Source organism: Oncorhynchus mykiss, chromosome 7 (genome assembly GCF_057628025.1).
Source record: "Oncorhynchus mykiss isolate SJ-2025 chromosome 7, ASM5762802v1, whole genome shotgun sequence".
Lineage (NCBI taxonomy): Eukaryota > Metazoa > Chordata > Actinopteri > Salmoniformes > Salmonidae > Oncorhynchus > Oncorhynchus mykiss.
Window position 1 is genome coordinate 23,127,152 of NC_143028.1, and position 288,358 is coordinate 23,415,509.

The 288,358-nt window shown below is 42.7% G+C and overlaps 3 protein-coding genes and 1 pseudogene across 8 annotated transcripts; 2 read left to right on the plus strand and 2 right to left on the minus strand.

The window, feature by feature from the left end:
* Positions 1-23,155: 23,155 nt before the first annotated feature.
* Positions 23,156-69,444, plus strand: LOC118965275 (protein phosphatase 1 regulatory subunit 1C). The gene is made up of 6 exons (XM_036983104.2): positions 23,156-23,444; positions 24,224-24,284; positions 61,163-61,203; positions 63,444-63,510; positions 68,276-68,503; positions 68,862-69,444. Exons 1-6 carry the CDS (start codon positions 23,364-23,366, stop codon positions 68,915-68,917), a joined length of 534 nt encoding a protein of 177 aa, XP_036838999.1. The 5' UTR covers positions 23,156-23,363; the 3' UTR covers positions 68,918-69,444.
* Positions 69,445-77,995: 8,551 nt separating this feature from the next.
* On the minus strand, positions 77,996-100,757 carry LOC149982351 (dual specificity calcium/calmodulin-dependent 3',5'-cyclic nucleotide phosphodiesterase 1A-like; annotated as a pseudogene). Its single transcript, XR_016497493.1, has 9 exons — positions 100,735-100,757; positions 98,098-98,283; positions 85,363-85,491; positions 84,982-85,132; positions 84,603-84,776; positions 84,287-84,302; positions 84,065-84,166; positions 79,615-83,657; positions 77,996-79,126 (listed from the first exon to the last, which is right to left on the minus strand). The product of XR_016497493.1 is annotated as a dual specificity calcium/calmodulin-dependent 3',5'-cyclic nucleotide phosphodiesterase 1A-like (transcript).
* A 12,903-nt stretch (positions 100,758-113,660) lies between these two features.
* Positions 113,661-121,689, minus strand: LOC110527603 (dual specificity protein phosphatase 19). The gene is made up of 4 exons (XM_021608998.3): positions 121,473-121,689; positions 114,406-114,452; positions 114,166-114,318; positions 113,661-113,953 (listed from the first exon to the last, which is right to left on the minus strand). The coding sequence occupies exons 1-4, from the start codon at positions 121,687-121,689 to the stop codon at positions 113,771-113,773; spliced, it is 600 nt and encodes a 199-aa protein (XP_021464673.2). The 3' UTR covers positions 113,661-113,770.
* Positions 121,571-183,508, plus strand: LOC110527602 (nck-associated protein 1). Of its 5 annotated transcripts, XM_090240545.1 has the most exons (32): positions 121,870-122,250; positions 127,711-127,728; positions 136,417-136,527; positions 139,496-139,588; positions 140,032-140,088; positions 140,218-140,360; positions 140,448-140,538; positions 140,753-140,890; positions 141,205-141,253; positions 144,087-144,243; positions 152,775-152,831; positions 152,927-153,023; positions 153,802-153,908; positions 156,511-156,643; positions 156,761-156,842; positions 156,974-157,032; positions 165,238-165,383; positions 170,821-170,953; positions 171,576-171,695; positions 171,999-172,138; positions 172,239-172,370; positions 174,170-174,388; positions 176,250-176,380; positions 176,723-176,820; positions 177,018-177,111; positions 177,352-177,434; positions 177,794-177,874; positions 178,207-178,300; positions 178,677-178,793; positions 180,808-180,917; positions 181,489-181,578; positions 182,640-183,508. In XM_090240545.1, exons 1-32 carry the CDS (start codon positions 122,143-122,145, stop codon positions 182,754-182,756), a joined length of 3,405 nt encoding a protein of 1,134 aa, XP_090096671.1. In that variant the 5' UTR covers positions 121,870-122,142; the 3' UTR covers positions 182,757-183,508. The 5 variants fall into 5 exon arrangements, 4 of the variants coding, with proteins under 4 accessions (XP_021464670.1, XP_090096671.1, XP_090096673.1 ...); XM_021608995.3 differs by lacking the exon at positions 127,711-127,728 and having other exon boundaries at positions 121,571-122,250; XM_090240546.1 differs by lacking the exons at positions 121,870-122,250; positions 127,711-127,728 and adding an exon at positions 133,790-134,066.
* The last annotated feature ends 104,850 nt before the right edge of the window (positions 183,509-288,358 follow it).

The window sequence follows — 288,358 nt, forward strand, 5'->3', positions numbered from 1 at the left end:
CTGAGGGGTAGCTCGGGTCTGAGGGGAAGCTCGGGACTGAGGGGAAGCTCGGGACTGAGGGGAAGCTCGGGACTGAGGGGAAGCTCGGGACTGAGGGGAAGCTCAGGCAGGTTGATGGATCTAGCAGATCCTGGCTGGCTGGTGGTTCCGGCAGATCCTGGCTGACTGGCAGATCCAGGCTGAATGGCGGATCCTGGCCGACTGGCTGATCCTGGCCGACTGGCTGATCCTGGCTGACTGGCGGATCCTGGCTGACTGGCGGATCTAACTTATCCTGGCAGACTGGCGGCTCTGGCGGATCCTGGCAGACTGGCGGCACTGGCGGCTCCTGGCTGACTGGCGGATCCTGGCTGACTGGCGGATCTAACTGATCCTGGCAGACTGGCGGCTCTGGCGGATCCTGGCAGACTGGCGGCACTGGCGGCTCCTGGCTGACTGGCGGCTCCTGGCTGACTGGCGGCACTGGCGGCTCCTGGCGGCACTGGCGGCTCCTTGCAGACTGGCGGCACTAGCGGCGCTGGGCAGACTGGCGGCGCTGGGCAGACTGGCGGCACTGGCGGCGCTGGGCAGACTGGCGGCGCTGGGCAGACTGGCGGCACTGGCGGCGCTGGGCAGACTGGCGGCGCTGGCGGCACAGGCGGCGCTGGGCAGACTGGTAGCTCAGACGGCGCTGGGCAGACGGGAAGCTCCGGCAACGCTGGAGAGGAAGGCTCTGACAGCGCCGGACAGGCGGGAGACTCCGGCAGCGCTGGAGAGGAGGAAAGCTCCGGCAGCGCTGAACAGGCGAGGCTCACTGTAGGCCTGATGCGTGGTGCTGGCACTGGTGGTACTGGGCCGAGGACACGCACAGGAAGCCTGGTGCGGGGAGCTGCCACCGGAGGACTGGTGTGTGGAGGTGGCACAGGATGGACCGGACCGTGAAGGCGTACTGGAGATCTTGAGCAGGGCTGGCACAGGACGTGCAAGGCTAGGGAGGTGCACAGGAGGCCTGGTGCGTGAGGCTGGCACCATCTTCACCAGCCGACGCACCTCAGGAGGAGTAAGGAGAGCTGACCCAGGTGTCATCAAATCCCCGACACGCTCCGTCGGGTGAATTCCGTGTCTCATGCACCAACACAGCAACTCCCTCATATCTCTCTCCTCCAATTTCCCCATGAACTCCTTCACAGTCTCTGCTTCGCTCACCTCCAACACCAGCTCTGGTTCTGAGCTGCTCCTTGGCTCCTCACGATAAAACGGGGGGAGTTGGCTCAGGTCTGACTCCTGACTCTGCCACACTCCCCCTGTGCCCCCCCCAAGAAGTTTTTTGGGGCTGACTCTCGGGCTTCCGTCTGCGCTTGCTTCGCCAACCTCATTCTCCTGTAACCTTCCGCGCACTGTTCCATCGAATCCCAGGCGGGCTCCGGCACTCTCCCTGGGTCGACCGCCCACCTGTCTATCTCCTCCCAAGTTGTGTAGTCCAGATTCTGCTCCCATGTCCCGAAATCCTGACCTCGCTGTTGCTGTTCCTGCTGCTGCTGCCTCTGTTCCTTCTCCTGCTGCTGCTTTTGCTGCAGTTTGCCACGCCGCTTGGTCCTGTTGTGGTGGGTGATTCTGTAAGGGTTTTCCTGTGGTGAAGGAGAGGCGGACCAAAATGCAGCGTGGTGGCTATTCATGTTCTTTAATAAAGGAACTATACATGAAATAACTAACAAAACAATAAATGTGCGGAAACCTAAACAGTCCTACACAAATAAAATTTATTTTTCAAATCAAATTTATTTTATATAGCCCTTCGTACATCAGCTGATATCTCAAAGTGCTGTACAGAAACCCAGCCTAAAACCCCAAACAGCAAGCAATGCAGGTGAAGAAGCACGGTGGCTAGGAAAAACTCCCTAGAAAGGCCAAAACCTAGGAAGAAACCTAGAGAGGAACCAGGCTATGTGGGGTGGCCAGTCCTCTTCTGGCTGTGCCGGGTGGAGATTATAACAAAACATGGTCAAGATGTTCAAATGTTCATAAATGACCAGCATGGTCGAATAATAATAAGGCAGAATAGTTGAAACTGGAGCAGCAGCACAGTCAGGTGGACTGGGGACAGCAAGGAGTCATCATGTCAGGTATTCCTGGGGCATGGTCCTAGGGCTCAGGTCCTCCGAGAGAGAGAAAGAAAGAGAGAATTAGAGAGAGCATATGTGGGATGGCCAGTCCTCTTCTGGCTGTGCCGGGTGGAGATTATAACAGAACATGGCCAAGATGTTCAAATGTTCATAAATGATCAGCATGGTCGAATAATAATAAGGCAGAACAGTTGAAACTGGAGCAGCAGCACAGCCAGGTGGACTGGGGACAGCAAGGAGTCATCATGTCAGGTAGTCCTGGGGCATGGTCCTAGGGCTCAGGTCCTCCGAGAGAGAGAAAGAGAGAAGGAGAGAATTAGAGAACGCACACTTAGATTCACACAGGACACCGAATAGGACAGGAGAAGTACTCCAGATATAACAAACTGACCCTAGCCCCCCGACACATAAACTACTGCAGCATAAATACTGGAGGCTGAGACAGGAGGGGTCAGGAGACACTGTGGCCCACTCCGAGGACACCCCCGGACAGGGCCAAACAGGAAGGATATAACCCCACCCACTTTGCCAAAGCACAGCCCCCACACCACTAGAGGGATATCTTCAACCACCAACTTACCATCCTGAGACAAGGCTGAGTATAGCCCACAAAGACCTCCGCCACGGCACAACTTAAGGGGGGGGAGGGGGGCGCCAACCCAGACAGGATGACCACATCAGTGACTCAACCCACTCAGGTGACGCACCTCCTCCAGGGACGGCATGAGAGAGCCCCAGTAAAGCCAGTGACTCAGCCCCTGTAATAGGGTTAGAGGCAGAGAATCCCAGTGGAAAGAGGGGAACCGGCCAGGCAGAGACAGCAAGGGTGGTTCGTTGCTCCAGAGCCTTTCCGTTCACCCTCCCACTCCTGGGCCAGACTACACTCAATCATATGACCCACTGAAGAGATGAGTCTTCAGTAGAGACTTAAAGGTTGAGACCGAGTTTGCGTCTCTGACATGGGTAGGCAGACCGTTCCATAAAAATGGAGCTCTATAGGAGAAAGCCCTGCCTCCAGCTGTTTGCTTAAAAATTCTAGGGACAATTAGGAGGCCTGTGTCTTGTGACCGTAGCGTACGTGTAGGTATGTACGGCAGGACCAAATCAGAGAGATAGATAGGAGCAAGCCCATGTAATGCTTTGTAGGTTAGCAGTAAAACCTTGAAATCAGCCCTTGCTTTGACAGGAAGCCAGTGTAGAGAGGCTAGCACTGGAGTAATATGATCAAATTTGTTGGTTCTAGTCAGGATTCTAGCAGCCGTATTTAGCACTAACTGAAGTTTATTTAGTGCTTTATCCGGGTAGCCGGAAAGTAGAGCATTGCAGTAGTCTAACCTGGAAGTGACAAAAGCATGGATTAATTTTTCTGCATCATTTTTGGACAGAAAGTTCCTGATTTTTGCAATGTTACGTAGATGGAAAAAAGCTGTCCTTGAAATGGTCTTGATATGTTCTTCAAAAGAGAGATCAGGGTCCAGAGTAACGCCGAGGTCCTTCACAGTTTTATTTGAGACGACTGTACAACCATTAAGATTAATTGTCAGATTCAACAGAAGATCTCTTTGTTTCTTGGGACCTAGAACAAGCATCTCTGTTTTGTCCGAGTTTAAAAGTAGAAAGTTTGCAGCCATCCACTTCCTTATGTCTGAAACACATTCTTCTAGCAAGGGCAATTTTGGGGCTTCACCATGTTTAATTGAAATGTACAGCTGTGTGTCATCTGCATAGCAGTGAAAGTTAACATTATGTTTTCGAATAACATCCCCAAGAGGTAAAATATATAGTGAAAACAATAGTGGTCCTAAAACGGAACCTTGAGGAACACCGAAATTTACAGTTGATTTGTCAGAGGACAGACCATTCACAGAGACAAACTGATATCTTTCCGACAGATAAGATCTAAACCAGGCCAGAACTTGTCCGTGTAGACCAATTTGGGTTTCCAATCTCTCCAAAAGAATGTGGTGATCGATGGTATCAAAAGCAGCACTAAGGTCTAGGAGCACGAGGACAGATGCAGAGCCTCGGTCCGATGCCATTAAAATGTCATTTACCACCTTCACAAGTGCCGTCTCAGTGCTATGATGGGGTCTAAAACCAGACTGAAGCATTTCGTATACATTGTTTGTCTTCAGGAAGGCAGTGAGTTGTTGCGCAACAGCCTTTTCTAAAATTTTTGAGAGGAATGGAAGATTCGATATAGGCCGATAGTTTTTTATATTTTCTGGGTCAAGGTTTGGCTTTTTCAAGAGAGGCTTTATTACTGCCACTTTTAGTGAGTTTGGTACACATCCGGTGGATAGAGAGCCGTTTATTATGTTCAACATAGTAGGGCCAAGCACAGGAAGCAGCTCTTTCAGTAGTTTAGTTGGAATAGGGTCCAGTATGCAGCTTGAAGGTTTAGAGGCCATGATTATTTTCATCATTGTGTCAAGAGATATAGTACTAAAACACTTGAGTGTCTCTCTTGATCCTAGGTCCTGGCAGAGTTGTGCAGACTCAGGACAACTGAGCTTTGAAGGAATACGCAGATTTAAGGAAGAGTCCGTAATTTGCTTTCTAATAATCATAATCTTTTCCTCAAAGAAGTTCATGAATTTATCACTGCTAAAGTGAAAGTCATCCTCTCTTGGGGAATGCTGCTTTTTAGTTAGCTTTGCGACAGTATCAAAAAGGAATTTCGGATTGTTCTTATTTTCCTCAATTAAGTTAGAAAAATAGGATGATCGAGCAGCAGTAAGGGCTCTTCAGTACTGCACAGTACTGTCTTTCCAAGCTAGTCGGAAGACTTCCAGTTGTGTGGCGCCATTTCCGTTCCAATTTTCTGGAAGCTTGCTTCAGAGCTCGGGTATTTTCTGTGTACCAGGGAGCTAGTTTCTTATGAGAAATGTTTTTAGTTTTTAGGGGTGCAACTGCATCTAGGGTATTGCGCAAGGTTAAGTTGAGTTCCTCAGTTAGGTGGTTAACTGATTTTTGTCCTCTGGCGTCCTTGGGTAGGCAGAAGGAGTCTGGAAGGACATCAAGGAATCTTTGTGTTGTCTGTGAATTTATAGCACGACTTTTGATGATCCTTGGTTGGGGTCTGAGCAGATTATTTGTTGCAATTGCAAACGTAATAAAATGGTGGTCCGATAGTCCAGGATTATGAGGAAAAACATTAAGATCCACAACATTTATTCCATGGGACAAAACTAGGTCCAGCGTATGACTGTGACAGTGAGTGGGTCCAGAGACATGTTGGACAAAACCCACTGAGTCGATGATGGCTCCGAAAGCCTTTTGGAGTGGGTCTGTGGACTTTTCCATGTGAATATTAAAGTCACCAAAGATTAGAATATTATCCGCTATGACTACAAGGTCCGATAGGAATTCAGGGAACTCAGTGAGGAACGCTGTATATGGCCCAGGAGGCCTGTAAACAGTAGCTATAAAAAGTGATTGAGTAGGCTGCATAGATTTCATGACTAGAAGCTCAAAAGACGAAAACGTCATTTTTTTTTTGTAAATTGAAATTTGCTATCGTAAATGTTAGCAACACCTCCGCCTTTGCGGGATGCACGGGGGATATGGTCACTAGTGTAGCCAGGAGGTGAGGCCTCATTTAACACAGTAAATTCATCAGGCTTAAGCCATGTTTCAGTCAGGCCAATCACATCAAGATTATGATCAGTGATTAGTTCATTGACTATAATTGCCTTTGAAGTAAGGGATCTAACATTAAGTAGCCCTATTTTGAGATGTGAGGTATCATGATCTCTTTCAATAATGACAGGAATGGAGGTGGTCTTTATCCTAGTGAGATTGCTAAGGCGAACACCGCCATGTTTAGTTTTGCCCAACCTAGGTCGAGGCACAGACACGGTCTCAATGGTGATAGCTGAGCTGACTACACTGACTGTGCTAGTGGCAGACTCCACTATGCTGGCAGGCTGGCTAACAGCCTGCTGCCTGGCCTGCACCCTATTTCATTGTGGAGCTAGAGGAGTTAGAGCCCTGTCTATGTTGGTAGATAAAATGAGAGCACCCCTCCAGCTAGGATGGAGTCCGTCACTCCTCAGCAGGTCAGGCTTGGTCCTGTTTGTGGGCGAGTCCCAGAAAGAGGGCCAATTATCTACAAATTCTATCTTTTGGGAGGGGCAGAAAACAGTTTTCAACCAGCGATTGAGTTGTGAGACTCTGCTGTAGAGCTCATCACTCCCCCTAACTGGGAGGGGGCCAGAGACAATTACTCGATGCCGACACATCTTTCTAGCTGATTTACACGCAGAAGCTATGTTGCGCTTGGTGATCTCTGACTGTTTCATCCTAACATCGTTGGTGCCGACGTGGATAACAATATCTCTATACTCTCTACACTCGCCAGTTTTAGCTTTAGCCAGCACCATCTTCAGATTAGCCTTAACGTCGGTAGCCCTGCCCCCCGGTAAACAGTGTATGATCGCTGGATGATTCTCAAGTCTAATACTGCGGGTAATGGAGTCGCCAATGACTAGAGTTTTCAATTTGTCAGAGCTAATGGTGGGAAGCTTCGGCGTCTCAGACCCCGTAACGGGAGGAGTAGAGACCAGAGAAGACTCGGCCTCTGACTCCGACCCGCTGCTTAATGGGGAAAACCGGTTGAAAGTTTCTGTCGGCTGAATGAGCGACACCGGTTGAGCGTTCCTACAGCATTTCCTTCCAGAAACCGTGAGAAAGTTGTCCTGCTGCGGGGACTGTGCCAGGGGATTTATACTACTATCTGTACTTACTGGTGGCACAGACGCTGTTTCATCCTTTCCTACACTGAAATTACCCTTGCCTAGCGATTGCGTCTGAAGCTGGGCTTGTAGCACAGCTATCCTCGCCGTAAGGCGAGTACAGCGACTACAATTAGAAGGCATCATGTTAATGTTACTACTTAGCTTCGGCTGTTGGAGGTCCTGACGAATCGTGTCCAGATAAAGCGTCCGGAGTGAAAAAGTTGAGTAGGAAAAAACAAAAATATAAACGGTAATTAAAAAGTAAAAACCGTAAATTTGTCAGGTAGCAAAACAGGTTGGCAACAAAACGCACAGCAACTCAAAAACAAGTCTGCAAGTCGTGACCGGAAATGACGTTGTGTCAATATCAGACACAAAACACAAACCTACACAAAACAGGCTACCTAAATATGGTTCTCAATCAGAGACAATGACTAACACCTGCCTCTGATTGAGAACCATATCAGGCCAAACATAGAAATAGACAAACCAGACACACAACATAGAATGCCCACCCAGCTCACGTCCTGACCAACAAGGAAAACACATACGAACGATGGTCAGAACGTGACAATCTGTTTGTCCCCACTTGATTCCGTTTGCGTCCGTTAAATAAATATTTTAACAGAATTGGTGGAATGAATACAGCCCTGATCACCCCAAAACACAGTTCACCTTATGGCTGCCACATACAAACAGCGTGATCTCTTTGCTCGCTGTATAATTCCTTCTCCCATCTACACGCTATTCTGTAACCAGAAGCCAAACCGTTATACCATAACTGCTAATCGCTCCACACAGCCTACATCATTGTTGCCATATTAGCTAACCTCATAGTCAACATAGCTACTAGAACTAACACTCGTTAGTAAACTCGCTACAATCATGTAGTGTGGTGTACAACAAGCAGTTTAGCAATTATGTCGGCAGGCACCCGTGGGAATAAACTCCTATCCAGAGCATACTTTTTTCTTCTCATACTGGTCCCCCATGAGAATCGAACCCACAACCCTGGTGTTGCAAGCCGAGCCACATGTGACCATCTGTCTTATGTAACCACACTAAATTCAAGTTCTTTTTTTTGAGTGTTGGATTTATGTTTACTATGTTATGTCTAGTCTATGAGTCCAGTGTGTTTGATTGGGTGGACAACATGTCAGTTCATCCTACAAGAGCTCTGGTAGGTTGGAGGACGTCCTCCGGAAGTTGCCATAATTATTGTGTAAGTCTGGAAGGGGGTGAGAACCATGAGCCTCATAAGTCAATGTGCCCAGAGGAGGACAGAAACTAGCTGTCCTCTAGCTACACCATGGTGCTAGCCCAGAGAGAACTGATGGGGCTACTGTAGATCTTCATTGCAAAATAGTGTTTTAATCAATGATTTGGTGAAGTAAATATATTTAGCATTGTTTTATCTAAAAAGGATAACTTTTTAATGTTTCACAATTAGTATTTTTTATGAAATTCACTGAGGATGCTCCTCGCCTTCCTCCTCTGAGCTTCCACTGCTTGACTTATATTTATATCAGCTCTGCTTGTTGTAATGTACATATTCTATGCTGTACATATTAATATAATTTGTATAACAGTGTGAAAATTGAATGTTTTCTTTTCTTTATTGACTATAGGTTTTTCTGTGCAACAAGCTCTGTCTGACAGCAGAATTAGGTGTTCATCCACATTCTACAAACATTGAAGTTGAGGGTTAAATTTATTAGGCACTCATTCTGAATGTTTAAGGTAAGAGTTAAGGTTTGGGATAGGGTAACAACAAATAAATAAAACCAGTGTCTTCGAATGGGATCGAACACAAAACCTTCTTATCCAGAGCCATGGGTTTACATCCATCCACAATGCTTTAGCAAAACCCAAGCATCCTTGATGGTAATAGTGCTCACTTTTGTCCCTAGTGGTCAGTTCTGAAAGCATTTCCCAATGTCCTCAGGACATGGATAGACGTCCAATTTCGACCTCAATCTTGAACGATCTCCCTGTCCGCTCTAGGACTTTAAGAGTGGAGCCAAGCGCAGCTCCCCTCAACAATCCTGATGTAATTATCCCCAGATGGACTGGTTCTGTCTGCATGGGGACGCCACATTTCCAGAGCTACCGCCAACTGGAGCTCAACTCGCACTGTCCACTCTCATCACATCCATCGCTCTAGCACTGATCATTTCCCTCTCCAAATTGATGTGTATTTTGTGCTGCTTTTAATGATGTCACACTCACAGCCAGTAAAAGAGTATCGTTGCCAATAAAATGGAGTTGGCTACGGAGTGGGCCAGTGTGTGATTCAGCAATTTGAGGATGGTAATGGTCAAAACATATTTATGAAACTGTAGCTAAAATGGGGTGAGGTCGGTCCTTAATAAAGTGCTGCTTTGCTTTCTTAACGTTATTAACAAGGCAGGTCCTACAGGCCCTAGTTTTGTCGCACCTGGACTACTGTCCAGTTGTGTTGGTCTGGTGCGACAAAGAGGGACTTAGGAAAGTTACAATTGGCCCAGAACAGGGCAGCACATCTGGCCCTTGAATGTACCCGAAGCACTAACATTAATCATATGCATGTCAATCTCTCCTGGCTCAAAGTAGAGGAGAGATTGATTTCATCAGTACTTGTTTTTGTGAGAAGTATTGACATGTTGAATGCACTAAGCTGTCTGTTTAAACTACTAGAGCATAACTCAGGCACCCATGAATACCACAAAAGACATGCCACCAGAGGTCTCTTCACAGTCTCCAAGTTCAGAACAGACTATGGGAGGTGCACAGTATTACATAGAGCCATGACTACATGGAACTCTATTCCACATCAAGTAACTCATGCAAGCAGTAGAATCAGGAAAAAAAACAGATAAAAATACACCTTATGGAACAGCGGGGACTGTGAAAAGACACACCCAGAGGAACAGACATGCATACACACATACATGATAACATATGTACTATACACACACGTACACATATATTTTGTGTTGTAGATATGTGGTAGTAGACTAGTGGCCCGAGGACACACTTAATGTGTTGTGAAATCTGTTACATTTATTGTAAGTTCTATATAACTGTCTTAATAATTGTTAGTTTTTCTTTAAAACAACAATACAATACACAGACAATACAAATAGCCTCTCCCATCAGTGGGTGCTCTGGTCAGTGGGTGCGCTCGCCCCTTCTGCCCGAGGTGCCGACAAGGCCCCGCCCCTGGCCCAAGGGGATTTTCCAAGGGCGGGAAGAACCAAGCCCTGCCTGACGCCCGGGTGGGCATGGAGTCGAGCGCACCCATAACTACTAGGACCAGCACACACAATGCTCACAGCATGAAGCCAAACCACAGAACATAAATAGCTAAATGCAAAATACACAATTATTTCATCCCCGCCCTCAGCTCTGATTGGAGGACCTCAAACATTTATACTGTACATTTGTGTATATAATTATTCCAAAACTCATAAATTCCACCCTTCAGACAGTCACAAATCAACCCATCGTTCCCCAAAAAATCATCATTATACAATTTCCTCTCGCAATTCATCCCTCCATTCTCCGATGGTGTCTCACTAGGGACTAGGGACTAGTGCCAAAATTGCCCTAGAATAACTATTTTACCCAAGTGCACAATGATATTTCCTATTGACTGACTGTGGTCCTTCAAATCCCAGAGCAATACAGTTTGCAGGTCCAACCGCACCCTGATATTATAGCATAACAACCATTCCTAGACCTGACTCCAAAAACAGGCCACTGATGGACAGCAACCAAATAAATGCTCTATTGATTCTATTTCCACATGGCAGAGTCTGCACTATGCTGACTGTTGAATATCCCATATACTGAACATTCTTTTTGCAGAAAGAATTTTATATAAATTGCAAAGAACGAATTGATACATCAACTGCCTTAATTTGGCTGGACCTCAGGAAGAGTGGTTGGTGCCTTGGCAGCAACTAATGTGAATCCTTAATAAATACAAATACAAATCTGACAAGATCAACATTAAGACCCCCTAGAGTCAATTGTTATACTGATGCGTCAATCTAAGTAACATAATAAAAAAAAAACATCAAAATCCATCAGTTTATAGATAGTTTCAGATATCTACCTATAGCGTTGGCGGAATTCCGCATCTGCAGTGGAAGATGGCTGAGCTACAGATGTGTCAGAGATTGAGACATCCCGAAAATCTGTAATCTCAAGGTTAAAGTATTTTTACTTAAGTACTTTACACCACTGCGCATCACTTATCAAGCCAGCATAATATGACTTGCAGGCCTGATGTGACCTGTAAACCAGGATTTTCCTAACACTACTGTGTTAGAGTAGAACTAGGGCCAAAGAAAGGCCTCACGATACTGCATGTGTAATGTATTGTCATAAATTATTACATTTTAAAGGCTGATGAGGCTGGTGGAACCGTTCATAGAGGTTTATAGGAAGAACCTTTAAATGATTAACTGGTTCTTGGTAGGACCCTTCATAGAGGGTTGTAGGTAGAACCATATACAGGGGGTTCAATAAAGAACCCTACATACAGTGGGGAGAACAAGTATTTGATACACTGCCGATTTTGCAAGTTTTCCTACTTACAAAGCATGTAGAGGTCTGTAATTTTTTAGCATAGGTACACTTCAACTGTGAGAGACGGAATCTAAAACAAAAATTGAGAATATCACATTGTATGATTTTTAAGTAATTAATTTGCATTTTATTGCATGACATAAGTATTTGATCACCTACCAACCAGTAAGAACGGCTCTCACAAACCTGTTAGTTTTTCTTTAAGAAGCCCTGCTGTTCTCCACTCATTCTCATTCTCTCCACTCACCTGTATTAACTGCACCTGTTTGAACTCGTTACCTGTATAAAAGACACCTGTCCACACACTTAATCAATCAGACTCCAACCTCTCCACAATGGCCAAGACCAAAGGGCTGTGTAAGGACATCAGAGATAAAATTGTAGACCTGCACAAGGCTGGGATGGGCTACAGGACAATAGGCAAGCAGCTTGGTGAGAAGGCAGCAACTGTTGGCGCAATTATTAGAAAATGGAAGAAGTTCAAGATGACGGTCAATCACCCTCGGTCTGGGGCTCCATGCAAGATCTCACCTCGTGGGGCATCAATGATCATGAGGAAGGTGAGGGATCAGCCCAGAACTATACGGCAGGACCTGGTCAATGACCTGAAGAGAGCTGGGACCACAGTCTCAAAGAAAATCTTTAGTAACACACTATGCTGTCATGGACTAAAATCCTGCAGCGCATACAAGGTCCCCCTGCTCAAGCCAGCGCATGTCCAGGCCCGTCTGAAGTTTGCCAATGACCATCTGGATGATCCAAAGGAGGAATGGGAGATGGTCATGTGGTCTGATGAGACAAAAATAGAGCTTTTTGGTCTAAATTCCACTCACCGTGTTTGGAGGAAGAAGAAGGATGAGTACAACCCCAATGACACCATCCCAACCGTGAAGCATGGTAGTGGAAACATCATTCTTTGGGGATGCTTTTCTGCAAAGGGGACAGGACAACTGCATCGTATTGAGGGGAGGATGGATGGGGCCATGTATCGTGAGATCTTGGCCAACAATCTCCTTCCCCCATTGAAGATGGGTCGTGGTTGGGTCTTCCAGCATGACAACAACCCGAAACACACAGCCAGGGCAACTAAGGAGTGTCTCTGTAAGAAGCATCTCAAGGTCCTGGAGTGGCCTAGCCAGTCTCCAGACCTGAACACAATAGAAAATCTTTGGAGGGAGCTGAAAGTCCGTATTACCCAGCGATAGCCCCGAAACCTGAAGGATCTGGAGAAGGTCTGTAGGGAGCAGCGGGCCAAAATCCTTGCTGCAGTGTGTGCAAACCTGGTCAAGAACTACAGGAAACGTATGATGATTTAGGCTGGGTTTTCTTCCAGAATGGTCCTGTATTTGGCTCCATCCATCTTCCCATCAATTTTAACCATCTTCCCTGTCCCTGCTGAAGAAAAGCAGGCCCAAACCATGATGCTGCCACCACCATGTTTGACAGTGGGGATGGTGTGTTCAGTGTGATGAGCTGTGTTGCTTTTACGCCAAACATAACGTTTTGCATTGTTGCCAAAAAGTTCAATTTTGGTTTCATCTGACCAGAGCACCTTCTTCCACATGTTTGGTGTGTCTCCCAGGTGGCTTGTGGCAAACATTAAACAACACTTTTTATGGATATCTTTAAGAAATGGCATTCTTCTTGCCACTCTTCCATAAAGGCCAGATTTGTGCAATATACGACTGATTGTTGTCCTATGGACAGAGTCTCCCACCTCAGCTGTAGATCTCTGCAGTTCATCCAGAGTGATCATGGGCCTCTTGGCTGCATCTCTGATCAGTCTTCTCCTTGTATGAGCTGAAATTTTAGAGGGACGGTCAGGTCTTGGTAGATTTGTAGTGGTCTGATACTCCTTCCATTTCAATATTATTGCTTGCACAGTGCTCCTTGGGATGTTTAAAGCTTGGGAAATCTTTTTGTATCCAAATCCGGCTTTAAACTTCTTCACAACAGTATCTCGGACCTGCCTGGTGTGTTCCTTGTTCTTCATGATGCTCTCTGCGCTTTTAACGGACCTCTGAGACTATCACAGTGCAGGTGCATTTATACGGAGACTTGATTACACACAGGTGGATTGTATTTATCATCATTAGTCATTTAGGTCAACATTGGATCATTCAGAGATCCTCACTGAACTTCTGGAGAGAGTTTGCTGCACTGAAAGTAAAGGGGCTGAATAATTTTGCACGCCCAATTTTTCAGTTTTTGATTTGTTAAAAAAGTTTGAAATATCCAATAAATGTTGTTCCATTCATGATTGTGTCCCACTTATTGTTGATTCTTCACAAAAAAATACAGTTTTATATCTTTATGTTTGAAGCCTGAAATGTGGCAAAAGGTCGCAAAGTTCAAGGGGGCCGAATACTTTCGCAAGGCACTGTATTTTTTGCTGGAGGATTGTTTGTCCTCAGGGTTTCGCCTGCCATATCAGTTCTCTTATACTCACGGACATTATTTTAACAGTTTTAGAAACTTTAGTGTTAGAGTGTTTTCTATCCAAATCTTCCAATTATATGCATATCCTAACTTCTGGGTTTACTTTGGGCACGCTTTTCATCCGGGCGTGAAAATAATGCCCCCTACCCAAGACAGGTTAAAATAATCATCCGCTTCCAGATGCAATAGTGATTTACAACATTAACAATGTCTACACTGTATTTCTGAGCAAATTTATATTATTTAACTGGACAAGAAATGTGCATTTCTTTCAAAAACAAGGACATTTCTTAGTATCCCCAAACTTTTGAACGGTAGTGTATGTTTCCCTTACGGATACCCTATAACACATCCAATAGTCAGGAGCTGTTCTTCACCAGTGTTAACCCTTTGGAGCTGTGAATGACCCAGGGTAGCATTGTGTGAGTGTTCAGAGAGTGCCGACCTGCTCCCCATCACTGAATGCACACAAAATGCACTCCACTCTAGATAGCACTAGTGGAAATAACTGCCTGTAATGATTCAATAGAGCACTTCCAGCTCCCTCTCCTGCCAGGTACTAATTACATTAGCAACTCTCACAGAGATGAGTGCAAATGGCTATATTCACACACACACACGAGCGCACACGGACGGACACACGCACACACACGGACGCACACATACACACGGAAGCACACACACACACATACACGACAAGGCTGTGAGTTCTCTTTACTGCACCTTAAGTTTAAATGCCAAATTCTTCGACCGACCATTAGTGGAATTAAAAATGGAAGGTTTCTGAATGTTGTTTGGCTTTTTCATATTTGTCTGAGGGTCATCTGGTAGATGTTTCAGGATAATGGAATGAGGCACACAAATATCTCCCATCTCTATACCGTAGGCTTTTGTGTGTCTTTACGTAGGTCATAAGTTTTGTTAATATTCTTGTTTTTTGCACATTAAATACAGCTCAGACTATCAAACTACTTGTAAAAATAGAACAGTACCACTTCATTTAAACCCTGCGTAGCACATTGTTTATAGGCTGTTATAATGCATTGTAAGACTTATCATACGTGTGTATGACCCCCTTGCAATGTGCTATTACCAATGCTTAATAACCCTTACTAAATAAAAGCCATTTTGAGTCTGTTGAAAATATCTATATAGAGACATACCATAGCCTTATAGAGATTATGAAGGTTCACAGTTAGTAAAGTGTTACCGAAATAGCACATTGGATATGGAGGGAGAAACAGTAAGATAGATCTGGAGAGGGGAGCTACAGACTAAAACATTTGGATTCCTCAAGGGTTCTTTGGGAATGGTGCTGGTTCTATGTGGAACCATACTTACCCAAATAACCCTTTGAGCCCTTCAATGGTTCTTTGCAGTTCAAAAAAGGGTTCTTTCCTCTTTTAGTTATAATTAAAATGTAGGGGCAGTGGCTCATTAGAATATGTTGGGGCGTAGTTTATGCACAGCTCTTTTTGTTTAACCGTGAGTGAGTGTCATTCCAGTTTATTCAACTTTTGTGTTTTCATTTACATATTAAATACAGTATTACCATAGTTGTTAATGGTGTCTTGTGAAATACTTACTAAGTTAGTAGTTCTCAATTCTCTCCTCTGTGATCCCCAGCTGTTCCAGAGCTAGCACAACTGATTTAACTTGTTAATAACACATTAATAAACTTCTTAGGGATGGGCCCCTTTTTTCTCCATTTCCGCCTGAATGACGTGCCCAAAGTAAACTGCCTGTAGCTCAGGCCCTGAAGCCAGGATATGCATATAATTGGTACCATTGGAAAGACAACACTTTGAAGTTTGTACAAATGTTAAAATAATGTAGGAGAATATAACACAATAGATATGGTAGGAGAATATACAAAGAAAACCAACCTGAATTCTTTTTTGAGAGACCATGCTCTTATAAATGCAAGAGAAAGGTCATATTGTAAAATCCCTGGATCCCTGCATCCCTGGATGCAATTCCTATGGCTCCACAGGGTGTCAGCAGTCTATGTTCAAAGTTTCAGCCTTGTAACTTCAAAAAATAATAAGAAATAACAGTTTGTATAAGGACACAGTATTGGAAATCTGTGTCTTGGAAATCGGTTTCCTATTGAACATACTAATTTCTGAAATAAATATTATAGTTTGATGGTGGGTACCTGAGGAGTAAATAGAAATATATTTTGACTTGTTGAAACAAAGTTTAGGGGTAGATTTTCAGATTCCTTTCTCTGCAAGTTGAAAGAGTGGAATTCTCAAATCAATGGCTGGCGCCAACTAAACAGGCTTTTGGGGATATAAAGAAGGATTTTATGTAACAAAATGACACTACATGTTATAACTGGGACCGTTTGGATGACAAATCAGAGGAAGATTTTCAAAAAGTAAGTAAAGATTTTCAAAAAGTAAGTGAATATTTAATCGCTATTTGGGAATGTATGAAACCTGTGCCGCTTGAAAAATGTTTTGATGTGGGGCGACGTCTTCAAACAATCGCATGGCATGTTTTTGCTGTAATAGCTACTGTAAATCAGACAATGCATTTCTATTAAGAATAATGTAAGCTTTCAGCCGATTTAAGACAATTATACAGTGGGGAGAACAAGTATTTGATACACTGCCGATTTTACAGGTTTTCCTTCTTACAAACCATGTAGAGGTCTGTCATTTTTATCATACGTACACTTCAACTGTGAGAGACGGAATCTAAAACAAAAAGTATTTGATCACCTACAAACCAGTAAGAATTACGACTCTCACAGACCTGTTAGTTTTTCTCTAAGAAGCCCTCCTGTTCTCCACTCATTACCTGTATTAACTGCACCTGTTTGAACTCGTTACCTGTATAAAAGACACCTGTCCACCCACTCAATCAAACAGACTCCAACCTCTCAACAATGGCCAAGAGCAGAGAGCTGTGTAAGGACATCAGGGTTAAATTGTGAACCTGCACAAGGCTGGGATGGCCTACAGGACAATAGGCAAGCGGCTTGGTGAGAAGGCTACAACTGTTGGCGCAATTATTAGAAAATTGAAAAATTTGAAGATGACGGTCAATCACCCTCGGTCTGGGGCTCCATGCAAGATCTCACCTCGTGGGGCAACAATGATCATGAGGAAGTTGAGGGATCAGCCCAGAACTATACGGCAGGACCTGGTCAATGACCTGAAGAGAGCTGGGACCACAGTCTCAAAGAAAGCCATTATTAACACACTACGCCGTCATGGATTAAAGTCCTGCAGCGCACGCAAGGTCCCCCTGCTCAAGCCAGCGCATGTCCAGGCCCGTCTGAAGTTTGCCAATGACCATCTGGATGATCCAGAGGAGGAATGGGAGATGGTCATGTGGTCTGATGAGACAAAAATAGAGCTTTTTGGTCTAAACTCCACTCGCCGTGTTTGGAGGAAGAAGAAGGATGAGTACAACCCCAATAACACCATCCCAACCGTGAAGCATGGAAGTGGAAACATAATTCTTTGGGGATGCTTTTCTGCAAAGGGGACAGGACAACTGCATCGTATTGAGGGTAGGATGGATGGGGCCATGTATCGTGAGATCTTGGCCAACAATCTCCTTCCCTCAGTAAGAGCATTGAAGATGGGTCGTGGCTGGGTCTTCCAGCATGACAACGACCCGAAACACACAGCCAGGGCAACTAAGGAGTGTCTCCGTAAGAAGCATCTCAAGGTCCTGGAGTGGCCTAGCCAGTCTCCAGACCTGAACCCAATAGAAAATCTTTGGAGGGAGCTGAAAGTCCGTATTGCCCAGCGACAACCCCAAAACCTGAAGGATCTGGAGAAGGTCTGTATGGAGGAGTGGGCCAAAATCCCTGCTGGTGTATGCAAACCTGGTCAAGAACTACAGGAAACATATGATCTCTGTAATTGCAAACAAAGGTTTCTGTACTGTCGTGGAAATTTCCTCTATTTACCAAATCATGGGAGCAAACCACACACACAAGTCAGAGTTAGTTATAAAAGTCCATCTTTAATTATATGAGCTCTATCACAACCCTGTGACTCTCAGATCGATTCAGTGTCTAACCATGAATTCTCTGAGAGCCCCCTTACAATACAACTGAGTTCCTTTAATAGCAAAGACACACATAGTCAGACAGCATAGACATAACTCATCGTTCAGCTTTGTCTCCTTTCCCAAACCCGTGAAACCATAAACCAAATCCTCCATATCAACAGGCATATATCAAATTGTCATTTAGATGCAACCAACTCTAAATACAACCTCCTGGACAAGCTCACGGAGAGGAGGGTGAGGCTATAGGTTAAGATAGAAACAACATAAGAGGGAGCATAGAATGATTCCAGACACTGCAACCTTCCTTTCCCCACTATGGGAAAGGTAGAGAGTGAAAGATATGTTTACACATGATGACACTTTGACCTCTCCCCTCTCAGCGGCCCAGGCAACTTAGTTTTGACATAGAACAGATAACTGCAACCTCACCACAGAATTACACAAAAATACCATTCTGATGAGAATTAACTTACACATATTTGATGAATATAAAACATCTTACATATGTTACCAACAAATTCTGAATCTTCCCTAGCAGTACCAAATATTAAGTTCTGCTTTTCTGATGTATCAAATACTTATCTCATGCAATAAAATGCAAATGAATTACTTAAAAATCATACAATGTGATTTTCTGGATTTTTGTTTTAGATTCCATCTCTCACAGTTGAAGAGTACCTATGATAAAAAATTACAGACATCTACGTGCTTTGTAAGTAGGAAAACCTGCAAAATCGGCAGTGTATCAAATACTTCTTCTCCCCACAGTATATTCCTACATTTTTAAAATCCATAATATTGATTAGAATTTATTTGAATTACGCGCCCTCAAGTTCCACCGGAAGTTGTCCTGCTCGCGGGACCCCGATCCTTATTAATAAAACCTAAGGAATTTTAACTATAAAATATGGCTTATCCAGAATAGAAAAAACTGCATTCTTTTACAAATAACCTTTGAGATTGAGAAAGGTTAGTTATTATAGAACCATTCTCCAAAAAGGTTCTTTAAAGAACTAGAAAAAAGATTGTAACCATAGCGGTACCCTTTTTTGGTGCTGTATAGAACCTTTTTTTTAATGGTTATTTATAGAACCTTAGGAAAGCGTTCTTTATCGCACCATACAGTATTTAGTTTTTTTGTATTATTTCTTACATTGTTAGCCCAGAAAACCTTGTTTTATTACATACAGCCGGGAAGAAATATTGGATATCAGAGCGACATCATCTTACCAGCACTACGACCAGGAATACGACTTTCCCGAAGTGGATCCTTTGTCCACACCACCCAGGGCATTTGAACTGATTCCAGAGGCTGACCCAAAATAACGCTGCCAGAGAAGAGAGAGATGGAGCTGTCTTCGGAGGCACGCACACCCAACACTTCTGAGTATATTACTTGCTAATGTCCAGTCCATAGATAACAAGGTCAATGAAATCAGGGCATGGGTTGTTTCCAGAGACACATCAGGGATTGTCACATAGTACGTTTTGTAGAAACATGGCTCTCTTGGGTATGTTGTCGGAGTCGGTACAGCCACCTGGAATCTCAGTGCGTCGCGCCGACAGGAATAAACATCTCTCTGGGAAGAAGAAGGGCGGGGATGTATGTTTCATGATTAACGACTCATGGTGTAATTGTAACAACATATAGGAACTCAAGTCCTTTTGTTCATCTGACCTAGGATTCCGCACAATCAAATGCTGACCATATTATCTCCCAAGATAATTCTCTACAAGAGCTGTGTAAGGCCGTTAGCAAAAAATAAAACGGTCATCCAGAAGTGGCGCTCCTAGTGGCCGGGACATTTATGCAGATAATTTTCCTTTCTCATGATGCCATCTATTTTGTGAAGTGCACCAGTTCCTCCTGCAGCAAAGCACCCCCACAACATGATGCTGCCATCCCCATGGAATGATGTTCTTTGGCTTGCAAGCCTCCCCATTTTCCCTCCGAACATAACGATGGTCATTATTGCCAAACAATTATATTTTGTTTAATCAGAATAGAGGATATTTTCTCCAAAAAGTACGATCTTTGTCCCCATGTGCAGTTGCAAACCATAGTCAGGCTTTTTTATGGCAGTTTTGGAGCAGTGGCTTCTTCCTTGCTGAGTGGCCTTTCAGGTTATGTCAGTATAGGACTTGTTTTTCTGTGGACATAGATACTTTTGTACCTGGTTTCCTCCAGCATCTTCACAGGGTCCTTTGCTGTTGTTCTGGGATTGATTTGCACTTTCGCACCAAAGTACGTTCATCTCTAGGAGAGAGAATGCGTCTCCTTCCTGAGCGGTATGACGGCTGCGTGGTCCCATGGTGTTTATACTTGCGTACTATTGTTTGTACAGATGAACGTGGTACCTTCTGGCATTTTGAAATTCCTTCCAAGGATGAACCAGACTAGGTGGCGGTCTACAATTTATTTTCTGAGGGCTTGGCTGATTTCTTTGGATTTTCCGATGATGTCAAGCAAAGAGACACTGAGTTTGAAGGTAGGCCTTGAAATACAGTGCCTTGCGAAAGTATTCGACCCCCTTGAACTTTGCAACCTTTTGCCACAAATCAGGCTTCAAACATAAAGATATAAAACTGTATTTTTTTGTGAAGAATCAACAACAAGTGGGACACAATCATGAAGTGGAATGACATTTATTGGATATTTCAAACTTTTTTAACAAATCAAAAACTGAAAAATTGGGCGTGCAAAATTATTCAGCCCCTTTACTTTCAGTGCAGCAAACTCTTTCCAGAAGTTCAGTGAGGATCTCTGAATGATCCAATGTTGACCTAAATGACTAATGATGATAAATACAATCCACCTGTGTGTAATCAAGTCTCCGTATAAATGCACCTGCACTGTGATAGTCTCAGAGGTCCGTTAAAAACGCAGAGAGCATCATGATGAACAAGGAACACACCAGGCAGGTCCGAGATACTGTTGTGAAGAAGTTTAAAGCCGGATTTGGATACAAAAAGATTTCCCAAGCTTTAAACATCCCAAGGAGCACTGTGCAAGCGATAATATTGAAATGGAAGGAGTATCAGACCACTGCAAATCTACCAAGACCTGGCCGTCCCTCTAAACTTTCAGCTCATACAAGGAGAAGACTGATCAGAGATGCAGCCAAGAGGCCCGTGATCACTCTGGATGAACTGCAGAGATCTACAGCTGAGGTGGGAGACTCTGTCCATAGGACAACAATCAGTCGTTTATTGCACAAATCTGTCCTTTATGGAAGAGTGGCAAGAAGAAAGCCATTTGAGATATCCATAAAAAGTGTTGTTTAAAGTTTGCCACAAGCCACCTGGGAGACACACCAAACATGTGGAAGAAGGTGCTCTGGTCAGATGAAACCAAAATTGAACTTTTTGGCAACAATGCAAAACGTTATGTTTGGCGTAAAAGCAACACAGCTGAACACACCATCCCCACTGTCAAACATGGTGTTGGCAGCATCATGGTTTGAGCCTGCTTTTCTTCAGCAGGGACAGGGAAGATGGTTAAAATTGATGGGAAGATGGATGGAGCCAAATACAGGACCATTCTGGAAGAAAACCTGATGGAGTCTGCAAAAGACCTGAGACTGGGACGGAGATTTGTCTTCCAACAAGACAATGATCCAAAACATAAAGCAAAATCTACAATGGAATGGTTCAAAAATAAACATATCCAGGTGTTAGAATGGCCAAGTCAAAGTCCAGACCTGAATCCAATCGAGAATCTGTGGAAAGAACTGAAAACTGCTGTTCACAAATGCTCTCCATCCAACCTCACTGAGCTCGAGCTGTTTTGCAAGGAGGAATGGGAAAAAATGTCAGTCTCTCGATGTGCAAAACTGATAGAGACATACCCCAAGCGACTTACAGCTGTAATCGCAGCAAAAGGTGGCGCTACAAAGTATTAACTTAAGGGGGCTGAATAATTTTGCACGCCCAATTTTTCATTTTTTGATTTGTTAAAAAAGTTTGAAATATCCAATAAATGTCGTTCCACTTCATTATTGTGTCCCACTTGTTGTTGATTCTTCACAAAAAAATACAGTTTTATATCTTTATGTTTGAAGCCTGAAATGTGGCAAAAGGTCGCAAAGTTCAAGGGGGCCGAATACTTTCGCAAGGCACTGTACATCCACAGGTTCACCTCCAATTGTCTCAAATTATGTAAATTAGCTTATCAGAAGCTTTTTAAGCCATGACACCATTTTCTGGAATTTTCCAAACTGTTTAAAGGCACAGTCAACTTAGTGTATGTCAACTTTTGACCCACTGGAATTGTGATACAGTGAATGATAAGTGAAATAATCTGTCTGTAAACAATTGTTGGAAAAATGACTTGTGTCATGCACAAAGTAGATTTCCTAACCGACTTGCCAAAACTATATTTTGTTAACAAGAATTGTGTGGAGTGGTTGAAAAACAAGTTTTAATGACTCCAACCAACCTTAACTTCCGACTTTAGCTGTACATGTACAAATTACCTTGACTAATCTGTTCCTCGGCACATTGACTTGGTACCGGTACCTACTATAGCCAGCCTCATTATTGTTATTTTATTGTTACCTTTTTTTTAAAAACTTTAGCTTATTTGTAAATATTTTCTTAACTCAATTTTCTTAAAACTGCTTTGTTGGTTAAGGCTTGTAAAGTAAGCATTTCACAGTAATGTCTACACCTGTTGTATTCAGCACAAGTGACAAATAAAATTATATTTTATTTTATTGGCTCATTCATCCTCTCTCCTCTCCCCTGTAATTATTCCCCAGGTCGTTGCTGTAAATGAGAATGTGTTCTCAGTCAAGTTACCTGGTAAAATAAGGGTTAAATATAATTCAATATAAGGCTGCCAGTCATACTCAGAGCCCTGTGAACTGGGCCACCCACACATATTCTGTAGTGTGGCTCAGATGCAGCCCTAAAGAGATTTGGAGGCCGTATTTTTTAAAGGAGGGTGGAGATTCTTTCTGCTTGCATGTTTTTTTTTACAGAAATATCAGAAACAGAGGTGGCAGGTTAAGAGGAATCAAAGTGTGAGAGGTGGCATCAGGTATTGAATCCCAGTCTCATGCGGGGAATTGTACATGTGTGTAAAGCCGGGGGTGTTACTAACCACTACCATGGCTTATAAGCAGTGGCATACTGCATCATGTACATAGGACGCACATGTACAAAGGAGCTCAGCTACATTAGACAGCTACATTACCCACAGATATAAAATACTGATCACAGCACAGAGGTTCCCTTTCAATCTCTCCCCTTCTCCCGTGTGATGCAACCTTAACTATTTGACTGGAGAAGAGGAGGGAGGGCTATTCACTCCGGGGTAGTTGGAGGGATTGGGAGGAGGAGGAGAGTGACTGCTGCTGTGTGCCTGTCTACACAGCCCCCCTCCCTCTCTCACTCTGTCAGCAATCCCCTCCTCTCTTTCTCCCTCTCCATCTCCCTTGCGCTCTCTCTGTCTGTCTGGTGTGTTAGCAGTATGGAGCCCAACAGTCCTAAGAAGATCCAGTTTGCTGTGCCTCCCTTTCAGAGCCAGTTGGACCCTCAGGCAGCTGAACATGTGAGTTCATCCCACTGCACCATTGGCTTGTGGGGGGGGTGGGTGTGTGGCGGGTAATGTACATGGGTGACAGGGATATTTGATAATTTGGACTTCACTAGAGAGTAGATGGCTAGTTGGGTTTGTTGCTAATTGACAAGCTGGGGACGTATCAAGTGTCTCAGCGCAACAGTGCTGATTTAGGATCAGTTTAACCATTTACATCACAAAAAATAACATTACATGGACAGGGGGAGCTGATCCTAGATCAGCACTCCTGCTCTGAAACACTTGATACATAATTGCCCTGGTCTTTATGAAATAGCTTTTGGTTTTATTCATGGTCATCTTTATAGCTGATTTCAATATTTGTGCGTTAAACTATCTAACAATTATTCTAAAGATGATACACAAACACCATGCTTGAAGTTGATTGCATTTACACAGTCAGCATTGGATGAACAATATCATGTTACTTTAATGGTTGAAGCAAAACCTTCTTCATGCCCCTAAATCCATTACTACAACCAATATCAGCCTGATGCAACTGTTTTGGCTAGTAATGGCTGGAACACACAGAATTAGAGGATTAGATGCAGTTGAGGATTAGATGTTTCTGTGCAGTATACTGTAGGGTGATTACCCCTAGACTATGATCATGGGTCAGTTTTGATTTTCCCCACTAATGGTTATGGTTGGGATTGGGAAAGGGGAAGCTGATCGTAAATCTTTACCTAGAGCAAACTTCACCCCAGAGCTGTATCATAGGCTATCCCTCACCCCTTCCTCCCCCATCACAGATTCGTAGGAGAAGACCCACCCCTGCGACGCTGGTCATCTACCAAGAGCCATCTGGGGCAGGTAAGACAGGGGAAACTCTATCCCATCAGTGTGTGTGTGTGTGTGTGTGTGTGTGTGTGTGTGTGTGTGTGTGTGTGTGTGTGTGTGTGTGTGTGTGTGTGCGCGCGCGCGCGCATCTCTCCTTGTGTGTACTGCAACTAAGGTTACAATGGAGTGGCACACCACACATCTTGTTCTTAATTGCCTAGTTAAATAAGGTTATACATACACTCTCACACTAGAGACTATATACTTTATCAGCATAACATTTACTGTGACTTTATAGAAGTCAGGACATTCACTTATGCTCGCTCATATACTATTTAGAGCCAATTAACTCTTCTGCTATCTTGATCAGGACTCTCTTGAAAAATTAATTTTTATCTTAATGGGACAAGATGGATAAATAAACGTCAAATAAAAGGAGTCAGCTGATAGTTTGTACAGGAATTCCAGCTGAATGTTAGTCATAATAATGTAAGAACCTTTCAGCACTGGCCCAAATACAAAGGCGTCTGTATATAGCGTAGCACAGAGCAGTACACAGTTTACATATACTGTACATATACAGTGTGCGTATACATACTATACATATTATACAGTATAACAATAAGATTGTTTAGGCATTGATTGGGTTGACTCCTACTGGAAGGGCCACATCTGCAGAAACATACATTGTCAAGCATACTGTGTCATCCAGTAAAACGACAAACATCCCACTGGGCATACACTAGTTGAATCAATGTCGTTTCCATGTCATTGAACCAATGTTGAATAGACTTTGATTGTTGTCTGTGCCTAGTGGGATTTATCTCATGAAAAGATATTATATAAAATTAACATCTTAAGTAGTGTTTTAACAGGGATAGTAAAAAAATGTATCTCCAAAAAGTAAACTATCCCTTTAAAGGCCACTAAAAAGAGGCAAGAAGCAGGAGCCAAGTAAAATTTCTCTATTTTGACATTGGACTATGTTGTGCTGGATATCATGTGGTTGTACACTTCTTAGAGGGACAACTTCCGGTGAAACTGGAGTGCACACAATTCAAATAAATAATCATACAAATAATGGATATTAAACATTTAGGTATATACAAGTTCAATGCTTAAATTCTTGTTAATCTAACTGCATTGTCCGATGTACAATAGGCTTTACAGCGAAAGCATGCCATACAATTGTTTGAGGACGGCGCCCCACATCAAACTATTTTTCCACTGGCACAGGTGTCATATATTAACAAATAGCGATTAAATATTCACATACTTTTTGAAAATCTTCCTTTGATTTGACATCCAAAGGGTCCCAGCCTAAATGTGTAGTGTCATTTTGTTAGATAAAATCCTTCTTTATATCCCAAAAAGTCAGTTTAGTTGGAGCCATCAATTTGAGTAATCCCCTTGTTCAACTTGCAGAGAAAGGAATCCAAGAAGGTACCGCTAGACTTTGTTAAAACAAGTCAAAATACGGTTCTATATAATCCTCAGATACCCTAAAATGTAATTAAACTATAATATTTAATACGGAAAGAAGTATGTTCAATAGAAAAACAACATCAGCAGGTGCGTGTTTTCCTCGTTGCGCATACACAAATGTCCAAGTCTGTGTCCCTGTATCAAAACTCATTATTCTTCATTTTGGAAGAAACGAGCCTGAAACATTGAACAAAGACTACTGACACCCAGTGGAAGCCATAGGAATTGCATCCTGGGAGCTAGATAAAAAAAAATCCCCATATGTATCATTGGAAGATTATGGGCTCTCAAAAAAAATATTGATTTCTTTGGATTTTATCCTACCATGTCTATTGTGTTATAGTCTCCTACATTATTTTAACATTTCTACAAACTTCAGAGTGTTTTCTTTCCAATGGTATCACATATATTCATATCCTGGCTTCAGGGCCTGAGCAACAGGCAGTTTGCTTTGGGAACCTCAGTCAGGCGGAAATGGAGAAAAATAGACCCTAGCCTGAATAAGTTAATAATCCCAAAGGGACAGGCAAATAGACAGGTCAAGGCAGGCAGGGGTCAATAGTCCAGAGAAGTGGGGGAGAGGTACAGGACGGCAGACAGGCTCAGGGTCAGGTCAGGCAGAGGTCGGTAATACAGTGTAAGGGAATACCCCCCTGATTTGGACAAAAACAAATGGCGGTATATTGGCATTGGACAAACCATATACACGATGGTCAATACCACCCAATTTGGCGTTGATTCATGCAAAGTATATTGCAAATGCCATATGGCAATTGCCAATTGTAACACTTCAAAATTCCAATAGGGGGCGTGTGCGTTCCACCGGGGCATTTCATATTGCAAATGGCACCCAAGTCAACATCCAAAAGCCAAATTTTGAAAAATGACATTTTTAAAAAAAAACTTAAAAACCCTTAAAAAAGTGCTTTCTGGACCTTTTTTCGAAATTCTTTCGAGTTTTTTGTCAATTACACATGGGTAAGTACTGTATGAGTATACTTTTGTCATCATATATATATTTTTTTTAAGTACATGCGCATAAGGCATATGTTTTGTCCATTTGCAATATGATTTCATAGGAAGTCAAAAGTCAAAAGTCAAAAATGTCAAAATTTGGTAAAAAACTTCACACATCCTTAAAAAAGTGCTTTCTGGACCTTTTTTCAAAATTCTTTCGATTTTTGTGTCAATTACACATGTATAAGAACTTTATCAACATACTTTAGTCATGCTTTATTATCATATTTTTTTTACTTGTGCATAAGGCATATGTTTTCTCCATTTGCAATATGATGTCATAGGAAGTCAAAAGTCAAAGTCAAAAGTAATGATTTTCCTCCGTGCAACTGATGATCTAAAATGTGCAACAAAATGTTTTTGATTTTTTTTGTTTATGTTTCCTTACTTTTTCAAAGTCACTGTGCATTTGCAATATGTTTTAATGGGCAGATACCATCACGAATTTGTCATGCTCAAAATTCAAACTTTACTTTGCTCAAACTATACCTTGGTCAACTTGTATTACATATTTCTTTTTGTTTTACTTGTGCATAAGGCATATGTTTTCTCCATTTGCAATATGATGTCATAGGAAGTCAAAAGTCAAAGTCAAAAGTAAATATTTTCCTCCGTGCACCTGGTGATCTGAAATGTGCACCTGGTGACCTGAAATGTGCACCTGGTGATCTAAAATATGCAACTGGTAACCCAAAAAAAAATTTTTGGGATGTTTTTTTGTTTATGTTTCCTTACTTTTTCAAAGTCACTGTGCATTTGCAATATGTTTTAATGGGCAGGTACCATCACGAATTTGTCATGCTCAAAATTCAAACTTTACTTTGCTCAAACTATACCTTGGTCAACTTGTATTACATATTTATTTTTGTTTTACTTGTGCATAAGGCATATGTTTTCTCCATTTGCAATATGATGTCATAGGAAGTCAAAAGTCAAAGTCAAAAGTAAATATTTTCCTCCGTGCACCTGGTGATCTGAAATGTGCACCTGGTGACCTGAAATGTGCACCTGGTGATCTAAAATATGCAACTGGTAACCCAAAAAAAAAATTTTGGGATGTTTTTTTGTTTATGTTTCCTTACTTTTTCAGTCACTGTGCATTTGCAATATGTTTTAATGGGCAGGTACCATCACGAATTTGTCATGCTCAAAATTCAAGCTTGTGATCTAAAATATGCAGCTGGTTACCCAACATTTTTTGGGATGTTTTTTTGTTTATGTTTCCTTACTTTTTCAAAGTCACTGTGCATTTGGAATATGTTTTAATGGGCAGGTACCATCACGAATTTGTTTATCGAATTTGTTTATGTTTCCTTACTTTTTCAAAGTCACTGTGCATTTGCAATATGTTTCAATGGGCAGGTACCATCACGAATTTGTCATGCTCAAAATTTTTTAGATGTATTTTTTTTTGTTTCTTACTTTTTCAAAGTCACTGTGCATTTGGAATATGTTTTAATGGGCAGGTACCATCACGAATTTGTTTATCGAATTTGTTTATGTTTCCTTACTTTTTCAAAGTCACTGTGCATTTGCAATATGTTTCAATGGGCAGGTACCATCACGAATTTGTCATGCTCAAAATTTTTTAGATGTTTTTTTTTTTGTTTCTTACTTTTTCAAAGTCACTGTGCATTTGGAATATGTTTTAATGGGCAGGTACCATCACGAATTTGTTTATCGAATTTGTTTATGTTTCCTTACTTTTTCAAAGTCACTGTGCATTTGCAATATGTTTCAATGGGCAGGTACCATCACGAATTTGTCATGCTCAAAATTTTTTAGATGTATTTTTTTTTGTTTCTTACTTTTTCAAAGTCACTGTGCATTTGGAATATGTTTTAATGGGCAGGTACCATCACGAATTTGTTTATCGAATTTGTTTATGTTTCCTTACTTTTTCAAAGTCACTGTGCATTTGCAATATGTTTCAATGGGCAGGTACCATCACGAATTTGTCATGCTCAAAATTTTTTAGATGTATTTTTTTTTGTTTCTTACTTTTTCAAAGTCACTGTGCATTTGGAATATGTTTTAATGGGCAGGTACCATCACGAATTTGTTTATCGAATTTGTTTATGTTTCCTTACTTTTTCAAAGTCACTGTGCATTTGCAATATGTTTCAATGGGCAGGTACCATCACGAATTTGTCATGCTCAAAATTTTTTAGATGTATTTTTTTTTGTTTCCTTACTTTTTCAAAGTCACTGTGCATTTGGAATATGTTTTAATGGGCAGGTACCATCACAAATTTGTTTATCGAATTTGTTTATGTTTCCTTACTTTTTCAAAGTCACTGTGCATTTGCAATATGTTTCAATGGGCAGGTACCATCACGAATTTGTCATGCTCAAAATTTTTTAGATGTATTTTTTTTTGTTTCCTTACTTTTTCAAAGTCACTGTGCATTTGGAATATGTTTTAATGGGCAGGTACCATCACGAATTTGTTTATCGAATTTGTTTATGTTTCCTTACTTTTTCAAAGTCACTGTGCATTTGGAATATGTTTTAATGGGCAGGTACCATCACGAATTTGTTTATCGAATTTGTTTATGTTTCCTTACTTTTTCAAAGTCACTGTGCATTTGCAATATGTTTCAATGGGCAGGTACCATCACGAATTTGTCATGCTCAAAATTTTTTAGATGTATTTTTTTTTGTTTCTTACTTTTTCAAAGTCACTGTGCATTTGGAATATGTTTTAATGGGCAGGTACCATCACGAATTTGTTTATCGAATTTGTTTATGTTTCCTTACTTTTTCAAAGTCACTGTGCATTTGCAATATGTTTCAATGGGCAGGTACCATCACGAATTTGTCATGCTCAAAATTTTTTAGATGTATTTTTTTTTGTTTCTTACTTTTTCAAAGTCACTGTGCATTTGGAATATGTTTTAATGGGCAGGTACCATCACGAATTTGTTTATCGAATTTGTTTATGTTTCCTTACTTTTTCAAAGTCACTGTGCATTTGCAATATGTTTCAATGGGCAGGTACCATCACGAATTTGTCATGCTCAAAATTTTTTAGATGTTTTTTTTTTTGTTTCTTACTTTTTCAAAGTCACTGTGCATTTGGAATATGTTTTAATGGGCAGGTACCATCACGAATTTGTTTATCGAATTTGTTTATGTTTCCTTACTTTTTCAAAGTCACTGTGCATTTGCAATATGTTTCAATGGCCAGGTACCATCACGAATTTGTCATGCTCAAAATTTTTTAGATGTATTTTTTTTTGTTTCCTTACTTTTTCAAAGTCACTGTGCATTTGGAATATGTTTTAATGGGCAGGTACCATCACGAATTTGTTTATCGAATTTGTTTATGTTTCCTTACTTTTTCAAAGTCACTGTGCATTTGCAATATGTTTCAATGGGCAGGTACCATCACGAATTTGTCATGCTCAAAATTTTTTAGATGTATTTTTTTTTGTTTCCTTACTTTTTCAAAGTCACTGTGCATTTGGAATATGTTTTAATGGGCAGGTACCATCACGAATTTGTTTATCGAATTTGTTTATGTTTCCTTACTTTTTCAAAGTCACTGTGCATTTGGAATATGTTTTAATGGGCAGGTACCATCACGAATTTGTTTATCGAATTTGTTTATGTTTCCTTACTTTTTCAAAGTCACTGTGCATTTGCAATATGTTTCAATGGGCAGGTACCATCACGAATTTGTCATGCTCAAAATTTTTTAGATGTATTTTTTTTTGTTTCTTACTTTTTCAAAGTCACTGTGCATTTGGAATATGTTTTAATGGGCAGGTACCATCACGAATTTGTTTATCGAATTTGTTTATGTTTCCTTACTTTTTCAAAGTCACTGTGCATTTGCAATATGTTTCAATGGGCAGGTACCATCACGAATTTGTCATGCTCAAAATTTTTTAGATGTATTTTTTTTTGTTTCTTACTTTTTCAAAATCACTGTGCATTTGGAATATGTTTTAATGGGCAGGTACCATCACGAATTTGTTTATCGAATTTGTTTATGTTTCCTTACTTTTTCAAAGTCACTGTGCATTTGCAATATGTTTCAATGGGCAGGTACCATCACGAATTTGTCATGCTCAAAATTTTTTAGATGTATTTTTTTTTGTTTCCTTACTTTTTCAAAGTCACTGTGCATTTGGAATATGTTTTAATGGGCAGGTACCATCACGAATTTGTTTATCGAATTTGTTTATGTTTCCTTACTTTTTCAAAGTCACTGTGCATTTGCAATATGTTTCAATGGGCAGGTACCATCACGAATTTGTCATGCTCAAAATTTTTTAGATGTATTTTTTTTTGTTTCTTACTTTTTCAAAGTCACTGTGCATTTGGAATATGTTTTAATGGGCAGGTACCATCACGAATTTGTTTATCGAATTTGTTTATGTTTCCTTACTTTTTCAAAGTCACTGTGCATTTGCAATATGTTTCAATGGGCAGGTACCATCACGAATTTGTCATGCTCAAAATTTTTTAGATGTATTTTTTTTTGTTTCTTACTTTTTCAAAGTCACTGTGCATTTGGAATATGTTTTAATGGGCAGGTACCATCACGAATTTGTTTATCGAATTTGTTTATGTTTCCTTACTTTTTCAAAGTCACTGTGCATTTGCAATATGTTTCAATGGGCAGGTACCATCACGAATTTGTCATGCTCAAAATTTTTTAGATGTATTTTTTTTTGTTTCCTTACTTTTTCAAAGTCACTGTGCATTTGGAATATGTTTTAATGGGCAGGTACCATCACGAATTTGTTTATCGAATTTGTTTATGTTTCCTTACTTTTTCAAAGTCACTGTGCATTTGCAATATGTTTCAATGGGCAGGTACCATCATGAATTTGTCATGCTCAAAATTTTTTAGATGTATTTTTTTTTGTTTCTTACTTTTTCAAAGTCACTGTGCATTTGGAATATGTTTTAATGGGCAGGTACCATCACGAATTTGTTTATCGAATTTGTTTATGTTTCCTTACTTTTTCAAAGTCACTGTGCATTTGCAATATGTTTCAATGGGCAGGTACCATCACGAATTTGTCATGCTCAAAATTTTTTAGATTTTTTTTTTTGTTTCTTACTTTTTCAAAGTCACTGTGCATTTGGAATATGTTTTAATGGGCAGGTACCATCACGAATTTGTTTATCGAATTTGTTTATGTTTCCTTACTTTTTCAAAGTCACTGTGCATTTGCAATATGTTTCAATGGGCAGGTACCATCACGAATTTGTCATGCTCAAAATTTTTTAGATGTATTTTTTTTGGTTTCTTACTTTTTCAAAGTCACTGTGCATTTGGAATATGTTTTAATGGGCAGGTACCATCACGAATTTGTTTATCGAATTTGTTTATGTTTCCTTACTTTTTCAAAGTCACTGTGCATTTGCAATATGTTTCAATGGGCAAGTACCATCACGAATTTGTCATGCTCAAAATTTTTTAGATGTATTTTTTTTTGTTTCTTACTTTTTCAAAGTCACTGTGCATTTGGAATATGTTTTAATGGGCAGGTACCATCACGAATTTGTTTATCGAATTTGTTTATGTTTCCTTACTTTTTCAAAGTCACTGTGCATTTGGAATATGTTTTAATGGGCAGGTACCATCACGAATTTGTTTATCGAATTTGTTTATGTTTCCTTACTTTTTCAAAGTCACTGTGCATTTGCAATATGTTTCAATGGGCAGGTACCATCACGAATTTGTCATGCTCAAAATTTTTTAGATGTATTTTTTTTTGTTTCCTTACTTTTTCAAAGTCACTGTGCATTTGGAATATGTTTCAATGGGCAGGTACCATCACGAATTTGTCATGCTCAAAAAATTTTAGATGTATTTTTTTTTGTTTCTTACTTTTTCAAAGTCACTGTGCATTTGCAATATGTTTTAATGGGCAGGTACCATCACGAATTTGTCATGCTATAAAAATCCTGCAGGAATGTGAAATTGACTGGCCCGATGAACTCGGGATGGCTTTGCAGTGATTCTGGGTCATCTCAATCGCTCGTTTGGGTTGATTTCAGAATGTCGCTTTTGGTGATGTTTTTTCACTATAGAATCATATTGCAAATGTACAAGAGTCAAGTGGACAAGAGTCCATCAGTCAATTAGATATCATTCTGACCACCAAACTGATACAAACTGACACCAAACCCACTTTTTCCAACTCGTTTAGTAGCCAACTATTACATACTTCAGAGCTGGCCCAAAATTCACAACGCCTTCGGTACAAACCATAAAAAAACCATAAAACACGTAGTTACGTTCTAGCTGCGGGTCCATTTCTTATGTTATGTGTTGGCCTAGCTGAGGCGACCCCGAATCCCAAGTTTCGGCTCGATAGGTCATTTGGTGTCCGAGAAAAACCCTAATTGGTGCTGAAAATCCACTATTTTCCATGACTTGCTACGGGGTCCTTGAATGAGATATCGGACAGAAACGTTGGGGTCTGTCTATATGGGCCGAGACGTTCGCAATGCACCTAGTCTTGCGACTCTGGGACATTTCTAAATGTCGTCATTTTCGTGATGCAAAAATGAATTGAAGTTATTTCAAATGTACGAGGCTGTTTCTCGGTCCGAGAACCTTCTAGAGCCACGTAACTCACCACGCACCATCTACGGGAGGTCTAGAACAGGTTTCTAAAGTTTCGGAACTCTAGGTCCGACGGTTCTTTTTTAGCTCCAACAAAGCTAACTATTGGAGCCACTGTCTGTCTCTACGCACCCCAATACGTCCCTCCATCCAAGTTGTGTTTTAGTGCAATTTTTTTTCCTTTGATTTTTTTGGGGAAAAATGACTGATTTACAGTTCATGGGGGTTGCCTAATCACACATATGAAGTTTTGGACAGATCAGACTTTTTTAACCCTTCGAAACAGCCCCTGAGACACCAATTATGGCACTTCCGGTTGGCACAGGAAGTTATAAATCAACACATATCCTCATTGGGGTATGCTGTTACAGAATCCTGAGTTTTAAGTCCTTACGTTAAGAATTGACTGATCTACACAGGGTTGAATGCACTATGTCTATCAAACTGCATGCATTGTATGGGTAAACACTTTTAGGGGCATTTTAACCACTTCCGGTTGGTCCAGGAAGCTTAGAATCGACACAGGTAGACCTCATAGTGGCCTGATGGACTGGTACCGAAGACAGGTTCATACGGCATTCATAACCCACATAGGCCTCAGGTTGAAATTAGGGGTGCAGGCAATGTATTCCTATGGGGAGAGATGACACTGTAATCTGTGAGATCAAAAAACACTGTTTTACTGTGAAGGGTTAATGCCACACGGTCAAGGTTAGGCTTGTTGAGATCGGGAGGACCTTAGGAACATTCAAGTGGTGGAATTTTTCTTCTCACCCTAACGGTTCTCTCACTGTCACTCAAAAGCAAATGACATTGTGGTGCAGGCTTCATTTTGGGCCTTCTATTCTAATGGTTGCTGCGCCTAGACCGAGCGAGCTACGGTCAAGCGGGATAGCTCGTTGAACTCAGAACAGTCTGGAGACTATGGTGATGCCATTTTTTGTGTTGATTTCAGAATGCCATTTTGGTGATGGTCCCTCTCCGTTTAAACATATTGCAAATGTACAAAAGTCAACTAGCAAGTCAGTGTCCATCAGTCAATTAGATGTCATTATGACACCAAATGGATATCAATTGACACCAAACCCACTTTTTCCTACTCATTTAGTAGCCAACTATCACATATGTCAGAGCAGGCCCATAATTCACAGCGCCTCTAGTTGAAAACATAATAAAAAGGTAAAACACATAGTTACGTTCTAGCTGTGGGTCCAGTTCGGACATTATGTGAAGTCCTATGTGAGGCGACCCCGAATCCCGAGTTTCGGCTCGATAGGTCATTTGGTGTCCGAGAAAAACCCTAATTGGTGCTGAAAATCCACTATTTTCCATGACTTGCTACGGGGTCCTTGAATGAGCTATCGGACAGAAACGTTGGGGTCTGTCTATATGGGCCGAGACGTTCGCAATGCACCTAGTCTTGCGACTCTGGGACATTTCTAAATGTCGTCATTTTCGTGATGCAAAAATGAATTGAAGTTATTTCAAATGTACGAGGCTGTTTCTCGGTCCGAGAACCGTCTAGAGCCACGTAACTCGCCACGCACCATGGCCCGGAGGTCTAGAACAGGTTTCTAAAGTTTCGGAACTCTAGGTCCGACCGTTCTTTTTTAGCTCCAACAAAGCTAACTATTGCGGCCACTGTCTGTCTCTACGCACCCCAATACGTCCCTCCATCCAAGTTGTGTTTTAGTGCAATTTTTTTTTCCTTTGATTTTTTTGGGGAAAAATGACTGATTTACAGTTCATGGGGGTTGCCTAATCACATATATGAAGTTTTGGACAGATCTGACTTTTTTAACCCTTCGAAACAGCCCCTGAGACACCAATTATGGCACTTCCGGTTGGCACAGGAAGCTATAAATCACCACATGTCTTGATTGACATGGCCACTTACAGAATCCCGAGTTTTAAGTCTTTACGTTAAGAATTGACTGATCTACACAGGGTTGAATGCACTATGTCTATCAAACTGCATGCAATGTATGGGTAAACACTTTTAGGGTGATTTGAACCACTTCCGGTTGGTCCAGGAAGCTTAGAATCAACACAGGTAGACCTCATAGTGGCCTGATGGACTGGTACCGAAGACAGGTTCATACGGCATTCATAACCCACATAGGCCTCAGGTTGAAATTAGGGGTGCAGGCAATGTATTCCTATGGGGAGAGATGACACTGTAATCTGTGAGATCAAAAAACACTGTTTTACTGTGAAGGGTTAATGCCACACAGTCAAGGTTAGGCTTGTTCAGATCGGGAGGACCTTAGGAACATTCCTATGGTGGAATTTTTCTTCTCACCCTAACGGTTCTCTCACTGTCACTCAAAAGCAAATGACATTGTGGGGCAGGCTTCATTTTGGGCCTAATATTCTAATGGTTGCTGCGCCTAGACCGAGCGAGCTACGGTCAAGCGGGATAGCTCGTTGAACTCAGCACAGTCTGGAGACTATGGTGATGCCATTTTTTGTGTTGATTTCAGAATGCCATTTTGGTGATGGTCCCTCTCTGTTTAAACATATTGCAAATGTACAAAAGTCAACTAGCAAGTCAGTGTCCATCAGTCAATTAGATGTCATTATGACACCAAACCCACTGTTTCCTACTCATTTAGATGCCAACTATCATATATGTCAGAGCAGTCCCATAATTCACAGCGCCTCTAGTTGAAAACATAATAAAAAGGTAAAACACATTGTTACGTTCTAGCTGCGGGTCCAGTTCGGACATTATGTGAAGTCCTATGTGAGGCGACCCCGAATCCCGAGTTTCGGCTCGATAGGTCATTTGGTGTCCGAGAAAAACCCTAATTGGTGCTGAAAATCCACTTATTTCCATGCCTTGCTACGGGGTCCTTGAACGAGCTATCGGACAGAAACTTTGGGGTCCGTCTCTATGGGCCGAGCCGGTTTCAACGCACCTAGCCTTGCGTCTCTGAGACTTTTCTAAACGTCGTCATTTTCGTGATGCAAAAATGAATTGAAGTTATTGCGAATGTACGAGGCTGTTTCTCGGTCCGAGAACCGTCTAGAGCCACGTAACTCGCCACGCACCATGGCCCGGAGGTCTAGAACAGGTTTCTAAAGTTTCGGAACTCTAGGTCCGACCGTTCTTTTTTAGCTCCAACAAAGCTAACTATTGCGGCCACTGTCTGTCTCTCCGCACCCCAATACGTCCCTCCATCCAAGTTGTGTTTTAGTGCAATTTTTTTTTCCTTTGATTTTTTTTGGGAAAAATGACTGATTTACAGTTCATGGGGGTTGCCTAATCACATATATGAAGTTTTGGACAGATCTGACTTTTTTAACCCTTCGAAACAGCCCCTGAGACACCAATTATGGCACTTCCGGTTGGCACAGGAAGCTATAAGTCACCACATATCCTCATTGGGGTATGCTGTTACAGAATCCTGAGTTTTAAGTCCTTACGTTAAGAATTGACTGATCTACACAGGGTTGAATGCACTATGTCTATCAAACTGCATGCAGTGTATGGGTAAACACTTTTAGGGGCATTTGAACCACTTCCGGTTGGTCCAGGAAGCTTAGAATCGACACAGGTAGACCTCATAGTGGCCCGATGGACTGGTACCGAAGACAGGTTCATACGGCATTCATAACCCACATAGGCCTCAGGTTGAAATTAGGGGTGCAGGCAATGTATTCCTATGGGGAGAGATGAAACTGTAATCTGTGAGATCAAAAAACCCTGTTTTACTGTGAAGGGTTAATGCCACACGGTCAAGGTTAGGCTTGTTGAGATCGGGAGGACCTTAGGAACATTCATGTGGTGGAATTTTTCTTCTCACCCTAACGGTTCTCTCACTGTCACTCAAAAGCAAATGACATTGTGGGGCAGGCTTCATTTTGGGCCTACTATTCTAATGGTCGGTTATTGTGTTATTTCAGAAAATCATAGAAAATCACAGAAATGTCGCAGAGCTCCGCAGCACACTTTAAAAAGATTCGTATGAACACCCTGCAACTGGATCTGTAACCGTTGAAAAAAAAAAACGCCTATTTGTGACCATCACCAATTTGTCATTGTTCCGTTTCTCTTAAATGACGATAGATAAATGGCTGGTTCTTTTTTTATTGACACCGGAGGCTCCTTGGCTTTGACCCGAAGTGGAAAAATAATTTCTCTACTTCCATTTTAAGCCTTTAATCCCAGAAAAATGGCCGTAGCTCAAAAACCGTCGAGGCCTAGACGCCATCCCGTTCGGGGCCAACTGCCCCTTGAGCCAAACCTACGCTCGCCAAGTTTCGGCTTCGAAATATTTTCAGTTTTTGAGATAAGGCCCCGTCGCGATTCGTGATGTTTTGCCAAATTGCCATATGATTCCGTATGCCATCTGGTGGGAGTGTCCGGGACGGCGGAAAAACGGTCCGAAACTTGTTTTTTTTTTTAAACGGGAACCGAAAGTCCGACAAAGTTCATTCGATGACTTCCCGGTAGGTCTGGCCCTACCGCACGGCCCGACGCCGACCGCGAATTTTACAAACGATTTCGGACGTCGGGTAAGGGACCGTACATTTGCAATATGGACTTTCTCACTGATCATACACGAAATGCCGAAATGTTCCCTTATGTATGGTAGGGCAAAGGAACAGGACGGCAGGCAGGCTCAGGCAGTGTGGTCAGGCAAGCGGGCTCAGAGACAGGACAGGCAAAGGTCAAAACCAGGAGAGCGAGTAAAAGACGAACTGGCAACAGACAGACAGAAAACACAGGTATAAATTCACAGGGGATAATGGGGAAGCTGGGCGACACCTGGAGGGGGGTGGAGACAATCACAAAGACAGGTGAAACAGATCAGGATGTGACAGTTGTAGTCTAGAATCTGTATCAGTGTACAGTATATTCTTTGTCCAGAGGTTCCAGTTCCATTCTTTAGTGTCTTTGCTTGTAGGCTGTGTATTAAATCAAATTAAATGTACAGGTATTTGTCATATGCACCATAATACAATAGGTGTAGACATTACATTGAAATGCTAACTTAAAAGTCCTTAACCAACAATACAGTTTAAATAGCTAAAAAAAGAAAGAAATTAAAGCAACAAATAATTAATGAGCCGCAGTAAAATAACAATAGCGAGGCTATATACAGACGGTACTGGTACAGAGTCAATGTGCATGGGCACCGGTTAGTCGAGGTAATTGAGGTAATATGTACATGTAGATAGAGTTATTAAAGTGACAATGCATAGATAATATAGAGAGTTGCAGCAGTGTAAAAGAGGTGGCATAGTCTGGGTAATCATTTGATTAGATGTTCAGGAGTCATATGGACTGGGGGTAGAAGCTGTTTAGAACCTTATTTAACCTAGACTTGACGCTCCGGTACCGCTTGCCGTGCGGTAGCAGAGAGAAATGTCTAGGACTAGGGTGGCTGGTGTTTTTTACCATTTTTAGGGCCTTTCTCTGACACCGCCTGGTATAGAGGTCCTGGATGGCAGGAAACTTGGCCCCAGTGATGTACTGGGCCGTATGCACTACCCTCTGTAGTGCCTTGCAGTCGGAGGCCAAGCTGTTGCCATACCAGGAAGTGATGCAACCAGTGCTCTCCATGCTCTCGATGGTGCAGTTGTAAAACCTTTTGAGGATATCAGGTCCTCAGACCCATGCCAAATGTTTTCAGTCTCCTGAGGGGGAATAAGCTTTGTCGTGCCCTCTTCACGACTGTCTTGGTGTGTTCGGACCATTCTAGTTTGTTGTTGATGTGGACACCAAGGAACTTGAAGCTCTCAACCTGCTCCACTACAGCCCCGTCAATGACAATGGGGGCGTGTTCAGTCATCCTTTTCCTGTAGTCCACAATCATCTCCTTTGTCTTGATTATGTTGAGGGAGAGGTTGTTGTCCTGGTACCACACGGCCAGGTCTCTGACCTCCTCCCTATAGACTGTCTCGTCGTTGTTGGTGATCAGGCCTACCACTGTTGTGTCATCGGCAAACTTAATGATGTCGTGCCTGGCCTTGCAGTCATGAGTGAACAGGGAGTACCCCTGAGGGGCCCCCGCGTTGAGGATCAGCGTGGCAGATGTGTTGTTACCGACCCTTACCACCTGGGTGCGGCCCGTCAGGAAGTCCAGGATCCAGTTGCAGAGGGAAGTTTTTATTCCCAGGGTCCTTAGCTTAGTGAAGAGCTTTTAGGGCACCATGGTGTTGAACGCTGAGCTGTAGTCAATGAATAGCATTCTCACATAGGTGTTCCCTTGTCCAGGTGTGAAAGGGCCGTGTGGAGTCATCTTTGGATCTGTTGGGGCGGTATGCAAATTGGAGTGGGTATAGGGTTTCTGGGATAGTGGTGTTGATGTGAGCATAACCAGCATTCCAAAGCACTTCATGTCTACAGACGTGAGTGCTACGGGTCGGTAGTCATTTAGACAGGTTACCTTAGTGTTCTGGGGCACAGGGACTATGGTGGTCTGCTTGAAACATGTTGGTATTACAGACTTATACAGGGAAAGGTTGAAAATGTCAGTGAAGAGACTTGCCAGTTGGGCAGCGCATGCTCGGAGTACACGTCCTGGTAATCCGTCTGGCCCTGCGGCCTTGTGAATGTTGACCTGTTTAAAGGTCTTAAACACATCGGCTGCAGAGAGTGTGATCACACAGTCATCCAGAACAGCCGATGCTCTCATGCATGTTTCAGTGTTACTTGCCTTGAAACGAGCATAGAAGTAATTTAGCTCGTCTGGTAGGCTCGTGTCACTGGGCAGCTCTCGGCTGTGCTTTCCTTTGTAGTCTATAATATTTTGCAAGCCCTGCCACATCCGACAAATGTCGGAGTCGGTGTAGTACGATTCGATCTTAGTCCTGTATTGATGCTTTGTTTGATTGTTCGTCGGAGGGCATAACAGGATTTCTTATAAGCTTCTTGGTTAGAGTCCCGCTCCTTGAAAGCGGCAGGTCTACCGTTCAGCTCAATATGAATGTTGTCTGTAATCCATGACTTCTGGTTGTCTGTAATCCATGACTTCCATGACTTCTGGTACGTACAGTCAATTTGGGGACAACGTCATCGATGCACTTATTGATGAAGCCAGTGATTGATGTGGTGTACTCCTCAGTGCCATCGGAAGAATCCGGGAACATATTTCAGTCTGTGCGAACAAAACTGTCCTGTAGCTTAGCATCTGCTTCCTCTGACCACTTTTTTTATTGACCGAGTCACTAGTTTCCCTGCTTTAATTTTATTATGAAAGCAGAAATCAGGAGGATAGAATTATGCTTAGAAAGTTGGTGGTAGGGGTACACTCCGAAACATAGTGAGTGTTTTGGTTTGTAAGTCTGGTGGCTAAGCCTTACTTTTTAAAACATATTTTTTGTTATTTTTATTGAATATCCGAAACATACAATATAATTGCAGTGAAGCCGCTCAATAACTACATCATACCAGTCATCCAACAGACTCCCATTAAGAGCGATACGCAGAAGCATCCATGGTCAATGCCTTGCTCAAGGGTACGTTGACAGATCTCCCACCAGGCCAAAAAACGTGAACCCGAACCCAGCAAGATCCCCCCACAGTTCCCCAATAGCTGTCCCTCAACCCCTCTCACCCCCCCCCCCCCCCCTCCAAGAAGAAAAATGTGGAAAAAAATACAATTCATTCCATTCCCCACTCCCAAGAACACCCCCAATGCACCACAAACCAAGACAATGAACAAAAGAGAAAAATGGAAAAGACAGAAGAAAACAGCAAACAATGGAAAAATATACAGTGCCTTGCGAAAGTATTCGGCCCCCTTGAACTTTGCGACCTTTTGCCACATTTCAGGCTTCAAACATAAAGATATAAAACTGTATTTTTTTGTGAAGAATCAACAACAAGTGGGACACAATCATGAAGTGGAACGACATTTATTGGATATTTCAAACTTTTTTAACAAATCAAAAACTGAAAAATTGGGCGTGCAAAATTATTCAGCCCCTTTACTTTCAGTGCAGCAAACTCTCTCCAGAAGTTCAGTGAGGATCTCTGATTGATCCAATGTTGACCTAAATGACTAATGATGATAAATACAATCCACCTGTGTGTAATAAAGTCTCCGTATAAATGCACCTGCACTGTGATAGTCTCAGAGGTCCGTTAAAAGCGCAGAGAGCATCATGAAGAACAAGGAACACACCAGGCAGTTCCGAGATACTGTTGTGAAGAAGTTTAAAGCCGGATTTGGATACAAAAAGATTTCCCAAGCTTTAAACATCCCAAGGAGCACTGTGCAAGCGATAATATTGAAATGGAAGGAGTATCAGACCACTGCAAATCTACCAAGACCTGGCCGTCCCTCTAAACTTTCAGCTCATACAAGGAGAAGACTGATCAGAGATGCAGCCAAGAGGCCCATAATCACTCTGGATGAACTGCAGAGATCTACAGCTGAGGTGGGAGACTCTGTCCATAGGACAACAATCAGTCGTATATTGCACAAATCTGGCCTTTATGGAAGAGTGGCAAGAAGAAAGACATTTCTTAAAGATATCCATAAAAAGTGTTGTTTAAAGTTTGCCACAAGCCACCTGGGAGACACACCAAACATGTGGAAGAAGGTGCTCTGGTCAGATGAAACCAAAATGTAACTTTTTGGCAACAATGCAAAACGTGATGTTTGGCGTAAAAGCAACACAGCTGAACACACCATCCCCACTGTCAAACATGGTGGTGGCAGCATCATGGTTTGGGCCTGCTTTTCTTCAGCAGGGACAGGGAAGATGGTTAAAATTGATGGGAAGATGGATGGAGCCAAATACAGGACCATTCTGGAAGAAAACCTGATGGAGTCTGCAAAAGACCTGAGACTGGGACGGAGATTTGTCTTCCAACAAGACAATGATCCAAAACATAAAGCAAAATCTACAATGGAAGGGTTCAAAAATTAACATATCCAGGTGTTAGAATGGCCAAGTCAAAGTCCAGACCTGAATCCAATCGAGAATCTGTGGAAAGAACTGAAAACTGCTGTTCACAAATGCTCTCCATCCAACCTCACTGAGCTCGAGCTGTTTTGCAAGGAGGAATGGGAAAAATTTCAGTCTCTCGATGTGCAAAACTGATAGAGACATAACCCAAGCGACCTACAGCTGTAATCGCAGCAAAAGGTGGCGCTACAAAGTATTAACTTAAGGGGGCTGAATAATTTTGCACGCCCAATTTTTCATTTTTTGATTTGTTAAAAAAGTTTGAAATATCCAATAAATGTCGTTCCACTTCATGATTGTGTCCCACTTGTTGTTGATTCTTCACAAAAAAATACAGTTTTATATCTTTATGTTTGAAGCCTGAAATGTGGCAAAAGGTCGCAAAGTTCAAGGGGGCCGAATACTTTCGCAAGGCACTGTATATACACAATAATACATTTAAAACAAAGGACAACTAAAATCATAACAACAATGCCAACTGTATATGTTTGTGTGCGTGTCTGGCACTATTACATGTATGTGTGTGTTCTTGTATGCGTTTATTTGAATGAGAGTGTGTGTATATGCATGTGTACAAACACCTGCACTGCATCAGCCTCAGGCAAAGCAGCATTAGTTTTAAAAACACTGCCCATCAGTGTCATTCAAACCATACCATTTTATGTTTTATTTTAAATTAGTTTTTTAAAACTTTTATCTGACCATCATTTGATCTCCCGCACAGCAACTACACTCCCACTTGTCTCCAATTCCACATCCCAACCCTCAGCTCCCCTCAGCCCATCCCATCTATCTCTGCTGGCCACCCACGTTGGGTGTCTACGCAACACATATCTTTCAACTATGCTGTGCTGTTTAACGTACCATTTCAATCTATATAATTGAATGGAATCCACAGATTGTGAGTTGAAGATAAATACTGTTACTATTAGCATATTAGTAATTGACTGACCCGGTCTCTCCAGATCTCCTAACAGTACTATTTCTAGGGTCAATTTTAGATCAATGCTATGCATTTTCAGCCAATCTTGAACCTGAGACCAAAAACAGGCTACATGAGGGCAATACCAAAATAAATAGTCTAGTGATTCTGCATCCTCACAACCAAATCTGCAGAGCTTCGATGATTTTATGCCGAAAATATTGAAACTTTTGTTGGTGGTGTCAGAGTCGTGTGCATAGGTGGCAGGAAGTCAGGCGCAGGAGAGTCAAACGGAGTGTAAATTGAGTCTTTTAATAAATGCCCACTTAACATGCTCCAAACACTAATATGTACATACATAAATAAACATGGGTACGAGGACCCGTCGCGCACCTATACAACCAATAAAACAATACTGACATAAAACAATCTCTGACAAAGACATGAAGGGAAATATATTGTTAAATACACAACAGGTAATGAATGGGATTGAAACCAGGTGTGTGGGAAGACAAGACAAAACCAATGGAAAATGAAAAATGGATCAATGATGGCTAGAAGACCGGTGACGTCGACCGCCGAGCACCGCCCAAACAAGGAGAGGCAACGACTTCGGGCAGAAGTCGTGACAGGTGGCACAAATTCTATATAATAATTTTAGCTGAAAAGCACAAAGTCTTGAAACTTGCGTAATTTTATATATCAACACATACACCCTGCACCATGGAATCGGTACATCAAAAATCTTTACCCATGTAGCGGTTCTCCTCGTCATCTAAGGAAGAGTAGTCTGTATGTGTATGTGTCCATGTATGTTTCCATGTTAATATTTAATAAATCAACTGAATAACAAAACAACAAAGCGCGTGAACGAAACAGTCCTGTAAGGTGCAAACACACAAAACAGAAAACAACTACCCACAAATCAAGTGGGAAAAACAGGCTACCTAAGTATGGTTCTCAATCAGAGACAACGATTGACAGCTGCCTCTGATTGAGAACCATACCAGGCCAAACACATAGAAAACCAAAACTAGAACAACACATAGAATGCCCACCCCAACTCACGCCCTGACCAACCTAAACAAGAAACATAACAAAGGAACTAAGGTCAGGACGTGACAGTACCCCCCCCCCCCCCCCCCCCCCCCCCCCCCCCCCCAAAGGTGCGGACTCCGGCCGCTTTTAGTCCAGAGAGTACAGAAAAGTTATCTAGATATTCAATGAGACGTTGCTGGGATCTAGCTTGCCGACTTAATATAAAACTTGAGTCATCGGTATACATGTGTACAACCTTTGTTTTCAAGCCTTGGATTTCTAATCCTCTAATGTTATTGGATCTGATTTAAATAGCTAGAATTTCGATGGCCATAATGAATAGATATGGCGACATCGGATACTCTTGTTTAACTCCTCTTGACAGTTCAAAACTCTCTGAGAAGTAGCCGTTTTTTAATATTTTACACCTGGGGTTGCTATACTGTCACACCCTGACCATAGTTTGCTTTGTATGTTTCTATGTTTTGGTTGGTCAGGGTGTGATCTGAGTGGGCATTCTATGTTACATGTCTAGTTTGTCCAGTTCTATGTTCGGCCTGATATGGTTCTCAATCAGAGGCAGGTGTTCGTCATTGTCTCTGATTGGGAACCATATTTAGGTAGCCTGGTTTTCACTGTGTGTTTGTGGGTGATTGTTCCTGTCTATGTGTTTTCACCAGATAGGGCTGTTTAGGTTTTCGTTACGGTCATTACGTTCTTTATTTTGTAGTGTTTGTATTGATTCGTGTTTTACGTTTGGTTATTAAAACATGGATCGCAATCTACACGCTGCATTTTGGTCCGACTCTCCTTCTCACCAAGAATACCGTTACATATACATTATTTTTTACCCATTTTACAATAGAATTACAGAAATTGAAAAATCCAGGCATTTATAAATAAAATCCAGTCTTACTTTATCAAATGCCTTTTCAAAATCCACTATGAATACCAGGCCTGGCTTCTTAGATGTTTCATGATGTTCTATTATTTCTAGTAGTTGTCGTATATTATCTCCAATGTATCGTCCATGTAAAAAACCTGTCTCATCAGAATGAACAATACCTGGTAAAACCCTTTTAATTCTGAGTGCTATGCATTTCGCTAGTATTTTTTGCTTCACAACATTGAAGTGTAAGGGGCCACCAGTTCTTTATAGATAGAATGGCTCTTTATATTTGCCATCTGGGTCTTGTTTTATTAATTAATAATAGAGAAATCAGAAATTCCTGCTGAGTACCTGACAGACTATAATTTCTATAGTAGTGGTTAAAACAATCTAACAGGCTGACTACACTGCTCGCAAGTGTTGCGAGTGTTGCAAAATACATTTTGAAATCTATGTTATTTAATTATTGCACCTACACTGCTCGCGTGCGCCAACGAGTGTCTGCGATGCCAAGGACTAAAATACAAGTCAGTTCTATTTCTGACAAAGTCCTGCCTCTCCCATCTCCTCATTGGTTTATAGAAGCAGGTACAAATGCGCCATCTCCTCATTGGTTATACCCACGTGGGTGACTGAAAGTCGAACGAGGTCAGTGGCAGTAATCCACCTAATTTATGAAAGTTCCAATCGCAATATAAAGTCAAGAGAAGAAAATTCCTCGAAGGAGGAGACCGTTATTTGTGTGGATTAATTATCAGAGTAGAGGACCTTGTGCATTTCAGGTAAAATAACAACTCAATGTTTATATCCCAGGACAAATTAGCTAGCAACAGCAAGGTGCCAGCAGCATACCACCCTGCATACCACTGCTGGGTTGCTTCTGAAGCTAAGCAGGGTTAGTCCTGGTCAGTCCCTGGATGAGAGACCAGCTGCTGCTGGAAGTGGTGTTGGAGGGCCAATATGAGGCACTCTCTCCTCTGGTTTAAAAAATATCCCAATGCCCCAGGACAGTGATTGGAGACACTGCCCTGTGTAGGCTGCTGTCTTTCGGATGGGACGTTAAACGGGTGTCCTGACTCTCTGAGGTCATTAAAGATCCCACGGCACTTATTGTAAGAGTAGGGGTGTTAACCCAGGTGTCCTGGCTAAACTCCCAATCTGGCCCTCAAACCATCACGGTCACCTAATAATCCCCAGTTTTACAATTGGCTCATTCATCCCCCTCCTCTCCCCTGTAACTATTCCCCAGGTCGTTGCTGTAAATGAGAATGTGTTCTCAGTCAACTTACCCGGTAAAATGAATGATAAATAAAAAATACAAAAATAGGACAAATTATATTCGACAACAGCCAGTGAAATTGCAGGGCGCCAAATTCAAAACAACAGAAATCCCATAACTAAAACTCCTCCAAAATACAAGTATTATCCACAATTTTAAAGATAAACTTCTTGTAAATCCAACCACAATATCCGATTTCAAAAGGGCTTTACTTCGAAAGCACACCATGCGATTATGACACGTGATTATGTTAGGTCAGCACCTAGTCACAGAAAACCATACAGCCATTTTTCCAGCCAAAGAGAGGAGTCACAAAAAGCAGAAATAGAGATACAATTAATCACTAACCTTTGATGATCTTCATCAGATGTCACTCATAGGACTTCATGTTACACAATACATGTATGTTTTGTTCGATAAAGTTCATATTTATATCCAAAAATCTCAGTTTACATTGACGCGTTAAGGTCAGAAATCCATTGTCTCAAACAAACATCCGGTGAAAGTGCAGAGAGCCACATCAAATTACAGAAATACTCATCATAAACATTGATAAACGATACAAGTGTTAAACATACGAAAAAAGATAAACTTCTCCTTAATGCAACCGCTGTGTCAGATTTCAAAAAGGCTTTACGGAGAAAGCACACTTATGTTAGGTCTGCACCTAGCCACAGAAACACATACAGCCATTTTCCAGCCAAGGAGAGTGTCACAAAAGTCAGAAATAGCATTAAAATTAATCACTTACCTTTGATCTTCATCTGGTGGCACTCCCAGGTTTCCATGTTAGAAAATAAAAGTTTGTTTTGTTCGATAATGTCCCTCTTTATGACCAAATACCTAATTTTAGCAAATGCTTAAGGCGCGTGCACCAAGTCCAGAAGAAAAGTTTTAAAAAGTACAATAAAAGTTAGTAAAAACATGCCAAATGATGTTTAAAATCAATCCTCCGGTTGTTTGTGTCATAAATAATCAATCATATTTCAACTGGATAAAAGCTTCGTCAATAGGAAAGAGGAGAAACAAGAAAGGCGATCAGGCGCATGGCTGATGAATGGAAATTTCCACTGGCCACTAATTGAAAGTGCTTTATCTCCCTCATTTTTCAGGGTAAAAGCCTGAAACAATGCCTAAAGACTGGCCACATGTAGAGGAAGCAATATAGACCATGAACTGGGTCCTAAGTCTTTGTATGGTGGATAGGCTTTCAATGGAAAAACAGCCATTCAAAATAATAGTACTTCCTGGTTGGATTTTCCTCAAGTTACTTGAGAAATACTCACAGACATTATGTTAACAGTTTTGGAAACTTTAGAGTGTTTTTATCCAAATCTACTAATTATATGCATATCCTATCTTCTGGGCCTGAGTAGTAGGCAGTTTAATTTGAGCATGCTTTTCATCCAACATTCTAAATGCTGCCCCCTACCCTAGTGAAGTTAATGCTTTTTGACCTGTCCCCAAAATAATGTAATTGGTTCAGAGTTTGTTTTGATATTTTAAACTGCGTGTCGTGATCGCGTTTGGTGTGGGGGGACAAAATACATTTATGCACGATGGCCCACGCACGCAGCCAGTTTGGGTTCCGTGTAACAAAGGAGCTTTTAATATATCAAAAAAGGCTTGATATACCTCTATGCCATCAAGCCCTGGGATTTTTCCAGATTGAAAGGATTTAATAGCCTGAAAAAGTTATTCCTCTGTAATTTGGCCTTCGCACTGATCTTTCTGTACATTTGCTAATTTTCCATTTTTTATATTATATTGGAAAGAATTCCTTACCGTAATCTTCATTCAGTGGGAGAGGAAAAGAGACGGAAAAGAGAACAACTGCTAAAATTATTAGCTTCCTCTTAAAATATAATTTGGAGAATCATAGATGTCTCCGTCTTCAGTAACAAGTTTCTGCAAATTATTTTTGTTAGCGTTCCTGTATTGGAGAATTTTATGCATTTTTCTAAAAATATTCCATTCAGTTTGCTTTATTTTTGTAATATGTTACATTAGATTGTTCTTGAATAAGTTCCTCAAGTTCTTTTTGTTTTTACTAACTTATTTTGTATCTCTGTGGTATAGTTTTTATTGCTATCTAACTGTACTATTTGTTCATGGATTTCCCTTGTTAGTCTTGTCTTTTTACCAGAAACTATTGATGAATATTGAATTTAATGACCCCTGAAGGTACCTTTAAAGGTATCCCAAACAATTAGGGGATTTGCTGAAGTCTCCTTCATGTATATCTCACTAGGTCAGGGTTTTTTAGTTTCCAAATTTCCACTATTTTTAATGTGTTCATAATATTTGTGATTTCCTTAAGGGCAAGGTGATGATAGTTTGTAGAGTGAATACCTTCACGGTCCGTTGAGGTACTTAACGCTGTGTTATAGTATAGTAATGATCATTTGTTGCCTGTAAGTTCAATAAATTGGAATAAATGTTTTCGAAGAAGCATGGATCATCCTGATTTTGACCATATAGATTAATGAGCCAAATCTCTTTTTCGTCCATTTTAATATTCAAAAGGATCCATCTTCCTTGCGAATTATTCCCGACTATTTGCACATTCAGATCAAAATTTTAGTTAATTAATATCATCACACCTTTTGAGTTCCTTTGTCCGTGACAGAAAATTATTTCACTACCCCCTTTCTTTTTCCATGCAACTTCATCTAAGGATGTGGAGTGAGTTTCCTGTAAACTGTATATGTTATATTCCTTTTCTTTTAGCCATGTAAAGACTGATATAATGTTTTGTAATCTGCTAAACAGTTACGATTATAACTGGCTATACTTATTTAATCCCTTAACATAACTAGATACTATACTCAGTCTAAATTGTCCATATTTAGTGTTTGTAAAGTTACTTCCATCAGAGGTATTATGACGGTCAAAACTAGAGCTTTCAAATGTCTGATATTTAGAATTCAAGAAATGGGTTCTAGCAATAATTGTTTTATTCCCTTGCCTGTTTGCCTGTGAGCCAATGCCACAGATGTTAGCAAATTGAGACAAGATATTATGTGTTTAGTAAATCTGAGTAGGTTGATGTGTATGATATTGGATGTGTGAGTGTGTGTACGATGTCTGTATAAGAGTAAGACTATAATGTGTGATGTCCAAATAAATAATAACTATGCCAAAAGCCTTAAAACTTATTCGGGATTGATGTCCTTTCTACGGGATGGTTGAGCTAACGTAGGCTAATGCGATTAGCATGAGGCTGTAAGTAACAAGACAATTTCCCAGTACATAGACATATCTGATTTTGGCTATTGTTTGATTTTGGCTATTGTTTGAGGAGAGTGCACAATTTTTAACATGAAAAGTTATTAACAAAGAAATTAGGCACATGGCAGTCTTGATTAAAAAATTTGACCAGAAATGCAATGGTTATGGTGTCATCTAGTGGCCAACATCTAAATTGCACCTGGGCTAGAATAATACATTTTGGGCTTTCTCTTGCATTTAGCTGGCTAGTCAGTTCAAATAATGACCATATCATATTATCTTCACTTTAGCTCGTTTGTCTTCATTATTAAAGGAAAATGAACTCACATCAAGATCATTATTTGAAAGTTAATGGTGAGCCAATTACAGAAATTATCTTATGGTTGTGAGTCTGACAAAATAAAAACATGGCATTCTACCGGAGAATTTTAGAACGTGGACACTTTCTCATTGGCCCAATGTTATATCCTAATTTCACTTTGGTGCAGATAATGTTCTTCACATTACCGTCTCTGGTAAACACATATTATAACAAATAATATCAAAGTGTATTTGTCACATGCACAAGATACAGAAGGTGTAGTGAAATCTATACTTGCAAAGACAAGTATTTTGTTTAGGCATGTAGCTAGCTAGGTAGCTAAACAATTAACCATAATCCCAACTCATAACGTTACTACTTTGCATGAATCTGCAGGTAGCTAACCAACCAGGTTCAATGTTAGTTAGTTAGCTAAGATTAGGTTATAACTAGCAATGCAAATGGCTCTGAGAAACAAATAATATTACTATACAGATCATACAAGTAAAGTTAGCTAGTTAGCTAACAGTACGCTTTAACTTGAAATGAAAATGACTTTCTGACAGAATTAGAAATGTATAATATTTGAAAATGTAGCCGTATACATGGATGAACGCTTCTTTCTCTCTGTCACAGATGCCTGGTTGCCCTTAGTTTGAAGATGTAATCCGGAGGCAGGTGTTTTAGGCAATAGCCTTTTGCAGGTTCTCTTTTCGACTCCGTCTGCATATTTGCAATCAAACGCCAGAATTATCTCCATCTCCTTAGCTATCCTACTCTAATTCCGCCGGCATTCCACTGATTTCAAAACTCAGTACGCCAGAAAGTGAAGAACAACACTTTTGCAGTTCTAATACATGATTTATTTTAAAAAAAGACATGTTGGAAAGGATGTTAGAAAGGACCTACACATACTGAACACCTCATGTTATTGACAGAAGCGTGCTACGGCAGAACTCACCTCTCGGCATTGATCTATTAAATCAAATCAAATGTTTATTTGTCACGTGCGCCGAATACAACACCTTACTGTGAAAAAGGTATCAGCTTTCATTATCTCAGTCAATCATGGCTAGCGGGAAGGTTCCTGTCTTTTCCCTTGGCTAAACCAACTAGGCTCGTAATTTAAAAATGTTACAGATGGCATGCAAGTTATTAAAAGGCACATGAAAATTCACATGTGCCAGAATTAATTTCTGCCACATTTTCCCAGTTCTGTTACTCTAGTTTCTTTTTTAGTTCTGTTCCCTGAACTGGTTCCAACCTCTGGTCTTTTTTATTTTACCATTTAACTAGGCAAGTCAGTTAAGAACAAATTCTTATTTTCAATGACGGCCTAGGAACAGTGGGTTAACTGCCTGTTCAGGGGCAGAACGACAGAACGACCTTATCAGCTCGGGGGTTTGAATTTGCAACTTTCCGGTTACTAGCCCAACGCTGTAACCACTAGGCTACCCTGCCGCCCATCTTATCCAAAGCTGTTTTCAAATAGAGTAGCTCTTTGTCAGGTTGCTGATTCTCTCCTGCCAGATGACATGTCACTGTTAATTCCAGAAATACCAGGGTCGATTCTTAACCGTCATGTGTTTCCTGGACTTACAGTAGTAGACCTGTATCCCTTTCGAGATGGTAAAGATCATTGTGCCGCAACTAGCAAACAAACATGAATTTGTTTATATGATTTCATAGCCATTTCAATCTTGCATGAATTTATTCCATTTCATTTTGGTGCTGCTGTAGAGTCACCGGCTTCATTAATATGTGCATTGACAACGTCATCCCTACAGTGACTGTACGTACATACTCCAAACAGAAGCCATGGATTCCAGCCCACTGCAAACAGACGTCAATTCAATGTCTATTCCAAGTTGGTTCAACATAATTTAGTTGAAATGAAGTGGAAACAACGTTTATTCAACCAGTGTGTTCCCAGTGGAGGACGCCGAAAAGCATTCCTCATGAAGCTGGTTGAGAGAATGCCAAGAGTGTGCATAGCTGTCATCAAGGCAAAGGGTGGCTACTTTGAGGAATCTCCTTTGTATTTTGATGTATTTAAGTTTTTTGGTTGCTACATGATTCCATGTGTTATTTTATAGTTTTGATGTCTTCACTATTATTATACAGTGTAATACAAATCAAGAAAAACCCTTGAATGAGTAGGTGTGTCCAAACTTTTGACTGGTACTGTATATACATCACATCCGGAAGGTATTCAGACCCCTTGACATTTCCACATTTAGTTACATTACAGCCTTATTCTAACATGGATTAAATCGTTTTTCCCCCTCACAATACCCCATAATGACAAAGCAAAAACAGGTTTTTAGAAATGTTTGCAAATGTATTAAAACAAAAAAAAACAGAAATATCACACTTAAGTAAGTATTCAGTCCCTTTACTCAGTACTTAAAAAAAAAAAGAAATTAAGGGGTGGATCAGCTTAATATTGCGAAAAGAATATTGGTTCCATCAATGTAATTGTCTGCATCATTTTCAATCTCCCATATATTTTTGGGGTAAATATATATATCCACACACACATGCATACATATACACATATATACATACACATACCTATATAGACATACATACTTTTTTAAAAGAATATACCTTTATTATTATTCCCCGCTAACCCTACCGCCGATCCCCCAAATGGACAAAACTAATAAACACTTCGACTTTTACCTTCAATTTATACATCTTATACACATTTTACATACACAGTCTATTTTACAATAGTTATTTTTTGTTTTTTAGTCCTCCATCTATTTCTGATGTCCATCCAGTTTGATTTCTATTTGGAACTGTGCTATTTCACAAAAGTTCTGAACATATATACATTTTACAGACCCCGTATGTTTTCCACCCTTCAGCTCCATTCAACCTCTCCCATCTATCATCCATTTTGGATTTCTATTTGCCATATATTTTTCAACTGTGCTGTGATGCTTCACAAACGAATTGAACCTTTCTATTCTCATAGCTTCTTCAGATTGTACATTATCTACAGAGCTGGGAAGATTGTATCCCCCATATATATAACATTCTATTAGTTGCAAGAATTTTGTATAGTAATTTAAATTGAAAAATTAGAAGTTTTGCATCCAGCGTTGTTTTGCGTATCAATTAATAAACCATGTGCCATGGAATGGGTACATCGAAAATCTCTTCCTAACTATTTTGCAATTTATATGGCACAGCTGTCAGTTTTTTGGTCCTTAAATGAAATTGGTATATGTTTTTATTTATCATACTTTTCTTTAACCATTTATGTTCTTTAATACAGGGCCGACATACAAGTTCCTTACTTTTTCCCTTTCTACAGTTTTTTCTTATCAATTAGTATATTTGAATTTAATCACAATATTTGTTGTATTATTCCTTCTGTCTTTTCAGGTGGATTAAACTGAAATTGCAACCAACTTTCTAAGGCTTATTTAAAAAATAAAGATATTTTGGAGATTATTTCCTTTTCAAACAATCGAAAGTCGGCCGGTGTAATCTGAATAAAGGGAAAAGGGCCCTTCTTGAACATAGGATGAGACATTCATACCAATTTACTAGAGAACCAGTTTGGATTTAAGTTTAACTTTTGTATAACTGATGCCTTTAGTGAGAGGTCTCCTGCTTTAATATTTAATCATTTCTGCCCTCCGAATTCATATTCGTTATATAAATAGGCCCTTTTAATTTTATCTGACTTGCCATTCCAAATCAAATTGAATATTTTATGTTCATATAATTTAAAAAGCAGGTCACTAGGTGTAGGCAAAACCATAAGCAAATAGGTAAACTGTGATATGACTAAAGAGTTAATCAGGGTGATTTTTCCACAAATAGACCGTTATTTTCCTTTCCATGGTAGCAAGATCTTATCTATTTTTGATCACTTTATATAAATATTTATTGGAGTGAGATCATTTCTTTCTTTTGGAATTTGTATACCGAGTATGTCCACATCACCATCAGACCATTTTATTGGTAAACTACATGTTCATGTAAAATTTGCATTTTTTTGTGATCCAATACACTATCATAATTTGGTTTTAATCCAGAGAGAATAGCAAAAGTATCTAGATCACCTATGAGGCCGTGGAGAGACTCTAATTGTGGTTTTAAAAGAAAACATGAATCATCTGCGTACAATGACACCTTAGTTTTTAAACAACGGATTTCTAATCCCTTAATATTATTGTTTGATCTAATCTTAACAGCTAACATTTCAATGGCAATAATAAATAGATATGCCTTTAGTGGACAACCTTGTTTTACTCCTCTAGAGAGTTTAAAACTTTCTGAGATGCAGCCATTATTTACTATTTTACACCTAGGGTTACTATACATAACTTTAACCCATGTTATAAGAGATTCCCCAAAATTGAAATATTCTAGGCATTTATATATAAACTCCAGTCGTACTTTATCAAAAGCCTTTTCAAAATCAGCAATGAAAACCAGGCCTGGTGTCCCCGATATTTCATAGTATTCTATTGTTTCCAGTACTTGTCTTATATTATCTCCAATTTATCGTCCATGTAAAAAACCTGTCTGATTAGGATGAATAATATCTGACAATACTTTTTTAATTCTATGCGCCAAGCATTTTGCTAGGATTTTTGCATCACAACACTGAAGTGTAAGAGGTCTCCAATTTTTTAAATGGACTGGATCTTTAAAAATACCACTTGGTGTTACAACTTCTAACAATGGTGAGTGGAGGAGTCAAGCGCAGAGAGCAGGTAATTCAGTATGTGGATATTTTATTCCATAGACTGTGGAACCACGACATGCAAAAAAACAGGGCGCATAAAACAACCCGTCCCAAAATACTGCTGCTCCCGCAGCGCGCCGACCCCGGCCTCAAGGACGACCCGGAGGACGAGGCGCGGGGCGATCCGGGTGGAGGCGGTGGAAATCCCTCAATAGGGAAGGATCTAAAATGTCCCTCCCCGGTACCCAGCACCTCTCCTCCGGACCGTACCCCTCCCAGTCCACGAGGTACTGCAGGCCCCTCACCCGGCGTCTCGAGTCGAGAATCGCTCGTACTGTGTACGCCGGCGACCCCTCGATGTCCAGAGGGGGTGTAGGGACCTCCGGTACCTCACCGTCTTGTAGGGGACCAGCTACCATCGGCCTGAGGAGAGACACATGAAACGAGGGGTTAATGCGATAGTAAGAGGGAAGTTGCAATCTATAACACACCTCGTTTATCCTCCTCGGGACTTTAAATGGCCCCACACACTGCGGCCCCAGCTTCCGGCAGGGCAGGCGGAGGGGCAGGTTTCGGGTCGAGAGCCAGACCCTGTCTCCTGGTGCGAACACCGGGGCCTCACTGCGGTGGCGGTCAGCGTCTCTCTTCTGCCGTTCACTGGCCTGCCTGAGATAATCCTGGACTGCCCGCCAGGTCTCTCTAGAGCGCTGTACCCACTCCTCCACCGCAGGAGCTTCGGTCTGACTCTGATGCCACGGAGCCAGGACCGGCTGGTAGCCCAGTACGCATTCGAATGGCGACATATTCGTGGATGAATGGCGAAGTGAGTTCTGGGCCAACTCTGCCCACGGGACGTACCTCACCCATTCTCCTGGCCGGTCCAGGCAATATGACCTCAGAAACCTACCCACTTCCTGGTTTACAATCTCCACCTGCCCATTACTTTCAGGGTGATAACCAGAGGTAAGGCAGACCGAGATCCCCAGATGCTCCATAAACGCCTTCCAAACCCGGGACGTGAACTGGGGACCCCGATCAGATACGATGTTCTCTGGAACCCCATAGTGCCGGAAGACGTGGGTAAATAGAGCCTCTGCAGCCTGTAGGGCCGTAGGGAGACCAGACAATGGGAGGAGACAGCAGGACTTAGAGAACCGATCCACAATGACCAGAACGGTAGTGTTCCCCTGAGATGGGGGAAGATCAGTAAGGAAATCTACCGAGAGATGGGACCATGGCCGTTGTGGAACCGGGAGGGGTTGTAACTCCCCTCTAGGCAGATGCCTAGAAGCATTACTCTGAGCGCATACCGAACAGGAAGACACATAGAGCTTCACATCCTTAGCTAAGGTGGGCCACCAGTATTTCCCCCTAAGACCCTGCACTGTCCTATCAATCCCCGGATGACCCGAAGGCGGTAGTGTGTGAGCCCACCGAATCAATTTATCACGGACACCAAGCGGAACGTACCTACGACCGGTCGGACACTGTGTAGGCGCAGGTTCAACCCTCAACGCCCGCTCGATGTCCGCGTCCACCTCCCATACCACCGGGGCCACCTGCCGAGAGGCTGGAAGGATGGGAGTGGGTTCGATGGACCGGTCCTCGGTGTCATGAAGACGGGACAGCGCGTCGGCCTTAGTGTTAAGGGAACCTGGTCTATAAGAGATCGTAAATCAAAAGCGTGCAAAGAACATGGCCCACCTAGCCTGACGCGGATTCAGTCTCCTCGCTGCTCGAATATACTCCAGATTGCGGTGGTCAGTCCAGATGAGGAAAGGGTGTTTAGCCCCCTCTAGCCAGTGTCTCCACACCTTCAGGGCCTTATCCATAGCTAGTAACTCCCGGTCCCCCACATCATAGTTCCGCTCCACCGGACCCAGCTTCTTAGAAAAGAAAGCGCAGGGACAGAGCTTCGGTGGCGTGCCCGAGCGCTGAGACAGCACGGCTCCAACCCCAGCCTCGGACGCATCCACCTCCACTATGAATGCTAACGAAGGGTCCGGATGCGCCAACACGGGAGCTTCAGTGAACAGCGCCTTCAACGCCTCCATCAGCCTCTGCCGACCACCGCAGACGCACCGGCCCCCCCTTCAGCAGTGAGGTAATGGGCGCCGCCACTTGGCCAAAACCCCGGATAAACCTACGGTAGTAATTGGCAAACCCTAAAAACCGCTGCACCTCCTTTACCGTGGTCGGAGTCGGCCAATTACGCACGGCGTTAACGCGGTCACACTCCATCACCACCCCCGAGCTGGAAATGCAATAACCCAGGAAGGAAACGGCTGGTTTGGAGAACACACATTTCTCAGCCTTGACGTATAGGTCATGCTCCAGCAGTCGCCCAAGAACCTTGCGCACCAGGGAGACATGCACGGCGCGCGTGGCAGGATAAATCAAGATGTCATCAATATAGACTACCACACCCTGCCCGTGCAAGTCCCTGAAAATCTCATCTACAAAGGATTGGAAGACGGCTGGAGCATTTTTCAACCGATACGGCATGACGAGGTACTCATAGTGCCCTAATGTGGTACTAAACGCTGTTTTCCACTCGTCTCCTCCACGAATACGCACCAGATTATACGCGCTCCTGAGGTCCAGTTTTGTGAAGAAACGCGCTCCGTGGAATGATACACCTACCCGAACACTCGTCTGACCACCCCTGAAGAACCCCGTGTTTCTAGGAAATGAGGGGATTGTGAATAGCCAGCCAGGGAACCCCCAACACCACTGGGAACCCAGGTGAATCAATAAGGTAGAAACTGATCTTCTTACCATGTCCAGCGGGATCGTGGCCTCCCTGACCAGCCCTGACCCTAACGTCCTCCCGGAGACTGCACCGGTAATGGTCCATCAGGGCCCTGTCATTCCACCCAGCACCAGCAGCTAGGGTCCTGAACTCCAACGCGAAGTCCTGCGCACTCCTCGTCTCCTGTCTGAGGTGGAACAGTCGCTCACCCGCCGCTTTGCCCTCTGGTGGGTGGTCGAACACAGCTCGAAAACAGCGGGTGGACTCCAGGTAGTTGTCCCGAGCCGAGTCTGGACTGTTCCAGACAGCGTTGGCCCAGTCCAGGGCCCTACCCGTTAAACTGGAGACGAGGAGGGAGGGAGCCGGACGCACGGTAGCCAGGTAGAGCTTGAGCTGGAGCAAAAATCCCTGGCACCCAGCCACCGCTCCATCGTACTCCCTCGGGGGGGAGAGACGCAATGTGCTGGACCCAGAGGACGATGTAGGTGGAGTAGGTGGGGGAGCTGGGGTAGACGTCGGTAGACCACTCCTTTCCCATCGCTCCATCCTCTCCAACATCTGGTCCATCGCTGTACCGATCCGATGGAGGACAGCTGTATGGTGATGGACGCGCTCCTCAATAGTTGGGAGAGGGGTAGTCGCTGCTCCTGCTGACTCCATTTCGGTGGTGCAGGCTTCTGTTACAACTTCTAACAATGGTGAGTGGAGGAGTCAAGCGCAGAGAGCAGGTTATTCAGTACGTGGATATTTTATTCCATAGACTGTGGAACCACGACATGCAAAACACCAGGGTGCATGAAACAACCCGTCCCAAAATACAACGGACTAAAACTGTCAGGAAAAATACTGATAACACTCATACACTAGAATACAGAAAACAAGCCCGCACAAATACCCAGCGGGCCTAGTGCCCTTAAATAGCCTACAAACAAACACTAACTCAAAACAGGTGTACCCAATTAAACCCAAGAAACAGAAACAAACGGAAAGGGAATCGATGGCAGCTAATAGGCCGGCGACGACGACCGCTGAGCGCCGCCCGAACAGGAAGAGGCACCATCTTCGGCGTGATTCGTGACACTTGGGTCCTGTTTCAGTAACAATGATATCAGACCTTATTGTTGCTTGTCTGTTAATCTACCATTTATATAGGAGTGGTTAAAACATGCTAACAATGGTCCTTTGAGTATATCAACAAAAGTTTTGTATACTCCCACTGGTATGCCATCCAGCCCTGGAGTTTACCCATCCTTAAGGCCCCAATTGCATCAAGCAGTTCCTCCTCTGTACTTTGGCCTTCACATGAGTCTTTCTGTACAGATGTTCATTTTACAATATTATTAGGAAAAAAAATCCATACAATTAGTTTCAGTTAGTGGAGAGGAGCCTGAAATGAAAACATATTCTTAAACTACTTTACTTCTTCTTTCAAAATATAATTTGGTGAATCATGCGTGACTCCATCATTTGTAACAAGTTTTAATACATTTTTTTTTGGTAGCATTTCTATATTGAAGATTGAAAAAGAACTTGGTGCATTTTTCCCCATATTCCATCCAGTTCACTTTATTTTTATAATCTATTACACTGGATCTTTCTTGAAAAAGTTCCTCCATTTCTTTTTGTTTTTCCTCTAATTTATTCCGTGCCTCTATAGTACCGTTTTTATTGCTATCTAACTGTACTGTCAGTCCTTCAATTTCCTTTGTTGATATGGACTCTTTTGATCTAAATTGCTTTTGTTTTATTGATGAGTACTGAATTGCATGACCTCTAAAGACATACTTAAAAGTGTCCCATACAATAAGGGGATCTGCTGTACCTATGGTATGTCTGAAAAAGTCAGTTATAAATTGTTCTGTCCTAGATCTAAACAATTTATCATCTAGTAGGCTTTGATTACATTTCCAATATCCTCGCCCAAGTGAAAATTCAGTAAGAGTAACATACAGCGGGGAGAACAAGTATTTGATACACTGCCGATTTTGCAGTTTTCCTACTTACAAAGCATGTAGAGGTCTGTCATTTTTATCATAGGTACACTTTAACTGTGAGAGACGGAATCTAAAACAAAAATCCAGAAAATCACATTGTATGATTTTTAAGTAATTCATTTGCATACAGACCTCTAAGTAGGAAAACCTGCAAAATCGGCAGTGTATCAAATACTTGTTCTCCCCACTGTATATGCCAATATATATGCCTTTACTCAGTACTTTGTTGAAGCACCTTGGAAGCGATAACAGCCTCGGTTCTTCTTGGTTATGACGCTACAAGCTTGGCACACCTGTGTTTGGGGAGTATCTCTGCTGATCCTCTCAAGCTCTGTCAGGTTGGATAGGGCACGTTGCTGCACAGCTATTTTCAGGTTTCTCCAGACATGTTATATCGGGTTCAAGTCTGGGCTCTGGCTGGGCCACTTAAGGATATTCAGGGACTTGTCCAGAAGCCACTCCTGCGTTGTCTTGGCTGTGTGCTTAGGGTTGTTGTCCTGTTGGAAGATGAACCTTCGCCCCAGTCTGAGGTCCTGAGCGCTCCGGTGCAGGTTTTCATTTCTCCCTCGATCCTGACTACTCTCTCAGTTCCTGCCGCTGAAAAACATCCCCTCAGCATGATGCTGCCACCACCATGCTTCACCGTAGGGATGGTGCCAGGTTTCCTCCAGACGTGACGCTTAGCATTCCAGTCAAAGAGTTCAGTCTTGGTTTCATCAGACCAGGGAATCTTGTCCTTTAGGTGCCTGTATGTATGCCTTTTATGTGCCTTTTACTGAGGAGTGGCTTCTGTCTGGCCACTCTACCATAAAGGCCTGATTGGTGGAGTGCTGCAGTGATGGTTGATCTTCTGAAAGGTTCTCCCATCTTCACAGAGGAATTCTTGAGCTCTGTCAGAGTGACCATCGGGTTCTTGGTCAGCTCCCTGACCAAGGCACATCTCCCCTTAATGCTAATTTTGGCCGGGCAGCCAGCTCTAGAAAGAGTCTTGGTGGTTCTAAACTTCTTCCATTTCAGAATGAAGAACTGTGATGTTTGGGACCTTCAATGCTGCAAAAAAAAATTTGGTATCCTTCCTCAGATCTGTGCCTCGACACAATCCTGTCTCTGAGCTCCATGGACAAATCCTTCGACCTCATGGTTTGGTTTTTGCTCTGACATGCACTTTCAGCTTTGGGACCTTGCATAGACAGGTGTGTGCCTTCCCTGTCCGGTCAATTTAATTTAACACAGGTGGACTCCACTCAAGTTGTAGGATTATCTCAAGCAGGATCAATGGAAACAGGATGCACCTGAGCTCAATTTCGAGTCTCATAGCAAAGGGTTTAAATACTTATGTAAATAAGATATTTCTGTTTTTATTTTTAATACATTTGCAAACATTCTGAAATCCTGTTTTCGCTTTGTCATTATGAGGTATTGTGTGTAGATAGATGAGCATTTTTTTTTTGAATGAGGCTGTAACAAAATGTGGAACAAGTCAATAGATCTGAATACTTTCCGAATGCACTGTGTATATTATATGATGTTATATTGTATACTTCTTGATCAAGGGTTCAAATAATTTTGTAGGTGACTGGATGTGCAAAAATGTTATTCTCAATGCTGTAGACATTTCTAGAAGTCAGTTATGCTTCATGCATGTTTAGAATGAAATGGAATCTATTTGTGACCTCTGGGCTGGAAGATTCCCTTTTCACATATATGTAATTGAAAACTGTATGCCCACCTCCTTTTCCAAATCAGTGTGCTTGTTTCCCTTTTTCTTCTAGAAGCAGAAGAGAAGCGGACAACAAGCAGCAGTATGGAAGATGTAAGTAAAGATATATGTACAACTCTATTTGGTGTAGGATGAAGTTGCCCCTAGACACCGATCTTTGGTCAGTTCTTCGGTTTTGCCACTGGTGGTTAAGGTTAGGATTCGGAGAGGGGAAGCTGATCCTAGATAAACTCAGCAAAAAAAGAAATGTCCTCTTACTGTCAACTGCGTTTATTTTCAGCAAACTTAACATGTGTAAATATTTGTATGAACATAACAAGATTCAACAACTGAGACATAAACTGAACAAGTTCCACAGACATGTGACTAACAGAAATGGAATAATGGGTCCCTGAACAAAGGGGGGGTCAAAATCAAAAGTAACAGTCACTATCTGGTGTGGCCACTTGCTGCATTAAGTACTGCAGTGCATCTCCTCCTCACGGACTGCACCAGATTTGCCAGTTCTTGCTGTGAGATGTTACTCCACTCTTCCACCAAGGCACCTGCAAGTTCCCGGACATTTCTGGGGGGAATGGCTCTACTAGCCCTCACCCTCCAATCCAACAGGTCGGACATGCTCAATGGGATTGAGATCCGGGCTCTTCGCTGGCCATGGCAGAACACTGACATCCCTGTCTTGCAGGAAATCATGCACAGAACGAGCAGAATGGCTGGTGGCATTGTCATGCTGGAGGGTCGTGTCAGGATGAGCATGCAGGAAAGGTACCACATGAGGGAGGAGGATGTTTTCCCTATAACGCACAACGTTGAGATTTCCTGCAATGACAACAAGCTCAGTCCGATGATGCTGTGACACACCGTGACGGACCCTCCACCTCCAAATCGTTCCTGCTCCAGAGTACAGGCCTCGGTGTAACGCATCATTCCTTCGATCATGAACACGAATCTGACCATCACCCCTGGTGAGCGACTCGTCAGTGAAGAGCACATTTTGCCAGTCCTGTCTGGTCCAGCTACAGTGGGTTTGTGCCCATAGGCGACGTTGTTGCCGGTGATGTCTGGTGAGGACCTGCCTTACAACAGGCCTACCAGCCATCAGTCCAGCCTCTCTCAGCCTATTGCGGAGAGTCTGAGCACTGATGGAGGGATTGTGGTTTCCTGGTGTAACTTGGGCAGTTGTTGTTGCCATCCTGTACCTGTCCCACAGGTGTGATGTTCGGATGTACCGATCCTGTACAGGTGTTGTTACATGTGGTCTGCCACTGCGAGGATGATCAGCTGTCCGTCCTGTCTCCCTGTAGTGCTGTCTTAGGCATCTCACAGTACAGACGTTGCAGTTTATTCCCCTGGACACATCTGCAGTCCTCATGCCTCCTTGCAGCATGCCTAAGGCACATTCATGCAGATGAGCAGGGACTCTGGGCATCTTTCTTTTGGTGTTTTTCAGAGTCAGTAGAAAGGCCTCTTTAGTGTCCTAAGTTTTCATAACTGTGACCTTAATTGCCTACCTTCTGTAAGCTGTTGGTGTCTTATCAACCGTTCCACAGGTGCATGTTCATTAACTGTTTATGGTTCATTGAACAAGCATGGGAAACAGTGTTTAAACCCTTTACAATGAAGATCTGCGAAGTTATATGGATTTTACTAATTATCTTTGAAAGACAGGGTCCTGAAAAATGGACGTTTCTTTTTTTGCTGAGTTTATGTACCTTGGGAAACTTCACCCTGGACTATTGTCTGAATGTAGTGGGAGGACTCTGACTTTTACCATCATCTACGACATTCACACCCAATCCCAAACTGATTTCTAACAACTAGCCCCTAACCCCCTAGGTACTTGTTTATATCTTTCAGGATTGGAGAGGTGTAAACATAAACAACATGGCCAAAATTTCAAGACTATCATGACAGCAAAGTTTAACAATTACCATATTGCTTACACCGATTCAATCCTTCTAGATCTACATGCAACGCAGAGGGGTAAGGCCTATGGGTTAGATTGGGATTGGAGGCTATCGTCAGGCGCCAGGGCTCCCTTTTTGCAGGTTTTTACCAATGTGACATGCTGTGGAATATTGCCATGAGAAACCTTCTGATTCATGAACAATCACTGTTGACCATTGTGTTGTTGTTTATGTTGTGAAATACTAGAGTCTGATAGACATCATTTCAGTAGTCCTCTGGGAGGTTATTTTATGGAGGCACATGGTTTCTTGAGAGGTTATTTTTTGGAAGCACGTCTCACCCGGTACCTTTGATTCTTGTCATCTTGAAATAGCTGGAGTGAAACTAGATGTTTTTTATTTGGTTTACTCCTCTCTTCCCATCAGCTCCAGGGTGCAGATTTGTCCCCAGCACAGAGGAAGCAGAGCGCCTTCATTCCGCCAACTGTGAAAGGTACCACCATAATGCCCACCTCAGCCATTTCATGAGTACTCTAATATTTTCTACTAGATACACACCATCACAGGCATAGAGGGTATTCATTCTAACAATGCAATATATTTTCATATGATTTGCCTTTTTTTTAGGGGGGAGGGCAATTGCAGCAATTCGACCATGAAGGCCTTATTCACGCAGTTTCCTCTGTTCAATTAATGTTGAGATGTGTATTTTACTTGAACTCTGTGATGCATTGATTTGTGCTGCAATCTGAGGTGCAGTTAACACTAATGAACTCATCCTCTGCAGCAGAGGTAACTCTGGGTCTTCCCTTCCAGTGGCGGTCCTCATGAGAGCCAGTTTCATCATAGCGCTTGATGGGTTTTGCGACTGCTTTCAGTCGTATTGACTGACCTTCATGTCTTTAAGTAATGATAGACTGCAATTTCTCTTTGCTTATTGGAGCTGTTCTTGCCATAATATGGACTTAGTATTTTACCAAATAGGGCAATCATCTGTATACCACCCCTACCTTGTCACAACACAACTGATTGGCTCAAATGTATTAAGAAGGAAAGAAATTAAAACAAATGAACTTTTAACAAGGCCCACCTGTTAATTGAAATGCATTGAGAGAATGCAAAGAGTGTACAAAGCTGTCATCATGGCAAAGGGTGGCTACTTTGAAGAATCTCAAATATAAAATATGTTTAGATTTTTTAACACTTTTTTGGTTACTACATGATTCCATAAGTGTTATTTCATAGTTTTGATGTCTTCACTATTAGTCTGATGTTGGAAATAAAAATAGTAAAAAATAAAGAAAAATACTTGAATGAGTAGGTGTGTCCAAACTTTTGACTGGTACTGAATATATTATTACTATTACTAGTATGTTACACACACACATGCAATACCTAAAATTTACTTGATGTTGGAGGTCAGGCTGATTACCCTTTACATTTTACATAACTGTAATAGAATACAATAAATCATCTTTATAATAAACCAGTGTGTGAAATAACACAATTCATATAAACTGGACAGAAATACCATTGGACTGAAATGAACCATCTTCTGCAGAGCCATTACCTCAGCTGGGAAGCAAAGAGAAATGTGGGTGTTTTTTCGAAGAGGTAGGGGGTGAGCGCTAGGATCTCCATGCTGACTCACTTTAACAGAGCAGCTCATTCCTGGAATAGTTCTGCTGCTTAACGCTAAATGCGTCTTTATCTCTGTTATTGATCCAGCCAGAGTGGGCATGCAGTAAATGGCTGCAAATGGACTGGTGGTGCACGCCCAAGGCTGAGTTGTGTGCAGGCACTTAGCTAGCTACCTTGAGCCACTCTGTAACAGAGCTGAAATGGACTTCCAGTTGCTCTGCTACTGCGGGTATATCAAGTGTTTGAGCATCAGTTAATTACAAATACTTTTCTGTGCAATGCAATGCACACAGTTTTAAATGGTTCATGATGAGTATTGTAGCAATGTGTCAGGGAATGTGGTGTCTTGGGTGATTAGTTAGTTGAACCAAATAGTGGAATAGGTTAATATGTTGTATTTTTATTATTTCACCTTTATTTAAGCAGGTAGGCCAGTTGAGAACAAGTTCTCATTTACAACTGCGACCTGGCCAGGATGAAGCAAAGCAGTGCGACAAAAAACAACAACACAGAGTTTCACATGAGATAAACAAAAGTACAGTCAATAACAATAGAAAAAGCTATATGTAGTGTGTGCAAATGGAGTAAGGAGGTAAGGCAATAAATAGGCCATAGTAGCGAAGTAATTACTATTTAGCAAATTACTACTGGAGTGATAGATGTGCAGATGATGGTGTGCAAGTAGAAATACTGGTGTGCAAAAGAGCAAAATAAAGTAAATAAAAACAATATGTGGATTGAGGTAGGTCGTTGGATGGGATGTTTACAGATGAGCTATGTACAGATGCAGTGATCGGTGAGCTGCTCAGATATCTGATGCTTAAAGTTAGTGAGGGAGATATAAGTCTCCAACTTCAGCAATTTTTGCAATTAGTTCAGGTCATTGGCAGCAGAGAACTGGAAGAAAAGGCGGCCAAAGAGGTGTTGGCTTTGGGGATGACCAGTGAGATATACCTGCTAGAGCACGTGCTATGGGTGGGTGTTGTTATGGTGACCAGTAAGCTGAAATAAGGTAGAGCTTTACCTAGCAAAGACTTATAGATGACCTGGAGCGAGTGGGTCTGGCAACGAATATGTAGCGAGGGCCAGCTGACGAGAGCATACAGGTCGCAGTGGTGGGTGGTATATGGGGCTTTGGTGACAAAACGTATGGCACTGTGATGGACTGCATCCAGTTTTCTAAGTAGAGTGTTGAAGGCTATTTTGTAAATGACATTGCCGAAGTCGAGGATCGGTAGGATAGTCAGTTTTACGAGGGTATGTTTTGCATCATGAGTGAAGGAGGCTTTGTTGCGAAATAGGAAGCCGATTCTATATTTAATTTTGGATTGGAGATACTTAATACGAGTCTGGAAGGAGAGTTTACAGTCTAGCCAGACACCTAGGTATTTGTAGTTGTCCACATAGTCAGAACTGTCCAGAGTAGTGATGCTAGTCGGGTGGGCGGGTGCGGGAAGCGATCGGTTGAAGAGCATGCATTTAGTTTTACTAGCATTTAAGAGCAGTTGGAGGCCACGGAAGGAGTGTTGTATGGGAATGAAGCTCATTTAGAAGTTTGTTAACACAGTGTACAAAGAAGGGCCAGATGTATACAGAATGGTGTCGTCTGTGTAGAGGTGGATCAAGGAATAACCCGCCCGCCCGCACCCGCAGCAAGAGCGACGTCATTGATGTGTACAGAGAAAAGAGTCAGCCTGAGAATTGAACCCTGTGGAACCCCTATAGAGACTGCCAGAGATCCGGAAAACAGGCCCTCCAATTTGACATACTGAGAAGTAGTTGGTGAACCAAGCGAGGCAGTCATTTGAGAAACCAAAGCTGTTGAGTCAGCCGATAAGAATACGGTGATTGACAGAGTCAAAAGCCTAGGCCCAGTCGATGAAGAGGGCTGCACAGTACTGTCTTTTATTGATGGCAGTTATGATATCGTTTAGTACCTTGAGCATGGCTGGTGTGCACCCGTGACCAGCTCGGAATCCGGATTGCAGAACGGAGAAGGTACGGTGGGATTCGAAATGGCCAGTGATCTGTTTGTTAACTTGGCTTTCGAAAGGCAGGGCAGGATGGATATAGGTCTGTAACAGTTTGGGTCTACAGTGTCTCCCCCTTTGAAGAGGGGGATGACCGCGGCAGCTTTCCAATCTTTAGGAATCTTGGACGATACGAAAGCGAGTTTGAACAGACTAGTAATAGGGGTTGCAACAATGGCTGCCGATAATTTTAGAAAGAGAGGGTCCAGAATGTCTAGCCCAGCTGATTTGTATGGGTCCAGGTTTTGTAGCTCTTTCAGAACATCTGCTATCTGGATTTGGGTGAAGGAGAAGCTGTGGAGGCTTGGGCAAGAAGCTGCGGGGGGTGCGGAGCTGTTGGCCGGGGATGGGGTAGCCAGGAGGAAAGCATGGCCAGCTGTAGAGAAATGCTTATTGAAATTCTCGATTATCGTGGATTTATCGGTGGTGACAGTGTTTTCTAGCCTCAGTGAAGTGGGCAGCTGAGAGGAGGTGCTCTTACTGTCCATGGACTTTACAGTGTCCAAAAACGTTTTGGAGTTAGAGCTACAGGATGCAAATTACTGTTTGAAAAAGCCTTTGCTTTCCTAACTGACTGTGTGTATTGGTTCCTGACTTCCCTGAAAAGTTGTATATCTCGGGGACTATTCGATGCTAGTGCAGTTCTACACAGAATGTTTTTGTGTTTTTGTGGTCGAGGGAAGTCAGGTTTGGAGTGAACCAAGGGCTATATCTGTTTTTAGTTCTACATTTTTTGAAAGGGGCATGCTTATTTAAGATGGTGAGGAAATTACTTTAAAGAACAACCGGGCATCCTCTACTGACGGAATAAGGTCAATATCCTTCCAGGATACCCGGGTCAAGTTGATTAGAAAGGACTGTTCGCAGAAGTGTTTTAGGGAGCGTTTGACAGTGATGAGGGGTGTCGTTTGACCGCGGACCCATAAAGGATGCGGGCAATGAGGAAGTGATCGCTGAGATCCTGATTGAAAACAGCAGAGGTGTGTTTGGAGGGCAAGTTGGTCAGGATAATATCTATGAGGGTGCCCGTGTTTACGGATTTAGGGTTGTACCTGGTGGGTTCCTTGACATTTTGTGTGAGATTGAGGGCATCTAGTTTAGATTGTTGGACTGCCGGGGTGTTAAGCATATCCCAGTTTAGGTCACCTAGCAGAACGAACTCTGAATATAGATGGGGGGAAATCAATTCACATATGGTGTCCAGGGAAGAGCTGGGAGCAGAGTGGGGTTTATAACAGGCTGCAACAGTGAGCGACTTATTTCTGGAGAGATTCATTATTTCAATTAGAAGTTTGAACGGTTGGGCATAGATCTGGAAAGTAACATGTAATGGTGTGTGCGTTTCTCATATGGCTCATTCCTCTGATACTTCTCTGTTGCCATCACACTATTAATTATGCTTTTATTTACGACATTATTTCCCCTCTTATTTTCAACCAAACTATAGTTTATCTCCTAGGTTCAGTTTCAAAGACCCCTCAAACATCCACATTAGCACATTATTATTAATGAATGTTTAAAATGTATTAGCTCAGCTGTCAGCTTCCCACCATAGGCGATGCTTCTGTGTTCCCCTGTCGAGTTCAGAGCTACAGATGGTGATGGACCAAAACTTTCAGAAACCGGAACATCTGGAAGAGGGCCTCTGTGAAAACACTGACCAGCTCAGCCCAATCACAGCCCAGCACTATGGCAATACTGCCCAACAGGCTAATCATAACGGGTCTGATGAGCCAAATGGCAATGAGCTGTATGCCAATCACCGCCTGCTAGCCAATGGGGGCCTCCCAGTCGCAGACAGCAACTGTACTGGGGGTAAGTGTGGCTCAGTGTTTGCCGCTGTCCCACCTCACCTTAAAAACGAGGAAACTATTTGAAATCTCCATGTTTTCACAAAGGACACTAAGTTGCTTATCACCTGCACCATCATCCACAAAACAGCTGTTTTAATCTTCTTTATACAAAATATCATAAACACATAATGAAAATATAATAAGGATCAAGATGGAAGATGTAAAGTTTGTGCTGTACTCTCTATTCCTCTTCAGATTTGGGGGGGGGGGGGGGTGAATTCTACAACATGTTACTAATATAACTCTTTTCTCTTTCTCCCCCTCTTTTGTTTTCATTTATACCATTATTATTGTCATTATCATATTTGTGTTATTATTAGAGACTTCTACAAGTCAGCAGGGCAATCTCTCCAGTCCCACGTCTATCTCTCGATAACGTCACTCTGTTTTGTCTTTCTGTCTATTGCTTGTTCCTGGGTTGTGTTCATTAGGGCATAAAACATAGCGAAACGTTTTGCAATGGCAAACGACAAGTTGACATAGTACCTCCACATCTCTTTAAGCTTCAAAAGTTTTACTCTGTTTTGTGCCTACTGAACAAAACCCTGGTCCTCTGTTTCCTCTTCTAATTATACAATGGTTGTTATCCCTGGAAGTTATGTTTCCATAAACTATACAGCTCCAGCTCTCCTGATGTACGAAGTGTCTCAGAAGTGTATGATTTGATTATTTTCATTGCTTATCCAACTGGATGTTACATCATTTATGTAATTAGTGAGGTCTAAGACATCATTCAAATTACATTTTTGTTCAGAACTCTTTCTGGTTTGTTTGTTAGTTTTTAGTCAATTTATACTGTAGTTGGTCTCTTGGTATTAATATGTTGGTATGTACTGTTCTTAAGATTTATCTTGCAAAAATGAATGGAACTTGTTCAAATAAAATGTATTTTATGAAATGCCACATAATTCTCTGGTACATTGAAATAACACAAGGATTCACAGTACAGTAAACGGATAGGGGCCCGACTAGCACAGCAACACCATGAAAATACCGATGTCTGGCTTTGGTGCGCATGAGTCAGCATTCCCATAGCTGTAAAAGCACAAACAAAACTTCTAGCACCTGACACAAGCATAAAACATGTCATATAGATTCCAATTAGAGGAGCGAGACAGAGACAGAGAGACAGAGAGACAGAGACAGAGAGACAGAGACTGACTGACTGACTGACTGACTGACTGACTGACTGACTGACTGACTGACTGACCAACCGACCGACTTACTTACTGATGGGACCATGTTAAGGACATACTTTTACGCACCTCTGACCCTTACCAGTTGGGACACTGTGGGAAGGCAAAAATCCTGACCTCTGATCTCAGAGCAGTAGGGATAGACACATTCTTCTCCTTATTGGGCCAATAATGGCTCAGTTCTTTGAGAGCACTACGTCAGCTCTGACACTAAGTAGAGAACAGGGGTTTAGGTTTCTCTAAAGAGGGCAGTGTAAACCATAAGTACTCCAGAAGGGTGGTGGGTGACCTCATGGAACAATTAGATGATTCCCAACAGGAGGGTTATTATAAGTATGCTTCTGTCCGTCTTAGGCCTTGATTCAATCAGATCAAGCATTAACCAGCGATAGCCGACACCCGCATAGCTGATGTTTTGCTGTCGGAGGTGTAACTGCGTTGGAGCTGTCAAATATGAGAGCAGCTGCTCATGGTCGTTGTCACAAAGCCACACCCATCCCACTTGTGTTAGAAGTTCAGAACAAGAAAGTGTAGAATATATAGAAATAATGAGAATTTCTATTAGCCTATTTGAGGTCTAGATTACATCTGAAATTCCAGTGTTTTCCCTTGTAAACATGGTTGTGTGGTATTTCTCTTAATGTGACTCTGTGCAGTTAATAGCAATGTCCACTTTAAGTATAATGCCAGGAGCTGCTTCAGTATTTGACAGAACTAATGCAGTTCCACCTCCGACACTGCCATAACATTGGATCTGACTGAATAGTAGGCGGTATCTGTCGTATATACAGTGCCAGTCAAAACTTTGGACACCTACTTTTTCAAGGGTTTTTATTTATTTTTACTATTTCCTACGTTGTAGAATAATAGTGAAGACATCAAAACTATGAAATAACACATATGGAATCATGTATTAACCAAAATCCTGATGACAGCTTTGCACACTCTCTGCATTCTCTCAACCAGCTTCATGAGGAATGCATTTCCAACTGTCTTGAAGGAGTTCCCACATATGCTAAGCACTTGTTGGCTGTTTTTCCTTCACTCTGCAGTCCAACTCATCCCAAACCATCTCAACTGGGTTGAGGACAGGTGATTATGGAGGCCAGGTCATTTGATGCAGCATATTCACTCTCATTGGTAAAATAGCCCTTACACAGCCTGGAGGTGTGTTTTGAGTCATTGTCCTGTTGAAAAACAAATTATAGTCCCGCTAAGCGCAAACCAGATTGGAATGCGTATCGCTGCAGGATGTTGTCGTATCCATGTTGGTTAAGTGTGCCTTGAATTCTAAATAAATCACCAACAGTGTTACCAGCAAAGCACCCCCACACCATCACACCTCCTCCATGCTTCACGGTGGAAACCACACATGCGGAGATCATCCGTTCACTCACACCGCGTCTCACAAAGACACGGCGGTTGGAACCAAAAATCTCCAAATTGGACTCCAGACCAAAGGACAGATTTCCACCAGTCTAATGTCCACTGCTCGTGTTTCTTGGCCCAAGCAAGTCTCTTCTTATTATTGGTGTCCGTTAGTATTGGTTTCTTTGCAGTAAATCGACAATGAAGGCCTGATTCACGCAGTCGACCCTGAACAGTTGTTCTTGAGATGTGTCTGTTACTTGAACTCTGTGAAGCATTTATTTTGGCTACAATTTCGGAGGCTGGTAACTCTAATGAACTTACATCTGCAGCAGGGGTAACTCTGGGTCTTTCATTTCTGTGGCGGTCCTCATGAGAGCAAGTCCTTAAAATGTTCCGTATTGACTGACCTTCATGTCTTCATGTAATGATGGACTGTCGTTTCTCTTTGCATATTTGAGCTGTTCTTGCCATAATATGAACTTTAAAAAAAATAGTTATATCTTCTGTATACCACCCCTACCTTGTCACAAAACAACTGATTGGTTCAAATGGAGAAGATGGAAAGAAATTCCACAAATTAACTTTTAACAAGGCACATCTGTTAATTGAAATGCATTCCAGGGGACTCACTCATTAAGCTGGTTGGGAGAACGCCAAGAGTGTGTAAAGCTGTCATCAAGGCAAAGGGTGGCTACTTTGAAGAATCTCAAATATAAAATAGATTTTGATTTATTTAACACTTTTTTGGTTACAACATATGTGTTTATCTATAGTTTTGTCTTCACTACTATTCTACAATGTAGACAATAGTAAAAATAAGAAAAACCGTTGAATGAGTAGGTGTGTCCAATCTTTTGATTGGTACTGTATGTTGGTTTATAAACAGTGTATGCACGTTAAAGGGGAAGTTCAGGATTTTACAACTTTTCCCACTAACTACCCAGAAAGCGTAAGAAAAACTGTGATCTGTGGTTTTGTAGTTAATTTAATCTGATTGTCATAAGGTTCCATGACATTGTCCACACAGGGCATCTGAATAAACAAAATACATTTTGATGATTTTCATAAAATATGGGGTGTTTTGTTAAACTTTTGTACACCTGTGGTGTTCCCGGTTATCAGGAATCAAGGTAAGACCCAAGTGCAGACTGTGTGGAGTAACAATGTTTATTGTAACCACAGAGGCAGGTAATTGACAGGTCAAGGCAGGCAGGGGTTGATAATCCAGAGCAGAGGCCAAGGTACAGGATGGCAGGCAGGCTCAGGGTCAGGTCAGGCAGAGGTCGGTAATCCAAAGATGGAGTAAAGGTACAGGACGGCAGGCAGACTCAGGGTCAGAGACAGGCAGTGGTCAGGCAGGTGTGTACAGGGTCAGGACAGGCAAAGATAAAAAATAATAATTTTAAAACAGGAGGAAGAGAAAAAGAGAGACTAGGGACAAACAGGAGCTGCGACAAAACGCTGGTAGGCTTAAACAAACAAGACGAACTAGCAACAGACAGACAGAAAACACAGGTATAAATACACAGGGGATAATGTGGAAGATGGGCGACACCTGGAGGGGGTGGAGACAAGCACAAAGGACAGGTGAAACAGATCAGGGCATGACACTGGTCAAAAATGACCGGTCATTAGAAATGAATGAGTGAGACTACAATTAGTGTATAAAATTGAGCACATGCCCATTCATAAGATGGACACACTTCCTCTCCCAGACCCCCACATGCATGTGTGTTTGAGCACACACACACACACACCTCACTCCCCTTCTTGGCTTCTATGTCAACCCCCACGGGAACCTTTCCCCAATAGAATCTTTCCCCCATGGGAACCACAACTATTAGCATTCTCACAAACAATTGCAACATTGTTTCAACAATATATAGATATTTTCTTGTGGCTCTGGTATATAAAGCTTTTTTGAGGCCTTACTCACAATTGATTCTGTGGCAGCACAATGGCCAAACGATATACTTTATGCGAGGCTCTTGATCATATCTTTGATCATGACACTGGTGAGGAGGAGAGAATCCTTGTTAAACTTTGACACAAAGTAGTCTGTGATAAATTAACATGAAACCAACACAACAGGAAGGTTAATGAGCTTCTTGATATGCCACACCTTTTCAGGTGGATGGATTATTTTATCTTAAATTAACAAATTTGTGCACAACATTTGAGAGAAATAAGCATTTTTTGGGCATATGGAACGTTTCTGGGATCTTTTAGTTCAGCTCATGAAACATGGGACCAAAAATGAATATGTTGCGTTTATATTTTTGTTCAGTATATATGGTGGAATTGGTTTGCTGCAAAGGCTATATCAAATAATGCATCTGTCCAAGCCATAACTACCCAAGCCAGAACCCCCCATACCTTTAAGCGAATGCTTTTAGCATGGCCCCTAATGGCCATCAAAAGGAAATTGAATCAAACTGAGTGCTGTGCTCCTCTTCATTAGACAAGACTAGAGCGTTAGGTTTCAGCTGACACATCCATGATGGGTCCTTATTTCCAGAGGGAAACCTGCCAATCCTCCATCTGTCTGACTCTTCTTGTCTATTATTTTGTAGCCAACATGTACTACAGGCCTAACATTATGTTCAAGGCACAAACATTTATGTTAACCATATGCTTTGGCACTATTTCTTGTTTGGATATTTTTGGAGAACATAAACACATGTGTCCTTGTACATGTTTATCCTTGCATGTTACAGAGCACAGTGCTAGATGATTCATTATTAAATTCCATAATCCATATGGTGCCAATACAGCATAACAATGTGGCCTATGCAGAACTGATTGTTGAAAATAAAACATTGTGCTGCAGTAAGTACCCTACCTTTAATAAATAGCTGAAAATAATGCATTTACAAAAAATAATAGTACTGATACTGAACATGAGAGACACATTTGCAAACTTAGATCAAGGGCTCTGGGGCTCCTCTTCCTCTTCATTTATTACTGTACTCTCTCCTGTGAAGACATATCACACACCAGTCACAATAACGTCCTTTACACACGCCTGTCACCAAGGTAACATGCCATTTGTCTTAGGGGAAGGATGTACAATATCATTTGTCTGCATTAGAATACTATGGATGTAAAAATCCAGCTGAATCCAAATGAAGCAAAAGGTTGGAATCCTAATGTACTGTGATCTTCTTGTTAAAAATATATACACTCAACACACCTGTGCACACAGTGTGTGTGTGTGTGTGTGTGTGTGTGTGTGTGTGTGTGTGTGTGTGTGTGTGTGTGTGTGTGTGTGTGTGTGTGTGTGTGTGTGTGTGTGTGTGCGTGCGTGTGTGTGTGTTCGCAAGTGCACATGGCATTTGTCTGTCTGTGTCCTTGTGGTCAAACTCGAGATGGGTGTTTCTGGGGTGCGTCCACCCCTTTGTCTACAGAGGAGGGCCAGCAGTCCTGTGGTAGGGCATTATGGGTATCATCCAGTTCATTTAGACCCTCTGTATCTTCTGTTTGGTCTATATCATCACTCCTCTCCATAGCTGTCTGTGTCAGTGAAACCTTTGACGTGTGTGTGTGTGTGTGTGTGTGTGTGCGTGCGTGTGTGTGTGTTCGCAAGTGCACATGGCATTTGTCTGTCTGTGTCCTTGTGGTCAAACTCGAGATGGGTGTTTCTGGGGTGCGTCCACCCCTTTGTCTACAGAGGAGGGCCAGCAGTCCTGTGGTAGGGCATTATGGGTATCATCCAGTTCATTTAGACCCTCTGTATCTTCTGTTTGGTCTATATCATCACTCCTCTCCATAGCTGTCTGTGTCAGTGAAACCTTTGACCCCTCTGTGACTGTGCTCGACTGGTCTCGTCCATGCTCCTTTCTTTGACACAACCTCTCTTTGCTGGCGAACTCTGGTTATCAACAAACAACAGAAGACCATGACACCAAGACAGCTCACTAGATATTATTGTGTTATTATTACACATAAATTAAAAGTGCAGTACACACTTTGTACACAATTCTGGATGAATAGACTTGAGTTGTGTGAAACACATGGTGAGACAGTTTTGTGCTGGCTAGGCATAGACAGTGTTAGGGTTAGACCATTTAGTCATGCGGTAATATACTGTGAGAGCTGGGAATATTATAGTGTACAATGTTCTTTATTTTGTCTATGTTTATAAACAGTTAGTCTGCATTCTGTTGGCTTTTTGGATGTGCCTCCTAAGCTTCTACTCTAGAAGACGCTAAACAAGACTGGTCTGTTTGTTATGTTTGCTAAATCAGTAAAATACTGAGTTAGGTTGGGCTACCTTGCTCAGCTAGCTCGTTCCATCTTTCCTTGTCGTGCTGGATAGTGTCAGTTATCTTGCGGTGTACCCGTCTGAGGGTTATGCTGGGCAGGGAGTAGTCAAATGGAGCTCCACAGCCAATATGTCTCTGAACCAACTCCATCACGGTCCCCGCGTCTGTGCCAGTCATGCTAAAAGAAAGACCGACACGTACAAACGCAAACACCAACACATGCACGTGCAGGCTCGCACACATGTAAGCAAACACCCTCACGTATAAGCACACACACGCATGCTTTGAATTTACTTATACCAGAACACACGGAAGTAAATGCCATTGTTTAATACATCTGCTCTAGTGTCAGATAAACATAATAAACGTAAATATGGAACACTATAATTATGTTGCGTTTTGTTTGGTATGGTTCCATAATTGGAAAGGAAAAGGCGCAACGCTCACCATAAAAAATGTGTACAGTGGTTCCTCTTTTAACTTCTTGGTGACAGGGGGGCAGTATTGAGTAGCTTGGATGAATTAGGTGCCCAGAGTAAACTGCCTGCTACTCTGTCCCAGATGCTAATATATGCATATTAGTAATAGTATAGGATAGAAAACACTCGGAAGTTTATAAAACTGTTTGAATGATGTCTGTGAGTATAACAGAACTCGTATGGCAGGCGAAAACCTGAGCAAAATCCAACCAGGAAGTCGGAAATCTGATGCTTGTAGTTTTTTAACTCAGCCCCTATTGTAGATACAGTGGGATATTGGTGATGTTGCACTTCCTAAGGCTTCCACTAGATGTCAATAGTCTTTAGAAGGTTGTTTCAGGCTTCTACTGTGAAGTGGGACCGAATGAGAGAGGAATGAGTCAGGTGTCTGGCAGATTGCCAAAGGCTCTGAGGCACGGTCATGAGAGAGTTAGCTCTCGTTCCATTGCTTTTCTACAGACATAGGAATTCTCCGGTTGGAACATTATTGAAGATTTATGATAAAAACATCCTAAAGATTGATTCTTTACTTAGTTTGACAAGTTTCTACGGGCTGTAAATTAACTTTTTGAACTTTTCGTCTGACATTCGGCTGGACCTGAACGCGCTTTTGGATTTGCCCTAACAAAAGATTCTATTTGGACATAAATGATGGACATTATCGAACAAAACAAACATTTATTGTGGAACTACGATTCCTGGGAGTGCATTCTGATGAAGATCATCAAAGGTAAGTGAATATTTATAATACTATTTTTGACTAATGTTGACTGCGCAACATGGCGGATATTTATTTTGGCTGGTTTGGGCTCTGAGCGCCGTACTTAGATTATGCTTTTTCCGTAAAGTTTTTTTTAAATCTGACACAGCGGTTGCATTAAGGAGAACTGTATCTAAAGTTCAATGCATGACACTTGAATTTTCATCAACATTTATAATGAGTATTTCTCATTGCACAATCACCGCATGTTTTAGAACTACTGTACGTAACGTTATCTCTATTTGTGCTTTTTCTGACTCCTCTCTTTGGCTGGAAAAATGGCTGTGTTTTTCTGTGAGTTGGAGGTGACCTAACATAATAGTTTGTGCTGCTTTCACTGTGAAGCATTTTTAAATCAGACACTGTGGCTGGATTAACGAGAATTGTATCTTTAAAATGGTGTAAAATACTTGTATGCTTGAGGAATTTTAATTATGAGATTTTTGTTGTTTTGAGTTTGGCGTCCTGCACTTTCACTGGCTGTTGGCTAGTACGCTACCGTCACACATATCCCAGAGGTTAAAAGTTGCAAGCTTGCACCGCGGGATTTAGAGGTACCCAGCATCACGGCTTCATTGCTCCAGACCACCACAAGGGGGAGTTATAACACTCATTATGCATTTGGGTCCCAAGATTTTATATTACCAATCATATTGAGTGGTTCCAATGACGAATTTGACGCCCGTCCCTGGAATTTGACGCCCGTCCTTGTCACCCGTCCCTGGTGACTTTCTTCAGCAAAGATGTCTGCCAAAACATTACGGGGGAAGCAATTATAAAGTCATAACGAGTCAAGCAATACATTTACCATTGAGAAGAATATATTAGTTAATGTAGAGACTAACAATTGTCCATATTCTTTTGTCATAAAGTTCATTTATGAAAATCTCGATTTAGCTGGTGTTATGACATGAGTACAGTATGACATTGTAATTTGTGTTGTTTAATGTTTTAGGGACTAATGAGAAAGCCAGCAAGCCAGGCTGTCATCTTGGGAACATTGTAGCCTGTACATTCAATATATTCACTGATCATGTACTCTTCGTTGACAAATAAAGGTGTGGTTCAGGTATGAATCTCTGTGAGACAATCTTTTTCAGTCATATCCAATATCAGGTGTATCAAACTCCAATCTTTGAATGATGCTGTGTCTGGATGTATGTATTACAATTATACACTTCAACAGTGTTTACCAATCTTGGTCCTGGGACATCAATGATTACACATTGTAACTCTGCAATAGACTAGAAACATGATTTCAGTAAAAGCTTATTTGTAATTCATGAATACAGGAAAAAAAAACGTTGCATATCTAACTCCCTTCATCTGCATTAATCTGAGGACACAGGATAGTATTTCAATGAGATACTTAATTTCAACAAGTGGAGAATGTGAAACGTTTTATTGAAAGAAGTTCATTATCCAGGTGTCATGAATACATAATACATGCATTATAATTATGATCATTTAAATATTATATTATAAATACAAGTTCAATCTGTACTTCAATGCACATATGGAGTGCATTATAAAACGTGGAAGAAATACGAGGTGGGGAGAGAGGTGTAGAAGACAGAAAGGGAAAGAGGTAAGAACAGAAGCAGACAACATATGATTAAATTAATTACAGTGTTACCCTAATATTCTCTCAGTTCATCACAATTACAGTGTCTTTAACAGTGTCTCCTAACCAGCCTTGGGCCCCCAGTTGGCCCAAAGGTTATCTTAAGAGTGGGTGAGGTGGCGATGACGGGACTGGCTTCCTCTCTCACATAAAAACATACCTGGAGATGAGAGACAGATGGATAGAGAAAGAGCATGACTAAGCCTTGTTTTTTTAAAATTCTAACACGGTCAGTCATCAGAATCATCAGGTGAAATGCAAATCTGACCTTGGATCATTAACTCTGGGACTACTACATCTCTATCTGTATTTCAATGTAAAGCATCTCTTTAATAATACATCCTGTTGACCCGACCATGTCATCAGTGGGTGTAGCTGGTGCATAGAAGTCAAGTGCAGGAGAGCAGAGATGAGTGGACAAAGCACTTTACTGAGGCAATCATTATAACAGAACGCAAACGTGTCACAAAAAGAAATGCCCAAAGAACAAGTGAGGCGGCACAAATTACCACAAACACGTACAAAGTACCGTCTGCCACAAAGCACGGGTATAAAACAGAACCCGGCGCAAACTAGCCGGAAGTGTTCCAACCTGACAATAAACAATTACACACACAGACATGGGAGGAACAGAGGGTTAAATACAGGACAAGTAATGAGGGAAATGTAAACAAGGTGTGTGGGAAAACAAGACAAAACAAATGGAAAATGAAAGGTGGATGGCTAGAAGATCGGTGATGTCAACCGTCGAACGCCGCCCGAACAAGGAGAGGAACCGACTTTGGCAGAAGTCGTGACAGACCAAGTGACCTCTCAGCTATGATCATGCTGTGCTCTCTGTGTCAGCCAGTTCAGATGCGGGAGGGGTTCACCAACACTGCTGATATGACCTAGAGGATTTAGGGAGAAGGGGGAGAGGGAGGAAGTTGTTAAGGAGAGAGAATGTTATTGTGTGTGTGTGGTCTCACCTGGTATCCACAGTAAGTGCCTACAGAGTACTTTATGCTGAAAAACAGACACATGAAGACAAACAATAGAAGATAATTCATTATTAGACATAAATACCACTTGAAGCTTGATGATGACTTGATCATTTCAATCAGCTGTGTAGTGCTAAGGCAAAACCCAAATGTGCACAGGTGTTTGGAGCATTTCGATATGCCACAGCTGGTGAGGTGTCAGGTTCACCTCTGTACTTAAAGGGTGTTTATTCCAACTCTCTGTGAAATGCTGCAGATCTGCCCACAGACAAGGTAGGAACACATATCCCACACAGAAGAGGTGGATATTATTCTTCCTCCAAACTGTGCATGTGAGACAGGTTCCATGTACAACAAGACAGGCAGAGAGGAAGAGAGAAAAATAACAGTGTAATTACCTCTGGTTATGGACACTTTTGCCAGCAATAAAGCTCCACTGCCTGTTCCTCGGATAGTGAACATCTGACAATGTCTACATTTTCGACCCCTTGATCAACTCGCACTCTGAAAGTAAAGATAATAGCTTATTTTTTGTATATATGAAAACAATAACTGAGATATGACCGCTCAATCTAAAGCAGCAGATGTCATTTTCAGGATACGTCAATACAGCACAGAAAGCTTAACACCAGACTGGTATTGTGGTTGTTCATTAGGTGATGGGAAATATGCAGTATGTGTACAAAATCATATACTTACCTGTTGTATCTTGAAAAAAAAGCATTGGAATTAAAAGTGAAATGTTTAACCTATTAACCTGCTTCATTATTTATGTATTACCAGTTGATGAAGAAAAACTCAAATTTCATACATCTTTTAAAAATTTTCAAGGAATAAGAAAGAATAAAAAAGTTAAAATAACTTCTAAGATTTGATCGAGACATTATATATCTTAATACCTTATCAATTTATGATTTGTATCAATGTGGACGCAAGACAGGGGGTGCAGGAACAGAGTATTTTTGCCGAGCAATGCAACAAAGCTGGATCACTCTGGCAATGATACCTCCACACGCTGCAAAGACTCTCTAACTCTTCACCATTGTACACGATGGCCCATTGCTCTGAGACATCCTTTGACCATTCTAAAGCCAGCATGGGGAATCCTTGTCTTAATGGAGCTGCTGGTCTAACTCTTTATATGACATATCAGAATAGCATTCCCTGACAAACATATTGTGTTCTTTCATCCTTCTGTAAAAAAAGGGAAACCGTTACACTGTCATGAAATATGATTATAATGTAAACTCACTCCATTCCGTACAAATGTGCGCAACCACAACATTCAAACGAGGCTACAAAGAAAACTAATGGGACTGTAGCGACTGTGTTGACTTGAAAATCTGGGGTGTAAACTACGTTTCTATTCAAGCGTTGATCGACATGGTAATGGCTCTATAGTATTGGAGAAAAGTTGAAAAAAACGGACCCTCCGTTACATCACATGACGTGTCATGCTGTAACGTACTGCATGCATAAAGCAACTATTTCTGTCTTACAATCTTTCTCCACCAGGTGTAGCACTTCTCTCATTGTTTAAAAACAAGAAATTGACAGTGACGGGTAAGGGGGATACCTAGTCATTTTTTGCATCATCACTGCATGCGATCATGACTCTCAAAGCCGCTGTTAACTTCTGAAGATCACTTTAGCATCGCCCTAAAAACCCGATTCAAATTCGACACAAACCTTCAAATAGGTATGTAATTACACATTATATAAACTCTTTATAGTGTTTTCTTTACATTTTAGAGGCGATAAGGTGATAAGTTGGACAGATCGAGTGAAAAAAAATCAATTTTCCCACACAACACCTCTCCTTCTCACTACCACGCATTAGTTTCGCTTCCCCACCCGCCATTTTTAAAAAGACCGGACAGGGCTCATTGCCTTCTTGAATCATGCAGAAACGGGCAGCGTGGGAGTCATGTAATTGACTCTGTTGGAAAGGGGAGAAATTGTGCTTTACAATAGTATTGACATTACAGTTGATCTGGAAGTATTACGTTTTTGCGGCGCTAAAATAAGGTCAATTGTACGGACCAAGGCGATGTACAAAAGTGAGCGAGTTTAAGTTATATTGACAATGAAATAAATAGGACATGGCCTGCTTATGAGTTGCTATGAAAGAAAGATTAATTCAAAAGATGAATTAGATTAATTAAACTGAAAATGGCGAGAACAGGCTAAATGATTTTGGTTAGTTTGAGAATAATAAGTGCATGATTTATCATTCTACTGTATGTATGTATGTATGTATGTATGTATGTATGTATGTATGTATGTATGTATGTATGTATGTATGTATGTATGTATGTAATATAGTACAATGTTATGAACCAACACTGAATCATAGGAGCTAACTACTAGAAATGTAAACGTTGGAAGGAAGAATGCCCAGTGCTGCTTACCTGAGATACCATCATCACACAGTCCTTCTTCGTAGGTGTCCGCTATTCCTTTGTGTCGGAAAGAAAGGCTGAACAGTATTGGTTGTGTCCAAACTGACCATAAATGGTCAAAATGGAGGGTGGTTGATAGCAAAAGATAATTATTTTTGGGGAATAAAATGCATAACGTTTTGCACTCTATCACAAATTATTTGCCTCGTTTTTGCTGTCAGAACAATTATTTTTGGATTGAAAATAAAAAAGTTGCTTTAAGAAAAAATATTTTTGACTTGAAAATAAAAACGTTTTGCTCTAGACCAAAATACATACATTTGTTGCAAGTTGGGGAGGTTGGGCTAATAGCTGAACAATAGACTATTCAACCTATACTAAATATTAGTCTAATAGGCGAGCTAGGTGTGAAACCCAACATTTATTGACTTGATGATTCCCATTTCTTAGCTTAGCTAAATGGTATAGTCATTGTGCGCTCTGAATGGACATTCGGGTGCATTCGTAAATTCGCCCTAGCTATCTACTCCGATTTCAGAGCACTCACGTCTGAGGGTACGAGCACTCAACACCAGTTGAATATGGCCGGTGTCAGTAAACGTCGGCAAAAAAAGCAGCACAGTTACAGTCACCATCGCTCTGGTTAACACAAAAACTGCCTTACCAGCTCTCCTAGGGTGAGTAAAATGGTCAGAGTGGTCTCATTTTGTCTGGAAGTAGCTAGCTTGGGTGCCTGACTGCCATTGTAAGGCCAGAATGCTCAAATCAATCCTACTCCTCGGCCGAACGTCCAGTGTGTGCTCAGAGAGAGAAACGGTCTGAATTTACCCAGCAAGTACCAGTCAAATGTTTGGACAGACCTACTCATTCCAGGATTGTTCTATGTTTGTACTATTTTCTGCATTGTAGAATAATAGTGAAGACATCACATCTATGAAATAACACATATGGAATCAGTTAAGAACAAATTCTTATTTACAAGGACAGTCTACTCCTTCTTCCCCGTTGGGGGATTGAACCCCGGTCTCCCGCGTGCCTGCAACATGGAAGAGTATCAAATGCTTCTCAAAGACGCCCTCTGCTGGTGAAACTAGCAATAACTTGCATTGACAGAAAAATGGCTGCATATAGATAACGTGCCACAGAATGCTGCAGCAGCCTGCAAGGTGTGCTGGGGTATGATGCAACTTTTAAAGGAGGATCCACTGTATGTGTTCAGACAGCATTAATTTGATGACATGGCTATGCTTGTTGTCATAGTAACAACGGTTGTGTGCACAGTGGTATAGGCTGATTGGTGGTGGTGCTCCTATCATTTAGAAGTTATGTAGCAAGCTAGGGTGACAACAATGCCTGCTACGGACGTTTCCCAGTTGCTTAGTGTAAGAACACTTTTAAAGCCTCAAAGGATAGATAAGATGATCCAACTTGCAAGACTAGTCCTTTTTGGCCAGCCACAGCTGTCAACTAGCTAACTAGGTAGATGTTTAGCTTTCTAGCACATTCAATAATTTCTTTGTAACAATTAACAAGATAGTTTGCTCCACAGCTACCACATGTTCTTGTCAAAACTATCAACAGGGTAGTTAGCAAGCAAGCAACATGATATGCCAAATAACAGTCTAAAAATCACTTGAGGGGAATATTTTAGATTTGACCTTTAAGACACAAGTTGCATGGCCAGGAATCAGATTTATATCTGATTTCAAACCACCTGTGAAATGTGTCTTGAAATATCTGATTCTATGTGCTTTTTGGGTGTTTCAGACTGGAGGAAAAAGAACAAATTTGAATCAGACATGCAAAGAAAAATGATACATTTGAGTCACAACTGCCAATGTGAACAAGGCTTTAGAGAATTATATACACCATTAACATACTATTTTACCCAATGGAAACAGCAACAATCTCAAAAAACATAACTTTAAAACAACTAATTTCAATTATCATGATTTATGATGGTCTGGAGCCAGTTCTTGGCTGGGTGGCTTCTGTCAGCCGCATGTAGCATCAGAGAGAGAACCTTGGCCTTGTCCACACTGAACTTCACAGACAAGCATACATCAGCCCATACACACAAAAATGCAAGTGCACATGCAAATGCACATATGGACAAGCACACAGGCAGACATTCACGCAAGCAGACACACACATATGCATGCAAACACAAAGACACACAGAGGAAGGAAAGAAAGGGTCAGTTGTGTATGCGTGTGTGTGTGTGTGTGTGTGTGTGTGTGTGTGTGTGTGTGTGTGTTTGTGCTCCTCTGTTTAGAGAGGAATCTTCAGGACAAAAGTGTTGTTAAGAGGTGCGATTAGAAGATCTGAAGTGTCTCAAAGCCTCTTGAGTAGAGTGGGAAGGAAGATCGGCGGGATGGTTTGGAGTGCAACAGATACCGAGGAGAGGAACAGTGAGAAAGGAGTGGACAAGAGTGTGAAGACACACCCGTCTGACTGCTGCAAAGCACTCCTCATGGTCTTGATCTGCTGAAAGTGGCACAACATATCTGTGCTCATGACCATCTCAATTACCAGTGCACCGAGCTCCCTGCAAACACATGCAGGGACACACACAAGTTCACACATGCATACACAAACGTGGATACCTGTTGTTAGCTCCTTTGTTTCCTCTGTGTCTTCCTGGATATACTAATGGATAACCCCTTACCGCCAGTCATCTTTAGGTTGAGTTTTAACAGTATATATTTATCTCCTGCTCTTTCCCCACATTTAGTCATTACTCCACTCTATTCAATACTGAGAACTGTTCCCTTTCATATAAAAAAAAAAGTGTCAAATTACATTTCACAACTGAAAAGTGTTGTGATCCACAGAACCATTTGTCTTTCTAAATCTGGGTTGGGGTCAATTTGAATTGAAGTCAGTCAATTCAGGAAGTAAACTGAAATTACAATTCAATAACTGGTCAGTAAGCTAAAAGGAGAAGGTATTTATTCAATTATTTCCATTTTGGGATTTGAAATTCAAATCACTTTCTGAATTGACCCCCAACCCAGTTCTAAATGAGACATACGAAAGAGGGAGAGTGATGACTGACCTGGTCTGGATATGGAAGTTGTTGGTGGTCCCTGTGTGCTCAAAGTCATGATTTGCTGCAGCAAACACCATGGCTAAATCTCTAGGTCATTGAGCCAGTGCTGCAAAATGAATATCTAGGTTAGAGATCTAGTATAGCTTCTTTGCATGTGGGACAGTGTGTGTGTATGCAACACAATAACTACAATTAGCTATGCAAAATGGCAACACTGCATTGTTAGGTAGGAAGCAGGATTGCCATTTTGCAGAGCTAATTGTGTTATTGCATTGTGAACGTACTTAGGGTATAAATTAGGCTTAACTCACCATAACACCGGTGTGAAGCATTAGGTAGTGTGCGGTCTGCGTGACATCGGAAGCGTGGATCAGGTTGTGATAGGGGTTTCAGTGCTTGTTGTAGACCACCTCCAGAGCCTCCACAAAGGATACCAGGGAAGACATAGGTGAAGGGAGGATAGGACATTTACACCTCAAGCCTAAGTAAGTCATTTAACATACGTTATATGTGCCTGTTGGAGCTGTCCTGGTTAAATAAACCAATATAAAAGTGTCAAAACGGCAAACCTGCCCATCTGGCACTCTAGGCAGACTCGGGAAAATGCTCAAAGTATTTTAACGGCTTTTTCAAATATTTCAACCCAGGTCTGATTGATGAGAATATTTTTGAACATCTGACCCAAAAGGGGTTTGATCAGGTCATATCTGTTGAGGAGCTCATAGACCAAGAACTTGAGTGCATGTTCCCCGCTAGCTTCATGGAGCACAAAGACATCAAATGACCACTTGTCCACATCCTGCAGGCAACAAGAGAAAATACTACTTTAAAAGTTTACTGAGTTTGACAGTTATATAAGGAACATAAGTCATAGTCTTAAAGGGATTTTTCACCCAAATTACGAAACAACACATTGTTTTCCTGAAGGCTCGGACACACCAATAGCGTTTGCCTACCGAGATTACTTAGCCCCTCTGAACAGAGTGCCAGACGTATTTTGCAAACTGAGTTCAACAGGATTTTACATGTAGAATCATGTGAAAATGTAAGCAGTCTATGGACAAAGTATGAGAGTAATCAATGCGTTGGTTTTATTTCCCTAGCACTGTTTCCAAATGCTAACATTTTAACATTTGGGACACAAATCCCATTCAAGTCATGCTACCGATAGCATTTTTCATGCATCATGTCCAAATCATCCGAAAGTATCTAAAATTGATTGTGAAGCTCAACAAAGTAACTTATAGAAGTTTTGAACATGTGATAAAAATGCTAATATTGGTATCATGACTTGACATGACTTAACATTTTAGCATTGGGAAACCGTGACAGAATCAGACATTTTGTAATTTGGGTGTACTTTCCCATTATTAACTGATGTCAGTCTCAGAGAGTAATTGCTAGTCATTATTGGAACTTCACTGTTGCTTTGATTACAGCATCATACTAATCGGGTCCCAGATCTCAGTATCTGTTGTTTGGCCAATTACCATAGGAGTTGGCAAGAGGTCTGGGACCAGGATATATCATTGTTCCTGTAACCAAGAAAGTAAAGGTATCTGAACTAAATGACTATCACCCCATAACACTCACTTCTGTCATCATGAAGTTATTTGAGAGACTAGTCAAGAATCATATCACCTCTACCTTAGCTATCCCCCTAGGCCCACTTCAATTTGCTCATCGCCCCAATAGATCAACAGATGATGCAATCGCCATCACACTGCGCAAGAGGAATACGTATGTAAGGATGCTGTTCATTGACTATAGCTCAGCACCATAGTACCCTCCAAGCTCATCATTAATATGCTCGAGGCCCTGGGTTTGAACATCGCCATGTGCAATTGGGTCCTGGACTTCCTGACGGCCACCCCCAGGTGGTGAAGGTGGGAAACAACACCTCCACTTCACTGATCCTCAACACTGGGTACCCACAAGAGTGTGTGCTCAGCCCCCTCCAGTACTTCCTGTTCACACAAGACTGCATGGCCAAGCATGCCTCCAACTCAATCATCAAGTTCACAGACGACACAACAGTAGTAGGCTTGTTTACCAACAATGACGAGACAGCCTACAGGGAGGGCTCTGGGAGTGTGGTGCCAGGGAAATAATCGTGGACTTCAGGAAACAGCAGAGGCAGCATCACATCGACAGGACCGCAGTGGAGAAGGTGGAAAGCTTCAAGTTCCTCGGCGTACACATCATAGACAAACTCAAATGGTCCACCCACACAGACAGTGTGGTGAAGAAGGAGCAACAGTGCCTCTTAAACCTAAGGAGGCTGAATAAATGTGGCTTGGCACATAAAACCCTCACAACATTTTACAGATGCACAATTGAGAGCATCCTGTCAGGCTGTATCACCGCTTGGTACGGCAACTGCACCGCACCACCCACAACCGCAGGGCATCACCGCATCAGGGAAATAACCTCTCACCTGGGGCATACTACCTGCCTTCCAAGGACACCTACAGCAACTGATGTCACAGGAAGGCCAAAAGATCATCAAGGACAACAACCACCCGAGCCCCTGCCTGTTAACCCCGTTATTATCTAGACAGCGATGTCAGTACAGGTGCATCAAAGCTGGGACAGAGAGCCTGAAAAACAGCTTCTATCTCAAGGCCATCAGACTGTAAAATAGCCATCACTAGCACATACAGGCTGCTGTCAATATGCATAGACTTGACATCACTAGTCACTTTAATAATGTTTACATACGTTTCTGGCATTACTCATCTCATATGTATATACTGTATTCTATACTATTCTACAGTATCTTAGTCTATGCTGCTCTGATATTGCTCGTCCATATATTTACAGTTGAAGTCGGAAATTTACATGCACCTTAGCCAAATACATTTAAACTCAGTTTTTCACAATTCCTGACATTTAACCCTAGTAAAATGCCCGGTTTTAGGTCATTAAGGATCAGCACTTTATTTTAAGAATGTGAAATGTCAGAATAGTGGAGACAATGTTTCAGCTTTTATTTCTTTCATCACATTCCCAGTGGGTCAGAAGTTTACATACACTCAATTAGTATTTGGTGGCATTGCCCTTAAATTGTTTAACTTGGGTCAAACGTTTCAGGTACCCTTCCACAAGCTTCCCACAATAAGTTGGTTGAATTTTGGCCCATTCCTCCTGACAGAGCTGGTGTAACTGAGTCAGGTTTGTAGACCTCCTTGATCACACACGCTTTTTCAGTTCTGCCCACACATTTTCTATAGGATTGAGGTCGGGGCTTTGTGATGGCCACTCCAATACCTTGACTTTGTTGTCCTAAAGCCATTTTGACACAACTTTGGAAGTATGCTTGGGGTCATTGTCCATTTAGAAGACCCATTTGCGACTAAGACTGATGTCTTGAGATGTTGCTTCAATATATCCACATAACTTCATGGTTGGGATGGTGTTCTTTGGCTTGCAAGCATCCCCCCTTTTCCTCCAAACATAACCGTGGTCATTATGGCCAAACAGTTCTATTTTTGTTTCATCAAACCAGAGGACATTTCTCCAAAAACTATGATCTTTGTCCCCATGTGCAGTTGCAAACCGTAGTCTGGCTTTTTTTATGGCAGTTTTGGAGCAGTGGCTTCTTCCTTGCTGAGCAGCCTTTCAGGTTATGTCGATATAGGACTCGTTTTACTGTGGATATACTTCGTACCTGTTTCCTCCAGCATCTTCGCAAGATCCTTTGCTGTTGTTCTGGGATAGATTTGCACTTTTTGCACCAAAGCATATTCATCTCTAGGTGTTTATACTTCTGTACTATTGTTTGTACAGATGAATGTGGTACCTTCAAGGGGTTTGGAAATTGCACCCAAGGATGATCCAAATTTGTGGAGGTCTAAATTTTTTTATGAGGTCTTGGCTGATTTCTTTTGATTTTCCCATGATGTCAAGCAAAGAGGCACTGACTTTGAAGGTAGGCCTTGAAATACATCCACAGGTACACCTCCAATTGACTCAAATTATGTCCGTTAGCCGATTAGAAGCTTCTAAAGCCATGACATAATTTTCTGTAATTTTCCAAGCTGTTTAAAGGCACTGTCAAATTGTATACCTCGGACCCACTGTAATTGTGATACAGTGAATGATAATTGAAATAATCTGTCTGTAAACAATTGTTGGAAAAATCACTTGTGTCATGCAGAAAGTAGATATCCTAACCAACTTGCCAAAACTATAGTTTGTTAACAAGAAATTTGTGGAGTGGTTGAAAAGCGAGCTTTAATGACTCCAACTTAAGTGTATGTAAACTTCCAACTTCAATTCTATATATTCTTAATTCCATTCCTTTACTTAGATTTGTGTGTATTTGGTATATGTTGTGAAATTGTTATATATTACTGCACTGTCGTTGCAAGAAACACAAGCATTTTGCTACACTCGCAATAACATCTGCTAAACCACTGTATGTGTCATGGATCCCTCCCGAGCTTTCATTACGCACTCCTGACCCCTATTCCCACTGATTAGTACTTCTATAAGTGTGCCCTTTGGTTTCTATTGGGGGGTTGAATATTGTTCCAATGTCCATTGGTGCGTGGTGAGTACTTGTGCTGTGTGTTGTGGTCTTTCATGCCCTTGTGGATTGCGCAGATAATTACGAGTCTCGTCCCGTGTGGTAATCATTGTGCACGTGTGTCAAGGTACTCTTTTGTTTGGGTTAAACCCTGTGTTTTTGTTACGTATTTGTTAGCACAGTTTTCCGCTGTGCTAGCATAATTGCAAAATGGTTATCTAATGATCAATTAGCCTTTTAAAATGATAAACTTGATTTTGGCTAACACAACGTGCCATTGGAATACAGGAGTGATGGTTGCTGATAATTGCCTCTGTACGCCTATTTAGATGTTTTAGAAAAAATAATCTGTTTCCAGCTACAATAGTCATCTACAACATTAACCATGTCTACACTGTGTTTCTGATCAATTTGATGTTATTTTAATGGACAAAATATGTGCTTTTCTTTCAAAAACAAGGACATTTCTAAGTGACCCCAAACTTTTGAATGGTAGTGTACATTTATATTCGTATATAAAAAAAGTAAAAGATGCTCATGGTCTTGTAAAATAGCTGTGATTTACTCCTTATTTCTTTCACTTATTCTTGGTATGATTGATTAGCATATGGTGCCATTTGACTGCTGTAAATCATGCTCTCATAAAGGCTTCTTAAGCACTACATAAATGTGTCACAAATAATCTATAACCGTATGTCATGTTTTATAAAGTGGTCATAAATGTGATATAACTACTTGACATACACACAAATGTTAAATGTGACATAACCCACTGTGCCAAATATGACAAACTTGTGTTTTTTAAAGGGTGATATAAGCACTGTTTAATAAGGGCTTTATAAATCATAATACATTTAGGCTTAACAAAGCATCTATCACCTTGCCGTGTCATACTCTAAAACATTTCTAGGATGGCCCAACCTCTTTCCTTCTTGGGATCACTGCCAATATTGGACCTGACCCCAACCTTCCCCAAAATGCTGTGTTGCAGGATGACGTGTGCTCTAAAGTGCAGCCATGGTAGTCACATTACACCAGGCAAAACTTACCTTGATGAAAGACTCCAGCATACACTACCGGTCAAAAGTTTTAGAACACCTACTCATTCAAGGGATTTTCTTTATTTTTACTATTTTCTACATTGTAGAATATTAGTGAAGACATCAAAACTATGAAATAACACTTATGGAATCATGCAGTAACCCAAAAAAATTTAATTAAATAAAAATATATTTTATATTAGAGATTCTTCAAATAGCCACCCTTTGCCTTGATGACAGCTTTGTATACTCTTGGCATTCTCTCAGCCAGCTTCATGAGGTAGTCACCTGGAATGCATTTCAATTAACAGGTGTGCCTTGTTATAAGATAATTTGTGTATTTATTTCCTTCTTAATGAGTTGGAGCCAATCAGTTGTTTGGTGACAAGGTAGGGCAGTGTACAGAAGACAGCCCTATTGGGTAAAAGACCAAGTCCATATTATGGCAAGAAAAGCTCAAATAAGCAAAGAGCAACGACAGTCCATCATTACTTTAAGACATGAAGTTCAGTCAATATGGAACATTTCAAGAACTTTTAAAATTTCTTAAAGTGCAGTCGCAAAACCCATCAAGCGCTATGATGAAACTGGCTCTCATGAGGACCGCCACAGGAATGGAAGACCCAGAGTTAACACTGCTGCATTGGAAAAGTTCATTACAGTTACCAGTCTCAGAATTTGCAGACCAAGTAAATGCTTCATAGAGTTCAAGTAACAGACACAAATCAACATCAACTGTTCAGACGAGACTGCGTTAATCAGGCATTCATGGTTGATTTCTGCATAGAAACCACTAATAAAGGACACCAATAAGAAGAAGAGACTTGCTTGTGCCAAAGAACACAAGCAATAGACATTAGACCGGTGGAAATGTGTCCTTTGGTCTGGAGTCCAAATTGGAGGTTTTTGGTTCCAACCGCCATGTCTTTGTGAGACACAGTGAGTGAACGGATGATCTCAGCATTTCCCACCGTAAAGAATGGAGGAGGAGGTGTCATGGTGTGGGGGTGCTTTGCTTGTGACAGTCCCTGTGATTTATTTGGAATTCAAGGCACACTTAAAACCTGTTAGTGATCCCTTTAGCGGGATTCATTTGACAACATCCATTCAAACTACAGAAATATCAATATTCAAGATTCACGAAAATAAGTGTAATACATCAAAATAAATCTTAACTGATTGTTAATCCAGCCGCAGTGTCAGATTTCAAAAAGGCTTTACTGCGAAAGCAGACCATGCTATTATCCGAGGACAGCGCCCCGCATACAAACACATGAAAATAATTTTCAACCAGGCAGGTGGCAACACAAAAGTCAGAAATAACGATATAATAAATGCCTTACCTTTGAAGATCTTCTTTTTGCAATCCTAAATGTCTCAGTGACACAATGAATAGTCATTTTGTTCGATAAATTCCTTCTTTATATGTCAATTTATTTGGCTCGTTTGATTCAGAAATACATCGGTTCCAACTCGCCCAACATGACTACAAAGTATCTAATAAGTTACCTGTAAACTTGGTCCAAACATTTCAAACAACGTTCATAATCCAACCTCAGGTATCCTAAAACGTAAATAATCGATAAAATTTAAGATGGGATAAACTGTTTCCAATACCGGATAAAAACAACATGAAGCGCGTTCCAGTTCACGCGCACCAAACAGTAGAGTACACATGGAGTGACACTTACAAAGAACAGCCCTACTTCCTCATTACGCAAAATAAAAATATTGAACAATTTCTAAAGACATCTAGTGGAAGCCATAGGAACTTTTTCCGGCGCCGACAGAGATGGCCGCCTCGCTTCGCGTTCCTAGGAAACTATGCAGTTTTTTGTTTTTTTACGTGTTATTTCTTACACTAGTACCCCAGGTCATCTTAGGTTTCATTACATACAGTCGAGAAGAACTACTGAATATAAGATCAGCATCAACTCACCATCAGTACGACCAAGAATATGTTTTTCGCGACGCGGATCCTGTGTTCTGCCTTACAAACAGGACAACGGAGTGGATCCTATGCAGCGACCCAAAAAAACGACTCCGAAAGAGAGGGAAACGAGGCGGTCTTCTGGTCAGACTCCGGAGACGGGCACAGCGCGCACCACTCCCTAGCATTCTTCTTGCCAATGTCCAGTCTCTTGACAACAAGGTTGATGAAATCCGAGCAAGGGTAGCATTCCAGAGGGACATCAGAGACTGTAACGTCCTTTGCTTCACTGAAACGTGGCTCACTGGAGAGACGCTATCCGAAGCGGTGCAGCCAACGGGTTTCTCCACACATCGCGCAGACAGAAACAAACATCTTTCTGGTAGGAAGAGGGGCGGGGGCGTATGCCTCATGGCCAACGTGACATGGTGCGATGAAAGAAACATACAGGAACTCAAATCCTTCTGTTCACCTGATTTAGAATTCCTCACAATCAAATGTAGACCGCATTATCTACCAAGAGAATTCTCTTCGATTATAATCACAGCCGTATATATCCCCCCCCAAGCAGACACATCGATGGCTCTGAACAAACTTTATTTAACTCTCTGCAAACTGGAAACAATTTATCCGGAGGCTGCATTCATTGTAGCTGGGGATTTTAACAAGGCTAATCTGAAAACAAGACTCCCCAAATTTTATCAGCATATCAATTGCGCAACCAGGGGAGGAAAGACCTTGGACCATTGTTACTCTAACTTCCGCGACGCATATAAGGCCCTGCCCCGCCCCCCTTTCGGAAAAGCTGACCACGACTCCATTTTGTTGATCCCTGCCTACAGACAGAAACTAAAACAAGAGGCTCCCACGCTGAGGTCTGTCCAACGCTGGTCCGACCAAGCTGACTCCACACTCCAAGACTGCTTCCATCACGTGGACTGGGAGATGTTTTGTATTGCGTCAGATAACAACATTGACGAATACGCTGATTCGGTGTGCGAGTTCATTAGAACGTGCGTTGAAGATGTCGTTCCCATAGCAACGATTAAAACATTCCCTAACCAGAAACCGTGGATTGATGGCAGCATTCGTGTGAAACTGAAAGTGCGAACCACTGCTTTTAATCAGGGCAAGGTGTCTGGTAACATGACCGAATACAAACAGTGCAGCTATTCCCTCCGCAAGGCTATCAAACAAGCTAAGCGCCAGTACAGAGACAAAGTAGAATCTCAATTCAACGGCTCAGACACAAGAGGCATGTGGCAGGGTCTACAGTCAATCACGGACTACAGGAAGAAATCCAGCCCAGTCACGGACCAGGATGTCTTGCTCCCAGGCAGACTAAATAACTTTTTTGCCCGCTTTGAGGACAATACAGTGCCACTGACACGGCCTGCAACGAAAACATGCGGTCCCTCCTTCACTGCAGCCGAGGTGAGTAAGACATTTAAACGTGTTAACCCTCGCAAGGCTGCAGGCCCAGATGGCATCCCCAGCCGCGCCCTCAGAGCATGCGCAGACCAGCTGGCCGGTGTGTTTACGGACATATTCAATCAATCCCTATACCAGTCTGCTGTTCCCACATGCTTCAAGAGGGCCACCATTGTTCCTGTTCCCAAGAAAGCTAAGGTAACTGAGCTAAATGACTACCGCCCCGTAGCACTCACATCCGTCATCATGAAGTGCTTTGAGAGACTAGTCAAGGACCATATCACCTCCACCCTACCTGACACCCTAGACCCACTCCAATTTGCTTACCGCCCAAATAGGTCCACAGACGATGCAATCTCAACCACACTGCACACTGCCCTAACCCATCTGGACAAGAGGAATACCTATGTGAGAATGCTGTTCATCGACTACAGCTCGGCATTCAACACCATAGTACCCTCCAAGCTCGTCATCAAGCTCGAGACCCTGGGTCTCGACCCCGCCCTGTGCAACTGGGTACTGGACTTCCTGACGGGCCGCCCCCAGGTGGTGAGGGTAGGCAACAACATCTCCTCCCCGCTGATCCTCAACACTGGGGCCCCACAAGGTTGCGTTCTGAGCCCTCTCCTGTACTCCCTGTTCACCCACGACTGCGTGGCCACGCACGCCTCCAACTCAATCATCAAGTTTGCGGACGACACAACAGTGGTAGGCTTGATTACCAACAACGATGAGACGGCCTACAGGGAGGAGGTGAGGGCCCTCGGAGTGTGGTGTCAGGAAAACAACCTCACACTCAACGTCAACAAAACTAAGGAGATGATTGTGGACTTCAGGAAACAGCAGAGGGAACACCCCCCTATCCACATCGATGGAACAGTAGTGGAGAGGGTAGCAAGTTTTAAGTTCCTCGGCATACACATCACAGACAAACTGAATTGGTCCACTCACACAGACAGCATCGTGAAGAAGGCGCAGCAGCGCCTCTTCAACCTCAGGAGGCTGAAGAAATTCGGCTTGTCACCAAAAGCACTCACAAACTTCTACAGATGCACAATCGAGAGCATCCTGGCGGGCTGTATCACCGCCTGGTATGGCAACTGCACCGCCCTCAACCGTAAGGCTCTCCAGAGGGTAGTGAGGTCTGCACAACGCATCACCGGGGGCAAACTACCTGCCCTCCAGGACACCTACACCACCCGATGTCACAGGAAGGCCATAAAGATCATCAAGGACATCAACCACCCGAGCCACTGCCTGTTCACCCCGCTATCATCCAGAAGGCGAGGTCAGTACAGGTGCATCAAAGCTGGGACCGAGAGACTGAAAAACAGCTTCTATCTCAAGGCCATCAGACTGTTAAACAGCCACCACTAACACTGAGTGGCTGCTGCCAACACACTGACACTGACTCAACTCCAGCCACTTTAATAATGGGAATTGATGGGAAATGATGTAAATATATCACTAGCCACTTTAAACAATGCTACCTTATATAAATGTTACTTACCCTACATTATTCATCTCATATGCATACGTATATACTGTACTCTATATCATCGACGGTATCCTTATGTAATACATGTATCACTAGCCACTTTATACTATACTATGCCACTTTGTTTACATACTCATCTCATTTGTACATACTGTACCCGATACCATCTACTGTATCTTGCCTATGCTGCTCTGTACCATCACTCATTCATATATCCTTATGTACATATTCTTTATCCCCTTACACTGTGTACAAGACAGTAGTTTTGGAATTGTTAGTTAGATTACTTGTTATTACTGCATTGTCGGAACTAGAAGCACAAGCATTTCGCTACACTCGCATTAACATCTGCTAACCATGTGTATGTGACAAATAAAATTTGATTTGATTTGATTTGATTTTGAACTGCAAACAGGTTCCTATTAAATAGGGCTTCCCATAGAAAACTGTTGGGAAATACTATGACCTCAATTTTATTTTCCCTGAATGGTTTGTCCTTGGGGTTTCGCCTGCCAAATCAGTTATGTTATACTTACAGCATTGTTTTAACAGTTTTCGAAACTTTAGAGTGTTTTCAATCCAAATCTAGCAATTATATGCATATCCTAGCTTCTGTGCCTGAGTAACAGGCAGTTTACATTTGGGCACGCTTTTCATCCGGACGTGAAAATACTGCCCCCTATCCCTAACCAGCATGGCTACAACAGCATTCTGCAGAAATATGCCAACCCATCTGGTTTAGGCTTAGTGGGACAACCTTTTGTTTTTCAACAGGACAATGACCCAACACACCTCCACACCGCTGTGTAAGGGCTATTTTACCAAGTAGGAGAGTGATGGAGTGCTGCATCAGATGACCTGGCCTCCACAATCCCCCGACCTCAACCAAATTGAGATGGTTTGGGATGAGTCGGGCCACAGAGTGACGGAAAAACAGTCAACAAGTGCTCAGCACGTGTGGGATCTCCTTCAAGACTATTGGAAAAGCATGATCAGCCACAGAATGTTGGCACCATTGTAACATGTTGTAATCGAGCCCTGATCTCCAGCATTGGAACAGAAGAGGAATACCTGGTGGCTAGGTAATACCTGGTGGTTAGGTAGTAGTCTTTAGGACTACTCCAAATAATCTTGGCTCTGACACATACAGTACCAGTCAAAAGTTTGGACACACCTACTCATTCCATGGTTTTTCTTTATTTTTACTATCATGTAGTAACCAAAATGTTGAACAAATCCAAATATATTTTGTATTTGAGATTCTTCAAAGTAGCCACCCTGCCTTGATGACAGCTTTGCACACTCTTGACAGTCTCTCAATGAGCATGATCTCTGTTATGTGTTATTTCATAGTTTTAATGTCTTATTCTACAATGTAGAAAATAGTAAAAATAAAGAAAAACCCTGGAATGAGTAGGTGTGTCAACTTTTGTCTGATATTGTACACAAACACAAACGCAAGCTTTGCGGGGCCATCAACCCATCTGAATATCCCTCACACGGTACAGTATCCCGTGGATCATAAATTGGCCGAACTTTAATAACCTAATTATTAACACTTCATATGGGGTTCTGTAATATTTCATTTGAAGTGAGACAGTTTCAGTCATTCATAACATGTCCATTTAGACTCTATATCACAAGATGTGGTACTTACTTTAAAGTCCGAAACTTTCAGTCATTTATAATCTACATCCACACAAAACCCAACTACACTCTGCCACCCCCTTCTGTTGTTCACTGTCTTAGTGAAGTGAAAACTTGGATGAACAATAATGTTTTAAAACTAAATGACAACACTACAGGAATCATGTTCATAGGCCCCAACTCCCTCAAAAAGAAACTGGGTCAACATGACAATCAACGGTTGCACCATCCACTCCAACTCCACAGTCAGGAACCTTGGTGTCATTCGAATCCCACATCCAGAAAATCACTGTCAGCCTTCTTCCACCTCAAAAATATCTCATGACTCAGACCCTCTCTCTCTGACCCCCTGCTGAAACCCTCGTTCATACCTTTGTATTATCACGCCTGGATTTCAACATATCCAAAATTCAGCTGCACAAGTCCTCACACACACCAGACCTTGGGACTACATCATCTCCACCATCATCAAACAAAACTGGCTTCCAGTTCAATACCAGATCACATTAAAGTTGCTCATGCTCAGCTACAAAGCACTCAATGGACTGGTGGCAACATATTGAACTTTACTGACCTCCTGTACCCCTACACTCCTACCTATTGACTGTGCTCCCCTGACACTGGCCTCCTCATAATCCCTCGCACCAGGCATGGGAGATCGTGCTTTTAGAAGTGCAGCTACCCAACTCTGGAACTCCCTCCCTCTCCATGTCAGAACCTCACAATCCATACACACATTAATATTCTCTGTGTTAGCTTTTATCTTCTGTCTTGTTGACTTTCTTGTTTAGTCTGTCATCATTAAGTGTTCTCCATGGCTAGTCTGTCATTACGTTTAGTGTACTTTTATATACTTACTTATTTTAACGTGTGATTTTTTTTCCATTTTTATCCTGGTGATTTTAATGTGAACCATATGTAAAGTGACGTTGGCTGTCGTGATAAGCTCTTAAAATAAAATGTATTATTATTATTATTATAAAACATACATAAATGCCTTGTATCCTATGACATTGGTGGTTATGTCACACAGTTCTGCCACATTTATGAACCCTTTATAGAGCATGACATATGGTTACAGATGATTTGTGACACATTTATGTAGTGCTTATGAAGCCTTTATGACGTTCTTACGAAGCCTTCATAAGATTCACTTTGTTTAAAGCATTACTGAAAATGTTATGTAAATGTGAGTAACTAGATTACTAACATTTCAAAATGTGTGAGTAATGATTGATAAATAGCGTGCAAAACTGTTTGAAATGCCTTATAAATAGTTTATTAAAGATCGTTAAAATAAATTATTATCTGGAATTCCACTCTCCTTTTTTGAATAAGAAAATCCTGTACCTCTCCATAAAGATGCCAGCCTGGACGGCGTGGACGATATTGCAAAACCACGGCTTCTCCTCCGGCCGCCGCTGCCGTGACACGGCCATCTTCCTGGTGAAGGTGGAGGCCAGCCAATCATGGACCTCAAGAGGAAAAGAGTCAGCCTGGATATCACTGAGCTCATCCTCAGTGTCGAGAAGCCATCTGTGACGAGACAGTAATTACAGTAACTCCCACAGCCAGTCATACACATTCAAAAACTCAATGTGTCGCTAACTCAAATAGCGCAGCAAAATCAATACACTGTTTCATGTTTAATTTGACAAATTAATAATCCTATAACTGACGTCAAAGACAATTTAATTTAACCTAATTGGTAACATTGCCTTTTATATTGTTTAATCCAGGCTGAAGCAATTTGATTTCTGGGGCAGAAAGGCATAATATAATGTATTTAATAAAAATCATGATACTTGATAACACTTTACGTAACAGTGTAATTATTCTGATAGTACTGTTAAAATGTATTGGAATAACTCATTGTTACACTACTAGGGCTGGGTGATATGGTCAAAATGTCACATCACAATATTTTGTTTTATATTTGATGACATTTTCTTAATTTTCTGAGTAGTGCATGACCCTAAGATGGCAACATACCACATAATTCTAAGTGGTTTAATTGGGGATTTCTCCATTCTGATTGTTTTACACTGTTCGAACAAGCTTCAACCAAAAAGAATAGGGTGACTAACAGTGAAGTAGTCCTATTTGTAGAACTTTTCATTGGAATCAAATCCTCCTTGCCTCTAACTCTGGTACTATACGCACAATAACGTGTTGAATTACAGCATTTACTCAGGCCTTACAAACCTGACTCAGTTTCAACAGCTCTGTCAGGAGGAATGGGCAAAGATTCACCCAACTTATCGTGGAAGCTTGTGGAAGGCTACCCAAAATGTTTGACCCAAGTTAAATAATATAAAAGGCAATGCTACCAAATACTAATATAGTGTATGTAAAATTCTGACCCACTGGGAATGTGATGAAAGAAACAAAAGCTGAAATAAATAATTCTCTACTATTCTGACCTTTCACATTCTTAAAATAAGTGGTGAGCCTAACTGACCTAAGAAAGGGAATTTTTAAGATGATTAAAATCATTTAAATTTAAAGTTTAGAGTTTAAATGTATTTGGCTAAGGTGCATGTAAACTTCTGACTTCAAGTGTGTGTTTGATAGTTACAGTTGAAGTCGGAAGTTTACATATACCATACCATAGATACTTTTGTACCTGTTTCCTCCAGCATCTTCACAAGGTCCTTTGATGTTGTTCTGGGATTGATTTGCACTTTTCGCACCAAAGTACATTAATCTCTAGGAGACAGAACGCGTCTCCTTCCTGAGTGGTATGACAGCTGCGTTGTTAACAAGAAATTTGTGGAGTGGTTGAAAAACAAGTTTTAATGACTCCAACCTAAGTGTATGTAAACTTCCGACTTCAACTGTACATTAGTAATGGAAACACAGACTCTTTGTTTAAGTATTAAAATGATACTTCAGTAATACAATTGTAGGCAGAAGTTGGTACAGTATATGATAGCTCTACCCAGGTTCTGCAAAATGTCTAAAACATCCTGTAACTCATACAGCCTCTCCCATTCCTCCTTGTGTGATTTTCCCTGGCAACAACATTTTAATAAATCTAACCTCCAGCCATCTTGTCAGCAATTAAAAGCTCCGAAGTGGGTTTGACTGAAACTTGACCTTTCATCACAAGTATAGGGTCATAACAAGGTGAACGAGTCCAAGCATCTTCTGACAGGTGGCTGTTTTCATTAGGCCTGTGGCTGCCTTGTGTTCTCAGAAAACCAGTCGTATTCTCAGAACCTCAGATAGCCAGGTGGGGCCCAGACAGGAGGAGTATGTATGAACGTAGGCGGATTCCTTCTTCTGATACTGTCTGAAGGGCAAAACACTCAAAACCGGTGTTAATACACACACATTTTATCATAACACAACTTATTAACCCTTTAAAAGGGATGAGGCCTTGGTTTAACCCCTTCAGTATCAAGAATGGTCCACCACCCAAAGGACATCAACCCAACTTGACACAACTGTGGGAAGCATTGGAGTCAAAAATGGGCCAGCATCCCTGTGGAATGCTTTCGACACCTTGTAGAATCTATGTCCCAATGAATTGAGGCTGTTCTGAGTGCAAAGGAGGGGTATGTTCTTAATGATTTGTACACTCCATGTATGTACATTTTGAGTGAGTAATTTAGTCTAATTTACTGCAATATAAATACTAAAACAAATGGTGTTGTGTTAATCAGTCTTTAAAACTAAATTAACTTCCATTTGTTATTTGTTTTTGAGCTACACTACCGGTCAAAAGTTTTAGAACATGTAAGGACCGACGCCGGAGATGAAAAGCAGGTACGGGGAGTCAACATTTAATCAGGAAATGAACAAAGAACAAGACAAGAACAGCGTCAGCACATGCGTACAAACCGACAATTACTGCTGCAGCAGGGAATAGAATGAGTAGGTGTTCTTTCACGCCTGCTCCCGCTCTCCCTCCCTGGCGTGTGGAAAGCGCCAGGTTTCAGGCTCCCTATCATCACGCACTCCTGCCACCATCAGTAAGCACACCTGCCTTTCTCTGTCACGCGCATCAGCGATTATTGGACTCACCTGGACTCAAGTCACCTCTGTCATTACCTCCCCTATATCTCTGTTTTTGAGCCAATCAGTTGTGTTGTGACAAGGTAGGGGGATATACAGAAGATAGCCCTATTTGGTAAAAGACCAAGTCCATATTATGGCAAGAACAGCTCAAATAAGCAAAGAGAAATGAAAGTCCATCATTACTTTAAGACATGAAGGTCAGTCAACTGCCTGTTGCTCAGGCCCTGAAGCCAGGATGTGCATATAATTGGTACCATTGGAAAAAAAAGTTATAGGGGACTATAACACAATAGATATGGTAGGAGAAAATCCAAAGAAAAATCAACCAGAATAAAACAAAATTGAGAGCATATGCTCTTCCATTAGAACGTATAGGGAAAAAATTCAATCCAGCTCCCAGTATGCAATTCCTATGGCTTCCACTGGATGTCAGTAGTATTTGAACAAGATTTCAGGCTTGTTTCTTCCCAAACGAGGAAGATTAATGAGTTTTAGTACTGGGATTCAGAGTTGGAAATCAGTCTATGTGCGCGCGATGAAGAGGACGCTTACCTGCTAATATTGTTTTCCTATTGAACATACTTCTTTCCGTATGAAATATTATAGTTTAATTACATTTTAGGGTATCTGAAGGATTAAATAGAAATATATTTTGACTTGTTTTAACAAGCTTTTTGGATTCCTTTCTCTGCATGTAGAACGAGTGGATTACTCAAAATGATGGCGCCAACTATACTGACTTTTTGGGATATAAAGAAGGATTTTACCTAACAAAACGACACTACATGCTGTAGCTGGGACCCTTTGGATGACAAATCAGAGGAAGATTTTCAAAAAGTGAAAATTTAATCGCTATTTGTGAATTTATGAAACCTGTGCTGGTGGAAAAATATTTTTATGTGGGGTGCCGTCTTCACTGTAAAGCCTATAGTAAATCAGATAGGGCAAACCAAATCAAATGTTATTAGTCACATATGCTGAAATGCTTACTTACGAGCTCCTAATCAACAATGCAGTTCCAAAAAACTATGGATTAAGAATAAGAGATAAAAGTAAATAGTAATTAAATAGCAGCAGTAAAATAACAATAGCGAGATTACAAACAGGGGGGGTACCGATACAGAGTCAATGTGCGGGTAAAGTAAATAGTAATTAAAGAGCAGCAGTAAAATAACAATAGCGAGATTACAAACAGGGGGGGTACTGATGCAGAGTCAATGTGCGGGGGCACCGATTAGTTGAGGTAGTATGTACATGTAAGTAGAGTTATTAAAGTGACTATATATAGATGACATAGATGACAAGAGTAGCAGTGGTGTAAAGACGGGGATGGGCAATGCAAATAGTCTGGGTAGCCATTTGACTAGATGTTCAGGAGTCTTACGACTTGGGGGTAGAAGCTGTTTAGAAGCTTCTTGGACCTAGACTTGGCACTTCGGTACCGCTTGCCGTGCGGTAGCAGAGAGAACTGTCTATGACTAGGGTTGCAAGAGTCCTTGACAATTTTTATGGCCTTCCTCTGACACCTCCTGGTATTGTGGTCCTGGATGGCAGGAAGCTTGGCCCCAGTGATGTACTGGGTCATTCACACTACCCTCTGTAGTGCCTTGCGGTCAGGGACCGAGCAGTTGCCATACCAGGCAGTGATGCAACCAGTCCGGATGCTCTCAATGAGGCAGCTGTAGAACCTTTTGAGGATCTAAGGACCTATGCCAAATCTTTTCGGTCTCTTGAGGGGAAACAGGTTTTGTCATGCCCTCTTCACAAACGTCTTGGTGTGCTTGGACCATGCTAGTTTGTTGATGTGGACACCAATGAACTTGAAGCTCTCAACCTGCTCCACTGCAGCCCGAGAACGGGGGCGTGTCCGGTCCTCCTTTTCCTGTACTCCACAGTCATCTCCTTTGTCTTGATCAAGTTGAGGGAGAGGTTGTTGTCCTAGCACCACACGGCCAGGTCTCTGACCCTCCCATAGGCTGTCTCGTTGTTGTCAATGATCAGGCCTACCACTGTTGCGTCATCGGCAAACTTAACGATGGTGTTGGAGTCGTGCCTGGCCGTGCAGTCATGAGTGAACAGGGAGTGCAGCAGGGGACTGAGCATACAACCTTGAGGGGCCCCTGTGATGAGGATCAGTTTGGTGGATGTGTTGTTACCTACCCCTACCATCTGGGGGGCGGCCCGTCAGGAAGTCCAGGATCCAGCTGCAGAGGGAGGTGTTTAGTCCCAGGGTCCTTAGCTTAGTGATGAGCTGTGTGGGCACTATGGTGTTGAACGCTGAGCTGTAGTCAAAGTGCAATAAGGATTTCATCATCTGTGGATCTGTTGGGGTGGTAAATTTGTGTGGGTCTAGGGTTTCTGGGATGATGGTGCTGTGACCATGTTGTGACCATGACCAGCCTTTCAAAGCACTTCATGGCTACAGATGTGACTGCTTCGAGTCATTAGTAATTTAGGTAGGTTACCTTAATGTTCTTGGGCACAGGCACTATGGTGGTCTGCTTAAAACATGTTGGTATTACAGACTGTGACAGGGAGAGGTTGAAAATGTCAGTGAAGACACGTCCTGGTAATCAGTCTGGCCCTGCGGCCTTATGAATGTTGACCTGTTTAAAGGGCTTACTCACATTGGCTGCGGTGAGCGTGATCACACAGTCTTCTGGAACAGCTGGTGCTCTCATGCATGTTTCAGTGTTATTTGCCTCGAAGCGAGCATAGAAGTAGTTTAGCTTGTCTGGTAGGCTCATGTCACTGGGCAGCTCTCGGCGGGGCTTCCCTTTGTTGTCTGTAATGGTTTGCAAGCCCTGCTACATGCAACGAGCTTCAGAGCTGGTGTAGGTCGATACGATCTTAGTCCTGTGTTGATGCTTTCCCTGTTTGATGGTTCGTCTGACGGCATAGCAGAATTTCTTCTAAGCTTCCGGGTTAGAGTCCCACTCCTTGAAAGCCGCAGCTCTAGCCTTTAGCTCAGTGCGGATGCTGCTTGTAATCCATGGCTTCTGGTTGGGTATGTACGTACAGTCACAGTGGGGACGACGTCATCGATGCACTTATTGATGAAGCCAATGACTGATGTGGTGTACTCCTCAATGCCATCGGAGGAATCACGGAACATTTTCCAGTCTGTGCTAGCAAAACAGTCCGGTAGCTTAGCATCTGCTTCATCTGACCAGTTTTTTGTTGATCTAGTCACTGGTGCTTCCTGATTTAATTTTTGCTTGTAAGCAGGAATCAGGAGGATAGAATTATGGTCAGATTTGATAAATGGAGGGAGAGGAAGAGCTTTGTATGTATCTCTGTGTGTGAAGTATTGGTGGTCCAGAGTTCTTTTTCTTCTGGTTGCACATTTAACATGCAGATAGAAATTTGGTAAAATGGATTTAAGTTTCCCTGCATTAAAGTCCCCGGCTACTTGGAGCGCCGCCTCTCGTGAGCGTTTCTTGTTTGCTTATGACAGAGTACAGATCATTCAATGCTGTCTTAGTGCTTCTGACAGTGGTGGTATGTAAACAACTACGAAAAATACAGATGAAAACTCTTTCGGTAGGTAGTGTGGTCTACAGCTTATCATGAGATGCTCTACCTCAGGCGAGCAATAGCTTGAGACTTCCTTAGATGTCGTGCACCAACTGTTATTTACAAAAAATACATAGTCCGCTGCCCCTTGTCTTACCAGACGCCACTGTTCTATCCTGCCGGTACATCGTATAACTAGCCAGCTATATATTGATATTGTCGTCATTCAGCTACAACTCTGTGAAGCATAAGATGTTACAGTTTTTAATGTCCCTTTGGAAGTTTAATCTTCTGCGTAACTCGTCGATTTTATTCTCCAAGGGTTGCATGTTTACTAGCAGAATGGAGGAAAGTGTCATGTATTGTCATGTTGTGTGTTTCTGTCCTTTCCCTTCACCCTGTCTCCCTCTGCTGGTCGTTGTTAGGTTACCTTTTCTCCCCCTCTTTCCCCCAGCTGTGCCTTGTCTCCTCCTAACTACCCATTCACCCCGTTTCCCACCTGTTCCCTTTTTCCCTCTGATTAGGTCCCTATATCTCTCTCTGTTTTTGTTCCTGTCCTTGTCGGATTCTTGTTTGTTGTGTTTCATGCCTGAGCCAGACTATCGTCATGTTTGCTGTAACCTTGTCCTGTCCTGTCGGAATCTGCCGGTCTATCTGAGCCTACCTATGTTTGGTTATTAAAGAAGCTCTGTTTAAGTTAGTTCGCTTTTGGGTCCTCATTCACTCACCGTAACAGAAGAATCCGACCAAGAATGGACCCAGCGACTTCGGATCCTCTCCACTCAGCCGTCGAGATCCAGGGAGCGATGCTAGGCAGACACGAGCAGGAATTGTCGCCTACGTCATATCTCTCCTTACTGGACGGGCTCGTGAGTGGGGCACGGCAATCTGGGAGGCAAGGGCTGAGTGTACTAACCAGTATCAGGACTTTAAGGAGGAGATGATACGGGTTTTTGATCGATCTGTTTTTGGGGAGGAGGCTTCCAGGGCCCTGTCTTCCCTATGTCAAGGCAATCGATCCATAACAGACTACTCTATTGAGTTTCGCACTCTTGCTGCCTCCAGTGGCTGGAACGAGCCGGCTTTGCTCGCTCGTCTTCTGGAGGGTCTCCGCGCAGAGGTAAAGGATGAGATTCTCTCCCGGGAGGTTACTTCCAGTGTGGATTCCTTGATTGAACTCGCTATTCGCATTGAGCGACGGGTTGATCTTCGTCACCGAGCTCGTGGAAAGGAGCTCGCGTTCTCCGTTGCCCCCCTCTCCGCATCACTACCATCTTCCTCTGCCGGCTCGGGAGCTGAGCCTATGCAGCTGGGAGGTATCCGCATCTCGACTAAGGAGAGGGAACGGAGAATCACCAACCGCCTCTGTCTCTATTGCGGTTCTGCGGGTCATTTTGTCACTTCATGTCCAGTAAAAGCCAGAGCTCATCAGTAAGCGGAGGGCTACTGGTGAGCGCTACTACTCCTGTCTCTCCTTCAAGATCCTGCACTACCTTGTCGGTCCATCTACGCTGGACCGGTTCGTCAGCTTCCTGCAGTGCCTTAATAGACTCTGGGGCGGAGGGCTGTTTTATGGACGAGACCTGGGCTCGGGAACATGACATTCCTCTCAGACAGTTAAGGGAGTCCACGGCCTTGTTCGCCCTGGATGGTAGTCCTCTCCCCAGGATTCAGCGTGAGACGCTACCTTTAACCCTCACTGTTTCTGGTAATCATAGCGAAACCATTTCTTTTTTGATTTTTCGTTCACCTTTTACACCTGTTGTTTTGGGCCATCCCTGGCTAGTTTGTCATAATCCTTCCATTAATTGGTCTAGTAATTCTATCCTCTCCTGGAACGTCTCTTGTCATGTGAAATGTTTAATGTCTGCTATCCCTCCTGTTTCCTCTGTCTCTTCTTCACAGGAGGAGCCTGGTGATTTGACAGGGGTGCCGGAGGAATATCACGATCTGCGCACGGTGTTCAGTCGGTCCAGGGCCACCTCTCTTCCTCCACACCGGTCGTATGATTGTAGTATTGATCTCCTTCCGGGAACCACTCCCCCCCGGGGTAGACTATACTCTCTGTCGGCTCCCGAACGTAAGGCTCTCGAGGATTATTTGTCTGTAGCTCTTGACGCCGGTACCATAGTCCCCTCTTCCTCTCCCGCCGGAGCGGGGTTTTTTTTTGTCAAGAAGAAGGACGGGTCTCTGCGCCCCTGCATAGATTATCGAGGGCTGAATGACATAACAGTTAAGAATCGTTATCCGCTTCCTCTTATGTCCTCAGCCTTCGAGATCCTGCAGGGAGCCAGGTTTTTCACTAAGTTGGACCTTCGTAACGCTTACCATCTCGTGCGCATCAGGGAGGGGGACGAGTGGAAGACGGCGTTTAACACTCCGTTAGGGCACTTTGAATACCGGGTTCTTCCTTTCGGCCTCGCTAACGCTCCAGCTGTCTTTCAGGCATTAGTCAATGATGTCCTGAGAGACATGCTGAACATCTTTGTTTTCGTTTACCTTGACGATATCCTGATTTTTTCACCGTCACTCCAGATTCATCTTCAGCACGTTCGACGTGTCCTCCAGCGCCTTTTAGAGAATTGTCTTTTTGTGAAGGCTGAGAAGTGCACTTTTCATGCCTCCTCCGTCACATTTCTCGGTTCTGTTATTTCCGCTGAAGGCATTAAGATGGATCCCGCTAAGGTCCAAGCTGTCATTGATTGGCCCGCCCCTAAGTCACGCGTCGAGCTGCAGCGCTTTCTCGGCTTCGCGAACTTCTATCGTCGTTTCATCCGTAATTTCGGTCAGGTGGCAGCTCCTCTCACAGCCCTTACTTCTGTCAAGACGTGCTTTAAGTGGTCCGTTTCCGCCCAGGGAGCTTTTGATCTCCTCAAGAATCGTTTTACATCCGCTCCTATCCTTGTTACACCTGACGTCTCTAGACAGTTCGTTGTCGAGGTTGACGCGTCAGAGGTGGGCGTGGGAGCCATTCTTTCTCAGCGCTCCCTCTCTGACGACAAGGTCCACCCATGCGCGTATTTTTCTCATCGCCTGTCCCCGTCGGAACGTAACTATGATGTGGGAAACCGCGAACTGCTCGCCATCCGGTTAGCCCTAGGCGAATGGCGACAGTGGTTGGAGGGGGCGACCGTTCCTTTTGTCGTTTGGACTGACCATAGGAACCTTGAGTACATCCGTTCTGCCAAACGACTTAATGCGCGTCAGGCGCGTTGGGCGCTGTTTTTCGCTCGTTTCGAGTTCGTGATTTCTTATCGTCCGGGCTCTAAGAACACCAAGCCTGATGCTTTATCTCGTCTCTTCAGTTCTTCAGTAGCCTCCACTGACCCCGAGGGGATTCTCCCTGAGGGGCGTGTTGTCGGGTTGACTGTCTGGGGAATTGAGAGGCAGGTAAAGCAAGCGCTCACTCACACTCCGTCGCCGCGCGCTTGTCCTAGGAACCTTCTTTTCGTTCCCGTTCCTACTCGTCTGGCCGTTCTTCAGTGGGCTCACTCTGCCAAGTTAGCCGGCCACCCTGGCGTTCGGGGTACGCTTGCTTCCATTCGCCAGCGTTTTTGGTGGCCCACCCGGGAGCATGACACGCGTCGTTTCGTGGCTGCTTGTTCGGTCTGCGCGCAGACTAAGTCCGGTAACTCCCCTCCTGCCGGCCGTCTCAGGCCGCTTCCCATTCCCTCTCGACCGTGGTCTCACATCGCCTTAGATTTTGTCACCGGACTGCCTTCGTCAGCGGGGAAGACTGTTATTCTTACGGTTGTCGATAGGTTCTCTAAGGCGGCTCATTTCATTCCCCTTACTAAGCTTCCTTCTGCTAAAGAGACGGCACAAATCATCATCGAGAATGTTTTCAGAATTCATGGCCTTCCGTCAGACGTCGTTTCGGACAGAGGTCCGCAATTCACGTCTCAATTTTGGAGGGAGTTTTGCCGTTTGATTGGGGCTTCCGTCAGTCTCTCTTCCGGCTTTCACCCCCAGTCTAACGGTCAAGCAGAACGGGCCAATCAGACTATTGGTCGCATCTTACGCAGTCTTTCTTTTCGCAACCCTGCGTCTTGGTCAGAACAGCTCCCCTGGGCAGAATACGCCCACAACTCGCTTCCTTCGTCTGCGACCGGGCTATCTCCTTTTCAGAGTAGCCTCGGGTACCAGCCTCCGCTGTTCTCATCTCAGTTCGCCGAGTCCAGCGTCCCCTCCGCTCAGGCTTTTGTCCAACGTTGCGAGCGCACCTGGAAGAGGGTCAGGTCTGCACTTTGCCGTTATAGGACGCAGACTGTGAGGGCTGCTAATAAGCGTAGAACTAAGAGTCCTAGATATTGTCGCGGTCAGAGAGTTTGGCTCTCCACTCAGAACCTTCCCCTTAAGACGGCTTCTCGCAAGTTGACCCCGCGGTTCATTGGTCCGTTCCGTATTTCTCGGGTCATTAATCCTGTCGCAGTTCGACTTCTTCTTCCGCGATACCTTCGTCGCGTCCACCCGGTCTTCCATGTCTCCGGTATTAAGCCCGTTCTTCGCGCCCCCGCTCGTCTTCCCCCCCCCCCCCCCATCCTTGTCGAGGGCGCACCCATCTACAGGGTCCGCAGGATTTTGGACATGCGTCCTCGGGGCCGTGGTCACCAGTACCTCGTTGATTGGGAGGGGTACGGTCCTGAGGAGAGGAGTTGGGTTCCCTCTCGGGACGTGCTGGACCGTGCGCTGATCGAGGATTTCCTCCGTTGCCGCCAGGTTTCCTCCTCGAGTGCGCCAGGAGGCGCTCGGTGAGTGGGGGGGTACTGTCATGTATTGTCATGTTGTGTGTTTCTGTCCTTTCCCTTCACCCTGTCTCCCTCTGCTGGTCGTTGTTAGGTTACCTTTTCTCCCCCTCTTTCCCCCAGCTGTGCCTTGTCTCCTCCTAACTACCCATTCACCCCGTTTCCCACCTGTTCCCTTTTTCCCTCTGATTAGGTCCCTATATCTCTCTCTGTTTTTGTTCCTGTCCTTGTCGGATTCTTGTTTGTTGTGTTTCATGCCTGAGCCAGACTATCGTCATGTTTGCTGTAACCTTGTCCTGTCCTGTCGGAATCTGCCGGTCTATCTGAGCCTACCTATGTTTGGTTATTAAAGAAGCTCTGTTTAAGTTAGTTCGCTTTTGGGTCCTCATTCACTCACCGTAACAGAAAGTGGGGGTTTATTCGATAGCCTATGAATTCTCAGAATGCTGCCTGCTCTTCGGCCCCTCTGCCTCCTCTTCACGCAGATCACGAGGATCAGGTCCTGTTCCCGAGGAAGCAGTATATCCTTCGCGTCGGGCTCGTCAGAGTGGTGAAAAGAAATAAGTATTCTGCTAGTCTGTGGTGAGTAACCGCAGTCCTAATGTCTAGAAGTTATTTCCGGTCATGATAGCGGCAACATTATGTACAAAATAAGTAAAAAAATAAGTTACAAACAATGCAAATAAACAAACAAAAAAACACAATCGGCTGGGGGCATGTAAAACGTCTGCCTTCTACTCCGGCGCCATAAAGGTAAAATTGAAGTTGTGTTTCCTCCCTCAAAGGGTACAGTTACTTTTCCTTCTTGTTTGCCATACAGTACATGCTAGATTATTTCACATGTGTACATAGGAAGCAATAACTGCCCATATCAACTAGGGAGAGCTGCAGCAATTGTCAGCCAGTGCATATTAGTCATACAATATTATAGCCTACCATTCAGATACATCGGCAAGACAGTAATTTCCTTTTCCTCTGTGAGGAAAACCATTCAAGTTCCCATGCAGTGGCATGAGATATAGAAGGTATAAGAAAGGAGAAGGATCATTGGTCTGCATCCCATTTGGCACAATCAGGAGTGTGCATGTCTGTGTCCTAATTGGCATCCGTAAGGCTCTGGTCAAAAGTAGTGAACTTTAGGGAATAGGGTGCCAATTGGGATGCAGGACATGACTATGCATGTATATGAGTGAGCATACTCTGAAGTGGATGAGTGCACCTTATACATTGAACAGGGCAGAATAACAATCCTATCAGTTTATTTGACAATCCAAACTAACCTTGATCCATTCACCTCCAAATCTGTATATATTTTAACAGGGAGATCATGGTACATTAACATCAAGATGTTTTTGAATCTGGGATTTTTTTGTATATACAAAAATTATTAAAAGTAAGCTTAGGTTTCAAAAGAAATGTTGAATACAGAGTTTGAATAGTTCTTGTGTATGCATGCATACTGTATTTGTGTGGCGGGAGAGTCTGTGCATATGTGTGCTCTCTGTCATTGTCTATTTATAGACACTTTAATAATCTGTATCGTGAATATTAGTCAATATTAGTCAATATTAGTCAAATCAGTCACTCTATGAAATGCTACCAAATAAACCACAATTCATTCATAATACTGTGAATATACACTGCTCAAAAAAATAAAGGGAACACTAAAATAACACATCCTAGAGCTGAATGAAAGAAATATTCTCATTAAATACTTTTTTCTTTACATAGCTGAATGTGCTGACAACAAAATCACACAAAAATTATCAATGGAAATCAAATTTATCAACCCATGGAGGTCTGGATTTGGAGTCACACTCAAAATAAAAGTGGCAAACCACACTACAGGCTGATCCAACTTTGATGTAATGTCCTTAAAACAAGTCAAAATGAGGCTCAGTAGTGTGAGTGGCCTCCAATATTATTTGTGTTCCAAATGTCTGACTAAAAATTAGTTAGTGCAGAATGGAGCTTTTTATGGGAGGGGGGTTCGCCCACGGAGCCATACAACCTAGAACCGCCACTACCTACAGCACCCAATGTCACAGGAAGGCCCAAAAGATCATCAAGGACATCAACCACCGGAGCCACTTCACCCCGCTTCACCCCGCTATCATCCAGAAGGTGAGGCACACAACAGATCTACCACTTCTTAGACTTGCTTTCAAAGAGTGACAGATCTATGTGAAATTGGTAGGGTTGCCCATAGTTACAGATTGCATCTTTAAAGAAAATGCCTAGTCCCATTTCAGGGAAAAAAAATAAAATCTGAGACTACTATTTAAATCCTAAATCAAAGGTAGCTTAATTTCATTAATTAAAAATCACAAGCACCATGCAATTTCTCATCCCCCCCCCCCCCCCCCCCCCCAGAAATAGCTATAATGGGATGGGCAATTATTCTTCATGCACTCATGACGTCAACTCCCACGCTTTTTTTTTTTTTACCAAAACATGACTGCGAGGGTCCAACGCAGTGGATAGACCACAGCGAGTTTCCCTGTATTTGGAAGGGAAAAAGCTGTGAAGCGAGCTGTAACGTATTGCATGTTTCTGTTTGAGTCTGTTAGGTGAAAATGTGTCTACACTGAGTGTACAAAACATCCAGAACACCTTCCTAATATTGAGTAGGCTGTTTGAAAGGTTTGAATCCTAAACATTACTGTGCATTATAACTATTTGAAATGACGTAAAATAACATGGGTGTCAATGGCAGCCTAAAGTGGTTGGTTTTCAAAACGGTACAGCTCTTTAACAGTTTAAGCTACTGAACACAAATAAACCCAACATGGAAAGTGTTGGTCCCATGTTTCATGAGCTGAAAAAAAAGAGCGCTGAAATTTTCCATAAGCACACATTTTGTGCATCAATGTGTTTACATCCCTGTTAGTGAGCATTTCTCCCCTGCCAAGATAATCCATACACCTGACAGGTGTGGTATATCAAGTGGCTGATTAAACAGCACGGTCATTACACATGTGCACCATGTGCTGGAGACAAAAGGCCACTCTAAAACGTGCAGTTTTGTCCCACAACACAATGCCACAGGCGCTTTGGAGGGAGTGTGCTGCAATTGGCATGCTGAATGCAGGAATGTCCACCAGAGCTGTTGCCAGAGAATTTAATGTTAATTTCACTATCATAAGCTGCCTCCAATGTCATTTTAGAGAATTTAGCAGTACTGTACATCCAACCGACCTCACAACCGCAGACCATGTGTATGGCGTCGTGTGGGAGAGGGCTTTGCTGATGTCAGCGTTGTGAACAGAGTGCCCATGGTGGGGTTATGGTATGGTCAGGCATAAACTATGGACAACGAACACAATTGCATTTTTATCGATGGCAATTTGAATGCACAAAAATACAGTGACAAGATCCTGAGGCCCATTTTTTTTTTTAAAGGTATCTTTGACCAACAGATGCATCTCTGTATTCCCAGTCATTAGAAATACATAGATTAGGGCCTAATGAATTACAATTGAGTGATTTCCTCAACTGTTACGCAATGACATTTAAAAAAAAATTGTTGCGTATTATACAGGGCATGTTTGAAAAAGTGACCTAGGTCTCAATATGTCTAAAAAAAAAAAGAACTCAGGGAAAACCGGCTGTAGCTGTATTGACAATTTCGATGCAAGGCAGCACTCCGATACAGTTAACTATGAAAGGTTGCTTTCTTCATAGGGGGACTCCCGCCCTATGGGACTCCCATCTCAGTATCACAACGGGCCGTGATTGGGAGTCCCATAGGGCGGTGCACAAATTTGCCCAGCGTCGTCCTGGTTTGGCCAGGGTAGGTCGTAATTGTAAGTAAAATTTGTTCTTAACTGACTTGCCTAGTTAAGTAAAGAAATACAATAAAATTCATGGCCTCGTTGAAAAAAGAAATACTCCTGTATACTGACAGTTGACAGCATATAGAATGCAACCAATATTCTATATTAGGAGAGAATACATTTTTCAACATTTGTGTTTGAATCAGGCCAGTAAACGTAAATTGTCATCATCAATGCCAAAACTTCCCATTCATTTTGATGTCAGACATAGCGGACAGTCAGTCTGACAATGTGTCTATTGTCCCTGTATAAAATCTTATGCTAGTGATGAATCCAATTTCCCCTCCGGAGATCAATAAAGTTTAGAAGAAAAGATTAGCCTTAGTGGGTCGAAATTAATTAAAGTTACGTTTAGGAATGAGAGTGAGGTTAAGGTAAGGGTTAGGAAAGGGCATTAAAGTTCACATTGGTTTAGCGTACCTCCGCCATTAATTTTCTGCTGGTCGACTATAATTCAAAATATCAGGGCAAAAACTAAAACCACAGGAAGTTTTACACTATATCGAAGGAGAATGCTTATCAATACACTAAATAATTGTTTCAATGTTGTCCATCAGAGGGGTATACTACAAAGCAGGATCAATGAGTTAGCCAGCTATCTTTGATAAACAATGCTAAACTTAAATTTTTTGGGGTTGTTGAGTCAACTAGATCATTCCTATTTCAAGCTTATCTTTCTAAAAAATGTAAAGTTATGAAAGAATATTTAGGTAAGTTAGCTGGTTAACTTGATCCTGCTTTGTAGTATACCCCTCTGTTCCATTGGCTTCATAACAAACATATTTGCCTATGGTTTGTAATGATTTTAATTTTATTATTAGTGTCTTGCATGTTCAGGATGTTCGGCCTACATAAGACACTGCATTTATATTTCTTGTTTTGCATTTACATTGTGTTAGTTGTCTATGGCTTGTAATTCTTCAGTTGTTCATGAAATCCTGGATTGGGACGGATAGAGGGTCTTGCTTCCTTCACAACGGCAAATGCTTCATCAAACCCCAAACCTTCTCTGTACATGAGGTACCCAATTAATACTGAGGCAGCACGGGAGACTCCAGCATTGCAATGAACCAGGACAACCCCACTCTGGAGAAAATGGAAAGAAATCTAAATTAACGACTTGAGAAATGTGGCAATAAGGTGTTACACAGTTATCAGTTATTCATAGCAAATACCCTACCCAGTCCTTATTTCCTTGTTTTTATTGTTACGGCAAATCCCAATTATTGTCTTACATGGTCAGTTAACACAAAGATTCATTAATTTATACATCCACATAATAACCATTCTTATTTTACCTCAGTTTTGGCTTGATCTATGAACTGTGAACATTCTTGGATATATGAGGTGATGTCTGTTTCCGGAATATCCAGAATGGTCACTGTTTTATAACTGAATAGATCTGGGAAGTTATTTTTAACACCATAGGCAACATTCAATATATGTGAAACCTGGAAGGAAGAAGTGTTGCGTTAGGGAAATGTATATATTTTTTTATTGTTTAATTGAAATGTACACCACAATAGGCACGTTTTTACCTTAAATTTCTTCAAAGTTTCTATATCTTGGGCTGCGTCTTGGGATGCTGCAACAAACAAAAAAAGTATCATGCCTACACAATGTTGTAACAAGGCAGGCTACTATGTGTCAACTAGACAGTACATAAAATAACAATTTAGATTAACTTTCAATGGTTCAGTGAATCACGCTTGTGTGATGAGTAACCTTGACTGAGACTTGAAGAATTGTGTCATCGACCTGAGCTTATGCCTAAGCTTTAGCTCAGTGGGCAAATACAACCTGTATTGACTGTATAGTTCCCTTAAGGATAAGCACCGCTTTCTCTGTGAGAGCTTCCCATGTCTGGAATACACTGCCATCAGACACGCATAACTGCACCAACTATCACACTTTCACAAAATGTATGAATACATGGCTAAAGGTCAATCAGATTTGTGATCATAATTCCTAGCTGTGTATTGCCGCTTTCCATGTTGTCTGTAGCTTGTGAGGTGTGGAAACACTTTGTTGCTTTTTTGAATTTTGTCTTGCTGCTTTTTGTTCTATGTTGCTCTGTATGCTATGTCTTGCTTGTCCTATGTTGCTACTGCTCAATGATTGTCTATATTGTAATTGTTTTTAATAACCTGCCCAGGGACTGCGGTTGAAAATTAGCCGGCTGGCTAAAACCGACACTTTTACTGAAACGTTGATTAATGTGCACTGTCCCTGTAAAAATAAAAAACTCAAACCTACAGTCGTGAGGCACACAGGAGACCTGGGTTTGAACCCAGTCACATTCACAGCAGTTCTAAAAGTTGTTCCAAGTCCCCCTTAAAACACTTCCAGATATTCTGAGGACCCCCTACATCGGAGATCCCATTTTTAAGAGTAAGCAGTCTGCTCAATATTAATTTATTGTCAACACTCAATCTGAAATTGAAAACATTGTAATATTTGAAAGTATTTAAAAACACTTATCTTCCATAATGTGAAATATTTTGGACTTAAATGCAGTTATTTTCTATTTGCTAGGTCTCTTTGCTTTTCCTAGGACCCCTGGTTGAGAACCACTAATATACACGAGGGTGTAGAATAAACACAAACACACGGCAGTTTTCCATTGACCCAGGTTTTTGTGCATATTTTCTAAAGGGCTGTCTGTCAAAATGTATGCCCCCATCGCTGTGAATGTCTAGAGCTCTGACTTGGCTTCCGGAACTTTTTATTTCCTCTCATATTAATCTTGTCCATCTAAGACAAACAGAAAGTGTTTGTTTAAAATGTATTATTTTATATTAATGGATATAAATCAATCTCTGAAAGTGCTACTGCAGTGGTTCCCAAACTTTTTATAGTCCCGTACCCCTTCAAACATTCAACCTCCAGCTGCATACAGGGTGAGTGCACAAGGACATTTCTAAGGGACCCCAAACTTTTGAATGGTAGTGCATATCAGATCCCTACACAGGCTCAAGGGAAACCTGGGAGGGCGGGTCTTCCGGCGCCAGTATCCCTTGCAACTCCTCAAATGTAAAATCCTTGAGTCCCAAAAACTTTTCTGACCGCATTCACAATAATGTCCAGTTTCTTAGATTTCTTTGAGACTTGTGCCGTACAGTTTATAACTTTGGCAATGAACTCCACAAAATCCACTTTAAACACACAATGTATCTTTTGACTGACAGCAAACATTTACTCCACTACCATATGTTCAATGGCATCAATTGTTTTCTCAATTATTTTAAAATCGCCTCCGCATAGGAGATTCGATTGACCGCTCAAACCTTTTCCACCTCAATCTCCTTTACCCTTACAGGGCACTTCAGGAAATCGGGATCATGTTCCCCACCACAAGTGCAACAACATTGTCCTTCTACACACCGTTCTTCAATATACTCTGTCCGTCTGCACACCCTTGGAACATGGCCAAATATTTTACAAATCCTTCCAATTGCAATGGTTTGAGGACGAAAGCTCTTACAGTATATTTTACATAACCAAGCTTCATATGCGTGGGTTTTTTGCTCTTTATCAAAAAACAGGACCGACAGATTTAATTTTTCCCCATTCCCCCAGCGTGTCAGACGCCGGGCATCAACCACACAGGAATTGTCTTCATTAAAATAACATCAAATTGATCAGAAATACAGCGTAGACATTCTTAATGTTGTAAAGGACTATTGAAGCTGGAAACGGCTGATTTTTAATGTAATATCTACATAGGTGTGCAGAGGCCCATTATCAGCAACCATGTGTTCCAATGGCACGTTGTGTTAGCTAATCCAAGTTTATAATTTTAAAAGAAAACCCTTTTGCAATTATGTTAACACAGCTTAAAACTGTTGTTCTGATTAAGGAAGCAATAAAACTGGTCTTTAGACTAGTTGAGTATCTGGAGCATCAGCATTTGTGGGTTGGATTACAGGCTCAAAACGTCCAGAAAAAAACTCATCAATTTTGAAACTCATCAATTTTGCAGGTACAATTTAATGAAGCTGCTAGTTGAGGACTTGTGAGGCGTCTGTTTTTAAAACTAGACACTCTGACGTACTTGTCCTGTTGCTCAGTTGTGCACCGGGGCCACCCACTCCTCAATCTATTCTGGTTAGAGCCCGTTTGCGCTGTTCTGTGAAGGAAACAGATCTTCAGTTTCTTGGCAATTTCACGCATGGAATAGCCTTCAATTTTCAGAACAAGAATAGACTGATGAGTTTCAGAAAAAAGTTGTTTCTGACCGCAAACTTTTGAACGGTAGTTTGTATATTTGTCTATATACAGTTGAAGTCGGAAGTTTACATAGACTTGGGTTGGAGTCATTAAAACTTGTTTTTCAACCACTCCACACATTTCTTGCGTTCTTTCTCCAAGAGATGAGTCGAAGGCTTGCAAGCCAAAGAACACCATCCCAACCATGAAGCACCGGTGTGGCAGCATCATGTTGTGGGGGTGCTTTGCTGCAGGAGGGACTGGTGCACGTCACAAAATAGATGGCGACATGAGGAAGTAAATTATGCGGTTATATCGAAGCAACATCTCAAGACATCAGTCAGGAAGTTAAAGCTTGGTCGCAAATGGGTCTTCCAAATGGACAATGACCCCAAGCATAATTCCAAAGTTGTGGCAAAATGGCTTAAAGACAACAAAGTCAAGGTATTGGAGTGGCCATCACAAAGCTCTGACCTCAATCCTATACAAATTTGTGGGCAGAACTGAAAAAGCATGTGCGAGCAAGGAGGCCTACAAACCTGACTCAGTTACACCAGCTCTGTCAGGAGGAATGGGCCAAAATTCACGCAACTTATTGTGGGAAGCTTGTGGAAGAGTACCCTAAACATTTGACCCAAGTTAAAAAATTCAAAGGCAATACTACCAAATACTAATTGAGTGTATGTAAACTTCTGACCCACTGGGAATGTGATGACAGAAACAAAAGCTTTAGTAAATCATTCTCTCTACTATTATTCTGACATTTCACATTCTTAAAATAAAGTGGTGATCCTAACTGACCTAAGACAGGGCATTTTTACTAGGATTAAATGTCAAGAATTGTGAAAAACTGAGTTTAAATCTATTTGGCTAAGGTATGTAAACTTCCGACTTCAACTGTAGTATCCTAGCAAAACTGGTGCATGATTATGCGATTAAGACAGTTTGCCTGGCTCAGTAAATTGGATTATTGCCTACACTTCGCAGACAGGAGAGTAAATAGAATATAAGCATCACATGACAGACACTGGGCTCCGATACAGCCCTGTCGCTATGGTTCAGAAAGACAAAGACTGGCTGGGCCAACAACTCACTTTGCCTCATTCACACTATAGCCCTACAGCCAAACCAAGCCAAGCTGAACTGTAGGCCTGTATTGGGCCTGCCTGGTTACAAATCCACCATAGTTGCTAGAACTGTGATGGAAACGACAGTATGAAAAGAAAATAGAGCCAACATAGTACAGACACATCCATTTGGATATCCGGATAAACGTTAGTATTTGATTACTTGAGTGACTGTCAAATTACTATTTGATATGTTACTTTGGTTTTGATTTTACAGATAAAATCCATAGCATTTCCTGCCATTCAATAGAGAGCAATAGTAATGGCATATTTTTGTAGGCACTACTCCACCATGGCTCTTTGGCCAAAGCTTATGGGGAAATTAATGTTTTTTTAATGGGGAAATTAATGTTTTTTTAATGGGGAAATGCCTAAAATAAGGTCTGTAGTTTAACACAGGTTTAGGAGATCGTATACGTTTTGTGCTATGAGATACAGTATGTAACCACTCTCAAATTCATAGACATAGCTTTGACAATTCATGATATCAAAATTATAGTTTTAACCATGTTGAGGCTATAGGCCTACAGTGTTTCTTTACAATTACATTGTTTACAAATAGTGGAGTAAAAAACAAGCTAATATTTTGGGTTCTGATAGGGATAGGGTTTAAATGTATTTGGCTAAGGAGTATGTAAACTTCAGACTTCAACTGTGTATGTATATATATATGTGTATGTGTGTGTGTGTGTGTGTGTGTGTGTGTGTGTGTGTGTGTATATATATATATATACACCCTAGACCCACTCCAATTTGCTTACCGCCCAAATAGGTCCACAGACGATGCAATCTCAACCACACTGCACACTGCCCTAACCCATCTGGACAAGAGGAATACCTATGTGAGAATGCTGTTCATCGACTACAGCTCGGCATTCAACACCATAGTACCCTCCAAGCTCGTCATCAAGCTCGAGACCCTGGGTCTCGACCCCGCCCTGTGCAACTGGGTACTGGACTTCCTGACGGGCCGCCCCCAGGTGGTGAGGGTAGGCAACAACATCTCCTCCCCGCTGATCCTCAACACTGGGGCCCCACAAGGTTGCGTTCTGAGCCCTCTCCTGTACTCCCTGTTCACCCACGACTGCGTGGCCACGCACGCCTCCAACTCAATCATCAAGTTTGCGGACGACACAACAGTGGTAGGCTTGATTACCAACAACGATGAGACGGCCTACAGGGAGGAGGTGAGGGCCCTCGGAGTGTGGTGTCAGGAAAACAACCTCACACTCAACGTCAACAAAACTAAGGAGATGATTGTGGACTTCAGGAAACAGCAGAGGGAACACCCCCCTATCCACATCGATGGAACAGTAGTGGATAGGGTAGCAAGTTTTAAGTTCCTCGGCATACACATCACAGACAAACTGAATTGGTCCACTCACACAGATAGCATCGTGAAAAAGGCGCAGCAGCGCCTCTTCAACCTCAGGAGGCTGAAGAAATTCGGCTTGTCACCAAAAGCACTCACAAACTTCTACAGATGCACAATCGAGAGCATCCTGGCGGGCTGTATCACCGCCTGGTATGGCAACTGCACCGCCCTCAACCGTAAGGCTCTCCAGAGGGTAGTGAGGTCTGCACAACGCATCACCGGGGGCAAACTACCTGCCCTCCAGGACACCTACACCACCCGATGTCACAGGAAGGCCATAAAGATCATCAAGGACATCAACCACCCGAGCCACTGCCTGTTCACCCCGCTATCATCCAGAAGGCGAGGTCAGTACAGGTGCATCAAAGCTGGGACCGAGAGACTGAAAAACAGCTTCTATCTCAAGGCCATCAGACTGTTAAACAGCCACCACTAACACTGAGTGGCTGCTGCCAACACACTGACACTGACTCAACTCCAGCCACTTTAATAATGGGAATTGATGGGAAATGATGTAAATATATCACTAGCCACTTTAAACAATGCTACCTTATATAAATGTTACTTACCCTACATTATTCATCTCATATGCATACGTATATACTGTACTCTATATCATCGACGGTATCCTTATGTAATACATGTATCACTAGCCACTTTATACTATACTATGCCACTTTGTTTACATACTCATCTCATTTGTACATACTGTACCCGATACCATCTACTGTATCTTGCCTATGCTGCTCTGTACCATCACTCATTCATATATCCTCATGTACATATTCTTTATCCCCTTACACTGTGTACAAGACAGTAGTTTTGGAATTGTTAGTTAGATTACTTGTTATTACTGCATTGTCAGAACTAGAAGCACAAGCATTTCGCTACACTCGCATTAACATCTGCTAACCATGTGTATGTGACAAATAAAATTTGATTTGATTTGATATATATATATATATATATATATATATATTTTTTTTTCTACAGAAGTGGTTTGATTTAGTTACATTTAAAAAAAGAAAATCAAAAATCGTTTGCAGGATGCATAAACAAATGTGCGATCGCCAATATATCAAAGACGAATACATATAGCTCAGTCAGGATTTGATGGACAGTCGGAAGAGCAAATTAAATGGTAGGAGGGCCATCACAACTTCAACCGGTTTCCAATTTCACTTCCTACATCACACAGGTTCAGAAAATATACCCTGTCTGTGGGAACTTGCTCAATGCAAGCCATTTCGATCTATTGTGTACACAGATCAATTTATAAGCGGAAATGTCGGTTGGAACCGGTACCAGTACCACGCAGGTCCCCTAAACAGAGGACTTTACATTTAATAGGATTATTCTAAATGACAACTGCTTTTAAAAGCACATTTTTCAACTATAAAATTGTTTCTTTACACCCACAAGACACTTTCAAGACTTGCTTTTCTGGTTGGCTGGCAAGTTTCACCATCCAATTATTTAAGATCTAAAGTAGTGCAAATTTCACCATGGCACGGACCATGGCGATACATTGGCACATGATGATTATTTGAATATGGCACTGTTATTCAACACTTGGTGGGTTGCACCAACGTGGATTAACTCTTAAACTGGGTTAAAAATCAGCAATTAATCTTGTTGCACCAAATTGTAAACCTAGAATAATTTAAATCCTTCCTCTAATCTAAATTTAGCTTCCCTTTAAACATGGTCTAAATTAATATGTTGGTGCGACCCCCTTTTGTGGATGACCACATTACGTTGTCTGCACGAGACAGTTAAAATGAAACGCTCGATAGAATTGTCGCATCCATTTTATATGCAAACTTTATAAATGTCGACAACAACAAAATTTCACTGGACAATTTAATGGAAACAACTAATGATGATGCCTTACAGAGCAGTAGAAATGGCTTGATAATGCCAACATGAAGATCCAAACTGGTATCTTGAACAAATCCACAGCATGACATCCCTGGGTCCTCAATTTCGTGCACGTTGGAGTCGTCCATTGTTTCTATGTGCCGTCGCCCGAGCACAGTTGTCACAACAGTGCTTTGCTTTTTCAGTTTTGTTTTCGAAAATCCTTTAATTTCCTGTGCAAGTGAATGCATTGCATCTGTCAAATGGGTCTTTGTAAGCACAAATACTGAGAGCCGCTAATCTAGCTAGCAGCACATAATATAAAAAACGTTTTCGCAACAGTGTATTGTAATCCAATGAAGTGCTCGCGTTTTATTGCAAACTAACGTATTTCCGAACGCTAGCTATCGGGCTACCCCCTGTCACAATGATACAAATGGGAAATATGAACGGAATTGTGTCACGTGAACAGAGTCGTGTTGCAGGGAGCAGCCTCGTTCTGAGCGGGGGCAACACCTAGGTAGCGAGAAAGGAAAAACAGGGAGACCGTGGGGTGGGTTTGTTAGCCTTGATGTTTTCCTTAAATGGACGAATTGTAACACTATAACACGATTTTTATTACAGCAAGTATTTATTCTATACCAACACTGTACTGCGAAGATACAGGACACATTTTGGTTTGAGGAACACCTTGAACAAGTAAAATGTCACGGGGGGCATTGCAGCCGAGCCAGCAAAAGCTGGCAGAGAAATTTACCATCCTTAACGACAGGGGAATCGGGATGCTCACCCGGATCTATAACATCAAAAAGGTAACTAAGATATGTCTGTGTTACATTCTTCTTAAGTTCACAAATGTGTATATATATATATGCATCCATTCTTAGGTAATTAAATAGAAACCTGTGTTTGGTTCTATTAATATAACGTTACATGACTGGTGCAAAGCATCGGGAATGGTCAGGAATCAGTGTGAAGGCCTTAATGCTAGCTAGCCTGCTTGTAATGGTAGACAGACTGCTAGCTAATCGCCCTCCTCTTGTAGTAGTTAGCTAGTTAGGCAGAAAGCTCGGGTGGGTGCATAGCCAGAAACGGCATAATGTACGGTCTACTATCATTATAGATAATAGGTCTGATTTCAATAATCCACACAACATTAGCTTGCTAACTATGGTCAGCCCCCAAACCCTTCAATTGATAGTTTGTTGTTGAGTGTGATGATAAGTGAACGTGTTGATGACAGCAATTTAGGTAGCATGCTAGTAGTGATGATGAAGATGGGGGGGGGGGGTGTATTTCAGTCGATATCGTTTTGACTATCGCAATATGTTTAGAGCACTTATTTCCATGATTGATCAAAACAAGTTTCTCATGGCTCGCTCTTGTCCATCTGCAACAGAGACATGGTGAGCAATATATTTAGAACATCGAATCACATTGAAATCACAGTATCAAATCACAATACTGGGTGTGCAGCAAAGTAAAATACTGCAATGATAGACTACGGTATAAAACCCTCCATTTGGAGCGCTACTGGGTGTGCATGATTTTGATCTAATCTTTATCAAGGTCTTGTTGAGCAGCTGACTTTTTGTGTGTGTTGTGCTAGCGCAGGGCTTGAGCAAAAGCCTGTACACCCAGTGGCTCTCCTGGATTGCTGGCCAGCATGCAACATTACAATTACAACCACATACTCTTTATTAATTCCCTCATTCAATGATTCAGGTACCAAATGGCTAAGGTGGGCAACGTCTAAGCAAAGTAGCTAACGATTTGTTGTGTGCATTTTAAAGAGGACCCTCCCAGTAAAAAATGGTTTTCCCCCTTTCGAAATGTCCAAGAGAATCCGACATCCTCGCCTGACAAGGTCCTCTTGCTCCTACGTCTGACACTGCGAGACTATATCACTCCCATTGATTCCTATTGGTGGCTAAAGTTAGCTGAACCTTATAGTAGCTGTTTAGAGAGCACGGCAGGTAACCCCCCCTTCTCGTTCTTCATTGCTGCGACTTGCTTGCTCGTTGAGATTTCTGCTATTCACTCCGTTGTCAGTTTAGTCTACATTTCTCAAATCTTAGTAGCAGAAAGCATTTTTGTCTGCAGTTTTTGGTTTGCCTATTTGTTTCAATATGGCGCACTGGGTGAACCCCCCCATTCAGCGCCTGCACCTGGGGGCACCACATGCCGCCCCTGGCAAGATGCTGCCCGTACCTAAATCCGCTACTGATTTGTATTAGTCTATAAATACATATTTTCCAAAATGCCCATGTCTTATTCAACTAGTATTTTTGAAAGTGTAAGGTTAATAATTCAGCCGTAGTTCTGAAATGTTTATTGAAGTTTGTTCTATAGAAAGTATTTGACTAGTCACAAAATGAAGTAAATTCGAAGGGGGGAGAATTCAGGCAGGGGGGAGATTTTCGGAACAACACCGGGACGATACCAGTATGACAATATATTTGTTTAATGTTGTCAGAAGTACATTGTATAGAGGAGAATCTCAAGTTTTTCCAAGAGTGTCAGAATTATTTCTTAACACCCAATTTTGAGCCAATTCATCAACTGTGCATCATATCAACTTTGTGGCTGTAGGCCTTTTGCGGTTATACACTTGTGCAGGTGGAAAAAAATGGGGGGGATCACACATGACAATTATATTAATACATGCTAATAGTTAACTAGCGAGATAACCAGCTACACTACTACACTATGTTTTGAAATGAATCGAGCTAGTTTGTTGTATTATTTTACCTGCTGCTGCAATGTCTCTCTCTCTCTCTCTCTCCTCTGGCAATGGCCCACTGGCACACGCAGGTGATGCACACACCTGGACTTTTCCAGGATTTTCTTTGCTGACCAAACATTTGCTGTAACTGGGCAAGTAACTCACTAACTAGCAATGAATATCAACACGTGTGGCTTGGCACATTTTGATATAAAAAATAAATGCATCTCTTGACTGCAGGATTGAAAGACTGCTAGTGCCTGTCAATGCAGGCCTACAATAATTGTACACCGATGCGCTCTGCAGAGATTGGGAGGACAGTGCGCATCGGAGTAGCCTAATTGTTTGACATTAGATTTTAACGTTTTTTTTAACCATTTTTTACTTGTCCGTATGGACAATCTATAATCTGCTTTTTAATTTATTTTTATTTTTTACTTGCGGAGCGGACAAGCGTTAATGTCAAGCTCAATGATTCTTGAGGACATAACAAAAAAAAAAACTCATGAGTTTAGTTCAACTCAACTGTTGTACCCTATCAGAACCCAAAATATAAGCTTGTTTTACTCCACTATTTGTAAACAATGTAATTGTAAAGAAACACTGTAGGCCTATAGCCTCAACATGGTTAAAACTATAATTTTGATATCATGAATGGTCAAAGCTATGTCTATGAATTTGAGAGTGGTTACATACTGTATCTCATAGCACAAAACGTATAAGATCTCCTAAACCTGTGTTAAACTACAGACCTTATTTTAGGCATTTCCCCATTAAAAAAACATTAATTTCCCCATAAGCTTTGGCCAAAGAGCCATGGCGGAGTAGTGCCTACAAAATATGCCATTACTATTGCTCTCTATTGAACGTCAGGAAATGTTATGGATTGTATCTGTAAAACCAAAACCAAAGTAACATATTAAATAATAATTTGGCAGTCACTCAAGTAATCGAATACTAATGTTTATCCGGATATCCGAATGGACTTGTCCATCCCTACGCGAACTGTACTATGTTGGCTATATTTTCCTTTCATGTTGTCGTTTCCATCACAACTTTAGCAACTATGGTGGATTTGTAACCAGGCAAGCCCAATACAGGCCTACAGTTCACCTTGGCTTGGTTTGGATGTAGGGCTATAGTGTGAATGAGGTAAAGTGAGCTGTTGGCCCAGCCAGTCTTTGTCTTTCTGAACCATAGCGACAGGGCTGTATCGGAGCCCAGTGTCTGTCATGTGATGCTTATTCTATTCACTTTCCTGTCTGCAAGTGTAGGCCATAATCCAATTTACTGAGTCAGGCAAACTGTCTTCACACAATCATGCACTAGTTTTGCTAGGATACTACAGTTGAAGTCGGAAGTTTACATGCACCTTAGCCAAATAGATTTAAACTCAGTTTTTTACAATTCCTGACATTTAATCCTAGTAAAAATGTAGGATCACCACTTTATTTTAAGAATGTGAAATGTCAGAATAACAGTAGAGAATTCGATATTTCTGCATTTATTTATTTCATCACATTCCTACTGGGTCAGAAGTTTACATACACTCAATTAGAATTTGGGTAGCATTGCCTTTGAATTGTTTAACTCAGGTCAAACGTTTCGGGTAGCCTTCCACAAGCTTCCCACGATAAGTTGGGTGAATTTTGTAACTGAGTCAGGTTTGTAGGCCTCCTTGAACACACACACTTTTTCAGTTCTGCCCACAAACTTTCTATAGGATTGAGGTCGGGGCTTTGTGATGGCCACTCCAATACCTTGACTTTGTTGTCCTTAAGCCATTTTGCCACAATTTTGGAAGTATGCTTGGGGTCATTGTCCATTTGGAAGACTCATTTGTGACCAAGCTTTAACTTCTTGATTGATGTCTAGAGATGTTGCTTCAATATATCCACATAATTTTCCTCCGTCATGATGCCATCTATTTTGTGAAGTGCACCAGTCCCTCCTGCAGCAAAGCACCCCCACAACATGACGTTGCCACCCCCGTGCTTCACGGTTGGGATGGTGCTCTTCGGCTTGCAAGCCTCCCCCTTTTTCCTCCCAACATAACGATGTCATTGTGGCCAAACAGTTCTATTTTTGTTTCATCAGACCAGAGGACATTTCTCCAAAAAGTACCATCTTTGTCCCCATGTGCAGTTGCAAACCGTAGTCTGTTTTTTATGGTGGTTTTGGAGCGTTGGCTTCTTCCTTGCTGTCGATATAGGACTCTATTTACTGTGGATATAGATACTTTTGTACCTGTTTCCTCCAGCATCTTCCCAAGGTCCTTTGCTGTTGTTCTGGGATTGATTTTTACTTTTCGCATCAAAGTACGTTCATCTCTAGGAGACAGAACGCATCTCCTTCCTGAGCGGTATGACAGCTGCGTGGTCCCATGGTGTTTATACTTGCATACTATTGTTTGTACAGATGAACGTGTTACCTTCAGGAGTTTTTCTGTGGTCTTGGCTGTTTTCTATAGATTTTCCCATGATGTCAAGCAAAGAGGCACTGCATTTGAAGGTAGGCCTTGAAATACATCCACAGGTACACATCCAATTGACTCAAATGCCATGACATAATTTTTCTGGAATTATCCAAGCTGTTTAAAGGCACAGTCAACTTAGTGAATGTAAAGTTCTGACCCACTGACATTGTGGTACATTGAATTATATGTGAAATAATCTCTGTCAACAACTGTTGGAAAAATTGCTTGTGTCATGCACAAAGTAGATGTCCTAACCAACTTGCCAAAACTAGTTTGTTAACAAGAAATTTGTGGAGTGGTTGAAACACTTAGGTTGGAGTCATTAAAACTAGTTTATGTAAACTTCCGACTTCAACTTTAGATGTGTGTGTGTGTGTGGTCACAATAATTCTATTATAAAGGCTGTCATGGCTAACTGCAATATTAGTGCATTGTTTTTCTCTCAAGACGTGAGTGTCATTTGCAGTAAAGTCTAAGCAACAAATAACATTGGATTGCTTTCTTTACATTTTTCAGCTGAGAGTTAGGTTCACATGAACCACTTTTTATTTTACACACAGAGATTGATCATGTAGATCATATTCTTTGTTTAATTAGTTAACCTGAATTTCCCCCTAGCAGGGAAAGTGTTGCCTCTTTTGTCCCTCACGAGTTTGCATCCCTGATTTATGCTTCTCTTGCATGCTGTTCTTTCTGCTTATTCACCCTACAACCCTCTAATCTTCAGTGTCCTAATCCTCAAGTGTCCCCTAGGCTAGACGGAGAGAAGCTTACAGAGCACCCCACTCCTGGAGGTCAAGGTTCTTATAATAGGGACAACGTAGACTACACCATAATTAATACCATCAGTTTTGAATTAATGACAGTTGGGACACTCACATAGGGGGACCTTCTTATCTAGGCCCATGTGGCATAACATAGGCCTAAGTCCTTGGCCTGTATAACTAACATATTAGAATGTAGAAATATCTCCAAAACCAGTTGTTTGCAATTAGATATGCATGTTAGTTACTGAAGAGCCTGTGTTGATGTATACCTTTCTCTCTTTCTGTTACAATGCTCCTCCTCCAGCAAGGACAAGTTTGGAAGGTTTGCACAGCTTTTCGCCTTTCCCTAAATCAAAACCTTCCTTTCCTATCGCCTTCTACCTAGTCTCATGTTTCATGACCCCTCTCTATGTTAACCACAGTGTCTTAGCGCATAGTGTTGGTACAGCTGCTATAAGAGGTCTGTGTTGCCAAATTGGAGCGCTTTTGTTTCCCGTCTCATTGAGCAATTGCCAGAGAAATGGTCTTTAAAAGCAGAATTATAATAGACAGGCTTTTGATTGACAGCTACTGTGTTGCTGTGTGTTTTGAGAAACATGGTGTTTCGTGTTGTACTTTTCTCTCCCATTCTTAAATCCTTGCCTTCAGTAGTTTTGTGTTGCAAACCACCGAGCCTATATGTGTAGTATAGTCTAGATACTTGCATGCCATTCCTGGCATTTTAACCTATTTGTTGAAAAATGTCATTCTTTTAGACTTACAGGCTCTGTTTCGTCTCAGATCTTCGTATCGCCCCTGTTTCTCAAATGAAGACTGCCGTTATGTAGCTAGCAACATCATCCATACTAACTGCTACTGTAGGCTAGGGTCGTCACAATACCAGTGTCACGATGCTGCTATGCAAAATGTTCAATTGGAAACTCAAAGCAGATTAAATTCTTTGATCCTTTAAGCGCTTGCTGTGCTATATCTTGGAAAATAAACAAATGCGACACTGGCTGACTATATAAGGCTGTTTGTTTCCAACATTAGGACTGTTTTCTTCAATAACGTAAAGCATGAAATGCACAGAGAAGTCCCTATCGGCAGTTAGATTATCACAGTTGGTGGCCCTCCCTTCTCTTGCTAGAACAAAAGCAGTACCTGTTGCCTGCCGACCCGGTAGCGACGGACCTAGAATCGCAATACTTGTCAGTGGCCAACAACTTGACTTTGAGCCATTTTGAGAGCATTAACCCCCACGTGGGGAAGTCAACAACAAAAAACGACAAGTAAGGGCATTTTCTTCGTACGTCCACGGATGAGCCAGTCACACTTCAAATGCAATGTAGGCTATGGGATGGTAGCTAGCTAAGTGTAGAGTTGCAATGCACACACCACTACATACTTCCAAGCTAGCTAACCACTGTAGGTAGTATTGACACTATAATTAATCACAATGGTTGTTAGCTGCCTAGTTAGTGCAGTGTCCTTGGCTGGCTGGCTAGCTAGCTATGTTGTGCTAGCTAGTGAATATGCTATTGTTAGCTAGCTAGCTAAACATTTGGCTATGGTCTGACACTGGCCGTATGGGATTATGGAGAGTGAATTAAATTGTTTCTTTGCCATCTTGCTAGGTAATCATCTAGCTGTGGCCATCTGGTTCGTATCAACAAGGGCTTTCTACAAAATAGCAACATTAGCGCAGATCACTTGGAATCTAGACTATAAGCAATACGAACGGATATGCATTGCCAAACAACGCTACTGCCACCTTCTGGCTTGGAGTATTATAACAAAGCTGAGTTCCAAAGTCTGAGGTGTGAACACAATAGAGATTGACTGACGACACTGTTCAGAGGTGCTAAGTACTGTTGGCAGGCAAGCATTTGACAATCTTACAGGTGTGTTTGCGCTGTGTCTGCATCATGTTTTGTGTCTTTGCCAAAATACTTCTGAATATCGCAAAACTGGTTTCGTGACAACCCCACTGTAGGCAACATCAGGACAGCATTAGAATGCTTGACACCCCACAGAGCCTCGTTAACCAGTTCAACCAATTTATCCAATCACTGTTTTAAGTGCAGAAAAATAGCTTAATTGTCTAATTGAAAGCTTTTTAATACTTTTTAAAGTTGTGTTATTGGCAGTTAATTGTTGACTAACGGTGACTGGCTTTATAGTGGATGAAGATACACAATAGCCTCTGTAGGTGATGTATCATTCTGTGTATTTTCATTTTGATGTGGCAAATTGTTTGCCACACCATGCAAAAAAGTGCATTGTTTCATGCTGTACTGTTAAGTTATTCATGCTTGATAAGGCAAGACTTGGTGGAAGTCTGACATTAATACAGTAAGGTTGTGTAAGTTACAATTAGGGTCATGTTCTTTGGGCATCAAATGGAAGAAAACCGACAAAAACAAGGAGGGACTTCCTGGATGCAAATATTCGCTTTCCGTGGGCAAAACACTTAATATTTTACGTTTTCTCTTGCGTGCCCTAATGAGCTTGACCCTGATGTTTTGATTGCCCACCGTTTTCATATACAAGCCTACTTCCTCCAACGATTGTGGTATAGTATTACAGTTAGTGTCCACACACACACACACACACACACCATAAGGTTTAGTAACCATCATTATTAACCTATGTGATGACAACACATGCATGCACTGCATCCTGTTCACCTTATGACACGTGTACCCAAAATGCATGCCGCTTTACCACCATGTTAAAGGGGAAGTTGACCTAAAATCCAAAATGTCCCAAGTGATTCCATACATTGAAACTAGTTAGGTGGAGTTTTCCTTCTCCCCCTCTCTCACCTTGCAGTCTAGAACTGGAAAGCTGCTAAAACAGGTCACGCGATGTCTTTGTGCACTGCTAGCTCTGCTGTCAGTCACATTTTTTGTTTTATTGAAAGCATATGGCTGAATTAGCAAAAATATAATATATATATAAGTACTCTCAAACTAACAATGTTACAGCCTGAATTTAAAATGGATTAAATTGCACATAAAAAAAATAATAATAATTGGCCTACACACTATCACAATGTTACAGTAGAATTATGTTTTTCGAAACGTTTACAGATTATTTAAAAATGAAATGCTGAAATGTCTTGAGACTAAGTTTTCAACCCCTTTTTAAGGCGAGCCTAAATAAGTTCAGGTGTAAAAATGTGCATAACAAGTTTCATGGACTCATGGCAATAATAGTGTTTAACTAACCTCATCTATATACCTCACATGCAATTATCTGTTAGGTCCCTCGGTCGAGCAGTGAATTTCAAATACAGATTCAACTACAAGACCAAGGAGGTTTTCTGATACTGCACAAAAAAGGGCACCTATTGGTAGATGGGTAAAATAAAAAGCAGACATTGAATATCCCATTGAGCATGGTAAAGTTATGAATTACACTCTGAATTGTGTAGCAATACACCCAGTCACTATGAAGATACAGGGGTCCTTCCTAACTCAGTTGCCGCATAGGAAGGAATTCACTTTTTGTCCTGAATATAAAGTGTTATGTTTGGGGCAAATCCAATACAACACATTACTGAGTACCACTCCCCATATTATCAAGCATAGTGGTGGCTGTGTCATGTTATGGGTATGCTTGTAATCTTTAAGGACTGGGGAGTTTTTCAGGATAATAAATAAACGGAATGGAGCTAAACACAGGCGGAATCGTAGAGGAAAACCTGGTTCACCTTTCAGCAGACGACAACCCTACGACACAAGGTCAAATCTACACTGGAGTTCCTTACCAAGAAGACCGTGACAGTAACAGTGGCAGAGCTATAGTTTTGATGTACATCTACTTGAAGATCTATGGAAAGACCTGAAAATGGTTATCTAGCAGTGCTCAACAACCAATTTGACAGAGCTCGAAGAATTTTGAAAAGATAATGGGCAAATGTTACACAATGCAGGTGTGGAATGCTCTTTGAGACTTACACAGAAAGACTTACAGCTGTAATCGCTGTCAAAGGTACTTCTACAAAGTATTGACTTGGGTGTAAAATTAGATATTTCATGTGAGTTCTCAACAGTCAAATGCCCATCCCTAGTCTCATTCAGCATAGCTTTGAAGTGGGTCCTCTGCGGTGAGTCACTGTGTCCAGGAGTCTGGATTCCTCTCCCATCCTGCGTGTTAAATACCGTCCGAGCCAAATATCCACTGCCTTAGGGGGTCTCCCCTGGTTTTCAGGAAGTGAAAGACTCCCAGGTATGTGCTGCTCCCAGACTGTGATTTGTTTGTCAGGTTAGGTACTGTGACTGCAAAAATAAAGAATATCCATGCAAATGGACCACAACTGGAATACAAAACATTCAAGCATTGTTTAGTTACATATACAAATATTTAAACTAGTATACTACATAATGTTAGCAACCTATTGTATGTGCATCATGAAAGTCTTTGTCTACTTCATTCTGGAGCGATATCTTCTAACCAGGTCCTTTCTCAGGTAATCTCTCTAGTAATGTTGGCTGGAAGATTAAAGTAGGCTTGGGCAGGTGGGATGAAGGATTCTTGTAAATCACCATTGGATGTTGTTACCACTCCAGCACCTGGTCAACCAGTTTCTCCCTGAACTGCAAAAGTTTTTTTTGTTCATTTATTTAAAAAAAAATGTTTGGCCACCCACTGCTTGCACTTTGTTTTAGGATCAAGTGTTTCTCACCTACACAATTAATGCAGAGGGCAGTTAGACATGTTTACATGGTACACACACAGACTTATTCTTAAGGATAATTTTTGTTTCACAAAATACCTTATGTTGTAACAGGAAATATGGTACTTCATATTATTCTATGTGATGTACATGCATGATCTATTTTATAATAAAAATGCTTATATAAAGGAAATTAAGTCTATCAAGTAATTCAAGTAGCTTGTTCCCTGTCCACATTTTCAGTATTATATTCCAAATTAGTATTATGTGTATTAAGAAAGGAGTAACTTCCGCCCAAACATAAGTCAAGTGATGCCATGTTTACTAACCTATAAAGCCTTTTTGTTATGGCCATTGTGCTACATGTAAATTATATTGTTAGGATACGCATGGCCCCTATTGACAGGGGGAGGGAGTTACAGAGAAACAATAGACCAGACTGGGAAATAATATACCCCAGGTGGTTCCTGCGGCCAGGTATTCCACACAAGGCTATACAGTTGCCTGAAATGTTGTCATGAAAATAATCATGGCTAGCCAACACATTGGGAAAAGGTCTACTGGATATTTTCACACAACATCAATTCCCAGAGGTGCTTGCTGTTGCTTAGTTGTTTGAAGACCGATCTATTGAGGCCAGAACCTGTGAGTGAGATGGGGATATTGACCTCAGTTATTTGTGGCACAATGGGACTTCATGATACATTTGCAATATTGGCTGTAGGAATGTTTACATAGTATTTACCGTTTTTATCGCTACTAGCCATCTTCTCCATCTGGCTATCTTTCAATGGAAAATAGTGAAACTTTGCCTTCTTCCTTAGATGTCTTATATAAAGTGCATACCGTATGGTGTCAAGCTCCAAATGAGTACATAAACAGTGCATTTGGAAATTATTCAGGCTCCTTGATGTTTTCCACATTTTGTTACGTTACAGCCTTATTCAAAAATGTTTGAAATTATTATTTTCCTTTATCTATCTACTCACAATACCTCGATGACGAAGCAATACTTGTTTTAAATGTTCGTAAATGTTTTAATAATTAAAAATGGAAATATCACATTTACAAGTATTATGACCCTTTACCCAGTACTTTGGCAGCGATTACAGCCTCAAGTCTTCGTTGGGTATGATGCTACAAGCTTGGCACACCTGTATTTGGGGAGTTTCTCCCGTTCTTGTCTGCTGATCCTATCAAGCTCTGTCAGGATGGATGGGGAGCTTTGCTGCAAAGCTATTTTCAGGTCTCTCCAGAGATGTTTGATTGGGTTCAAGTCTGGGCTCTGGCTGGGGCACTCCTGCGTTGTCTTGGCTGTATGCTTAGGGTCAATGTCTTGTTGGAAGGTGAAACCTTTGCCCTAGTCTGAGGTCCTGAGCACTCTAGCTTTCATCAAGGATCTCTCTGTACTTTGCTCTGTTCATCTTTCCCTCAACCGGACTATTCTCCCAGTCCCTGCCGCTGAAAAACATCCCCACAGCATGATGCTGCCACCACTATGCGTCACCGTAGGGATGGTGCCAGGTTTCCTCCAGACATTATGCTTGGCATTCAGGCCAAAGAGTTCAATCTTGGTTTTATCCGACCAGAGCATCTTGTTTCTCAAGGTCTGAGAGTCCTTTAGGGGCCATTTCGCAAACTCTAAGCAGGCTGTCATGCGCCTTTTACTGAGGAGTGGCTTATTTGTGGCCATTTCTACCGTAAAGAACTGATTGATGGAGTGCTGCAGAAAAGGTTGTCCTCGAAGGTTCTGCCATCTCCACAGAGGAACTCTCGAGCTCTATCAGAGTGACCATCGTGTTCTTGGTCACCTCCTCCTTGACCAAGGCCCTTCTCCCCCCGATTGCTCAGTGTGGCCAGGCAGCCAGCTCTAAGAAGAGTCTTGGTGTCTCCAATCAAGTTGTAGAAACATCTCAAGGATGATCAATGGAAACAGGATGCACCTGAGCTCAATTTCAAGTCTCATAGCAAAGGGTCTGAATATTTATGTAAATAAGGTATTTCTGTTTTTTATTTAATACATTTGCAAAAAAATCTAAACCTGTTTTTGCTTTGTCATAATGGGGTATTGTGTGTAGATTGTTGAAGAACAACATTCATTTAATTCATTTTAGAATAAGGCTGTACCGCTAAAAATAATTGGGAAACGGGAAGGGGTCTGAATACTTTCTGAATGCACTGTGCGTCAGTTTGCCCCACGAGCGCACGTGCAGTTTTTACCCATCTCCGATGTTGCAGTCGGCCACATAAAACATCTGATTATTTTATATAAATATTTAAAGTGGGAAAAGTATACATTTCCTGACTCAAAACTGATACTACTTTTGATCAAAGTAGCTCAGTCGAAAAGCGTCAGTTTCTTTGTTTTCATTGAACATGCCATACAAATAAAGGCATTTTAATTCATTATAAACTCAGCAAAAAAGAAACGTCCTCTCTGTCAACTGTTTATTTTCAGCAAACTTAACATGTGTAAATATTTCTATGAACATAAGATTCAACAACTGAGACTAACTGAACAAGTTCCACAGACATGTGACTAACAGAAATTGAATAATGTGTCCCTGAACAAAGGGGGGGTCAAAATCAAAAGTAACAGTCAGTATCTGGTGTGGCCACCAGCTGCATCTCCTCCTTATGGACTGCACCAGATTTGCCAGTTCTTGCTGTGAGATGTTACCCCACCCAAGGCACCTGCAAGTTCCCGGACATTTCTCGGGGGATGGCCCTAGCCCTCACCCTCCGATCCAACAGGTCCCAGACGTGCTCAATGGGATTGAGATCCGGGTGCTTCGCTGGCCATGGCAGAACACTGACATTCCTGTCCTGCAGGAAATCACACACAGAACGAGCAGTATGGCTGGTGGCATTGTCATGCTGAAGGGTCATGTCAGGATGAGCCTGCAGGAAGAGTACCACATGCGGGAGGAGGATGTCTTCTCTGTAACGACCAGCGTTGAGATTGCCTGCAATGACAACAAGCTCAGTCCGATGATGCTGTGACACACCGCCCCAGACCATGACGGACCCTCCACCTCCAAATCGATCCCGCTCCATAGTACAGGCCTCTGTATAACGCTCATTCCTTTGATGATAAATGCGAATCCGACCATCACCCCTGCGGCGTTCTTGCCGGTGATGTCTGGTGAGGACCTGCCTTACAACATGCCTACAAGCCCTCAGTCCAGCCTCTCTGTCCGCAATAGGCTGAGTTTGAGCACTGATGGAGGGATTGTGCGTTCCTGATGGAACTTGGGCAGTTGTTGCATCCTGTACATGTCCCGCAGGTGTGATGTTTGGATGTACCGATCCTGTGCAGGTGTTGTTAAACATGGTCTGCCACTGCGAGGACGATCAGCTGTCCATCCTGTCTCCCTGTAGCGCTTTCTTAAGTGTCTCACAGTATGGACATAGCAATTTATTGCCCTGGCCACATCTGCAGTCCTCATGCCTCCTTGCAACATGCCTAAGGCACGTTCACGCAGATGAGCAGGGCATCTTTCTTATGGTGTTTTTCAGAGTCAGTAGAAAGGCCTCCTTAGTGTCCTAAGTTTTCATAACTGTGACCTTAATTGCCTACTGTCTGTAAGCTGTTAGTGTCTTAACGACCGTTCCACAGGTGCATATTCATTATTTTTTTTATGGTTAATTGAACAAGCATGTGAAACCATGTTTAAACCCTTTACAATGAAGATCTGTGAAGTTATTAGGATTTTTACAAATTATTTTTGTAAGACCGGGTCCTGAAAAAGGGGCGTTTCTTTTTATGAATGTGATAATCTATTTAGCCGTATGCCTTCAATTTAACAAAGAATTTGTCTACAATAGGTCTTTGAAAGACAACGGAACAGAGCTAGTAGTTTCCAAAGAAACGTGAGGAATCATGTGACCCGTTTTTGCAGCTTTCCTGTTCTAGGCTGCAGGGAGAAAGGGGGTGAAGTCTTAACTCCACCTAACTAGTTTCAATGTATGGAATTACTTGGGAAATGTTTTATTTTAGGTGTACTTCCCCTTTAAGAACAATCTCTTTTGTAGAGAACTGCCCAATGAAAAACAGATCATAATTTAGAACAAACTGCATTTAACCTATTGGTTCTAGATGGCATTTTTAAATTATGAGACCTATACAGGAGACCTTGTGCAGAATGTTTTGTTCTCCTTTCGCTCTCTGCTCACTCCATTTTTCAGCAAAAATGAAACCATTTTCACTCTGCCTGTTCATCCTGTTAATCATGAACTTAATTAACAACCTTCTTATTTGACTAACAATGCTGCTCAATGAGAATCAGCCAGTATTCAAAGATGACTGCTGTAGCATCTTTCTGTTCTCTTCCCTTTCCACTTTAGGCATGCGGCGACCCCAAAGCAAAGCCGTCATACCTGGTGGACAAAAACTTGGAGTCGGTGGTTAAGTTTATCGTACGAAAATTCCCTGCAATAGAGACGCGAAACAATAATGTAAGTTCTGTTTTAAGTTTATTCAAATGACCTTATGCAGTAGGATATTGCATTAATGTTATTGATTTTGTCTGTGAGCATTCGAGAGGCAGTAACTACCATGTAGTCAGTTGGTAGAGCATGGTGCTTGTAACGCCAGGGTAGTGGGTTCGATTCCCACAGATGAACAGTATGAAAATGTATCCCCTCACTACTGTAAGTCGCTCTGGATACGATAGTCTGCTTAATGACTAAATTGTAAATTTAAATATGCTGAGTGTACAAAACATTAAGAACACCTTCTTGATACACTCAGGAAACTGTTGACTGTGAAACCCAGTAGCATTGCAGTTCTTGAGACAAACTGGTGTGCGTGGCACCTACTACCATACCCTGTTCACCCTCTGAATGGCACACATTACACAATCCATGTCTCAATTGTCGCGCAGCTTAAAAATATATATTTTTAACCTGTCTCCTCACCTGGTCTCCCGAGTGGCGCAGCGGTCTAAGGCACTGCATCTCAGTGCGTGAGGCGTTACTACATCTCGGTGCTTGAGGCGTCACTACAGACACCCTGGAATCAAACCAGGGTATCACAAGCGGCCGTGATTGGGAGTCCCATAGGGCGGCGCACAATTGGCTCAGCGTCGTCCGGGTTTGGACGGTGTAGGCCGTCATTGTAATTTAAGAATTTGTTCTTAACTGACTTGCCTAGTTAAATACATTTCAAAAATACATCTACACTGATTTGAAGTGGGTTTTAAGTGACATCAATAAGGGATCATATCTTTCACCTGGATTCCCCTGGTCAGTCTGTCATGGAAAGAGCATGTGTTCATAATGTTTTGTATGCTCAGTGTATATACAATTATTTTAGACATGGTGTCTCCGGAAATTGTCTGTCATCATTTAAAAATGGTAACTTCTAAATGTATGATCACATAGTCATACCGTACGTACATTATGTGTACTGTACATTTATGTTGTCATATATGCTACTTTCTTACTATTTGCTTTTGCTGTGTTTGTGTGAAATGTGTAGCTAACTGCCTATTGGAATGACTTTGAGCTTAATTATGTTTAACTGTGTCATTATGTCCCTTATGTTTTTTTTCTTTGTTTGTTTTTGTTCAATGTTTTGCATGCTTAATGTGGCTTTTTTCTGGATAGTTCTTTTTGGTAATTTTGTACTATTTGTAGTGCCATTTTGCTTAGCTTTGCTTAGTCTGCCTTTTGTAGTGGAATAGTTTTAGTTTTCATCTAGCCTATTGCTTCTTATCCTGATAGACTATGCAAAGGTATCTAAGTTTCATTTTACCCACCCCATCTAGGTTAAGGGGGAAATCGGTTTAATTCTGCTTCAGCTCTTGGATTACTTCGTATAGCCTAGTAATGCATCTTGACAACTAGGTTATCTGGTCATTAAACCATTCTATTTGAATACTGTCATTATTCTTACCAATTAGACTATACATTTATCGTACAAGCTAGGCCTATATGGCTGAGTTTACACAGTTAGCCCAGTTCTGATATTTTTGGCAAAGGATCTTATTGGTCAAAAGTGGAAAAAAAATATTAGTTGAGCTGCCTGTGTAAACACTGCGTATCAGTGGGGAAAGTAGCACATGCAAACACAACTTGTTCTTGCTAATTTGTCTTGAAAAATGTAAAAGCCTTTACCCTCATGCTATTCAATTCTGAGGCAATGTTATTGTCAGAACTGGTTGGCCCAGCTTAAAAAAAAAAAAAATATTGAATTGTATGGTTGAGATTTTGATTGGAGCATTATTCACGTGAAAATGTAACAACTAAGACTGTATTTCCATTTGCGCAGGAGAGAAACGTTTTTTGAGTTAATAATAGACAATATTTGTATTGTATTGGTCTTCCATGAATTGTAATATAGGGCATGGGTAATCTGGTTAACCTAACCGCCTGAAATGACTTATTAACTTCAGAACAAACATGTCCTTATTGTTACATTAGCATTTTACTGACATACAAGACAGTCCTATAATATATGTAAGAAAATACAATTAATAATTGTATATAGCTAATGCTAGAGCTGATTTAGGTAAACATAGCTAGACTAAATATTGATCTCAATTTGGCAATAAAGCATAGCTCATGGTAATTGTCATACATACCACAACTACAAACCATACTGGATAACGGCCTCCTGAGTGGCGCAGTGGTCGAAGGCAGTGCCGCTAGAGATTCTGGGTTCGAGTTCAGGCTCTGTCGCAGCTGGCCGTGACCGGGAGATCCATGGGGCAGCGCACAATGGGCCCAGCGTCGTCTGGGTTAGGGGAGGGTTTGGCCGGCAGGGATGTCCTTGTCCCATCGCGCTCTAGCGACTCCTGTGGCGGGCCGGGCGCAGTGGGCGCTGACACGGTCGCCAGGTGTACGGTGTTTCCTCCGACACATTGGTGCGGCTGGCTTCCGGGTTAAGTGGGCATTGTGTCAAGAAGCAGTGTGGCTTGGTTGGGTTGTGTTTTGGAGGACGCACGGCTCTCAACCTTCGCCTCTCCCGAGTCCGTACGGGAGTTGCAGCGATGAGACAAGACTGTAATTACCAATTGGATACCACGTAATTGGCTAATAATTAAAAAAGGATAATGATAATTTAAAAAAAATATATACGGGATCATCACTCAGTACCTAAGGGTTCCTTCCCTACAATGCATTTTTGTCATAAAATCATTAGCTAATAACATCTGGAGACTGGTGTAGTGAAACGATCTAAACTTTAACACTGACAAATGGTTTACTCAAGAAGTTATAGGTTATTGGCCAAATTCAAAAGTTAGATATGCAATGAAATATAGAAAATAAGTGCCGTAAAACGTCAACCATCAAACCAGGAGAATGACATGGTGTGTGACTGACTGCTGGTGAAAGAACTGAACCTTACAGATAAGTTTCACATGACTACTTTGACATGCTCCTTGAGAGACCTAACAAATTGTTTATTCTACATTTACAGCAACAGCTTACACAGCTTCAAAAAGAAAAGTCTGAAATACTAAAGAATCTATCTCTATATTACTTCACATTTGTGGATGTCATGGAATTCAAGGTAAGGATTTTTTATTAATTTTTTTTACTCGATGTTAAACTACTTTAATAGGTATATTCGTGTAATAATAAGCATAATGTAATATACTTTTTATATGTATTTTTATTTTATTTGACCTTTTCTTAACTAGGCAAGTCAGTTAAGAACAAGTTCTTATTTTCAATGACGGCCTAGGAACAGTGGGTTAACTGCCTGTTTCAGGGGCAGAACGACAGATTTTTACCTTGTCAGCTCGGGGATTCGATCTTGCAACCTTTCGGTTACAAATCCAACGCTCATAGATGTGTATATAGCTGTGTTAATTAGGATAGGTCAATGCCTGAGTAGCCATTTTTTCATTACTCTGAATAGTGGTAGGAAAATACTGCACCTGTACAATCATATACGATTTAGCTATGTTGTACCTATACAATCCAGACATGAGTGTTTTGTATTTCTTCTAGGACAATGTTTCTGAATTGCTGAACACTATTGACGCTTGCCAAGTTTTCTTTGATGTTGTAAGTATTCATCTTTCCACAATTCCCTTTACTTGGTATACAAATAAATGTTTTTCAAATCTCCTCAGATTATACCTTTTCTATAATCCTAATCAAAGCTAACTGGAGTTTTTCTTTCTGTCTTTATAGACGGTTAACTTTGATCTCACCAAGAACTACCTTGACTTAGTTGTCACCTACACTACACTAATGATGCTACTGTCCCGTATTGAAGAGCGGAAAGCAATCATTGGACTCTACAACTACGCCCATGAAATGACACACGGGGCCAGGTACAGCTAGAGCTATGAGCAGGACTATCCTCTGAAATGTATTATGTGATGTCTTTTGACTGTTTTCCCCCTCTCCTCTGCAACCAGTGACAGGGAATACCCAAGGCTGGGCCAAATGATCGTGGACTATGAGAATCCTCTGAAAAAGATGATGGAAGAGTTTGTCCCTCATGGGAAGGTGAGACACTAGACATCTGTGAATATATTCCTCAGTAACACTAATATACAAATGAAAAATAGATAGCACTGTTTTACATACACGGCACAGATAGCACCATGTAAAAAATGTCCACAATTTTCTATTAACTACCAAGTAAATACCTATAGAAATGATTATGCACCCAGAAATACTTTCAATTTATCTTCTTCTCTTTCTGTTCTGATGGCGATAGTCTTTGTCAGACGCACTCATCTCGCTGCAGATGGTCTACCCCAGGAGGAACCTGTCCGCTGACCAGTGGAGGAACGCCCAGCTTCTGAGCCTGATTAGCGCCCCCAGTACCATGCTCAACCCGGCCCAGTCAGACACAGTCAGTGCCTACTGCCCAGTCACTTTCCTAAGCCCCTACTACTACTACTACTAAACTGCTACTAAACCCACCTTCACACCAATCAGTTAACACCTCTCACCCATCCAACACCTTATCTTGTTGACATGTCATGTGTTCTCCCATTTATTCTACTCATTTTCTAAATGTAGTAGCCAGCTCTGCCATTTGGAAAATTGTGTTAGATGTTACAAGCTGTTTTTAAAGTCCACATTATTAGCAGGCCAATATTATATTTTCAGTTACTCAACTTAATCTGTGAATACATCGTGACAAATTTCTGTTCTCTGTTCTAGATGCCCTGTGAATACCTCTCCTTAGACTGTATGGAGAAATGGATTGTGTGTAAGTTTACTGCTCAAGTTATTGTGTTAAGGTTTTTTTTCTCTCCAAATTGGTCAGGGAGGATTCCTTTTGACCTTATGCTTAGTGTCTGCCCTGAGATTGGATGGTTGGGGGTTCGATCCCTGGTCAAGTCATACCGAAACATGGGACTTCATGCCCCTGCTTGGCACTCCTCAATAAGGAGATTGATTGGGGGTAAGGCCCTGTGACAGATTAGTGTACTGTCCAGGGGGTTTACTTGTACATCAATCTGCCTCGCGCTACATTAACAGGAGTTAGGCCCTTGCCCCTAAGGATTTACTTTTCCAAGGATTGCTTACTTAAAACTAGATCCCGGCTCCAAAATCTTGTTTTATAACAGTCACAAGAAATATTAAAATGCTTCAGGTGGGTCTCAGTGAAAAAAATCTACATTTATTTGTCACGTGCGCCGAATACAACAGGTCATAGACCTTACATTGAAATGCTTACTTACAGGCTCTAACCAATAGTGCAAAAAAAAGTGTGTGTGTGTGTGCGCGCGTGTGTGTGTGTGGGTGGGTGTGTGGGTGGGTGTAAGTAAAGAAATAAAACAACAGTAAAAAGACATTTGAAAATAAGAGTTGCAAAGTTATATACAGACACTGGTTAGTCAGGCTTATTGAGGTAGTATGTACATGTAGGTATGGTTAAAGTTACTATGCATATATATGCACTATTGGTTAGAGCCTGTAAGTAAGCATTTCACTGTAAGGTCTATCTATACGTGTTGTATTTGGCGCACGTGACAAATAAACTTAGATTTTGAACAGAGAGTAGCAGTAGTGTAAAAAGAGGGGTTGGCGGGTGGTGGGACACAATGCAGATAGCCCGGTTAGCCAATGTGCGGGAGCACTGGTTGGTCGGGCCAATTGAGATAGTATGTACATGAATGTATAGTTAAAGTGACTATGCATATAAGATAAACAGAGAGTAGCAGCAGCGTAAAAGAGGGGTTTTGGGGAGGGGGCACAAGGGTGCAAATAGTCCGGGTAACCATTTGGTTACCTGTTTAGGAGTCTTATGGCTTGGGGGTAAAAACTGTTGAGAAGCCTTTTTGTGCTAGACTTGGCACTCCGGTACCGCTTGCCATGCGGTAGCAGAGAGAACAGTCTATGACTGGGATGGCTGGGGTCTTTGACAATTTTTAGGGCCTTCCTCTGGCACCGCCTGGTGTAGAGGTCCTGGATGGCAGGCAGCTTTGCCCCAGTGATGTACTGGGCCATGCGCACTACACTCTGAAGTGCCTTGCGGTCAGAGGCCGAGCAATTGCCGTACCAGGCAGTGATGCAACCGGTCAGGATGCTCTCGATGTTGCAGCTGTAGAACCCTTTGAGGATCTCAGGACCCATGCCAAATCTTTTTAGTTTCCTGAGGGGGAATAGGCTGTGTCGTGGCCTCTTCACGGCTGTCTTGGTGTGTTTGGACCATTCTAGTTTGTTGTTGATGTGGACACCAAGGAACATGAAGCTCTCAACCTGCTCCACTACAGCCCCGTCGTTGAGAATGGGGGGCGTGCTCGGCGCTCCTTTTCCTGTAGACCTCCCTATAGGCTGTCTTGTCGTTGTCGGTGATCAGGCCTACCACTGTTGTGTCGTATGCAAACTTAATGATGGTGTTGGAGTCGTGCCTGGCCATGCAGTCGTGGGTGAACAGGGAGTACAGGAGGGGACTGCGCAAGCACCCCTGGGGAGCTCCTGTGTTGAGGATCAGTGTGGCAGATGTGTTGCTGCCTACCTTCACCACCTGGGGTCGGCCCATCAGGAAGTCCAGGATCCAGTGCAGAGGGAGGAGTTTGGTCCCAGGATCCTTAGCTTAGTGATGAGCTTTGAGGGTACTATGATTTTGAACGCTGAGCTGTAGTCAATGAATAACATTCTCACATAGGTATTAATTTTGTCAAGGTGGGAATGGGCAGTGTGGAGTGCAATAGAGATTGCATCATCTGTGGATCTGTTTGGGCGGTATGCAAATTGGAGTGGGTCTAGGGTTTCTGGGATTATGGTGTTGATGTGAGCCATCACCAGCATTTCAAAGCACTTCATGGCTACGTACATGAGTGCTATGGGTCTGTAGTCATTTAGGCAGGTTGCCTTTGTGTTCTTGGGCTCAGGGACTATGGTGGTTTGCTTGAAATATGTTGGTATTACAGACTCAGTCAGTGACATGTTGAAAATGTCAGTGAAGACACCTGCCAGTTGTTCAGCACATGCCCGGAGCACACGTCCTGATAATCCGTCTGGCCCCGCAGCCTTGTGTATGTTGACCTGTTTAAAGGTCTTACTCACGTCGACTACGGAGAGCGTTATCACACAGTCATCCGGAACAGTTGATGCTCTCATGCATGCCTCAGTGTTGCTTGCCTCAATGCGAGCATAGAAGTGATTTAGCTCGTCTGGTAGGCACTGGGCAGCTCGCGGCTGTGCCTCCCTTTGTAGTCTGTAATAGTTTGCAAGCCCTGCCACATAAGACGAGCGTCGGAGCCGGTGTAGTATGATTCAATCTTAGCCCTGTATTGACGCTTTGCCTGTTTGATGGTTCGTCGCAAGGCATAGTGGGATTTCTTATAAGCTTCTGGGTTAGAGTCCCACACCTTGAAAGCGGCAGCTCTACCCTTTAGCTCAGTGCGAATGTTGCCTGTAATCCATGGTTTCTGGTTGGGGTTGTGAACGTACAGTCACTGTGGGGACGACGTCCTCAATGCACTTATTGATAAAGCCAGTGACTGAACAAAAAGGGGAATCAATGTTACTATATTTGCAAATGTAGAGCAGCATTCAGCAGTTTTTACAGTACTAACCTGTCCCTTCACTAGTCGGGTTCGTCCTGTGCCACGCGGTGCTGAATACTGACCCAGCAGCGCTGAGCCTGTGGAAGCTGGCCCTCCAGAGCAGCACCTGCCTCTGTCTCTTCAGGGATGAGGTCTTTCACATCCACAAGGCCTGTGAGGACCTGTTCGTCAACATCCGTGGGTAAGCCGCTCGCCAACACACCACCCTCGATCCACTCAGAATACACCACTCTCGGTGCCTTTCTTATGAGGAGCTGCAGGAGGATTCACGAAGTAGTGGCCAAAAGTTTTGAGAATGACACAAATATTAATTTCCACAAAGTTTGCTTCTTCAGTGTCTTTAGAGAATGTGGTCAGATGTTACTATGGAGTACTAAAGTATAATTACAAGCATTTCATAAGTGTCAAAGGCTTTTATTGACAATTACATGAAGTTGATGCAGAGTCAATATTTGCAGTGTTGACCCTTCTTTTTCAAGACCTCTGCAATCTGCCCTGGCATGCTGTCAATTAACTTCTGGGTCACATCCTGACTGATGGCAGCCCATTCTTGCATAATCAATGCTTGGAGTTTGTCAGAATTTGTGGGTTTTTGTTTGTCCACCCCACCTGCCTCTTGAGGATTGACCACAAGTTCTCAATGGGATTAAGGTCTGGGGAGATTCCTGGCCATGGACCCAAAATATCTATGTTTTGTTCCCCGAGCCACTTAGTTATCACTTTTGCCTTATGGCAAGGTGCTCCATCATGCTGGAAAAGGCATTGTTCGTCACCAAACTGTTCCTGGATGGTTGGGAGAAGTTGCTACCATTCTTTATTTATGGCTGTGTTCTTAGGCAAATTTGTGAGCGAGCCCACTCCCTTGGCTGAGAAGCAACCCCACACATGAATGGTCTCAGGATGCTTTACTGTTGTCATGACACAGGACTGATGGTTGTGCTCACCTTGTCTTCTCCGGACAAGCTTTTTTCCGGATGCCCCAAACAATCGGAAAGGCGCTTCATCAGAGAAAATGACTTTACCCCAGTCCTCAGCAGTCCAATCCCAGTACCTTTTGCAGAATATCAGTCTGTCCCTGATGTTTTTCCTGGAGAGAAGTGCCTTCTTTGCTGCCCTTCTTGACATGAGGCCATCCTCTAAAAGTATTTGCCTCACTGTGCGTGCAGATGTACTCACACCTGCCTGCTGCCATTCCTGAGCAAGCTCTGTACTGGTGGTGCCCCGATCCCGCAGCTGAATCAACTTTAGGAGACGGTCCTGGCGCTTGCTGGACTTTCTTGGGCGCCCTGACGCCTTCACAACAATTGAACCGCTCTCCTTGATGTTCTTGATGATCCGATAAATGGTTGATTTAGGTGCAATCTTACTGGCAGCAATATCCTTGCCTGTGAAGCCATTTTTTGCAAAGCAATGATGACGGCACGTGTTTCCTTGCAGGTAACCATGACTGACAGAGGAAGAACAATGATTCCAAGCACCACCGTCCCTTTGAAGCTTCCTGTCTGTTATTCGAACTCAATCAGCATGACAGTGCTCTCCAGCCTTGTCCTCGTCAACACTCACACCTGTGTTAACGAGAGAATCACTGACATGATGTCAACTGTCCTTTTGTGGCAGGGCTGAAATGTAGTGGAAATGTTTTTGAAGGATTCAGTTCATTTGCATAGCAAAGAGGGAATTTGCAATTAATTGCAATTCATCTGATCACTCTTCATAACATTCTGGAGTATATGCAAATTGGCATCATACAAACTGAGGCAACAGACTTTGTGAAAATTTATATTTGTCATTCTCAACTTTTGGCCACGAATGTATGTCTTGTAATTGTTTTGTTTTATAGGACTGATACAAGTAAATACATTTGAAACACTTAAATTATTTTTTGTTCATGCTGAATTTGAAGTATCATTCCAAAGTCATCTGTACCACGTTATTATACTATTTTCACTTTTCATTTAAGTTAAGTTTTTAATTTTAGTTTTCAGTCCTGTTTGTTAGTTTAGATTTTTTTTTTTTGTAGTTTTAGGTTAAGTTTTAGTTAAATGACGTTCCGCTCATAAAGGCTTCATAAAGCATTCATAATGCCTTCATAAGCACGACATGTTTCAAAATATCTATAATCACATTTCATTCTTTATAAAGGGTTCATAAATGTGGCACAACTGACATTCACCATTGTCAAATATGACATATGTAGAATATGATAAACATTTGCTTTATGAAGGGTGACAGGTTGGGTCGGTAAGAATACGCTCTAAAGTCAAATCAAATGTTATTGGTCACATACAAATATTTAGCAGATGTTATTGTGTGTGTAACGAAATGCTTGTGAAGTCATGTTAGTCACATTACACATAATCTGGTTCCCAGACATTTCCTCTCAAATCAAACTTGGCCTTCAATAGTTTATATTTTGCAATTTTAAGAAGATAAATTGTGGAAATGGGTGGGGTTTAACCATAATTATTACTTTTTTATGGTGTTACTAGTGACGATGACAAATACTTTTCTCAGTAAGGTCACTCCTATAGAATTCTATGGTCACTTCCACAAAGAGCAGCTTTGAATGGTTGATATCTCAGGCTTACAGTGGGGCAAAAAAGTATTTAGTCAGCCACCAATTGTGCAAGTTCTCACACTTAAAAAGGTGAGAGAGGCCTGTAATTTTCATCATAGGTACCCTTCAACTATGACAGACAAAATTAGAAAAAAAATCCAGAAAATCACATTGTAGGATTTTTTATGAATTTATTTGCAAATTATGGTGGAAAATAAGTATTTGGTCACCTACAAACAAGCAAGATTTCTGGCTCTCACAGACCTGTAACTTCTTCTTTTAAGAGGCTCCTCTGTCCTCACTCGTTACCTGTATTAATGGCACCTGTTTGAACTTGTGATCAGCATAAAAGACAACTGTCCACAACCTCAAACGGTCACACTCCAAACTCCACTATGGCCAAGACCAAAGAGCTGTCCAAGGACACCAGAAACAAAATTGTAGACCTGCACTAGGCTGGGAAGACTGAATCAGCAATAGGTAAGCAGCTTGGTTTGAAGAAATCAACTGTGGGAGCAATTATTAGGAAATGGAAGACATATATAAGAACACTGATAATCTCCCTCGATCTGGGCCTCCACGCAAGATCTCACCCCGTGGGGTCAAAATGATCACAAGAACGGTGAGCAAAAATCCCAGAACCACACGGGGGGACCTAGTGAATGACCTGCAGAGAGCTGGGACCAAAGTAACAAAGCCTACCATCAGTAACACACTACGCCGCCAGGGACTCAAATCCTGCAGTGCCAGACGTGTCCCCCTGCTTAAGCCAGTACATGTCCAGGCCCGTCTGAAGTTTGCTAGAGAATATTTGGATGATCCAGAAGAAGATTGGGAGAATGTCATATGGTCAGATGAAACCAAAATATAACTTTTTGGTAAAAACTCAACTCGTCATGTTTGGAGGACAAAGAATGCTGAGTTTCATCCAAAGAACACCATACCTACTGTGAAGCATGGGGGTGGAAACATCATGCTTTGGGGCTGTTTTTCTGCAAAGGGACCAGGACGACTGATCCGTGTAAAGGAAAGAATGAATGGGGCCATGTATCGTGAGATTTTGAGTGAAAACCTCCTTCCATCAGCAAGGGCATTGAAGATGAAACGTGACTGGGTCTTTCAGCATGACAATGATCCCAAACACACCGCCCGGGCAACGAAGGAGTGGCTTCGTAAGAAGCATTTCAAGGTCCTGGAGTGGCCTAGCCAGTCTCCAGATGTCAACCCCATAGAAAATCTTATTAGGGAGTTGAAAGTCCGTGTTGCCCAGCAACAGCCCCAAAACATCACTGCTCTAGAGGAGATCTGCATGGAGGAATGGGCCAAAAACCAGCAACAGTGTGTGAAAACCTTGTAAAGACTTACAGAAAACGTTTGACCTCTGTCATTGCCAACAAAGGGTATATAACAAAGTATTGAGATAAAATTTGTTATTGACCAAATACTTATTTTCCACCATAATTTGCAAATAAATTCATAAAAAATCCTACAATGTGATTTTTCTGGATTTCTTTTCTCATTTTGTCTGTCATAGTTGAAGTGTACCTATGATGAAAATTACAAGCCTCATCTTTTTAAGTGGGAGAACTTGCACAATTGGTGGCTGACAAAATACTTTTTTGCCCCACTGTATATGTGCTGTTTGTGCAATAGCCTGGGGACGACGTTACACCAAGAAACACTTACCTTGATGAAAGCACCTAACCTAATGAAATTGAAAGTGGCTTTCTGCAACCAAGTTACATGTTCCTCTCTACACAAACACGCATACAACAAAAACGACCCATACCGCACAGTGTTGGGCACATCAGGTCTTTGACACATTCACCCACTCCCCCGCTGAAAGATCTTCCACAAAAGGTTGGCACCATTGTAACCGGTTCTAATTAAGCCCTGGTCTCCAGCATGGGAACAGGAAGGGAATACCTGGTGCGGTGGTCTCAGGTTGGACTACTCTAAATCATCTTGGCTCTGACACTCACAAGCTTTGCAGGTCCATCAACCCATTTAAATACCTCTCACCCTACGGTAACCTGTGGATCACGAGAGCACCTTCATAAATCAGCAGAACGTTAATAACACATTAGACACTTTATATAGTGTTCTTTAATACTTAGTTTGAAATGAGACACCTTTTGGTCATTCATAACACATACATAAAGGATTAATGATGTAAACACACATATTAACACTAACAGCTAAAACAAATAAACATTAAAGACCTGTTTAAACCATACATTTCCTATTATTTGTACATTTTTAAAACAATGCAAATGCATAAAGTTTCAAAAAGTCCAGCAAATCAATTACATTGAGCATTACACAGTAGTGTTAGCTTAGTAGTGTAGTCCCTGACCTGGCAGATGAACGGTTCTTGCCTCTCTGCCTGCTGGAGGTACTACATGCTGGTTTCAACCTTAAAAGTAACAACAAAGTAAGTTAGCATGTCTGTTAGGAAATGCCTTTGTCATCATCTGGATAGGAACATTTCTGTGCTTTGCCAGAAACTCTAAATGGGGTGATGGGAATATCCATTCTATTCGTATTATTATATTCCTCTTTTATTTACAAATCGCATAACATGACTATGAGATGTGGATATATCTAAATAACGACAGGTCGCTACAGTATGTAATCAAACTCAACACTTAACTACTACAAGCACAATTTAAATTACAATAAATAAAGGTTAACTTGCTTGTTTTTCGCTGTCCTGTGGTACCATAATTGGGCATTTGATTTGTGAACTCATCATATGATCAGTGTCTCGTCACCAACACTAAAAAAAAGTACTTTGGGGTCACAAATTTGCTAACTAAAAGTCCCCCACGTAATAGTATGTGTCAACAACGTCTATTTATTGATGTTAAATGAAAAGTAATTGTCATATTTAAGTGACTTCTTCATTAAATGTGGGATTTAAACATGTTCCAAGGTCATATAAATGCCCCCAATGCAAATCACTGTATATGGAATACATATTGGCTTATAGAACAAAAACTATTCTGGGTACCGCAGTGAAAGTATTGTAGGGAGTACTCAGTAGGGTTTGTAGAATATATATATAAATATATATACATACATACATACATACATACATACATACATACATACATACAGTGCCTTGCGAAAGTATTCGGCCCCCTTGAACTTTGCGACCTTTTGCCACATTTCAGGCTTCAAACATAAAGATATAAAACTGTATTTTTTTGTGAAGAACCAACAACAAGTGGGACACAATCATGACGTGGAACGACATTTATTGGATATTTCAAACTTTTTTAACAAATCAAAAACTGAAAAATTGGGCGTGCAAAATTATTCAGCCCCTTTACTTTCAGTGCAGCAAACTCTCCAGATGTTCAGTGAGGATCTCTGAATGATCCAATGTTGACCTAAATGACTAATGATGATAAATACAATCCACCTGTGTAATCAAGTCTCCGTATAAATGCACCTGCACTGTGATGCTCTCTGCGCTTTTAACGGACCTCTGAGACTATCATGAAGAACAAGGAACACACCAGGCAGGTCCGAGATACTGTTGTGAAGAAGTTTAAAGCCGGATTTGGATACAAAAAGATTTCCCAAGCTTTAAACATCCCAAGGAGCACTGTGCAAGCGATAATATTGAAATGGAAGGAGTATCAGACCACTGCAAATCTACCAAGACCTGGCCGTCCCTCTAAACTTTCAGCTCATACAAGGAGAAGACTGATCAGAGATGCAGCCAAGAGGCCCATGATCACTCTGGATGAACTGCAGAGATCTACAGCTGAGGTGGGAGACTCTGTCCATAGGACAACAATCAGTCGTATATTGCACAAATCTGGCCTTTTATGGAAGAGTGGCAAGAAGAAAGCCATTTCTTAAAGATATCCATAAAAAGTGTCGGTTAAAGTTTGCCACAAGCCACCTGGGAGACACACCAAACATGTGGAAGAAGGTGCTCTGGTCAGATGAAACCAAAATTGAACTTTTTGGCAACAATGCAAAACGTTATGTTTGGCGTAAAAGCAACACAGCTGAACACACCATCCCCACTGTCAAACATGGTGGTGGCAGCATCATGGTTTGGGCCTGCTTTTCTTCAGCAGGGACAGGGAAGATGGTTAAAATTGATGGGAAGATGGATGGAGCCAAATACAGGACCATTCTGGAAGAAAACCTGATGGAGTCTGCAAAAGACCTGAGACTGGGACGGAGATTTGTCTTCCAACAAGACAATGATCCAAAACATAAAGCAAAATCTACAATGGAATGGTTCAAAAATAAACATATCCAGGTGTTAGAATGGCCAAGTCAAAGTCCAGACCTGAATCCAATCGAGAATCTGTGGAAAGAACTGAAAACTGCTGTTCACAAATGCTCTCCATCCAACCTCACTGAGCTCGAGCTGTTTTGCAAGGAGGAATGGGAAAAAATTTCAGTCTCTCGATGTGCAAAACTGATAGAGACATACCCCAAGCGACTTACAGCTGTAATCGCAGCAAAAGGTGGCGCTACAAAGTATTAACTTAAGGGGGCTGAATAATTTAGCACGCCCAATTTTTCAGTTTTTGATTTGTTAAAAAAGTTTGAAATATCCAATAAATGTCGTTCCACTTCATGATTGTGTCCCACTTGTTGTTGATTCTTCACAAAAAAAATACAGTTTTATATCTTTATGTTTGAAGCCTGAAATGTGGCAAAAGGTCGCAAAGTTCAAGGGGGCCGAATACTTTCGCAAGGCACTGTATATACATACACACACACACACACACACACACACACACACACACACACACACACACACACCGAGTGTTGCTGGACTTTTACTCCACCCATTCCATTGAAGGCCACAATGCCAATCACTATAAGGAATGCATAATCACCACGTGCTGAAAACCTTCTAACCAAACCACACTGCAGGGCATGCACACTGAATTTAAGGGAAACTACACTCAAATCAAATTTTCTACAATTTTTCACAGACCTCATAAGCACTGTTGTGAATACATAAAATGAAATGTGTTTATATTTAAAAAGTGTTGCCAAACGGGGGAAAAACCTGAAAAAATGGGGGAAATCCAAAACCTGGAAAAACCCAACTGAGAAAATGTACTTTGGGGGAAGAAACGCAAGTAAACAGACTTTCAAAGGCCTCAAGTCTTTTGCTGTGTATGTGCTGTCATCCTGCAGCACGGCTTTTTGGGGAAAGTTGAGGTCAGCTCCAATATTGATTATGCACCCAAGAGGGAAAGAAGCTGGGCCATCCAAGAAATGTTTAAGAGTAATAATAAAATATATAACATTTAGCAGGTGCTTTTATCCAAAGCCACTTAGCCATGGGTGAATACATTTTTTAACTTGTGGCTGGTCCCGGGAATCGAACACACTGTCCTGGCGTTGCAATGCTCTACCAAGATACATGAGATGCTTATAAATGCTTTGTGAAGCCTCAATTTAACATGATTCATAAGGCCTTTATTAAGCTGTACTTTTGCCACCCTTTATAAAGCACAGGTTTATGTCATATTTGACACTGGGTAATGTCACACTGTTATGCCACATTTATGAACCCTTTATAAAACATGACACAGTTATAGATGATTTGTAACACATTTATGTAGTGTTTATGAAGCCGTTATCAGCTGCTTTTAAAGTGGAACCAGAATGGTCAACTAAAACATAACATTAAATTGTGACAAAAGATGACGTTGATAGAACATTGATTCAACATTATTTTTCCTGGTGGGTTGATCCTTGATTTTGAAATCTGCTCAACCAGTACTGGCAATGAATCTGCCAGATATGTCATTAAACTAGCACAAATGACAGGACTGTCAAGTCAAGTGTCAAATCACTGCTGTGTAAAATCTCTCTTTTGAAAGCTCAGTGTGGAAAGGCTGCTAGCTGCAACTTTGAACTCCGGCATTAGTTTCAAGGGCAGAGTGTATTTTTGATCATAGCTGAGTAACTAGTCCATGTAAGAACCAAGTACCTTTGCAAAGAGAGAGACGTAATAAATTAATTCAGACACATTTTGTTGTTGTACTGTAAATGGAGCCTTGAGAATATTGTGTGACATTTTTACAAAATAAAAGTACCTTAGTAAATGTGTACAGAAGTCTCCCTTCACCTTCCATGTTAAAATTATGTCCGTTGTTTTCCAGCTACAATAAACGTCTAAATGACATCAAAGAATGCAAAGAACAAGCGCTATCGCAAGCGTAAGTATATCGTCTTCATTGTCCCCAGTAGTTTTTTTTATACTGCCTTGCAATAGAATGTTCATCATGCTAAATCAATAAAGCATTCATTGCAGTGGGACCATGCATAGAGAAAGGCGCAAGTTTCTTAGGTCTGCCCTGAAAGAGTTGGCCACAGTTCTGTCTGACCAGCCTGGACTGCTGGGCCCAAAGGTAAAAAATAACCCCTTTTTTAATCTGTCGATGGATATGTATTGTTAATATTGTTGATTAAGTGTGCAATTTGCTTCTGTCACTAACAAGTAATCTTCAATATTAACACACGTTATCTATGTGTGTTAGTCTGAAGAGGAAATTCAGCTAAACTTGGAGGACAGTGGAAGTTGATAAAGGCTTTTAAATAAAAACAATTTTGAAAATTTGACCCCCTTTTTTCTCCACAATTTCGTGGTATCCAATTGGTAGTAGTTAGTCTTGTCTCATCGCTGCAACTCCCGTACGGACTCGGGAGAGGCGAAGGTCGAGAGCCATGCGTCCTCTGAAACACAACGCAACCAAGCCGCACTGCTTCTTGACGCAATGCACATCCAATCCGGGAGCCAGCTGCACCAATGTGTTGGAGGAAACACCGTACACCTGGCGACCTGGTCAGCGTGCACTGCGCCCGGCCCGCCACAGGAGTCGCTAGTGCGCGATGAGACAAGGATATCCCTGCCGGCCAAACCCTCCCCAACCCGGAGAACGCTGGGCCAATTGTGCGCCGCCTCATGGGCCTCCCGGTCGCGGCCGGCTGCGACACAGCCTGGGCTCGAACCCAGAATCGATGAAGGCTTATTTTGATCAACTTCCACTGTCCTCCAAGAGTTGCTGAATTTCCTCTTCACTTCAGTTTGCGCCTCAATTCATGTGTTTTGCATCTGTGTTACCTTCCCTTTTTGTGTGATAGTGTAATAGGATGTCTGACTCTAAAGGCCAGGTTGTTTTTCCACAGGCTCTGTTTGTGTTCATGGCTCTCTCTTTCGCCCGGGATGAGATCATCTGGCTCCTCCGCCATGCAGACAACATACAGAAAAAAAGCACAGATGACTTCATTGACAAGTAAGCTGTATTCTTAACGGTACAAACCATCTGTGTGGGATAATGCAGATTTTTAGCTTCAAATGAATAGTGGTTTGCTTATATGAAATCCTCACCTGGGATGTATTCACTAGGAACCAAACGAAAGCAAACAGCCAAAATGGGGTTAGACTAAGGTAGCGGTGGGCGATAAATCTGGCTTTGGCAATTCATTTGCAAATGTTTTTGAGCTTTTATGAGCGTTTTTGTTATAACATCAGCATTTGCGGCATCTCACACATATGGATTGAGTCTGTCAGCCCATAATCAACCAAAGCACACCTCAACTGCGTCACAGCACATGCACCATGTTTCAAAAAGTTATCTACCATTCACAAACAATCCTGACCTGCCTTACCTACATGTTGTAACCGCACCCATCGAATGAAGCATCAACAGCAGCAGTGCTGAGGTTGGTTCCAACATCACAGAGATGCTCTACTTTTTTGACACCACACTCCACAAAGCAAGTCTTGCAGGCTCTAGTTTGATCTGATCTCCATTATTGGGATCCCGAGTGGCACAGGGGTCTAAGGCGTCACTACAGACCCGGTTCAATCCCGGGCTGTATCACAACCTGCCGTGGTCAGGAGTCCCATAGGGCAACACACAATTGGCCCAGGCCATCATTGTAAATAAGAATTTGTTCTTAACTGACTTGACTATTTAAATAAAAAATAAAAACACATTTGGTCAAGTGCTGCAAAGAAAGACATAGTTAACCTGACTGGGAACGGTGTTCCGCTAGGGGCCTATGAAATTGCAGGGCTGCAAATACAAATCAACAGAAATCTCATAAATCAAATTTCTCAAACATACAAGTATTAGGCAACATTTTAAAGATGAAATTATCCTTAATGCAACCGCTGAGTCAGATTTAAAAAATGCTTTACTGCTAAAGCACACCAAAAGATTGTTAGGTCAGTACCTAGTCACAGTAAAACAGTCAAAGAGAAGTGTCACAAAAGTCAGAAATAGCATTAAAATTAATCACTTACCTTTGATGATCTTCATCTGGTGGCACTCCCAGGTCTCCATGTTACACAATGTTTTGTTCGATAATGTGCCTCTTAATGAGCAAAAACCTCCTTTTTGTTTACGCGTTTTGTCCAGTAATCCGAATGCAGAAGGCGCGTGCACTAATTCTAGACGAAAAGTCTAGAAAAAAAAAATACAATAAAAGTTAGTAGAAACATGCCAAACAATGTTTAAAATCAATCCTCCGGTTGTTTTTGTCATAAATAATAAATATTTCAACCGGATAAAAGCTTCGTCAATAGGAAAGGAGAAACAAAGGCGCGTTCTCGATCAGGGCACATGGCTGATGAATGGAAAATGTCAATGGTCACTGATTGAAAGTGCTGTGTCTCCCTCATTTTTCAGAGTAAAAGCCTGAAACAATGCCTAAAGACTGGTCACATGTTGAGGAAGCCACGGAGCTCGTGAACTGGGTCCTAAGTCTTTGTATGGTGGATAGGCTTTCAATAGGAAAAACAGCCTTTCAAAATAATAGTACTTCCTGGTTGGATTTTCCTCTGTTTTTCGTCTGCCTTATCAGTTCTGTTATACTCGCAGACATTATTTTAACAGTTTTGGAAACATTAGTGTTTTCTATCCAAATCTACTAATTATATGCATATCCTATCTTCTGGGACTGAGTGGCAGGCAGTTTAATTTGGGCACGCTTTTCATCCAACATTTTTAATGCTGTGAAGTTAAGCTGCAGCTGGCCCAGAACAGAGCGACACGTCTTGCGACTGACTCATTGTAATCAGAGGGCTAATATTCATACTATGCATGACAGACTCTCTTGGCTAAGAGTTGAGGAAAGACTGACTGCGTCACTTCTTGTTTTTATAATAAACAATGTGTTGGAACATCCAAATTGTTTGCATAGTCAACTTGCACACAGCACTGACACATACACTTATCCCACCAGACATACCACCAGGGGTATTTTTACAGTCCCCAGGTCCAGAACAAATTCAAGGACATGTACAGTATTATACAGAGCCATAAGAGCATGGAACTCCCTTATATAGTGCAAGTGAACAGCAAACCTGGTTTCTAAAAACAAATAAATCAACACTTCACGGCACAACGCCTCTCCCACATGTGACCTACTTGTTGTGTGTATATACTGACATGTATGTGTGACTGATCGACGCAGACACACACATTTAAAAACATTAACATGTAAATTGAAATTATTTTGTCTAATGTATTTTTCGGTATATGTCGGATCCCAGTAAGACTAGTTGTCACCATTAGTGTTGGCTAATGGGGATCCTAATAAATCAAAAAAATAAATGGGGGCCCCCTTGTGGTTGAGTCCCCTGGGCACGTAATCTGGTCATAATAACTACAAGATTTAGATGGCTGGTTTACCTTACCTAACATGGGCTAGTAGTTGATCAACTGAACATTTCTGACCGGTTATAAATAGCTCTCCAAGGTCTGTCTGTGAGTATGGCTTGGCTGCCTTAGACTAACCTGAACTTGTTCCATAAGAAACACTTGTTTTGCTACAGTGTTCACCAATCAATACACCCCTGACTTCTCATTTTCTCTTGTTACTTCTCAGGCATGTTGCAGAGCTCATCTTCTACATGGAGGAGCTCCGGGCACACATCAGGAAGTACGGTCCCGTAATGCAACGGTACTATGTGCAGTACTTGTCCGGCTTTGACGCTGTGATTCTCAATGAGCTTGTGCAGGTGAGACACCCCCCATACACACATTAACACGTGCACGCTTCCACACGAATACAATTTTTTTGCATTCAACAACATTTCGCAACAACAAGACAGTTACATGTATATCTCCCCTTCCAGAACCTCTCTGTCTGCCCTGAGGATGAGTCCATCATCATGTCCTCCTTTGTGAACACCATGACCTCCCTCAGCGTGAAGCAAGGTATTCAGCCTGCCACTTACGATAGTCGCCTGCCTGCCACTACCTCCTTCCCAAGTGTTGCTTTTTGTATAGACACTGTGGTGGGTGCGGATTTTGACATCAGGATATGAGTGTTTGTGCTTGTGTTGCAGTGGAGGACGGAGACATGTTTGATTTCCGGGGCATGAGGCTTGACTGGTTCCGTCTGCAGGTAAGCCACTGCCAGACCAGGGCTGGTTATGGTAGCCATATCAAAAACAGTCCTCGTATTACAAAGCTCAATAACTCCGTAGTTATACCCTTATGGGACAGTTTTTTCGACCCAGATTATAATCTCCTTTGGAAGTGCTTTTTAGACTAGTATTAGGTTTAATTTGTGTCTGGGAAGCTGTCCCTATGAATATTATGTCTATTTGTAAACAATCTGCTCCATGTCGTATTCGATAGGGGGGTACAGCTAGTGATTTGGCGAGTGAAATGTTTCAAGAGCAATATAAATTGAACAAAACAGTTGCGTTTTGGCATTGTATCCTGGTTTACTATATGCTAGTTTGCAGCATTTACAGCACATAAACGGTGGTGTTTACCCCCTTCATTCTTTTCAATATAAGACTTTGGGGTAGGCGGGATTGCTGAACTGACATGGAATTGTTTTAAACTGGTCATACTATGGATCATTTAGCTATTTGGTTTAGAACTTTAGGATCCCTTTAAGTATAAAAACGATATTGTACCAGTCACAAGTTTGGATACACCTCATTCAAGGGTTTTTCTTTATTTGTACTATTTTCTACGTTGTAGAATAATAGTGAAGACATCAAAACTATAAAATAACACACATGGAATCATGTAGTAACCTAAACATATATATTTTATATTTGATTCTTCAAAGTAGCCACCATTTGCCATAATGACAGCTTTGCACACTCTTGGCATTCTCTCAACCAGCTTCATGAGGTAGTCACCTGGAATGCATTTCAATTAACAGGTGTGTCTTGTTAAAAGTTCATTTGTGGAATGTATTTCCTTAATGCGTTTGAGCCAATCAGTTGTGTTGTGACAAGGTAGGGCGGTATACAGAAGATGGCCCTAAAAGACTAAATCAAATAAGCAAAGAGAAATGGCAGTCCATCATTACTTTAAAACCTCTACGGGATCAGTGTGTTCCCAACCACGGGACGGTTGAGCTAATGTGATTAGCATGACGTTGTAAGTAACATTTCCCAAGACATAGACATGTCTTATATTGGCAGAAAGGTTACATTCTTGTTAATTTAACTGCACTGTCCAATTTACAGTAGCATGGTATTTTTTCAATGTAATAGCTATTGTTTGAGGAGCATGCACAACAAAACCTTTATCACAGCAACTGGTTTGGTACATTCACCTCTGAAGGTAAATAATGTACTTAAATTCAGCAATCTTGTTGTTTTGTCATCCCGAGCGTCCCAGAGATAAAATGTAGCATCAGTTTTATTTGATAAAATAAATTTTTATATTCAAATGTAGGAACTGGGTTCAGTTTGAACCCCTGCTCTGTCTGCCCCTAGATGTGAAGGTTAGTGTTTTCTCTGTAGGGATGCTAATTATCCATTTATGACATTCCTGGGAGTGTGTAAACTTGCATTTTTTTATTACCATATCATTTTTGGATGTTCTCTATATTTATGTACTTGTAAATGTATCAATTGTGACCAATTCTGCACATTTGGGCAGTCTTGATACAACATTTTGAACAGTAATGCAATGGTTCATTAGATCATTATAAAACTTTGCACATACACTGCTGCCATATAGTGGTCAGAATCTAAATTCTTTCTCTTGCATTTCAAAGAGGACGGAACAAAACAAAAAAATTGAAATCGCATGTTTTTTTCTTTGTATTATCTTTTACTAGATCTAATGTGTTATATTCTCCTACTTTAATTTCACATCACATCTGCAGACTTCAAAGTGTTTCCTTTCAAATGGTATCAAGAATATGCATATCCTTGCTTCAGGTTCAAACCATAATTCGCTATGATGTAACTGGCTCTTATGAGGAACGCGACAGGAAAGGAAGACCCAGAGTTACCTCTGCTGCAGAGGATAAGTTCATTAGAGTTACCAGCCTCAGAAATTGCAGCCCAAATAAATTGCCGCCGGAAGAAATGGCAGCAGTTTTACTTACAGGTGCCCAACCAATTGTGCTGTTATGTGTTTTTTTTTGTTGCATTATTTGTCTTATCTTACGGCAAAAAATTGCTTCTGGATATCAGGACAGCAATCACTCACCTCAGATTAGGCAAAGATTTTTTCTCCAACAAGCAAGGCGCACAGGTCATTCTCCAAACACCCGACAGGGCCAACATCCCCGTTATTTGCAAGAGGAAGAAACGCAAGCACAGAGGACACAGAGCGGGATGCCTCGTGAGGACCCGTCAAAAAGGCGAGTTGGAAAGCTGCCGTTAATGTCAATATTACTCGCCAACGTGCAATCATTGGACAATAAATTAGACGAGGTACGATCACGAATATCCTACCAACGGGACATCAAAAACTGTAATATCCTATGTTTCACAGAATTATGGCTGAATGACGACATGGATATTCAGCTAGCGTGATATACGCTGCACCGGCAAGATAGAAGAGCACACTCCGGTAAGACGAGGGGTGGCGGTCTGTGCGTATCTGTAAACAACAGCTGGTGCACGACATCTATGGAAGTCTCTAGATTTTGCTCGCCTGAAGTAGAGTATATTGTGATAAATTGCAGGCCACACTACTTGCCTAGGGAGTTTTCAGCTATACTTTTTGTGGCTGGCACTAAGACCGAGGCTGGCACTAAGACCACACTCCATCAGCTGTATAAGGAAATAAACAAACGGGAAACCACTCACCCAGAGGCGGCGCTCCTAGTGGCCAGAGACTTTAATGCAGGGAAACTCAAATCAGTTCTACCAAATTTCTATCAACATGTTAACTGTGCAACCAGAGGGATTTTTTTTTTTTAGATCACACGTACTCCACACACAGAAACGCGTACAACGCTCCCCCTCGCCCTCCATTTGGTAAATCTGACCACAACTCTATCCTCCTGCTCCTTCCTGCTTGCAAGCAAAAATTAAAGCAGGAAGCACCAGTGACTCAGTCTATAAAAAAGTTGTCAGATGAAGCAGATGCTAAACTACAGGACTGTTTTGCTATCACAGACTGGAACATGTTTCGGGATTCTTCCGATGGCATTGAGGAGTACACCACATCAGTCACTGGTTTTATCAATAAGTGCATTGAGGACGTCGTCCCCATAGTGACTGTACGTACATACCCCAACCAGAAGCCATGGATTACAGGCAACATTCGCACCGAGCTAAAGGGTAGAGTTGCCTCTTTCAAGGTGTGGGACTCTAACCCGGAAGCTTACAAGAAATCCCGCTATGCCTTGCGACGAACCATCAAACAGATAAAGCGTCAATACAGGGCTAAGGTTGAATCATACTACACTGGCTCTTTTTTTACAGACTACAAAGGGAAGCACAGCCGCATGCTGCATAGTGACACGAGCCTACCAGATGAGCTAAATCACTTCTATGCTCGCTTTGAGGCAAGCAACACTGAGGCATGCATGAGAGCATCAGCTCTTCCGGACGACTGTGTGATCACACTCTCCTTAGCTGACGTGAGTAAGACCTTTAAATAGGTCAACATACACAAGGCTGCAGGGCCGGACGGATTATCAGCATGTGTGCTCCGGGCATGTGCTGACCAACTGGCACTTCACTGACATTTTCAACATGTTTCAAGCAGACCTCCATAGTTGCTGTGCCCAAGAACACAAAGGCAACCTGCCTAAATGACTACAGACCTGTAGCACTCGTGTCTGTAGCCATGAATTGCTTTGAAAGGCTGATATCTACGCCATTATCCCAGAAACCCTAGACCGACTCCAATTTGTACACCGCCCAAGCAGATCCACAGTGCTTCTACACCTGCATTGCTTGCTGTTTGGGGTTTTAGGCTGGGTTTCTGTACAGCACTTTGAGATATCAGCTGATGTACGAAGGGCTATATAAATAAATTTGATTTGATGATGCAATCTCTATTGCACTCCACACTGCCCTTTCCCACCTGGACAAAATAAACACTTGTGTGAGAATTCTATTCATTGACTACAGCTCAGCATTCAAGACCATAGTACCTTCGAAGCTCATCACTAAGCTAAGGATCCTGGGACTAAACACCCCTCCCTCTGCAACTAGATCCTGGACTTCCTGATGGGCCACTCCCAGGTGGTGAGGGTAGGTAGCAACACATCTGCCACGCTGATCCTCAACACTGGAGCCCCCCAGCGGTGCGTGCTCAGTCCCCTCCTGTACTCCCTGTTCACCCACAACTGCATGGCCAGGCACGACAACAACATCATTAAGTTTGCAGACGACACAACAGTGGTAGGCCTGATCACTGACAACGACGAGCCAGCCTATAGGGAGGAGGTCAGAGACCTGGCAGGGTGGTGCCAGAATAACAAACTATCCCTCAACATAATGATTGTGGACTACAGGAAAAGGAGGACCGAGCACTTCCCCATTCTCATCGACGGGGCTGTAGTGGAGCAGGTTGAGAGCTTCAAGATCCTTGGTGTCCACATCACCAACAAACTAGAATGGTCCAAACACACCAAGACAGTTGTGAAGAGGGCACGACAAAGTCTATTGCCCCTCAGGAAACTAAAAAGATTTGGCATGGGTCCTGAGATCCTCTGCACACATCAACCACAGTCACTCACGAAGCATCGTTACCCATCGCGCCACAAAAGCTGCGGCCCTCTGCAAGGGGAACCATTACTTCAAGGTCTCAGAGAGCGTAACGTCACCGATCAAAACGCTATTAGCGCGCACCACCGCTAACTAGCTAGCCATTTCACATCGTTCACACATAGTCACTTTAACCATATCAGCATATACATACTACCTCAATCAGCCTGACTAACCGGTATCTGTATGTAGCCTTGCTACTTTTATAGCCTCACTAATGTATATAGCCTTGCTCTGTCTTTCTACTGTTATTTTTTTACTTACCTATTGTTCACCTAATACAATTTTTGCACTATTGGTTAGAGCCTGTAAGTAAGCATTTCACTGTTAGGTCTACACCTGTTGTATTCGGCACACCTGTTGTATTCGGCGCACGTGACAAACTTTGATTTGATTTGAAATAAATACTTCACAGATTTCAAGTGACAGACGCATCTCAACATTTGTTGAGGGGAGACAACGTGATTTTAGACCTGCACTGTCAAATTGCTGCAAAGAAACCACTGCTTAAGGACACCAATAGGAGGAAGAGACTTGCTTGGGCCAAAAAATGGACATTAGACTGGTGGAAATCTGTCCGTGTCTTTGTGAGAAGCAGCGTAGGTGAACTGATGAGCTCCTCTTGTGTGGTTCCCACCATGAAGAATGGATGAGGAGGTGTGATGGTGTGGGGGTGCCTTGCTGGTGACACTGTCTGTGATTTTAATTAGAATTCAAGGCACATTTAAAACGGCATGGCTACCACAGCATTCTGCAGCAATACGCCAACCCATCTGGTTTGCGCTTAGTGGGATTATTGTTTGGTTTTCCAACAGGACAATGACCCAACACACCTCCAGGTTGTGTAAGGCCTATTTGACTGAGAAGGAGAGTGATTGAGTGCTGTATCAGATGACCTGGCCTGGGATGAGTTGGACCGCAGAGTGAAGGAAAAGCAGCCAACAAGCGCTCAGCATATATAAGAACTCCTTCAAGACTGTTGGAAAAGCATTCCTCATGAAGCTGGTTGAGAGAATGACAGTGTGAAAAGCTGTAATCAATGCAAAGGGTGGCCACTTTGAAAAATCTCATATTAAATATGAAATACATTTTTAATTTGTTTAACACTTTTTTTGGTTACTACATGATTCCATATGTGTTATTTCATAGTTTTGATGTCTTCACAATTATTATACAATTTAGAAAATAGTCAAAATTATATAAAACCCTAGAATGAGTAGGTGTTTCCAAACTTTTGACTGGTACTGTATATAAAAAAAAATATTTGATCAAATGTTAATTTTGGACTTTTCTACCAAATCCCAAAGAACCGCATTGAATAACACATTCATAAATGGCAGAAAGGGCAGTTAAAAAAACAAAACAAGAAACACAGTTTTGAAGTGTCTGTTCTAAATTTAGGAGCTATAAAAATCTCAATGTTTTACTGTTAATTTGGAAAGTATTCAGTCCCCTTAACATTTTCCACATGTGTTACTTTAGAGCCTTATTCTAAAATATATTACATTAACTGTCTCTAATCTACAGACAATACCCCATAATGACAAAGTGAAAACGAGACTCGAAATTGAGCCGAGGTGCATGCTATTTCCATTGATCATCCTTCAGATGTTTCTACAACTTCATTGGAGTCCACCTTTTGGTGAATTCAGTCTATTAGACGTGATTTGGAAAGGCACACACCTGTGTATTTAGGGTCCCACAGTTGACAGTGCATGTCAGAGCAGAAACCAAGCCATGAGGTCAAAGGAATTGTCCGTAGAGTGCCGAGACAGGATTGTGTTGAGGCACAGCTGGCGAAGGGTACCGACAAATTTATGCAGCATTGAAGGTCCCCAAGAGCACAGTGGCCTCCATTCTTAAATGGAAGAAATGTGTAACCACCAGAACAGCCCAACCGAGCTAAGCAATTGGTGTAGAAGGGCCTTGGTCAGGGAGGTGACAATGAACCTGATGGTCACTCTGACAGAGCTCCAGAGTTCCTCTGTGGAGATGGTTGTCCTTCTGGAAGGTTTTCCCATCTCTGGAGCACTCCACCAATCAGATCTTTTATGGTAGTGTGGCCAGATGGAAGCCACTCCTCAGTAAAAGGCATATGAAAGCCTACATGGAGTTTGCCAAAAGGCAAACTTCTGACCATGAGAAACAAGATTCTCTGGTCTGATGAAACCAAGATTGAACTCTTTGGCCTGAATGCAAAGCATCACGTGGTGTATTGTGTGTAGTAGATTGATGACGGGAAAAAACGATTTAATCCGTTTTATAATAAGGCTGTAACATAACAAAATATGGAAAAGGTGTAGGGGTCTGAATACTTTCTGAATGCACCGTATTTGCAGTATCTATCTATCTATCTATCTATCAAAAAATTAAAAAAATGTTTTACACACATTCAACCACTTTTATAGGCGCAAAACTACCTTCATACCTCCATTAGTCATGTGACACTCTCGGGGTTAGTCCTGTGACACTCTGGGGGTCGAAGAGCAAAATGGAGAACACCATTGTGTTCGCAAGATTCTCCCCTTTCCATAGAGTGGTCATAATGTACTGAATAAAAATATAAACTCCACATGCAATTTCAAAGATGGTACTGAGTTTCATTAGGTCCTCACATGACTGGGCAAGAGTGCAGCCATGGGTGGGCCTTGGAGGGCATAGGCCCACCCACTTGGCAGCCAGGCCCACCCACTGCGGAGCCAGGCCCAGCCAATCAGAGTTCGTTTTTTTCCCACAATAGGGCTTTATTACAAACAGAAATACTCCACCCACCCTGGGTCCTGGGCTGGCATGGTTACACGTGGTCTGTGGTTGTGAGACCGGTTGGACCTACTGCTAAATTCTCTAAAACAATGTTTATGGCAGCTTATGAATATTAAATTGTCAAGCAACGGCTCTACTGGACATTCCTGCAGTCAGCATGCCAATTGCACGCTCCCTCAGAACTTGAGACATCTGTGGCATTGTGTGACAAAACTGCACATTTTAAACTGGGCTTTTATTGTCCCCAGCTCAAGGTGCACCTGGGTAATGAGCATGCTGTTTAATCAGCTTCTTCATATGCTACACCTGTCAGGTAGATAGATTCTCTTGTCTAAGGAGAAATGCTTACTATCATGGATGAAAACAAATTTGTGCACAACATTTGGGAGAAATAAGCTCTGTTGTGCGAATGGAACATTTCTGGGATTTTTTATTTCAGCTCATTAAACATGGGACCAAGAAGCGGAAGTGTGACTGGCGGATGCGGTGAATTGAGATTCAATGGAGAAAAAAAAAAACTGATATTCCTCTTTTTTTCGTTATTATTATATATATTTGTTTAACCTTTATTTAACTAGGCAAGTCAGTTAAGAACAAATTCTTATTTACAATGACGGCCTACCCCGGCCATCCCAGACGAAGCTGGGCCAATTGTGCGCCGCCCTATGGGACTCCCAATCACGTCCGGATGTGATATGTAACTTAGATTGACGTGTCAATCGACTCTAGGAGGTTAAACACCAGTTGTAAGAGAGACTGTAATATGATGCTAGCTGAAAGGGAGAATGGTTTTGATTTGAAATTCAAGGTATTTAGATTGATGTGATGAAACTGTTGTCTGTCTCTCTCCCTCTCTCCAGGCCTACACTAGTGTGTCAAAAGCCTCTCTGGGCATCGCTGACCACCGTGAACTGGGCAAGATGATGAACACCATCATATTCCACACCAAGATGGTGGACTCCCTGGTGGAGATGTTAGTGGAAACCTCAGACATCTCCATCTTCTGGTAATACATAACCCAACAGACAGAAAATATATACATAAATTTCATTTTGTTCATACAGAGTAGGTCAGCATTGATACCAGGGTCTCATATACAAGGGAGCTGCATAAGCATGTACATACACAATAAAATGTAATACAATGACTATCTGTACAACAATATTAATCAAAACAAACACAAGTCTCACATATCACCGTCCTTAAACTTCTAATCTGTCCACTGCAGACCAGCAATGGCCTCAAGGCTATTCCATGAGCTGGGGGTATAAAAACGAAAAGTATTTTTCCCCCTATCGGTGGAGACCTGTGGGACCTCCAGAACCAGCTAGTCCAAAGAGCGGGTCTGAAAATTAGCTGTATCTCCAAATATTGCGTGAGGTGGGGGAGTCTCTGAAAATAAAATGCTTCATATTAAAAAGCATCCAATGCTTGACCCTTCTGGTAGTCAGAGACTCCCAGCCAACAAAACTATACAAAATGCAGTGATGTGTACAGAAATTGTCCCCAGAAATAAAACGCAGTGCTGATTTTAAAACCGAGACTGCCGCGTGAATGTGGACTATATCACCATAATCAAGACCTGGGAGAAGAGATGCTTGAACAACCTTCCTCCTACTTTAAAAATTGAGGCAGGATGTATTTCTATAAAAGAAACCAATCTTAATTATCTGCTTTTCAATGTGTGTTTTAAAAAATAGCTCATCGTCAGTCCAAGTACTTATAATGGGGAACTTGCTCAATTTGGGTTCCCTTCAATGGGCAGATACTCAGGTCCTCAGGGTCAATATTACGAGACCCAGAGAACAACATAAACCTGGTTTTATTAGGATTAAGCACTAGTTTAAGATCAGTAAGCTATTTTTTTTGTTGAAAGTCATGAATGGCCTGCTGTACTGAGGGGGCAAAGGGAGTAAATAACTATCTGCTTATAGAGATGAATGTTACAGGTTTTAAGATGGACAAATATTATTTATATAAATAGTGAAAAGAACAGAGCCCAAAATTGACCCCTGCGGCACTTCTTTCTTAATATTGAGGAAACTACATTTGATAAGCACACATTTTGTCGTGTTATAGAATTAAGATTGTATAAAACTACCATTTGGGTATATGCCTCAAGCGAGGACATGGAATAAAATAAGTGTTAGTGAGGGTTCTTGCTCGAGTAAGCCTAACCGCTCTTAGTACTGCGCAAATGTTGGTGATAGCAGTCTGGATCCTTTTTCATTAGGATGAAATAGATCTACATTGAGGGGAAAAAGTATTTGATCCCCTGCTGATTTTGTACGTTTGCCCACTGACAAAGAAATGATCAGTCTATAATTTTAATGGTAGGTTTATTTGAACAGTGAGAGACAGAATAACAACAAAAAATCCAGAAAAACGCATGTTATAAATTGATTTGCATTTTAATGAGGAAAATAAGTGTTTGACCCCTCTGCAAAACATGACTTAGTACTTGGTGGAAAAACCCTTGTTGGCAATCAGAGGTCATACGTTTCTTGTAGTTGGCCACCAGGTTTGCACACATCTCAGGAGGGATTTTGTCCCACTCCTCTTTGCAGATCTTCTGCAAGTCATTAAGCTTTCGAGGCTGATGTTTGGCAACTCGAACCTTCAGCTCCCTCCACAGATTTTCTGTGGGATTAAGGTCTGGAGACTGGCTAGGCCACTCCAGGACCTTAACCTCTAGCGATGAGCAATCCCGTATCCGGGAGCGTAATCATTACCTCAAGCGCATTACCATAACGCAACGTTTCCTATTCATGAAAATCGCAAATGAAATGAAATAAATATATTGAAACACAAGCTTAGCCTTTTGTTAACAACACTGTCATCTCAGATTTTCAAAATATGCTTTTCAACCAAAGCTACACAAGCATTTGTGTAAGAGTATTGATAGCCTAGCATAGCATTAAGCCTAGCATTCAGCAGGCAACATTTTCACAAAAACAAGAAAAGCATTCAAATAAAATAATTTACCTTTGAAGAACTTCGGATGATTTCAATGACGAGACACTCAGTTAGATAGCAAATGTTATTTGTGTTGGCGAAATAGCTCCGTTTTGTTCATCACGTTTGGCTAAGAAAAAGTTGGTGACAGTTCGTTTCTCATCAGAAGCGAACGGAAAAATACTGCAGCTGGAGATTACGCAATAATTGCAACGGAGGACACCAAGCGACCACCTGGTAGATGTAGTCTCTTATGGTCAATCTTCCAATGATATGCCTACAAATACGTCACAATGCTGTCGACCCCTTGGGGAAGCGACAGAAAGCCTAAGCTCATTCGTGGCCCATTCACAGCCATATAAGGAGTCATTGGCATGAGGCGGTTTCAAAAAATGTGGCACTTCCTGATTGGATTTTTATCTGGGTTTCGCCTGTAACATCAGTTCTGTGGCACTCACAGACAATATCTTTGCAGTTTTGGAAACGTCAGTGTTTTCTTTCCAAAGCTGTCAATTATATGCATAGTCAAGCATCTTTTCGTGACAAAATATATTGTTTAAAACGGGAACGTTTTTCATCCCAAAATTAAAATAGCGCCCCCTACATCCAAGAAGTTAATGTGCTTCTTCTTGAGCTACTCCTTTGTTGCCTTGGCTGAGTGTTTTGGGTCATTGTCATGCTGGAATACCCATCCACGAGGCATTTTCAATGCCCTGGCTGAGGGAAGGAGGTTCTCACCCAAGATTTGACGATACATGGCCCCGTCCATTGATGCGGGGAAGTTGTCCTGTCCCCTTAGCAGAAAAACACCCCCAAAGCATAATGTTTCCACCTCCATGTTTGACGGTGGGGATGGTGTTCTTGGGGTCATAGGCATCATTCCTCCTCCTCCAAACACGGCGAGTTGAGTTGATGCCAAAGAGCTCCATTTTGGTCTCATCTGACCACAACACTTTCACCCAGTTGTCCTCTGAATCATTCAGATGTTCATTGGCAAACTTCAGACGGACATGTATATGTGCTTCATGAGCAGGGGGACCTTGTGGGCGCTGCAGGATTTCAGTTCTTCACGGCGTAGTGTGTTACCAATTGTTTTCTTGGTGACTATGGTCTCAGCTGCCTTGAGATCATTGACAAGATCTTCCCGTGTAGTTCTGGGCTGATTCCTCACCGTTCTCATGATCATTGCAACTCCACGAGCTGAGATCTTGCATGGAGCCCCAGGCTGAGGGAGATTGACAGTTCTTTTGTCTTTCTTCCAACTGGTCTTGTAGCCCATTCCAGCCTTGTGTAGGTCTACAATCTTGTCCCTGACATCCTTGGAGAGCTTTTTGGTCTTGGTCATGGTGGAGAGTTTGGAATCTGATTGATTGATTGCTTCTGTGGACAGCTGTCTTTTATACAGGTAACAAACTGAGGTTAGGAGCACTCCCTTTAAGAGTGTGCTCCTAATCTCAGCTCGTTACCGGTTTAAAAGACACCTGAGAGGGGAGGGGGTCAAGAGGGAGTCAAGATTGAGAGGGGGTCAAGTACTTCTTTCCCTCATTAAAATGCAAATCAATTTATAACATGTTTGACATGCGTTTTTCAGGATGTTTTTGTTGTCTATCACTGTTCAAATAAACCTACCATTTAAAATTATAGACTGATCATTTCTTTGTCAGTGGGCAAACATACAAAATCAGCAGGGGATCAAATACTTTTTTCCCTCACTGTACAATGGTTTCTTAGCCAAACATGTAGAGACCACTTACGGCTGAATTTCTCGCAGTTCCAACGCACAGAAGGAATAGGATCGTAGTTTATGGGTTGTTTACCCGAATCCTGTATGGTCACGATAAGGTGTTTTTAAAATGGATTTGAGCTTTTCTGCTTTCACTCACTTGACATGAATTTTGATGGTTGGGAACAGTTCTTGTAAATCCATCACGTGCACCCCCAGGTAATAAAGAGTACTTGCATCTGGGATGGCAACATGACAAACCTTGGAGGTTTCAGCAATGATGCTAGATCAGGGGTCTCCAACCCTGTTCCTGGAGAGCTTACTTTCCTGTAGGTTTTTGCTCCAACCCCAGAGTGAAAACCTATATGATGGTAGCGCTCCAATGAATAGGTTTGCAGAGCCCTGTGCTTCTTGGAGGACGATTCCTTCCAGCTGGAACAGATGAATCTCCCCCTGCTGCTCCCCCATTTCAAAAATTGCTGATGTTTGGGGCCGAGGGTGGGGGGCCTTTGACTCACATTGGGTGTTCTCAAAGCCCTCAGTAGACTGGGAGACGTGGACCGCTCATTACTTACAATGGGGACTCTGGACTACCTTTTTGCAAATCCTACTGTGGGAGTGGAATTTCCAGGCTGAAATTGATTGGCCAGGAAGAGCCCAGATCACGCTTGTGGTCAGTGGCTTGTTCTTCTAACTTTCCTTCAGCTTTTACCTTTACCGGTGAATGTCACTGAGTGCTGGGACTGGCTAGATGGGAATTGGGGTCGAGCTGGTCGGAACGCCGTTGTGTAGCTGTATGTTTGGGAAGTCGACCTCCATAGTTTTTGTCCCGGTCTGTCTCAATGGTAGATCCGCCCCAAGGGAGAGCATATTCGTTGCCGCATTCAATCTAGAAGCCTCTTGGTGATAATTCAGTCTACTCTTCAGTCTCCTCTTGATGCGTGATCATCCGATCCTTCAGCTCATTATTTTGATTGCACTTTAAACAAATGTAGACCTAAGTAAATTCTTCCTCCTTCACACCAGAAATGCCAGGCCTTTCAATCTATAAGTATCCACTAGAGAATGTTGTCAGGGGCACCATTTAGCATTCACATAGCATCCATCCAATGACGGGTCAGCATTCTAACAGTCTCATAAATAAATCAAAATGTTTTACCTGCATGTGACTGCAGTTAAAGGAGGATTTGATAAAGTGGTGCTCCTTTCCCTGCCTCGTTCAATTAATTCCATGCTCTCCGCCCATCTCTTCATGTACAATTTTACAACTGATAAATTATCAGTCATCAGATTGTTGTCATTTTAATCTTGTTTTTAGGCAAATTTATGTGTGAAATTAGTTTCGGTATAGTTTAGGTGTAGTTCGCTTCCTCTCACTTGTCACCTCGGATAGTCAAGGATATGTTTTGCATTATTCTAAAGGCCTCCTACAACACTTAGCATGTTTTAATTTACCTTGCAATAAATGCAATTAGTAATAGTTATAGTAAATAATACAGTCCAGTAAGGGCTTATTTTTTTACAAAAAAAACAATGAATGACATCGAGGCGCGCGGTCACATGATTTTCCATAAACATGAGAGCTAACGATAATAAATCGGCATAAAACAAATGTAAAGAATAATTGCATAAATAAATATGTAAAATATATGTTAATGACAAGATATGAAAACCAGATTAATTAATTTATTGCTTTGGATATGATTGCTCTAGATTGATTTTGAGTTTGACTTTCTCGGTGTCCTCGTCTCATTGGTGGTGATAGCTTCTACAGCCGAGCATTTGAGAAGATGTTTCAGCAGTGTTTGGAACTGCCCTCACAGTCGCGCCACTCCATCTCATTCCCCCTGCTGTGCACACACTTCATGAGCTGCACCCATGAGCTCTGTCCCGAAGAGGTAAGGCCCCGCAACCAATGGTTGAAAGAAACCCTTATGAAGCATAACATCACATCCATATCTACAATTCGTTTTGTAAGGCTATGTCTGCAAAATTCAGGAAACATTCTTCAAGTTCCTGGGTTATTCAGAAATCCCGGTTGCAGGATTCCCAGTTGGAGTGTTTCCCTCCCTGCATTTTTCCTTCTGACTCTGGGAATCCTCCAACTGGGATTTCTTTTTTAAACCTGGGAACTTTGGGAAAGTTTCTGGAATTGTGCAACTTGAGATTCTCATAAAACACTAAGGCATTTTTCATTGTGCAAAGTACAAAACTTACTATAAATGTCATTATAATCATCTCAGTGTGATATAATTTGACACTTTTCTTCAACAATGTGCATAACAAAGTGATTGTATTGATCAGTTTACTAAACTGAAGTAAAAATTGAAAAAAAGGAGCCTGCTTATAAAGCACATTGGTCAAGAAACGTTTCTAATTAAATCACTGCGAGATTGAGCTTTATTGTCAGTTTTGCTTTTTGAATCATTGTTTTGCACTACGGAAGTGTTGCCCCTAAGATTCCCATCTCACACTGGTCCTGAGTGGTTAACTACCTGTCCCTTCCCTGCGTTCTCCCAGCGGCATCACATTGGCGACCGCAGTCTCTCGCTCTGCAACATGTTCCTGGACGAGATGGCCAAGCAGGCGCGCAACCTCATCACCGACATCTGCACAGAGCAGTGCACGCTCAGTGACCAGGTGAGTGGTCATCGGCATGGAGACCCATGTCCTTGTGGAATAGGGTATATAATGATGTGTTTGTCACTTTTAGCGGTCTCTTTTTTTCCATAGTGACTTCAGTGAATGCATATGTGATCCAGAGTAGGAGTGCTGATTCTAGGATCAGTTTTGCCTTTTATAATGAATGGACAGGGGCCATATTGATGTAAGCCTTATTGACAATATATGACAGTTTCATGGAATCCTATGTTACCTTATCAAAGTATAGATAAAATTATTGCACATGGATTTTCATTCAGATTAGATTTTATCTCTTTGCAGCTGCTTCCTAAACACTGTGCGAAAACCATCAGTCAGGCAGTGAACAAGAAGTCCAAAAAGCTGACTGGAAAGAAAGGCGAGCCGGAGCGAGAGAAGCCGGGTGTTGAGAGCATGAGGAAGAACAGGCTCCTGGTCACCAAGTGAGTTGTCCGTGTGTGTGACTGTTTGTGCGTGCCTGTGTGTGTGATGATGTATGTTAGTAGTTGCTGATGTTAATTTCTATCTTGTTGTGTCTTCCAGCCTGGACAAGCTGCACACGGCGCTGTCAGAGTTGTGCTTCTCCATTAACTACGTGCCCAACATGGTGGTGTGGGAACACACCTTTACCCCCCGCGAATACCTCACCTCCCACCTGGAGATCCGCTTCACCAAGTGAGTCCACCCACCTACACATAGAATGCCTCCCAAATGGTGCGCTTTTCCCTATTTAGTGCTCTACTTTTGACAAGGGCCCGAAGTGCCCAGTATAGGGTATAGGCTTCCATTTGGGACACAACCATATTTCAGCAGCAGTGTTTCCTATCCCTCTGTTCCTCAAGTATTTATGCTGTGTTAGGATATCATACGATACAATAAATACTATGGATATGATACGATATATACAGTTGAAGTCGGAAGTTTACATACACCTAGGTTGGAGTCATTAAAACTAGTTTTTCAACCACTCCACAAATGTATTGTTAACAAACTATAGTTTTGGCAAGTCGGTTAGGACATCTACTTTGCGCATGACACAAGTAATTTTTCCAACAATTGTTTACAGATTATTTCACTTATAATTCACTGTATCACAATTCCAGTGGGTCAAAAGTTTACATACACTAAGTTGACTGTGCCTTTAAAATGCTTGGAACATTCCAGAAAAGTATGTCATGGCTTTAGAAGCTTCTGATAGGCTAATTGACATAATTTGAGTCAATTGGAGGTGTACCTGTGGATGTATTTCAAGGCCTACCTTCAAACTCAGTGCCTCTTTGCTTGACATCATGGAAATATCAAAAGAAATCAAGACCTCAGAAAAAAATGGTAGACCTCCACAAGTCTGGTTCATCCTTGGGAGAAATTTCCAAATGCCTGAAGGTACCACATTCATCTGTACAAACACTAGTACGCAGGGATAAACTCCCAGGTGGCGCAGTGGTCTAAGGCACTGCATTGCAGTGCTAGCTGTGCCACCAGAGCCTCTGCTGTGACAGAGCCGGCTGCGACCGGGAGGTCCATGGGAGGTCCATGGGGCGACTCTCACAATTGGCCCAGCGTCTTCCGGGTTAGGGAGAGTTTGGCAGGGATATCCTTTTCTCATCGCGTACTAGCGACTCCCGTGGCGGGCCGGGCGCAGTGCACGCTGACCAGGTCGCCGGGTATACGGTGTTTCCTCCGACACATTAGTGCGGCTATCTTCCGGGTTGAATGTGCGTTGTGTCAAGAATCAGTGCGGCTAGGTTGGGTTGTGTTTTGGGGGACGCATGGCTCTCGACCTTCGCCTCTCCCGAGTCCGTACGGGAGTTGCAGCAATGAGACAAGACTAACTACTACCAATTGGATACCACGAAATTGGGGAGAAAAAAATAATACATAAATTACTTATTTTTTTTTAATTTTTTTTTACTTATAGTATAAACACCATGGGACCACGCAGCCATCATACCGCTCAGGAAGTTCTGTCTCCTAGAGATGAACGTACTTTGGTGCGAAAAGTGCAAATCATTTACAGAAAAGCAACCTTGTGACGATGCTGGAGGAAGCAGGTACAAAATAATCTATATCCACAGTAAAACGAGTCCTTTATCAACATAACCTGAAAGGACTCTCAGCACTGAAGAAGCCACTGCTCCAAAACCGCCATAAAAAAAACAGACTATGGTTTGCAACTGCACATGGGGACAAGATCGTACTTTATGGAGAAATGTCTCTGGTCTGATGAATCAAAAATAGAACTGTTTGGCCATAATGAACATTGTTATGTTTGGAGTAAAAAGAGGGAGGCTTGCAAGCTGAAGGACACTACCCCAACCGTGAAGCATGGGGGTGGCAGCATCATGTATTTGGCTGAGGTGTATGTAAACTTCTGACTTCAACTGTATGATACATTACCATGGATTGAAATAATGTGATCGATAGATACAATCTATAGATCAATCCAAGACTCATGATGCTCCCTCTTCTTTCAGGTCCATCGTGGGGATGACCATGTACAACCAGGCCACGCAAGAGATCGCCAAGCCCTCCGAGCTACTCACCAGCGTGCGTTCCTACATGACGGTGCTGCAGTCCATCGAGAACTATGTGCAGATTGACATCACGCGGGTGTTCAACAACGTGCTGCTCCAGCAGACCCAGCACCTGGACAGCCATGGGGAGCCCACCATCACCAGCCTCTACACCAACTGGTGAGTCCCACCCAACCAACACACCAGTCCTCAGTTTACATATGTCGGCTTGGTATTCACCCCCTTGGCATTTTTCCTATTTTGTTGCATTACAACCTGGAATTAAAGATTAGTTTTTTTGGGGGGGGTTGTATCATTTGATTTACACAACATGCCTACCACTTTGAAGATGCAAAATATTTTTGTTATTGTGAAACAAACAAGAAAATGAAGTATTTGAGCGTGCGTAACTATTCACTCCCCCAAAGTCAATACTTTGTAGAGCCACCGTTTGCAGCAATTACAGCTGCAAGTCTCTTGGGGTATGTCTGTATAAGCTTGGCACATCTAGCCACTGTGATTTTTGCCCATTCTTCAAGGCAAAACTGCTCCATCTCCTTCAAGTTGGATGGGTTCGGCTGGTGTACAGCAAAGTCATAACACAGATTTTCAATTGGATTGAGGTCTGGGATTTGACTAGGCCATTCCAAGACATGTAAATGTTTTCCGTTAATCCACTCGAGTGTTGCTTTAGCAGTATGCTTAGGGTCATTGTCCTGCTGGAAGCTGAACCTCTATCCCAGTCTCAAATCTCTGGAAGACTGAAACAGGTTTCTCTCAAGAATTTCCCTGTATTTAGCACCCTGTATTTAGCACCATTCAATTCTGACCAGTTTCCCAATCCCTGCTGATGAAAAACATGCTGCCACCATCATGCTTCACTGTGGAGATAGGGTTCTCGGGGTGATGAGAGGTGTTAGGTTTGCGTTACACATAGCGTTTTCCTTGATAGCCAAAAAGTAAAATTCTAGCCTCATCTGACCAGAGTACCTTCTTCCATGTGTTTGGGGAGTCTCCCACATGCCTTTTGGCGAACATGAAATGTGTTTGCTTATTATTTTTTTTAAAGCAATATATTTTTTCTGGACACTCTTTCATAAAGCCCAGCTTTGTGGAGTGTATGGCTTAAAGTGGTCCTATGGACAGATACTCCAATCTCTGCTGTGGATCTTTGCAGCTCCTTAAAGGTTATCTTTGGGGTCTTTGTTGCCTCTCTGATTAATGCCCTCCTTGCCTGGTCTGTGAGTGTTTGTGGGCAGCACTCTTTTGGCAGGTTTGCTGTGGTGCCATTCTTTCCAGTTTTTAATAATGGATTTAATGGTGCGCCGTGGGATGTTCAAAGTTTCAGATTTTTTTTAACCCAGCCCTGATCTGTACTTCTCCACAACTTTGTCCCTGACCTATTTGGAGAGTTCCTTGGTCTTCATGATGCCGCTTGCTTGGTGGTGCCTCTTGCTCAGTGGTGTTGCAGATTCTTGGGCCTTTCAGAACAGATGTATATGTACTGAGATCATGTGACCAATCATGCGACACTTAGATTGCACACAGGTTGACTTTATTTAACTAATTATGTGACTTCTGAAGTTAATTGTTTGCACCAGATATTATTTAAGGGCTTCATAGCAAAGGGGTGAATAGATATGCACGCACCACTTTTTTGTTTTTACATTTTTTTGAAACAAGTAATTTTTTTCGCTTCACCAATTTTTGTCCATTACATGAAATCCAAATAAAATCTATTTAAATTGCATGTTGTAATGCAACAAAATAGGAAAAACACCAAGAGGGATTAATCATTTTGTAAGGCACTGTATTATGTCACCTAGGTGATTCCTCACAAAACCAGGACAAAAAAAATGTCCAATGAGTAGATGGAGTTTTGGGCCATATGTATTAAGCGTCTCAGAGTAGCAGTGCTTATTTAGGATCACAATGAATAAGATAACATGGACTGGGGGACCTGATCCTAGATCAGCACTCTTGATAAATATCCATTCGATCGTGTCACCCAATGAGATTGAGTCTGCTTGTGTGTCCATAGGTATCTGGAGACCTTGCTCCGGCAGGTAAGTAACGGCCACATTGCCTACTTCCCTGCCATGAAGGCCTTTGTCAACCTGCCTACGGAGAACGAACTCACCTTTAATGCTGAGGAGTACTCCGATATATCCGGTGAGACCATCAGAATAATTTATTAGACATAATAGAGGCTTGCAATACTTTGAGGAGGAATTTGTAGCCTGTCCTGAATAGGATAATGTGACGTGATGGGTACAGTGTATGCTGAGGCTACTGTATAGTGAATATAGTTTTGTGAATATTCCGCCACTCTTGGACACGTCATTTTTGGGGGAAAGCCTTGCAGCCTTTATCAGGTTAAATATGTGTACATTTTAATCATGGCCACCTAAATATTTAAATCCCAAAAGCATTGGGGATAAACGAGAGGAGTATGAATCGTGACGCGTTGACACAAAGCATTTGACATCCCCCTGCTCGCTGTCTTTCCCACAGAGATGAGGTCACTCTCAGAGCTGCTGGGACCCTATGGCATGAAGTTCCTCAGCGAGAGCCTCATGTGGCACATATCCTCCCAGGTGGCAGAACTCAAGGTGTGGTCACTGACTGAATCAGAGGCGTTTGTTTTTGTTTTCCTTCAGAGCTTTTTGTACTGATGCTGATGCCCCTGGGCTCTTTATCTCTGAATCTCATGAATAGTATCTCTCTCTTTCCTTTATTTTGTTCTTTCTGTTTTTTTTGTGTCTGGCTCTGTCTTTCTCGCTCTCCCTTTTCCTTCTCACTTCCATAGAAACTGGTGGTGGACAACGTGGAAGTTCTGAACCAGATGAGGACCAGCTTTGATAAGCCAGAGCAGATGGCTGCCCTCTTTAAAAAGCTCTCATGTACGTCTGTCTCTCTCTTGCCTTGCCCATGTCTTACTCTTGTAGCCCCAAAACAGAAGACGCAGTGTGACTTGTTGCCATATTAAGCACATCCTGTATGTGGTAATGACTCAAGATGTGCTCCCTAAATGGTTTTGCCTCAGATCAGCACTGAGCATTGAAGTCTCTTTAGTTAGGTTTTTTTCATTTTGAAACTCTTCTACGGGAGGTTAAAGCCTTGTTTGTGTCTTTTGTCTGTAGCTGTTGACAGCGTCCTGAAAAGGATGACCATTATTGGAGTCATCTTGTCATTCCGATCACTGGCCCAGGAAGCACTCCGCGACGTAAGTCCAGTCACAACACGTATCCTGGCCAATACTGTATCACTGTCACTAACTAGGCCTCTGTATCATCACTGAAGTCCTCTGCTGTGTATCTGGGTACAAATAAGATCAAGTCAAAATTGCCATTAATGTAGCTTGGGTGCTATAACAGTTAGTGCCACCGTCTACAGCACTTCTATACCAGTGTCGACATGGGTTTGAAAACGCACTCTCGTCCTATTATTCCCCACTTTCTCTGTCCAATAAAATGTATAAAAATATGAAAGATGTGAAAGAAAGATGCCAGTAACTAGATTTAACATGACAACATACCGGCACTCAAATATGACCCATTTTTCTGTCCCATCACCTGTCGTCAGGTGCTGTCCTTCCACATTCCTTTCCTGGTGAGCTCCGTCGAGGATTTCAAGGACCACATTCCCAGAGAGACTGACATGAAGGTAGGAGGCAACCTGTGTGTGTGTGTATATATAGGACCTTTCACGGTGGGTTACAATGGAGACAACAGTCTAGATCAGTCTTTCCCAAACCTCTCTTGAGTACCCCATATACAGTTAGACTTTTTTGATGTATTCCAGTATGAGCACACCTGATTCAATTGGTTAACCAATCACCAAGTCCTGCATTAGTTGAATCAGGTGTGCTAGTTCTGGAATACATAAAATAGGTGGAACTGGTGTCCCCTGTACTGGAGGATAGATTTTGGAAACACTTTTGCAGATGATGATCTGATGTTTTTATGGCTGAGTCTATGATTTCCTCTTCCTGTCAGGTGGCCATGAATGTGTATGAGCTGTCGTCTGCAGCAGGCCTGCCGTGTGAGATAGACCCAGCCTTAGTGGTGGCCCTTTCTTCACAGAAATCAGGTGAGAGCCAAAACTAGGCCCCTGCAAAGGGCTGACAGTGTTTGCCAATGGAAATAAACACATTTGAGGAAGATGTTAATTTTATGTGTATGTTCAAAATTCTAAAGGCACTCGCACATCTGAGCTATCTTTTTTGCAGGTGCATGGTAACAGGCGAATAAGATGAGAAAAAAAGAAGAAACCCGCACATTGTGCAGGTTTCTCATGTGTATCTTCAATTCATTACAAAAGGAAAGCCTGGCCGTACTGAATACTGCTACCTGGAAAAACATAAACATGATTGTGGTGTAGTTGGCAGAGCTTTGACATTGTTTTCTAAGAGCAACTGTTTGATTGTCATCCAGTCATTAACTGTACATAATACCACTGTTTCCAGAAAACATAAGCCCAGAGGAGGAGTATAAGATCGCCTGTCTGCTCATGGTCTTCGTTGCCGTTTCCATGCCAACTCTGGCCAGCAACGTCATGTCTCAATATAGCCCTGCAATCGAAGGTATTTCTATCATTTCTATATGTCAATGGCCGTTTGGGTAATAGTGGCCATATCTGATTAACCATAGAGCCCACCAGGCGCAGACATAGATCTGTCTGAGTACTTTTTAGAACACAAGTATGGGTATTCGGACAGGCCCTATATCCTTAATAGTATGTAGGGATGCACGATATATCGGTGAACATATCAGAACTAGCCGCTATTAGCTAAAAATGCCAACATCGGTATCGGCCCGATGTCTAGTTTAACGGCGATGTTAAAAACTGATGTCAAAACTGCCGTGCATACCTATATGACGTAATGACGCCACGTAAAATTTTGCTCTACACATGCAACACAGCGTTCCTAACCTAGGCCAAAATGTCTGCTGTGTGGATAGAGCAGTCATTTGAAAGAGTAAGAAAATTTCAGCGAGACAACTCAAAGGCAAAATCCATTAAAGCCAAGATAATGGAATTCATTCCCCATGACAATCAACCGTTCTCTGTCGTGGGTGATGTTGGCTTTTGCCAACTGGTCGAGCAACGGTACACACTACCAAGGGTGCTATTTTTCAGATGTTACCCTACCGGAGTTAGACAGTAATAGCGTCACTGCTATTAGTTTCAAGACATACATACTATTGAACGCCGTTTGGGTCTTTGTGTGTCAAAAAATATACCGTAGCACTGTCAAAGCTGTACAAAAGTCTACAAACACCGGCCACAAACGATGTGTTTACAATACTGTGTTGGTAATAAAGCATCATTTGTTCGACCGCAGCTTCTGGGGTACCTAGCTAGCACCAATACAACCAGCCTGAAAACAATGACCAGTAGAAACTGCAGTCATTTTCATTATTCTTAGCAATGATTTAGGAATCATTGTGAGTAAGCATTCGCTAGGTTGCCACTTGTTGTTCGCTAATTGAAATTGAACTTCAGTTCATGAAAATAAATAGCTAGCCATCTACTTAACCCTGTTGCCGAAAGCTAACGTTATAAGTAGCCAGCTAGCTTCATCTTGCTATTGAGGCTCGACCGGACCCGGTTAGGTGTTGTGAAGCTAGCCGCAATAAGGATTAGGCACAATAGTGGAATTTGCGGTTTGCCTTCAAAATAAAAGTATTTAATTGACAGTAATGCAAATTAATACAAATAGTAGAATTATAAAAAAGCACAATAATGGCCCAGATGACGCTGGGCCAATTGTGCCCTATGGGACTCCCAATCACAGCCGGATGTGATACAGCCTGGATTCGAACCAGGGATGTAGTGACGCCTCTTGCACTGAGATGCAGTGCCTTAGACTGCTGTGTCCTTGTGTGTGTGTGAACTATTTAACTGTACTAGAATGCTTAAACGGTCACTAAAAACTTAAATATCGGTATCAGGTTTTTTGGCATGGAAAATATCGGATATCGGTATCGGCCAAAAATGTCATACTGGTGCATCACTAGTAGTATGGTTAGTACACAGTGGCCATGTCCGAATACCCTTTCTAAATAGTAAGTACTCTGATCAGGTATGCGAAAATATAATATTTTTTAGTAGGTCTATGTGAAATATGGAACATTTGGTATGCTTTATATGCCAGTATGGTATGCTTTTTTTCATCTTTTCATCTAGTACGAATGCTCTTGAACAAGAGAAACGTCTTTTCAGACCCACGTGTGTTCGAAAACAGCTGATCATCAGATAAGGAGACATGCGCTTCCAAAATAAATGAATGGCGGGGAACAGGCGCGATTGCACGTTATGTGATGCCTTCTCAGTATGAATGAGCCTAGTATATTGATATGTGTTGCTTACTGCATATTTTTTTATTAGAACAGTATGTTCCATAGTTGTACGTATTATGATTAGTACACAGTATGTCGTTTTAGTAAGTAGTAACCAATAACTATTTGGCTACTACTTTCTATTGATTTTGTATATACCTATAAAGAGATTTGAGGTATCAAAGGTAAACAGTCAAGCAATTGTTGTTGGACTGTGATAACTGAGAAGTAAATGTTTTCTTCAATCTTTCTAAGGACACTGCAACAATATTCACTGTCTGGCGAAAGCTGTCAACCAGATAGCTGCTGCCTTGTTCACCATTCACAAGGGAAGCATTGAAGATCGTCTCAAAGAATTTCTGGCTGTAAGTGCAACATGTCGCTCTTGTCAACATTGATCTATTATATGCATATTTTCCTTTCCCTCCCTGCGATTTATCACATTGGATTGGTGCATCCATTTTTGTACTTTTACATTAATTATATTTAGCCATTGATTCTTGGATATAACTTAGAAGTTTAGTTAAGCTTTCTTACCCCATCTAAACTCAAAATGTGAGCTTGTTTTACTTCATTGTTTGTAAACAAAGTAATTGTAAACAAACACTGTATAGCTTCAGAACATGTAATGTTGACCTCATGCAGGGCCAGTCCATGTATTATGGCTCTGTCTATGAATTTGAGTGACTACATTTCTCCAGCCCCATCCCTCAGCTGTTGGTCAAAAAAGTGGCAAGTTGACCACTGTTGTTTGAATCCCAGATTCACTTTAACATTACAAATGGAATTGTCACAACTTTTTTTCCCCACTACTAAGCAGTTTCTGAAATGCATGATCTTTGAAAACTTCAAACTTATTTTTGAAATTGATGAGCAACTTAAAATAAATCAGTTTTGCTGCAGATCTTTAATCCTCTGCTGTTTTGGAATTTACAGCTGGCATCTTCCAGCTTGCTGAAGATTGGCCAGGAGACGGACAAAATGACGACACGAAACAGGGAGTCTGTGTACCTGCTGCTGGACATGGTGAGTATTTGTGCAGATTCAATATATTTGGGATGGCACAATACGGTATGTGGCACATGTTGTGGAAATTTCCTCTATTTACCAAATCATGGGAGCAAACCACACACAAGTCAGAGTTAGTTATCAAAGTCCATCTTTAATTATATCAGCTCTATCACAATCCTGTGACTCTCAGGCAATTCAGTGTCTAACCATGAATTCTCTGAGAGCCCCTTCCACATTTCAAATGAGGTCCTTTATAGCAAAGACACACACAGGATAAGACAGCATCGGCATAATTCATCGTTCAGCTTTGTCTCCTTTCTCAAACTCCAGAACCATAAACCAACCCTCCATATCAACAGGCATATATCAAATTGTCATTTAGATACAACCAACTCTAAGTACAACCAATCCTATCTTGACAAGATCACAGAGACACACTGACTGGCACACAGACATTGTGGAGCCAAGAGATATGTTTACACATGATGATACTTTGACCTCTCCCCTCTCTGCGGCCCATGCAACTTAGTCTTGACATAGAACAGATAACTGCAAACCCTGCCACAGTATTACACAAAAATAACATTCTTGATGAGAAGTAACTTACAAACATATGATGAATATAGAACATCTTACATATGTTACCAACAAATTCTGATTATTCCACGACACACATTACCCAAGGAGATTTCCGAATACTGCAACTAGTAATTTATTTAGCTACTTTTATTATGTGATGTTCGTGGGAAGTAGAAAATGATTTAAAACAGCAAATTGCCTAAATAATGTCCCATCCCATCTATGAATGTCACCCATTATCATTATGCATATGTATGATAAATAAAAGTTCACACCCACACATTTTCTCTGAGAATCTTTTTTATACATACTGTATTTTTTAAATTCATATTTTCTTTTTTATTGAGATAAAGTCATAAATGAGTGGGGAAGACAGAGAAATACACAAGGTGCAGGTGGGCTTTAAACCCATGCTGCACGGGGCAATGTTTAGTCTGGAGTCTGAAGCGTTACAACTAGGTTTCGTCACAAAATGCATGTATTTGGTTTGGTTTCAGATTGTCCAGGAGTCTCCATTCCTTACCATGGACCTCCTGGAGTCATGCTTCCCCTACGTGCTACTGAGAAACGCTTACCACGCCGTCTACAAGCAGAGCATCAGCTCATCTGCATAAGTCTCCTCTTCAGAACATAAGTCCCTCACATGGGACATCAAGTGGACCACAGGAGCCTTGCTAACATAAACTGCCGTGTGCTCATTTCACTTTGTCTTAAAACTACACTATGAAATTGTGGGATACATTTTTTTTTCCTCGTGAAATTGCATTAATGATCTGCCGTTTCCTAAAAGGGTCATACAGTAGTAATCTATGAGTTTTGCTTGATAAAAAAATAAAAAAGATTTACACTACTAAATTCAATTTTTTTATGAAAAGCATCAGTTTTTCAACATGAGAACAATGTGTAATGGAAAAATAACAATCTCTGATGTTTGGGGGCTGAATTTTAAATATCTTTATTATTAATAATGCAAACATGTTGCCTGTTTATTGACCGGAGCATTAATGATTTTATTTAGGTGGTTCTAGATTTTTATGGGTTATTCTGTGTTTTTTTTACAGTTTGGTTTTTATATTTGCCATATTATTGACACAAATGCGTCTGATTTGGTTTGATACTCAAAATTGTTGCCGGTAGCTATATAATAAGATGAACAGATGGTGTTTGTACAAAGCATAGTATAATTTTTTTACTAACTCATGATGCCTCAGTGTCATTAACCCACCATTGTACCTGCCCATATGGTATAAAAATTATTGCATATTTATGGAATGTTTATAAATTGTTCTACCTTAACCACTTTGTTTTACATTTTTGAAAATTACACTAACTTCCATAACATAAATAAACAATAGGTTATATCAAACTGCTCTGTTAGTCCAAATATAGCATCATTCAGTTGACGGACCATTGTAACAGAGTGAGTTCCACCCCAACTGTGACACAAACTCTCAACCTTTTGTGCACATCGCTCACCACTCAACTTCAACTGTGCAAACGGACTCCATGAGCAACAGTTGTCTTTCATTTAGTTTTACTAACTTCAAGTTGTCAGGGAGGGGGCTCATCGATGGCCACTCAGATGCTTATCTACCCAGCTAGTTTCACGTCTGACAGACCAGAGGGATATACTACAAGCAGGATCAAGCCAGCTAAAATTGATAAACAACCTGAAATAACTATTGATTTTCTGGTTCATAGGTGTTTTTGGTTGATGAGTCAGTTAGACCATGTCCATGTTATGCTTATCTTCTTAAAATAATACATAGTTATTTCAGAATATTCTTGTAAGTTAGCTGGCTAAGTCATTGATCTTGCTTTGTAGGATACCCCTCAGACATGTACTAAGAAAGGGAAAATATGATTCATACCCCAGCTTCAGAAAATGTGCAGTCAGAGCAGTGCCACCAACCAACTCAATCTGAACACCAGTGAGATAGAAACAAGGCCAAATGGTCAAGTCTTTGACTTAGGAGTGGGGGAATTGTTTTTCCTTCGTTATCTGTGAATATTTGTATGTCTTTTTGGATCCCCATTAGCTGATGCCACTCTTCCTGGGGTCCAGCAAAATGAAGGCCGTTATACATTTTTAAAAATATTACAATACATTTTACAACAGATTTCACAACATCTTAAGTGTGTGCTCTCATGCCCCTACTCTGTGTACGTGTGTGTATAATGCGCATGTTATCGTGTGTATGCATGTGTCTGTGCCTATGTTTGTGTTGCTTCACAGTCCCCGCTCTCTTGTAAGGTGTATTTGTATTTGTTTTTTAAGTCTAATTTTACTACTTGCATCAGTTACTTGATGTGGAATAGCATTCCATGTAGTCATGGCTCTATGTGCGCCTCCCATAGTCTGTTCTGGTCTCGGGACTGTCAAGAGACCTATTGTGGCATGTCTTGTGGGGTAAGCATGGGTGTCCGAGCTGTCTGCCAGTAGTTCAGACAGCTCGGTGCATTCAACATGTCAATACTTCTCACAGATACAAGTAGTGATGAAGTCAATCTCCTCCACTTTGAGCCAAGAGAGATTGACATGCATATTATGAATGTTAGCTATCTCTGTACTTGAGGGCCAGCTGTGCTGCCCTGTTCTGAGATAATTGCAATTTTCCTTTGTGGCACTTGACCACAGGACTGAACACTAGTCCAGGTGTGACAAAACTAGGGCCTGTAGGACCTGTCTTGTTTATAGTGCTGTTAAGAATGCGAAGCAGCACTTTATTATGGACAGATTATACCCATCTTAGCTACTGTTGTATGAACATGTTATGACCATGACAGTTTACAGTCCAGGGTTACTCCAAGCAGTTCAGTCTCCTCAACTTGCTCAGATACGACATTATTCATTACAAAATTTAGTTGAGGTTTAGTGAATTATTTGTCCCAAATGCAATGTGTATCGTTTTTTTAAATATAGAGAACTCTTAATCCTTGCGACCCATTCTGAAACTAACTGCAGCTCTTTAAGTGTTGCAGTCATTTCAAATAAAAGCAAGGGTCGTTAGTAATGATTGAAAGAAGTAAGGGGCTTAGACAGCTGCCCTGGGGAATTCCTGGATTTTATTGGAGGGAACACCCACAATATAGCAGGGGGTGTAGAGCCATAACACAAGTTTTTCTATAAACTGTGGTCGATAATGTCAACCACACTGAATAACAACACAGCCCCCCCAATCTTTTTAATTCTCAAATTCTCTGTCATTTTTGTAAGTTTGTTGAATGCCCTTCCCTTTAAGAGTGCTGAAAGTCTGTTGTGAATTTGTTTACTTTAAATTAGCATTGTGTCTGGTCAAATGTTTTTCTAAAAGTTTGTAACAGGCTGATTGGTTGGCTATTTGAGACAGTAAAGGGGGCTTTACTATACTTAGGTAGGGGAATAACTTTTGCTTGCCTCCAGGCCTGAGGGCACACACTTTCTAGTATGCTTAAATTAAAGATATGGCAAATAAACGTCCTCTCACTGTCAACTGTGTTTATTTTCAGCAAACTTAACATGTGTAAATATTTGTATGACATAACATTCAACAACTGAGACACAAACTGAACAAGTTCCACAGACGTAACGAACAGAAATTTAATAATGTGTCCCTCAACAGAGGGGGGGGGGGTCAAAAGTAACAGTCGGTATCTGGTGTGGCCACCAGCTGCACCACCTCCTTATGGACTGCACCAGATTTGCCAGTTCTTGCTGTGAGATGTTATCCCACTCTTCCCCCAAGGCACCTGTAAGTTCCCGGACATCGGGGGGATGGGGGGATGACCCTAGCCCTCACCCTCCGATCCAACAGGTCCCAGACGTGCTCAATGGGATTGAGGTCCAGGCTCTTCGCTGGCCATGGCAGAACACTGAAATCTGAAATCACGCACAGAACGAGCAGTATGGCTGGTGGCATTGTCATGCTGGATGGTCATGTCAGGATGAGCCTGCAGGAAGGGTACCACATGAGGGAGTAGGAAGTCTTCCCTGTAATGCACAGCATTGAGATTTCCTGCAATGGCAACAAGCACAGTCCGATGATGCTGTGCACACCGCCCCAGACCATGACGGACCCTCCAAATCGATCCCGCTCCAGTGTACAGGCCTCGGTGTAACGCTCATTCCTTCGGCCATAAACGCGAATCCAACCATCACCCCTGGTGAAACAAAACCGCGACTCGTCAGTGAAGAGCATAGGTGATCACCATAGGTGATGTCTGGTGATGACCTGCCTTGCAACAGGCCGACAAGCCCTCTGCCCAGCCTCTCTCAGCCTATTGTGGACAGTCGGCACTGATGGAGCGATTGTGCGTTCCTGGGGTAACTCGGGCAGTTGTTGCCATCCTGTACCTGTCCCGCAGGTGTTATGTTTGGATGTACCGATCCTGTGCAGTTGTTGTTATACGTGGTCTGCCACTGCGAGGACGATCAGCTGTCAGTCCTGCCTCCCTGTAACACTGTCTTAGGCATCTCACAGCACGGACATTGCAATTTATTGTCCTGGCCACATCTGCAGTCCTCATGCTTCCTTGCAGCATGCTTAAGGCACATTCGCACAGATGAGCAGGGACCCTGGGTATCTTTCTTTTGGTGTTTTTCAGAGTCAGTGGAAAGGCCTCCTTAGTGTCCTAAGTGTTCATAACTGTGACCTTAATTGCCTACCATCTGTATGCTGTTTGTGTCTTATTGACCATTCCACAGGTGCATGTTCATTAATTGTTTATGGTTCATTGAAAAAGCATGGGAAACAGTGTTTAAACCCTTTACAATGAAGTTCTGTGAAGTTATTTGGATTTTTACATATCTTTGAAAGACGGGGTCCTGAAAAAGGGACATTTATTTTTTTGCTGAGTTTAGGAGTGGCAATATCATCCGCTATTATCCTCAGTAATATTCCATCTTGCTTATCTTAAAGTAGTTGGCAATATCAGTGGGTTTTGTGATGAATTAGTCATCTGATTCAATGAATGATGGAGCAGAGTTGGTCTTTTAGCCTCACCCCTCTCAACCATACATTTTTTAAATTCCGCATCAAGCCACTGGGATTTAACAATTTGTACAGTCATTTTCTTAATGGGTGCATAAATGTGTCAGTGCAGTGCCTGGTTGCTTCTCATTACACACCCTGGACCAACAAATATTCTTCACATCAACAACATAGGAAACACTACAAAACGTATTGTATGACCTCTTATTCACTATATTAGGCACAGCCTTTGGAACTTTGGTTTTATGGCTACTATATTGTGATCACTACATCTGATGGATTTGGATACTGCTTTCAAACTAATTTCTGCAGCATTAGTAAAGAAGTGATCAATACATGTTGATGATTTCTACGAGCCAGAATTGCCCTATTTGGGAATTGACCTATTGTTTTTCATTTCTTGGCCACAAGATGGCCCCCTCATCATTCCTTTGTACGGTCAAGTGCACACTGGTAACAATTACCACCACATACACTACATCACCAAAAGTATGTGGACACCTGCTGGTCGAACATCTAATTTCAAAATCATGGACACTAGTATGGAGTTGCTAGTGAGGTCGGGCTCTGATGTTGGGCGATTAGACCTGGCTCGCAGTCGACATTCCAATTAATCTCAAAGGTGCTCAATGGGGTTGAGATCAGGGCTCTGTGAAGGCCAGTCGAGTTCTTCCACACTGATCTTGACAAATGGGGGTGAAACAGGAAAGGGCCTTCCCCAAACTGTTGCCACAAAGCTAGAAGCACCGAATAGTCTAGAATGTCATTGTATGCTGTGATGTTAAGATTTCACTGGAACTAAGGGTAAAGCCCGAACCATTATTTCTCCTCCACCAAAATTTACAGTTGACACTATGCATTCGGGCAGGTAGCTTTCTCCTGGCATCTGCAAAACACAGATTCGTCTGTCGGACTGCCAGATGTCAGCACAAGAACAGAGAACGTGTTTCCACTGCTCCAGAGTCCAATGGCAGCGAACTTTACACCACTCCAGCCGACACTTGGCATTGTGCATGGTGATCTTAGGCTTGTGTGCAGCTGCTCGGCCATGGAAAATTTTATGAAGCTCCCGACGAACAGTTATTGTGCTGACTGCTTCCTGAGGCAGTTTGTAACTTGGTAGTGAGTGTTGCAACTGAGAACAGATGATTTTTATGTGCTCTGTCGTTCTCTACATACTTTTGTCTGAGACCACAACTTACTTCAATGATGGCAAAGGGGCACGGAGGGTGTTGTACAAAACAAAGTAATCAGTGATAGGATTGTCTTTAACCAATAAGAGTATCATCTTTGAATCGCTGTTTTGCCCACGTGTGTTCTGGCTCTTGTCCAAAACATCAGTTTCTGGACCAATCAGGTGTTCCCGAATGTGTTCGCATTCGGTGAAGGGTCGGGGAGGTACCAGGGATACTTTTGAGGAGATGGGAAACCATTGTAATTGTATTAACGCATATTATGTACGTTGCCCATTTCGTCAATTGGGCTCGCTGTGCATTCTGGACGATTCTGGGACAAGGAAAGCTCTCCTTCAAGGAGTGAATGGGAGTCAATTGGGTGGAGAAGAAACTATGTCTGTGGACGTGGTGTAGCGTTTGACCGGAGCAAGGAGTCTGTGTAGCCAGGCAACCTAAATTGGGCATGCCTACGAGGCAATTGAAGAAATCTAGGGCTTACTGTATTAAATTGAACACAACTTTGATTGTGTTCAATGAAAAGTATAGACATTTCAAATGTTGTATGCAGCGTTGAATGCAACATAATCGGCAAGGGACTTGATGCCTACTGTGCCAAAGTGATTTAAAGTTTGCGGCAAAGTGACCATGTCAGGATAATTTTATCAAATGTTTTACCATTGTCACATTCACTTTGGTTGTCTGAAGCGTGCTATAGAGTTCACAGCTGGCGATGCCTCATCACGATTGGATATTCCCAATGATGTATATAAACCCTTGATTGCTGATGCTTTGTTTTGGCCATTGAGAGGCTTTGAAGTCACCGGTCGGCCACATTGGCACTCCCCAGAAGAAGCAGTCCTCCATAGGAATGAAAGGAATTCTACAGTATTTCAATGAAATGTTTCAAAGACAAAGTTACATGTATTTATAGTAACATTTGAACTTTCCCAATTATTCCCCCCAAAAATTATTTTTACATATTTAGCTCACATAAATGCATACTTTAAAATTATATTAAGGTTGACTTTTGTCAAAAAACGCAAAAATACATTATTTTAACTGTATAACTGATCAATACACCATCATAATATCAGTCTCTATGGGGGTGCCACAGGGTTCAAATCTTGGACCAACTCTCTTCTCTGTATACATTAATGATGTCGCTCTTGCTGCTGGTAAGTCTCTGATCCACCTCTACGCAGACAACACCATTCTGTATACTTCTGGCCCTTCTTTGGACACTGTGTTAACAACTCTCCAGACGAGCTTCAATGCCATACAACTTTCCTTCCGTGGCCTCCAATTGCTCTTAAATAAAAGTAAAACTAAATGCATGCTCTTCAACTGATCTCTGCCTGCACCTGCCCGCCCGTCCAACATCACTATTCTGGACGGTTCTGACTTGGAGTATGTGGACAACTACAAATACCTAGGTTAGACTGTAAACACTCCTTTCAGACTCACATCAAACATCTCCAATCCAACATTAAATCTAGAATTGGCTTCCTATTTCGCAAGAAAGCATCCTTCACTCATGCTACCAAACATACCCTTGTAAAACTGACCATCCTACCGATCCTCCACTTCATTTACAAAATTGCCTCCAATACCCTACTCAATAAATTGGATGCAGTCTATCACAATGCCATCCGTTTTGTCACCAAAGCCAAAGTAAGAATTGGTTTTGGGGGTGACCAGAGAGATATACCTGCTGGAGCGCGTGCTACAGGTGGGTGCTGCTATGGTGACCAGCGAGCTGAGATAAGAGGGGACTTTACCTAGCAGGGTCTTGTAGATGACCTAGAGCCAGTGGGTTTGGCGACGAGTATGAAGCGAGGGCCAGCCAACGAGAGCATACAGGTCGCAGGGGCTGGCCCTCGCTTCATACACTAGCTTTAAGCACTTTATTTTGCTCCTTTGCACCCCATTATTTCTATATCTACTTTGCACTTTTTTTCCACTGCAAATCTACCATTCCAGTGTTTTATTGTATTTACTTCGCCACCATGGCCTTTTTTTTGCTTTTACCTCCCTTATCTCACCTCATTTGCTCATATTGTATATAGACTTATTTTCTACTGTATTATTGACTGTATAATTGTTTTACTCCATGTGTAATTCTGTGTTGTATGTGTCGAACTACTTTGCTTTATCTTGGCCAGGTCGCAATTGTAAATGAGAACTTGTTCTCAACTTGCCGACCTGGTTAAATAAAGGTGAAATAAATAAAATAAAAATAAAATACCATGTCATTTAATGCTTAAAAACAACTGCAAACATTTATGGATAAGATATTTGGCTACAGAAATTACACTTACCGATCTCTACAGCTTCCATCCTAAATTAAATCCTCTGAAATAGCGTGAACAAATATTGGAGGAGTCGGCAAGGCAGACTGAAAAGGGGGAGATGCAAATCTATCTTTCACTTCTCCCTCTCTGCCCAGATACTATAGTGGAATCAGCTACGTTCCAGTAAGCTCATCTTCATAGTACTAGCTACTAGTGCTATGTTATCTTACGTAAGCTAACTGTAGCTACAGTGGATAGCTACGATAGAAACCCTCCACTGTCAACTAATATAGTTACTTCCACTCGTCAGAAAAAGTAACTTATTGTCATCATTGATCAACCACCGAAGGCACACCCCAATTTCTATTTTAAAATAAAGAGGTGGAGTTTGACTGTTTTTCATACCCAAAGTTGACATTTAATAGAGTAAATAAAGTGAGAGAAAAAATAACATGTAGACATTAATAAATGTACACTGCTCAAAAAAATAAAGGGAACACTTAAACAACACAATGTAACTCCAAGTCAATCACACTTCTGTGAAATCAAACTGTCCACTTAGGAAGCAACAGTGATTAACACTGATCCTTCCTGTTTTGCCCTGTCCGGGGGTGTCCTCGGATGGGGCCACAGTGTCTCCTGACCCCTCCTGTCTCAGCCTCCAGTATTTATGCTGCAGTAGTTTATGTGTCAGGGGGCTAGGGTCAGTTTGTTATATCTGGAGTACTTCTCCTGTCCTATTCGGTGTCCTGTGTGAATTTAAGTGTGCTCTCTCTAATTCTCTCTTTCTCTCTTTCTTTCTCTCTCTCGGAGGACCTGAGCCCTAGGACCATGCCTCAGGACTACCTGACATGATGACTCCTTGCTGTCCCCAGTCCACCTGGCCGTGCTGCTGCTCCAGTTTAAACTGTTCTGCCTTATTATTATTGGACCATGCTGGTCATTTATGAACATTTGAACATCTTGGCCATGTTCTGTTATAATCTCCACCCGGCACAGCCAGAAGAGGACTGGTCACCCCTCATAGCCTGGTTCCTCTCTAGGTTTTGGCCTTTGTAGGGAGTTTTTCCTAGCCACCGTGCTTCTACACCTGCATTGCTTGCTGTTTGGGGTTTTAGGCTGGGTTTCTGTACAGCACTTTGAGATATCAGCTGATGTACGAAGGGCTATATAAATACATTTGATTTGATTTGAGTACAACACTGGGGCTAAGCTGCCCGCCATCCAGGACCTCTACACCAGGCGGTGTCAGAGGAAGGCCCTAAAAATTGTCAAAGACCCCAGCCACCCCAGTCATAGACTGTTCTCTCTACTACAGCAGTGCCAAGTCTAGGACAAAAAGGCTTCTCAACAGTTTTAACCCCCAAGCCATAAGACTCCTGAACAGGTAATCAAATGGCTACCCGGACTATTTGCATTGTGTGCCCCCCCCAACCCCTCGTTTTAAGCTTCTGCTACTCTCTGTTTATCATATATGCATAGTCACTTTAACTATACATTCATGTACATACTACCTCAATTGGGCAGTGCTCCCGCACTGTTACCCGGACAATCTGCATTGTGTCCCACCCATCACCCGCCAACCCCTCTTTTACGGTACTGCTACTCTCTGTTCATCATATATGCATAGTCACTTTAACCATATCTACATGTACAGTGTACATACTACCTCAATCAGCCTGACTCACCGGTGTCTTTGTAGCCTCGCTACTTTTATAGCCTTGCTACTGTATATATCCTGTCTTTATTGTTGTTATATTTCTTTACCTACCTATTGTTCACCTAATACATTTTTTGCACTATTGGTTAGAGCCGTAAGTAAGCATTTCACCTGTTGTATTCGGCGCACGTGACAAATACTTTGATTTGATTTGAACTAGCAACCCTCCTAAAAGGATATTGATGCCTACCTCACATGCCCCGTAAACACTCAAGTTGTACAACAATTTGATAACGTATTTCATACAACAGAAAGTTTGTCTGCACAGAAATGTTAAAACAGCCATTGTGTAATTACTTTTGTTCAGAAAAATCTCCATTGTATCACAACTGTTGTGTTCATAACAGAGACTTGTAGATAATTCTCAACCCACAGGTGCACATCAAAAGTGTTCAGTAAAGCTGAATGTATTTATCCTGAGGTGCAATGAAGGTGAAATTTGTTGTTTTGTCCCCTGTAGGTGACATGGACTCTGGATTTGTCTACATTTACAGTAGTTGTGTGGTTTGATGCAAGAGTGTATGCACCTGCTATTTTTATGAGGTTTAAATCATTTTCACATTCCAGTGTCCACACTTGAACTGGGTTAAGAGAATGGTGACATTTGTCTGACATACCATGCTATTCCACAATACCCTGCCGCCCCTTCTCCTGGAGGACATAGAGTAGACACATGCACACACATGCGTGCACACACACACTTAGAGCCTGTTTCAGTAGTGTTGTGTTTCAACTGCAGAAAGATTTGCCATGTTGATGGCTCATGTGAAGGGGTAGGGACCTTAAGTCATCATCTAATGACAATGGGTTCAGCGAAGCAGAATCCTGTTAAATTGCTCTTCACTGAGCTAGATTCCTGCCCTATCAGCTGGCTCTGAGGCCCTAATGTTAGCCCTCAATCCCAACTCTGCCAGGGCAGCCGCACAGAGCACGTCTATCAGGACACGCCATGCAGAACAGACGTCTTAGCTCCGCTGGTTCAATTCAGTGCCTCTGCCATGCTGTCACACACAGACACAAGCACATATAACTGGTAGAAACAACCAACATGACTCAGTCAGTTCTCACGCAATTGTAACACAGGCACCCTATCCCCAATATACAGTAGTGCACTACTTTTGACCATAGGGGTCTGCTCAAAAGTAGTGTACTATTGGGAATAGGGTGTCATTTGAGGCATAGCCCTTGGGATTGGCCTAAGCATTTCACATTAAAACACTGCTTTCTTGATTTGCGTGATTATTTAATGTTCAAAATGAAGGGAAGTGACACGAGCAATTTTTACTTCTTTCAAGAACTACTTCTAAAATGAGTCAGACAGTTTGAGAGATCAATAGTGTTCTTGATTGCACTTAGCTGTTTTCCATCCTTGAAGTGGTGGTACAGTACAGCGTGACAAAATGGGCTTTCATCATGAATGACAAGAGTTAAAAAATAATCAGTATGAACACTTAAACATTACTTGTTAATTGCTTTTCCTTTGACTGCAATATAATAATAAATGTGAACGGAGCAAGTACTTTGAGGTTGCTCTAAAGCGGAAAGGTGGAAAAAACTAGTCGGGAGCAGGATCTCTTACATTGAACAAAGTTCTCTATTGAAGTATTTCTTTCTCCTCTAACAATCCCACACAATCAAGGATGATCTCACAAGAAAAACACAAATCTTTTTTTTTTTACACGAACAAGGAACACAAGGTGAGTAACTTTTAACTATAACATAAATTACAGGTGTGTCACTGCCTTAACTATCCGTTCGTGGAGAGCTCCCTTCGGGTGGTGGTGCAGATCCGTGGTTGCCATTCCCAAGAGGTAGTTTTGTCCTCTTCTTCTCCCTTCCAGTAAGTCCCCTCCTTTGGAGACGCAATCACTCTTTTCTTTTTTTTTTCTCCGGTCCACGCTTCTGGTTCCCTCCTCTCTCTTGTAGGGGGAAGAGACTAGGTCATTAGTACTGTCAGCTGTGCTTAATTGTCTCTGATAAACCTTTATTCGCATTCTGAGATGGGCTACTATCTGTGGGACCAGACTGCCCCCTGGTGGTTCTTCCACAAATAATAACAATAACTGTCTTTCCTACTAAGCACAGACACAAGTCATTAGAGTCTTGATGAGTGGATGTCATTACACTGCATTACAGCAATAACCAAATTACAGAAATGGCTGAATGAGGAAGTGTCTCGCTCATGATAATTATCCATGTATTCATTGCTTCAAAGCACTATCACAATTAGGACGATTTCTTAGAATTGTTCCCGATATTTCATACAGCGTCATTATAGAATCACTGAATCAGCTATACAGTTCAGTTTGGCTCCTGAACAAATTGACTTAATCTCTGAGACAATCCTCATTATGTTTGGTCTACACATTGTCTTTTTGTCTCACTCAAAGGCCTTCATTCTGATCAAGTGCTGGTGCCTATGATATATCAGTTTTTTACCCATACCCTATGGCCCTTCAAATTGTAAGTATTTATACCTAGCGAAAGCAACATGATCTACAGTATGTCATTATAGTAATTGAAGGAAAGAGCTAATGAAACACCTCTTGCTTTGTGTGTGAGTGTGAATGTGTATGTGCATGCATGTGGTAAGTGTGCAGGCGTCTGTGGCTGTGCGTGTGCTAGTGCAGTGTATACGGCTGCAGGCAGGTGTCTGTAGTGACAAACAGGGTGAATGAGCTGCTAGGGACAGACTTATGGGCTAGGTATCATGTTTGCACTGAGATATTGGTTGCGGTGAGATGGTGCTACTTACAGTTGAAGTCGGAAGTTTACATACACTTAGGTTGGAGTCATTAAATCACCCAAGGAAAGACAGAGGAAGGAAAGACGGAGAGCACAAATTATCCGTCACTCCACATTTACTACAAAATAACCACTTTGCTAGGAGTGAAAGATTCCGTCTTGTTATGGAAAAATTCTTACACAGGGACACTGGAAGTCAATCTTAAATGAATCATTGTTTGTCAGCGCGTTGGAGAGGTTCCAACCAACTCAATGCACCATAGTACACATGTCAATCAGGAGCTCTCCTTGGGCAGACCCGCAGTTGTCTTGTATACGGCTATACACAGACAAGTTATATTTGCATGATTTTGCATAATTAATTATTCATTAAAGTGTTGTTTCGTTCATGTGACCAACCAATACTTTTTCATAACGTGACAGACCAGCGCCTCACTAGGCTTCACCTCTCTAAGCTGAGACCGTGAAACTGTGATATCTTTTGTTTGTTCTCAAAACATGGTCGTTCATTTTCAAAACACGGTCTGGGCGTATTGCCAAATTGCAGCTACTGATAGGTGTGATTTATACAGTCAACCGCTTGCATGAACACAGAAATTGTTTTATAGAACAGCACATGAATAGAACACAGAAATTAGATATAAGAAATTCCCATTAGATTCCATTCTCTTATCACTATGTGTGATAATAATCATTACATTTAATATAAGCATTTAGATGTTAGCTTCTATATCAAGATGTTCTATACTCTATTAAAGTAAGGGAAATCAACACAGAAAAAAACAGACATTCCATTTCAGACCCTTCATTCTGGGTTGTACAATCCACTTAGTATGGTAATACTATAACCATAATAAAGTTATACTTAATTACTGGGAGTGTGTTAAAACAATACACACGTACACAAGGGATCTGCAGATTCAGAGGTGAATAAATATCTCAACGTTAACTATTGTTTCCACATTTCTTACCACAGACCTGTTTTCAGTAACTGTCCCTGGGACATCCACCTAGTCAAAATATAAAACCCAGTTGTTTAACAATTCTGCTCTTCAAAGGGTTAGTTCTTGCTCAACAGCTCAGGGTTCCACTTAATGTAAACAAGTTAAGGGTTTAGATAACCTTACTCTCAATTTGTTTAAAGAAAACAACCTTCAATCATTACTCATCGTCCTGTATCTACAGAGGTAAATGGGGCTCATCCAGAATTGGCATCTAACTGTTTCACGTCCTCTGGAGGAGTATAAAACAAGATAGCTACTGAAATCCTATCAACCAGAGAAACACAACGCCATACAGCATGTTAATAACATTTCACAGGGAAGAGTAAGAGAACACGTTATAACAGTTTCACACCAACCTTGCTGCAAGGTTAGCCCAAGCTACAATCTAGTGTCTCTCCTTGCATTTTTTTAGGGCACAGCTCTGTCTCTAGAAGCCTTGCCTTTCCAAATCATAATTATAATTATTGATATATTATCCAACCCAAATTTAGAATTAATCAACATGAAGCACTAAGGACTCAATCACTTTCATCTAAGACCCTCACTTTTCTCATCACTTGTGGTAATGACAGATTGGTATTTCAATGCATTCTTAGTCTAAATTACTATATTCTGTAGTGTGCAGATCTCCACAATACATCTGATACCCCAAATAAACAATTTTGGACAAGCCAAAATCAATTATGGGTACGGTCGACCACCCCCTTCACTGCACTCATTATCCTTTCTTGCCGTTTCATGTTCTTCTTCAGATACGGTTTCAATTCGTCCTTTTAATGGCACATGTTCAAAGTGGATGGGCCTTGATAATGTCTCTCACTATCCTTTACATACCGTTATGTCTTTGACCATTTTTCTACCAGTACACCAGCAGCATGAGAGAAGTTTGGACTGAATCTCTCTCCATGCTCACTCCACATGCACCCCATGTCGCTCCTGAGAGAAAAAAAACATGAGAGAAAAGGAAGTTGATATCTTCACCTGCTATGTGTAGGTTGTTGGCTTGGACTCACGGTAGAAGTGGTGGACCATACTGAATGCCATTTTCGCCATTTTCTGCCGGTTAGAGGGGTGTTGAGGTTCACACTGTTCTTCGACCGAATTATCTTCCATGCATCTAGATACCATCTCCGCCATTACCTCGAGAGAGGACAGACCAGAACAACAGTTTAGATTAGAACATTTGTAATTCAGGAAAACTATTTATCCCCCCCCCCCCCCCCCCAAATTGGCTTATACTCCCCTACCATCTTGCCGATCTTATTGCGGAGTTACAGGTCAAGGAGTCAGAGGGCTAATCCTTAGGGAGAAATCCCGACCATCCAGCAGACCCAATATGGTGAGATTTGTTATTGAAGCGAGACAAAAACAAATAAAATAAAACAACAACAGCAATACATGTATATCACTCGAGGTGGGGAAAACCAACATCTCATATTCTCTTTTATAGGCAGGCATGTCAATAAAATCTATTTTTGTATGTAACAAAGGGCCCGGTTGCTTGGTGGGGCCCTTTGCTTAGTGTTTTTGCTGACTCGGGGACCTTTCAGAACAGGTGTATATATACTGAGATCATGTGACACTTAGATTGCACACAGGTGGACTTTATTTAACTAATTATGTGACTTCTGGAGGTAATTGGTTGCACCAGATCTTATTTATGGGCTTCATAGCAAAGGGTGCGAATACATATGCACGTACCACTTTTTCGTTTTTTTCGTACATCGGCTCAGCCACCGCACATCCATGTGCAGCAGCAGGTTTATGTGCTACGCTTCAGTCTCTTCTAAGTGAGCACAAAATAGACTCCGCTGTAGGCTTCTTGCTCGAATAGAACACAGAATCTTTATTGCAACATCCATCACCTCTTTCATATGTTTAACATCTTCACGCACAAAGTTTACTGATGAATTACGTAATGATAACTAAGAAAGTCCGGGAAATAATAATCTCGTTTGCAAAATGCAACGAACCCACGAATGTGGCCTACCAGATCGGGTGCCCCATCGGTAGTAATGGAGACAAGACATCGAAGATGGCGCCAACAGAGATGGCAGCATCGCGACTAGCTCTTAGGAAACTTTGCAATATTTTGTTTTTTTTATGTATTATTTTTTACATTATTAGCTCGGGAAATGTTTTGTGTCATTACATACAGCCGGGAAGAACTATTGGATAATAGAGCGGCGGTAATTCACCAGAACTACCAGCATTACCACCAGGAATAGGACTTCCCTGGAGCAGATCCTTTGTTCACTCTCGCACACCACCCACCAATTCAGAGTATATTACTCGCTAATGTTCGGTCTTTGGATAACAAAATTTATGAGCTTAGAGCAAGGATTTCTTTCCAGAATAAAACTTCTAAACGTGATAACCCTCGCAAGGCTGCCGGGCCAGATGGCATGCCTAGCCGTGTCCTTAGAGCATGTGCAGACCAGCTGGCTGGTGTGTTTATGGGCATATTCAATCACTCCCTATCCCAGTCTGCTGTCCCCACATGCTTCAAGATGGCCACCATTGTTCCTGATCCCAAGAAGGCAAAGGTAACTGAAATGAATGACTATCGCCCCGTAGCAATCACCTCTGTCATCATGAAGTGCTTTGAGAGACAAGTCAAGGATCATATCACCTCTACCTTAGCTGCCACCCTAGACCCACTTCAATTTGCTTACCACCCCAATAGTTCCACAGACGATGCAATCGCTATCACTCTGCACACTGCCCTATCAAATCTGAACAAGAGGAATACTCTAAGAATGCTGTTTATTGACAATAGCTCAGCATTCAACGCCATAGTACCCTCCAAGCTCATCATTAAGCTTGAGGCCCTGGGTCTGAACCCCGCCCTGTGCAACTGGGTCCTGGACTTCCTGACGGGCCACCTCCAGGTGGTGAAGGTATGAAACATTACCTCCACTCCGTCGATCCTCAACACTGGGGCGCCACAAGGCTGTGCGCTCAGGTGGAAAGTTTCAAGTTCCTTGGTGTACACATCACTGACAAACTGAAATGGACCACCCACACAGACAGTGTGGTGGAGAAGGCACAACAGAGCCTCTTCAACCTCAGGAGGCTAAAGAAATTTGGCTTGTCACCTAAAACCATCAAACTTTTACAGATGCACACTTTATAAAAAATGTAACCTTTATTTAACTAGGCATGTCAGTTAAGAACAAATTCTTATTTACAATGATGACCTACCGGGGAACAGTGGGTTAACTGCCTTGTTCAGGGCAGAACGACAGATTTTTACCTTGTCAGCTCTCTGATTTGATCCAGCAACCTTTTGGTTTCTGGCCCAATGCTCTTACCACTAGGCTACCTGCCGCCCCTAGTTGAAGCATCCTGTTGGGCTGTATCACCACCTGGTATGGCAACTGCAAGGCTCTCCAAAGGATGGTGCGGTCTGCCCAACACATTACCGGGAGCAAACTACCCGCCCTCCAGGACACCTACAGCACCCAATGTCACAGGAAGGCCAAAAAGATCAAAGGACCTTAAACACCTGAGCCACTGCCTGTTCACCCCGCTTTCATCCAGAAGGCAAGGTCAGTACAGGTGTAGCACTGAGAGACAAAAAAAGCTTATTTCTCAAGTCCACCATACTGTCAAACAGCCATCACTAGCACATTAGAGGCTGCTGTCTATAGGAATAAACTAAAAAACACTGGCCACTTTAAGGAATGGAACACTAGTCACTTTAATAAAGTTTACATATCTGGCATTATTCATCTCATATGTATATACCGTTTTATATACGATTCCATGGTATTTTAGTCACATAATAATATTTACATATCTTGCATTGCTCATCTCATATGTATATACCGTATTCTATACTATTCTACTGTATCTAAGTCCGTTCCGCTCTGACATCGCTCGTCCATATGTAACAGTTTTCTTCTGGTGAAAGAGAGGCGGACCAAAATGCAGCGTGGTTAGTTTTGTACATCTTTAATAAAGATGAAAAATACAACAATCTACAAAACAAGAACCGTGAAAAAAACGAAACAGTCCTATCTGGTGTCACAAACACAAAGACAGGAACAATCACCCACAAGAGACCTAAAGAATATGGCTGCCTAACTATGGTTCCCAATCAGAGACAACGATAAACACCTGCCTCTGATTGAGAACCACTCTAGACAACCATAGACTTACCTAGAGTACTACTCTAACCACAATCCATTAACTACAAACAACCCAAGACAAAACAAACCACATAAATCCCCATGTCACACCCTGGCCTCACCAAAATACTAATGAAAACACAGAATACTAAGGCCAGGGCGTGACAGTACCCCCCCCCCTTCCTGGCTGAATGGCGGATCCTGGCAGATCCTGGCTGACTGGCAGTCCTGGCAGATCCTGGCTGACTGGCGGATCCTGGCTGAATGGCGGATCTAACGGATCCTGGCGGCTCTGGCGGATCCTGGCAGACCCTGGCTGAATGGCGGATCCTGGCTGAATGGCGGATCCTGGCTGACTGGCGGCACTGGCGGCTCCTGGCTGACTGGCGGCACCTGGCGGCACTGGCGGCTCCTGGCAGACTGGCGGCTCCTGGCGGTTCCTTGCAGACTGGCGGCACTGGCGGCTCCTTGCAGACTGGCGGCGCTGGGCAGACTGGCGGTGCTGGGCAGACGGGCGGCTCAGGAGGCGCTGGGCGGCTCAGGCGGCGCTGGGCAGACGGGCGGCTCAGGCGGCGCTGGGCAGACGGGCGGCTCAGGCGGCGCTGGGCAGACGGGCGGCTCAGGCGGCGCTGGGCAGACGGGCGGCTCAGGCGGCGCTGGGCAGACGGGCGGCTCAGGCGGCGCTGGGCAGACGGGCGGCTCAGGCGGCGCTGGGCAGACGGGCGGCTCAGGCGGCGCTGGGCAGACGTGCGGCTCAGGCGGCGCTGGGCAGACGGGCGGCTCAGGCGGCGCTGGGCAGACGGGCGGCTCAGGCGGCGCTGGGCAGACGGGCGGCTCAGGCGGCGCTGGGCAGACGGGCGGCTCAGGCGGCGCTGGGCAGACGGGCGGCTCAGGCGGCGCTGGGCAGACGGGCGGCTCAGGCGGCGCTGGGCAGACGGGCGGCTCAGGCGGCGCTGGGCAGACGGGCGGCTCAGGCGGCGCTGGGCAGACGGGCGGCTCAGGCGGCGCTGGGCAGACGGGCGGCTCAGGGGGCGCTGATGGCGCTGGGCAGACGGGTAGCTCAGATGGCGCTGGGCAGACGGGAAGCTCCGGCAATGCTGGAGAGGAAGGCTCCGGCAGCGCTGGACTGAGGGGCTCTGGCGCCTCTGGACTGAGGGGCTCTGGCATCTCTGGACTGAGGGGCTCTGGCGCCTCTGGACTGAGGGGGCGGAAACTCCGGTAGTGCCGGACAGGCGGAGCACCTGTGTTGATGGGACAGAGAGACAGCCTGGTGCGGGGTGCCGGCACTGGTGGTACCGGGCTGGGGACACGCACCTCAGGGCGAATGCCTTGCATACTATGCCAAACCAACAGCCTTCTCTCTACTCTGTCCAATACATACACAACACTCTCAGACTCAGCACTCAGCTTCGCCGACAGCTCCAATTCCATCCATGGCTCATTACGGTAAACAGGGGGAGTTGGCTCAGGTCTGACTCTGCCACACTCTCCCTGTGCCTCCCCCCCAAAACATTTTTGGGGATGCCTCTTGGGCTTCCAGCCGCTCTGCCGTGCTAGCTCCTCCTGCTGCTGCTTTTGCTGCTGCTGCTGTTGCTCCTGCTGCACCTGGTGCTTCTCCTGCTTCTGCTGTTGCTGCTGCCTCTGTTTACCACCCCGCTTGGTCCTTGGTTGGTGGGTGATTCTGTTTTCGGTTTTCTTCTGGTGAAAGAGAGGCGGACCAAAATGCAGCATGGTTAGTTTTGTACATCTTTAATAAAGATGAAAAATACAACAATCTACAAAACAAGAACCGTAAAAACCGAAACAGCCCTATCTTTTTTTTTTATAAAAATAATTTATTATCATCAATACCATTCATTCTTTACAACTCATAATTTCCATACAAACTCAAATAGTGGTATTTTAATTTAAACAAAACAAAAACCCCAAACAAAACCTCAGGGGAGCATCTTTCCTCCCCGTCATCCTACAAACTACCTTTCCCTATCTCCCCGTCCCTAATCTATCCCCTTACAAATCTAAATGACACCCAGCCCTAAACCCCCCTTCCACCTCTCCCGGGCAGCATGCTGCCCCCACTTCCTCTCCTCCCTCTTCATCCTCCCCCTCAAATCTCCTTCCACCCTCCTCACTATTCCTTTCCACCCCCCAATCTCTCCCTGTCTTCACCATGTTCTGCCTGGCTTCCCACAGCCCCCGTTTAAAGAGACTCATGAGAAGCCAGAGCAGAAACCTGTCCCTATCCGTCCCTCTCGCTCTCCCTACACCTCTCTCTAACCTGGCCCACGTCAATACAAAATCCCCCCTTACCAAACCTAACAACACCCGTGCCCTAGCCCATACTACTCCGGCAAAGGCACAGTCCCAAAAGACATGGCGCACAGTCTCCTCCCTGCCACAAGAAGATCTTGGACAGGTGGGGGATTGCACCAAACTATACCGGTACATGATGGAACGTACCGGCAAGCACTTATGGAGGCTCAACCAATTCAGGTCCTTGAGCCTGTTGTCCAGACCCCGCGCCTGCACTCCCTCCCAGACCACTTCCGAAATGCCCACTACAGGCGCCGGACTCCCTGCCTTTCTGACCTCCTCCTACAGGTGCCTGTGATCTAAACCTACTCGGGCAACTTCAACCTCAGGGTGCTCACGCAGCCACTTGGCCGCATGACCAAAGTGCCACGGCAGCTGTTCCGCCCGAGGACCCGTGTTAGACCACACCATTACGCTTCTCGCCTGATACGAGAAGAACACCCGCAGGAGGTAACCGGACGGGTGTATCACTGGATGAGCAAGCTCCGTTAACAAGAAAGAAACAAAAATTGCGTCCAGCTTGAGGGGGAAATGTGGTACCCCCCTACCTCCCTCCCCGATGGGACAAAGCATGCGTGCCCTGGCGACCCACTCGCACCTGCCACTCCACATGAACTGAAACACAAGCCTCACTAGAGGCCTCCTCAGACTAGCCGGCAATGGGTAGATGTACGCCAAATACAAAAGAGATGGCAACACATCCACCTTTAGAACCAGGACTTTGCCCATAAAAGACAAATACCTAGCCTTGCACATTGCTAGCTTCCTCTGTACCACTGCGATACGCATGTTCCAGTTTAGCGTCGCTGAGCCGGAGGTCTCAAAATGGACCCCGAGAATCCTCAGGGCCCCCTCACAGAGAGATAACCCCCCGGGCACATCCGTTCTACCGCGCCATCTTCCGAAAAACTTGACGGAAGACTTTGCATGGTTCAGAACTGCTCCCGACGCTTGGGTGAAATCCCCAAAGATGGCAAGGGACCTTGTCAGGCACGAGTCCTTGCACAGCAGCAAGGAAGTGTCGTCGGCGTACTGCGTCATCTTAACACGCAGCCCACCACTTCCAGGGATCAACAAGCCTTCCACCCCTGTGTCTGCCCTAATGGCAGCCCCCAGAGGCTCCATGTACAGAACGAAGAGGAGAGCCGAGAGTGGGCACCCCTGCCTGACCCCAGACGAGAGGTCAAAAACGTCACCCAAGTGACTATTTACACTAACTCGGCACCCCGCTCCGACATATAATGTACGAATCCATCCTATGAACTTCTCCCCAAATCCTAATCGACCTAACACTCTGAATAAAAATGATCTATTCACGCGATCAAAGGCTTTCGCCTGATCTAGCGCTGCTACCATTAAAGGCAGTCCTCTATCTTCAACCCAAGCGATGGAGTCCCTGATTAACTGTAGGTTCCATCTAATAGAGCGGCCCTCTACCCCGCACGTCTGATCCTCATGGACGACGTAGGGAAGGGCTGTGCGCAACCGGTCTGCTAAAACCTTTGCAAGTAGCTTGTAATCTACACACAGCATGGTCAACGGCCGCCAGTTGCCAAGGTCTGTTACTTCCCCCTTCTTATATAAAAGTGACAGCACACCAACAGCCATTGATCCCCCCGGGACCCCCGTCTCAAGGATGACCTTCAAGACTTCGAGGACCACTGGTCCAAGTATACACCAAAACTTGAGATAAAACTCAGCCGGCAGCCCATCTATCCCAGGCACCTTCCCTTTTCCCATCCTCCTAAGAGCGCTCTCAACCTCTTCTAGTGAGATCTGGGCCTCCATCACTTCTCTAATGTACTCCGGCAACCGCCTGGACAAGTGTTCTAAAAACACATTTCCCTGCTCTACATCTATTTCCCTTTCCTTAAATAAACCTTGGAAATGATCAGTTGTCACCCTGACCATATCCTCTGGTTCTCTAACTATACTACCATTTTCTTCCCTAACGCCATGCATTACCTTCCTACTCTGTCTGGCCCTAACCGACTTAAAGAACATAGCAGAACAAGTCTCATTATGTTCTAGAAAGCCACTATGCGCACACTCCAGGAAAGCTCGAGCCTTCCGCTCCTGCAACTCCCTGAGCTGCGCCTTTAGGGTTGCGGATCTCTCCCAGTCAAACGACCCGCCGAGGTTGCCTGCCTCGTACTCGAGTTCAATTAACCTTTGGATACGATCCACCTCCCTCCTCTCCTCCCTTTTTTTCCTCTTGCAATATCCTATTATAAAAGCCCTAATCCTCACCTTAGCTAAATCCCACCACTCTACCACCCCCTCGCACATGGACCGGAGACCCTCAAGCCTCCAAAAGAAACCATAAAACCCGTCAACAAAAGCCTGCTCCTCCAGCACATCCCGATCTAGCTTCCAGTACCCCCTACCAAAGAGGCAGACTGGCGACCCCACCTGCAGGAGCACCCCGTCGTGATCCGAAAAGAAAACAGGCAACAGCCGCCCAGACAACTTACCCAAAGACCTGGGTACAAAAATATAGTCGAGCCTCCGCTCAACCCCCCTGGAGTTGCGCCATGTAGGACCGTCCATTTTCGGAGTAGTGTGCAGACCACCATCTACCAGACCATGGCAAGCCATTAGCCTGGCAATGGCGCCTGCACTGCTATCCCCCCCTCTTCCTAAATCTGTATTAAAATCCCCCCCTATCACTAATTTCCTATTTGTGACACACAGGGGCGTCAGACAGTCCACCATCTCCCTCCTGTCTGCCACCACCTGTGGTCCATACACCACCACTAATCTAAAATTACAATCCCTTATCGTGACATCCACCCCTATAACCCTCCCCTGCATTACCACAAAAGAATCCTCCACTTTAACCTCCCTGTGCCCACACAAAATCCCTACCCCCGATGAGTGCACCCCCCCAACACCCCAAACCGACTCCCCCTTGTCCCACTCCCTCTTAAACCTATTAACATCCCCTCCATCCCTCAGGTGAACCTCCTGTAAAAAACAAAAATCAAACCCCACACCCTCCAAATAACTAAAAACCGCCCTCCTCTTAACACAATCCCTTAAACAACTTACATTTAAACTAACAAAAGTAAAATCAGACCCCATGAAAGAATAAAATAAAAACATGTAATACACTCAAATTCTAAACCCAGACAGAAAAAAACAAAAACAGGAGACTCACCCGATGCTCCCCTGCTCCATATCTACCGGTGATGACACCATCTGTACTCCCAACATCCCCCCCTCTTCCTCCATCTCACCAACCCAGGATGCAGGAATAGTGTTTGGCTCCGGGGTGCCCTGCACCCTGGGTCTACCCCCACAATCCTCCCCCTCCCCAGTGCTGCAGCTGGATTGGAAAAAATTCGGGGAGGCTGAGTCCCCAAACAAAAAACTCCCCACCTCCTCCTGTACCCAGTCCTGAGTCCTGTTAGGTGTGTCCCCACCCAACAGATATTGAGAGCCTGTGGAAACCAGCAGCAACCCAGAGGTTTCTCCCACCCCCATCACTCTCTTGGCCATCCCCTCCCTCTCACTGTCGGCCAATCGCTCCCTCCTCTTCATTCTCTTCTTTGGTGATGACGGCAGTGGAGAGATACCAACCCCCCCGCCCGCCAGCTCCTCCACCATACCCCTCATCTCTTCCACCAGGGCACATTCCCCCCAGTCCACTTGCTCTTCCACCGTCTCCTTCTCCACCACTCCTCCATCGCTTTCTTCTCTCTCATGCTCCTCCACTCGGTTGCCGTCTTCCGCCGCTTTTCCTGGTTCTCCTACTCCCGTGCCTTCCGTTTCCTTCTCTCTTCCTTCCGCCGCTTCTTGCTCCTCCTCCTTCCTTGTGGCATTCCCCTCTGGACCTGTACTCTGATCATGAGGCGTGCTTCCTTCCCCTCCTCTTCTTCCCCCATCCCCCGCCCCTGCTCCCCCCCCCCAGCCGCAGACGCATATGACCGCTGACGGGCCGGGCACCCCCGCCACAGGTGTGCTGACGAGCCACACCCATGGCACGTCTTAGGCTTGTCACAATCCCTCGCCTCATGATCCTCAGATGCACAAAATCTGCATTTTCTTGTACTGCATGAGGCGAATATGTGACCGTAGGCCATACAGCGTCTGCAAAATGGGGGCTGACGTGCATAAAACAACGTCCCCCTGTCAGCCCCTAGGGAGAACATAGCAGGAGGATGGAGGTAGCCACCATGTCCCTTTGGGTCCTCTCTGAGGAGGGCCTGGAAATCTCTCCTCCCATTCCAAAACCCAAGGGAGTCTTTGAGGTGCCTTGCTGAGGAGACGTTATCCATATATCTCCCCAGAAAAGCCCTCACCTCTTCGTCCTTAACGTAAGGGTTGTAAATGTTGACAGTTACAACCCTAAAATTATTCTTCGCCAGGCTTGTTATTTCGTAGTGGCACATCGGCCTCTCACCTCCCACTGCTCTTGCCCTTCTCAGGATATCATCGTGTTTTGCCTCTGTATATAGTGCCACGTCGTATGCTCCCTCCAACGAGTTGCCTTGGAAACAAAACACGTCCTTCACCGTCAGCTTTAGAATCCCTATCAATATTATCCTTCCAAAAGATTCCCGTCCTAAAGGCTCCATCTCCTTTTCCTTCCAAGCAAACCTAATCGTCTTAGCCAGCCCAATCCCAGGGACCGACCGTGTTGATGTATTTAGCACCATCTCCGCAAGGAGAATGGCGCTCGTTCTCTTCTCTTCCAAAACAAGTGAAAAGAAAAAACCAAAGTGACTGAGCCTATCTGGTGCAAACAAACAGAGACAGGAACAATCACCCACAAGAGACCTAAAGAATATGGCTGCCTAAATATGGTTCCCAATAAGAGACAACGATAAACACCTGCCTCTGATTGAGAACCACTCTAGGCAACCATAGACTTACCTAGAGTACTACTCTAACCACAATCCCATAACTACAAACAACCCAAGACAAAACAAACCACATAAATCCCCATGTCACACCCTGGCCTCACCAAAATACTAATGAAAACACAGAATACTAAGGCCAGGGCGTGACACCATATGTATATAGTCTTAATTCATTCCTACTTATATTTGTGTATTGGGAATACACTACCTGGTAAAAGTTTTAGAACACCTACTCATTCAAGAGTTTCTTTATTTGTACTATTTCTACATTGTAGATTAATAGTGAAGACACCACAACTATGAAATAACACATATGGAATCATAAAGTAACCAAAAAAAGTGTTCAATAAATCAAAATGTATTTTATATTTGTGATTCTTCAAATAGCAACCCTTTGACTTGATGACATATTTGCACACTCTTGGCATTTTCTCAATCAGGTTCACCTGGAATGCTTTTCTAGCAGTCTTGAAGGAGTTCCCACATATGCTGAACACTTGTTGGCTGCTTTTCCTTCACTCTGCGGTCCGACTCATCCCAAACCATCTCAATTTGGTTGAGGTCAGGGGATTGTGGAGGCCAAGTGATCTGATGCAGCACTACATCACTCTCCTTCTTGGTAAAATATCCCTTACACAGCCTGGAGGTGTGTTGGGTCATTGTCCTGTTAAAAACCAATGATAGTCCCACTAAGCCCAAACCAGATGTGATGGCGTATCGCTGTAGAATGCTGTGGTAGCCATGCTGGTTAAGTGTGCCTTGAATTCTAAATAAATCACAGACAGTGTCAGCAGCAAAGCACCTCCACACCATAACACCTCCTCCTCCATGCTTACGGTGAGAAATACACATGCGGAGATCATCTGTTCACCCACACCGCGTCTCACAAAGACATGGAGGTTGGAACCAAAAATCTCCAATTTGGACTCCAGACCAAAGGACAGATTTCCACCGGTCTAATGTCCATTGCTCGTGTTTCTTGGCCCAAGCAAGTGTTTCATTCTTATTGATGTCCTATATTACTGTTTTCTTTGCAGAAATTCAACCATGAAGGTCTGATTTATGCAGTCCCCTCTGAACAGTTGATGTTGAGATGTGTCTGTTTCTTGAACTCTGAAGTGTTTACCTGGGCTACAATTTCTGAGGCTGGTAACTCTAATGAACTTATCCTCTGCAGCTGATGTAGCTCTTTGGTCTTCCATTCCTGTGGAGGTCCTCATGAGAGCCAGTTTCATCATAGAGGTTGATGAACTTCTTCAAAGTTCTTGAAATTTTCCGCATTTGCTAACCTTCATGTCTTAAAGTAATGATGGACTGTTATTTCTCTTTGCTTATTTGAGCTGTTCTTGAAATAATATGGAATTGGTCTTTAACCAAATAGGGCTATGTCCTGTTTTTTGGTTACTACATGATTCCATATGTAATATCATAGTTTTGATGTCTTCACTGTTCTACAATGTAGAAAATAGTACAAATAAAGAAACCCTTGAATGAGTAGGTGCGCTGGAGCGGTTCCAACTCAATGTACACATGTCAATCAGGATCTCTCCTTGGGCAGACCCAGCAGTCATACTGCTATACACACGCAAGTTATATTTGCATGATTTTGCGCAATTAATTAATCATTACCGTGTTTCATGTGGCCGACCAACACTGTTTCATAACATGTGACAGACCAACACATCACAAGGCTTCTCCTCTCTAAGCTGAGACCTTGCAACTGAGATAGGTGGTTTGTTCTCAAAACACGGTCTGGGCATATTGCCAAATTACATCTACTGATAGGTGTGATTTGTAGTCAGCCACTTGCATGAACACATTGGTTTGTAGAACACTGAAATTAATATTCCCATTACTGTCTGCCTGCTGATTTGTGTGGTGCTGATGTCCCTATACCTTGGAGGAGGGAGGAGACCATGTAAGCAAGTGTTAGCTTTATCATATGACCACACCTCATTTCTGTTCAGTGGCAAGCGCTAGTGCTGCTAAATTACGAGTCAGCAATATCTCTCTATACATGAGGAATGCTCTGCTCTCCTTATGAATACAGAGTGCAGTATTGTGAACAAATCCTAGCTCTGTCAAGAGGAACCAAACTCTGCAATCCTTAGGCCCAATTTCGGCTGTACGCATAAGAGCAATGTATGCTTGTCAAACATTTGTATTAGTTAAAAAAAAGCATAGACATGCTATTCGTATTCTCCAACTACATGTTATGTAATGTTATTGGGAGAAAATTCAGCCAGCTGTACAAATCTTTTTAGTGTACGGAAAAAAAACATGCACCATTCATGTTTCCTTCATTCCAGTGATTCTTATGACAGGGCTGCATGATGTATGCAGTTCATCTTGTGTTTTTCTCTGCCCTTTCTTTAGAGAGAGAGAGAGAGAGAAAGAGATGGGAATACAGTAGACTAGCCAGTCTGGGTGCACTCAGAATCTCAATCATGGCCAGTTACAGCTTGAGGATGAGGGGAATGGGCTGTAAATCTGCATGGACCTGAGAAAGGGCTAATCGATTTCAAGAGTGATGAGCGTGTTCAGCGGACTGGAATCCCCCAGCACTCCTTTTTATTCAGGCTTGTTTGAAGAACTTTATTCAACTCAGAAAGTGAGGCGAGAGTTAGTCCAGTGGGGTTTGGATGTTCTGATGAAGAGTAGGTTGTTTAGTAGCTAACTTCTAAATGGTGTACATTAATTATGATTTTATACTACTTCTCCATGAAAGAAGGTATTTTATAAACTACAAAAAATTGTTTTAAAGAGACCTTTGCATGGCAATCAAATAATATTATTCTCTCCTTCTCACCCACTCGCTTTTTTTCTATTCCTCCCCCCACCCCCATTCAATTGCTACACCTGTCAGGAGTTTGCACTAATGCCCAACCGTTCAACAAAACCAGAAATTCCAGAGTACATTATCCCTTCAATATCTATGAGTCCTTATTCAGCATTTCTACTGCACATTTAGCAAGCTGGCAGAATACTGTATAGTCCTATTCGGAAAGAGTTAATGGATTTAATGTCATTACAACTATAGCAGTATCAAGGAGGATTTTTTGTACAATGGATGGTTACGGCCATGCATTATGATTGATGAACACACGATATCAGCTAATCCAATCAATGCCAAATAGTCAATGTCAAATAATCATACTGAAGTTACTCTAGTAGCCTACAACAGCACTCAATTAATATTTTTACCAATTTCCGTCGAGCGTCCTTTTAACTTTTTCTCTGTGTTAAACCGGTACTATTTTGTGGGCCCAGGCAATTGATTCTCTGAGCATATTGTGGGTGTAATTCGCTGTCTGAGGGAAACAATTGTTTCTTTACCACATTGACAAATGTGAATTCTATTGTGTTTCAGGAAAAATGTGGATAATATGGGTAGAAAATTGTCACAGAGAACCAATGTCTTTGATTTCATAGAGAAGCTTCAATGTTATTTAATCAAATCTGAATAATGACTTTCTTCTGGCATGCAAAGATTGTGTAATAAAGCAGATATTGCTTTTATGTAAGCTTGAAGTCATGTTATGATTAGTATGTGGAAAATTAGGCACGTATACACTACCATTCAAAGTTTGAGGTCACTTAGAAATGTCCTTGTTTTTAAAAGAAAAGCACATTTTTTGTCCATTAAAATAACATAAAATTGATCAGAAATACAGTGTAGAAATTGTCAATGATGTAAATTACTATTGTAGCTGGATGTTTTAATGGAATATCTACATAGGCATACCCAGTATCAGCAACCATCACTCCTGTGTTCCAATGGCACGTTGTGTTAGCTAATCCAAGTTTATCATTTTAAAGGGCAATTGAACATTAGAAAACCCTTTTGCAATTATGTTAGCACAGCTGAAAACTGTTGTTCTGATTAAAAAAGCAATAAAACTGTCTTTCTTTAGACTAGTTGAGTATCTGGAGCATCGACATTTGTGGGTTCGATTATAGGCTCAAAATGAACAGAAACAAATAACTTAATTCTGAAATTTGTTAGTCTATTCTTGTTCTGCGAAATGAAGGCTATTCCATGCGAGAAATTGCCAAGAAACTGAAGATCTCGTACAACGCTGTGTACTACTCCCTACTCAGAACGGCACAAACTGGCCCTAACCAGAATAGAAAGCGGAGTGGAAGGTAGCAGTGCACAACTGATCAAGAGGACAAGTACATTAGTGTCTAGTTTGAGAAACAGACGCATCACAAGTCCTCAACTAGCGGCTTCATTAAATAGTACCCACAAAACACAAGTCTCAACGTCAACAGTGACTTCAAGATGCAGGCCTTCTAGGCAGAGTTGCAAAGAAAAAGCCATATCTCAGACAAGCCAATAAAATTAAAATATTAAGATGGGCAAAAGAACCCAGACACTGGACAGAGGAACTCTGTCTAGAAGGCCAGCATCCCAGAATAGATTAGTGCTTGTTTAAGTTTTAAGTTGGCTTTACTTTAGTTATCCATTGTTTAGGAATTTTCAGAATAACACATCCTTACAAATAGGACAATGCTAAACATGAATAGTACACCCTGTGTGAGGAGAATCGCCTAGGTCATTTGTGCCCCGTGTGAGAATTCTCCCACCACAGTTAAAATCTACCTCCAATTTTATATATTTTTTAACCTCTCTTGGGTAGGGTGCAGTATTTTCACATCCGGATGAAAAGCGTGCCCAAAGTGAACTGCCTGTTACTCAGGCTCAGAAGCTAGGATATGCATATAATTGGTAGATTTGGATAGAAAACACTCCTGAAATTATGTCTGTGAGTATAACAGAACTGATATGGCAGGCGAAACCCCGAGGACAAACCATCCCCCCCAAGAGAAATTCAGCCTACCACTGTTTTCAATGGCTGTCACTTTTGTTATAATGCGAAATCCTCCCAGATTGCAGTTCCTAGGGCTTCCACTAGATGTCAACAGTCTTTAGAAAGAGTTTCATGCTTTTTTTTTTTAAATGAGCCAGAAATTGTGGTTTTTCTAGGTGGCTCCAAATTTTGGCTGTAGTGTTTCCAAGCGCGTGGAAGAGAGCGCATTATTTTTTATGAAAGTTAAATATTTGTAATTCTGTAGTTTGAAATTTGCGCTCTGCAATTTCACCGGATGTTGGCCAGGTGGGGTTTTTACTATTTTCTACATTGTAGAATAATAGTGAAGACATGAAAACTAGAAAATAACACATATTGAATCATGTAGTGACCAAAAAATGTTAAAAGAATCCAAAAAATGTTTAGATTTGAGATTCTTCAAAGTCGCCACCCTTTCCCTTGATGACAGCTTTGCACACTCTTGGCATTCTCTTAACCAGCTTCATGAGGTAGCCATCTGGAATGCATATCAGTTATTAACAGGTGTGCCTTCTTAAAAGTTAATTTCTGGAATTGCTTTCCCTCTTAATGCGTTTGAGTCAATCAGTTGTGTTGTGACAAAGGAGGGGTGGTAAACAGAATAAACCCCTATTTGGTAAAAGACCAAGTCCATGTTATGGCAACAACAGCTTAAAGCAAAGAGAATCAACAGTTCATCATTACTTTAGGGCATGAAGGTTAGCCAATCCGAAAAATTTCAGAACTTTGAAAGTTTCTTCAAGTGCAGTTGCAAAAACCATCAACCGCTATGATGAAACTGGATCCCATGAGGACCGCCACAGGAATGGAAGACCCAGAGGTACCTCTGCTGCAGAGGATAAGTTCATTAGAGTTACCAGCCTCAGAAGTTGCAGACCAAATAAATGCTTCAGAGTTCAAATAACAGACACATCTCAACATTGACTGTTCAGGTTGAATCAGGCCTTCATGGTTGAGATGTTAGAAATGTTAGAAAATGTATTAAAAAAAATAAACTGAATTACCTTGTTTACCTAAGTATCCTGACCCTTTGCTATGAGACTCAAAATTGAGCTCAGGTGCATCCTGTTTTCATGGATCATGTTGGGATGTTTGTACAACTTGATTGGATTCCACCTGTGGTAAATTCAATTGATTGCACATGATTTGGAAAGGCACACACCTTTCTATATAAGGTTGCACAGTTAACATTGAATGTCAGACGAAAAAGCAAGCCATGAGGCAGAAGAAATTGTCCATTGAGCTCCGAGACAGGATTGTGTCGAGGCATAATCTGGGGAATGGTACCAAAACATTTCTGCAGGATTGAAGGTCCCCAAGAACACTGTCCTCCATCATTCTTAAATGGATGAAGTTTGGAACCACCAAGACTCATCCTAGAGCTGGCCGCCCAGCCAAACTGAGCAACTGGGGAGAAGGGCCTTGGTCATGGATGTGACGAAGAACCAGATGGTCACTCTGACAGAGCTCCAGAGTTCCTCTGTGGAGATAGGAGAACCTTCCAGAAGGACAACCATCTCAGCAGCACTTCACCAATCAGAATTTTATGGTAGAGTGATCAGACAGAAGCCACTCCTCTGTAAAAGGAACATGACAGCCCCTTGGAGTTTGCCATGACAGAGGACAGAATGGCACCGGAGGAGATGGCTGCCGTTTTACATGCTCCCAACCAACTGTGCTACTTTATAAACATTTTTGCAGTGTTTGTAACTTATTATTTTACTTATTTAGTACATAATGTTGCTGCTACTGTTTCTTATAACCGAAAATAACTTCTGGACATCAGAACAGCGATTACTAGCCTCAAACTAGAAGAAGATTTTTTCTTTAACGAATCTGACGTGAAGAATATACTGCTTTCTCGGGAACGGGCCCAAATCCCCGTCATTTACGTTGAAGAAAAGACAGAGAAAAATCTCAATCATTGGAAAATAAAATGGATGACCTACAATCAAGATTATACTACCAAAGGGACATTAAAACTCGGCCTTGTCTCAGGATGGTAAATTGGGGGTCGACGACGACCACTGTGATTATTATTATTTGACCTTGCTGGTCATCTATGAACATTTGAACATCTTGGCCATGTTCTGTTATAATCTCCACCCGGCACTGTTACGGTGAGTGAATGAGGACCCAAAAGCGAACTAACTTAAACAGAGCTTCTTTAATAACCAAACATAGGTAGGCTCAGATAGACCGGCAGATTCCGACAGGACAGGACAAGGTTACAGCAAACATGACGATAGTCTGGCTCAGGCATGAAACACAACAAACAAGAATCCGACAAGGACAGGAACAAAAACAGAGAGAGATATAGGGGACTAATCAGAGGGAAAAAGGGAACAGGTGGGAAACGGGGTGACGAGGTAGTCAGGAGGAGACAAGGAACAGCTGGGGGGAAGCGGGGGAGAAAAGGTAACCTAATACGACCAGCAGAGGGAGACAGGGTGAAAGGAAAGGACAGAAAGACACAACATGACAATACATGACAGGCACAGCCAGAAGAGGACTGGCCACACCTCATAGCCTGGTTCCTCTCTAGGTTTCTTCCTAGGTTCTGGCTTTTCTAGGGAGTTCTTCCTAGCCACTGTGCTTCAACATCTGCATTGCTAACTGTTTGGGGTTTTAGGCTGGGTTTCTGTACAGCACTCTGTGACATCAGCTGATGTAGGAAGGGCTTTATAAATACATTTGATTGATTAAAAGTCTGTAATATCTTGTGTTTTTCTGGATAATATAGAGCTGGCGGGATTTTCCATCGGCAGGACAGAAGTTACATCTGGTGGGGGTGTGTGTCTATTTGTCAATAACAGCTGGTGCCCAATGTCTAATATTAAATACTGCACTCAACCAGCTGTATAAGGGCGTAAGCAAACAAGAAAATGCTCATCCAGAAGAGGCGCTCCTAGTGGCCAGTGACTTTAATTCAGGCAGACTTAAATGTGTTTTACCTGATTTCTACCAGCATGTCACATGTGCAACCAGAGGGGGAAAAAAGAAGTATACAACCTCGGTCATCGGCTTCATCAATAAGTGCATCGACGACGTTGTCCCTACAGTGACCGTACGTACATATCCCAACCAGATGCCATAGATTACAGGCAACATCTGCATCGAGCTAAAGGCTAGAGCTGCCACTTTCAAGGAACGGGATACTAATCCCACTATGCCCTCAGATGAACCATCAAACAGGCAAAGCGTCAATACAGGATTAAGATAGAATCCTACAACACTTGGTTTGACACTCGGATGTGGCAGGGCTTGAAAACTATTACGGACTACAAAGGGAAACCCAGCCGCGAGCTGCCCAGTGACGCGAAACCTACCAGATGAGGTAAAAGCACTTCACATCTGTAGCCATGAAGTGCTTTGGAAGGCTGGTCATGGCTCACATAAACAGCATCTTCCCGGAAACCCTAGACCCACTCCAATTTGCATACCGCCCCAACAGATCCACAGATGACACAACCTCAATCGCACTCCACACCTGGACGAAAGGACCACCTACAGTATATGAGAATGCTCTACATTGACAACAGCTCAGCGTTCAACACCATAGTGCCCATGAACCTCATCACTAAGCTAAGGATCCTGGATGGCACATGGATCCTGGACTTCTTGACGGGTCGCCCTCTGGTTGCAAGGGTAGGCGACCATAGTGCCCATGAACCTCATCACTAAGCTAAGGATCCTGGATGGCACATGGATCCTGGACTTCTTGACGGGTCGCCCTCTGGTTGCAAGGGTAGGCAACAATACGTCTGCCACGCTGATCCTCAACACTGGGGCCCCTCAGGGGTGTGTGCTTAGTCCCCTCCTGTACTCCCTGTTCACTCATGGCTGCATGGCCAAACACAACTAACATCATCATTAAGTTGGCTGACAACACAACAGTGGTTGGCCTGATCAGCGACAACAATGAAACAACCTATAGGGAGGAGGTCAGAGACCTGGCAGTGTGGTGCCAGGACAAAAACCTGTCCCTCAATGTGAGCAAGACAAAGGAGCTGATCGTGGACTACAGGAAAAGGCGGGCCGACCAGGCTCCCATTAACATCGACGGGGCTGTAGTGGAGCCGGGTCGAGAGTTTCAAGGTCTTTGGTATCCACATTACCAACAAACTTTCATGGTCCAAACACATCAACACAGTCATGAAGAGAGCACGACAACACCTTTTCCCCCTCAGGAGACTGAAAAGATTTGGTATTCTTCAGCAGATCCTCAAAAAGTTATACAGCTGCACCATCGAGAGCATCCCGACCTGATGCATCACTGCCTGGTATGGCAACTGCTTGGCATCTGACCGTAACACGCTACAGATGGTAGAGCGTACGGCCCTGTACATCACTAGAGCCAAGCTTCCTGATATCCAGGACCTATATGCTCTCTGCTACCGCATGGCAAGCGGTACCGGAGCGCCAAGTCTAGGACCAACCTGTACCCCCACACATTGACTCTGTTCCAGTACCCCCTGTATATAGCCTCGTTATGGTTATTTTATTGTGTTACTTTTTATTTTTTTACTTTAGTTTATTTGGTAAATATTTTCTTAACTCTTTCTTGAACTGGTTGGTTAAGGGCTTGTAAGTAAGCATTTCATAGTAAGGTGAGAATGCTGTTGTATTCAGGACATGTGACAAATAACGTTTGATTTGACTTGAACAGGCACCTAAAGGACTCTCAGACCATGAGAAACAAGATTCTCTGGTCTGAGGAAACCAAGACTGAACTCTTTGACCTGAATGCCAAGTGTCACGTCTGGAGGAAACCTGGCACCATCCCTACGGTGAAGCATGGAGGTGGCAGCATCATGCTATGGGGATGTTTTTCAGCTGCAGAGACTGGGATCGAGGCAACGATGAACGGAGCAAAGTACAGAGAGATCCTTGATGAAAACCTGCCCCAGAGCACTTGGGACCTGAGATTGGGGTGAAGGTACACCTTCCAAAAGGACAACCACCCTAAGCACACAGCCAATACAATGCAGGAGTGGCTTCGGGACATGTCCTTGGGTGGCCTAGCCAGAGCCTTGACCTGAAAATAGCGTCTCCCCATCCAACCTAACAGAGCTTCAGAAGAATAGGAAAAACTCCCCAAATATGGGTGTGCCAAGCTTGTAGTTGCATACCCAAGAAGACTCAAGGCTGTAGTCAATGTCAAAGGTACTTCAACAAAGTACAGAGTAAAGGGTCTGAATACTTATGTAAATGTGATATTTCAGATATTTTTTTTTACAGTTTCTAAAAAACAGTTTTTGCTTTGTCATTATGGGGTATTGTGTGTAGTTTGATGGTGACACGTTTGCAAGTTTGATGGTGATAACGAGCAGCCTGGTGACCAAGAGACTGGAGAGGGTGCACGCACACGTGACAGTATATTTTCTTGGTGATTTAAATATTGACTGGCTTTCATCAGGCTGCCTACTCAAGAGAAAGCGTCAAACTGTAATTAATACCTGCAACCTGGTTCAGGTTATCAGTCAACCTACCAGGGTAGTTACAAACAGCACAGGAATGAAATCATCAACATGTATTGATCACATATTTACAGTACCAATGCTGCAGAAAATATATATAGATCAGTATCCAAATCCATCGGATGTAGTGATCAAAATATAGTAGTCATATCAAGGAAAACCAAAGTTATAGTGCACAGGACAGGAATGATATGTATTGTAGATATGCAGTGGTGCAATAATGTTATGATGTACTGTTTTGTGTTTTGTTGTATATGAAATGCAAGTGCCATAATGTGTTTGGTCCCCAGGAAGAGTAGCTGCTGCAAGGCAGCACCTAAATACAAAAATAACAGGTCATACAATAAGTTTTGTAGTGATTTGTAGTAAAATTGAGCAAGTTGGGGTCACTAAACTGCTGGGAGTAACCCTGAATTGTAAACTGTCATGGTCAAAACATATTGATACAACAGTAGCTAAAATGGGGAGAAGTCCCAAAATAAAACGCTGCTCTGCCTTAACAACACTATCTACAAGGCAGGTCCTGCAGGCCCTAATTTTGTCACACCTGGACTACTGTTCAGTCATGTGGTCAGAAGGAAAAAAAGGAACTTTGGAAAATTGCGATTGGCTCAGAACAGGGCAGCACGGCTGGCCTTTAGATGTGCACAGAGAGTTAACATTAATCATATGCATGTCTATCTCTCCTGGCTCAAAGTGGAGGAGAGATTGACCTCATCACTTCTTGTATTTGTGAGAGGTATTGACATGTTGAATGCACCGAGCTGTCTGTTTTGCACTACTGGCACACAGCTCGAAAACCCATGTATGCCCCACAAAACATGCCACCAGAGGTCTTTTTTACAGTCCCCCAGACTATGGGAGGCGCACAATAGTACATAGAGCCATGATTACATGGAACTCTATTCCACATTAAGTAACTCATGCAAGCTGTACAAATAGATTTTAAAAAACGAATACAAATACACCTTATGGAACAATGGGGACTGTGAAGCAACACAAACGTAGGCACAGACATGCATACACACACACACACACGATAACATACACACTATACACACACGTACATATGGATTTTGGATTATAGATATGTGATAGTAGAGTAGGGACATGAGTGTGCACACTTAATGTGTTGTGAAATCTGTCGTGAATGTATTGTAATGTTTTAAAAATGTTATGTCTACGTTAATTTTGCTGAACACTAGGAAGAGTGTTTAAAAAAAAACATGAACAAATCAAATATGACTAAATATTACATTTAAAACATCAACCAACCACTCTGCTGTCCTTCTGAAGTTGGCTGTAGAGTTTTGCAATTTTTGATTACCACCCACATGTTCAACAATAACAACCAAGTTATTATTACTAATATGTATATCGGTATGTGAGACTGACTGAATATGACAGTTATTCACGCCAAAGCAGAGACTCTAATGTAGAGAGCTGTGCTGGGAGAATCAGAAGAGAAAAATATAATTTGAACAAACACCCATGTTGGCTCTGCTCAGAGGCACAGAGGGGCAGCACAATATATATGCTAATATGGTTTGTATCTGCAGACGAGAATGAGAAAGTTTTGGATGAAAGTGGGCACAGGAACTGTCTTAGGGATGCTGATATGGCACTTTAAAAAAGCTATCTAGAACCTAAAAGGGTTCTTCGGCTGTCCTCACAGGAGATCCCTTTGAATAACTTATTTTGGTTGCATGTAGAACCCTTTCTACAGAGGGTTCTAGGTGGAACCCAAAATAGTTTTACCTGGAACAAAAAAAGGTTATCCTATGGCGCCAGCCGTTGAACCCTTTTGGAAACCTTTTTTCTAAGAGTGCACCTTTTGGAATCATGTGTTTAGAATCATACTTTGAAAGCCTGCAGGAGGCTGTATTTTCTCTTTCCTTTGCCCTTGCCCTTTCCTCGTCATGTCATACAGAACCAGAATTGTAAATCATCTCAGCTTGCATCAATCACATTTTTTTCACACCAGTCATCTCTCTTGCAGTGCAAATGTAGACAGGGGAATAATGACTGAAAGGATCCAATGGTCAGATCTGGGGTAAAGCAAGCTGTCAGAAACACCAGTGACCAGCAAGCAGATGGGATTAAGGGTTTATCATTGTCCAAACATAAGCGTAGGCACAGCAGTGTTCTAAAATATTGGACCGCAGGCTTTCAAATCTTACTGCTGGCAATGTAGTAAGAATCTTTGCAGGCGGCACAAGCCCTGCACTTTTAAAATGGCTGTGTACTGTACCTTTGGGAATTTGCGTAGGTTTAGAGTGCAACCATAAGAGGAAAGATCTGACAAAAATTGGTGACCATATTTTATCTCAAAACCAGATGTTCAAATCTCTTATTCCCCAACATGGGAACAATTGGGGTTTGTCACAGTTTTTTCAGAGGCTTTTTGGTTTGGTGTCCAACCTGAGATTGGAAGCTTGGGGTTTCGATCCCGGGTTGAGTAATACCGAAGACTCCAAGAATGGGACCTGATGTCTCTGCTTGGCACACAGCATTAAAGAGATGGATTAGGGGGAAAGGCTCTGTGATAGACTAACATCCTGTCCAGGCAGTGTACTTGTACATCAAGCTGCCTCACGCTACAGACGTGACTGGTCTGGCACTGACAAAGCTAACTTGTCCAAGGCTTACTTACTTACCCGGTTTTGTGTTTAGACATAATGTTTGTGTTTCCAGAAACATATCTTTACCTGGGTGTATTCTATCTGGTTATCTGACATAATTTTGCATCAACAATAACAACACATCAACCAGAACCTTTGTTTAACCCGCTTGCCTGCTACCTCTAAATCAAGCGATTCATGTCAACATGGATCAGGTATGACTTGTACTGTCTGAGGATAATATATAATATCCTCCCCAAATGTCTTACATATGGTATATGGTGTCCATGGTATATTGGCTTGACTGATGTAGCAGATTTGATTTAGGGAGCTGATTGAGACGGCAAGTTGAACTGGAGGGCATCCACAGGACACTTTTCCCTCCTCTCCTCCCACTGTACACCACGCCTCTCATCCTTGAAAGGGGTTTTAGAGGTAAGGAATATTCTTTATGAAATGTGTGACCCTGCATGATGGAGTCTGTAAGATATACATTGAAACCCACAGTGGAGGCCCTACATATTTCTGTGGGAGTGCAAGATGCATAGCCTATTTGCAGGGAGTAGTTTGAGTCAAGGTGTTTCTCGTCTTTGCATTCATACAGAAAATAGCAGGAAATATACTAGTAGGCATATTATCTTTTTGTTAAAAGGACTTTTTGAAACAAGGTAGCCTATTCACAACCAATGTAAATTCAATTTCAGCTAATTAAAAAAATATAATACAATACTTTGTATGTACATTTGTAGAGACATTCTGAAAAACTGTTAGTTTCTGTCAATTGCTCTGTGACATCACTGGGGGGACAACTCGCTAAACTGGTGGCATAGGAATCGATGCGACTGAGTGCACTGGAACTGCGAACCTTGCACACATGGTTAGCATTTTAGATCATTCTATGAAATAACTTTGGAACAAACAATAGCCCAGTAGCCAATTACATCACAACATTTAGGATAATTTACAGATGTCCATGTCCTACGATAGAGTGATAAATAGATGATGAGGTGATTTGCAAGGTATAGGCATATTCATCACTGAAATGGGGAACACTGCGCCTTGCAGACCAGACTTTCTATTCACCAGATGATAGCAGCCGCTAGAAAGGAAGTAGGGAGGATGGTCTCGGGTCTGACGGTGTAGTAGTGGGGCTGTACAGACGTGAGAGTGCATCAGGCTTCACATTCTTGGACCCCGGGCTGTAGGAGATATTCCTGGTTATTTTGTACCATCTTTGAAATGCAAGAGAAAGGGCATAATGTATTATTCCAGCCCAGGTGCAATTCAGATTTGGGTCACTAGATGGCAGCAGTGTATGTGCAAAGATTTAGACTAATCCAATGAACCATTGCATTTCTGTTCAAAATGTTGTATCAAGACTGCCCGTATGTGCCTAATTTATATATTAATAACTTTTCATGTTCAAAATCGTGCAATGTCCTCAAACAATAGCATGGTATTATTTCACTGTAATAGCTACTGTAAATTACTTCCGGCGCCGACAGAGATGGCCGCCTCGCTTCGCGTTCCTAGGAAACTATGCAGTTTTTTGTTTTTTTACGTGTTATTTCTTACATTAGTACCCCAGGTCATCTTAGGTTTCATTACATACAGTCGAGAAGAACTACTGAATATAAGATCAGCATCAACTCACCATCAGTACGACCAAGAATATGTTTTTCGCGACGCGGATCCTGTGTTCTGCCTTACAAACAGGACAACGGAGTGGATCCTATGCAGCGACCCAAAAAAACGACTCCGAAAGAGAGGGAAACGAGGCGGTCTTCTGGTCAGACTCCGGAGACGGGCACAGCGCGCACCACTCCCTAGCATTCTTCTTGCCAATGTCCAGTCTCTTGACAACAAGGTTGATGAAATCCGAGCAAGGGTAGCATTCCAGAGGGACATCAGAGACTGTAACGTTCTTTGCTTCACGGAAACGTGGCTTACTGGAGAGACGCTATCCGAAGCGGTGCAGCCAACAGGTTTCTCCACGCATCGCGCAGACAGGAAAAAACATCTTTCTGGTAAAAAGAGGGGCGGGGGCGTATGCCTTATGACTAACGTGACATGGTGCGATGAAAGAAACATACAGGAACTCAAATCCTTCTGTTCACCTGATTTAGAATTCCTCACAATCAAATGTAGACCGCATTATCTACCAAGAGAATTCTCTTCGATTATAATCACAGCCGTATATATCCCCCCCCCCCAAGCAGACACATCGATGGCTCTGAACGAACTTTATTTAACTCTCTGCAAACTGGAAACAATTTATCCGGAGGCTGCATTCATTGTAGCTGGGGATTTTAACAAGGCTAATCTGAAAACAAGACTACCTAAATTTTATCAGCATATCGATTGCGCAACCAGGGGTGGAAAGACCTTGGATCATTGTTACTCTAACTTCCACAACGCATATAAGGCCCTGCCCCGCCCCCCTTTCGGAAAAGCTGACCACGACTCCATTTTGTTGATCCCTGCCTACAGACAGAAACTAAAACAAGAGGCTCCCACGCTGAGGTCTGTCCAACGCTGGTCCGACCAAGCTGACTCCACACTCCAAGACTGCTTCCATCACGTGGACTGGGAGATGTTTCGTATTGCGTCAGATAACAACATTGACGAATACGCTGATTCGGTGTGCGAGTTCATTAGAACGTGCGTTGAAGATGTCGTTCCCATAGCAACGATTAAAACATTCCCTAACCAGAAACCGTGGATTGATGGCAGCATTCGTGTGAAACTGAAAGCGCGAACCACTGCTTTTAATCAGGGCAAGGTGTCTGGTAACATGACCGAATACAAACAGTGCAGCTATTCCCTCCGCAAGGCTATCAAACAAGCTAAGCGCCAGTACAGAGACAAAGTAGAATCTCAATTCAACGGCTCAGACACAAGAGGCATGTGGCAGGGTCTACAGTCAATCACGGACTACAGGAAGAAACCCAGCCCAGTCACGGACCAGGATGTCTTGCTCCCAGGCAGACTAAATAACTTTTTTGCCCGCTTTGAGGACAATACAGTGCCACTGACACGGCCTGCAACGAAAACATGCGGTCTCTCCTTCACTGCAGCCGAGGTGAGTAAGACATTTAAACGTGTTAACCCTCGCAAGGCTGCAGGCCCAGATGGCATCCCCAGCCGCGCCCTCAGAGCATGCGCAGACCAGCTGGCCGGTGTGTTTACGGACATATTCAATCAATCCCTATACCAGTCTGCTGTTCCCACATGCTTCAAGGGGCCACCATTGTTCCTGTTCCCAAGAAAGCTAAGGTAACTGAGCTAAATGACTACCGCCCCGTAGCACTCACATCCGTCATCATGAAGTGCTTTGAGAGACTAGTCAAGGACCATATCACCTCCACCCTACCTGACACCCTAGACCCACTCCAATTTGCTTACCGCCCAAATAGGTCCACAGACGATGCAATCTCAACCACACTGCACACTGCCCTAACCCATCTGGACAAGAGGAATACCTATGTGAGAATGCTGTTCATCGACTACAGCTCGGCATTCAACACCATAGTACCCTCCAAGCTCGTCATCAAGCTCGAGACCCTGGGTCTCGACCCCGCCCTGTGCAACTGGGTACTGGACTTCCTGACGGGCCGCCCCCAGGTGGTGAGGGTAGGCAACAACATCTCCTCCCCGCTGATCCTCAACACTGGGGCCCCACAAGGTTGCGTTCTGAGCCCTCTCCTGTACTCCCTGTTCACCCACGACTGCGTGGCCATGCACGCCTCCAACTCAATCATCAAGTTTGCGGACGACACAACAGTGGTAGGCTTGATTACCAACAACGATGAGACGGCCTACAGGGAGGAGGTGAGGGCCCTCGGAGTGTGGTGTCAGGAAAACAACCTCACACTCAACGTCAACAAAACTAAGGAGATGATTGTGGACTTCAGGAAACAGCAGAGGGAACACCCCCCTATCCACATCGATGGAACAGTAGTGGAGAGGGTAGCAAGTTTTAAGTTCCTCGGCATACACATCACAGACAAACTGAATTGGTCCACTCACACAGACAGCATCGTGAAGAAGGCGCAGCAGCGCCTCTTCAACCTCAGGAGGCTGAAGAAATTCGGCTTGTCACCAAAAGCACTCACAAACTTCTACAGATGCACAATCGAGAGCATCCTGGCGGGCTGTATCACCGCCTGGTATGGCAACTGCACCGCCCTCAACCGTAAGGCTCTCCAGAGGGTAGTGAGGTCTGCACAACGCATCACCGGGGGCAAACTACCTGCCCTCCAGGACACCTACACCACCCGATGTCACAGGAAGGCCATAAAGATCATCAAGGACATCAACCACCCGAGCCACTGCCTGTTCACCCCGCTATCATCCAGAAGGCGAGGTCAGTACAGGTGCATCAAAGCTGGGACCGAGAGACTGAAAAACAGCTTCTATCTCAAGGCCATCAGACTGTTAAACAGCCACCACTAACACTGAGTGGCTGCTGCCAACACACTGACACTGACTCAACTCCAGCCACTTTAATAATGGGAATTGATGGGAAATGATGTAAATATATCACTAGCCACTTTAAACAATGCTACCTTATATAAATGTTACTTACCCTACATTATTCATCTCATATGCATACGTATATACTGTACTCTATATCATCGATGGTATCCTTATGTAATACATGTATCACTAGCCACTTTATACTATACTATGCCACTTTGTTTACATACTCATCTCATTTGTACATACTGTACCCGATACCATCTACTGTATCTTGCCTATGCTGCTCTGTACCATCACTCATTCATATATCCTTATGTACATATTCTTTATCCCCTTACACTGTGTACAAGACAGTAGTTTTGGAATTGTTAGTTAGATTACTTGTTATTACTGCATTGTCGGAACTAGAAGCACAAGCATTTCGCTACACTCGCATTAACATCTGCTAACCATGTGTATGTGACAAATAAAATTTGATTTGATTTGAAATGCAGTTAGATTAACAAGATTTTAAGCTTGCTGCCAATATCAAATATGTTAATGTCCTGGGAATTGTCCTTGTTACTTATAACCTCATGCTAATCTCATTAGGCTACATTAGCTCAACCATCCCGTGGAAGGGACACCGATCCTTACGATTAACTAACTAACTAACTGATTAACTAATTACCTCCAATAATCCGTGAAGGAACGTGTCAAACGGGGCTTCCGGGTTCCAGGCACTTTCAGCTGCTAATATGCGAAATTCCAATGTGTAGTGTACCACACAATGGGAGTCTTGATGTAGTTGGAGCAGCTAACGAGCAGCCTCCCTCCCAGACAACGGAGAATCTAACACTTTTCGTACATCTGCCACAAACTCCTCCAGACTGAGGAAAATTGCTCTCACACCGCCTTAGCCCAGGCCCTGCCGAACATCAGCGTTATCAAGTACGCTATCATCGAGCGGTCCAAGTGGAACAAAGAAGGCTGCCGCTTAAAGAGGGAGCACTGGGAGAGAAACGCCTAGCAGGTTCCTGAATCTCCAGCGTAGTGCTCCGGATGAGGTAAGCAAGGTTCACGGGACACCGGGGTAGGCTAGGAAGAAGCGCCGCTAGTGGCGGGTTGCTGAGAGTCTGGGGGATTACTGTTGTGGCTTGCTGCCTAGTTGGGAATCTGCAGAATTGCTCCAGCAATGTATTGAACACATGGTCATGGCATTCTTGCAGGGTATGGAGTCCCTCCATAAGGCTTTGCAGCATCTCTGTGTCTTCCAATGGTGGCTCCTTGAGAATAGAACTTTGCAGAGCTGGTCCGAGTCTGATGGGTCAGTCATGGCCAGTTCGTACTATCACGGCTCAGGCTAAGATCCAGATGCAGACACAGGAGGTGGATAGTATGATTTTATTACAATACAAGGGGCAGGCAATCGGTAGGTCAAGGCAGTCGTAATCAGAGTCATGCAGAGTCATGCAGGTAGAGGATGGCAGGCAGGAGCAGGACAAGCAAAAATCTCAGAACTCGGAAGAATAGAAAAAGCAAAAACTACAGCACAGGAAGTACGGGAACACGCTGGTAGGACTAGACAAACTGGCAACAGACAAACAGAAAATGCAGGTAAAAATACACATGAGGTAATGGGAGACACCTGGTAGGGGTTGGAGACGATCACAAGATAGGTGAAACAGATCAGGGTGAGAAGAAATTGAAATTTAAACAATGTTTTGAAGCTATAATGTATTTTATTATTTATTTTTTTACAAGCAATCGAGTAAAGCAAGGTTATAGTTAGGGGTCTGATGGGGTAAGACAGTGGAACTCAGCTCATGACACATTAATAAGTTATATTATTCATTATAAACAGGGTGGTTTGAGCCCTGAATGCTGATTGGCTGAAATATGTGTTATATCAGAACGTATACCACAGTTATGACAAAAGAAAATCCTCATTGAGTGCTTAAGAACAGCCCTTAGCCGTGGGTTATTGGCCATAAACAAACACTTTCTCGGACCTTATTGCTTAAATAATATATAGCTATCATAAGTCCAAAAATGTATATATCAATCCCAGATTTCCCCTTTAATTGAATCCGGTTTATATGTTGCGACTCTCTCCATACCAATATAATTTCAAGTTCAGTGTTATCTGCCAGAGTCTGGTTGAGCATATTCTGTCAATGCCCTTACTTTTGTCTCCCTCTCTACTGTCTAAAATGAGACTCTTAACACATATGATGCTTTTGTACCCATTGCTGAGTGCTTTGATTTCCAATTGTCGTCTTTGACATTTAAATGCTCCAGCCGGGGCCTTCTGTGCTCATCTGTCTGCTCTATTAGAAGGAAGGTTATATTACTATCAATAAGTCAATTTTGTTGTTGTCCAACAGGCGACTGAGTGCTTTTTACATGTCACTGTGGCATTAGGACAAACAAACTTTTTCCATTTCAAAGGTCTTAGTGGTTGAACAATTTGTTATTTTAGCTCTCCTTGAATTACCTTTGTCATGACCTCAGGTTTTTGGGATGTTTACTGGATAGAGAGAGACAGAGGTGAAAGATAGGTGAGTGCAAAAAAAACATTGTTGGTGGAATCAGGTGAGTAGAAAAAAACCTTCACACCTTTGGGTCTCTAGGACCAAGATTAAGAAACACTGTGGTGAAAAGTAAGGTGCATACCCTCTGGACTGTGCACAGGGCCATCAGGCACCTCAGAGGGGGCACAAAATAAGATTTAGAATGACTGGGGGTAGTCCGGAGTGGAGCTAGGACCCGGGTCTAGAAGTTGGATCATTTTTTATTTTTCAAACACCTGAAACAGCTTTTTCCTGTAATCTAGTGCCATAATCATTATACTTGATTCTATGTCAAATATATTGATATTTTTCTGCATATCTTAGCATACCTCTTTAGCTGTGTGTATCTTTCTAACTGATGGTTAAAGTTTGAAATAAACTTAATATTCCTTTCTGCATCTCTGCTAAAATCTCAGTAAAATATTGTATTTATTCAGTTAATGTCATAATTGCTTGCTAATTCTACCAACCTGCCAGCTAAGATAGTTAGACAAGCTAGCTACTCTAAATTGATTTATACTCACAAAAAAAGAAGGGTTCCTCATTTTTCTTTGGGAAAGGTGATGGTTCTATGTGGAACCATACTGACCCAAAGAATCCTTTGTCACGCCCTGAACTGAGATATCTCTGTTTTATTTATATTTTGGTTAAGTCAGGGTGTGACTAGGGTGGGTACGCTAGTTTTTGTATTGTCTAGGGGTTTTGTATTGTCTATGGTTTTTGTATGTCTATGTCAGCACTCTTTTGTATAGCTTCATGTTTTGTTATTCTGGTTAGTTTGTTCAGTGTTCATTCTTGTATTAATAAAGAATGTACGCATACCACGCTGCGCCTTGGTCCGATTCATACGACGAACGTGACACCCTTTGAGTCCTTCAATGGTTCTTTGCATTTAAGAAAAGGGTTATTTTAGTGAAAATTTAAATGTAGGAGCAGTTCACTCGAAAATGTTGTGCACAGATTTTATTATGCAAGTGTCATTCCAGTTGTTGTATTCTGTTGTGTTATGTTATTACATGTTGAATTTGACTATGCCCAGTGATGGTGTCTTGTGAAAGAGTCACGTATGGCCTTGTGTCAATTGAGAATGGTTGACTAAGTCAGTAATTCTCAATTCTCTTCTCAGGGACCCCCCAGGAATTCCAGAGCTATCACACCTGATTCAACTTCTTAAAAAAACACAATAATTAAATGTATGTAATTTTGACAATATAATATGGCTATTAAACCATAATAGAAAAATCTATATGCTTCTACAAAGAACATTTGAGTTTGAGAAAGGTTATTTAAGGAATCATTCTCCTTAAAGGTTCTGTAAAGAACCATAAAAAAGTGTTCTGTATAGCCCAAAAATGGTTGTAACCATAACAGAACCCTTTTTGGTGCAATATAGAACTGTAAGAAAGGATTTCTTTAAACCACCATACAAGTTCCATTTAGAACTTTATGACCATGGTTCTTTATAAACCCTCCATATTACACCAAAATGGGTTCAGCTATAGTTACAAGCCAAATAACCCTTATATGGCACTATACACAACCATTTGTTTTTAGTGTATAGCCTGAAATGGCTTATTGGTAGCTAGTTGAGTTTGGGAGATAGCTAGCCCAGATTGGAAACCTAAAACCAACTTCATAAAATTGCTAGGTGGCTATTAGTATTACAGAGTAACATCAACAAAATTAACAAAAAAAAAAAATTATTAAACAGGACTTATCTGAGGAGAAATGGGGTTCCAAAAAGGATTCTTTTTTTCAATTTTTTTTTTTTGTTAATTTTGTTGATGTTACTCTGTAATACTAATAGCCACCTAGCAATTTTATGAAGTTGGTTTTAGGTTCCCAATCTGGGATAGCTATCTCCCAAACTCAACTAGCTACCAATAAGCCATTTCAGGCTATACACTAAAAACAACTATTTGTTTGGAGAACTATTTTTGGTTCCAGGTAGAACTCTTTTGGGTTCCATGTAGAAATCTCTGGGGGAAAGTTTCTACATGGAATCCAATAGGGTCATACCTGGAACCAAAAGGGTTATCATATGGGGACAACCGTAGGACACTTTTAAATTCTAGATAGCACCTTCTTTTCTAAGAGTTTATTTGCATGATGCCTCTGAGCACATACAGTAGCTGTTCAAGCATTAACGATCTCAGTGTCTTGAACACATCAGCCTGCGGTAAAATCAATAATTTCCAGGCCCAGGGACATGTACTAGTCTGTGGCGACCTAAATGCCAGAACCGGACAAGAACCTGACACCCTCAGCACACAGGGGGACACCTGCCTGGAGGTGAGAGCATCCCCTCCCCCATATGCCCCCCAGGCACAACTATGACAACCTAACCAACAATAATGGGTCAAAACTCCTGCAGCTCTGTCACATGCTGGGTATGTACATAGTCAATGGTAGGCTTAGAGGGGACTCCTATGGTAGGTACACCTATAGCTCATCTCTTGGCAGTAGTACTTTAGACTACTTTATCACTGACCTCAACCCAGAGTCTCTCAGAGCTTTCACAGACAGCCCACTGACACGCCTATCAGATCACATCAAAATCACAGTCTACTTGAACAGAGTAATACTCAATCATGAGACATCAAAGCCAAAGGAACTGAGTACTATTAAGAAATGCTATAGATGGAAGGAATGTAGTGTGGAAACCTACCAAAAAACAATTAGGCAAGAACAAAACGTTCCACAGTAATTGTGAAAGTGTAAACTTGGCAGTAGAAAATCTAAACAGTATATTTGACCTCGGCTTCCTTATCAAATCTAAACATTTCAAACAGAAAATCAAAGAAAATGAACAACAACGACAAATGGTTTGATGAAGAATGCAAAAACCTAAGAAAGAAATTGAGAAACCTGTCCAACCAAAAACTAGAGACCCAGAAAACCTGAGTCTATGCATTCACTATGGTGAATCACTAAAACAATACAGAAATACACTAAGGAAAAAGAAGGAACAGCACGTCAGAAATCAGCTCAATGTAATTGAAGAATCCATAGACTCAAATCAAATCAAATCAAATCAAATTTTATTTGTCACATACACATGGTTAGCAGATGTTAATGCGAGTGTAGCGAAATGCTTGTGCTTCTAGTTCCGACAATGCAGTAATAACAAGTAATCTAACTAACAATTCCAAAACTACTGTCTTGTACACAGTGTAAGGGGATAAAGAATATGTACATAAGGATATATGAATGAGTGATGGTACAGAGCAGCATAGGCAAGATACAGTAGATGGTATCGGGTACAGTATGTACAAATGAGATGAGTATGTAAACAAAGTGGCATAGTATAGTATAAAGTGGCTAGTGATACATGTATTACATAAGGATACCATCGATGATATAGAGTACAGTATATACGTATGCATATGAGATGAATAATGTAGGGTAAGTAACATTTATATAAGGTAGCATTGTTTAAAGTGGCTAGTGATATATTTACATCATTTCCCATCAATTCCCATTATTAAAGTGGCTGGAGTTGAGTCAGTGTCAGTGTGTTGGCAGCAGCCACTCAGTGTTAGTGGTGGCTGTTTAACAGTCTGATGGCCTTGAGATAGAAGCTGTTTTTCAGTCTCTCGGTCCCAGCTTTGATGCACCTGTACTGACCTCGCCTTCTGGATGATAGCGGGGTGAACAGGCAGTGGCTCGGGTGGTTGATGTCCTTGATGATCTTTATGGCCTTCCTGTGACATCGGGTGGTGTAGGTGTCCTGGAGGGCAGGTAGTTTGCCCCCGGTGATGCGTTGTGCAGACCTCACTACCCTCTGGAGAGCCTTACGGTTGAGGGCGGTGCAGTTGCCATACCAGGCGGTGATACAGCCCGCCAGGATGCTCTCGATTGTGCATCTGTAGAAGTTTGTGAGTGCTTTTGGTGACAAGCCGAATTTCTTCAGCCTCCTGAGGTTGAAGAGGCGCTGCTGCGCCTTCTTCACGATGCTGTCTGTGTGAGTGGACCAATTCAGTTTGTCTGTGATGTGTATGCCGAGGAACTTAAAACTTGCTACCCTCTCCACTACTGTTCCATCGATGTGGATAGGGGGGTGTTCCCTCTGCTGTTTCCTGAAGTCCACAATCATCTCCTTAGTTTTGTTGACGTTGAGTGTGAGGTTATTTTCCTGACACCACACTCCGAGGGCCCTCACCTCCTCCCTGTAGGCCGTCTCGTCGTTGTTGGTAATCAAGCCTACCACTGTTGTGTCGTCCGCAAACTTGATGATTGAGTTGGAGGCGTGCGTGGCCACGCAGTCGTGGGTGAACAGGGAGTACAGGAGAGGGCTCAGAACGCACCCTTGTGGGGCCCCAGTGTTGAGGATCAGCGGGGAGGAGATGTTGTTGCCTACCCTCACCACCTGGGGGCGGCCCGTCAGGAAGTCCAGTACCCAGTTGCACAGGGCGGGGTCGAGACCCAGGGTCTCGAGCTTGATGACGAGCTTGGAGGGTACTATGGTGTTGAATGCCGAGCTGTAGTCGATGAACAGCATTCTCACATAGGTATTCCTCTTGTCCAGATGGGTTAGGGCAGTGTGCAGTGTGGTTGAGATTGCATCGTCTGTGGACCTATTTGGGCGGTAAGCAAATTGGAGTGGGTCTAGGGTGTCAGGTAGGGTGGAGGTGATATGGTCCTTGACTAGTCTCTCAAAGCACTTCATGATGACGGATGTGAGTGCTACGGGGCGGTAGTCGTTTAGCTCAGTTACCTTAGCTTTCTTGGGAACAGGAACAATGGTGGCCCTCTTGAAGCATGTGGGAACAGCAGACTGGTATAGGGATTGATTGAATATGTCCGTAAACACACCGGCCAGCTGGTCTGCGCATGCTCTGAGGGCGCGGCTGGGGATGCCATCTGGGCCTGCAGCCTTGCGAGGGTTAACACGTTTAAATGTCTTACTCACCTCGGCTGCAGTGAAGGAGAGACCGCATGTTTTCGTTGCAGGCCGTGTCAGTGGCACTGTATTGTCCTCAAAGCGGGCAAAAAAGTTATTTAGTCTGCCTGGGAGCAAGACATCCTGGTCCGTCACTGGGCTGGATTTCTTCCTGTAGTCCGTGATTGACTGTAGACCCTGCCACATGCCTCTTGTGTCTGAGCCGTTGAATTGAGATTCTACTTTGTCTCTGTACTGGCGCTTAGCTTGTTTGATAGCCTTGCGGAGGGAATAGCTGCACTGTTTGTATTCGGTCATGTTACCAGACACCTTGCCCTGATTAAAAGCAGTGGTTCGCGCTTTCAGTTTCACACGAATGCTGCCATCAATCCACGGTTTCTGGTTAGGGAATGTTTTAATCGTTGCTATGGGAACGACATCTTCAACGCACGTTCTAATGAACTCGCACACCGAATCAGCGTATTCGTCAATGTTGTTATCTGACGCAATACGAAACATCTCCCAGTCCACGTGATGGAAGCAGTCTTGGAGTGTGGAGTCAGCTTGGTCGGACCAGCGTTGGACAGACCTCAGCGTGGGAGCCTCTTGTTTTAGTTTCTGTCTGTAGGCAGGGATCAACAAAATGGAGTCGTGGTCAGCTTTTCCGAAAGGGGGGCGGGGCAGGGCCTTATATGCGTCGTGGAAGTTAGAGTAACAATGATCCAAGGTCTTTCCACCCCTGGTTGCGCAATCGATATGCTGATAAAATTTAGGTAGTCTTGTTTTCAGATTAGCCTTGTTAAAATCCCCAGCTACAATGAATGCAGCCTCCGGATAAATCGTTTCCAGTTTGCAGAGAGTTAAATAAAGTTTGTTCAGAGCCATCGATGTGTCTGCTTGGGGGGGGATATATACGGCTGTGATTATAATCGAAGAGAATTCTCTTGGTAGATAATGCGGTCTACATTTGATTGTGAGGAATTCTAAATCAGGTGAACAGAAGGATTTGAGTTCCTGTATGTTTCTTTCATCACACCATGTCACGTTGGCCATGAGGCATACGCCCCCGCCCCTCTTCTTACCAGAAAGATGTTTGTTTCTGTCAGCGCGATGCGTGGAGAAACCCGTTGGCTGCACCGCTTCGGATAGAGTCTCTCCAGTGAGCCATGTTTCAGTGAAGCAAAGGACGTTACAGTCTCTGATGTCCCTCTGGAATGCTACCCTTGCTCGGATTTCATCAACCTTGTTGTCAAGAGACTGGACATTGGCAAGAAGAATGCTAGGGAGTGGTGCACGGTGTGCCCGTCTCCGGAGTCTGACCAGAAGACCGCCTCGTTTCCCTCTCTTTCGGAGTCGTTTTTTTGGGTCGCTGCATAGGATCCACTCCGTTGTCCTGTTTGTAAGGCAGAACACAGGGTCCGCGTCGCGAAAAACATATTCTTGGTCGTACTGATGGTGAGTTGACGCTGATCTTATATTCAGTAGTTCTTCTCGACTGTATGTAATGAAACCTAAGATGACCTGGGGTACTAATGTAAGAAATAACACGTAAAAAAACAAAAAACTGCATAGTTTCCTAGGAACGCGAAGCGAGGCGGCCATCTCTGTCGGCGCTGTGGGATGAGACAGAGATGCTGCTTAAGCCCCACACTCTTAAACATATACACTGCTCAAAAAAATAAAGGGAACACTTAAATAACACATCCTAGATCTGAATGAATGAAATATTCTTATTAAATTCTTTTTTCTTTACATAGTTGAATGTGCTGACAACAAAATCACACAAAAATTATCAATGGAAATCAAATTTATCAACCCATGGAGGTCTGGATTTGGAGTCACACTCAAAATGAAAGTGGAAAACCACACTACAGGCTGATCCAACTTTGATGTAATGTCCTTAAAACAAGTCCAAATGAGGCTCAGTAGTGTGTGTGGCCTCCACGTGCCTGTATGACCTCCCTACAACGCCTGGGTGTGCTCCTGATGAGGTGGCGGATGGTCTCCTGAGGGATCTCCTCCCAGACCTGGACTAAAGCATCCGCCAACTCCTGGACAGTCTGTTGTGCAATGTGACGTTGGTGGATGGAGCGAGACATGATGTCCCAGATGTGGTCAATTGGATTCAGGTCTGGGGAACGGGCGGGCCAGTCCATGCCTTCCTCTTTCAGGAACTGCTGACACACTCCAGCCACATGAGGTCTAGCATTGTCTTGCAGTAGGAGGAACCCAGGGCCAACCGCACCAGCATATGGTCTCACAAGGGGTCTGAGGATCTCATCTCGGTACCTAATGGCAGTCAGGCTACCTCTGGCGAGCACACGGTTGGCTGTGCGGCCCCCCAAAGACATGCCACCCCACACCATGACTGACCCACCGCCAAACCGGTCATGCTGGAGGATGTTGCAGGCAGCAGAACATTCTCCACGGCATCTCCAGACTCTGTCACGTCTGTCACATGTGCTCAGTGTGTACCTGCTTTCATCTGTGAAGAGGACAGGGCGCTAGTGGCGAATTTGCCAATATTGGTGTTCTCTGGCAAATGCCAAACGTCCTGCATGGTGTTGGGCTGTAAGCACAACCCCCACCTGTGGACGTCGGGCCCTCATACCACCCTTATGGAGTCTGTTTCTGACCATTTGAGCAGACACGTGCACATTTTTGGCCTGCTGGAGGTCATTTTGCAGGGCTCTGGCAGTGCTCCCCCTGCTCCTCCTTGCACAAAGGCGGAGGTAGTGGTGCTGCTGCTGGGTTGTTGCCCTCCTACGGCCTCCTCCACGTCTCCTGATGTACTGGCCTGTCTCCTAGTAGCGCCTCCATGCTCTGGACACTACGCTGACAGACACAGCAAACCTTCTTGCCACAGCTCGCATTGATGTGCCATCCTGGATGAGCTGCACTACCTGAGCCACTTGTGTGGGTTATAGACTCCGTCTCATGCTACCACTAGAGTGAAAGCATAGCCAGCATTCAAAAGTGACCAAAACATCAGCCAGGAAGCATAGGAACTGAGAAGTGGTGTGTGGTCACCACCTGCAGAACCACTCCTTTATTGGGCGTGTCTTGCTAATTGCCTATAATTTCCACCTGTTGTCTATTCCATTTTCACAACAGCATGTGACATTTATTGTCAATCAGTGTTCCTTCCTAATTGGACAGTTTGATTTCACAGAAGTGTGATTGACTTGGAGTTACATTGTGTTGTTTAAGTGTTCCCATTATTTTTTCGCGCAGTGTATATCAACGAATTGGCAAGAGCGCTAGAACAGTCTGCAGCACCCAACCTCACACTGCTAGAATCAAATTCAAATTTCTACTGTTTGCTGATGATCTGGTGCTTCTGTCACCAACCAAGGAGGGCCTACAGCAGCATCTAAATCTTCTGCACACATTCTGCGAGACCTGGGCCCTGACAGTACATTTTTTACATTTTAATTTCACCTTCGTTTAACCAGGTAGGTTAGTTAAGAACAAGTTCTCATTTACAACTGCGATAATGCAAAGTAGTGCGACACAAACAACAACACAGAGTTACACATGGAATAAAACATACAGTCAATAACACAATAGAAAAAATGTATACAGTATATACAGTGTGTGCAAATAATGTAAGATAAGGGAGGTAAGACAATATATAGGCCATAGTGGCTAAATAATTACAATTTAGCAATGTAACACTGGAGTGATAGATGTGCAGAAGGTGAATGTGCAAGTAGAGATACCGGGGTGCAAAGGAGCAAAAATAAATTAACAGTACGGGATGAGGTAGTTGGATGGCTATTTACAAGATGGGCTATGTGCAGTGATCTGTGAGCTGCTCTGACAGCTGGTGCTTAAAGTTAGTGAGGGAGATATGAGACTTCAGCTTCATTGATTTTTGCAATTTGTTACAGTCATTGGCAGCAGAGAACTGGAAGAAAAGGCAGCCAAAGAAGGAATTGGCTTTGGGGGTGACCAGTGAAATATACCTGCTGGAGCGCGTGCTACGGGTGGGTGCTGCTATGATGACCAGTGAGCTGAGGTAAGGCGGGGCTTTACCTAGCAAAGACTTATAGATGACCTGGAGCCCGTGGGTTTGGTAACGAATGTGAAGCGAGGGCCAGCCAACGAGAGATTACAGGTCACAGTAGTGGGTAGTATATGGGGCTTTGGTGACAAAACGGATGGCACTGTGGCACTACATCCAGTTTCTTGAGTAGAGTGTTGAAGGCTATTTTGTAAATGACGCCAAAGTCAAGGATCAGTAGGATAGTCAGTTTTACGAGGATTTGCTTGGCAGCATGAGTGAAGGATGCTTTGTTGCGAAATAGGAAGCTTATTCTAGATTTAATTTTGGATTGGAGATGCTATGTGAGTCTGGAAGGAGAGTTTACAGTCTAACCAGACAGCTAGGTATTTGTAGTTGTCCACATATTCTAAGTCAGAACTGTCCAGAGTATTGACGCTGGACGAGCAGGCAGGTGCTGGTAGAGATCGGTTGAAGAGCATACATTTAGTTTTACTTGCATTTAAGAGCAGTTGGAAAGCACGGAAGGAGAGTTGTATGGCATTGAAGCTCATCTGGAGGTTAGTTAGCACAGTGTCCAAAGAATGGCCAGAAGTATACAGAATGGTATTGTCTACGTAGAGGTGGATCAGAGAATCGCCAGCAGCAAGAGCGACATCATTGATGTATACAGAGAGAAGAGTCGTCCTGAGAATTGAATCCTGTGACACCCCCATAGACACTGCCAGAGGTCTGGACAACAGGCCCTCCGATTTAACGCACTGAACTCTGTCTAATAAGTAGTTGGTGAACCAGGCGAGGCAGTCATTCAGAGAATCCAAGGCTGTTGAGTCTGCCAATAAGAATGTGGTGATTGACAGAGTCGAAAGCCTTGGCCAGGTTTTGAATAAAGCTGCACATGATTGTCTTTTATCGATGGAGGTTATGATATCGTTTAGGACCTTGAGCGTGGCTGAGGTGCACCTATAACCAGCTCAAACCAGATTGCATAGCTGAGAAGGTACGGTGGGATTCAAAATGGTCGGTGATCTGTTTGTTAACATGGCTTTCTTAGAAAGGCAGGGTAGGATACATATAGGTCCGTAGCAGTTTGGGTCTAGAGAGTCTCCCCCTTTGAAGAGGGGGATGACCGCGGCAGCCTTCCAATCTTTGGGGATCTCAGACAATACGAAAGAGAGTTTGAACAGGCTAGTAATAGGGGTTGCAACAATTTGTGCTGATCATTTTAGAGAGAGTCCAGATTGTCTAGCCCTGCTGATTTGTAGGGGTCCAGATTTTGCAGCTCTTTCAGAACATCAGGTACCTGGATTTGGGTGAAGGAGAAATTGGGGAGGCTTGGGAAAGTTGCTGTGGGGGTTGCAGCACTGTTGGAGGGTAGGGTTGGCCAGGTGGAAAGCATGTCCAGCCGTAGAAAAATGCTTTTTGTAATGCTCAATTATCTTGGATTTATCGGTGGTTTCCTAGCCTCAGTGCAGTGGGCAGCAGGGAGGAGGTGCTCTTATTCTCCATGGACTTTACAGTGTCCCAGAACTTTTTGGAGTTTGTGCTGCAGGATGCATATTTCTGTTTGAAAAAAATAGCCTTTGCTTTCTTAACTGACTGTGTATATTTGTTAACTTCTCTGAAAAGTCGCTTATCGCGGGGGCTATTCGATGCTAATGCAATACGCCACAGGATGTTTTTGTGCTGATCATGAGCAGTCAGGTCTGGAGTGAACCACAGGCTATATCTGTTCCTGTTTCCACATTTTTTGAATGGGGTATTCTTATTTGACCTCTCTGGGAACATTCGGGACGCTAGCGTCCCACCTCGCCAACAGCCATTGAAATCGCAGGGCGCCAAATTCAAAACAACAGAAATCTCATAATTAAAATTCCTCAACCATACAAGTATTTTACACCATTTTTAAAGATACACTTCTCATTAATCCAACCACAGTGTCCGATTTCAAAAAGGTTTTTCGGCGAAAGCAGAACATATGTTAGGTCAGCAACTAGTCACAGAAAGCATCAGCCATTTTCAAACCAAAGAGAAGTGTCACAAAAAGCAGAAATATAGATACAATTTATCACTAACCTTTGATGATCTTCATCAGATGACACTCCCAGGACTAAATGTTACGCAATACATGTATGTTTTGTTCGATCAAATTCATATTTATATCCAAAAGCCTCAGTTTAAATAAGGCGCCATGTTCAGAAATGCCTCTAAAACATCCTGTCACGCCCTGACCGTAGAGAGCCTTTTAATGTCTCTATTTGGTTTGGTCAGGGTGTGATTTGGGGTGGGCATTCTATGTTCATTTTTCTATGTTTTGTATTTCTTTGTTTTGGCTGGGTATGGTTCTCAGTCAGGGACAGCTATCGTCTATTGTTTTCTCTGATTGGGAACCATACTTAGGCAGCTCTTTTACCCACCTGTCTTTGTGGGTAGTTGTCTTTGTTTGTTGGTTTTTGGATCAATTATTGTTTTTGTCGGCGTCATAATAAGAAAAATAATATGTACGCTCACCACGCTGCACCTTGGTCCAGTTAATTCGACAGCCGTGACACATCTGGAGAAATTGCAAAGAGTCACATCAAATAACAGAAATACTCATCATAAACTTTGATGAAAGATACATGTTTTACATAGAATTAAAGATAAACTTGTTCTTAATGCAACCGCTGTGTCAGATTTCAGAAAGCTTTATGGCAAAAGCACAATATTCATTAATATGAGAACAGCGTTCAGCCACAAAAGCAAGCCTAACAGTTACCCACCAAATTGGGGAGTCAACAGAAATCATAAATAGCATTATAAATCTTCACTTACCTTTGCTGATCTTCGTCGGAATGCACTCCCAGGACTCCCACTTCCACAAGAAATGTTAGTTTTGTTCGATTACGTCCATATTTATGTCCAAATACCTCCGTTTTTTTCGCACGTTTAGTTCACTATTCCAAAAGGTACAATGCGCGAGCGCAAAATCCAGACGAAAAGTCAAAAGAGTTCCATTACAGTTTGTAGAAACATGTCAAACGATGTTTACAATCAATCCTTAGGGTATTTTTATAATAAATCTTCAACAATATTCCAACTGGAGCAGAATACCTCACCACTGTGATTGACCAAAACTTAAGGAAAGCTTTGACTATGTACAGACTCAGTGAGCATAGCCTTGCTATTGAGAAAGGCTGCCGCAGGCAGACCTGGCTCTCAAGAGAAGACAAGCTACTGCCCACAAAATGAAGTGGAAACTGAGCTGCACTTCCTAACCTCCTGCCAAACATATGACCATATTAGAGACATATCTTTCCCTCAGATTACACAGATCCACAACGAATTTGAAAACAATCCAAATTTGATAAACTCCCATATCTATTGGGTGAAATAACACAGTGTGCCATCACAGCAGAAAGTTATGTGACCTGTTGCCACGAGAAAAGGGCAACCAGTGAAGAACAAACACCATGGTAAATATAACCCATATTTATGTTTATTTATTTTCCCTTTTGTACTTTAATTAAAACCTTTAACCATTTGCACACACTTACAACACTGTATATATACATAATGACATTTGAAATGTATTTATTCTTTTGGAACTTCTGTGAGTGTAATGTTTACTGTTCATTTTGGTTTATTTCACTTTTCTATATTATCTACTTCATTTGCTTTGGCAATGTTAACATTTGTTTCCCATGCCAATAAAGCATCTTGAATTGATTTGAGAGATAGCACCTGATTGGCCGGGAAGCGCAGGCTGAGCTGGGAATGTAGGAGAGGTAGCTAGAGTGTGCGACGGCCCCTTCTCCTCCCAGCCCTGGCCATCAGAGTAGAGGGCTCTCAGCCATTGGCTCAGCTCAGCAACACCAAACGCTGTATAAAGGCATGCCTGTCGCCACGGTTTGTGGAAACATCCTCTCCCCAGCAGATGTTCGCCGACCGAGCCGGAGAATGAGCACCTCAGCAAGAGATGAATGAGGAAAAGAGAGCACGCTGCCGTAGAGAACATGAGAGAGAACAGAGAAATAAAGAGATAGTGTGTGAGAGGAACACAGAAGCCCAGAGTGTCTGAGCCTTCTGTTTTGATGGGCTGCAGAGTTTGGAGAGTCTCCCCTTGCTGTGAGGAGAGAATCTGAAAAAGCCCTCCCACCCTCTCCATCCGCATCTGGACAGCCCTGACTCTCACGCCTTACTGAGTCCATCCTATGCGTTCTGTGATTAGTAAAGTTGTTTACATCCGCACACTTTACTTTACTTTTTTCTCTTGCTTTACCAGACAGTGTGCATTTTGCACATGGAAGCCACTGGCCTCCAATGGCTTGTTACTACATTGTCATCAGCTCCACACACCTCAGCAATGGACACTTCAGGAACATCAAGGGAGTTTTCCGGGGTCCCCTCAATAAGAATGGCAGCAAGAACTTGGTAAGGCATGCACCATCTCATAAACCTCTGAACAAGACAAAATTTGACATTTAACTAATGTTGCATTAGGTACCATATGTATGCATTTATGAAAATATGTGCTATATAGAATCCTGTTTGATTGTGTGCTAAGGAAGCCGGGTATTAGTAATGACAACAGTGATAAAGCGTTACATATTACAGAATATCAGCTCTGTAAAAGAGATGACACACACACACACACACACACACACACACACACACACACACACACAAGCCTCCCTGTGTCCAAACCACGGGCCACTTCTTTATCACAAATGACATTATACATGACAATGATAACAATGATACGGCAGCAGCCCTGCAGTGTAATTTAATTACAGTAAATTTGTGGATTCCTGGAAGGAAAAGCCTTGCAAAGCTTTCAAGGCACTATTGAAAATGCACACATTCCCTTGTTCCGTTTCTTTTTCTCTCTAGTCCGCATTTACACCTCGCTAAGGCACTCCGGGGGCTTTCCCGGCGGAGGAGCCTCCGCTCTAAAGAAGTGGAATCATATTAGATGAGATATTGATGCACTCACTGTGAGGCTATGAGAGACCACTGCTTAGTAGGAACCCTGTTCCCAGGGTTAAATAGACTAATGCAGTTGGTGTGTTGGGCCTCGTCGCCATCAAACAGCAATAGATTGTCTCCAGTCAACTGGAAAGCAAAAGGGTACCCAATCCTCCCTCAGCAGACTCACTCTATCCATTTGACAGTTGATTTCTCATTACAGTCAACACACTTGCAGGCACCTTGTCCATATAACAGTAAGGATCCCAAATTTACCATATGTTTCATTCTAAACATGTGGAATCAATGTGACTGCTAAGAAGCCACCTCAATGCGGTGGATAAGGACTCTGATTCTGAGCCACTTGGTAAGACTTAGTGAGATATCCTGTAATTAGAGCTATGCTACTCTCACTATGCTACCCTCGCTAAGAATCATCTCACTTACACTTCACTAGATTATGTATTTAGATATGCAAAGCAATAACTTCACTTGTTGCTCTAGCTGTGAATTATATTCTATCCAGGCTATTTATTTAACGGCCTGATTTGCAGATCCTACCTTGTATTTACCTTATGTTTCATGCTACATTATAGTACATGTACGCTACATTATTTGACTATTGACATGTCAGTGACATGACTGCTATTCGGGTCAGGTCCCAAGTCCATCCGGATCCAGCCGTATATATATAGTTGCAGTCGAAAGTTGACATACACTTAGGTTGGAGTCATTAAAACTCGTTTTTAAACCATTCTACAAATTTCTTGTTGACAAACTATAGTTTTGGCAAGTCGGTTAGGACATCTACTTTGTGCATGACACAAGTCATTTTTTCCAATAATTGTTTACAGACAGATTATTTCACTTATAATTCACTGTATCACAATTCCAGTGGGTCAGATGTTTACATACACTAAGTTGACTGTGCCTTTAAACAGCTTGGAAAATTCCATTAAATTATGTCATGGCTTTAGAAGCTTCTGATAGGCTAATTGACATCATTTGAGTCTATTGGAGGTGTACCTGTGGATTTATTTCAAGGCCTACCTTCAAACTCATTGCCTCTTTGCTTGACATCATGGGAAAATCAAAAGAAATCAGCCAATACCTCAGAAAAAAAAATGTAGACCTCCACATCCTTGGGAGCAATTTCCAAATGCCTGAAGGTACCACGTTCATCTGTACAAACAATAGTACGCAAGTATAAACACCATTGGACCACGCTGCCATCATACCACTCAGGAAGGAGACGCGTTCTGTCTCCTAGAGATGAACGTACTTTGGTGTGAAAAGTGCAAATCAATCCCAGAATGACAGCAACGGAACTTGGGAAGACACTGGAGGAAACAGGTACAAAAGTGTCGATATCCACAATAAAACGAGTCCTATATCAACATAACCTGAAAGGCCTCTCAGCAAGGAAGAAGCCACTGCTCCGAAACCGCCATAAAAAATCCAGACAACGGTTTAAAGCGTCACAAAGATCTTACTTTTTGGAGAAATATCCTCTGGTCTGATGAAACGAATATATAGAACTGTTTGGCCATAATGACCATCGTTATGATTGAAGGAAAAAGGGGGAGGCTTGCAAGCCGAAGACACCATCCTAACCGATTAAATGTCAGGTATTGTGAAAAACTGAGTTTAAATGTATTTGGCTAAGGTGTATGTAAACTTTCGACTTCAACTGTAAATACTGCTAAAAAAAAGCTACAGGTACATTCATTCATGGTAGCTGAGATAAAGACCATTGCACCTTGCACTCTAAGGGAAAACTCAGTCTCAGCATCCCAGTGCAGCACCACTCTAAAGGCCCCAAACTGTTATCATTAGCAGAAAATTATATTTTATGCAGTGTAACTGCTGAGCTTCTGAACACTTACCAGAGTCTGTGCTCACAGAGAGTGGCTGAGAGGCACCTAACAGCTGATGTGAGAACTGTGTTCATGAGGAGCGGTGCTCCCTCGCACAGCTCTTTTCAATGTACAATCTCTACAAATAATGCCATTTATTTAATGCAATCTCACAATGGCTACAGGACTTGTTCTTGTTTTAGTGGTATACCATCGCTGCCTGAGGCTAAATTATTGATATGTATATTTCCTTTATATAACAGTTATTTCATTGACATATATGGCTTCCAATAATAAAAAACTAAGCTTTTCATATCAACAAATATACACATTACTTGTGATTATGGTATTTGACTTGGTTCATAATAGGGTTGGGCGAAAGCCAGAATTTCACATAGTCATAGTACACAAGGGGGAGCCATTAAAATGTTTTAAGCCCATTGGGCATCTATTACCGGAACAAAATTAGCTAAAGTAATAGCGAATTTCCATGGAGGCTGCTAGCTAAATATGCTAACTAGTGCAAACAGATTCTTTCAGTTGTTGCAAAGTCAGGCAGTCCAGCTCATAAAGTTATACATATATAGGTAGGAGCTACCGAATGTAATTTTTGATGAGTTTTGACATTTACACGCAAGTGTGAATGAGAGACATTGTTCAAATTAACATTATTGGCTCTGGAGCAGCATGTGTACACACGCTGTGTCTGTGTGGAGTCTGGAGTTGCTAGGGCAATTCACCTGCCTGTTCTGCTCGGAGAAGATGGGGGAAGAGCTGAGGGGAGATCTTAGGGGAGAAATCATAAGATGGCAGTAGCAACGGTACAGCTAACTCATCCAAAGGGCTTTGACTTCTCAAACATGTTGTAAACGCAGATCTAAAATGCTTCTTATTATAATTTCTGCTCGGCATCAGACAATTTTTGTGCACCAGTTGCACTTCTCCACTCTGAGAATTCACGAACTGGCATTCTATCAGCAGACAGCGCTCTGGCTGATGTGTAACTACTTTTCTAGGTGAAGCCCTACTTTTCTCAGGTAAAATACAAGATTAACTTTGTGAAAAACATTAGAAAATGTAACCATCCTGTGGCTATTATACAGTATATATAGTATAACGCTCAAGCCTAGTTCACAAACTTTTTGTATGACATGATGATGGTGAAGTTGGCTCAAAACAGTCATGTATGTCAAGCATCTGGAATACCGGGATAATGTTCCATGTTGTCACATGCTACTGTTCAGTTTTAGCAGGGCGCTCTGACCTCACCAGTTTTGCCAGTCATGTGACTGGCCATAGCCCACTGCACCCTGGTTCAGTCCAATTAAACTCATCCAATGTAATCTAAATACTTTGCCAGAGTCTTTCTTTTCATCACAGCAGCTGTTCCCTTGACATTTGCTGACCCAATAACCCAGGCTTTATCACAACCGGACATGATTGGGAGTCCCTGTCACATCTGCTCCTGCCATGCCCTCTAGTGCTCATCCTGTTTCTCCTTGACCTGCAGCCACTCCCCCCAGTGCTCTCTCTGTATCTGTGTGTGTGTGTTTGTGTGTGTGACTGTGTGGGTGTACAGGTGTGCTGGAGTCAGAGCAGATTCCCACCAGCTGCAACCTGTTCCATTATCAAGACCTCTACAAATACTCAGTCCTGCCACTTCCACACTGCCTGATCGTAATCTCTGCTCTGTCAGTCCATGTTTTTACCCGTTTGTTCCTGTTGTGCCTGTTTTCCCTTGCCTGCCGCTGTTTTCCTCTCCACTACAGTTCTGCCCGCTCTGACTCTGATCCCTGTCGCCAGTCCGACTTCTCGTCAGTCCTGCTACTCTATCCTGGATTCCCCACTCTCCTCTACCTTCGATTCCCCTCCAGACCTGCTTACCCTGTCCAAACACCTCTCGCTCCAGCCTCATCCTTCTCATCTGATTTCCGGCTACCGGCCCGAGCTTTCCCTGGCCTGCACTAAATCTTCCCCCTGTGTTTCAATAAATACCTTGGTTACCTCCTCCTATTATCCTGGTCTGAGTCTGCTCTTGGGTTCACCTGTTCCGCTCTGCGTGACAGTATGATCTGGCCAAAGACATGAACCCAGCAGACTCAGATCCTCTCCACCAAACCCTCGCCGGCCAAGGCGCCCTGCTCAAGCAACATTACCAAGCCCTGAAAACCCTTCGGGAGCACATCTTGATGTGGTGGCCCACCAGGAGCTTTCACGAAGCCTGTCTGTGCTACAGGGCTGAACCTTCGCCCAGAGCTCGCAACCAGCCCCAAATTCTCCTCCTCTGCTCCGTGAGCCGTTCGTTCCGGCCCCCGAGCGTTATGACGGCAACCTCAGAGCTTGCAGAGCCTTTTTGTTACAATGTTCACTGGTATAAGAGCAACATCCCTACGCATATGCTAGTGAACAGGCCAAGATTTCCTTCCTGATTGGCAGCCTCTGTGGAGCAGCGCTTTCTTGGGCTACGGCTGTGTAGGAGAAACAGTCCCGTCTGCTCCTCCTACTCCAGCTTCACAGAGGAGATGAGGAGAGTCTTTGACCACCCTGTCTGCGATAAGGATGCCGCCAAGCGACTCCTGTCCCTCCGTCAAGGCTCCCATAGTGTCGCTGAGATGGCGATCGAGTTTCGCACCCTCGCCGCTGAGAGCAGCTGGAATGAGGAGGCCCTTCAGGGATCATTCCAGAACGCTCTCACCGAGACCATCAAGAATGAGTTGGTGTACAGGGATGAGCCTGACGGACTCCCTCGCCATCCGCATCGACAACCGTCTCCATGAGCGTCAGAGAGAGAGGGCAGATCCCGAACCCACATGGCTCGACCGGGTCCGTCTCTCTCATGAGGAGATGCAGCGTTGAGTCAGCACTAGGAGCTGCCTATACCTTGGCAAGGTTGGTCACTTTATCTCCACTTGTTCACTGCGGCCAGCTAAAAGAAGGTGGCTCGACATTTGTGGGGGCTATACTGTTGAGTCAAAGAGCAGGTCCATCTTCACCCAGACCCTTGCTAGACGGCACTCTTGTTTGGCATAACCAGGCTTTTACTCTACCTGCCCTCTTCAACTCAGGTGTTGACAATAATTTCCTGGACGGAGGTGTTGTTACCCAGTTGGGTCTGAACACTGTTCTGCTCGATTCACCCCTCAATGCCAATGCTCTCAATGGACAGCTCCTCGCCCGTGTCAGTGAGAGAACCATTTTGGTGATTCTGAGTCGAAATCACCAGGAAAGGATCAGTCTCCACATAATCAGCTGCCCTCGCTCTCCCCTGGTTCTTGGCCATCCTTGGTTAACTTCTTTGGGATAGGGGGCAGTATTATCACGTCCGGATGAATAGCGTGCCCAAAGTAAACGGCCTGCTACTCTGGCTTAGAAGCCAGGATATTCATATTAGTAGATTTGGATAGAGAACACTCTGAAGTTTCCAAAACTGTTTGAATGATGTCTGTGAGTATAACAGAAACCCCGACAAACCATCCAGGATAATTTTTTTAGGTCACCCTCTTTTCAATGAGTATTCATTGGGAATCTAGAATTCTAAGGCAGGGGCTTGCAGTTCCCATCGCTTTGACTGGATGTTAACAGTCTTTAGATATTGGTTGAGGTTTTTCCTTTGTGTAATGAAGAAGTACGGCCATCCAGAACGAGGGTAACTTGAAGTGTACTGTTTGATAGAGGCGCGTGACCAGAAATGCTCACTACACTTTGTTATCATCCTGTATTGAACGCTGTTTATCCCATCTTCAATTTTATCGATTATTTACGTTGAATACCTAAAGTTGTATTACAAAAGTAGTTTGAAATGTTTGGACAATGCTTACAGGTAACTTTTGAGATATTTTGTAGTCACGTTGCGCAAGTTGGAACCGGTGTTCTGGATCAAACATTTTGGATATATATCGATGGAATTAATCGAACAAAAGGACCATTTGTGATGTTTATGGGACATATTGGAGTGCCAATAGAAGAAGCTCGTCAAAGGTAAGGCATGAATTATATTTTTATTTCTGTATCTTGTGGGTTGAAATATGCTTTTCTCTCTTTGGGGTGCTATCTTCAGACAATAGCATTGTTTGCTTTCGCCGTAAAGCATTTATGAAATCTGACACGTTGGCTGGATTCACAACAAGTGTATCTTTAATTCGGTATATTGAATGTGTAATTTCATCAAAGTTGATTATTATTTTTTTTATATATAATTTAAAAAAAAATAATTTTACCCGTTTTCTCCCCAATTTCATGGTATCCAATTGTTTTAGTAGCAACTATCTTGTCTCATCGCTACAACTCCCGTATGGGCTCGGGAGAGACGAAGGTTGAAAGTGTCCTCCGATACACAACTCAACCAAGCCGCACTGCTTCTTAACACAGCGCACATCCAACCCGGAAGCCAGCCGCACCAATGTGTCGGAGGAAACACCGTGCACCTGGCAACCTTGGTTAGTGTGCACTGCGCCCGGCCCGCCACAGGAGTCGCTGGTGCGCGATGAGACAAGGACATCCCTACCGGCCAAGCCCTTCCTAACCCGGACGACGCTAGGCCAATTGTGCATCGCCCCACGGACCTCCCAGTCGCGGCCGGTTACGACAGAGCCTGGGCGTGAGCCCAGAGTCTCTGATGGCACAGCTGGCGCTGCAATACAGCGCCCTTAACCACTGCGCCACCCGGGAGGCCCAAAGTTGTATTTTTATAGTAATTTATTTGAATATGGCGCTCTGCATTTTCACAGGATGTTGGCCAGGTGGGACGCTACCATCCCACATATCCCATTGAGGTTAAAGCTGCACAACTCACAGATTGACTGACTGCTGGAAGGGTAACTAGGTTCTGGAAAACAGCAGCAGTGAGACCAGCGTTAGTGAGACCAAACACTCAAAGTGTCCAAGTGATGTGTTGAATGCCGTTTTCCATCCCTCTCTGATGCGGACAAGGTGGTAGGCATTCCGGACGTCGAGTTTAGTGAACACCGTGGCACCATGGACAGTGGCAAAAGCAGAACTGATCAGTGAGAGGGATAGTTTTTCCTAACAGTGATACTATTCGGCCCACGGAAGTCTATGCATGGCCTAAGTGACCCATCTTTTTTCTTGACATAGAAAAAACAGCCCCTACCGGAGAGGAAGAAGGCCCCTCCATAGCCTCTTGCTCGGGGTGCGAGAGGTTTTTACAACCAGCTCCAGGCTGGAGGTCAATAGCGCAGTCGTACGGGCGATGAGGCGGGAGAGACAGGGTGTGGTGCTTGCTGCACACAGGAGCGAGATCGTGATACTCTGGAGTAACTGATGACAGGTCCCTAGGTTCTGGAATGGACTGGGGCACAGAAAAGGCAGGGGGAAGGGCAGAATGTAGAAAATTAGAGTGACAAAATGTACTCCAAGTGGGTTTAACCTGTCTAGGACACACGTTCCGCTAGCGAAACCCCCCACAACATTCCGCTGAAAAGGCTGCACTGGAAATTCAAAAATATTTTTTTGAAATATGTAGCTTTCACACATTAACAAGCACAATACAGCAAATGAAAGATAAACATCTTGTTAACAGTCTGATGGCCTTGAGATTGAAAAACATCTTCTGTCTCTCGGTCCCTGCTTTGATGCACCTGTACTGTTCTCGCCTCCTGGATGATAGCAGGGTGAACAGGCAGTGGCTCGGGTGGTTGTTGTCCTTGGTGATCGTTATTGCCTTCCTGTGACATCGGGTGGTGTAGGTGTCCTGGAGGGCAGGTAGTTTGCCCCCGGTGATGCGTTGTGCAGACCTTACTACCCTCTGGAGAGCCTTACGGTTGTGGGCGGAGCAGTTGCCGTACCAGGCGGTGATACAGCCCGACAGGATGCTCTCGATTGTGCATCTGTAGAAGTTTGTGAGTGCTTTTGGTGACAAGCCGAATTTCTTTAGCCTCCTGAGGTTGAAGAGGCGCGGCTGCACCTTCTTCACAATGCAGTCTGTGTGGGTGGACCAATTCCGTTTCACATAGGGGGGTGCTCCCTCTGCTGTTTCCTGAAGTCCACGATAATCTCCTTTGTTTTGTTGACGTTGAGTGTGAGGTTACTTTCCTGACACCCTCACCTCCTCCCTGTAGGTCGTCTCGTCATTGTTGGTAATCAAGCCTACCACTGTTGTGTCGTCCGCAAACTTGATAATTGAGTTGAAGGCGGCGCATGGCCACGCAGTCGTGGGTGAACTGGGAGTACAGGAGAGGGCTCAGAACACACCCTTGTGGGGCCCCAGTGTTGAGGATCAGCGGGGTGGAGATGTTGTTACCTACCCTCACCACCTGGGGGAGGCCCGTCAGGAAGTCCAGTACCCAGTTGCACAGGGCGGGGTCCAGACCCATGGTTTCGAGCTTGATGACGAGTTTGGAGGGTACTATGGTGTTAAATGCTGAGCTGTAGTCGATGAACAGCATTCTCACGTAGGTATTCCTCTTGTCCAGATGGGTTAGGGCAGTGTGGTTGCGATTGCGTCGTCTGTGGACCTATTGGGGCGGTAAGCAAATTGGAGTGGGTCTAGGGTGTCAGGTAGGGTGCAGGTGATATGGTCCTTGACTAGTCTCTCAAAGCACTTCATGATGACGGAAGTGAGTAATCTCTGCTCAGTCACTCCATGTTTCTAGCCATTTGTGCCTATTTTCCCTTGCCTGCCGCTGTTTTCCTCTCCACTACAGTTCTGCTCGCTCTGACTCTGGTCCCTGTCTCCAGTCCAACTTCTCATGAGTCCTGCTACTCTATCTTGGATTCCCCACTCTATGATCCCTTGAATTCCGCTCCGGACCTGCTTACCCTGTCCTAACACCTCTCTCTAAAGCCTCGTACTCTGCACCTGGTTTCCGGCAACCCGCCCGAGCTTCCCCTGGCCTGCACTCAATCTTCCCCTCGTGTTTCAATAAATACTTTGGTTACCTCCTCCCAGTATCCTCGACTGAGTCTGCACTTGGTTTCACCTGTTCCGCTCTGCGTGACAGTCCCATAGGGCGGCACACAATTGGCCAAGCGTCATCCGGGTTTGGACCATGTAGGCCGTCATTGTAAATAAGAATTTGTTCTTATCTGACTTGCCTAGTTAAAGGTTAAATTAAAAATACAAAAAGAAATTAGCAGCAACGAGGACAGTGTTACATGTATGTGTGAATGAAGCTTGTTCACTGTCTGATACGATAGACCCTCCATCTGTTACCCTATGGCAGGTATTCCAAGAAATGCCATCGGGGGTGCGCCAAATAAAATGTGATTCACATTTATTTATTTTTTACAAATAAAACAAGTGGTTCTGTGAAAATTGAATTTTGAATTTTCTAAATGAAATCAGGTGTAGCCAAATACAACAAATCAACGCTACCTTACAATGTCTGCGCTCAGTATCTTGCCTTCGCAAATCGCGCTGTTAAAAAAACTCTTTGGGCTGCAATCCCGTTAACGGGATGATATGACAACAGCCAGTGAAAGTGCAGGGCGCCAAATTCAAAACAGAAATCTCGTAATTAAAATTCCTCAAACAAATCTTATACCGTTTTAAAGGTAGTCTTGTTGTTAATCCCACCACAGTGTCCGATTTCAAATAGGCTTTACGGTGAAAGCACCACAAACGATTATGTTAGGTCAGAGCCAAGTCACAGAAAAACAGCCAAAGAGAGGAGTCACAAAAAGCACAAATAGAGATAAAATTAATCACTAACCTTTGATTATCTTCATCAGATGACACTCATAGGACTTCATGTTACCCAATACATGTATGTTTTGTTTGATAAAGTTCATATTTATATAAAAAAAATCTGAGTTTACATTGGTGCGTTACATTCACTTATTCCAAAAACATCCAGTGATTTTGCATAGCCACATCGATTCAACAGAAAAACTCATCATAAATGTTGATGATAATACAATTTATAGACATGGAATTATAGATATACCTCTCCTTAATGCAACCGCTGTGTCAGATTTAAAAAAACTTTACGGAAAAAGCAAACCATGCAATAATCTGAGACGGCGCTCAGAACAATAGTCAAATTAGCCGCCATGTTGGAGTCAACATAAACCATAAATTACATGATAAATTTTCCCTTACCTTTGATGATCTTCATCAGAATGCACTCCCAGGAATCCCAGGTCCACAATAAATGTTTGTTTTGTTCGATAATGTCCGTTATTTATGTCCAAATACCTCCTTTTGTTAGCATGTTTGGTATACATATCCAAACGCTCGTTCTGGTCGAGCGTTACTTCGGATAAAAACTTTTAAAAGTTATATTACAGGTCGAAGAAACATTTCAAACTAAGTACAAAATCAATCATTAGGATGTTTTTATCATATATCTTCAATAAAATTCCTTTGTGTCTTGAGGAGCAACGGAACGCAAGTGGAAATCATGTGGAATGCGCATGACCAGAAAATGGCTGACTGCCAGACACCTGTTCATTCGGTTCTTATTCAGTCCCACAACACAGTCAAATTTCTATAGATGGTTGACATCTAGTGGAAGCCCTAGGAAGTGCAACTTCATTCATATCTCAATGGGATTTCAATGGGAACTGTGTTGAAAACAGACCAACCTCAGATTTCTCACTTCCTGTTTGGATTCATCCTCAGGTTTTTGCCTGCCATATGAGTTCTGTTATACTCACAGACATCATTCAAACAGTTTTAGAAACTTCAGAGTGTTTTCTACTATGCATATATTAGTAACTGGGACTGAGGAGCAGGCCGTTTACTCTGGGAACCTTTCATCCAAGTTTCTCAATATTGCCCCTGCAGCCATAAGGAGTTAAGACAATGATGCCCTTTGCAACCATGTACCTATGTGAGAGTGGATTCTCGACCCTCACTAGCATGAAAACTAAATACAGTTACAGACTGTGTGGAAAATGATATTGGAGAGAGTCTATGTGCATCCTTTCAAGCACACCCTTCTCATTAACCTGTGGTGAGTTATTCACAATTTTTGATGAACAAATACGTTTTTTTTGTAAGATGGCTAAAGAAAGAGCAACATTATTGATCATTATTATATTATTATTTGTGCCCTGTTCCTATAAGTGTTCTTTGTCACTTCCCACGAGCCGGGTTGTGACAAACTCACACTCATTCTTATGTTTAATACATGTATCGTATAGTGTGTGCGTGGCAGGCTTACAATGATGTAAAAAAACAGAGTGCGCTGACCCTGGTGTGTGAGGGGGTACACAGCTGGAACATTTGAAGGGGTATGGGACTACAAAAAGTTTGGGAATCACCGCCCTCTGCGTTCAAATGGTCAGGGGATTAGAACTGTAATTTGTTGAGGAAACAGGACAGATTTGAGATACTTTCAATTTCTCTCTACACCTCCAGGGTTGTGTTAATAAAGCACCGAACAGAAGAAAACTGACTGAAACAGAGAGGGACTATTTGGATTTGTCCAATAAGAAACGATAATCCTCATTTTCCTTTGTAATATGTTTTTAAACGTTTTTAAACGATTTCATACCCCTAATTTAGAAGAAACTCAATTCAGCATCTCCAAGATGCAGTACCCCACCACAGATACGTGCTTTGGCTTTCCCTCTAGTCTAGAGCAACACAAAGTATAGCTACTGTAAGTATGTGTGTCCCGAGTGATGCAGCAGTTTAAGGGACTGCATCTGAGTGCAAGAAGTGTCACTACAGACCCTGGTTCGATTCCAGGCTGTATCACGATTCGCTGTGATGGGGAGTCCCATAGGGCGGTGCATAATTTACCCAGCACCGTCATTGTAAATAAGATTTTATTCTTAACTAACTTGCCTAGTGAAATAAAAAATAAAAATGTATACCGGGGAACACTGTCTTGACATGCTGTCACGTTACCGGGGAAACTGAACGAGTGTGCGAGGTGCGAGTGGGCGTTCACACATCTCTCAACTCTGTCAAACCCCGGGGGTATTGTAGGAGGCAGGCAAAGCGAGCCACCATTGCCGCACAAGTCAATTAGCCTTCTCTCTTTCTCTTCCTCATCATTTCTGTGCTTCAGAGCCCCTGATTGCCACACTAATGAGCTAGGTCTGAGGAGCACAGTCAGCTTCACACTTTTTGAAGAGAGCGAGAACTCCCCTCTCCTCTCCAGAGAGGTGTTTGAAGTCTATATTGGCAGTGATTAGTTATTCAAGTGTCCTCGCCTTCATTTCTGGGCAATATGCGACAGGTGGAGTTCTCCTTCCACACATAATGACAGTTTTGATGTACCTTCAATAGAGGTGGGACTAGCCTTAATTTAGCTCTCAGCATAACTAGGGTGAAAACTATATTCCATATGTTTGGCCTTGTGTAATGGAACACGCATTGGGATATAGGAGCTGATTAATGGTAATGGTTGTATTGAAGACACTACATATGATGTATACCAGAGTAAATGTGTTTACAGTTGAAGTCGGAAATTTACATACAATTAGGTTGGAGTCATTAAAACTAATTTTTCAACCACTCCACAAATTTTGTGTTAACAAACAATAGTTTCGGCAAGATGGTTAGGATCTAGACATTTTTCCAACAATTGTTTACAGGCAGATTAATTCATTGTATCACAATTCCAGTGTGTCAGATGTTTACCTAAGTTGACTGTGCCTTTAAACAGCTTGGAAAATTCCAGAAAATGATGTCATGGATTTTGAAGCTTCTGATAGGCTAATTGACATCATTTGAGTCAATTGAAGGTGTACCTGTGGATGTATTTCAAGGCCTACCTTTAAACACAGTGCCTCTCAGCCAAGTCTGGTTCATCCTTGGGAGCAATTTCCAAATGCCTGAAGGTACCACGTTCATCTGTACAAACAATAGTACGCAAGTAAAAACACCATGGGACCACGCAGCCGTCATACTGCTCACGCAGCCGTTATACTGTTCTGTCTCCTAGAGATGACCGTACCTTGGTGCGAAAAGTGCAAATCAATCCCAGAACAACAGAAAAGGACATTGTGAAGATGCTGGAGGAAACAGGTACAAAAGTATCCACATCCACTGTAAAACGAGTCCTATATCGACGTAGCCTGAAAGGCCGCTCAGCAAGGGAGAAGCCACTGCTCCAAAACCGCAAATAAAAAGCCGGACTACGGTTTTCAACTGCACATGGGGACAAAGATGGTACTTTTTGGAGAAATGTCCTCTGGTCTAATGAAACAAGAATAGAACTGTTTGGCCATAATGACCATCATTATGTTTGGAGGAAAAAGGGGAGGCTTGCAAACCGAAGAACACCATCCCAACCGTGAAGCACGGGGTGGCAGCATCATGTTGCGGGGGTGCTTTGCTGCAGGAGGGACTGGTGCACTTCACAAAATAGATGGCTTCATGAGGAAGGAAAAGTATGTGGATATGTTGAAGCAACATCGCAAGACATCAGTCAGGAAGTTAAAACTTAGTCACAAATGGGTCTTCCAAATGGACAATGACCCCAAGCATACTTCCAAAGTTGTGGCAAATGGACAACAAAATCAAGATATTGGAATAGCCATCACAAAGCCCTGACCTCAATCCCATTGAAAACTTGTGGGCAGAACTGAAAAGGTGTGTGCGAGCAATGAGGCCTACAAACCTGATTCCATTACACCAGCTCTGTCAGGAGGAATGGGCCAATTGTGGGAAGCTTGTGGAAGGCTACCCAAAACATTTAACCCAAGTTAAACAATTTAAAGGCAATGCTACCAAATACTAATTGAGTGTATGTGTATGTGTCACGTTCTGACCTTTATTTCCTTTGTTTTGTCTTTATTTAGAATGGTCAGGTCGTGAGTTGCGGTGGGCATGTTGTAACTTTAATGTGTTACAGAGTTAATGTTTAAGTTTATTCTTTGAGCTGTATCTAAAGATATTTCTTTAGATTTATTTGCATATGTAATTGTATTGGGTTGTGTTGAATTACGCTTTTTGACTGCAAGTCCCAGAATGCCTTGCGAGAGGAATGAGCGAGAACGCGCCAATTATGTGCAGGTGCAGTGATTGTGGCTGACTTTCCGATAGCATCTTACCTGCATTGCTCTGTACCAAAAAAAAGTTGTTAAGTGTAACGTGAACAAGTATTATTACTAAAAGAAGCTTTCGTATCAAACCCGACGTCCGAGTCATTACTTTGAAGTTAGACTGCCCTTTTAGATTAACTATGTTTGTGTTTCTATGTTTTTTCTATTTCTGTGTTTGGTCTGAAACGTTTCCCAATCAGAGGCAGCTGTTTATCGTTGTCCCTGATTGAGAACCATATTTAGGTAGCCTGGGGTTCGCTGTTGTTTTGTGGATGTACGTTTTCCGTGTGAGTGTTTGTCGCCACACGGTATTGTTGCAGTTGGGTTATTTCACGTATTCGTTTATTGTTTTTGTATTTCATAGTGTTCAGTGCTTTTTTAAATTAAAATCATCATGAACACTTACCACGCCGCATCTTGGTCCGATCCTTACTCCCCTTCAGACGACGAGGAGGAAATCTGCCATTACAGTATGTAGTCTCCTGACCCACCGGGAATGTGATGAAAGAAATAAAAGCTGAAATAAATCATTCTCTTTACTATTATTCTGACATTTCACATTCTTAAAATAAAGTGGTGATCCTAACTGACCTAAGACAGGGAATTTTCATTATGATTAAATGTCAGGAATTGTGAAAATCTAAGTTTAAATGTATTTTGCTAAGGTGTATGAAAACTTCTGACTTCAACTACAATATATATATACATATTTGTCATGTAAATGCTGTATATAAAAGTACCACATATACTATTCAACATGTATCTATCAAAGCAAAAATGTGGGGTTAATATGTATTTAATTAAAATAAATTCAAATGACTGCATTTACTGGCACTGGGAAAAAACATACACTATTACACCACATTGTGTGGGTGCTGGCATAGGTGTATGCATGTGTGCTTGCAAGCTTGTGTGTGTGTACATTTGTCTTTGTGTTTATAATGATTATTGTATCATTATGATCATTGGAACAGTAGTCATAAAATTATTTCTAGTGAAAGGATTTGGTTGAATGGTTAGGTGGTATGCAGATGTTTTTTACACCACTTTTAAGCAACCAGAAAAATATATTTTCCTTGGTTTAATGTGTTTTATTTAACGTTGCTTCAACCAATATAAAATATTTGCCAGGCACGAAAAAGGCATGATGCTGTTAGGAAAGTGATAATTTTATGTAAGTTGAAACAGATTCAAACAGCAATGTTCTATCATTTGACATCCCATTTATCATGACACAAACACATGACGCAAACACAGGAGGCAGATGGTTGGAGTCTTACAATATTTGTTAATCTAACAGGGGAAAGCAAGAGAATGTTCGTGGCCAGGCAAAAGGGTAAAAATCAGTTCAGAATCCAAAAGATATCGAAGGGCAGGCAGAATCAAGGGCAGGCCAGGCAGGATGATCAGGCAGGCGGGAAAGAAGTGCAGAGTCAGGCAGGGATCAAAACTAGGACTATCAAAAAGATAATAGAAAAAGGATTACGGTAAAAATACGCTGGTTGACTTGACTAACGTACTGGCACAGAGAGACAGGAAACACAGGGATAAATACACTGGGGAAAACAAGTGACACCTGGAGGGGGTGGAGACAATAACGAGGACAGGTAAAATTGATAGGGGTGTGACACCCATGGCAAATTCTGTGTTGCAGTGGTATGTCCCTTTCCTTTATAGGTTGGTTGCTTCCCAAAATGGCACCCTATTATCTACATAATGTATACTTTTGCACTATAAAGGCAATAGCATACCATTCGGGATGCAACTGTATGTAGGGCATTGAAGAGTGATAACAGATCCTGAGCTGTTCAGGGGGGGGTAAATGGGGGTCACTCCTTAGGCTTACAGGGTGACTCTCTTGGGTTCATGTCCCCCTCTAGAATAGTGAGAGAGATGTGCTACACCTCCAACATTTACCTGACCCCTGTACATGCTTCATACACACTTACATTTCTGTTTCTCTCAAAGAAAGATTCCTGGGGTGCTATATTCCCCAGGTGTCTCGAGTTCTAAGATGATTTTCAGATCAACCTAGGGTCATACTATTTTCGTCTTGCATACACACACTCTGATAAAAACGTCCCCTATTAGAGCTCCTTGCTGAAATAATAACTTGAATCACTTGATTCAGCAGCAGTAAATGTAATATGGCCTCCATTGAATTTAGCATTTGCAAGATCCCAAAGTTAACAATACATGGGTATAAAAACATACTATTTTCTCAGAGATTTCTTTCTCATGTAATTTATTTTCCAGTTTCAGAAACAAACCAGCACTTTGCAACACATCACAGTGAGACATTACAGTGGCTCTTTGCTTGTGATTGCAAAGAGAGAGCTAGTTTGGGAGGCATACATCAGTTCATCAGCCTAAATCAAAATTATATATTTATTAGTCTGAAGAATGGCTTGAATAAGTATTAGTCAGGAATGGAGGGTAGGCAGGAGCACCAACATACGGGGTGACATGAATATGACCCAGTGTGTACGGGGTACAACACCAGTAACTGTTGTGTTTCTGTCACATTAGTACAAATGAGTTTGATTGCATGTGACTCAAAGCTAGTGCCTCTTCCCAGTGGGAAAAAACTGGTTGTAATGATGTCTTTAATGACGTCATGGTGAAAATACTGGTTTTATAGGAGGTTTTTTATATAGGAGTTTGGAGTGTGACTGTTTGAGGTTGTGGACAGGTGTCTTTTATACTGATAACAAGTTCAAACAGGTGCCATTAATACAGGTAACGAGTGGAGGACAGAGGAGCCTCTTAAAGAAGGAGGTCTGTGAGAGCCAGAAATCTTGCTTGTTTGTAGGTGACCAAATACTTATTTTCCACCATAATTTGCAAATAAATTCATAAAAAATCCTACAATGTGATTTTCTGGATTTTTTTTCTCATTTTGTCTGTCATAGTTGAAGTGTACCTATGATGAAAATTAGAACTATGATGAAAATGAAGAACTTGCACAATTGGTGGCTGACTAAATACTTTTTTGCCCCACTGTACATTATTTTAACAGTTTTGAAAACTTTTGAGTGTTTTCTATCCGGACCTACCAGTTATATGCATATCCTAGCTTCTGGGCCTGAGTAACAGGCAGTTTACTATGGGCACGCTTTTCATCCGGAGCTAAAAATACTGCCCCCTACTCAAGAGAGGTTAACTCACTTAAAAAAGGAAACTCATTGACTTCCCTCCCGAAGCAAATTACATCAGAATCTGGGATCATCAGTGACCAAATTTAAATTTGTGATGTTTTTAATAAGCGCTTAATTTCTGCTGGTTTTCTTTTTGAAAGAAAAAATGGCCAACATGATCTTGACCGGTCTATTGTTTCAGTCCCTCGTCCTTCAACTGTCACGGAAAACAGTAAGCCGGTTTTTAATTTCCAAAAAGTCACAGAAGATGAGGTCTAAAGATTCTAAGAAATCTTTAGGCGCTAACAATCTGGATCCACGTTTACTCAAGTGTGCGGCACCTATCATTGCAAGGGCAGTGACCCATATTTTTTATCAAACATTAGTCATAGGAAAGATTCCTAAAGCTTGGAAAACAGCTTTTGTTTCACTTCTCCTCAAGGGAGGTGATGGTAGTGAATTGGTTAATTATAGGCCCATCTCTAAGCTCCCCTGTTTGGCTAAAATTCTAGAGTCATTGGTCTGTAGGCAACTACAATAATTTTTAACTGTTAACAATACTATTTCTAGCAATCAATCTGGCTTTAGACAGTACCACTACGGCTACGGTACGTGTTGTAAAGATATTACAAATACCATAGATAATAGAAAGTACTGTGCCACCTTTTTATAGATTTGTCTAAGGCTTTTGACTCTGTAGGCCATGCAATGCTTTTGGGTAAGCTGTCGTTAATAGGACTGGGATCGGACGCCTGTCATTGGTTTCATGACTATCTAAAGGATAGAAGTGCGGCTGTTAGAGTCGACGGCATCCAGTCGGAGTCATTGGAGTTGGTTAAAGTGGTCCCACAAGGTTCTATTCTATTCTCTTCATAAACAATATCGGTGATGAGATAAGAACGTGTAAAATGAATCTATGTCCTGATTACACTGTCATGTACTCACTCTATTCTATTGCTTCAACAGCTGACCAAGCATTATCACAATTGGAGACAGATTTTAAGATATTACAAGGGTATTTTATAAAGCTTAAGCTTGTTTTAAATGCAAAGAAAACACATTTAATGATGTGGGTTGGACTTCACTGTCCATGAGACGAGAACAACATGCTCTCCTGTTTGTCCATAAAGCACTTCTGAATAAACGTCCTTCTTATTATCATCACTCATCAACAGGATTAGAATTCCTAAAACCAGGTCTCAAGCATGGATTACACTTGAGGCCCATGCGATCTCCACAGAGTTGGGTATGGCTGCCTTTTCCTGTTACTCTCTTTACTTATGGAATAGCCTGCAGACCAAACTTAAACTTGTCCCATTTTAAACATTTATTGAAGGATTTTTATTGTTGTATTTTTATTGTTGTAAAACCTATGTGTAAATGTAACAATCTGCTGCTGTCTTTTTATAGCACTGATTGAACAGCACTGTGATTGTTTTGTTTGTCTTGTGTAGTTTCTTAATCATTGTGCTTAAACTGTATGTGTAAATATGTATACGCAGGGCCCAGCTGTAAAAGAGACCTTGGTCTCAGTCTGTGTTCCTTGTTGAAATAAAGTTAGAATAATAAAAGGGCCACATTTTTCCTGTGCAAAGAAAGACGAAGAAATGTCTCTGATTAGAGCTACTCTGCATTGTTCAGAACTGTCTGTTTTGCTGACACTGATTTATTTATATTATTAGACTAAATTACAACTATGCAATCTACTCATCACATTAGGAATAGTAGCATATTTTACATTAATCTGCAAACGTGATGATAGATGCATGCAATACCTTATTATAAAAGGTGCAATTTTATGGTAAATATTTTGCTTCCCCAAACTTGAAACTCACAAGCCTATGAATGTCAGCATTTGAAGTCGGCCTTGCTGTGACATGATAGCTATATAACCCATCAATTTCACATTCACTGTATGTAAATTTGTCAATTTATGATGAGGTAGAGTAGTGGTTGACATTGTATATGCTGTTCCACAGACCTTCAAACCAAATATTGCGACAATATTTAATGTCTGGGGTCTTTTAAAAAATGTGGGTGTAAAAATGCTGTGAATGAGCTTCAACTTCCAACTTCCAACCCCGTCCTCCACACACACTAACTTTCGTGTTCACCATTTTCACAAGAATGTGTAGACACAACAAGCTTGAAGTAAGTGATGCCTTGGACGTCCTCATGTGAACTGATGTAATTGTCATGTTACAGTGATGTCTTGGACGTCCTCATGTGAACTGATGTAATTGTCATGTTATAACATGAGATTCCATCAGTGAGTCATATCATGTGATGAGCTCAAATATCCAAATGTAAATAGGGGTATATGGGTACAAACTGGTGTCCTGTTATGGCATACCACCCCCCCCCCCCCCCCCCAATTAGCTCCTTGCTTAGCATTATACAGCCAGGCTCAGATCCAACAGGCGGCATTAGACAGGATTAGCCTGCCATCATTTGTAAGGGCCAGACCTTCATTAAAATTCTCCCATAGTAAAGCATAGATTTTTCCTCCATCTCCCGGCAGATCCCACAGAATGTACTGTATCTGTGGCTGGACTCACTTCATCTCAGCTTGAAACAGCTGAATAGCTAATAGCAGTGGAAGGAACCATGGGAAATGTGCATGGTCAGCTTGGCCGTGCTTTTGCTGGCTGTGTGAATTAAAGAATTCAATCTAGCTGAAAGATACGTTAGATTAAAGAAGGGTTCTCTGGTTTTGTGTGTGTGTGTACTACAGTATTTTAGATTTCATCATCAATGACACCTCAATTGGCCATTCTTCGCCACTTGCTTATTTTACATTCTTACATGACCTTTACCCTCCTAATGTAGTTCCTCGACATAGCTGTTCGATATAAGCTAAACTAACATACATTTTTGCCAAGCGGGTGAATGTTCTGAAGATTTTTTGTACAGCTAGGGGAAATGTATGGGAATCATATGTGATAAACTATGCTCTCTACCTCCTGCCATAAGCTTGATGGCTTATTATACTGTAACTCTCTGCCTGCTTAATGGTCTGTCTGGTGCTCCCAGCGCTGAGTCACTGCTGTAATGAGGGGTAGCGCTGTTCAGACAACCTCCCCCCAGCTCTGCCATCTAAAGTGATCAGACTGCAAGGGAAAAGGGAGGATGGAAAAGTTGGATAAGGAAAAGGGAGGATGGAGCATTTGGTCAGAACTTCTTGCGACACTAACCTTTTGTGACTGACACCAACTCCTTGTGATGCTGAGGCTGTCCTAATAAGGACACTGTACAAGGGGAAAGGATGGAGAGATTGGACAGGGGAGATGGGAGGGTGGAGAAAATAGTATAGAAAGGTTGGACAGGGGAGGATGGAGAGATTGGACAGGTTTTTGGGAAAATGGAGATAGGGAAGACTATCTGAGTGGGGTCTCAATATATGGGACAGAGGGATCAATGAGTCTGCATCTTGATCAATGAGTCTGGACCTAAAATATAAAGAGAAGGGTTTGACTCCACACAATGCAGTAGACTGTCATGCATCCAGCACTCAAACACAAGCAGGTCCTAAATCAAGTCCTCAGAAATGACTTTATCAGAGCTTACCATCAGGGTTGGGGTCTAGTCCTTTTCAAGTCAGTCAAAACTGAAATTCTCCTATTTTCCTCAATGCTTCTCTGAGAAGAAATTGGAATTTAAATTTAAATGTACTTGCTTAAAATGGAATTGACCGCAAACAAGATGGTTACAGAGATGATGATACCGTCCAACGTGTAATCCCATCTAATCTTATCCAACTCAATCTCTCTCTCCCTCATCCTTAATGAACAGGAAGCCATAGGTTTATGTTACTACCGATCATCTCCTCCATTCTCCACCTTAGTCATTATGGCTGAAGGAGCCAGATCACTATGTATCATGATGCTTAAACTATCTTCAGAGGGCATTGATGTTTTGCGAGACAAAGGCCTAATTAAGCAGGTGCTTGTCAGTTTGGGTTTATCAAGGCAGAGGGCTGTGGGGTGAGGCATGTGGGCTGGCTGATTTCAGGTCAGTGACTTGGCACCAAGGCCATGAGCACCTCAGCCCTCCTGTCAGCCTCTGGTCAGTCATGATACATTTACCCTGGAGAGGAATAGAGAGAGGGAGGTAGAGAGGGAGAGATGCAAGATTAAAATCACCTTGCCCGCTATATATTACTGCTGTTCATCACAGCATTATGAAGTCAGAAAACACCAAAACACATTGCAACATACAATATCCCATCTTAGCGTTAGAAGAGCTTACCCAACTTTGATACGCAGTGGATGGATGATTAGATTTTTGGGTCAGCCTCAATCAGGTGTGAGTAGTATTTGGGCAATCTAACACCAATACGTGCGTGTGCATGTGTGCATGCCTGCCAGCCTGTCACGTACACGTGTGTGTGTGTGTGTGTGTGTGTGTGTGTGTGTGTGTGTGTGTGTGTGTGTGTGTGTGTGTGTGTGTGTGTGTGTGTGTGTGTGTGTGTGTGTGTGTGTGTGTGTGTGTGTGTGTGTGTGTGTGTGTGTGTGTGTGTGTGTGTGTGTGTGTGTCTGTGTGTGTGTGTGTGTGTGTGTGTGTGTCTCTGTGTGCGCACATGCTTTAGTGTGTGGGAAAGCCTTAGGGATTCAGTGCAGCACCTGGCTCTCTTCCAGGCCAGGCTCTGATGTCCTAATGGATAATTGCTGAGTGGTTTATTGCAGAGACAGCGCTAGCCCCATCCATCTTGTAGGAATGGAACAAGAAACATCAGCAAGCCTATAAACTGGTATCAGGCTTAAGTTCGCAGATAAAAAGACATTTGAACATTTAGAGGAGATTTTCACAGATTTTGTGCTTTTTCCTATGCCAGGCTTTGGGGGCACCCTTGGAAGAAAATAACAATGTTTTCTCTCTTCAGATAAGACCGACAATACCAAGTAAACAATAAAGTGCTATCAACAAGATTTCTTGGCCGAGATAAAAACCTGTTACGTCTCATAAACTCTCACAGCCCCTATATTTTTCATTGGCAATTACAATGCCTTGAACAAGATTCCTCTCAGAGGGTAAGCACGTCTGGTTATCAAGAGGGTGAGCACAATGTCTGGTGATCTTTTGTCTAGAATATATGAAACGTGTCAGCTTACAGATGGAGAAAAATATATATTTTTAATGAATGTGCACAGACAATGTCCCCTGCTTTGTTTTGATGATGCAGTCAGACTGAAACAGACGTGCAGAGCAGTAGAGTGCGTTGTGCACAGTGCTTCAGATGCTCTGCTGATAGAGGCAGTACCAATTATAGCCCAACCACCTCACATCTCTTATCCTTCTCTGATGTCAAGCTCCTTTCTGTCTCGCAATCATCAGCTGATCCAGTCCCCCATGCTCCCCCATGCTCCCCCCTCAAACACACACACACACACACACACACAAACACACACACACACACACACACACACACACACACACACACACACACACACACACACACACACACACACACACACACACACACACACACACACACACACACACACACACACACACAGAGCCCCGGAACTGTGAGTGCAGAGGTGTACACCCAGATGAGTTTCACCCTCTGGAGCTAATTAATGCAGAGAGTGCCTGTACCTGACATTCCCATACTGGATTGATCACACTACATATTGCAGCTGATTTGTGCATGGTTGGTATTTACAGTGCTATTCCTTTCCTAGAGCTGAATGTATGGATTGAGACACTTTTCAGCACACAACAGGGTATTTCAAACCATGGCCGTAGGGTTGTAACACAAAATGTAAACACACCATTGCTGGTTGAATCAGCAGATGTTCAATCAGTGCTACATACCTAAAGAACAAAAGTATTAATAAAATCACTATAAACAGTCTCTTATTGTGAAAAATACAATCTGAAAGGATGCGTTTCAAGTAAAGAGTACATGCTTGACCCAGCTGGAATGAGCATATTCCTTCATATCCATTTGCTGAATTGCTTGGGGTATTGTTCATGCTGTCAAACCTTCACACGCTCAGCTCTCCCAAGATGCAATTGTGTGGGCTTGAAATTGTTAATGTACACCGAGCACTCCCTTTCTCACTGTCAGAAGGGTGGATATCAGGAAAGTGGAAATAGCTTTTCCAGTGACCAGCTTGGCACCCAAAGTCTATCAATTCAGCCATATCACTTTGTACTTGCTGGAATGTTTCTAAATAATGTGTCTTATGTTCTTCCATCTTGGGAGAGAGAGGAAAAGCAATCCAGAAATCCTCCTGCAGTTGATCGTTTTTTTGGAGCGACATTGTTCTCTCCCCCTCTTTCCTGGGATAGAGGGAGCTGTTATGGACTGCTTAAGCAGAACTAAGAGTGGTGCCATATGGGGACTGTGTTTAATAACAGCATGCTTCAGGGTGTCTCTCTGCATTCCTTTGCTCAAATGACAAATGAGTGTATGAGGGAAAGAGAAGGCCACTGTGGGTATTGATTTACTGGCCATAGATTGGATATTGTCTCAGGGTGTTGGGTTTCCTTTAAGAGTCACCATTTGTAATTTGGTCTTCACGTCCTTTTTAAGTGCTTTTACAGATGGTTTTATGCCAGCCATTTCTTTAGGCCCCCACCAGCCAGACACCTAGTTAATGCAGCCTTGTTAGTTGTACTTATACATTGGTACTGTACATAGCATTAAGATCATTGTTAGAACCATCATGCCATTTTTAAATGGAGTTGTTTCCAAAGTTCTAGTGTTCCAAACCATTCGCAAAGCTGCCAATCACAAAGAATGTTTATACCTTGATTTTTTTTGTATCAATCATTGCAGAGAAGCACATTAAGAAGTGAAGCAATGACAAAGAAACCTTAATAGCAGACTTGACTTTTTTATACAAATGCCTAGGTTTTTTTTTTTTTTACTTTGGTGAATATCTACATGTACAGCAGTAACAGTAGCAGTTTCAAGATGAATTTCAGTTGCCTAAATAACACAAGCACCTTAAAGTTGTTCAAATCTGCAATTTTTGTATAAACTGTTTGCTGGTGTGGTATCAAACATATGTTCTCCCTTTGGCATGGGTTGTGTTCATGGTACAGTATGTTAAGCAATAAAGCATGAGAACCCGTGGATCATTGTGAATAACCCATGACAAAAAGGGCTGTTTTTATGTAAGAGAAGTGGAGTGTTGGGAAACAGCCCTTATTAACAGTGCCTTTTGATTTTATAAAACACTTACCAACATATATTTTTTTTAAAGACGAACATGTTTTCAATTAAAAACAGTTTAATGAGTAATCCTAGTCATTTGTTCTATATCTGAGGTTGCAAGCCAAAAGCACTGGTTATTCATTCTATTGGCAAGGTATTTGTATTTATTAAGGATTCCCATTAGCTGCTGCCAAGGCAGTAGCAACTCTTCCTGGGGTCCAGCAACATTAAGGAAGTTATAGACATTGAAAAATATTACATGACATTACATTTCATAACCTTTTTCACAACACATTAAGTGTGTGCGCTCAGGCCACTACTCTACTACCACACATATTCCAATGTGCATGTGTGTGTAAAGTGCATGAGTATGCGTGTGCCTGTGTGTGTCTCTTCACAGTCCCCGCTCTTCCACAAATTAAAAAAAGAATCTGATTCTACTGCTTGCATCAGTTACCTGATGTGGAATATAGTTCCATTTAGCCATGTGCACCTCCCATAGTCTTTTCTTTACTTGCGGATTGTGAGGAGACCTCTGGTGGTATGTCTTGCGGGGCATGAGTGGGTGTCCGAGCTGTGTGTTATTAGCTTATTTTACCTTTATTTAACTAGGCAAGTCAGTTAAGAACAAATTCTTATTTTCAATGACGGCCTAGGAACAGTGGGTTAACTGCCTGTTCAGGGGCAGAACGACAGATTTGTACTTTGTCAGCTCGAGGATTTGAACTTGCAACCTTCCGGTTACTAGTCCGACGCTCTAACTAGGCTACCCTGCCGCCCCACTTCTTACAAAAACAAGTAGTGAATGAAGGCAATCATGAGAAAGTGACATGCATATTATTAATGTTAGCTATCCGTGCACATTTAAAGGCCAGCCGTGCTGCTCTGTTCTGAGCCAATTGCAAAGTTCCTAAATTTCCCTTTTTTGGCACCTGACCAAACGACTGGAAAGTAGTCTAGGTGTGACAAAACTAGGGCCTGTAGGACCGGCCTTGTTGATAGTGTTGTTAGAAGGCAGAGCAGGGCTTTTTTAATAGACAGTCTTCTCTCCATTTTAGCTACTGTTCTATCAACATGTTTGACCATGACAGTTTATAATCCATAGTTATTCCAAGCAGTTTAGTCAGCTCAACCTGCTGAGTTTCCACATCATTCATTACAAGATTCAGTTGAGGTGTAGGGTTTAGTGAATGATTTGTCCCAAATACAATGCTTTTAGTTGTTGAAATATTTAGAACTAACTTACTTCTTGCTACCCATTCTGAAAATGACTGGAACTCTTTGTTAAGTGTTGCAGTGATTTCACTTGCTGTAGTAGCTGACGTGCTGAGTCATCTCTCAGTCAATCATCAGTCATTTGTGTAAGTGCAGTGCATGTTGAATGCCCTTCCCTATAAGTGTGCTGAAAGTCTGTTTACTGTAAAATTGCATTGTATCTGGTCAAACACAATTATTTCCAAAAGTTTACTAAGGGTTGGTTGTAGGCTGATTGGTCAGCTATGTAACGTGTACGCTGGCAGTCGGGAAGCAAGTTCAGGGAGTGTATTTAATAACTAAATGAACATAGAACAAAACAAGAAACACGGGTAGTGTACAGACATGAACACTGGAACAGAAACAATAAACAATAAAGCCTGGGGAAGGAACCAAAGGGAGTGACAGATATAGGGAAGGTAATCAAGAAGGTGATGAAGTCCAGGTGAGTCTGAGGAGGCGCTGGTGCACATAACGATGATGACAGGTGTGCGTAATAAAGAGCAGCCTGGTACCCCCTTCCTGATGCACGTCTCCAGCCGCAGGATGCCGACCAAAGGAACCAGGAGCGAACCGGTCGCCTCTGCTGAGACGTGGGAGCCCGACGAGCCGGCTGAGGCACTGGAACCTGACGAACCGGCTGAGGCGCGGGAACCTGACGAGCCGGCTGAGGCATGGAACTGTTAACAGGCGTTACCCATGGATAATCGTGAATAACTAACGGATATCATCCAATCAGCGTCCAGGATCAGACTTGACCATTGAAACATTCCTTGAGCACTACAGTATATCGTATTAATCAAGCGCTATTTGCATGTGAAAATGTGAATGCATTAGCATCATTGTTTACATTTAGTTGATTGGTCAAATCTTTGACGGTAGCCTATGCAGATCTTGCAAACCATGAGACTAATCCTAACTTGAAATAGCATTTAAGAGATTTGCATGCCACTTTATGCTGGCCATACATTACATGATTTTAAACGGCGACTTCGCAAATCCTATCATCGTAGGCTCCTACCAAAACGTTGTTGATCGCATTAAGTGAGTGATTGAAAGACGTGCGATTATGGGTCTTGCACTCTACCGATCCGCATCCTAAATCCCGATAATTTTTCAGACATTTTTGGTCATAACTTGTGTAGTGAGGGGGGTGCTACGATGCGAATTGCAACTTGTTCTCCGTTGCTTGGCTACAGCCACATAATAGGAGGCGGGCTACGACATATCTGGTAGTCGCAGGACATGGAGGGGTCTAGACAGGCAGCAACGTGACCAAACTCGTGTAATGTGAACACACCGGTCACAGACTTCAGGATGACAAGATTATGCAAACAAATGTGCATAATGTAAGTGTTCCAATGATTCAAATATTTTTATCGTTGTCTGATGTATGCCTAGCTTTAGTTGTGCATACAGATCGCAAGTGGGAAATGCGTCCTCGGCGAGGTGAATTCTCGCTCCTTGTCTATGCCTAATTACTGTACCTTAATGATGTAAACATATTTTGAGCAGTTTGTATCAGTGGAATTAGTCAAGTGTCTTCATAAGCTTTCTTTGGCAGTCATCAATAAATAACTAGAATAACAGAGACCACTGTGACTCATTGCAATTATCCATAATGAACCTCCTTTTTGGTTAATGTAAGCACATTTCAGAGCACTTCCCCCAATCTGGGTATAATGAACACTTCTACATTTGGTACCCTATAGAGTCAGGGATTCTGCAGAATCAATGAATGTTTCATCCTTCATTAGCTGCCGTTATATAAGATTAATTCTCAAGTTCTCCCATGTAGGCAACCTATGCATCCTTTTCATCTTCCAATCCTTATAATGCTGAATGAGAAATAATGAAATGGCTCTTGAAATTTCCAGGTTAAGCCGTTCACAATGCCTGGAATATTTATTTTCTATCACGCAGAAAGATGTTGTTGTTGATGATGGTGGATTTCACTGTGTCAATTTTTATTATGAATGACATGCACAGTGCATAATACAGTATGTTTTCCAGTGAAATAAATATTTATTATAGTGTATGACACTACCATAAGATTCATGATTTGAAGAAAAAAGACAGGATGCTTCCAAGCACTTAAAAACTGTAAAAACAGTAGCCTACCTAAATATGAGGTACAAACATACACATGGTAATCAGGAAGTATTAATAAAATATGTGCCAGACAGCAGTGTAAACATAAACACAGCCAGAGGGAGAGATGGAGGGTCAGATAAGATATCAGGTGCTTAGAACTAGCACAATACTTTTGTGCACAAGGTTTTTATGATTTACATCACAGGTTTTAGTCTTTTAGGAGTCACTCTTGTTAGTGCAGACAGGGCATGAACAACATTTTAAATCATCCAAAATATAAGGCTTTATTAGCTGCTTAGGTTCGTAAGTGTGTGAATTGCACAAACATACTCAGTTAAAACGCTTCTTACAGGTGCTTAGAAGTATTGCTTGTCAAATGCATACCCTAATAATTTGATTTCCTACTCATCTCATTTACCTTCTACCTATCTATAAAACATCAGAGTTTCTTATCTTTCACAAGATGACTTTATGAAAAAGCTTCTGTAATCAGAACCATCAGCTTGGTGAGCTTCAATCCAATGGGTCAGTGATCCAGATCCTAGAGGCAAATCACATCAAATCTGCTCCCATCCCTGGGGCTGTGTGGCTGGCTACAGGGCCCCATGTGCTGGCAATGGAGCCCAGCTGTCCCTGGTAATGGAGCCCAGCTGTCCCTGGTGGTGTCCTGAGCAGATGTGTCCCCTATGCCTGCCTTCCTCGCTCCACTGCCTTTGGGCTTCATCATTCACACAAAGAGTCCCCGCTGCTAATGTCACCTGACAGGGTCCTGATCACGGTACACATTTCTATTTTATTTATTTAACTAGGCAAGTCAGTTAAGAACAAATTCTTATTTACAATGAAGGCCTACCCCGGCCAAACCCGTATGACGCAGGCCAATTGTGCGCCACCTTATGGGACTCCCAATCACGGCCGGTTATGATTCAGCCTGGAATCGAACCAGGGTCTGTAGTGATGCTTCTAGCACTGAGATGCAGTGCCTTAGACCGCTGTGCCACTCGGTCTAAGGCACTGGATGCTTAAAAGAAATACTGCCATTTCCTCAGATGAACCATCAAACAAGCAAAGCGTCAATACAGGAATAAGATTGAATCCTACTATGCTCGTCATATGTCGCAGGGCTTGAAAACTATTACGGATTGCAAAGGGAAACCCAGAAGCGAGCCTACCAGACGAGCTAAAGGCCTTTTATGCTCGCTACGAGGCAAGCAACACTAAAGCATGCACAAGAGCACCAACTGTTCTGGATGAGTGTGATAATGCTCTCGGGAGCCGATGTGAACAAAACCTTTAAACAGGTCAACATTCACAAAGCCGCTGGGCCAAACGGATTACCAGGACATGTACTCAAAGCATGCGTGGACCAACTGTCAGGTGTCTTCACTGATATTTTCAACCTCTCTCTGACCGAGTCTGCAATACCTACATGATTAAAGCAGACCACCATAGTCCCTGTGCCCAAGGAAGCAAAGGTAACCTGCCTAAATGATTACCGCCCTGTGGCACTCATGTCGGTAGCCATGAAGTGCTTTGAAAGGCTGGTCATGGCTCACATCAACAGCATCCTCCTGGACACCGTAGACCCACTCCAATTCGCATACCTCCCCAACAGATCCACAGATGATGCAACCTCAATCGCTCTCCACACCTATGTGAGAATGCTGTTCATCGACAGTGTTCAACACCATAGTGCTCATCACTAAGCTAAGGACTCTGGGACTAAACACCTCCCTCTGCAACTGGATCCTGGACTTCCTGACGGGCCGCCCCCAGGTGGTAAGAGTAGGCAAGAACACGTCTGTCATGCTGATCCCCTCAGGGGTGTGTACTTTGACCCCTCCTGTATTCCCTGTTCACCCACAACTGCTTGGCCAACACCATCATTCAGTTTGCTGAAGAAACCACAGTGGTGGGCCTGATCACCAATAACGAGGAGACAGCCTGTAGGGAGGAGGTCAGAGAACTGACAGTGTGGTGTCAGGACAACAACGACTCCCTCAATGTGAGCAAGACAAAGGAGCTGATTGTGGACTACAGGAAAAGCCTGGCTGAACAGGCCCACATTAACATCAACGGGTCTGTAGTGGAGCGGGTCGAGAGTTTCAAGTTCCTTGGTGTCCACAACACCAACGAACTATCATGTTCCAAACATACCAAGACATGCTGTCATGTACTGTCATGTTGTGTCTTGTTTCTGTCCTTTCCCTTCACCCTGTCTCCCTCTGCTGGTCGTTGTTAGGTTACCTTTTCTCCCCCTCTTTCCCCCAGCTGTGCCTTGTCTCCTCCTAACTACCTCGTCACCCCTTTTCCCACCTGTTCCCTTTTTCCCTCTGATTAGTCCTCTATATCTCTCTCTGTTTCTGCTCCTGTCTTTGTCGGATTCTTGTTTGTGTTGTTCATGCCTGAACCAGACTATCGTCATGTTTGCTGCAACCTTGTCCTGTCCTGTCGGAACCTGCCGGTCCATCTGAGCCTACGTTTTGTTTTGTTATTAAAGAAGCTCTGTTTACGTTAATTCGCTTTTGGGTCCTCATTCACGCACCGTAACACATGCGTGAAGAGGGCACGACAAAACCTTTTCCCCTTTCAGGAGACTGAAAAGATTTGGCATGGGCCCCCAGATCCTCAAAAGGTTCTACAGCTGCACCATAGAGAGCATCCTAACTGGTTGCATCACCGCCTGGTATGGCAACTGCTCGGCATCTGACCGTAAGGCGCTACGGAGTGTGTACGGCCCAGTACATCCCTGGACCAAGCTTCCTGCGATTCAGGACCTACATAATAGCTTGTGTCAGAGGAAAGCCCATAAAATTGTCAGACTCCAGTCACCCTATAGACTGTTTTCTCTGCTACTGCACGGCAAGCGGTACCAGAGCGCCAAGTCTAGGACCAAAAGGCTCCTTGACAGCTTCTACCCCCAAGCCATTAGACAGCTGAAAGATTCATTAAAATCGCCACTAGATAATTTACATTGACACACACCCTCTTGTACACTGCTGCTACTAGCTGTTTGTTTGTTACCTATGCATAGTCACTTCACCCCAGCTACATGTACAGATTACCTCAACTAGCCTGTACCCCTGCACACTGACTCGGTACCGGTGCCCGCTGTATATAGCCTTGTTATTGTTATTCTTATTGTGTTACTTTTTATTATTACTTTTTATTTCACCCTACTTAGTAAATATTTTCTTCTTCTTGAACTGTACTTTTAGTTAAGGGCTTGTAAGTAAGCATTTGACAGTAAAGTCTACACTTTGTAAAGTCTTTAAAGTTTGATTTGATTTGCACATGCACACTCTCTACCTCTGGAACATCATCACTTGTGACAGTCATTTAACATCCAACAACTGCTGTTGGGGCCAATCAGGCATGTCCTATTGGCCAGATAATCCCTTTGATGTGGGGATATAGAAAGTCTGTAACCATAATTGAATTTCCACAAGGGGTGTTCAATCTGGACGAAAGGGGTGCTAATAAATGCAATTTTCTTTGTAATGGATTATAAGAAAGCATTTGAGGACTGTCCCAGTGTCTTTTCGGGTGTGTGTGCCAGAAGGCAGGTTGTTCTTTCACAGGTTTTGGTTTTGTTTGTAATTATAGTGTGGACATTATTTTTAATGACCCATAACTGCAGGTGTGAGTGAGATCATCTCCCGCAGACATCCTCAGATGTCTCTGTAGCTCGTTAACGGTTTCTACAGAAGCCTGTCTGCCCCGGTCTTCAATGAGGTATGCTACATGGCTGTATCCATCTTACTTTATGTCCAACAAACTCACCTGTATGTCTTTCTTGCCTCAGATGTCCAATTTTGACTTGAATTATGTCCCTTGACTCATCAACATTATGACATTTACTCGTCAAATTGATGTATTCAGTGACACAATGAAACTGAATTGGAACACCAACATGTTTAAGGTTAGGGCTGTGGTTAGGAGAGAGGATAAAACTGAGAGAAAAAAACATGCTTTCAAACAAAAATTTGTTAGCCAGCTAACAGTCGGCTAAAACTAGCAGTATAAATGCATTTCTGATTAGAATAATATTACTACATCTAGATCATACACGTAACGATAGCTAGCGAGCCAGCAAGCCAAAATTTGTTAGCTAACTAACTGTATGCTTTACCTTGCAATAAAAACAATAAAAACTTTCTGACAAAATTAGAAACTCAAAATGTAGCTAGACTCTTACCCATATACAATACATGGATGAACGCTTCACGGCAGACTCAAACCATTTAACTACATTTTGTTTGTAGCTCCATCTTGTTTGGCCAGCGTTGTGTGAAGTCACTCCGGTTCACACTGACCATGGCGTGTGCAGAAAGTTGCCCATAACTTTTTCCAACTGATTTGTCGATAGTGCCTGTTAAATTCAGAGCATCAATGTGGTTGAGAAAAGTAGCAAAACTTTTGTAGTTCTCGATGGCACAATTGTCCTGTGATGATCGGTAAGGGACTTAATCATTGTCCATTGATGTAACACAATAGGTTTGAAGTGCGCGCTCCAAGCCACTCTCCGAGGTAATAACTATAAACAATAATTGATGGCCCACTCTCCCGAGCGCAACAGATAGCTCAGATGACAGATAACAGATACGGTGGACTTACGTTGATTCGTGGACACACACAATGTCTGGCTTAGACGGAGTTGGGGGAGAGAAAGCAGCAAGGTCGGGCGGGGGTGATTTCTTCCTTTTAATGAGTTGAGATCTGTTGGACATTTCCACCAATTCTATGGGCCTTTTCCACAGCCACCTCAATTGTGTTAAATTCCACACTCCTCAAAATGCTCGAGGCATTTTGAGTGTCCACTATCATTACTACTTTGCCAGTGTCCAGGCTGGCCATTTCTCTTTGCAATTTCCTTCTGCGCTGTAGGCTTGGTAGGTTATCCAAAATAAATTGGGCTCAGAAATGGTCTGCAGAGATCTGGCTGTGCTGCTACCGGTGTCTGTCAATGAGGTTGGCATCAGCATACATGGCTTAAGGAAATGAAGCGTCTAAGCTCGCATAAAGAGCAGATTCGGTGTGATTTTTTTGTGTAAAATCAACAACAAGTGGGACACAATCATGAAGTGGAACGACATTTATTGGATATTTCAAACTTTTTTAACAAATCAAAAACTGAAAAATTGGCCGTGCAAAATTATTCAGCCCCTTTACTTTCAGTGCAGCAAACTCTCTCCAAAGTTCAGTGAGGATCTCTGAATGATCCAATGTTGACCTAAATGACTAATGATGATAAATACAATCCACCTGTGTGTAATCAAGTCTCTGTATAAATGCACCTTCACTGTGATAGTCTCAGAGGTCTGTTAAAAGCGCAGAGAGCATCATGAAGAACAAGGAACACAACAGGCAGGTCCGAGATATTGTTGTGAAGAAGTTTAATGCCGGATTTGGATACAAAAAGATTTCCCAAGCTTTAAACATCCCAAGGAGCACTGTGCAAGCGATAATATTGAAATGGAAGGAGTATCAGACCACTGCAAATCTACCAAGACCTGGCCGTCCCTCTAAACTTTCAGCTCATACAAGGAGAAGACTGATCAGAGATGCAGCCAAGAGGCCCATGATCACTCTGGATGAACTGCAGAGATCTACAGCTGAGGTGGGAGACTCTGTCCATAGGACAACAATCAGTCGTATATTGCACAAATCTGGCCTTTATGGAAGAATGGCAAGAAGAAAGCCATTTCTTAAAGATATCCATAAAAAGTGTTGTTTAAAGTTTGCCACAAGCCACCTGGGAGACACACCAAACATGTGGAAGGTGCTCTGGTCAGATGAAACCAAAATGGAACTTTTTGGCAACAATGCAAAACGTTATGTTTGGCGTAAAAGCAACACAGCTCATCACCCTGAACACACCATCCCCACTGTCAAACATGGTGGTGGCAGCATCATGGTTTGGGCCTGCTTTTCTTCAGCAGGGACAGAGAAGATGGTTAAAATTGATGGGAAGATGGATGGAGCCAAATACAGAACCATTCTGGAAGAAAACCTGATGGAGTCTGCAAAAGACCTGAGACTGGGACGGAGATTTGTCTTCCAACAAGACAATGATCCAAAACATAAAGCAAAATCTACAATGGAATGGTTCAAAAATAAACATATCCAGGTGTTAGAATGGCCAAGTCAAAGTCCAGACCTGAATCCAATCGAGAATCTGTGGAAAGAACTGAAAACTGCTGTTCACAAATGCTCTCCATCCAACCTCACTGAGCTCGAGCTGTTTTGCAAGGAGGTATGGGAAAAAATGTCAGTCTCTCGATGTGCAAAACTGATAGAGACATACCCCAAGCGACTTACAGCTGTAATCGCAGCAAAAGGTGGCGCTACAAAGTATTAACTTAAGGGGGCTGAATAATTTTGCACGCCCAATTTTTCAGTTTTTGATTTGTTAAAAAAGTTTGAAATATCCAATAAATGTCGTTCCACTTCATGATTGTGTCCCACTTGTTGTTGATTCTTCACACAAAAATACAGTTTTATATCTTTAAGTTTGAAGCCTGAAATGTGGCAAAAGGTCGCAAAGTTCAAGGGGGACGAATACTTTCGCAAGGCACTGTAAGTAATCTAATGTACAGTTCAAGTCGGAAGTTAACATACACCTTAGCCAGATACATTTAAACTCAGTTTTTCACAATTCCTGACATTTAATCCTAGTACAAATTAGGATCAGTTAGGATCATCACTTAATTTTAAGAATGTGAAATGTCAAAATAATAGTAGAGAGAATAATTTATTTCAACTTTTATTTATTTCATCACATTCCCAGTGGGTCAGAAGTTTACATACACTCAATTAGTATTTGATAGCATTGCCTTTGAATTGTTTAACTTGGGTGAAACGTTTTGGGTAGCCTTCCACAAGCTTCCCACAATAAGTTGAGTGAATTTAGGCCCATTCCTCCTGACAGAGCTGGTTTGTAGGTGTCCGTGCTCGCACACACTTTTTCAGTTCTGCCCACACATTTTCTATGGGAGTGAGGTCAGGGCTTTGTGATGGCCACTCCAATACCTCGACTTTGTTGTCCTTAAGCCATTTTGCCACATCTTTGAAAGTATGCTTGAGGTCATTGTCCATCTATAAAATTTGCCATTATATTTGCCATCTGGGTCTTGTTTTAATAATAGAGAAATCAGACCTTCCTGCTGAGTACCTGACAGACTACCATTTCTATAGGAGTAGTTAAGTTATTCCTCTGTAATTTGGCCTTCGCCCTGATTTTTCTGTACGTTTGTTAATTTTCCATATCTATTCATTATGGCCATCAAAATGCTAGCTATTAAAATCAGATCCAATAACAACATTAGAGGATTAGAAGTCCAAGGCTTGAAAAAAAGGTGTCCATGTATGCCGATGACTCAAGTTTCATGTTAAGTCCGTGTCATGTATTGTCATGTTGTGTCTTGTTTCTGTCCTTTCCCTTCACCCTGTCTCCCTCTGCTGGTCGTTATTAGGTTACCTTTTCTCCCCCTCTTTCCCCCCAGCTGTTCCTTGTCTCCTCCTAACTACCTCGTCACCCCTTTTCCCACCTGTTCCCTTTTTCCCTCTGATTAGTCCTCTATATCTCTCTCTGTTTTTGTTTCTGTCTTTGTCGGATTCTTGTTTGTGTTAGTCATGCCTGAACCAGACTATCGTCATGTTTGCTGCAACCTTGTCCTGTCCTGTCGGAATCTGCCGGTCCATCTGAGCCTACCTTTGTTTGGTTATTAAAGAAGCTCTGTTTACATTAATTCGCTTTTGGGTCCTCATTCACGCATCGTAACAGAAGAATCCGACCAAGAATGGACCCAGCGACTTCGGATCCTCTCTACTCAGCCGTCGAGATCCAGGGAGCGATGCTAGGCAGACACGAGCAGGAATTGTCTGCTGCTCGACATGCCGTTGAGACCCTGGCCACCCAAGTCTCCAACCTCACAGAACAGGTTCACCATCTCCGCCTCGATCCACCGGCCACTTCCAGGGCTTTCGAATCTCCGGAGCCCAGAATCAATAACCCGCCGTGTTACTCTGGGGAGCCCACTGAATGCCGCTCGTTCCTCACCCAGTGTGATATTGTGTTTTCTCTCCAGCCCAACACTTACTCCAGGAGCACTGCTCGTGTCGCCTACGTCATATCTCTCCTTACTGGACGGGCTCGTGAGTGGGGCACGGCAATCTGGGAGGCAAGGGCTGAGTGTACTAACCAGTATCAGGACTTTAAGGAGGAGATGATACGGGTTTTTGATCGATCTGTTTTTGGGGAGGAGGCTTCCAGGGCCCTGTCTTCCCTATGTCAAGGTAATCGATCCATAACAGACTACTCTATTGAGTTTCGCACTCTTGCTGCCTCCAGTGGCTGGAACGAGCCGGCTTTGCTCGCTCGTTTTCTGGAGGGTCTCCGCGCAGAGGTTAAGGATGAGATTCTCTCCCGGGAGGTTCCTTCCAGCGTGGATTCCTTGATTGAACTCGCTATTCGCATTGAGCGACGGGTTGATCTTCGTCACCGAGCTCGTGGAAAGGAGCTCGCGTTCTCCGTTGCCCCCCTCTCCGCATCACTACCATCTTCCTCTGCCGGCTCGGGTGCTGAGCCTATGCAGCTGGGAGGTATCCGCATCTCGACTAAGGAGAGGGAACGGAGAATCACCAACCGCCTCTGTCTCTATTGCGGTTCTGCTGGTCATTTTGTCACTTCATGTCCAGTAAAAGCCAGAGCTCATCAGTAAGCGGAGGGCTACTGGTGAGCGCTACTACTCCTGTCTCTCCTTCAAGATCCTGCACTACCTTGTCGGTCCATCTACGCTGGACCGGTTCGTCAGCTTCCTGCAGTGCCTTAATAGACTCTGGGGCGGAGGGCTGTTTTATGGACGAGACCTGGGCTCGGGAACATGACATTCCTCTCAGACAGTTAAGGGAGTCCACGGCCTTGTTCGCCCTGGATGGTAGTCCTCTCCCCAGGATTCAGCGTGAGACGCTACCTTTAACCCTCACTGTTTCTGGTAATCATAGCGAAACCATTTCTTTTTTAATTTTTCGTTCACCTTTTACACCTGTTGTTTTGGGCCATCCCTGGCTAGTTTGTCATAATCCTTCTATTAATTGGTCTAGTAATTCTATCCTCTCCTGGAACGTCTCTTGTCATGTGAAATGTTTAATGTCTGCTATCCCTCCTGTTTCCTCTGTCTCTTCTTCACAGGAGGAGCCTGGTGATTTGACAGGGGTGCCGGAGGAATATCACGATCTGCGCACGGTGTTCAGTCGGTCCAGGGCCACCTCTCTTCCTCCACACCGGTCGTATGATTGTAGTAATGATCTCCTTCCGGGAACCACTCCCCCCCGGGGTAGACTATACTCTCTGTCGGCTCCCGAACGTAAGGCTCTCAAAGATTATTTGTCTGTAGCTCTTGACGCCGGTACCATAGTCCCCTCCTCCTCTCCCGCCGGAGCGGGGTTTTTTTTTGTTAAGAAGAAGGACGGGTCCCTGCGCCCCTGCATAGATTATCGAGGGCTGAATGACATAACAGTGAAGAATCGTTATCCGCTTCCTCTTATGTCTTCAGCCTTCGAGATCCTGCAGGGAGCCAGGTTTTTCACTAAGTTGGACCTTCGTAACGCTTACCATCTCGTGCGCATCAGGGAGGGGGATGAGTGGAAGACGGCGTTTAACACTCCGTTAGGGCACTTTGAATACCGGGTTCTTCCTTTCGGCCTCGCTAACGCTCCAGCTGTCTTTCAGGCATTAGTCAATGATGTCCTGAGAGACATGCTGAACATCTTTGTTTTCGTTTACCTTGACGATATCCTGATTTTTTCACCGTCACTCCAGATTCATGTTCAGCACGTTCGACGTGTCCTCCAGCGCCTTTTAGAGAATTGTCTTTTTGTGAAGGCTGAGAAGTGCTCTTTTCATGCCTCCTCCGTCACATTTCTCGTTTCTGTTATTTCCGCTGAAGGCATTAAGATGGATCCCGCTAAGGTCCAAGCTGTCATTGATTGGCCCGTCCCTAAGTCACGCGTCGAGCTGCAGCGCTTTCTCGGCTTCGCGAACTTCTATCGTCGTTTCATCCGTAATTTCGGTCAGGTGGCAGCTCCTCTCACAGCCCTTACTTCTGTCAAGACGTGCTTTAAGTGGTCCGTTTCCGCCCAGGGAGCTTTTGATCTCCTCAAGAATAGTTTTACATCCGCACCTATCCTTGTTACACCTGACGTCACTAGACAGTTCGTTGTCGAGGTTGACGCGTCAGAGGTGGGCGTGGGAGCCATTCTTTCTCAGCGCTCCCTCTCTGACGACAAGGTCCACCCTTGCGCGTATTTTTCTCATCGCCTGTCGCCGTCGGAACGTAACTATGATGTAGGAAACCGCGAACTGCTCGCCATCCGCTTAGCCATAGGCGAATGGCGACAGTGGTTGGAGGGGGCGACCGTTCCTTTTGTCGTTTGGACTGACCATAGGAACCTTGAGTACATCCGTTCTGCCAAACGACTTAATGCGCGTCAGGCGCGCTGGGCGCTGTTTTTCGCTCGTTTCGAGTTCGTGATTTCTTATCGTCCGGGCTCTAAGAACACCAAGCCTGATGCTTTATCTCGTCTCTTCAGTTCTTCAGTAGCCTCCACTGACCCCGAGGGGATTCTCCCTGAGGGGCGTGTTGTCGGGTTGACTGTCTGGGGAATTGAGAGGCAGGTAAAGCAAGCACTCACTCAAACTCCGTCGCCGCGCGCTTGTCCTAGGAACCTTCTTTTCGTTCCCGTTCCTACTCGTCTGGCCGTTCTTCAGTGGGCTCACTCTGCCAAGTTAGCCGGCCACCCTGGCGTTCGGGGTACGCTTGCTTCCATTCGCCAGCGTTTTTGGTGGCCCACCCGGGAGCATGACACGCGTCGCTTCGTGGCTGCTTTTTCGGTCTGCGCGCAGACTAAGTCCGGTAACTCTCCTCCTGCCGGCCGTCTCAGGCCGCTTCCCATTCCCTCTCGACCGTGGTCTCACATCGCCTTAGATTTTGTCACCGGACTGCCTTCGTCAGCGGGGAAGACTGTTATTCTTACGGTTGTCGACAGGTTCTCTAAGGCGGCTCATTTTATTCCCCTTGCTAAGCTTCCTTCTGCTAAAGAGACGGCACAAATCATCATCGAGAATGTTTTCAGAATTCATGGCCTTCCGTCAGACGTCGTTTCGGACAGAGGTCTGCAATTCACGTCTCAATTTTGGAGGGAGTTTTGCCGTTTGATTGGGGCTTCCGTCAGTCTCTCTTCCGGCTTTCACCCCCAGTCTAACGGTCAAGCAGAACGGGCCAATCAGACTATTGGTCGCATCTTACGCAGTCTTTCTTTTCGCAACCCTGCGTCTTGGTCAGAACAGCTCCCCTGGGCAGAATACGCCCACAACTCGCTTCCTTCGTCTGCGACCGGGCTATCTCCTTTTCAGAGTAGCCTCGGGTACCAGCCTCCGCTGTTCTCATCTCAGTTCGCCGAGTCCAGCGTCCCCTCCGCTCAGGCTTTTGTCCAACGTTGCGAGCGCACCTGGAAGAGGGTCAGGTCTGCACTTTGCCGTTATAGGGCGCAGACTGTGAGAGCTGCTAATAAGCGTAGAACTAAGAGTCCTAGATATTGTCGCGGTCAGAGAGTTTGGCTCTCCACTCAGAACCTTCCCCTTAAGACCGCTTCTCGCAAGTTGACCCCGCGGTTCATTGGTCCGTTCCGTATTTCTCGGATCATTAATCCTGTCGCAGTGCGACTTCTTCTTCCGCGATATCTTCGTCGCGTCCACCCGGTCTTCCATGTCTCCTGTGTCAAGCCCGTTCTTCGCGCCCCCGCTCGTCTTCCCCCCCCCCCCCATCCTTGTCGAGGGCGCACCCATCTACAGGGTCCGTAGGATTTTGGACATGCGTCCTCGGGGCCGTGGTCATCAGTACCTAGTAGATTGGGAGGGGTACGGTCCTGAGGAGAGGAGTTGGGTTCCCTCTCGGGACGTGCTGGACCGTGCGCTGATCGATGATTTCCTCCGTTGCCGCCAGGTTTCCTCCTCGAGTGCGCCAGGAGGCGCTCGGTGAGTGGGGGGGTACTGTCATGTATTGTCATGTTGTGTCTTGTTTCTGTCCTTTCCCTTCACCCTGTCTCCCTCTGCTGGTCGTTATTAGGTTACCTTTTCTCCCCCTCTTTCCCCCCAGCTGTTCCTTGTCTCCTCCTAACTACCTCGTCACCCCTTTTCCCACCTGTTCCCTTTTTCCCTCTGATTAGTCCTCTATATCTCTCTCTGTTTTTGTTTCTGTCTTTGTCGGATTCTTGTTTGTGTTAGTCATGCCTGAACCAGACTATCGTCATGTTTGCTGCAACCTTGTCCTGTCCTGTCGGAATCTGCCGGTCCATCTGAGCCTACCTTTGTTTGGTTATTAAAGAAGCTCTGTTTACATTAATTCGCTTTTGGGTCCTCATTCACGCATCGTAACAGTCCGCAAGCTAGATCCCTGCAATGTCTCATTAACTTCTTGTGGGATGGTAGCGTCCCATCTGGCCAACATCCAGTGAAATTGCAGAGCGCGAAATTCAAAATTACCAAATTCAAATACTTAACTTTCTTGAAAATGTATGTGTTATATATAAAAATAAAGCTTAACTTCTTGTTAATCCAGCCGCTGTGTCAGATTTCAAATAGGCTTTACGGCGAAAGCAAACTATGCGATTATCTGAGGACAGCGCCCCGCGTACAAACACATGAAAATCATATTTCAACCAGGCAGGTGCGCCACAAAAGTCAGAAATAGCGATAGAATTCATGCCTTACCTTTGAAGATCTTCTTCTGTTGGCCCTCCAAAATGTCCCAGAAACATCAAAAATGGTCCTTTTGTTTGATAAATTCCTTTTCTATGTCCCAAAAATGTCAATTTATTTGGCAGATTAGATTCAGAAATACACCGGTTTCAACTCGCCCAACATGCCTAATATGTTACCTGCAAACTTGGTCCAAACATTTCAAACAACATTCCTAATCCAAACTCAGGTACCCTAAAACGTAAATAATCTATTCAATTTAAGATGGTATAAACTGTTTCCAATTTCCAATAAAAAAATGTGAGGAGCGCTCCAGTTCACGCGTATCAAAACATTAGAGTCCACCTGGAGTGACACTTACAATGAATAGCACTACTTCTTCATTTCTCAAAAGAAAAACAAAAAAATGTCTGACGACTGTTGATATCTAGTGGAAGCCATAGGAACTGCAACCAGGTTCCTCATAATAAGGGTATCACATAGAAAACAAGTGGAAAATCCTATGACCTCAATTTTTTTTTCCCTGGATGGTTTGTCCTCAGGGTTTCACGTGCTATATCAGTTCTGTTATATTCACAGACATTATACAGTTTTAGAAACTTTAGAGTGTTTTCTATCCAACTCTACCAATTATATGTGTATCCTAGCTTCTGGGCCTGAGTAACAGGCAGTTTACTTTGGGCACGCTTTTCATCCGGAGGTGAAAATACTGCCCCCTACCCAAGAGAGGTTAAAGATAACTTTTCTGTACTCTCTGGACTAAAACCTAATTATGATACGTGTACAATATTACGTATTGGATCCTTAAAAAATACAACCTTTACATTACCTTGTAGCTTACCTATAAAATGGGCTGATGGTGAAGGAGACATACTCGGTATTCATATCACAAAATATATAAATAAGCTCTCCACAATGAATTTCAATATAAAACGTGTAAAAATAAACAAGATCCTGCAACCATGGAGGTAAATACCTGTCTACTTATGGAAAAATGGCCCTGTGTCAACAATCTCCCAAAGGAGAAGTGGGTGTGGAGTCAGGAGCAAGAGAGAGCAATTTACTGTCCAAAGAACAGGACTACAACAAAGAACAGGACTCCTGTCCAAAGAACAGGAAACAGGACTACAACAGTAGCCTCAAAACCACCGGACACCGTCCAGGAAAAAAAACCCTGTTCAACAAAACACCAGAAAACTCAACCCAAACTAATTAACAGCAAACGTAACAATCCCGCACAAAACCCAGAGGGTATGGCGAGATAAAATACCCCCCCTAATTACCCTAAATTGAACACAGATAAGACAGACATAACCAAATGAAAAGGAATAAGGATTGGTGGCATCTAGTAGACCGGCGACGACGACACCCTGACTTCTTAGGGCTGAAATCCTGTTAACGGGATGATATGACAACAGCCAGAGAAAGTGCAGGGCGCCAAATTCAAAACAACAGAAATCTCATAATTAAAATTCCTCAAACATACATGTATCTCATACCATTTTAAAGGTATTCTTGATGTTAATCCCCCCACAGTGTCTGATTTTAAATATTCTTTACAGCAAAAGCCCAACAAATGATTATGTTAGGTCACCACCAAGCCACAGAAAAACACAGCCATTTCTCCAGCCAAAGATTTTCCAGCCAGAGTCACAAAAAGCACAACTAGAGATACAATTATCAGATGACACTCATAGGACTTCATGTTACACAATACATGTATGTTTTTTTGATAAAGTTCATATTTATATCAAAATCTGAGTTTACATTGGCGCATTACGTTCACTAGTTCCAAAAACATCCAGTGATTTTGCATAGCCACATCGATTCAACAGAAATACTCATCATAAATGTAGATGATGACAAGTTATACACATGGAATTACAGATATTCCTCTCCTTAATGCAACCACTGTGTCAGATTTCTAAAAAACTTAACGGAAAAAGCAAACCGTGCAATAATCTGAGACGGCACTAAGAACAATAATCAAATTAGCCGCCATGTTGGAGTCAACAGAAACCAGAAATTACATAATACATTTTCCCTTACCCTTGATGATCTTCATCATAATGCACTCCCAGGAATCCCAGGTCCACAGTAAATGTTTATTTTGCTTGATAATATCCATTATTTATGTCCAAATACCTCCTTCTGTTAGCGCGTTTGGTATACATATCAAAACGCTCGTTCTGGTCGAGCATTACTTTGGATAAAAACTTCAAAAAGTTATATTACAGGTCGAAGAAACATTTCAAACTAAGTACAGAATCAATCATCAGGATTTTCTTATCATATATCTTCAATAAAGTTCCAACCGGAGAATTCCTTTGTGTCTTGAGGAGCAACGGAACGCAAGTGGATACCATGTGGAATGCGCATGACCAGGACATAGCTGACTGCCAGACACATGGCTCATTTTGCTCTTATTCAGTCCCAAAACACAGTAGAAGCCTCATTCAAATTTCTATAGACAGTTGACATCTAGTGGAAGGCCTAGGAAGTGCAACTTCAGAGTGTTTTCTATCCAATACTAATAATAATATGCATATATTAGCAACTGAGACTGAGGAGCAGGCCGTTTACTCTGGCACCTTATTCAGCCAAGCTACTCAATACTGCCCCCAGCCATAAGAAGTTAAGAACAAATTCTTATTTACAATTACGGCCTACCCCAGCCAAACCCTAACCCGGATGACACTGGGCCAATTGTGCACCACCCTATGGGACTCCCAATCACAGCCGGTTGTGATACAGCCTGGAATAGAACAAGGTCTGTAGTGACACCTCTAGCGCTGAGATGCAGTGCCTTAGACTCCTGCACCACTTGGGAGACAATTTAAAAGCCATTGAAAAGCCATTTAAAATTGCATTGTCTGCTGTATAGTTCCCTGTGCCATAGTGGGCCTTTGATTGAATCCCCCTAAATCAGGACGCTAGTCAATGTGAGCACTGTGTGAAGTCAGAGGTAAAAAACAGTCAAATCCATTAGGCAACTCGGTTCTAAACAAGTAGGAACGTGCAACCGGTTTTACAACCTGCTCTCAGAGCATTTCATATTATTCTGTATCTAAATCCGAGATACTAATTTAGTATGATATGTTGCGTTTGGTGTGGTTACACAAGACAGATGGTTACTAAAGGCAAAAACGAAAGGAGGGTGGTTGGTCGGAGTGGATGTGTGGGTGTATAACGCAAACGTCTAGCAACCCAAAGGTTTCAAGTTTGAATCTCATCACAGGGACAACTTTAGAATTTTAGTTAACCCTTCCCCTAACCATAACCCTTTTAGCTAACCCTTCCCCTAACTCCTAAACTTAAACCCCAACCATAATCCCTAGCCTAACTAGCGTTAGCAAGCTAGCTAACATTAGCCACTTAGCTAGAATTTGTAACTCATAAGTTTTGCAAATGTGTAACATATTGTACGTTTTTCGATGCCCATTTCATGTCAAATGTTATGAATTCCAATTCATATTATATGTTATGAATTGGAATTCATAACATATGATATGAAATGGGTGATGGACATCCATAAATTAATAGATACCACACCTATTATTCTGTATGACACTCCATCATACTGAATGGAGTGTCTTGGGTTACGTACAGAATAATACGAAATGCTCTGTGACCAGGTTGGGTTTTAGCTTGGATAAAGTTTGTTTCATTGTCAAGATTTACTGATTGAACAATGATATGCTGCAGAACTCCTGACATCAATTTGGCTGTATAGTTGTTCATTGATGTTGGTCAGAAAGGCCTTATCTACATTTTGCATAATCATAATTCGATCTAGTCACATTTATCATGAATGTAATTTTGAGGAAGTCTGAAGGAGACGAGGATAGATAAAATAACTATAATTGTAATTGCAGGACACTGCTTGTGATTGTTCGTGGTGCTAAAAAGAGATGAAGTGAAAAGTGTACTGTTTGACTTCAGATGAATGCTGGTGAAATTGATTGATTACAGCTTCATAGCACACAACCGGACGAAGGCTACCTTGTTATACTGTTCCATACTGTCAGACGATGCTATATTGATGCAAACTGACTGTATTCCATAATCTCATATTTTCTAAGGAGTCGGTCTTTTACATCAGTTTGGACATTGTGTTATATCAGTATGCACCATGTTGAGACAACCTGGTAGGAGTAATGGGACATTTGTGAAGATACAAATAGAGAAGAGCTCCTCCTAAGGCTTTATGCCCTCCATCCTACTGTACACACCAGTGTTATGAATCTGGATGATAAGAAGTTCTTTCTCATGTTCTTGTCTTAGAGGAAGTCTACTTAATTTTTCCTCTACCCTCTGAAGAGAGTACAGATGACGTATCTTAACTTGATAACCCTGTTGTTGTAAGAATTTTCCTTCACAGCAGGATAAGTGTATTCAAGGTTTAAAAAGGCTTCTAAAGTTTGTCGTTTCCATTTTAAAATGTCAGACGAAAAATGTATCAACCCCTACAAATATCTATTCATTACAATAAGTCACATTTCCTGTTGCTTCAGGGTTATTTTCCTGCTGTAGCAGACTGGCTCAAATTAAGATCCTACATCTGTAGGGGTAAAGGCTATAAATACTTACAGGTGGGAGAGCAACAGACTGAGTGTATTACACATCGGCTTTGGTGTAGCACTGCTTATGAGAGAGGTTGAGTCTCCAGATGAAGGATGACAGAGAACATTGTAGCTTTTCAATCCAATTCCTCTTTTCCCAGTGTTCACCTCTCACTGAGTGCTCTAATCCAGCCATCCATCCATTCCCCTTACTGTGACTAGAGCTGCACTGGGCAAACCTCACCACTCGCATCACATACAGCAGCCACAACTCCACACAACTGAAAATTAGAGCCCCTTTCAAAAGGACTCGCTGGAGTTGAATGTGTAAAGTGTGTGTGTGTGTGTGTGTGTGTGTGTGTGTGTGTGTTTGTGTGTTTGTGTGTGTGTGTGTGTGTTTTTTAAAATGTGTATTTCTCTCCTCGGTGAAGCAAGAAGTGAACATGGTTGAATATGATTAGGAGAGACCTGGGTTGGTTGTCACAGGGGTTGGTTGTCACAATGCTTCTTACACAAAATCCAGATGGAGCTGTGTAATAATTTCAAGTTAAAAATGTGTGACCTCTGTAGGAGAGATCCACGTGGTCAATTCAGGTCAGGATCACAAAACATTGAGGTGAGAGGAACTTTTTAATGGGTCAAAAGTAAATATTCACATGCGTGTAATTTCTTTAATAAATATGTGTATGGTGGGAGTATCCATAAACAATTACTTTGATTGAAAAGAGAAAAGGGAGAACTTTATTTCAAGCACATTTGTGAGTTGCTAGCTTAAGTCATGTGATAGCTAGGAACATAGTTGCCATTGGGGGTGGTTGTCACATTGATGCTGGGGTTGGTTGTCACCATCCTCACTGACACAATTAATTTTGATTCATTTATTGACCATTTTAAACACAGTGAAAAAACACGCGTTGATACAGTGCAGTGCTATTCAAATAATCGAGAGTAAACTTATTTAAATTGTGGTCCTTCTCAAAAGACATAAACAAAATGTATACAAGAATACAACATGAAAATAAAATGCATTTCATCAGTAGGGAGAAAACTGTGAAAGGAATAAAATAGATGACCAAGTAATGCTCATTGAACAATTATGCTTTCTTTAATCCTGGGCAGTTTTAAATCATTTTGCCCATAAACCATTTCTTAAGGTTTATCTTAAAACTCCCTAGCGTAGGGATGGATTTTATATAGTTTGGTACACCGTTCCATTCCTCTGCACCAATAGAGTACAGTAATGTACTCCAATGTACAAACCTGTAAAACATAGACGTCTGATTGGTTCAGATTTGGTCTGGACAGTCATTTGACATTCTCCTATGAACTTCACATGTTGGTACACACACACACACACACACACACACACACACACACACACACACACACACACACACACACTGTTATTTTTTGAAAAGCATTCCTTGTTTCAATTGACTAAAGTACTTATTACATTTTTCTCCACATATCAGATAATCAACAAACAGTAACTAACTATTGATATGACAATTTGAGTGGAGTAAGACCTCAAATGTCAAATCAAATACTGTGTTGAATTTTTACAGAAATAATGTTTCATCAAGGAAAGCCTTTACTTTTTTCTTAAACTTTTTAAATTGTGAAACACAAGAAAAACATAACAAATCAACAAGAAAAACAGTTACATTCCTCCACAAATAATTCCCCAATCAGTACTCTAAACTGCCAAACGGCCCCCAAAGGTTTAAGAGTAGTAGCAGCTGCACTTGATAAATTATATCACCATAATTGTCACGACTCCCGCTGAAGTCGGTCCCTCTCCTTGATCAGGCAGTGTTCGGCGGTCGACGTCGACGGTCTTCTAGCCATCGCCGCTCCACCTTTCATTTTCCATTTGTTTTGTCTTGTTTTTCCACACACCTGGATTACATCCCCTCATTACTCTACGTGAATAATATTCTCTGTCCCCCCCCCCCCCCCATCCCCTCATTACTCTACGTGAATAATATTCTCTGTCCCCCCCCCCCCCCCCCCCCCCCATGTCTGTGTGTGGTATTGTTAGATTCGTTACGTTACGTGTGTGACGCTACAGGCTGGTTTTGCGGCGGGTACTGTTTGTAACACGTGGTTTGGTTACTCGTACCATTTTTGTGTGTTTGTGCGTTCGCTTTTTCCTTGGGCCGGAGTGTTGTGACGCAGTCCGGCTGTTTTCCTCTGCCTAAATAAAGTGTGCCTGTTCACTCATCTCTGCTCTCCTGCACCTGACTTCATTCGACCAGTTGCGCTCACTCTGACAATAATCAAGGACAGATAAAAGGGTTCATTGAATAATCTGCTTCCTACTAAGGCATGATCTGTTTCTGTAGAAAAAGCCAACATTAAATCTTAACTTCTTAACCAGCTCAT

Bases quoted from the DNA above. Each gene is read 5' to 3' on its own strand.
- LOC118965275 (XM_036983104.2), top strand. From the start codon at position 23,364: ATGGAGCCCAACAGTCCTAAGAAGATCCAGTTTGCTGTGCCTCCCTTT. The intron at 23,445-24,223 runs GTGAGTTCATCC...CCCCCATCACAG, and splicing joins ACCCTCAGGCAGCTGAACAT to ATTCGTAGGAGAAGACCCAC. The intron at 68,504-68,861 runs GTAAGTGTGGCT...TGTTATTATTAG, and splicing joins AGACAGCAACTGTACTGGGG to AGACTTCTACAAGTCAGCAG.
- LOC110527602 (XM_090240545.1), top strand. From the start codon at position 122,143: ATGTCACGGGGGGCATTGCAGCCGAGCCAGCAAAAGCTGGCAGAGAAA. The intron at 140,539-140,752 runs GTGAGACACTAG...TGATGGCGATAG, and splicing joins AGTTTGTCCCTCATGGGAAG to TCTTTGTCAGACGCACTCAT. The intron at 171,696-171,998 runs GTGAGTGGTCAT...ATCTCTTTGCAG, and splicing joins AGTGCACGCTCAGTGACCAG to CTGCTTCCTAAACACTGTGC.
- LOC110527603 (XM_021608998.3), bottom strand. From the start codon at position 121,689: ATGCATTCACTTGCACAGGAAATTAAAGGATTTTCGAAAACAAAACTG. The intron at 114,319-114,405 runs GTAAAAACGTGC...TCTTCCTTCCAG, and splicing joins AAACTTTGAAGAAATTTAAG to GTTTCACATATATTGAATGT. The intron at 113,954-114,165 runs GTAAAATAAGAA...CATTTTCTCCAG, and splicing joins TAGATCAAGCCAAAACTGAG to AGTGGGGTTGTCCTGGTTCA.